This window comes from Myxocyprinus asiaticus, chromosome 49 (genome assembly GCF_019703515.2).
Source record: "Myxocyprinus asiaticus isolate MX2 ecotype Aquarium Trade chromosome 49, UBuf_Myxa_2, whole genome shotgun sequence".
Classification (NCBI taxonomy): Eukaryota; Metazoa; Chordata; class Actinopteri; order Cypriniformes; family Catostomidae; genus Myxocyprinus; species Myxocyprinus asiaticus.
Window position 1 is genome coordinate 21,999,276 of NC_059392.1, and position 288,358 is coordinate 22,287,633.

Genomic DNA, 288,358 nt, shown 5'->3' on the forward strand with positions numbered 1-288,358 from the left:
CCCAGTTGCCTGTGGAGACCACCTCTCACTGTCCCAAATCGAGGAGGTTGCCAGGTTGCAAGGAGAATTTTCTGTGTTCTCACCTCAAATCTCATTCAGCACCATATCAAAACGTCCCCAGGGGTAGTGGTATGCAGTGGTCCCTATTGTTTACCTGAACACAAAAAAAAGGTAGTGCGGGAGGAGTTGAGGGCTATGTTTGATATGGGGGTAATAGAAGAATCCCACAGTGACTGGACCAGTCCGGTAGTCTTAGTCTCTAAGAGTGACGGGTTGGTCCATTTTTGTGTGGATTACAGAAAAGTGAACGTGGTGTCTACATTTGATGCGTACTCAATGCCCTGCATTGATGAACTGCTCGATTGGTTGGGTGCAGCTCGTTTTTATTCGACACTGGATTTAACAAAGGGATATTTGCAGATTCCCTTGCCTCCCATATCTCGAGAAAAAACTGCCTTTTCCACTCTGTTCGCTTAAACCAATTTGTTACTCTTCCGTTCGGTTTGTTTGGGGCCCCGGCGATGTTTCAGCGACTCATGGACATAGTCCTTCACCCACACACTGCATATGCCATTGCCTATCTGGATGATATCATCATCTATAGCAACGATTGGCAGCAGCACATCCAGCATCTGAGGGCTGTCCTGAGGTTGCTGAGGCAGGCGGAACTCATGGCAAATCTGAAGAAGTGTGCAGTTGGGCGGGTGGAAGTACCGTATCTAGGCCTCCACTTGGGTCATGGACAAGTGCGTCCCCAAATAGATAAGACAGCAGCCATTGCGGCTTGTCCTAAGCCAAAGTCCAATAGGGGGTGAGACAGTTCCTGGGATTGGCTGGCTATTATCGGAGGTTTGTGACTAATTATTTGGATGTCACCAGCCCGCTGACTGATCTCACTAAAAAGGGAGCGCCAGACCCAGTCCAGTGGAGGGAGCCATGCCAACAGGCTTTCTTACAAGTAAAAGCCGCACTCTGTGGCTGTCCACTATTACATTTCCCTTGACTTCTCTCTCCTTTTTGTTTTACAGATGGATGCATCAGACAGGAGGTTGGGGGCTGTGTTGTTCCAGGTGGTGGAAGGGGAGAAACGCCCCTCAGTAAGAGAGACTAGGTACAGCACGATAGAAAAGGAATGTTTGGCCATAAGTGGATTCGGTGGCAGGTGGGATGGGACCCCGGCCTGAGTCGGGCGGTGGGGGTATGTGGAGGTGGAGCCGAGCGTCGTGCTGTGGAGAGTGAAGCAGGGGAGATGAGTGGTGAATGATTTCCACCTGTGCTTAACAGTCTTGTGTTTCAGTCAGTAGAGAGAGAGAGCTCAGCTGAGAAGCTACATGTGTGTTGGCCACTGCCGTTTTCATTTCTGTTGAAGCACCTTGAGTTGTGTGCATGTGTAGCTGTACCATTGCTCTTTGAAACGAAAGAGTTTTGTGTTGAATAAAAAGACATTTCTGTGTTGGAATTGCCTTCTCCCGCTTCCTCATTTCCCGAAACTCAGGATTTTGTTACAGTTTGTTTCTACCTATCCATTTTCTTGTCACTTCAAGAGAAATGACAAGCACAATCTACCCCATCAGAGGCAGATTCTTCTGAAGCATTTAGCACATAATTGTCAGGTAAGTGACACCGCAAATTATTTTCTTCTTTTTTGGGACATTTTCATAGTATAATCAATAATTAACTGATAAATAAATTCAGCATTATGTCATTAACAAACATTAAATAATGTTTAACAGATCAGTAAATCCTGTACTGTACATTCAAATATAAATATATCTGGAAATATATGAATCCAAAGTATATGAATCATTATTTGGAAATACATTAACGATCTGTTAAGCATAATATAATGTACATTTGTTATTATTAGGTTTATTTACACTATAAAAAGGTGTTTTCCTGTTTATGTGGTTGGGAAAAGATGCGTTTTGAATGTTATTGTATCATTGCTACATTTAAATTCATGAAAAAAGTTGCTGTGTGTCTGGTCCTTTCAGTTTACAGTACATTAGCTCTGTTACAATATTGAGCAAGGTTTCGCTTGAGGAGGACAAAACCAAAATATTCCAAAACCTTCAAAGAATTCTTCAGGAATTTTTTGCAAGGCAACAACTCTCTCAAGCCCAAGAATCTTTATAATATTGTACGTTTGAGAAGGTTTTCTGCTTATTTTATACAGGGTTTAGCTATATGTTTGACGTTTATGTCATATGTCACCATCTGGCACGTAAGAAGCAACATACATATTGTATACAGAATCTTTACATTACCTGCTAGTGTTTAAAAAAGTAATATTTTATTTTAATTCCAGCCACATATTTAAATTAACAGCTTATATTTATTCTATTGATGCGCCATGGCCAACAGGTATGATTTAATTACTTCTAAGTCAAAAGTTGTACATGAATGCAGATGGACAAAGACGTGTAGACCTCCTAGCCTGGTTTAGTTTGTTGGCAAATATTTATTCATTTTGTGGACATAATCAACTAAAAGTTACTAATGAGGTTATTAAAGATAATCTAGAAAGTAGATTGGGTAACTTCTTTTGAATACTGGTCAAACCAATTGCTTATGTTAGTTATTTGGATAATCGTGGCTAGCAGGCCAGACACATATACAGTATCAAGTTAATAAAATAACAAAATAAAAACAAAACCATAAAATCATGGAATGTTGGGATTTTTATTATGTTTTACACTGTAATCAAAAAATCTAATTTTAGTTGATTTTTGGTATAATTTGCAAAAATCCTGAAACAAAAGCAGTTGAGAGCCATAACATTTATTTGTTTGTTTGTTTCTACAGTTGCTACCTAATCTATGTATTTGTACTGTTGTTGAACCCATGAGAGCACCTAATAAGCAAACTGTAAAGATAAATTCATGGCAAGTGCAAAACTGCAAAACTGCAAATCTGCGTGTTTCCTTGTTTTTGAAGTTCTGTCACATTTTTAGTGTTTATAATTCAGGGTGTCATTGGAGGTTGTGTTGTCTTGCCATGCTCTTTCCCTGACATTGAGCTTAAAAGTGAAGACATTACAGTGCACTGGCGACACAGTGACAGCCTGAATGTTTATGACATAGTTGGAGGCAAAGGACCAGCACCAGAACAGAATCCAACATACAAGAACAGAACTGAAACATACCCTGACCAGTACCTGAATGGCAACTTCTCCCTTCAACTCAAGAAGCTTGAATTGGCTGATGCAGGATTGTACAACTGCTTTATCACTCATGTACAGAAGGACGTACAAAAGAACGTAAAGCTCAACATTACAGGTGTGTGTCAAATTGATTCATTAACTTTTTAATTAAAAAAGTCATATGTAGTATGAGACAGTATACCAAACTAACTCTGGTTCGGTCCAAGCAATCGAACCAACTGACTGTGTATAGCGCTTTTCTACAATGTATCGGTAACTGAAAACTTCTGTTTTCACATGATGCTCAATCTAAGCCACTAGCTGTCAATGCAAATACACAAATTGTGTATATGCTCCTTTAAACATATCCAAACATAAATATTACTGAGTGCACCTTAAAATCCACTAGTCTATACAAGCCATGTGCTACTATATAGAAATTATACCCTTTACCACTGGGCAGGCATTTTTATGTTCTTTTTTTTCCTCAACTATTTTAGCAGAATCAACAGCAAAAGGAAACTCAAGACTTCTACTTGAAATGTGTTGTTGCAATGATTTTTAAATTAGTTTGAATTAAAGCAAATATCATTAAAGTGTTTAAAAATTTGGTTTCCAGTGTCAGTGTTTTTAGTCATTTCTATCTGTCTGTCTGTCTGTTGGTCGGTCTGTCTGTCTGTCTGTCTGTCATAATCCATAAATCAAACATCTAATCATAACTGTTACATCACCCCTGCTGTATCCTAACGATGAAATTATATATATATATTTATATGAGATGTGAGATGTCTAGCAGTATAAAGGATAGTATAAGCATTTAATAGGCTGTGAAATATGTCTTAAATAATATTTCCATGAATACTACCTATAGTAATAAATAAAAATGAATATAAATGTTGATTTCCTCGCAGTGATTTAGTAACAGTGACGTTTGGGGAGTTGAAAGAAAGGTTTGATCCGAGTAAAATTGACCATGTTTTACTATAGTAATGTTGTAGTAACCATGTTTTTTTTAGCGGAAGTCATCATTTTAATGTAATTAACAATGGTGTTACTACAGTAATATAGTGTTAAATAGTAACCATGTTTAATTTTGTGTTTTTTTTTTTGAGTTTGGAAAATGTGTTTTTATAACTTTTATAAACTAAATGCTACTGCAAACTCCAACTCCAAATTCTACTAATGCTGTTATTAGCACAATCATTATTACTAATAATAATAATATTGGAAGTTCGGGTCATTTTTGACCCATTTTGATATTGTTTCTTTAATAAAAATGATATCCTTTATCTGAGTGGCACAAGACTTGGTGATTTGTCCTCCACTAGCTATCTAAACACACACACAACAAATCTGGACTTGATTTGATAAGTCTAAGTGGTTAAAAAAAAAATTTAAAAAAAAACCAAACAAAAAAAAACAACACTTGTGGTGTTCCGGTCAAAATTGACCCGCCGTAGGAAATGAATGGGAAATACTAAAATACAGAGATTTTTTTTTTAATGACACATGACTTTAAAAGGAAATAACTGTCCAATCGGAAAAATTGAAAAATAGCTTACATATATATGTATGAGTTCTTTACGGATCTTCTTCAGTGTCTTCGTGTGCACTTACAGTAGATTAAATTTCAGCTGTACTTGGTGCACCAGTTTTCCAAGCTTCTTTGTCTTTTGTGACATATTTCCAGTTTATTCATTTATGATGTAGTGATGCTATATGCTCACAGAAGATGCATTTGTGTGAACCTACAGCGATGTGTCTCGCCTGACCACATGTGATCGGATCACCCGAGATACATCTTAATCCTGTGATGATATGCATTAATTCCAATTCCTGTTGTTCTCCAAAAATCCTGAAAAAAAGATCAATTTGATTTATCTTGTTTTAGAAACAACACTGCATAAGATATTTCGGTTTTTCAGAGAATGTATTTTTAACATGTGTATTTTGTCTTACTGTATTGGCAGAGTTTTTATAATCAAAACAAGTGAAACAATCTACCAGTGCTGAAGAAGTAATCCAAAGTATTTAGAATATGTTACTGACCTTGAGTAATCTAACGGAATACATTACAAATTACATTTTACAGCATGTATTCTGTAATCTGTAGTGGAATATATTTCAAAAGTAACCCTCCCAACCCTGGCTATAAACAAGGTCTTAGTGAGTATTGTATTATGTTTTGCTCAAGTCGTTTCGGCTAAAACATGTTACGATGTCCTTACAGAGCTCAGGGATAACGTGCGGTTCGTGGCTCTACATACATCCTGAGGCCACTTCTTTAAATCGTCCTTCCAATCCATATATTGTCCTTATTAAGCTCTGTCAGGCTATGCTCACACATCTAGGAGTATGAATGAATGATCAACACCGCAACGAAAAAATATATGAACGTACGATGCAAATACAACTGTAGCTGTGTCTCGATTCGAAGGCTGCATGCTAGGTAGGATGCATCCTTTGAAGGCCTCAGTATACCGAGCATCCTCCTTTAAACAAGCCTTGTTTAAAAGAGACGGCCTTCGTAGGACAAACGGAAACAGAATGTAACATGGTTGCTATCACATCACGCCACTCTTTAACAAATGCGACTGCTTTAAGTGACAAGGGAACAAAGTCCCTTTGGAAGGGAATGTATGAGGTAACTTTTAGGAGAGTTATAATGATATAGAGAGAAAAGAAAATAGATTTTACAGGTGTACTTTTAGTCTAATACTTTATTTTAATTATATATTACTATAATTATACATATTATATACTCTGCACCCGTCTACTGAGGTTAATTTCCATTGAAGCAAAGAATTGTGGGTTGTGAGTGTCCACAAAGGATACACCTCATGCATCCTCCAAATTCCCGTTAAAGAAGGTCACATACGAAGGCTGCATTTGGAGTGTCCTCCTCGCTTTACTGAAATGCGGCCGACAAATGCGACCTCCGGAGGACGCAGCCTTCGAAACGAGACACAGCTTGTGTTTACTTCTTAGCGGAAGTACCTCCCACATTTCGCAAAAAGCATCACGGGGCGTAGGAATAAAGTGGATAGAGATCAGCCACTGCATTGAGCACTGGAGCCATCTACTGAATATAGTTATTATTTCATGGAATTGTTGTTTTTTTATTGACAAATTGTGATGTTTTGACACTCTTTCAATTTACTGAAATGAAAGTTTTTATTAAAGTGAAGATAACATAAAATGTGCATTTTAAAATGCACAACTTTAGTGTTTTTACTTTAGTAAAATTAGTGTTTTTACATATTTAAAAAAAAAAAAATCACAAAAAAATACAATATTAATCATTTTTTTAAACCCGCGAACACCAGAATGTGACTCACAAACGAACACCGTACACCGGAAGTGATGTTATTTTCCCGCTCAAATGTTATTCCCGCTAAAAGGCGACCGTAAACAGTTGTGAGTCTCGCTATAGTGCGAGACCTCAAATTATTTCCTTTTCCGTTTATCTCCAAAATTAAAGTGTCAGTGCGTATTATCACTCAGGCGACGAAGCGCACAAACACAGATTCCGTGACTCTTATTTTGAAAAATGCCTCAATCGAATCTTTTCTGTGGTATGTAATCGCCTTAGTTCATCCGACGTGCTCCTGAAACGCTTCAGAAGTAAACACAGGTAGTTAATATTTTGATACATTAGTGTTTTGATTTCTTAACAGGTCGTGTGTTCTCATTTGCTTTGGATATTTTAGGAGACTTTTGCATATTTAGGCGTTGTTTGCTTTACAACAAAATTGTGATATGCAAACTTAAAGTTTAATTATTCCGAGTTGTAAATGCAAGTGCAAATAAATAAATAAATAAAATAAAATAACTTAACTATAATAACTTAATGTGGCAAAAGTTTGAGACCACATTGTTTTTTATTTTTTTTATTGAAACCAGGGAAAAAAAAGATTAAAGCAAAGAAGTGAAGAACCTAAATAAAGAAGGAATATTTATGATTCTGCATTGTTTCTAGGTCACCTATTAAATGTAAGCAAACTTGTAACAGACCATGTCATGAACTTTGTTTTTACATTTCCCCCAGATAACTCTCACAATGTCCAAGATAGCCAAGGAGGAGATCTCTGACATATCCCCGGTCTTATTCCTGGACATCAGTGGACATCCAATGCGATTCTATTTAAGACCTGGTCCTACTAAAATGCAGCTTTACCCACTGATAACTAATGGAGGAGGCATTATGTGTCGAAATCAAGAGCCTGGTGCCATTTTACTGGTGGACCCTGTGGACGTGACTAATGCCATGGCAAACACTGGACAAACATATATCTCCACTCAGTTTATCAGAGATTGTGTAAAGCAGAACCAACAATTAGATATAGATGGATACACAATAAGTATCGGGCCGTCTGTCCAGACAAGGATGGCTTCCCGCAACCAAAGCAATGGACGGTTGTGTTATTCACAAGACGATGATGCAGCCATATTGAAGTTTATGGAAAAGCGGCGTCATGAAGCTAAAGGCATTCTGGTTTGGAGAGAAATGGAGAAGCAACGTGTCACAGACCATAGCTGGCAGTCCATGAAGAATCGGTTTCTAAAGCACCTTCAGTATAAGCTCTTGGAGAAAAGCCCGGAAAAATGTCCAGGCACTACCTCTAAAAAGAAACCCCTAACCTTTTCTGACAGCTCCTCGTGTGAGGAGGGTATCACTCAAACCTCGTCAAAGACTGGTACTCCGCAAAAGTCACCTCGGAAGTCAGTGGTAATCTCAGATGCTGCTGAAACGCAAAGCGCCACAGAGACCAGCTTGTGTCCAACTCTGAGTACAAATCCTTCAACTTCTCCTGAGAGAGCGAGTTTACCTCCAGATGTGGCAGAGGCAGCAGGGGAACCATCACAGGCCTCCAGTAATGATGGTGAGCAGGAATCTTGTGTCCAGATTCACGAACTGGACAAAATGATTAAGAATACACAAGAGCAACCTCGGCCAGTCAATGAAGGGCCTGAAATGTCTAAAAGGCCAAGATTGGATGAGGATTGTGATGGACAAGACATTCCAGATGGTAATGCTTTTTTAAAAGCTAAATTCTGTCATTATTTACATGTCATTCCAAACCTGTTTTACTTTTTTTTCGAGGTTCACAAAAGAAGCAATTGGAAAAAAAAAAAAAAAAAAAATGTTAATGCTTTTGTTTTCCCTACAGCAAAATAAACTATTAAAAGGGATTGCCACGCTTCAAAATGTACTAAAAAAAGCACCATAAAAGTATCGTAATAGTTCATATGACTTGTGCACTTTATTCCAAGTTTTCAGAAGTCATACAGTTGCTTTATGTTACTCACTTAAATTTACCTCATCTGCAGCTCTCAACATTCGTACCACATTTTTGCCATCTCCTGATTATTGTGATCTTTTCACTTCAGGATCGGTTATGATACATGATAGAATGAATTCCGTTTAGCATTATTGACATCGAACCTGACATGATGCGTATTCATGCCAAGTTTGAATATGTGCATGTGGCAATGCAATTTTAAAACTGCAGCGGAGTCACATTTTTGTAGTGATTTAACAACTTGTATTTCAATAACTTAAATAATTTCGGTTTGTTCAATACAAAAGCTATTGTATGGCTTCGGACAGACTTGGAATATAGCGCACTGGGCATATAAACTAATAATATGGTACTTAAGTATAATTTTCTTTGGTTATTTCTATAGTTTGACAGCTTATTGTTGTAATCTTATTGTGTTTGTTGAATGAACACCTCAAGAAGCTCTGTCCAAAAACCATTTTCTCTCTTTTTATTTAGGATCAAATGAAAATTCCTCATCCCTTAACGAAACCAGACAAACAACCAGCAAATCCTCGACACCCACCTCTAAGAAACTTGGCATTCTTGCAAGAGCTGCAAGAGAGTTTGAGGACTCTGATGTGGTACGATGAAACATCATCAACCCTATATATTTTAGAAATGTAGATGTCAGCTCAACCAGAAGTTGGCTCAAAATTTAGGTTTGATCATTATATTTACTAGTGAAAGGCATCAAAGGCATTAAATGCCACTGATCCATATTTACCGATTACTCAGTAATCCATTATTTTGTAGAGGGCGGTCAAATAAAAATTTGTGCCTTTTAATTTGAAAGCAAAACAACAGGTACAGAAAAAACCTTTAAAAAGTGGCAGCAATATTATTTTATTTTTACTAAGAGATAAGTTGGTCTGCTACTAAAATCAGTTTATTTTAGCACCCCTTGTTGCATTATATTCCTGTAGTGTGAGTCCAAAAATTGAAAAAATGGTTAATAATGGTTACATTTTACCCATTTTCAATAGTCGAAAACCGTATGTGGGTCATATGGTATGAGGCTAGTTTTTCTTGTAAAAAAAAAACAAAAAAAAAAACAAAGGTCTAAAAGACAAATAATGTTGAAACTATTTACATAAGAAAAATAATGTCAAAATCTTGATTTTCGAGAGTCCAAAAATACACTATTATGAAGAATAAACAACACGTGTGGCTCAAAATTAAAGAACCGATCACAGTAAATCGGTAAAAAAAAAAAAGTTAATCAAACCGATTACACCAAATGGTGCCATTTATCGGAAGAGTAATATTAAAGAATGGATAGCTGATTAAATAGAAAAGGGTGCATATAGGTAAAGAATATTAGTCAAATCAGTTATCAGGTGCTATTCTTTATAGACCCACCAAATAATGCCATTTATCGGTACATTCAGTATTAAAGAATGATAACTGATTTAAGTAGAAAAGAATGCATATTTGTAAAGAATATCAGTCAAACCGATTTATTGGGTGCTATTCTTTAGAGACCCAACAAACAGTGCCATCAATCGGTTGACCCAATAATTAAGAACCGATAACTAAAAAGAGTGAATATCGGTAAAGAAAATCAGTCAAACCGATTTATTGGGTGCTATTCTTTAGAGACCCAACAAACAGTGCCATTTATCGGTTCACCCAATAATTAAGAACCGATAACTAAAAAGAGTGATTATCGGTAAATAAAATCAGTCAAACCGATTTATTGGGTGTTATTCTTTAGAGACCCAACAAATGGTGGCATTTATCGGTTCACCCAATAGTTAAGAACCGATAACTAAAAAGAGTGAATATCGGTAAAGAATATTAGTCAAACCGATTATCGGTGCTATTCTTTAGAGACCTACCAAATGGTGCCATTTTTTGGTAGCCACAATATCAAAGACCCGATAACTGATTAAGTAAAAAAAGAAAAAAAGTGTGAATATCTGTAGAGACCTACCGAATGGTGCCAAAAATTGGTTGACCAAGAGTAAAGAACCGATAACAAAAAAGAGTGCATATTGGTAAAGAATATAGGCCAAAGCAATTATAGGGTGCTATTCTTTAGAGACCCACCAAATGGTGCCATTTATTGGTTGACCCAATAGTAAAGAACCAATAACTAACAAGAGTGCATACTGGTAAAGAATATAGGTCAAAGCGATTATCGGTTGCTATTCTTAAGAGAGTTACCAAATGGTACCATTTATCGGTAGGCACAATATCAAAGACCCAATAATTAAGTAGAAAAGAGTGAATATCTGTAAAGAACATCGGTCAAAACCATTATTGGGTGCTATTCTTTAGAAACCCACCAAATGTTGACATTTATCGGTTGACCAAATAATTAAGAACCAATAACTAAAAAGAGAGAATATCGGTAAAGAAAATCAGTCAAACCAATCATCGGGTGATATTCTTTAGAGACCCACCAAATGTTGACATCTATCGGTTGACCAAATAATTAAGAACCAATAACTAAAAAGAGAGAATATCGGTAAAGAAAATCAGTCAAATCAATCATCGGGTGCTATTCTTTAGAGACCCACCAAATGTTGACATTTATCGGTAGACCCAATAATTAAGAACAAATAATTAAATAAGAGTGAATATCTGTAAAGAATATCAGTCAGACTGAATATCAGTATCTCTAATGCCCTTTAATGGTTCACTTCAACAGATGGATGATGAAAGTGAAGAGGACGAGGGTCCAAGTGAAGCACCATTGATCAAGTCTTCAGACACCCAAGGAAGTTTAGCCACCCCTGAAAATCTTGCAAGGGAACCAGAAAGCCAAGCTGAGCACCACAAAGCCCAACAACATTCACCAGAATCCCTTTGCAATGGGGCAACACCGATACCAGCAGATGAAGGCTCAGGGCCCAGTAGCACAGCTGTCCCTATAACTTTGAGTGGCCATAACTTCATCTTTGAGTCACAAGAAGACCACAGCAAGTCAGTTCAAGAGGAAACGTTCTCAAGGGACTTGCTAGAGGTCAAACAACATGTCATGAACTTGATAGCAGAGACCAAGAAAGACCTTGTTGAGGTGACCAAGGCACTGTTTAAAGCCAATGGTGACCTCACAAAAGCTCAGATGTATCTACTAGAGGGATACGACCGTGAGATGCACGGGCCCCTCTGGACCCGTCTAGATGATGAGTTACTCTTGTTAGCTGATCCAAATGAACTTAAGCAGCTTCAATCGAAATATGGAGAGGGGGAGGTGAATAGGAGAAAAGCCTTTCTCAAGACAACAGTTAACTGAGAGTATTTGTCTGGTTTAATGGGATTTTTGTGAAACCAGTCTCTTACTAAGACTGGACAGAGATAGTTATAAAAGAATAGACAAATGTTGTCACAATTTTGTAACATCAGTTTGATGTTTTAGCTCAGTTTTACATTGAAATTTGATGTTCTTAGCTCAGTTTACATTGAAATGTTTATGTAAGAATTTTGCATAATGACTGTTAAATATGTAAAAAAAAATACAGTATTTTTAGAACTGTTTAGCAGTGTGTTATGTGCATTTTAAATACAATATTACTCAAACAGTGTAGGCATTCACACATTTATCTATCATAGAGCTGTTCAGGTTGTTGTCCGTAAACCAGTGAGGGAATTAGCATTTTCGAGCCGGGTGTTCCCGATGGGTTTTATAATGGACGTTTTGAATTTAAGAGTAAAATAATAGCTAATAATTGAACACTAGATATCGACTAGAGTACGGTTTTCCATTGAGTATTTAGTCTCTTGTACCCTCTAAAATTCAGATCAAGCTAATTTCTGTGGACATTTTTAAGCAGTTTTTCTTTTTTTTTTTTGTCCAAAACAAGGAGTTATAATTCAATACAAATGTACAGCTTGGCCAGAAACATACAAACAAATGATTAGATTTGTCTTTGATCAGTCTGGGACGATGGGTCTAAAATCTAAGTAATAATTCTCCTGTTTTAACTCTTAACTGTGGTATTTTCATTTAAATGTTTTTATTATTAGGGCATAAATTATAGTCCAGACTGGTGTGGAATCTTTTTTTAAAAATCCTGAAATTTAAATGCGGTTCAAAGGAGTAGAACTTTAAGCCGTCAAGCGCCCCCTACAGAAATAATTCTCTCTCATAGGAAACAATTAACATTTAGTAACATCTGCCGCTGGTGGTCATTATATGGATTTAATGATTCGCTTTCGTACATGTCTAAACGTCTTGTCCCAGACGGTGATCCATAGCGCTGAGTCGAATGTTTTAAAGACAATTGTGCGGCAAACATTACAAGCAAATAACTGTTTCTTATGGCTTACACAGTTAGATTCCACTTGGGGGCGCGTGACGGCTCAGAAAACAGAATCCTCCATTGAACCGCATTCAAATCTAAGCACGATTGTTGCCTTATTTGAGACACATGTACACTTAAATGTATAACCTTTTTCAATCTATTAATTCAATTGATGGGTACCTGACATATAAATAGAAAGCCGCCCCAGCAACCTCTATAATAAAGTGTTAAAAAAAAATCATTTTTTTTTATTATTATTAATTTTTTCAGCGTTAACGCATTAATCACAAATGACTGTGATTGGTCCGAGCTGAACAGCGCTGAGAAAAGTAACAAGTGTCACGTTAGAACACGAACCGTGAGCTACTTTTAACAGCGGTCTGGACAGTAGTTTACTCCTGAATAACAACACTGAGAAACTTTAATAGCAATTTAATTAAAAAACAAACAACGAAAAGTTAATAAATGATAATTATTATTTAGACATACTGTATTTAACCAGTTAAAAAAGCAACTTCCGGACCCCGCCCAATTTAGTACCTTACGTTAGACCAATGGCTATTCTATCCATGTATTCTATTTCTATGATTTAAGGCAGTGACTGTAGACATATTTAAAGAGGATAGTCCAATAACACAATCTGCAGATCACAAATACACACCAAATCAGTGACGACAGCAGGATATATTGAAAAACAACCTAAGGTATGATCGCTTTAAGTGTGTGTGTGTATGTATATGATTACAGCAGCTCTTGCTGTCATATGCATTTAACACGGAGGGTTCAACACATTAAATATTGTTTTTGTCACACGTATTTTGGGCATTTTAGAGCCTTGACAGTCCTTTAAAATCATTCATATGTATTATAAACATAATGACCAATAATATGATCAGTTATAAAGTATCAGCAGGATGGTGGCTGTGTATATTTATGTTTGTTTGCCAAGACAACAGCATGTAAACATTGAAACTTTGGGTGATTTGGTTGTCAATATAATTGGAATCTTGACTTCATATGTAAAGTCTAGACCTGAATGTGTGATTGTGTGTTATTATACTATAAAGGGACCAAATTGTGTTGATTCCTCTAAAATGTAAAGAATTCATTAACAAAAACGTACCATAATAATAAATGTGTGGAAATGGTGCCATGTTAATACCATTTTGTGGACTGTTACCATGGCATTCTTTAAAGTACCTTGGAGTGTACCTTGTAAATACCATGAAATGTAAATATGGCAATCATTCCGTATGACAGTATTTATTAAAATGTGGTATTACAGTCTGATGCCATCTTTGTTCCACGGTACTATAGTAAACATTAAAACATGAAATATAAATGATATATAATGCTTAACAGTTATTAGCTCTCAGTATATTTTCAAATAGAAATTTAGTGAAACTTTTATTCATATATTTTCATATTTGTATGTACATGAACTATCATATGATGATTAATTACTTCCATGGAATATTCCAGATTCAATACAAGGTAAGCTCAATCGACAACATTTGTGGCAAAATGTTGATGAAAACTACAAAACATTATTTTTACTCATTATTTATTTACACGTTTGTATAATTATAAATTAGAGACCAACAGAGAGTGGATTTTGCCGATATGATAACTAAGGTGGTGGAAAAGGCCGATTATCGATTAATTGGCCGAAAGACAAAAAAAAGATGAAATCTTAGTCTTTCCATACACTGCTGGGTGAGGACAAGTTCCCAGATTCAGTTTATTCATCAGCCAAATTTGAAGATTTGGCGCGTAACATGGGACTTTTAACAATAAACGAGCCTGAAAAACGCCGGGGACTCTTAATTTACAGTGTCAGAGAATTGGCTTTGTTACAATACTCTATATCAGAGTATTTACCAAATTAAGCTTTTTATAGCCTTGTTTTGTATATATTTCACTAGATGAGGTTAACTGAGGAATAGGGTTTATTATTATTATTATTATTATTATTATTATTTTTAACAAGATATGAAGTTAGAGACACGATGCATGTGGTGACGTGGCACATTTCCATTAAGTCTAATTTTTCTTTGTATGCCTTCAATTTAGAACACTTGATTATCTAATCAAAATAACTAAATATGCATTGAAGTAAGGATAAAAAAAAGGATATAGTCAATGATGAAAGATTTAGATACAGAAAATCCCCACGTGATCCCTCCTGTACAACCAAGCCGTTCTAACCGGCCACAGAGAAATAAAAAAATAAAATAAAAAACTGAAACTATCGGCATAGTTTTTTGCCAATAAACAATAGTTCTAAAAAGCAACTATCGGCATCGATTAATCGGTAAAACCGATATATTGGTCTACCTCTATTATAAATGTGTATTTTTACATTCTCTGATTAAAAAATAAATAAAATAAATAAATATGTGAGGAGCCTAGATATGGTTGAGGTCCCTCCTTTAATATAAGTCTATGATTTTTGCTGCCCGTTTTATTGTCCACAAGGCGTAAGTCTGAAGTTTAATACTTATGGTTTGTGGCTTTGGAAAAACACTACAAAATATACTATAATATAATATTTATCAGTATAGTATCTAGAGATAGACTGATATATCGGTTTTACTGATTAATCGGTGCCGATAGTTGCTTTTTAGAACTATTGGTTAACGACAAAAATCTATGCCGATAGTTGCCGATATTTATTTATTTATTTATTTTATTTTTTTATTCCTCTGTTCCTCTGATAATTACTTTAATTTTTAAAGCAAGGGATTGCAAATAAAAATGCAGCAATACTGAGACGTTCCTTGTCAACTTATAAATCCTGTCTCCAACTTCATATATTGTGAATAATAATGATAATATATAGGATATAAAAAGCTTAATTTGGTAAATATTAAACATAGAGCACTGTAATGGAGCCAAGTCTCAGTCATTTCAAAATAAGAGTCCCCGGTGTGTTTCAATCTTTTTTTGGTGTTAAAAGTCCTACGTTATGCACCCAGTCTTCTTTTTTTCTGATTATTTTGGTTGAAAAAGAAACTACGTTTGGGTTTTTTTCATTTTGTACTGTGGCCTCTATGTCTGTGCCGACTACGAAAATGTTGTAACATTCTATGAATTGATTTAGAAAACTATCAGATGATTAATTGGTTGTCTGCCTTTTCCACCACCTTAGTTATCGGTATCTGCAAAATCCACTATCGGTCGACCTCTAATAATATCAACGGCTTGGTTTATTCAGAGTAAACTGCAAATTCTATTCTCCTTCCTTTTTTAATTGGCTAGTTGATTGCCGTTAGGCATCAGTTCTCAATGTACAGGTTTGTAATCGCTTGTATAATTTTCCTGTCCCTGTTTCTCAGATTGGTGACCTGTCTAGTGGCAATATGAGCACAAAGGGTGGCACTGCCCTGTCCCGACGCAACTATCGCCTGGCATCTGACACAGACAAACCCAAAGTTACAGGTATGTTTATGTAGTGGTGAGTTTATCGTTATTCTGCTTTCTTAAGGGTTGTGTTTATTAGAGGTCGACTAATAGTGGATTTTGCCGATACTGATAACTAAGATGGTGGAAAGGGCCGATAACCGATTAATCAGCCGATAGTTTTTAAAATCGATTTATAGATTGATTTAAAAAAAAAAAAAAAAAAATGGTGGGCCAATAATAAATATTATTTCCTTAATATGATGGGCAGAGGCTACAAGAGTCCAAAATAAATAAAATCCCAGATATAGTTTATAGTTCAACCCAAAAATAAAAAGATTTGGTGCATTATGTTGGACTTTTAACTATAAACAATTCCGAAACACACCAAGGAGTCTTATTTTGAAATGACGGAGACTTGGCTCCGTTACAATGCTCTATGTTTAAGTACTAACCAAATTAAGCTTTTTATAGTCTATATATCCACCAGATAAAAGGTTTTGTGTATATACAGTTGAGGTCAGAAGTTCACATACACGTTAGCCAAATACACTATATTGCCAAAAGTATTCGCTCATCTGCCTTTAGACGCATATGAAATTAAGTGACATCCCATTCTTAATCCATAGGGTTTAATATGACGTCGGCCCACCCTTTGCAGCTATAACAGCTTCAACTCTTCTGGGAAGGCTTTCCACAAGGTTTAGGAGTGTGTTTATGGGAATCTTTGACCATTCTTCCACTGATGTTGGACGAGAAGGCCTGGCTCGCAGTCTTCGCTCTAATTCATCCCAAAGGTGCTCTATCGGGTTGAGGTCAGGACTCTGTGCAGGCCAGTCAAGTTCTTCCACACCAAACTCGCTCATCCATGTCTTTATGGACCTTGCTTTGTGCACTGGTGCGCAGTCATGTTGGAACAGGAAGGGGCCATCCCCAAACTGTTCCCACAAAGTTGGGAGCATGGAATTGTCCAAAATCTCTTGGTATGCTGAAGCATTCAGAGTTCCTTTCACTAGAACTAAGGGGCCAAGCCCAGCTCCTGAAAAACAACCCCACACCATAATCCCCCTCCACCAAACTTCACAGTTGGCACAATGCAGTCAGACAAGTACCGTTCTCCTGGCAACCGCCAAACCCAGACTCATCCATCAGATTGCCAGATGGAGAAGCGTGATTCGTCACTCCAGAGAACGCGTCTCCACTGCTCTAGAGTCCAGTGGCGCTGTGCTTTACACCACTGCATCCGACGCTTTGCATTGCACTTGGTGATGTATAGCTTGGATGCAGCTGTTTGGCCATGGAAACCCATTCCATGAAGCTCTCTACGCACTGTTCTTGAGCTAATCTGAAGGCCACATGAACTTTGGAGGTCTGTAGCGATTGACTCTGCAGAAAGTTGGCGACATCTGTGCACTATGCGCCTCAGCATCCGCTGACCCCGCTCTGTCATTTTACGTGGCCTACCACTTCGTGGCTGAGTTGCTGTCATTCCCAATCGCTTCCACTTTGTTATAATACCACTGACAGTTGACTGTGGAATATTTAGTAGCGAGGAAATTTCATGACTGGACTTGTTGCACAGGTGGCAACCTGTGGCATCCTATCACAGTACCACGCTGGAATTCACTGAGCTCCTGAGAGCGGCCCATTCTTTTACAAATGTTTGTAGAAGCAGTCTGCATGCCTAGGTGCTTCATTTTATACACCTGTGGCCATGGATGATTGGAACACCTGAATTCAATTATTTGGATGGGTGAGCGAATACTTTTGGCAATATAGTGTACATTTAAACTCAGATTTTCGCAATTCCTGATATTTAATTGTAGAAAACATTCCCTGTCTTGGGTCAGTTAGGATCACTACTTTATTTTAAAAATGTGAAATGTCAGAATAATAGTAGAGAGAATGATTTATTTCAGCTTTTATTTCTTTCATCACATTCCCAGTGGGTCAGAAGTTTACATACATTTAAATTGCTTGAGTCAGATATTTTGGGTAGCCTTCCACAAGCTTCTCACAATGAGTTACTGGAATTTTGGCCCATTCCTCCAGACAGAACTGGTGTAACTGAGTCACGTTTGTAGGCCTCCTTGCTTGTACATGCTTTTTCAGTTCTGCCCACAAATTTTCTGTCAGATTGAGGTCAGGGCTTTGTGATGGCCACTCCAATACCTTGACTTTGTTGTCCTTAAGCCATTTTGCCACAACTTTGGAGGTATGCTTGGGGTCATTGTCCATTTCGAAGACTCATTTGCGACCGAGCTTTAAATTCTTGGCTGATGTCTTGAGATGCTGCTTCAATATATCCACAATTTTCCTTCCTCCATGATGCCATCTATTTTGTGAAGTGCATCAGTCCCTCCTGCAGCAAAGCACCCCTACAACATGATGCTGCCACCCCTGTGCTTCACGGTTGGGATGGTGTTCTTCGGCTTGCAAGCCTCACCCTTTTTCCTCCAAAGACAATGATGGTCATTATGGCCAAACCGTTCAATTTTTGTTTCATCAGACCAGAGAAAATGTCTCCAAAAAGTAAGATCTTTGTCCCCATGTGCACTTGCAAACTGAAGTCTGGCATTTTTTATGGCAGTTTTTGAGCAGTTGCTTCTTCCTTGCTGAGCAACATTTCAGGTTACGTCAATATAGGATGCGTTTTACTGTGGATATAGATACTTGTCTACCTGTTTCCTCCAGCATCTTCTCAATGTCCTTTGCTGTTGTTCTGGGATTGATTTGCACTTTTCACACCAAAATATGTTCATCTCTAGGAGACAATGCATCTCCTTCCTGAGTGGTATGATGGCTGTGTGGCCCCATGGTGTTTATACTTGCATACTATTGTTTGTACAGATGAACGTTGTACCTTCAGGCATTTGGAAATTGCTTCCAAGGATGAATCAGACTTTTGGAGGTTCATAATTTTTTTTTCTGAGGTCTTGGCTGATTTCTTTTGATTTTTCCCGTGATGTCAAGCAAGTTTTAAGGCCTTAAAATACATCCACAGGTACACCTCCTATTGACTCCAATTAGCCAATTAGCCTATCAGAAGCTAACTGGCTAATTGCCTAAAGGCTTGAAATAATTTTCTGGAATTAGTGTATGTAAACTTCTGACCCACTGGAATTGTGATATAGTCAATTAAAAGTGAAACAATCTGTCTGTAAACAATTGTTGGAAAAATTACTTGTGTCATGCACAAAGTAGATGTCCTTAATGACTTGCCAAAACATATATATATATATATATATATATATATTTCACCAGATGAGGTTTAATGAGGTATAAGGTTTTTTTTATTATTCACAAGAAATAAAGTTGGAGACACAATGTATGTGCTGAAGAGGCATGTTTCCATATAGTTTCAAATTTTGTTGCATGCCCTCATTTCAATTTAGAACACTTGATTATCTTCTCAAAATAACAAAATACACATTGAAGTGAGTATTAATAGAGCATATGGATAAATGTATTTGTTGAAAGATTAAGAAATACGGAAGAATTAAAAATTATATCGGCAAATATTTAAAAAAAAAAAGCAACTATCGGCACTGATTAAATGGTAAAACTGATATATCGGTCTACCTCTAATTGTTATTAATATTATTGATGTTTTTCAGGTATTGTCAATAATGAAAGATTGAGAAACATGGAAGAATAGAAAAAACTATTGGCAACTATTGACGTAGATTTTGCCGATAACTGATAGTTCCAAAAGGCAACTATCAGCACTGATCGGTAAAACCGATATATTGGTCTACCACTAGTGTTTATGAATATGATTGATGTTTTTCAGGTATTGTCAATGAGAAGCTATTGAGTGATTATCTGCATCATGTGTTTCCCACCACCGGTAAGATGGGGCCAGCATCTGCGACATACAGGTGGGTTTTCCGAACACTCATCCTTGTATTTCGCCTCTTTATTAATGCTGAAGTGTGTAATTCCTGCACCACTAGTGCCATCAAACGGAATTGCACAAATAAACATGGTTACAAACAGCATATTGCGAAATACTCTGCTGTTGTTCAAACAAACATACTCCCGCCTCAGACTCACGCCATTGGTTGAGTCAGTGTTGTCTGTTTTGCTATAGAATTAACACAAATAATTCAATTTGAGTTATCGCAATGCATTGTGAACTGATTAAGTTGCAAAGTTTGATCCGTTAGTGGTTTGGATGAATGTAGGTTGTTGGTGTCTTGTGTTGTGTTGGAGGGAATCGTCCCACACTCATTCCCAGCTAGTGTCCGGTTACTGATGGATCTATACATAGAACATGATGGGAGATGAGAGAAAGCTGACACTCACAGAGATGATGGCAGACTGTGAAAGGGGTTCAGTGTTTACATATGATCATCTGTGATTTGTTGATTTCACCTCGGGTGCCATGATGGGCATCTGCCATCCCATGCGATAAAACTGCCATTTGTTAATACAGTAGATATCATTTTATTCAAAGTTTTGCTTTGAAGAAATATGAATGGTTTAATTTGATGCTTCTAGTAAATGCATAGTTCACCCAAAAAATGAAAATTCAGTCATTGTTTACTCCCCCCTGTGTTGTTATAACCCCATATGACTTTCTTTTTCTTAACACAAAGGGAGAAATTGTGAAAAAGTGTTGTGCTCAGTGATGTCATACAATGGCAGTTTATGGTGACCACCACTTCAAGCTTCAAAAGAACGCAAAAGTATAATTCAGAAGTCTAATAAATTATTCCATGTGACTCATGATTGTTGATAACTCAATAAGAATTGCTTTTCTTATCTCCAAATAATTATTCCTCAAAAGTATGAAAATAATCGTTAATGGAACTGGAATCGTTAAATCCGAAAGAATCAAAATCCGAATCATTAAATTCTTTACAATTCCTTGTTGCTAGGGTGTTCTTGATTTTCTTTTCTTTTTTTTTACTGGTCCAAGTAAATAAAAGCCCACCCTCATGTCTCTATGACATTCTTGGTACTTGAAATGTCTCGGGTCCCTCCTTCAGTTATAATTCAATATGATTTTATCGCCCATTTTATCGTCGGCAAAAACAAAAACAGTAATCAGTTTGGTTGCTTAAAAAAAAGAAGTTCTTAATTGCACACCTTTTGTCAACAAGCCACATGAATTAAGTATCATTCATGTCTGTTGCACAAACGGTGCGAGACAAGTTACACATCAAAGTTGTAAAACTTTGGGTTAGGTATCACTAATTAAATATACAGTATTTATATGTATGTATTTTATGTTCTCAGTGCCACAATACAGTCACATGTGCTTATAATGAGAATATTGGTTTTGTTAGTAGGGGTGCACCATATATCGGCAGCTAAAATATTATTTGGCCAAAAACTGGGAAAATGAAAACACTATTATGGCGCCAGTGGAATTATCGCTATTATTTTCGCGGATAGTTTGTTATGGTTTATTTGTTTGCGGCAGAGAATCTGTGACTGCTTGCGGCTTCACTCCTTGTCAGGTAGTCTCAACTATCCATGCACTTAGCCTAGTTATCGTATCGGCCACAATGAGCAGTGAATTATCAGTTATCAGTATCGGTAATTCCATATCGGTGCATCCCTTATTGCAAGTAGTTAAATATTATTGTGGCGAACAGTCGGACCAGATGACATTCCAGGAGCCAGTTTATGGCAGAGTCCCTCTCTAACTTTCAAGGCAAAGAAAAATTGCTCCATTTTGATTGGATCGTGGCAGGACCAACTCAAACAAATGTCAAGCACAGCCATCAGATTAGCTGCTCGGACAACTGCCAGACATCCATCACAAGGTAGGAAAGACCATCCATGGTCCATGAGTGGTTTCTTAGCAACCTCTCAAACACCCCCCCCCCCATCATAAGGCCAGAGAGAAGGGAGGGTGAGCCACACTTGATTGGCCCCCTTCGATGTCAGCAGCCAATCATAACCCTGAAACAAGAAGCACCAAACTGAAATCTCCTCCGCATCTGGAAGGTATAAAACTATCCTCCAGATGACCACACCTTTGTCCTGAGTCCCTGTCCAGAGGGTCATTAACAGGATACACTTCTAAAACACCTTTGTCTTGAGTCCCCGTCCAGAGGGTCGTTACTTTTCCGTTCTGAGTTCCCGGCTGTTCGAGTTTGGGAGCAATAACAGAATAATAATCACTGTCCTGACTACCCATCCAGAGGGTCGTTAACAGGATACACTTCTATAACACTGTCCTAACAGATCATCCAAATTTCTAAGTCTCCATTTAAAGAGTGACCAAGTATCAAGTTTTACTACAAGAGACTATTGCAATGCTAAGTTTGGAATCCCTATACCAGGGAGATAACTACAGCAACAAAGTTTAGATCTGGTGAGCAAACCTTCTCCAAGTTTCGTGCACCTGCATGTTCCAGATATAGAAACTTGCACAGACATAAGGTCTGTATATCTGCGTGCTCCAGATTGCAAGAACCTTCTCTGTGCTTCCAGGAGATCAGCATTCCTCAGTTCCTTCATGTCCAAAGCTGTTGAAATCAAATCCAGCTCCTTCCCCACTGTAACATGTCCCCCCAGTGGAAGATGTCTCTATCACCAAACTCATTAATCGATCAAGGAGAACGTAAATATCACTACAAACCTCTTTCCAGAGACCTTGGCATTAGTGTATACTCTCAGTTTATGATTTTCTAATGTTCTTTAGATTACATAACCTGTGTATCAGATGTCTTGCAAGTAATCTATGAGTTATTTGTTTAGTTAGGATTAAGGTTTTCACCTTTATTAATTAACAGAGAAACAGCAATTTATCTTTCATAAGGTAATAGTCATACTTTGCCATTGCTACATCCAATTCAACCACTTACAGGTACATCTTTCCATCCTATGAATTTTATTTACCTATTAATTTACTGTGTTATCGTTTAGCATATAAGTACCATTTTGTAGTTTTGTTAATCTTGTTTATCTTTTTGAAAATTAAACTATTTTTATTAAAACTGTGTGTTCCTTGTGTTTCCAATACATTTTTTTTTTATTGATTCATAGATACACAACAAAGAAAAACACATTTACATCGATTTAACATTTAACCCAAACTAATATACCTCCCCAATCACCAACCCCACCCTGACCCCCAACGAACACTCCTGTGGTCACATATAATAATACACACACCCACCCACCCACACACACACACACACACACAAAAAAAATAATATAATAAACATACATAAACTAAACTTCTCTCTCCACAGGCCCTCCCTGAGAGTCCCCCAAAAACGCTAAATAATTACCCCATTTCCTATCAAACAAGTCCCAAAACCTCAGCCTTCTACTTGCCACCTCCTCGAAAGCTGCCACCCTCCCCATCTCCGCACACCACTCTGGAAATGAGGGCGCTCCAGCCAACTTCCATCCCCTTAAAATATTTCGCCTGCCAATCATGATACTGGTCAGAACCCAATTTTTTATGTGTTTATCCCCCAAATTTATGACCGCCCCATCACCCAAAATACAGAGTCTGGGGTAAAGTAAAATTTGAGTGCCCAAAACGTCACACATAAAACTCTGAACCTTCAACCAAAATTCTTGGATCTTAACACCCACCCCCCCAAAAAAACAAAACAAAACATGGGTTGTGTCTCCATCTTCTGATTGGCATCACCAGCAGGTGGGTGTGTCTTTAAGACCAAGCCTATACAATCTAGAGGGGGTCCAATAGAATCTATGTAAAATCTTGAATTGCAAAAGGCACACCCTTGCATCTCTAGATGCAGACTTGATGTTTTTTTAGAATGCTAGCCCACACTCCATCCTTCAGTACCAAATTTAAATCTTTCTCCCATAATCTGTTAATAGAAGCTGAAGCTCCGTCCCCCAGACTCTGAATTAGCAGGGAGTAATACACTGATGCCTCATAACCTTTTCCAAAAGCAGTAATCACCTCTCCCAGAGTATCTACCGCATTAGGGGGGTGTATGCTACTCCCCAAAACAGTACAGAGCAAGTGGCGCAGCTGTAAATACCTATAGAACTGAGATCTGGGAATCCCAAAACGTTGAACCAAATTTTCAAAAGATCTCAACACTCCACTCTCATGTTAATTCAGTAGTAGAGTTGTGTGTCTATAACTGAACATGTTATGAATTTAATAGAGAACACATCTATTGTTTTGATATTAGTATTTGTGTTTAATAAATGCATTATCAGAAAAGAATACATTGCTTCATTATGCAGTGAAATGTAATTGTTCTGCAAATTTGAGTGTTTGTTTCTACGGCTATGTGAATTATTTTGAGAGCACTGATTATAGTTTGGAGAAATGTATAAAATCGACTGAGAAAAACAGTAATGCCCTTTTTGAGCCACTGGAAGGCGCCCGTTTGGAAAACCGTTACTGGGCAGTACGCTGTCAGAGCCAAAGCTACGGATTTGTGTGTTCCTTGTCTTGGTAATACAGAAGAGCTCTAAAGGTTAGGCTGAATTTTACAAATCCTTCAGATTAATCAGATGACCAACTCCCTCCAATTTATATAAATCTTTTACTGTTACGGTGAAACTCCTTAGCTGGTGCCCCGAGGATGGAGGGAGGGGCTGTCTGATATTAATAATCACACACACATACACAAGTGAAGTGTGATCAAAAATCACCACATATTTTGGTGTCTTGTGTGAGGCCCAGTTCATTTCAATTAGTGCCAGGATGATTCTCGCTACATTATTAAAGGAGTCATGTTCTACACTTTGATAGCATACTTTTTCCATTCGTAAAGTTAGACAATATTTCTTGTACCAAAAAGGCTGATTTTGCTACTGCACCGTATATGTAAATGACAACCTTTATGCATGTGAAAACTACTGGCGAAACAAGTTCCTGGATATTTATTAGTTAATGGTCTAGGTGGACTGGGGAGGGAGTTTTGCATTTTGATTGGATAAAATTAACCTGTCTCATGTCATGGCTCTTCCCTGTAGAAAAACGTTGACATTTCAGGATCTTGGAGCCCATCTGGAGAAGCTGCTGGCTGAAGATAATCTCACAGAAGATGGAAGAGGTCAGACATCATCATAACATATGCATAATAGTATTTTGATAAGACTTTACAGCAGTCTAGTAGTCAATGAATATTTAATAAAACTCTCAGGGTTTTTCAATGGGTTGTAATCCAAATAAGCCTTTCATATTATCCAAAAATATATGAAATATCATTTACAGTGGCAAGAAAAGGTATGTGAACCCTTTGGAATTACCTGCATTTATGTATACATTTGTCTTAAAATATGGTTTGATCTTAATTTGTTACAATAATGAACAAGCACAATCTGTTTAACTAATAAAACACAAACTCATGTATTTTTCATGTACTTATTGAATACATCATTCCAAATTTGACAGTGTAGGTTGGAAAAAGTATGTGAATCCCTAGAATAATGACATCAACAAAAGCTAATTCGAGTCAAGAGTTGGCAAACCTGGCATCCAATTAATGAAACAAGATTGGAGATGTGGGTTAGAGCTACTTTGACTCATAAAATGTACTCAGACAGTTTGAGTTTGCTATTCACAAGAAGCATCTGCTGACGTGGACCATGCATCACAAAAAAGAGATCACAGAAGACCTATGATCAAGAATTGTTGCTTTGCATGAAGCTGGAAAGGGTTACAAAGTTATCTTGAAGAGCTTAGATATGCATCTGTCCACAGTTAGACAAATTGTCTATAAATGGAGATGATTTAGTACTGTGGCTACTCTCCTTAGAAAGTGGCTGTCCAGCCAAGATGACTGAAAGGGCACACAGCAGAATGCTCAATGAGGTAACCAAAAACCCTAGAGTGACAGCTAAAGACTTGAAGGAATCATTGGAACTGGTTAACATCTCTGTTCATGAATTTACTGTACGGAAAACATTAAACAGCTATACCTGCATGCCTGAAGTTTGCCAAAGACCACCTTGACACTCCACAACATTCCTGTGAAAATGTTTTGTGGACTGATGTAACTAAGGTTGAATTGCTTGGCAAGAACACACAGCACTATGTATGGCATAAAAAGGTCACTGCATACCAACATGAAAACATCATCCCAACAGTGAAGAATGGTAGAGAGAGCATCATGATTTGGGGCTGCTTTGCTGCTTCTTGGCCTGGACCGCTTGCCATCATCGAGGGAAAAATTAATTCCCAAGTTTATCAAGATATCCTACAGAATAATGTCAGGGTGGTTGTGTGCCAGCTCAGTAGAAGATGGGTGATGCAGATGGACAATGACCCTAAACATCGAAGTAAATCCACTACAGAATGGCTTCAAAAAAGAAAATCCATCTTTTGGAGTGACTCAGTCAGAGCCCAGACCTTAACCCAATAGAGATGCTGTGGAATGACCTCAAGAGAGCTGTTCACACCAGACATCCTAAGAATATGGCTGAGCTGAAGCAACTCTGTAAGGAAAAATGGTTTAAAATTCCTTCTGAATGTTGTGCAGGTCTAATTCGCAGCTACCGGAAACGCTTGGTTGAGGTTATTGCTGCCAAAGGAGGATCGGCCTTTTATTAAATTCAAGGGTTCACTTAGTTTTTCCACAGCACTGTGAATGTTTGATGGGGTGTGTTCAATAAAGACATGAACGATTATAGTTGTTTGTGTGATGTTAGCTTAAACGCATTGTGTTTGTCCATACTTGTGACTTAGATGAGATCACATTTTATGACCAATTACTGCAGAAAACCATCTAATTTTAAAGTGTTCACATACTTTTTCTTGCCACTGTATTTATCATAGAGAGAACAATTAATTGTACATGTGTTGGCAATTGCACAATTTAACAAGGCTGTCTAAATTTTGGCCACATATTGCCCTTTGAAACCTCTTGAAGAGCTAAGATTGTAATGATGGTTTTAACCATGTCTTCATAAATTTCTATTTGTGTTTGTACACAGACCAGGTAGAAGGTTGTCTTGGACCTTCGACTGTTGTCCTGGATCACAGCAGTGGGTTTGAAGGCCTGTTATTTGTTGACGATGATCTGCTGGGGGTGAGAAATTGTCTGATATTGAACTGATTTAATATCCTTTTTTTCTTTAAACAATTACTCTACTTCAGTAGAAGAAAGGATGAAAACCATAATAGACGGTTGATTAGACCAGTCCATCCACAAATTAAGACAAACTTCTCAATGAGTTGTTTGTTGTAATATGTACCGTTATTCAGTATTGTTCTGCTTTCCTCGTTGGAATGAAGGTTATAGGCCACAGCAACTTCAGCTCCATCAGAGCCACCACATGTGTCTACAAAGGTAATATTTCACTAAAAAGTACCATTTATTTTGAAGGATACAAATGGAATTCTAAAATTGTCAAAATGTATCTAAAATAGCTTTTGGACATGTACCACAAAAATGTTATTATTTTAGAACAATGCAAAATTGGACACTGAGTGTGAATGATGAGTTGAAAGAGTACTTTTTATTGATATGATTATGTTTAATTGGTTTTAGGGAAATGGGTGTATGAAGTCCTTATCTCATCTCAAGGCCTGATGCAAATCGGATGGTGCACATTGAACTGCAGGTTCAACCAAGAGGTACAAGGTCCCATCTGTGTTTAAAACTGAAATAACATCACAAAACTTGATTACATTGTAATTGTTCCCTCAGCTCTCAAAATCCTTTTTTTAAGTGGAGAGTTAGACTTGATCCAGCTGTGAAATTGGTTCTAAAAGTGTCCTCTAGATTAACTGCAAACTATTATATGATAAGTTTTGGTCCTCTGATAACCGTTTCATGCAAACGTATTTTTGTCCTCAGGAAGGGGTTGGCGACACGCCAGACTCGTACGCTTACGATGGAAACAGAGTTCGCAAATGGAATGTGACAACCACCAACTACGGCAAGGTGAAAACGCAGTACTTGGCAGATTTGGTTCAGGGGTCACGCTCAATTTGTCCCTGTGAATTTGGGTGACCTGGCCAGTTTTTTCAAAGGGTGTTTGGAAAGTGTAGGAACGTAACCATGTCTTCTTTCCTTGGTTTCAATGTAGTCTTGGGCTGCTGGAGATATCGTCAGCTGTTTGATAGATTTGGATGAAGGAACAATTACGTTTTGTCTGTAAGTGTTTTATTGGATGTCTACATGTATTGAAAGCATCACAAATTATATTCAAATTCAGTATACAATGAACAGTTTTGTGTAACATGGCAACCAATTGTACACAATAATGAAGTGATCAATGTAATAATATGTTTTTTTTTTTGTTTTTTTTTTTTACTTTTTAGAAATGGACAGTCCCTTGGGATCGCATTCAGTAATATTAAGGCGGGGCTGGGCGTCGCATATTTTCCTGCGATCAGTCTCTCGTTTAAAGAGTCTGTAGCATTCAACTTCGGCAGCCGTCCTCTCAGATATCCTTATTTTTTATAGAGATTAATTGTAAGTCATATTTATGCATTTGGTGGGAACTACAGGAATGCTTGTGTTGGTCTTCAGGAAGGAATTAAATATTTAATTGAATGTAAGTTGCGTATAAGATATCACATACACTATATAATTGAATTATATTGATAGAATATGTAAATTTATTATGTATATAATATAAATGTATTATATAGGTATGTATATAATGTCATATATAAAAATGCACTTAATTTAAATTCATTCATCATTACAAATGTTTATAATATATGAATTTATAAGATTTCAGTATGAAGTAAATATACATTTACTGTTATATATTAAACATTTGATATATTTATGTATTTTAACTTTGAATAAAAGTGTAGTATATTTATCTCAAATATTGTATTTAATATTTATATTTATCACCATATATAAATATGTAACAAATATGCACTTAAAACTTCAATTCTTTTATCATTTTAGATATTTATAATTAATTAATACGATTTCAGAATAAATTAAATTTACATTTAGTGTAATATATTAATATATTTTAATAACTTTTGAATACAAGTGTAGTATATTTATCTAAAATATAGAATTAAATATTTATATTTATCACCATATATAAATATGTAACAAATATGCACTTAAAACTTCATTTCAGTTAATCAATTTTAATATTTATGATAAATAAATGTATGCAGTTGCAGAATGTATTAATGAATAAAGTACATTTACTGTAATATATTGTACATTTGATATTTATATTTTTAATATGTTTTGAATAAAAGTGTTTATATTTTTCTAAAGCATTTAATAAATATATAAATATAATTTATATATTTATGATAATTGATATGATTTCAGAATGAATTAATGAAGTAAATATACATTTACTGTGATACATATTATACATGTGATATATTAATATATTTTAATAAGTTTTTAATAAGTGTAGTATATTTTTCTAAAATATGGCATTACCTATTTATATTTATCACTATATATAAATATATAGCAAATATAATTTAAATATTTATGAAATTTCAGAATGAATGAAGTAAATATACTAATAATTAATAATTTACTTTAATACATATTATACATATGATACATTTATACTGTATGTACATATTTATCATTTTTTAATTATCTTAGATATAGCATTATATAGTTATAGTTATATTAATCATCATTTAAAATGTTCTAGTATGACTTAAAGCAAAAACAACAACAACATAAAACCCTTAACATCTCTGTTGCTCACGTACCCTGTGGAAGGCTACCTTCCTCTGCAAAGCCCTCCTACCGCTGACCTCACCAAAGCCAACAAGCTCCTGGGATACCTCAAGACTGTTCTGTCCATCTCTATTGACACACAGGTACCTGCTGAGGACTTGCTCTGGAATAGAAGACATACTTTTGTTTGACCTGTCATTGATTTGAAAACTTCATTAAAAGATTTTTTTTTGTTAGGAGGAAAAGCTAATCGAGACAGACAGCTCGTCTTGGCAGATTCAGGGTGATCCAACAGTCCTGGTCACCCTCGCACATATATTTAACCACTTTGCACCTCTAATGGTAAACACATTGCTTAGCATTGCTCTTTTCACAGAAATTAGTGTCTTTTATTAAGATGGGTCCATTATTTCCTTAAAATCACTGTCATTGTCATCACACTTCATTTATTAGAAATGTGTGTATTTGACAGTGTAAAGTCTACTTGGTGGAAGATGTGCTGATGAACTTCCTGTTGGGTATTCTGGAGGGGGGCGGATCGGTGGACGAACATCCACTTATACAACAACTGTTGGACCTTTTCTGGCTTCTCATGGAGGTAAAGAGAAAAAAGCCTCAATTTAAAGGGATAGTTCACCCAAAAATGAAAATTCTGTCATCATTTACTCACCCTCATGTGGTTTCAAATCTGTATGACTTTCTTTCTTCTGTGGAACACAAAAGGAGATGTTTTGTGATTTCTCTTTTCATGCAGGACTACGAGGTTAATGAGTGTTTGAAGCAGCTGATGATGTCACTGCTGAGAGCGTATCGTTTCTCTCCCATCATCCCTGACCTGGGCTTTCAGGTGACAAACTCTTTTGCCGTTCATTACTACTGCTGTACATATTGTAACTACATGTGTGTGCAGTCAGTCACCTATATCTGAGTTGTGTGGCATAGTGGTTGTGCAGTGACCTTGGCTATTAACCAAAAGGTTGTAGGTTCAATCCCCACGAGTGTTGATCCATGAACTATCAGCATTTTGCCTTTGATTAATTAGCAAAATGAGAAATTTGTAAATTAGCATAGCAATGTAAATAGACCTGGTTCCCATTCTTCATACGTTGCTTCAAGGAATATTCTGGGTTCAATATAAAATAAGCTCAGTGGACTGCATTTGTGGCATAGTGTTGATTACCAAAAAAATTAATTTCAACTGGTCTCTCTCTTTTTTTTTTTTTTTTTAAAAAGGCAAAAATCTGGGTTATAGTGAGTAATTACATTGGAAGTGAATGGCGCCAATCCATTAACGTTAAAATACTAACTGTTTCAAAAGTATAGCCACAAGACATAAACAATATTCGTGGAGACCATGGGGGAGCCAGCTGTGCTGTCGAGCGAGCTGGAGACCATGGGGGAACCATCATGTGACTAGGAGACCAGGGAGGTGACCTTGGATGACCAGGAGACTGGGGCGGCGACGTCAGGCGACCAGGAGACCAGGGAGCCGCCATTGGGTGAGCAGGAGACCAGGGGCCTCACTCTTGGATGACCAGGAGACCACACGGATCCGTCGGATGACAGTGAGACCACGGGGGATCCGGCGGACGACCGTGAGAGCACGGGGGATCCGGTGGACGTTCAGGAGACCACGGGGGCGCCGGTGGAGACCCAGGTATAGGTAATGGACCTGGGGACCGAGGAGGTCAGGAGGTCAGATCAGGATACCACAGTGGATCTGGCACACCAGGGGAGTTGGAAGAGCGCAAATGCAAGGTCAAGGAGACAATCATCATGGGAAACAGGAAAAAGGGCAGGACTTCCAAATAAAAAAACACAAGAAACCTAGTGCCCTCTGCTGGACGCTAACGTGTTAAAGTCGCACTGAAGAGCCTTGACGAGCACTGTTCAATTTGCCGTTTTGACGTATTTCCTACTGAAACAGGAATCGGGGGCAGGACACGTCGAACGACTCGTCCCATTTTTAAAAATAGCCAAATAGGCTTTAGTATACAGCCACACTCACTCACTCACATTTCCACCATTCTGCTCATGTCGCTTACTTGAGAAAGCGATTTCAATACCGGCCAGCTTTTCTAAAGTTTTGAGAAGCGAATGATCAAACTATCATCATTACTACATAACCAGCCCACAAACGCACACAGCACATCGCGGTCTTTGTTTACAATGAGGCGGGAGCCGTTGTGTCAATACAGATGAATGAGAAACAAGCCAGTAAAAAACAATATATCCATTTTTGAATCACAATACACCAAACATACTGAATAAAGAACACGCTCTCGAACAGTACATCCAAGAAATCTCCAGCTGCACAAAAAAGTATAAATAAACTCCAGCCACTTGTCCTCGCAACACAAACGCAAATTCGCCGATATTCCTGCTTCTTCGAAGTGTAAAAATTCAAGCAGATTGGCACGCAACCAGGGTAGTTTGGGGACAGGGAAGAGGGTTTGGGGAGGGGAGCAACATAAAATACACTTTCTCGCCATGTTGTTTGCTAATTGCTGCGATCGTTTCATGTGAATGACGGAGGCTGGATGGGAGGGGATGAAAGATGTCTGGCTATTGGTCAGACTTATAGCTTAGCCCTCGGCCAGTACATACGTCAGCGGAGAAGAGAATTCGTTTCAAGTTGCAAGTTATTGTTTTTGATAAAAAATGAAGAGGGCAAGCCATTAAAAAAATAAAGTAAATGGTGCACGAATAAATAGTTTATAACAAAAAAAGCAACATCCAACATTTATGTTAACTTTAAACAGAAATCCAGATAAATTCAGCATCAGCCAGAGCTTTTCACTTCAACAGTCTGATGCACTACAAAATTGAACATACATTTTAAAGGCCCCATGAAATGGCAATGACAAGCTCGGTTTTCCTTCCTGAGTTGACATATTTCCTACTGAAGCAATGGCCTTTAGTTTGTGCCACAGCATTGAACCAAGGTTTGCTATTTGTTATTGCAAGTCAAAAATGGGAGGGACATTCTAATTCTAGAGAGCATTTTATTTACGTTTTCGTTTTAGATTTCATTACATGTAGCTTGTTATTTACTGAAATGGCGTATTCACAACGCAAATAGCGCATTGACTTGTGAGTTACTCAGTATAAATTTCACCTGTTTCACATTCGCTTCATTGTCTGTGCTGATGTAAATTGTAATATTACATTTATGTTGTGGATATAGGGATTAATATTACACAAATAGATGCGTTTGAGTGAGGATATTAACACGTTAGTAAAGTTAATTGTACAAGTGTTCAGTCTTTTAATCCTGAACATGTCTTTTAATCCTCAGCATACTATAACTGGATTATTTGAATCAAATCTGGCTAGATTTGTCTTTCTTTAAAAATAAATAAAGGAAAAAACATTGTTATTGCATGGTTAATAACTTGCAGTATTTGTTTGTCATCATATTTTTGTCAACAGTATGTTCTATTTAAGAATGTTTGGTTATCGTCATGATGCATCTTTTTCATCTCGTCTTCGTTATCGTTGGCAAAATCCAAAAACCCTTTGTCAAAGAACATTTACATCAGTGATTTTGTTGACGAGACTAACATTGCACAAAACAAACATACAAAGCTTTTGTGGTGAAACTGAAAATTTTTGACGTTATTTTTTTATTCTGACATTTTTTTTCTCTCTGCGTCTCCTAGATTCATTACCTCCGTTTGACCACAGCAATCCTGCGTCATGAGAAGTCCAGGAAATACCTGCTGAGCAACGTTCTATATCCTCTTTTTTTTTTTATGATGTTAAAACTGTAGCAGTGTTTCATGATATGACAGATGGATGGATGGACGAATGGACTCCCTAACGAAAATCGAGAGTTCGGCAAACTTGCCGCAAATTCGGCACTTATAATTTTCACATGCAAATTGTCCATTGTTGCCAAAGGTTTGCTGGAGGTTCAATACTACCGGTGAAGAGCTGCAAACTTCTGGCAAACATTTGCGGCGAATCAAAAGCTAATTTGCATGTGAAAATAACGAGCAGTAAATTTGCGGCAAGTTTGTTGCAAGTTTCTGTTTTATTGTAAGCGCAGACAAAAATTTTGCTAAAGCTTCTTTCATTAAAAACCTCTCTTTTCTGAGCCACTTTTTAGCAACTGTTTTCAAGGTGAATTTTAGTGGGTGTATGGAGTTTCTTTCAATCCTTACAAAAAATCGAAACCAGCCGCAAACTTGCCACAAATTTACTGCAAAATTGGCGCAAGTTAATTTCACATGCAAATGAGCTTGTGATTCGCAACAAATGTTTGCCAGAAGTTTGCAGCTCTTCACCGGTAGTGGCGAAACTCCAGAAAACCTTTGGCAACAATGGACAATTTGCTGCAAGTTTGCCGCAAAGCTAATTTGCATGTGAAAATTACCAGTGGCGAATTTGCAGCAAGTTTGCGGCAAATTTGTCATGAACTCTCGATTTTTGTAAGGGAAGCTCACACAGGTGTCCTTCATAACATTAACTATGGATATATTCCACTCATGTTTGATAAACAGATAGTATCAAAATACAATTTGTCTTAACTGACAAGTGTACTTGTGCTATCTTTCTTTAAAATAAATGCCACTTTATTTGATATTTTGTTATCTAATGCAATTACTTCATCCATATTTATGTTTGTAGTGTCCAAATGCTGTTTTGGACCACTTAAGATAGATAGATAGAATAGATAAGGAATGAATGCAGTGGATTTGTAGAGTTTTTCTGTATTTTTAGTCCTTAACAGTGTCACATTTGACGTGCTGCGGTCTGTGGTCTTCTTCTACATCAAGACTCCTCTGAGGGTGAAGGAAGCCGGGCTAGAGGAGCTCATACCAACCACATGGTGGCCAACACGTATTGACAAAGAGGTCAGGGATGTCCGGAAACTGACTGATTTAGTGCAACGCTTGTTGCTTAATCACAGTAGAAGAAAGTATATCTAATTAATGTTTATTTTCAGATATATGACTCAAATCAAGGTTTGTCAGTGCAGTTATGATAAATCATCAGCATTAAAAGAGCAGATTGAGGAGTTTAATTGTGTAATTTTAAATGAATTTCAACAGGAATTTTAGATACATTTCAAAATGTCATCTAGCAATATTTTTTAACAGCATTTATATATCTTGGTTAAAGGAATACTTTGCCAAAAAATGACAATTCTGTCATCATTTACTCACCTTCATGCCATCCCAGATGTGTATGACTTTCTTTCTTCTGCTGAACACAAATGAAGATTTTTTTGAAGAACATTTCAGCTCTGTAGGTCCATACAATGCTAGTGAATGGTGACCAAAACTTTGAAGAAGCCTTTATTTTTGTCACACATTATACATTTTGCACATATACAGTGAAATTATTTTTTTTCGCATATCCCAGCTAAGCTGGGGTCAGAGCGTAGGGTCAGCCATGATACGGCACCCCTCAAGCAGATTGGGCCAAGAGTGGCATCTTGGCAGTGCTGGGGCTTGAACCCCAGACCTTCTGGTCAGTAACCCAGAGCCTTAACAGCTGAGCCACCACTGCCCCAAAAAGCTCCAAAAAGCTCCAAAGGCATCATAAAAGTAATCCGTAAGACTCCAGTGGTTTAATCCAAGTGGTTTTGGGTGAGAACAGACCAAAGTGGCATGAGGGTGAGTAATGATGAGAGAATTTACATTTTTGTTGAAAATTTGCTGCATATGTAGGCAATTTGCCACATTAATAGTGTGCATGGTTCACGTTTATTAGCATTTGACACCTTCAAATGTGGCTCATTCAATCAGAATTTAGAGTCAGAACTCTCCGTTTAGTTACAATTATTTATGACAAGATATAATTATAATATGATTGCAATCTGTATTATTAAGCTTTATAAATAACTTTTAGGTATGGGCTTCACAGAAAGTTTTACCAGAAAGTTTCTCGTCAAACAAACAGTGAACTATGTTTGAACTGACCCCTCATATAAGCGACAAAGTGACAAATAATTCTTGGCTTTCTCACCCAATGTGTGTTCAGGGCAAAGACGAGAGAGACACTCGCGAGGAGACGGCAGATGAGAGGCTGAGACGTCGAGCGTACGAGCGTGGCTGTCACAGGCTCAAAAAGAGGATTGAGGGTATATTATACACACACACACACACACACACACACACACACACAACATCAAATCTGCAACCCTGTCTAGCATCGTGACACTCAGTATTTGTCTGTTTAGTTGTGGAGGAGTTACAGGTTCAGATCCTCAGGCTGATGCTAAACAACAAAGACAAAGGGACGGTACGTTGATCTGTGTTTTCCTCACAGCTGAACTTCTCTAATGTGTTTCATCTCCCTATTTTCAAAGATGCCTATTTTAAATGTATATATTCAGTTTTATATCCTAAATCTTAGAGGGCTTGTTCGCCCAAAAGTGGAAAGTCCATCCACTCAATGCCATCATTTACTTACCATCATGTCATTCCAAACCTGTTTGAGTTTGATTTTTTCTGTGGAACACAAAAGGAGAAAGGTTGAAGTATGTTCTGGCCGCTCTTTTTTTTCATATAATGACAGTGAATTGCGATCTGGGCTGTCGAGTTCCAAAACGAGTTCCAAAACAACCATAAAAGTGTCTTAAAAGTAGTCAAGACGACTCGTACACTATACTCCAAGTCTTCTAAAGCCATTTGATAACTTTGTGTGAGGAACAGACTAAAATGTACGTTATTATTCCCTTAAAAATCTTGATATCCGTGGTACACTTCCGCATCCATTCAAACATCGAACGTTTAGAAGCAATATGCTAGGTCTGACGTTAGTGCAGTCATGTGACCGATCACGATGCAACAAGTTTGAATATGCAGAAGTGCCAATGAGATTTCAGAGCTTCGGCGGATGGCAGTGAATTTTCAGTGAATAACAATAAAATGTCATACGGCTTCAGAAGACTCGTATGGACTACTTTTATGAAAGTTATGATGCTTTTTTGTTATTTTAGAGCTTTATAGCCTGGTCACCATTCACTTTTGTTGCACGGAAAAGAACACTATGGACATTCTTCAACATTTCTGTTTTTATGTTCTATGGGAGAAAAAAGGTCCTATGGCTTTAGAATGTCATGAGTGTGAGTAGATGATGACCGAATTTTCCTTTTTGGGTGAACTAATTGTTTAATACCCTATAAAGAGACATTAAATGTGCTTCTTTATTGCTGTTTGTGGCATTTGTTTTTAGCTTGATCAAATGGGATTTCTCTGTCCATAGGGAGAGGCATCCCGATACATTTTCCTGAACAAATTTCGCAAGTTCCTTCAAGAGAACGCCAGCAACCGAGGGGTAAGACAAAGATCATGCCGAACAGCTCACGTAAAATCAGTCTTTTCATATATGTTCACGACTGGAAAAATGTGGTGGCATCTTATGTTTAATTTAATTTAAATTACTATTTAATTCTTTTTTTTTTTTTATTAAAAAGGTTTTAATTAATTAAGAATTAAAATACGCTGGTGTCATGATATGAGAAAAAAATATGATTAGTTGAGAAATCTGATGTGCTCTAATATTTCATTTTGGCATTGAGTTTTAAATATTTAAGTAATATTACATGAGCAAGAGTCCTGTTATACTTAATATCATCATGGCTGTGATTCAGCTGTTATTCGATAATAACAGCACGGTTGTGAGTGTGATATTGCTTTTTAAAAGTTAATATAGAGTACTTAAAGTTTTAGACACAACATGGCCAGTTATTTTGTCTGTTTTTGCTTCGCTATCAAGAATAGTTCTAAACTCACTCGGAATTAACTGTTGTATGAAACAAATGAATGAATATGGGCATTTCTGATAACATGGCCAGTTATTGGATTGTTGCAGTCATTTCTTCAGTAATCAGTGAGGGTTTTTGGATGGTATGATATTGCCGCACACATGATGTGAAAGTAATAATGTTTGTGTGTTCAGAACCCCACAGTGTTGTGTCCACCGGAATACATGGTGTGTTTCTTACACCGGCTCATCACGGCCATCAGGAGCTACTGGGATGAAGGCAAAAGGAAAAGTCCAGGATCAATCAGCAGTGAAGGTGCGAAACACACATACACGGATATAAATTGTGTGAAAAATGTCCCACAGACTTAAATTGAAGGTGGACCCGAGCCGCATCTACAGACCAAAATATCATAGAGACTTGGGGGTGGACTCTTAAAAACTGCATGGCAACTTTCTGGCGAAATCATTTACTCACCTTCATGTCATCCCAAATGTATATGACTTTCTTTCTTGTGCTAAACGCAAACTAAAATCTTAGAATAATATTTCAGCTCTGTCAGTCCTCACAATGCAAGTGAATGGGTACCAATATTCTGAACCTCCAAAAGTACATAAAGGAAGCATAATTTTTTTTTTTTAATAATTTTTAGTTTTTTTATCACACATTATACATTTTGCACATATACTGTGAAATTCTTTTTTTCACATATGCAGGGTCAGCCATGATATGGCGCCCCTGGAGCAGATAGTGCCAAGGGCCTTGCTCAAGGGCCCAACAGTGGCATCTTGGCAGTGCTGGGGCTTGGAACCCCTAACTTTCTGATCAGTAACCCAGAGCCTTAACCACTGAGCCGCCACTGCCCCTAGTTTTCGCATATTCCAGCCAAGTTGGGGTCAGAAAGCAGGGTCAGCCATGAAACGGCACCTCTGGAGCAGATGGGGTCAAGGGCCTTGCTCAAGGGCCCAACAGTGGCATCATGGCGGTGCTGGGGCTTTAACCCCTGGCCATCTAGTCAGGAACCCAGAGCCTTAACCGCCAAGCCACCACTGCCCTTTAACCGCTTTAGAAGCGACATGATAGGTGTGGGTGAGAAACAGATCAATATTTAAGTCCTTTTTTACTATGACATCTCCGCTTTCACTTTCACATCCTTCATGCATATCACCACCTACTGGGCAGGGAAGGTAATTTATAGTTAAAAAGGACTTAATTATTGATCTGTTTCTAACTCATACCTATCTATCACTTCTGAAGATATGGATTTAACCACTGATGTCTTATGGTTTACTTTTATGCTGCCTTTATGTGCTTTGTGGAGCTACAAAAGTTTGGTAACCATTCACTTGCATTATGAGGACCCATAGAGCTGAAATATTCTTCTAAAATTGAGTAAATGATGAGAACATTTTCATTTTTGGGTGAACTATCCCTTTAAATTGTAATTGCTAAGAAAGCTTAGCTGTATAAATTGTTTTAAAATCTATTTATGTTTAGTTGTTGCTTGCGCAGAATGAATAGTTTGTAAAACCGTTAGTGAACAATTAACATATTGAAATATGTTAATTGTTCACTAACGGTTTTACAAACTATTCATTCTGCGCATGTTTCTTAAATTGCTTCCATTGTTTTTTATTTAAATGTAAGGTTTATATTTTATATACACTTCTCCCAAGCCCTTAGAAAATTTGGCCCTCATATTTATAGGAATGCAAGTGTGTTTCTTGTCAGTTTTGTGTTTTTAACTGATTTATTTCTATTCTATTATATTGAATGTAGAGTAAACTTGGCAGCAGTAATGTTGTCAAAGAGCTCTCTGGAATGAGTTCAGTATTTTTCATATTTATAAGACCTTGTATACATTCTGTTTGTGTTTTTTTCAGATGCCTATGTGCCCCCTCAACTCTTCTACAATGGGAAGGTTGATTACTTTGACCTTCAACGGTTGGGAGGACTTCTCTCGCATTTGAAGAAAACTCTCAAAGGTTTGTAAAAAGCGCAACAAAACTATTTCTCTGTTTTGATTTGTTGTTTTTTTTTCACTGTGTGCAATTGCACTAAAGACCACCAGAGGGACTAGAAGGTCAGTTTGTTTTAAGGGTGTTTCACTGTTACTAGCGGCAGAGAATATGCAATTCACTGAGGTCTGTTCTCTAAAGGCAATGAATAAAACTTTCCTCTATTATTCGACAACAAAATGAAATACTTGTTTTGCTTAGTTATTTTTCAAAAGTTATTTTGAAAGCTTTTATTCCTAGACACAAAATGAGATGTGTGCTCTCATATCGATGTAACCATTATGTTTGTTTTGCATTGCAACTTTTGACATTTTGCTGTTGATCTTCACAAAGCTCTTGAATGGTTTGAATCGATCAACCTTATACAGTTGTGCTCAAAAGTTTGCATACCCTGGCAGAAATTGTGAAATTTTGGCATTGATTTTGAAAATATGACTGATCATGCAAAAAAACTGTCTTTTATTTAAGGATAGTGATCATATGAAGCCATTTATTATCACATAGTTGTTTGGCTCCTTTTTAAGTCATAATGATAACTGAAATCACCCAAATGGCCCTGATCAAAAGTTTACATACCCTTGAATGTTTGGCCTTGTTACAGACACACAAGGTGACACACACAGGTTTAAATGGCAATTAAAGGTTAATTTCCCACACCTGTGGCTTTTTAAATTGCAATTAGTGTCTGTGTATAAATAGTCAATGAGTTTGTTAGCTCTCACGTGGATGCACTGAACAGGCTAGATACTGAGCCATGGGGAGCAGAAAAGAACCATCAAAAGACCTGCGTAACAAGGTAATGGAACTATATAAAGATGGAAAAGGATATAAAAAGATATCCAAAGCCTTGAAAATGCCAGTCAGTACTGTTCAATCACTTATTAAGAAGTGGAAAATTCAGGGATCTCTTGATACCAAGCCAAGGTCAGGTAGACCAAGAAAGATTTCAGCCACATCTGCCAGAAGAATTGTTCGGGATACAAAGAAAAACCCACAGGTAACCTCAGGAGGAATACAGGCTGATCTGGAAAAAGATGGTGTGGTTGTTTCAAGGAGCACAACACGACAATACTTGAACAAAAATGAGCTGCATGGACAAGTTACCAGAAAGAAGCCTTTACTGCACCAATGCCACAAAAAAGCCCAGTTACAATATGCCCGACAACACCTTGACACAACTCGCAGCTTCTGGCCCACTGTAATTTGGAGTGACGAGACAGAAATAGAGGTTTATGGTCACAACTATAAGCGCTATGTTTGGAGAGGGGTTAACAAGGCCTATAGTGAAAAGAATACCATCCCCAATGTGAAGCATGGTGGTGGCTCACTGATGTTTTGGGGGTGTGTGAGCTCTAAAGGCACGGGGAATCTTGTGAAAATTGATGGCAAAATGAATGCAGCATGTTATCAGAAAATACTGGCAGACAATTTGCATTCTTCTGCACGAAAGCTGCGCATGGGACGCTCTTGGACTTTCCAGCACAACAATGACCCTAAACACAAGGCCAAGTTGACCCTCCAGTGGTTACAGCAGAAAAAGGTGAAGGTTCTGGAGTGGCCGTCACAGTCTCCTGACCTTAATATCATTGAGCCACTCTGGGGAGATCTCAAACGTGCGGTTCATGCAAGACGACCAAAGACTTTGCATGACCTGGAGGCATTTTGCCAACACAAATGGGCAGCTATACCACCTGCAAGAATCTGGGGCCTCATAGACAACTATTACAAAAGACTGCACACTGTCATTGATGCTAAAGGGGGCAATACACAGTATAAAGAACTAAGGGTATGCAGACTTTTGAACAGGGGTCATTTAATTTTTTTCTTTGTTGCCATGTTTTGTTTTATGATTGTGCCATTCTGTTATAACCTACAGCTGAATATGAATCCCATAAGAAATAAAAGAAATGTGTTTTGCCTGCTCACTCATGTTTTCTTAAAAATGGTACATATATTTCCAAATCTCCAAGGGTATACAAACTTTTGAGCACAACTGTAAATTAGATTTAAATTAAGACGGAATGAATTTTACTTAACGCTCATGGTGTTTTTTTACATTTCTAATTTAGTTTCAGACTGATTTATTAACCAAGGTTTTATTTTGATTTGTGGCATCATTTAAATTTCTGAAATGATGGGATAAAATGTATGCTGGCGTCGTTCAGAAAAAGGCATTGATTTCCCTCAAGGCAGTTTTACATGCTACAAATATATATTTTCTAACACCACGAAAAACACACAGAGAGAAAGAGGGTGAATGGAGGAAGAGGTGGAGAGTTGTGGCTTTTAAGTGATTTTTTTTTTTTTACATTTTTTATGCATTTTGGCAGACGCTTTGGATAAAAGCGACTTACAGTGCCGTTATTATAGGGACAATCCCCCTGGAGCAAACTGGAGTTAAGTGCCTTGCTCAATGACACAATGGTGGTGGTTGTGGGGATTGAACCAACAACTTTCTGCTTACCAGTTCAGTGCTTTTGTCCACTACACCACCACCACTCCATGATGATCAAGTGATGATGTGGTGTCGTTTTTTTTGCATTGGGTGATTTTGCTTTGTCTAATATGTTTTTGAGCCAGATATGGTGAGTTCGCCACCAGTGTTTTCGCCATATTTCCGAGAATGCACTGAGGTAGAGAGTGGCTCATTCTTTGGAGCTGTATCAGTCAATCTCAGTTCAACATGATCATCAAAAATCGACATGCTGGTTCTGAATTTTCATGTACCCTGAAATCGACCCCATTCTGCCGAATTACTGAAGAGCACATTGCGCGAGCAACCTCCGAGACACTGGTTCTGGTCCCCTGGAAACCAGGAAGCAATTTTGCTCTCATAAACAATGGTGAGCGCAATTCAGAGGTCGTATATTCACTCTGAAATTGCACTTTTACTCCACCGACGGTTAGGGCTAGGTTAGGGTTAATTAAGTTAGGAAATAGAATACATTTTTAAAAACAGATAAACATCTTTATTAATTCTGGCAACACATGGTGCAATTGCACCATTAACAACTAAAAATACAACTCGCTTTTGGCGCCACTCTGTGGACATTTCACCTGGTGCACACACAATCAATAACAGTTCCAGCTTCCGCCACTGTGGGCAGTGGTTTGAATTTCGGTAAGCACAGACCGATTTCAGCAACAAAACTTTCGACCTTTTGTCGGCAGATTGACAGTGCGATCAGTCTGCTCAATTATGGCATTAAACTTGAACGTACTATTACACAAAGTACAACTAATAAACCTATAAAACACATTTGTTTATGTAACCAAAGCGATGAACAGTGGCATTTAACCAAAAATGATGCTACAATAAAGAAACAATAACAATAACAGAGACATGAATTAGTGAAATGCAAAAGCGCTAACCATACCACATACTAAAAACAGTACTATTTTGGACACCATATTTTTATGTTTTGCATTTAGATTTAATCTGTACCTTTAAGTGTTAAATATATACTTTAACGTTGTAATTTAAGTCTTATGAATATTAAGGACACAACAGTTCTTGGTTCATTTCAAATCTCGCACAGTGTAATAATGCCTTACGATTCAGTAAGTGAGTGAGATGTTAATTTGCTAACCACTTCAGTGTGGATTCAGTGAGCTCATTTAATAAAATATTCTTTAGACTAATTTAGTCGGATAACATGCGAGTTTTGTGAGTATTTTTGACCAGTTCATTGAAAGAACTGGCTCACAAGAGTAATTTGTTCATGCATCGATCGGACTACACTGTTCGCACCTTATGTTTATTTTTGCACATCTCTGTTGAAAAAAAGGCCAGATCAAATATCTAAAATAATTTCACAGGAAATAGGCAGCTATCCAGGTAACTTTGACATGCTAAATGTACTATGATTTAGGACACACTCATCCTAATCTGGCATGCTGTACAGATCGGATTGTATGCAAATTGCGAATCAACCTGGGATTCGCTCTTTGTAATAAAATGGTTCTTCGATTGTTTTTGTGTATGTGTGACATGTGTTTCCATTGGTGGAGGCATAACTCCACCAAGGTTTGAATTTCATTAATTCTCATTTACTCTGTCTTTTGTACCTTCAAACTCTCTCATCTCCCTCTGGGATTCCTGTTCTCTGGCCTTGTTTGATTAAATGCTGATGATTAAATTGTTCCTGTTCCTGTATCATCTTCCTGCTGATTCTGCTCAAAACATCTTCAGCAGGCATGCTTCTGGAGCTGATTAAACTTGTTTTGATGCTTTTTCCAGAAAACTCGTATTTGAAAGGGATGAGTGAAGAATGGCAGACATTTGTAGCATTCTTATTTTGTCTACATGACTGTTTAGTGTCAGCGTACATCAGTAGCTGGGTTTCCATCTACATATTTTTATGCAAATTTTTGGATGGATACACCAAGATGTTAATATAATATCCAAATGCGCATAAAAAACGTATACGCTCACTTGAGGTGGATATTTTTTTTTACCTAGTAAGAAGACGTGCACAAAACTACGATGGAAGTGCATTTACAAAATAAATTCACATGACAAAGGAAAATCAAATTCACAGTATTCGACTAGTGTTTTTACTAGTCGAATATTTAAAGCTAAATGAGTACTTGATTAATCGAGTACTGGTGCACATCCCTTTGTTTCCTCAAAACTTGTCTTTGAAATGGATGAGTGAAGAATGGCAAACATTTACATCATTCTTATTTTGTCAACATGACTGTCTGGCATCAGTGAACATCAGTGGCTGGGTTTCCATCCACATATTTTTATGAACATTTTTGGATGGAAACACCAAGGTTTAAAACACTTATATGCTCGCTTGAGGTGGATCATTTGTTTTATCCGGTAAGAAGACGTGCGCAAACTACGATGGAAATACATTTTCCAAATAAATTTATGCCACAAAGGAAAATCTAATTGCAATATTCGACTTTTGTTTTTACCAGTCATATATTTAAAACTGAACGAGTACTTGATTAATAGTTTACTGGTGCACATCTCTAGCGCATTTTGACATATTTTTTTAGGCAAATTAAAAGATGCTTTTTTACCCGATAAGTGTATATTAGAGTATACCCAAATCCCAAAACTGTTGGATGTTTTCGTTCCCAGCTATTAGGCATCTGCCGCCAGTTGCTAGCAAACATGAAGTTCGTGAGAGTGTTTTGTCTACACTCTCTAAACCACAATTAATTTATTACTATTAATAAAAGAGCCACAGTGGCTTCACCAGTGGCTTCAACTTTCATTTCCATTTCTATTTTGCGTCAAGTTCCAAGTCAAGCCAGGCAAGTCCAAGTCAAGTCCTAAGTCCTCAACTTTAAGCGTCAAGTCTTAAACAAGTCATTAGTGCTCTTTGCCAAAATTAGTGTCAGAATATTCATTACTATAGTAATTACACCCTCCACAGAATCAGCACGTTTTAGCACAATGTGTGGATTTTTCAGATGACCCCTCATCCACCGTAGGCAAAATGTCCTTCTTAATGTTAAATTAATGATCTGGAATCACAAGTCTTCTTTGATTATGTAGAGTCGAGTTGTAAGTCATCAAATCTGTGACTCTTGTCCAAGTCAAGTCCAAATCATGTGACTCAAGTCCACAACCCTGTAAATAAACAGTTTAGAATGTTAGTTTCGACGTGTCCAGTGTAGACAGCCTCAAGCCATTGCGGCGTGCGCGGTGTAGACAGGGTGTGTGACTCCAATGGTTTAATCCGTCTTCTTAAGCAATCCAATCAGTTTTGGTACAGTACGGACCAAAATATAACTTCTTTTTCACTATAAATCTTGACATCAGCAGTCTCCTTGGCGATCATGATTTCAAGCTTGATTACACTTCTTAGCGCCATCTAGCGCTCTGTGCATGCGTCAAGCACTAGGAAGTGTAATCGACCTTGAAATCATGATCGTGTCTAGAGACTGCAATGGCAAGGTGTACAGTGAAAAAGGAGTTATATTTTGGTCTGTTCTCACCCAAAATTGATTAGATCGGTTAAGAAGACATGGATTTAATCACTTGAGTCATATGGATTACTTTTATGCTGCCTTAATAGTAAATAATGAGAGATTTTTCATTTTTGGGTGAACTGTCCCTTTAAGGAAAGTCAGTCCACCAGCCATCTTGGTAACTAGCCCTGGCAGCTATTTTTTTATGTAGGCAATCCAAAACTGTTTTGTCTGGATTGTTTCAATAACAACACAATCTAACAACAAAGAAAATACATTTTGCATCATTAGCTCAAATTATGCTAAAGAAAAATTTATTTTCATGCTAGTTCAGCTAATGCACTTGGGCGTTCTAGTGTAAGCAAACTATCAAAAAGGCGATTGGCTCTTTTAACTGAAAGTCCTGACTTCCATTTCTACAGCCGCCATACTGAATGTTGCACTTCACCCATTTATTTTTCTTTGACTTGTACGTCTCCTCTCCCTTATACTGTCTCTGCTTTAGCATATTTTAAATGCAAACATTGGAGCTTGTCATCTGCATTGTATCTTGACAATATTGATTTAGATTTAGTAGCAACTGGGGGCTTCTCCTTCTTGACATATTACGTAATTTGTAAAAAATAAAATAAAATAAAAAAATCATTTTTTTTTATTGATTTTGGCCCTCAAACCTTGTAGTTTTTTTTATTTCCACTCGATTTGACTCAGCCAAATCCATTATCTGGGCCTCATGTTTTTCAGCATAGTGTTTTTAATTAATATTTATGTAATAACTATTTTTTATTTATTATGTTCACACTCATTATTTATGCCTTATTAGTGGTGTTTGCCAAGACAAGCATCACTATTACTAAGGCTCATACTTGGGGTTAGGGAATTGAACAAACCCTTTACTTTAAGTATTACACTTCAGTGTGTAACTCGTCCAGCACCATTTGTGTTATGGACATGAATGATACCTGAAATCATGCGATTTGTTGAGGAAAGGTGCGTTAGTACTTCCCTTAGCAATTTGGATGATAAATTGGGTAAAACAATTATATATATATAGATTTATATTGATTTTGACCCAAGCCATATCTAGGCATCAGAATAGCATAGTTCCTTGGTGGTGGAGTATGCTAACAACCACCTAGAACACTCTAACAACCTTCTAGCAGTGCCCTGGCAACGACCCACAACCTTAACATTGTGGTGTTGACTTTTGAAATCTGTAACTACACCACTGTCATCATCATCAACATTGTCATGATCATCAGTTTCATCAATATCGTCATCACCTGGCTATTCAATGAGAGTGCTTATTGATTGCCCTGCTTATTGATTTAGGTAACATTTAAAATGAATCTCGATCAATTATGTCAATCGCAACATACAATATGCAAGGACGGCAAGAGTTTTGATTACCATGACGCAATCCTGTTAGTCAGTTTGACATTTTGTCTCTGAAGCACTTTCAACTTTTTGCCCTAACCTTAACTAAACAACCTCAATTTGGAGCCAACTGAAGGACCTCTGTGCTCTTTCTCTAACCTCTCTGTACTAACTCCATCTAATGGCTTTATCAAGGTCACTACATGGGCAAACTTTATATATTTAACCCAGATGTTCATCTTTTGAACAGCAAGACAACTTATGTTCCAAGCCAGTTTATTCTTCCTTGTCCAAGGCTCAACAATATGGATGGCCTGATGGGCCAGAGTAAAGGTGTCTCAGTCCCAGTGTTGCATTGTCACTACATTAAAAAAAAAGAATTGTTGATCACGTCTTGCAAACATTCTGTTTTCTCTGATAAATTGACATTGTTGCTGTGAAATGTGCTGATTTCAAATGTCACCTAGGAAACGTTATCTAGCTGGCTACTATAAGATGAGGTTTTATCGAAGTTGCGAGAATGACTTGTGATAGGGGCCGTTTAGTCCAACTGCACTAAAAAGTGCTGAATGCTGCGCACCATAATGCAAATAACAGAACGCATGTGTCTAAAGACACGCATTTTAAAGCTATTTTAAAAGTTGATGCTTTTTTGTTTGACACAGCATCTAAAAAAACACTGCTCTTTTGCACGAGACGTTTGAAAAAACAGCTGGGCACGGCACAACAGTCAAAAACGCATCCTGATCTCATGAACAATACCTGATCTTGGCAATATTTTAGCAAAAAGAAATTACGTGCTTCATTACACATTTTGCTGCAGTTTCCCAGTTAAATGACCAGCAGGGGGCACCCAAAGTGAGTGAAATGGTGTCGTAATCAGATTAGGTTAAGGTGTATGTTAGATGGATGTTTTAATGAGTAAAATATACCTCCTTAACTTAAACCTAATCAATAGTGTCCAAAAAGCAAATGGTATATGAAAATAAAATTTTCAGAAGCAACCACGTCATTTCGTGTTATATATACAAATACAAATATGTTGCTTAAATAGCTGTTTTTCATATTTGTAATTGGGCCAGGAAAAATGCTAGCAAGGCAAGCACAAATCTGAAATACTGGCCCAGCAGAAAAACTCATTGTTGGATGATTTTGGCACACTGTGGATCATACACTTACACAAACTTACGTCCACTTATCAGTGATGGGCAAGTGTGGGAATCCAGATTATTGCCATGTCCTTTAGATTTACAGCTGTGGCCCTTTTGATGTTTATGGAGACTGAGATTTATCAATGACAATTTATAGATGGCCAGAGGTCATTCCCACAGTTCTAATGAAGCCACAATACATGCATGACACCAAATTAATGTAATTATATCTCTGGGGTCATCCATCCCATCTGACTTCATCTTCTTGATCTTAAATTATGTGTCAGTTTGAATCATAACATAGTATGATAAATTATGAAATAAGATTCACTTTTCGTTTAGTGATCACAATTAACTTGCCATAGCTGTTTGACTCAGCAAGTCCAATTGACCCTAAGCTTTCATTTTATAGCTAACATTTTATGTCTCCTAAATACACACAAATGAATAATATATTCACACTTTTTGCATAATTTGGCAAAATTACAGCTTGATTGGGATGACGGCCAGTAAAAATATCCAATTTTCGAGTGATATTTAAGGCCCAAGCATATACAGGGGCCAGGTATTCTTCTGCTCTTGAACTCTATGGCAGCCCATAGGACCGTACATTGCAAAGGTATGAAATTTGGAACACTGATAGAGGACACTCTCTTAAGTAACTGTCCCAAATTTGGGGTCTCTAACTCAAACCCTCTAGCGTCACCAAGTGTTCAAATTTGCACACACGTTTTGTCTTATAACTTTTGAACCTTAAGTATTAGAAACAAAATTTTATTTTTTATTTTATTTTTTGAGAAGGTTTTGCTGAATCCAAATCTAGTGGATCTGACCACTAGCTATTATGCCGTTTTAGAATTGTCTTGAAAAACCTACTTTTTCGAACTTGTAGACCATATGTCCAATTCGCTTAAATTTTGCACGTATCATCTAGAGCAGTGGTTCCCAACCCTGTTGCTGGAGCCCCCCCAACACTGCACATTTTGCATATCTCCCTTTTCTGACACAACCAATTCAAGTCTTGGAGTCTCCACTAACAAGCTTATGAGTTGAATCAAGTGTGTTTGATTAGGGAGATATCCAAAATGTGTAGTGTTGGGGGGCCTCCAGGAACAGGCTTGGGAACCACTGATCTAGAGACACTACCTGTCAAAAGTTTTGAAACACTTACTCATTCTTTATTATAATTTTTTTTTCACATTTTAGATTAATAGTAAAGTCATCAAAACTATGGAATAACATAAATGGAACTATGGGAATTATGTTGTGACTAAACAAAATCCAAAATAAATCAAAACTGTGTTATATTTCAGCATCTTCAAAATAGTCACCCTTTGCCTAGAATTTGCAGACATGTACTCTTGACATTTTCTCAACCAACTTCTTGAGGTATCACCCTGGGATGCTTTTTAAACAGTATTGAAGGAGTTCCCATCTATGTTGGCAACTTATTGGCTGCTTTTTTTTATTATTTGGTCCAAATCATCAATTTCAAAATCCTTTTTTTTATTATTAGATTTTAGTTTTATAATGAAATAAATTAATATGGTGGCACAATTATATTTTTGTCTACAAAACTAATTTCAAACATTTAAGATTTTTAAGATCATGAGAAACATTTCAGTCAAGTGTGTCAAAACTTTTGACCGGTAGTTTATAACAAAAAGTTATGGAATTCATGATGATAGACCAAACCGTTTTCTTATACCATATCAACAAATTCGATAACGACTGCACCAAAATGGATGCGAGGCTGTATCTTCGCAACGTTTAGCATATTGACATGAAACGTAGTATACTGTATGTCATCACAAGCATGACTTGATGGTACAAGCACAGTTGTGGCACAGCACCACCTGGTGGTCAGGAAACATGAAAAATGGCTATTTTTGCTTATAACTTCTGAAGAGTTTGGCCTAAAATTAGATTCCTTAGGGCATACAGAGTTTAAAGATACCAAAGTTTCCTATCCGACCTATATTGAGCGTCGGCCATTTTGAATTGTGACTTAAATTGCTGTATTTTAGAAACGCATTGGGGTATCATTCTGAAATTTGGTATGTGTCATCGGGGCCTTGTCTTGAAGTTACTCAAAAAGTTTGAGGACAGCACCATCTAATGCTCAAATTATATAATAAAATGTTTTTAGATTCTTTAGGGCATACAGAGTTGAATGATACCAAAGTTTCCTATGTCGGCCATATAGAGCTGTTCAGTTTGACGTCAATTTTTAGGCGAACCCGGACAAGGGGTGAACAAATTATAACAGACTTTAAGTTTCTGGGTGAACTATTCCTGTAAATTATGCCTCTGTTTGAGTCATAACATGGCATGATAAAAGATTCAATAAGATTCACTTGTTTTAATGTTCAGTGATCAGGAATTCATAATCATCACCTTACAGTTTAGTTTGACTCGGCTAGGTCCAAATCTGTCTCTAGGCAATAAATGTCATAACTGTTGCTGAGATATACCCGGTTCTCCTTCAGTTTCTCATTCTCTTTCTCTCATGAATTAGCCTCAGACTGCTTCTACAACCTCACCGTTCTCACAGTATGGTTCAGAGGGCCTTGGATACCCTTGACAATATAGTGTTGGAGTACAGTGAAACCTATTTCTCTCCTAAATCAGTTGTTATAAGCCCTCTGATGACTTGAAGCGGTGGTTTTTATTACTCTGCTGTCCAGAAGAAGACAAATGTGCTTTAATAAATAATAGACTGGAGTTCTGAGCTTTTCGTCCTGTGAAATGTGTTACAGAGCTTTGAATTTTGAGACTCGTTCGCTGACTTAAAACTCTTTTGGTCCACACATTGCTTTATTTCTTGAGCCAAAAATAAATAGTTCTTCTCTTTCCAGTGGCCTTCACTTTACAACTAATCAATATCACAGCATGTTGCTTGCATACTCTGGTTTAGTTTCTGAATGTGTCAATACTTTTAAACAAATCTTATAGTGGTCGACCGATAGTGGATTTTACCGATAACTGAGTTGGGCAGTACCTGCCGATAACCGATTAATTAACCGATAGTTTTAAAAATTGATACTGAATGAAAAAATAACACTCAGATTAAAATAGTGCTGAACTTTATTACAAAAATAAACAGAACTGACTGAACCATGAAAATGTATTGTCTTTTTAAAATGAAATAAATATATAAATATTAATATATAATATAACTAATATAAAAATTTTAAAGTCAGCTGATTTTTAAATTTACATTGTTTTCTTATTCCACAAGAGGGCGCAATAAATATATAAACCATTCAGCACCATTATATTATTGCAAAGAACATTCCTATACTGGCTTCTAAAAAAGAGCATTTCATTTTCAACTAATGTGCAAAAAATGAATAAATAAAATGTTTTAGTCCATATTATCAAATGTTAAGTCAAAAGTTAAATGAGGGGGGAAAATACTTCAATAGACAGTTCACATGGTGTTACACTTGCACTGATTCCTACTACTCCAGACTCAAGCTTCATAATAAGAGCGAAATTCCACATTGTTTTTAATTCAGTACAGTTGTATGTAGAGTAGCAATATTCACAGATAGCAGTGGTATTCGTCTGAACTCGGTGGTGATGTGGCTCAGACAATGAGCACAGGCCAGGGGCTGTTCAAACAGATGGAACACAACAGACTGGAAATGAACGTGAGGATCTCAAGACACACGTTTCCAAGTTGAACATCTTTCCTGACAAAGCATTTAAACAACTCATTGCTTTATCTGAGAGATGCTTATAAGAGAGCAAGACGCAACGGTAAAAGACCTCCACCAACTGTAAGGGGCTGTTCACACCGAGCACTTTTGCAACCATCCATTTGTTTTTCTATGTAAACGCATGCTAGACCAACGTCTTTGTTTCCCTTTGTTTTTGTTTATTCAGTGTCTTGTGCAGGAGTGCTGTCTAATTAAAAATAACTTTAAAAACATGTTGTGACACCTGCTTTCTGTTAAACTCTATTTGTTGCACTGTGTCTAGCCTTGTTTAGCACAACAATCCGATCGATCTGAAGTCATCGTATTACAGTGAGGATAAAAACATTTAATTAAAATCAGATTTGTTTCTGATTTGTTTATATGTTTCTCTCGGCTGCATGAAGATCTTAATTTGCTTCCTCACGTCACTAGCTTTAAATATGCAACTTAGCTGGCTAATGAATGCATAAACATGACCAGCTGGATATAAACTAATGCAAATAGATGGTAACAGATGGTAATAGATGGAAACAATTGTGACATTTAAACATTTGGGTTGGACTTGCGTGTATTTTTGTCACATTGTTCTAACCACTTGAGGTTAGCTTTAATGTTAGCATCCTCTCAACCTTGTTGGCAAACATACTGCTGTTCAATACGAATGCAGCATCTAGTCAACAAATTAATTACTTTATAATGAAATGACAATCTGTACTATAGTGTACTGTATACATGCCTTTTTGTTTGTTATGTTTTAAATCCGCATCTGAAGTGTTCCGCTCCATGCAGTGTAGTCTCACGTGTCAAAACAAACACCACAAGGCATCAGTGAAGTGATAGTTTTAGACCTCTAGAGGCCGCTCTCATACCGTATAGTGGCAGTGGACCCTTCCCAGCCGCTTTAGCACCAGACGCAACAGGGAAAAACTATCTGTGTGGATTTTTGCCGATAACCGATAGATCCAGAAATCTGTTATTGGTGCCGATTAATCAGCAAAACCGATGTATCGGTCGACCTCTAAAATCGTAAGTGAATGTATTGTTCTCGTCACTTCCATTGTTTCAGTCGTGAACGACTCTTAATGCGACTCGTTAATGACTCACTCAAAACATAAAATACGCTGATTTGTAACCACCTACTGGTGTAAAGATGTAATCTGCAGAAATGTGCACTGAACTAATCAGTGAATTAAAATGAATAATGAATCAAAATCCTCACCACTATTTGGAAAACCAAACTGTTATTTTTGCACTACTTGCGGAACCAAGCGGAATTTCACGAGTTTCACGAACAGATAGTCCTGCCCCAAACTTATGTCATTGTTTGGGCCAGTGTTGGACTGGTCGAGTTGCTCAAACAAACAGCAATGCTTTAAAGGGACATAGAGGCACAATGTTTACACTTTTCGGGGAAATCTACCTGCTAATAATTTACTTGGTATTTAAAAATCTTAAAAATGACACACATCAACTTTCAGCACATCTAAAATAAAGTTTAAATGTTGGGCTTTCAATTGATAAAAAATGTTTAATCGAGTTATTTATTAAACAAGATTAAGCAAATTAATAGCTATTAATTGAAATATTTTCTTTATTAAAGGGCTTAAATAAAGAAAAAGAAAAACAAATGCAAATATAAATACTACCTAATAATAATAATAATAATAATAATATATATATATATATATTCATACTCCAAATTGTCAGTCCATGTAGTACATATGTATCAGACTGATGCTTTTGGGGCATCTAACTTATTTTCAGCATCATTAACGCCACGTTTTTAAAAGTAGTTAACTTTTCAAATCGTGTCTCGATATTACTACATACTGTTGTGCTTCGTCCAGCCGTCAAGAATGAGTCATGCGTAAGCGGTTCTCATTCCTTGGCTGGGCTGCTTATGAGGTTTGTAAAGGCACGCTGACTGCTCCCTGCTGAGTTTAATGTACTCGTGTACATGAATTGCTCTGATGGTAAGAAAATGTGTACTTTTATTACAAAATTTACGTACGAGTCAGGAGGCATGCATTATTTTTTTATAGATTGAATCGAACTAAATTAATGCATGAATCGACAGCCCTAGTTAAAACATTGTTACCACACCATGTTGTCTCACCTTTAGATGACCTAGCTGCAAAGGCCAACATCATCATAGACCCGGCGGAGATCCAGGCCACCACCATGGACGATCTGGATGAGGATGAGGAGACCGGAGCTGCCCAGGTACATTTAAGACTGCCAGGTTTATTAATGCATGGCAATGAAGTTAATGTGACTTGTTTGAGATATTGATGCTCTACTCCATAGTTAAATGGATAGTTTTGAATTAGAATTCTGTCATCATTTGCTCACTGTCATGTTGATCTAACCCATATTACATTCTTTCTTCATTGGAATCAAAAAATGAGATGTTATGCTGTATGTCATTGTATGAAAAAAAAAAAAAAATGCAATGAAAGTGAATGGAGAGCGAGACTAACACTTTTCTGTTCCACTGAAAGAAGCCAGTCATAAAGATTTGGAACAACATGAGAGTGAGAAATGATGACTGAATTTTACTAACTCTTCAAATTCATTGGGAAGTGCTGAGAATGCTGTGTCATGTGAATCATGTGTGCCTTTGGAGTCTAGATGTTGAGTAAGAATGACATTGTGTGTATATGTGTGTGTAAACCACAGAGACCATCTGGAGCCGTTGCCATGGGTGGTGCTTTGGCCCGGCCCAGCTGGTTGAGTTCCCCGACGCTGGGCAGAGCCAATCGCTTCCTGAGCACCGCCGCCGTCAGCCTCATGACCCCTCGACGACCTCTTGCCCCGCCTGAGAAGGTCAAGGTCCGAACTCTTGCTGTTGAGGAGAGGACAGAGGGAGACAGTAAGACAACTAACAATTTTTTCACCTGTCAAAGCATAAACGGAGCTAAAATACTGCTGCTTGTTAACATAGTGATGACAGGAATAAGCTATTGTATTGCAAGTTAACAGCTTAGGACAATATTTAGCTTTTATTTCTGCTAGCACTTTTCATAATTGGTGTAAAGTTTCATGTCCCATTACTTAAAAAAAAAAAAAAAAACATGAGGCCCAAAATACATGAAAAGTTTGAATAGTTTTAAAAACAAGTATCAAATATCTGCATTTGTTAAGCATAACCATTCAACCTTGTTACCAAAGTTATTGTAAGAAAAATGATCACACAAATATATTTATTTAATTTATGGGAAATAAAAGCAATCAGTACCTCCTGTCCAACATTTTGGTCCCAGACTAGCTAGCCCTTACTGAGTACTAGCTTAATTTAGGCTAAATCTGCAACCCTGTTTCACATTTTGTTATATATATATTATTTATAATTGTTTTAAATTTAAAAAAATGTTTATGTTTATTGCTAGATAATACAAATTTACACACATCTGGGTTTATGCTGTATTTAGACCCTTCCTGAAATTTGGTTAAATGGTTGAAACAAGTTGAAGCAAACCTCATAAAATTTAAACAGCAAATAAAACTTTTTTTTGTTTGTTTATTTGTTTTTATGTTCACTGCTCAAATAGAAATGCACAACATTTTTATAACAGGGTTGAAAAAATGCAAACCTCATAAAATAAACAAAATAAAATGGCTTTTTAAAAAAAAAAAAAAATGTTTATGTTTATTGCTCAAATACAAATTCACACAAATTAGGATTTGAAACTATTTAGACACATCCCAAAATTTGGTACCAGGGTTGAAAAAATTGTAAACCTTATCAAATAAACAGAAAATAAAACACTCATATTGTTTCATTTTTTTTATATTTATTGCTCAAATACAAATTCACACAAATTAGGATTTGAAACTATTTAGACACATCCCAAAATTTTGTAACAGGGTTGAAAAAATGGCAAACCTCATAAAATAAACAGAAAATAAAACTGCTTATTTCTAAAAATTAATAAAAAAAAAAAAAACATATATTTACATCTTGTCAAATAAACAGAAAATAAAATGCCTCATTTTTTAAAATTAGATTATTTTTTTATTTTTATGTTTACTGCCCAAAAACAAATTCACACAAATCAGAGTTTGAAACTGTTTAGACACATCAAAAAATTTTGGTAACAGAGTTTAAATAAATTGCAAACCTCACAAAATAAAAAAAAAAATTGAACTTATTTTTTTATTTGATTTTTTTTATATAAATGTTTATTGCTCTAATATATTAATTCACACAAATCTGTTTCTTTAAACTGTATTAAGACCAAGCCCAAAAATCACAAACCTCATATAAAATAAACAGAAAATAAAATACATTTACTCATACATTTTGTTTATTTGATTTTTTTGTTTTTGTTTATTGCTCGATAATAACAGAAAATATATAAAATATATATATAAAAAAATATAAATAAATAAATTTAACCTCCTGATCTTGACTATCAACTTTTTCTGAAGTTTAAACACCCATTTCACAAATACATGGTTGATCTATTGTTGATAGAGTTATAGAGTTCCAGGCCCTATTTGTACCATATCCATGAAAAGTCACTACTATATATATATATATATATATATATATATATATATTCAGATATTTAGCTGATGCCCAACGCCATGCCAACTCACTCCACAATTACACAGGAAGTCTGTTGGAAACCAATTAGCTTAGTTATGTATATCTCATATAAAGCAAAAAATCTATCATCTACCTCAGTGGGAACCTGACGTTTTAACCTTTGCTCATCTCCCTCTTTCTCTTCTTTCTTTCTCCCCTGCCAATTCTCTCTCACTCCTTTCTTCCCATCTTCAGTCGAGGGAAGCCATGGTAACGATGGCCTGTTGCTGGGGCGACCGTTAGAAGAGCCTGACCAGCCAATCACGGAGAAGTCACTGTTAGAGATTCTGGATGGAGTCGTGATGATGTACAATCTGAGCGTTCATCAACAGCTTGGCAAGGTACAGGACTAAGAGAACAAAACACGGCCCTTTGGGACGTGTCTTTGTGTCTGTATGTCAAACCGACCCGACCGACATACGCAATTCGATCGTGGCAGAGCTTGGTTTTGACATTTTGTTATCTAATGCAATGACATTCAGATGTTTTTAAGTGTGGTTTAAGTGTCCAAATACTTTTTGAGGTCACTGTTAAATTGTATAGGCACAGCCTTAATTCCTTTTTCTTAAGTCATTCTCCGTTGATAAAGCACAAAACACAAAATGTTCCATTCACGAATTGGAGGCCAGTGGCGTTTTGCTGTTCACAAAAAAACGCTCATTTTTTAATTTTGCCCTTGAGTTGCTTTTTCCAAGTTATTTTGCAAAAATGTTAACAATTCAGACTGATTTAGTAGAGGCTTATTGTGCCAGCTCACCTTGACCGACCCACTCGATGTGTCGTTGCTTTCAACATCACTCTTTTAATATTGAGAAGAAAGAGTATACAACATAAAAACTGTGGAGCACTCAAAGGCTGTAAATTGTATATAATTCATACTCCCTGTAAAGTGCTTCGCTCGGCAGAGTCGTGTACAACAGCAACCTCTGTTTCCTCGAGCGTGTCTGTAGCGTGTCTGTAGTTTTCAGTTTGTTTACTAAAATTGTTTAAGAGATTATAACCATTTTAAAAATGTTTTACATCTTTTGCGTTCACGGGTCAACTTTGACCCGGGCATCAATTGTGGCTTTACACATGATATTATGTCGATTTTTGTTGTACATCTATGAATTCGATTTTTACTTATAAACGCTTTACTTACATTTTGCCTCTTTCCCATACTCTCTCACACACTTTTCTTTGGTCTATTTTGCAAACATGCACACACACATACACATACACATACAGACACACACATTCCTGTACAAAACAGACATGACAGATGTACCAAACTTAACAAATAAATGAAATCAAAGGTACTACTGGCTAAAGGGGGTGTGGCAAGAGCAAAAGTCCACATTTTACTCTCCAGCCAGCTTGCAGCATACTCGCGCATCAACATTCGGCAGTTCAAGTAAATAGAACAAATTTTGCTTAAAAACAAAGTAAAGAATTATTAATTTTGAATACTTGAGTTGCACAGTTGTTTTGATGATGTTTAGTTGAAAAAGAATATGTTGGTTTCATAAGTTTTGACCACCAAGGTGTATTGAGCAGTTACAGGAAATTCATTCAAATGACTAGTAATTCTCATATTAGATGTTAATATAAATTGTATATTATGTTATATTTAGATAAAAGTTCACATAAATGTTGATACAAAAGGTGTCTTCACATGTATCACACTGGTTTTGCTGTAGTTAATGTATATTTTGAAATGTCAAAGAATTTCTACATTTTATTATTTAAAAAATAAATAAATAAATGGCATATTAATGAATAACTTTTATATTTGTCAGTTAATATGCCAAAAATATAAATCTTTTTACATGTATGAACAGTTAAGAACCTATTAATGACTTACAATATAGTTTTATGATCGGGTTATGAATGATTCATAAGCTTGAATTCCACCAGGTCAAAATTGACCCGCGAATGCAGTTTCTGAACGCGGTAGGAGGCTTAAAGGACCGAAAATGTATTCAAATGATGGTGTTCCAAACCTGTGTAACATCCTTTGTTCTTTGAAACACAAAAGGAGATATTAGAAAGTGTTTTACTGCTCGTTCCATATGAAATAGGATGGCAATTGTACTGTCAAGCTCCAAAAAGCATCATAAAAGTAGTCCAAATGATGGCAAATTTCGAAGTCTTCTGAAAACATACGATTGCTTTGTGAGCGGAAAAGATTCAACTTTAAGTCATTATTTACTGAAAATCTTCCCCTTCGCCATAGCTCTCAAATTGCATTTGCACTTTCGTATATTCGAAATTGGTATGCCATGTTACAAAACAAACGAGAATCAATGTAATTTGGCTACAGTGGAAGGGAAGATTATAAGTGAATAGCGAATTAAATTTCCGTCCATTTCTCACACAAGGCTATAATTTGGTGTCAGAAGACTTAGAATGTAGCACAATGTAGAAAGTCATATGGACTACATTTATGGACTTTTATTTGATATTTTTGAAGTTTACAGCCCCTGGTCACTTAGAAAAAAAAAACAGCTTGAACATCCTTCAAAATTTGTCCTTTATTGATCCACAGAAAAAAAAAAAAAATGCTGCATGTTCACATTTTCATATGCACACAGAAGTTTGCTGCTAATTACCCACAAGTTAGCCGCAAATAAATTCTGAATTTGAAAGTAAAAATTTCTGCAACAGCCTCTGGAGTCCATTCATGTATTCAGACGTACTGACTGCCAGATTGTGAGCTTTGAGTAATTTATCAAACAAGCTGTCATTCATCAAAAGAATATTGAGAGCTGGGTAACTATGGAAACGGTGGATCCTGGCTCTGTGTATGTAGTACAACAACATTTCCAGCATTATGAAAAGCATCTTTTACAGAAGAGCACAATAGTGTCATTGAAAAATTAGCATTCAGACTTTGTCTACAGTGTGTTTCCACATGTCAACATTAGATCAATGGAGCTGTCCAAGCACCAAATGCACCCACTTGGACACTCCTAGTGCCAAAAAGGGACCAACACAATGTGACGACTTAAGTTTACAGACATTTTTTCTATTTTTCCTCCTGCTGTTTACTGTAGAGTCACTCATGTATTTAATTGGATGGCAGTAAGTGGTACAGTTACAGTTTTATAAACACAATGTCTCATTTATACCTTGGCTTTGGAAGTAAATTTAAAGTGGCTCAGTTTCATACTGAGATTTCTGTTGAACTCTATTGGAACCTGATTAGATTTACATCACAGCCTGTCAAGCAAAACTGTCTGATTTGACTAACATGGACTTTATAAAGGCTTTCTTAATTAGCTCAGCACAGCGCAGCCATATGACTCGCCTTTATTATGGATATACACTACTGGTCAAAAGATTTGAAACACTCATTCTTTATTATATATATATATATATATATATATATTACATTTTAGAATAATAGTAAAGTCATCAAAACTATGGAATAACATAAATGGAACTATGGGAATTATGTTGTGACTAAACAAAATCCAAAATAAAACTGTGTTATATTTTAACATCTTCAAAGTAGACACCCTTTACCTAGAATTTGCAGACATGTACTCTTGACATTTTCTCAACCAACTTCTTGAGGTATCACCCTGGGATGATTTTTAAACAGTATTGAAGGAGTTCCCATCTATATTGGGCACTTATTGGCTGCTTTTCTTTATTATTTGGTCCAATTCATCAATTTCAAAAACGTTGTTTTTATTTTTATTTTTATTTTTTATAAAATGTTTATTTTATAACTGTGTCATGTGTAATACCAAAACGGCTCCATATTTGATTTGAGAGCAGAATGAAAGATTTTCAGGTTTATTTAAGACTAAAGGTTTATTTAAAAATAAAAGTATTTTTACTGAAAAAAAAAAAAAAAAGCTTTTAAAAGATTTAACTACATTTTCAAATTCACAATATATTTTTTTTTTTTTGGGAGACAAGTTTTGGAGATATTTTTACACTAGATAGTTATTTTTAATAAGAACTGATAATTTCAATGATTCAAACATGTGAAATGGAAATAAGTCTCACCAGTCTCTATAAAAGTATTTTTGAATTCCTCATCCAGTTATATTAAACGACTGTGATTGGCCCATCCTGGCCAACGCTAAAATAAAATGAACAAGTATCACGTGACAATGCCGGCTATGTGCTGTTTCTGCTGTGGTCAGGACCTCTGTACAAAAATTTTAACTTGATTAATTATACTGACAAACTTTAATTACCATTGAAATAAAAATGGACCTTTCTGCAATCATTTACTCACCCACGTCATTCAAAACCAGTATGACTTTTTTCATCCGTGAAACAAGATTGAGGGATGAGAGGATCGTGAATGTGGCTGTCCAAGCTCCTAAAGCACACATCAAAGCACCTTAAAGTAGTCCATAAAACTCTTGCCTTAGATTTAAATACTTCTGAAGCCATATGATAGTGTTATGAGAGGAAAAGACCAAAATTTAAGAGTTAATTCACCTCTTCACCCGTTTGAAAGTGGTGCATGCCAGAACGGCTTGGTTTATATAAGCGTTGCGAACGCACCTGACACCATGAACGCTTTGGGCTGTCGAGAGCTGCGCGTTCAGGATGCACTGCTTAAACAAGGCAGGAGAAAAGACAGAGGAAAAGAATTGTTTCTTATGTTCATTGTCAGTATTTTTGTTGAATGTGTGAAAGTGAAAGAGTTTTGAGAATGGGCCAGTCTTCCGTGCCCCACTTACAATACCCCTGCTCTGCGTCTTCCCTACGGGGCGTGCCCCACATTTGAGAACCACTGCCTTTGGGAATAGTAAAAGTAAAATGTCTGGATGTGTTGTGTTAATGAGAATCATTATTGAAAACAATGGGAATAGTTGAAGTAAAACATCTGGACATGTTGCAGTAAGGAGAATCATCATTGAAACAATGGAAATAGGAAAAGTAAAATGTCTGGATGTGTTGCAGTAATAAATAACCTTTGAAAACAATGGTAATAGTACATTTAAAACGTCTGGACGAAAACAATGGGAATAGTAAAAGTTAAATGTCTGGATGCATTGCGGAAATGAGAATTATCATTGAAAATGATGGCAGAAGTAAAAGTAAAATGTCTGGATGTGTTTCAGTAATGAGAATTATCATTGAAAATGATGGAAATAGTAAAAGTAAAACGTCTGGACGTGTTGCAGTAATAATCTGAAATCAGAATCAGAATAAGCTTGAATGCCAAGTGTGCTCACATACACAAGGAATTTTTTTTGGTGATAGAAGAAATATTCAAGTGCACACAGAATATTACAGTGAAACAGAATATAAAACAAGGTAAGAGTATAAATAGACATACAAAAAAAATAAAAATAGGACATATAACATAGAATGGCGTATGTACATGTGCAAGTGTAATATATGTGCAAGGTAGGGGTATGTACAGTTATTGAATTAAAATGAGTGAATTTACATACGTACATGACATATTTATGCATTATTGCACTATGGGAGTCCTGAAGGCAGTTTAATTGTTCATGTGGTAAATGGCCTGAGGGTAAAAACTGTTCTTGTGCCTAGTTGTCCTGGTGCTGAGTGCTTTGTAGTGCTGGCAGTGGGAACAGTGGTAATAGTAAAAGTAAAAGGTCTGGACGTGTTGCGGTAATGAGAATCATCATTGAAAGCAATAGGAATAGTAAAAGTAAAATGTCTGGATGTGTTTCGGTAATGATAATCATCATTGAAAACAATGGAAATAGTAAAAGTAAAATGCCTGGATTTGTTGCAGTAACAAATAATCTGAAAACAGTGGGAATAGTAAAACATCTGGGCATGCTTCGATAATGAGAATCATCATTGAAAGCTATGGAAATAGTAAAAGTAAATGTCTGGATGTGTTGCGGAAATGAGAATCATTATCGAAAACGAGGGGAACAGTAAAAGGAAAACATCTGGATGTGTTGAAGTAATAAATAATCTTTGAAAACAATGTGAGTAGTAAAAGTAAACATCTAGTCGTGTTGCGGTAATGAGCATCATATTCGGAAACAATGGTTAAAATTTCAACATCTGGATGCATTGCGATAATGAGAATCATCATTGAAAACAATGGCAATAGTAACAATTAAATGCCTGGATGTGTTTTGGTAATGAGAATCATCATTGAAAATGATGGAAATAGTAAAAGTAAATGGCTGGATGTGTTGCGGTAATGAGAATCATTATCGAAAACAGTGGGAATAGTAAAAGTTAAACGTCTGGATGCATTGCTGTAATGAGAATCATTATTGAAAACAAGGGGAACAGAAAAAGGAAAACATCTGGATGTGTTGAAGTAATAAATAATCTTTGAAAACAATGGGAATAGTAAAAGTAAACATCTGGACACATTGCGGTAATGAGAATTGTCATTGAAAACAATGGCAATAGTAACAATTAAATGCCCGGACGTGTTTTGGTAATGAGAATCATCATTGAAAATGATGGAAATAGTAAAACTAAAACATCTGGACGTGTTGTGCTAATGAGAAACATAACTTAAAACGATGGGAGTAGTAAAAGTAAAACATGCAAGCGTGTTATGATAATAAGAATTAGGAGATAAAATGTGCTTAAGTGTCCTGAAAAATCTTGTAGGCTTCATTTTCTTTATGCAAAATGTAATTAACTTTTATTATTATTATTATTGTTATTATTGATTTGGGGTTCAGTTTGTACAAGTTTCATGAAAAATCAACAAGAATGTACAATGGGGTTTGCCATGCATTGGCAAAGCATTCATTTTTGCATTTTCGTACTTGCACAAAGTATGTTTCTGGACTTAGTGTGCACATGTGTGTCTTGTAAAGAGAACTGTTCTAATATCAGCTCCATCTGAAAGGTTGGTGGTCTGTTCAGTATGACCACTTTAAACCTATCTCTGCCCACAGGATAAGGTTACTAGGGTGAAAATGTACCCCTTTTCCCTCTACTTCTTAAATTGGTGGCTATTTTGAACTGCAGCAGGATGGCTAGCGATTATGTTGCAGCTTGAAAACAAGGGTAATTTTCTGTAGCTACTAGCTCACAGTGAGTTTAGAATTTGATGTTCTCATGTCTTTGTGTGTGTGTGTGTATATATATATATATATATATATATATATATATATATATATATATATATATATATATATATATATATATATATATATATATATATACATATATATACTGTATAATTTCTGCAGATGGTGGTTGTATCTGATGATGTTCATGAATACGCTGTCGCCCTCAAAGACACGGAGGAGAAGATCGCCCGATGCCCGAGCAAAGTAGGGCAACCACATCACTCCACATTTGATAATTTGTATTGTAATATACATGTATTTAATGCTGCAGGTTTCTCAATGTTATTATTTATGATTATCTTATTTTCTTTTGGCAGAGACCGGATATTCTAGAAGAGTTGCAAAAGAGCCAAAAAGTGTTTGCTGAGAAGCTGAACCACCTGAGTCGTAGGTTGGCCTGGATCAACGCTACCATCTACTCCAAGGTACTGCTGACAATGCTGTCCGAAAACCCAATGAAACATAGGGTGAACCAATTGTCCCTATAATTTTCAGTGGTGTAATTTTCTTACCTTATATAGAGTAGAAATTACATTAATATGATTAATATGATGAATTGCCCATCATGCGGTCTTATGACTTATAAGCTTTGCATCATGATGTGGCCTATAAAGAGCATGCATTTAAATCTGCCTTGAAACGGCTTTTCAAAAGGGCAATTAGAGAATACAGCGTTGTGTATTTTCTTTAAATGCCAATGCATTTATTAAAGAACTTTTGCATATGGAATGAGAATAATGATTTTAAAGGGGTCATAGCATGGAAAACATGACTTTCCTTGCATTTTTGAAATAAGAGTTTGATGACCTACATAGACGTACTCTTAAACATATGAACAACACCAAGATAACTCATTTCAGATGTGAACAGGTTAGCCCATCGTTAAAAATGTCATTTATACAATAGGTCTTAAAGGCTCAGTAGAAAAAAACAACCTGTTTAAAGTCTTTTAGAAGTTTTTTTGTCTATGCATGTTAGCTTTGAAGACATCTTTATACCTGTGTACTCCTAAACGTTGACAAAATTGGTAAATAAAACTCAAGTCAACTGGATTTTTATAAAAAGGATGATCCCTTTGATATGTCTTACCCAAACTTCATGTTTCAGTAGGAAATACATCAATACAAGAAAGAAAACTACACTCATCAAGCAATATCATGGGGTCTTTAAATCTAAGGGTCAAACAGAGGGTTGAAAATTGTCATATAAAACTAAATTATGACTCTTTTAGTGCAGGAAAGTGGAACTCAGGGGGATAAAATAAAATGCAATAAAAGTATATGGGTGTTACATCAACTTCAGGCACTTTCATGTCCCGTGGGTTGATTCTGTTATATGAAGGTCTCATTAAAACTGAATTGGAAACTTTTTACCAGGCCTTCATCAATTATTTTTGGTACTTTTCAAATGCCTTTTATGTATAGATTTTATTGTTTTAGCCTTTATGAAAATCCATTACAAAAGCACAAATTATTACTTGTTTAAACCTATAAAAGTTTAAACGAAGAGTGAAATGAACAAGCCATTTCAATATTTATTGTGTGAAAAAAAATAAAAAAATAATATTATACCACAGCTATTGCGTCATTTACACCACACCAAACAATTTTGCCCCAATAATTTTTTTATTTTTTATTAAGTGTACTTGTTTACCTTAGAAGAAGGCTTCTTCTTACCAACTCGACAAAAGTGTCAGTGAAGAGCATTCTTTTTTTTACCCAATTTGGAATGCCCAATTCCCAGTGCGCTTTTAAGTCCTCGTGGTCGCGTAGTGATTCGCCTCAATCTGGGTGGCGGAGGACGAATCCCAGTTGCCTCCGCGTCTAAGACCATCAACCTGCGCATCTTATCACGTGGCTTGTTGAGTGCGTTGCCACAGAGACATAGCGCGTGTAGAGGCTTCACGCCATCCACCGCGGCATCCATGCTCAACTCACCACGCACCCCACCGAGAACTAACCACATTATAGCGACCACGAGGAGGTTACCCCATGTGACTCTACCCTCCCTAGCAACCGGGCCAATTTGGTAGCTTAGGAGACCTGGCTGGAGTCACTCAGCACGAACTAGCGAACTAGCGAACTCCAGGGGTGTTAGCCAGCGTCTTTTACCACTGAGCTACCCAGGCCCCAGTGAAGAGCATTCTTGAAATGAAATGTGAGATACGTGATGTAAGACGAAAACAAAGAAATTCAAGTTAAATTTCAAGGTATTTTTGTTGAGCGTCATTTCCAATCAAGCTTTCATTTTGCCAAAGTATGCAAAAAGTAAAAAAAAAAAAAAAATGATTATGCATTCACACTGTTGGACATTGTCAGTAGACAAATAGTAATAATAGTAAAAAAAATAAAGAGACTTTCTACAATTCCACAGTGCTAAAAATCCTCAAACTTGAAGAAACACCCATTTAATGTAACACGGTTCAAGGATGGGAAAGAAGGATGTGGGAACTGGCTGAGCATTCAACGTAAACTTTAAGGAACTTAAACATAACATAAAACATACAGACACGCACACAAACAGCGGCCACGTGCGTCTCTTTCTCTCTCTCTCTGGCGTCCCCGGCTCCTCATTTATCTCTCTCCCGCTGATTAGGCAACTCAGCACCGGGTGTGCATCCTCACGGCCCGGCCACGCCCTCCTCCTCGTCACAAATGCCCTTTAATGTAATATTGGGAATTTCATGCATGCAGTTTCTCGATTATTAACAAAAGTTGAGCAGATTGTTATTGGCATGCTTAAATACTTTATTTTAATACAATTTGTGTTAATGTAGGAAAAGATGTTGGATTTGTACTGGCTCCTGCGAGTGTGTATTTGCACTATCGAGCATGCAGATAGCACTGGCTCTCTTTTCGCCTTCATGCCGGAGTTCTACCTCAATGTGGCCATGAACAGCTACAGCGCCCTCAAGAACTACTTCAGCCTCTCCAACTGCATGGAAGAACTTCCAGGTACTTCTCGACTTCCTTCACTCCTGAACTACTACTATCTACTTTTACTATTGGCATGCACATGTACTATTCACTTTAACTTAAGTGACCTATAAGGAGTGTTCTACATAGGGAGCAACTCTAAAGTAAAGAACAATTAATATCTAAAAGACAATCTTTTTGGAGCAGATAATTTGTGTGCTGAAAATTTTTACTAATGCTCGTGTTTTATGATTTTGACTCTCTGTTTCACTCAGGTTATGAGAACACGCTCACACAGCTTGCGGCAATTCTCGCCAAACACTTTGCAGATCCACGCATCATCGGGACGGGTGAGAGTAATTGTCTTTAAATGCACATTAAAGTGCAAATCTCTCTCCCTATGACCCAGGTCCCTCATTTCATGTAAATATATGGGATTTTTTACACCTATTTTATTAACCAGCTGGCCAAAAGGGCTCTAAAAAGAATGTATTCCTTAAAAGTGCACCTGCTGTACAGTAGTTATATTAATTCTTAATGATTAGTAGCTTCATTTAAGTATATTATTTTGTTCCAGACAAGAGATCATAAGATAAAGCCCGAGCCATTATGATTTATGACAAATATTGAATTACAGAGACCTGGTCTGAATTCTCAATCTTCTGGATGATTCCTGCCTTAATGCATGGCGTCTCTATCTATCTGTCTGTCTGTCTGTCTATCTGTCCATCCATCCATCCATCCCTCCATCTGCCTATGTGTCTAGCTCTGTCTGTCTGTCCGTCCGTCCGTCTATGTGTCTATCTCTATCTGTCTGTCTATCCTATCCATCCGTACGTACGTCTCACTCCCACCAGCTCTTTCCAAACTGTCTCTCTCTCTAATATTTCCATTACCAGCAGGAAAAGACTCAAAAAAGGCAAGCAGCACAAAAATACAAGGATGATCATTTATTTCCAGCTGTTTTAATGGAAATAACCTAATATAGCCATTGGCTTGTACCGTTCATCACTGCGGTTCATTTCTCACGTAAAGGTGTAATTAAAAGCTTCCTCGCTTAGCTCTCAGGCATTATGGAGTCATTTGCAAGATGAGTTTGAGCCGCAGTATTTTCTTAATCCTGTTTAAGGTGAGGACTGTGAAACACTCAACTCTGAATCATAAGTGAGCTGCTATGCAAATGAACAGATGCTATTAGACACGACCCATTTGTTCAAACTGCATTTCATAAGCAGGCTTTTTATTATGTTCACACACTGTTATGCTGATGCATTCAGTTTTCTTTTTTTTTTTTGCAAGCGGACAAAAGTGTGCACTGGTTTTGAATACCAGTGCCGTTTAAGCAAAAAAAAAAAAAAAGAAGCTTTTGTGCCTGAGGAGCAATTCTTTTGTTGTGTGTGGTGTGTTTTGATAAAATTGAAAATTCTATTTATGTAGCATGCCTCTTTATCATGATCAAGGTCTTTATATATTTTCCTCAACAAAAGGTGAGCCGAGTCGTTAAGAAATCGTTAAGAGTTCTTGATTGGTAAGCACAATAGACTCAGCAAGCATGCATACAAATGTTGTTTGCTTTGGCACAAACATTGTCTTCCCTTCCTCTTTTAGTTCAGTGGTTCTCAACTGGTGAACCTTTAGGACCCAAATTTTACATTGGACATCACTTGCAACCCAACCTGTACCAAATATAACCTTCATTTAATGTAGTCTGGGTCATATTTTTCTTTGACCTTGCAATGTTCTGTTTATATTTTTTTTGAGAATGAGGGCATGTCACAGAACCTAGCCATTATGGCATCTGTCCACTTTGGAGTGCTTCTACCAAGCGAAAGAATTTCTGTGCTGTAGAATTGTGTTAAAGAATTTTGCCCTCCCTTTCAAAAGATGAAAAGCCTTTTTATTTAGCTTTTTTCTGTGCAGCATTGGTTAGCTGCATTTTAGCATTGCTCCATTTTCCTACTGCACGTGACCCTGTCAGAACAGACAGTGGGTTGCGAACCACTTCTTTAGTTTATTTCTTTTGTTCCACAGATATCAAAGACTCACTGATGCAGGCTTTGGCCAGTTATGTGTGTTACCCGCAGTCACTGCGTGCTGTTGAGAGGATCCCAGAGGAACAGTAAGTGCCCAAGTTCTCATTGAAGCGCCAGTGGAGATCAGGAGTGCACCTTTTAAGGGATAGTTCATCCAGAAATTACAATTCTGTCATAATTTAATCACCCTCATGCTGTGTGACTTTCTTTCTTTTGCGGAACACAAAAGGAAGAAAAAAATAATTTATATTCCTCTTTTCAGTATAATGGCAGTGGATAACAACTTATTGTAGAGCTTAAAAAGAACCCAAAAATACACAGATGAGCCAAAATATTATGACCACTCACAGGTGAAGTGAATAATGTTGATCATCTCCTAACAAGGCCAAATGTCAAGCTCTGGATAGATTAGATGATAAGTGAACAATCAGTTCTTGTAGTCAACATGTTGAATGCAGGAGAAATGGGTAGGAGTAAAGACCTGAGCGACTTTGACACGGGCCAAATTGTTATGGCCAAATGACTGGGTCAGAGCATCTCTGAAGGCTATCCCGTCTGGTCCGAACCAACAGAAGGTCTACTGTGGCACAAGTGACAGAATTTTAATGATGGTTATGGGAGGAATGTGTCACAACACACAGTGCATCGCACTCTGCTGTGTATGGGGCTGTGTAGCTGCAGACCGGTCAGAGTGCCCATGATGACCCCTGTCCACCGTCGAAAGCACCTACAATGGTCATGTGAGTGTAGAAACTGGAACTTGGAGCAGTGGAAGAAGGTCGCCTGGTCTGATGAGTCCTGTTTTTTTTTTACATCACGTGGATGGCCGTGTACGGGTGCGCCGTTTACCTGGGTAAGTGATGGCACCAGGATGCTCTGTGGGAAGACGACAAGCCGGTGGAGGGAGTGTGATGCTCTAGGCAATGTTCTTCTGGGAAACCCTGGGTCCGGCCATTCATGTGGACATCAGTTTGACACGTGCCACCTACCTAATCGTTGCAGACCAGGTACACCCCTTCATGGCAATGGTATTCCCTGATGTCAGTGGCCTCTTTCAGCAGGATAATGTGCCCTGCCACACTGCACACATTGTTCAGGAATGGTTTGAGGACCATGATGAAGAGTTCAAGGTGTTGCCCTGGCCTCCAAATTCCCCAGATTTTAAAAAGATTGAGCATCTGTGGGAAGTGCTGAACCAACAATTCCGATCCACGGCCGCTCCACCTCGCAACTTACAAGACTTGAACGATCTGCTGCTAATGTCTTGGTGCCAGATACCACAGGAAACCTTCAGGGGTCTTGTAGAGTCCATGCCTCGGTGGGTCGGTGCCATTTTGGTGGTATGCGTAGGACCAACAGCATTTTAGGCAGGTGGTCATAATGATTTGTCTCATCAGTGTATAATAAAACAATCGCTTAAGCGATTCATGTCATATTCCAAGTATTTTCCAAGTAAAAGTTTTACCGTGCTCATACCGTGAATGAGCTTCGCTCAAAGTGCTCACGAATGCAGCGAGAACTACCGTTATTTTTTAGCAGTAAAAAATGCACGTTCACACATGAACAGGAGCGACTGTGAACGAGCTTTTCTCAAATCGCTCATGAACATCATGAGAAGTTCATGTGCGCCACTGTGAACAAGCTTCCTGTGGTGTATTGACACTGCTTTTTTCCACATCAGTCTACAGTAGTAGCCAAAAATACTGGCACCCATGGTAAATATGAGCAAAGAAGGCTGTGAAAAAAAAAATCTGCATTGTTTATCCTTTTGATCTTTCATTCAAAACATTTACAGAAATCTAACCTTTAATTGAAGTAGAACAATTGAAAGAGGGGAAATACCTCATTATTAAAAAAAAATTTTTTTCTCCAAAACACGTTGGTCACAATTATTAGCACCCCTAGAAATTCTATATTCCCCTTCATATTTTTAATTTTTTAGCGCACCTGGGTGACTAGGAACATGAAATTGTTCAACCATTACTTCCTGTTTCACAGGGGTATACATATGAGGTAACACACAGGCCAAATTCCCTTAATCATCAATCAGATCAGATTTTTTTTCACAGCCTTATTTGCTAATATTTACCAATATGGGTGCCAGTATTTTTGGCCACTACTGTATTATTGTGGTATCTACCATTACAGATAATGCTGCCCCTAAATGGCATGTAAAAACTAAACAAATGGTGTTTGGTTGCTTTCCATGTTAATTAGATAAACCTTTCGTGTCTAAGTGGGTGGTTCTTGGGCAGAAAAAGCTGCAAACTGGACCAGACTTAATGTCACAAGACTAACATAAGACTAATTTAGCTACTAACAGTCTCAACAGAATCTGCCAAAGATTCGATGCCATCAACTATGTGAACTAAACCAATCAGATCCAAAAAGCTCCTGCCATTTTTGTGCTATATACATCATATGCTATAAAATGTATTTTCCTTTGGTTTGTACTGTCTGTCTCATGTCTTTGTATTGCAGTGTTTTTAATTATCTAATAAAGGTGTATATGTGATTTCTCTCAGGCGAATGGCTATGATGAGGAACTTACTAGCTCCGTATGAACAAAGACCCTGGGCTCAAACCAACTGGATCCTGGTTCGTCTTTGGCGGGTACGCTGCCTTTCTCTTTCCATTACGCCCGCTAACTTGCAAAATTTCTCCCTCCGCCATCCACTCACTTTCTTTTTATCTTTCCTTTGCCTTTCCTTTTCCTCCATTATATCATTAGATTGAGCTCAGAATCGGTGCATTATATCAGAGCCATTATTCAGAATATCTCTGCTGTTTCCATTTAGCATTTTGAAACAACCCTGACAAACCAGCTACTCTCATTTAGCTGTTTAACATTTATTATAAGGAGAAAGTGAATGCATGGTTCTAAATCTGATAAACAATGTGATTGGGTCTATACCTGCAGGTTTCTTGGTCTGTTCTTACTCATTTTTTGAATTTGAATTTTTGAATTTGAGTGTTGTACTATTTTTTTTATTTTTTTTTATTTATGAAAAACAATTCGAGACTGTAGTGTCTTTTAATGCAGAGCGAATGTTAATATGTGACAGATCCTTAGTCATTGGGCTGTATAGCTGAATTTCTTTGCTGTTTGAGCTCCCTCATTTTTTTAGGCCACGTACCATACATACTGCAGCTAAATATGTTTGTCGCTCCTCCTCTAAGTGCTTAATCCTACTTTTGCATGCAGTATTTCAGCACAAAAACCTGCGTCTTATTCACTTACTCACTAACCACGTGCAATCTAGTTTAACCAGGCACAATCAACACTGATATAGCATTGGACTCTCAGTATTTAAATTTACTGTAAGTATTTAAAAGCTGTTGCATCACGTCACATAAATTTAAACTCGTTTCATGTTTGTCGTTGGACGCCCACATTTCATCACCAAACGATTGCTGTTACTCATGTCTCTTGAAAACATTTACTGTCATTGAAAATGAATGATTTCTGGTTGCTTTGTATCTATAAATTGCCATATGATGACTCGTTCGTAAATTTGACACCAGTCTGTTTCAGAACAGTCCAGAGAGAGCACATTGTTGAAAAGCAGAAGCAAAACACAGCATCTCTGTACATTTTGGATGTTAATGCATCACTCGTTGCTTATGTTACTTGGGTTAGAAATGCTAACGCCAGACTGTTGGCATCTGTGTTACTTGTTTACAGTCGTGGAACATTGCTATATTAATCATTATGTTGTTGCTATTTCAGCAGTGTCTGTATTCCACTCACAAGTAATTCACTCCCAAGACTTTGCAGTGTGTATGTGGCTTTATATTGTATTGCTCTTGTTTTCAGGGTTGTGGGTTTGGCTACAGATACACTCGACTGCCTCACTTGCTGAAAACCAAACCTGAGGATGCCAACCTACCCAGCCTACAGAGTGAGTCACCAATCTTTTTATTTTCAGCCCATCTGAAAACTTTTAAACTTTGTACTGAAAACTTTAGTTTTTCTGCTTAAAAATGTGCTTTTCTCATTCTTTTCCTTCTCTGGGATTCTCGCTTTCTGTCCTTCCAATTTTTTGACAGTTTGTTAGATATTTTATTATTTCTTATAAAGATTTTAATGTTGATAAAATAATTTGATGATAACATTAATGATAAATCTTATAAATAATAATTAATTCATTTTATTCAACACAGTAATAATTAATTTTGAAATTTAAAATATGAACATTATCATTAACTACTGACTGAAGAAACAGCACACACTGTCCTTTGGGTCATTTTTGACCTGAATTGAAAACCATTAAAAACATACATAGAAATTGCATATTTTAATGTACAATGGGACTAAAGATATATATACACTCACTGACTATTTAGTAGGTACAATTGTACACCTACTTATTCATGTGATTATCTAATCAGCCAAAAGTGTGGCAGCAGTGCAGTGCATAAAATCATTCAGATATGGGTCAGGAGCTTCAGTTAATGTTCACATCAACCATCAGAATGGGGAAACATTTTTATCTCAGTGATTTCGACCGTGGCATGATTGTTGGTGCCAGATGGGCTGGTTTGAGTATTTCTGGAACTGCTAATCTCCTGGGATTTTCACGCACAACAGTCTTTAGAATTTACTCTGAATGGTGCCAAAAACATCCGGTGAGCGGCAGTTCTGTGGACGGAAATGTCTTGTTGATGAGACAGGTCTACGGAGAACGGCCAGACTGGTTTGAACTGACAAAGTCTACGGTAACTCGGATAACCGCTTTGTACAATTGTGCTGAGAAGAATATCATCTCAGAATGCTATTCTGAGATGTGGGTTGGCGCTGTTTTTGCGGCACGAGGGGACCTACACAATATTGTCAAGTTCTTTTTGTGTTTTATTTTGTCTTGTATTGTCTCTGAATTACTCCTATCATAATGAGATGATTTATGGTCTTTCTTTGGCACTTTTCATTTTTGCATGCCAGTGTAACTCTTAAGAAGGTAAGCCGGTCCCAGCTTCCTCCTTACCTTCTTAAGAGTTACACTGGCACGTGTCAAATTGACGTCCACATGAATGGCCGGACCCAGGGTTTCCCAGCAGAATATGGGTAGCCTGGGTAGCTCAGTGGTAAAGACGTTGACTACCACCCCTGGAGTTCGCTAGTTCGAATCCCAGGGCGTGCTGAGTGACTCCAGCCAGGACTCATAAGAAACCAAATTGGCCCGGTTGCTAGGGAGGGTAGAGTCACCTGGGGTAACCTCCTCGCGAATATGTGTGTGCTTAAATAGGATCTGTATTGGCGCTGTCACACTTAACCCACTTGTATTAATGTTCCACTTTTACCAGTAAAAACAAAGCACTCGATTTTCCCCCACGCACAGCACATAAAAGATAGATACTCAAATAAACACTCAAGACTCATTCATAATCATAATCAGCTTCTTAGCATATGTGTCATTTATCAGATAGTTTTTCTGCTTGTTACTGTATTTATCTTAGAAATTCCTCAAACACTTTTGGCATCTCACACTTAGTTGTCTTGTTGAATATTTTCTGGGTATATCCATTACCAAAACTGACCATGGTTTCAATAATAATTAACGCCAAAATAGTAATTATATAAATTGAACATGGAGTCTGCTTCAAACAGTGTAAGAAGTTTTCAGAATGTTTTTGTCACTTAGATTTTTTGCTAATTTGCCACAGTTTTATTGTTTTGACAACAAGAACAGTAATAACTATGATATTTCTGCAGAAACTTTACCTTACCATACTAAATTTAGTTAGGGCTTCATCTGATATAGTACAAGTACGCTTGTAAAAGGACATCTTTCCTTAGCAAGCCACACGATTTCAGTTATCAGAACTTTGATACTTAAAGTTTAATACTTGTTCATATGAGCAATAGTACTAGTGATGCTATCCAAGATGGACAGATTACCCATAAGAGATATTCTGTGTTTGTGGGTTTTACTGTCTGTTATGACTCCTGGGTGACAGAAAATAATAGCAAGCAGTGTTTGTTCTCTGTTCCTGACCCTGGAGTCGTCATTCTCGGTTGACTTTATAAGAAAGTCCCGATCGATAATTTTGAACACTGAGTACAGATGCTGGGATATTACTAGGGCAGTTTTGACGTCATTCCATTATTCTGTGGGACTGTAAAACGTCTCTTTGCTTCAAGACTTTAAACTCATTAAAGTTAAACTTGGCACCTTCATGTGCACACACAAACTCAGCAAGGATGTGGCTATTCGGTTGTTGTCCATTATTCCTTTTAGCAGACTGTCAGATCAATACTTTTATGAGAAAATCCATTAAGCCAAAGCATCCATTGCATTGACCACCGATATTTCCCCTGATCAATTTACTTTAAAGCTCACAGTTTATTGCTAACCTGTTTTGAGGCATAGTTTCTGATTGTGTAAAAGATGCATTGACTCATTAAAGGGATAGCTAGCAAAAAAAAAAAAAGTAATTTCTGTCATCATTTAGTCACCCTCATGTCGTTCCAAACTCGTATGGCTTTCTTACCTCTGCGGGGGGCTCTCACTAAAACCTCATGAAAGCAAAACCATGGCAATTTCTCATGCGAATGACGTAAGTTTTAGCGCAATCTCAAGTTTATAAAGCAAGTTCTACCGTAAACTTGCGCTATTTTTGCTTTTACGAGGTTTTGGCTTGAGCCTTTTTTTAACTAGATTCTCTCATGAAATACTTTAATGACAAGTTCTAGCGCAACAGACCCAAGTTGTAGTGCATGCGTTGCAAGTTCAAGTGCGAACAGTGCAACTTCTAGCGTGACTGACCCAAGTTCTAGCACGAGCGTCACAAGTTCAAGCACGAATAGTGCAAGTTCTAGTGCAATCTTTGGAAGACAGCAAACGACGTAAATGTGAACAACGCAATGTAAGGGGGTTCAGTGGAAAGGAGGAGGCGAGAACCGGCTTGACAACTTAAATAATAATTTAAGTTCACGCAAGTTCTCACGTGTACGATGCCAGTTCTCACATGTACTACGCAAATTCTCACATAAATGATGCAAGTTGTAGCGCAATCTCAATTTAGAGTGCAAATGACACAATGTGAACAACACAAGTTTTGATGTGTATGTTGCAAGTTCTCACATGTGCTATGCAAATTCTCACCCAAACGATGCAAGTTCGAGTGCACACAATGCACTACTGCAAACTTGCACTGTTTTTACCTACCAGAGGTTTCAGCACAAGCCATTGTGAACAAGCTTCTCTCATAAACTACTTTAATGATGCAAGTTCTAGCGTGAACGATGTAAGTTCTAGCGCAAAGTCGCGAGTTCTAGCGCAAAGTCACGAGTTCTAGCGCAAACGTTGAATGTTCTAGCGCAAACATCGCAAGTTTTAATGCAAACGTCGCAAGTTCTAGTGTGAACACTGCAAGTTCTGACGCGACAGACTCAAGTTTGAGCACGAACGGCGTGAAAATGTGCACAGGAGAGCTATTGCGGAAGTCAAGATTTTCAGTATAAAAACGTTCATTCCGATTTGTTTCTCACCAAAACCGTTTGTCTTCAGCAGAAATTGTTTTTCAGAGAAAAAAAATAACAAACTCATTTCAGAGGTGGGGCAACTTATTACAGTCTGATGAAAGATTATAAAGACGAACAATTTTTATTTTTTTAGGAATCATTTGCACTGGTGATTCATTCACAGTAAGACCAGGAACATGTATTAAAGTAAAAAGGGTCACTTTTTGTTTCATGTGGATTTTAAAGTAAGGTCCTGTCTAATTAACAAAGTAATACATACTTAATAGGCAATAAACTGTTTAGCATTGTATAGCTAATATGAGTGTAGTAATGTTCACGTTAACATGTTATCTAGAATTTTATTTGTGTACTAAAATGTGCTTTTCTGTGTATAGTGAAATTGTTTTCCTACTTAGAAATATAAATTGAAATTATTTGATATCACGAGAAAAAGGCACCACCGACAGCAGTAAAAAAAAAAAAAAAAGACATTTTATATAATTAAGCGACACAGTTTGATTGGTGGATCAACTTAGTCAGACCGTCTGTCTTGCCAGTGCCATCAGTTGTGCTCCCTCCTCTCACTGCTCCATGTGTATTTAGAGCCATCGCGTTAGTAGATTAAAAGTTCCAAATCGAAAGCTTACTCGTTGTTCAGGTGGCCATACGTATCATCACTTATTTTAGGTGGGCATACACAAAATCCTAAGAAAGTTAGGTGGGCATGCATCGTATGCCTGCGTATGCCCTAGAATACACTACTGGTCCTGTCCCAAAGCCCTTAAGCACTTACGGTCCTCCAATTCAGTTCACCAATGTTATCAGTTGTACTCGCTATCAAATGAAGATCTTCTCTTTTCAAGTTGACTGTGATAAGAATTTGTCTTGATTTTCTTTTGTTCTCTCCTCTCTTTTATAAATTAAAATGGCAGATAAAAATTCTTGGCAATATCACACTTAATTTCAGTTTAAGCTAATAATAGTGTCAGAAATGTCCAGTTTATTCCTGTTGTGTTCTGTAAAGCTTGCCCGTGTAGGCAACAGTAATGAAATGGGCCAGAGCTTACCGAAGGGTCAATTAAGGCTTTCAACAATAGCATTTAATCAGGAGCCCTAATGGTTAACGTTGCAGTTTATTCCTCAGAGTTTTACATTTGAGAACGGACACTCGGGTACGGTCTTTACACTTGGGGTCTGTTCCAAAATCTAGTGAGCTGCCTCTGAAAGCGGCATTTTACGACATCATAGGCCTTTTGTAGGACGTTCCAAATCAGTCTCTTATGATTCTCGATTTTAGTTAGGATGCTACCCAAGAAGACAGCTGTATATATAGGCAAGATACAGCAAGGCAGCTCACTAAGTTTTGGAACAGACCCTTGAGCTTGTCTTAAACGTGATGCATTAATTCTTTCCCTGGTCTGATGAGTCTTGTCTCAGTGCTAATTCCTCTTTTCTTTACTCTCATTTGCATGACATCCAGGAGATTTGTCAGTTGCTAGTTTTCAAAGTAAGTTTTGTTCCTGTTTGGTTTATTTTCACCTTCTGTTGACCCTTATTAGCAACACTATCCTTTGTTCGAATCTGCTCTGATGTCGCTGTACTTGCTCACAGCATACTGACTTTGTACTAGTTTTAGTGCTGCCTGTAGCTTTATAAGGATTTCGTTTTGCCCAATTTTTTCCTTTTTTCTCCTCAAGGCCATTCTTGTTTGTCGTCCTTGCCTGCAGTTGTTCAGTTATTCTTCCTAATTGTCCCTAATTACCTTGTGATAAATGTTCCACCTCTGTGTCCTACTCCTAATGAGTAGTCAATTATACAGCTGAAAATGCTGTTCAAAGTTCAAACTCAAACATATATTGAATTTAAACTTTTTAAATAAAGTGATGAATAAAATAAATAGAATGCAATGATAAAGTTCATTACCTTACAAATGTTTACCATGGTAATCGGAGTTTCTGACCAAATATGTAGTTAACTACTGTTATAGTTACTATTATAAAAGCATATTACATTTATATTTCTTACATTTAAAAAAGTAATCTCCTACAAACAGGGTAGGCATATTTTTGGCATCTTTGTATTTCTGACTTTAATTATTTCCATGGCAGTAATGGATAAATATACTACTTAACTACATTTTTATTGTAGTAACAATAATTATGGAAATTGTGGTATTTTGGTGGAAACTATGGTTATAATAGTAAATTGTAAAGGTTGCTAACAGACATTATAATTATGATATTATAAAAGTTATTATAAAGTGTTAATAATACATTGATTAAAATAGATTTAAAAAGAGCTGAGATAAAAAGAGAAATTTTTGGGTAACATATTTTGCTTTTGATGTTTCAGATTTTTTATTTGTTTTATTTTATAGAGATTATGGTAATTGTAGTAAATTGAAAGGTCATTAACAAAAATTTAAATGACCATATTATGAAAGTCAATATATAAATGAATAAATTATTACCAGTGTAATGAATATAATAAATATACTTAAAAAACTGTAATAAATGTTAAAATGTAAAATTATTACGAAAAAACATAATTTGGTAACACATTTAGCTTCTGAAGTGATTTTTTCTGATTTTCTGTAGACAGATTATCGTGTTTTATATAGATTTTTTCATTTTCTGTGCTTTTTATTTATTTACATGACAGTAATGACCAAAAAATACAAATTTACAACACTTTTACTGTTGTAATAATACAGTAAATACTATGTTTATTGAAGTAAATTGTGGTCACTAACAAACATTAAAATAACCATACTATAAAAGTTATTATGAAGTGTTGTCAATACATTGAATATAATAAATATACTTGGAAAGGATTGCAATTAAATGGTTGTGTGAAATTATTAAAAAATATATTATTTTTATATTTATTTATAGATTTTAATTACAGTAACCACCAAAAATATTAATTTACAGCACTTTGTTTTAATAACAATAAATATAGGAATTTTGGTATTTTGAAAAACTATGTTTATCATTGTAAATTGTTCTAAAGGAGTAACAATAAATATACTGTACTACATTTAAATGCTCAATTCTCAAATTAAGAAAACTGATTATCTCTCAGATTTTCTGTAGACATTTTAATGGCTTCTATAGATAATATAGATCTTAGATCTTAGATTTCCATACATTTTTATAATTTTCTGTTCTTATTTATTTATTTATTGATTGATTAATTTTAATGACCGTGATGGCAAAAAATATCAATTTACCACACTTTTATTGTAGTAACAATAAATATAGGACATTTTTAGGAAAGGGTTGCTAACAAACATTTTGATATAATAAAAGTTATAAAGTGCTTTTGAAGTGTTTTTTTTTTTTTTTAAGATTATAGATTTTAAATCTCCTGATTTTCTTTTTTTTTTTTTTTTTTTTTTTTTTGCATTTTATGTGCTTATTCATTTTAATGACAGTTGTTGCAAAAAAAAAAAAAAAAAAAAAAATACAAGCTTTCCACACTTTTATTAATAAAAATAAATTTAGGGATTTTTGTATTTTACTATGGTTATTTTAGTAAATTTAAAGTTCACTAACAAACATTATAATTACCATATTATAAAAGTTATTATTAAGTGTTGCCAATATATTGAACGTTTTAGCTCGTTTAACTTGTGACAAAATAAGTATCAATAGCTTTTTAAACATTAGAGTTTACGCAAATTTAAGAACAGAATGAATCCATTATTTGAGCAGCAGGGATGGTGCATCGCAAGGAATTGGGGAAAAACGTGACACTCAGTTAAATGGCCAAAAGTTGATTTTTTTTTTTTGCTACAAAAACTTTTTTGCTGCAACACAATCTGATGTAGGCAGCTGTTAGCCAAAGAGAATTTAATACAGGTGGGTCCTAATGTGCTCCAAACCCAGTTTGCTCTATTCCTGCTTCATTTCAAACTGACCCTGAAAACGCATCTTGCACATTTCTATCCATAAAATCTGATTCACAGAGCACTGCTAATATAGACGTGGTTTGTGTTCTGCTAAATCTGCTGTTTTGGGTCTGTGCCATCCTCTGTCCTTGTAACATTTCCCCGTTGCCTTTTCCTTTTCTTAAAATCTGTTTAGTTTGTCTGGTCCTACCTCAAAGCATTTTCGAAATTGAATTGTCTCCAGTTCCAGAGTGATTGCTTGCCAGAGTCCTGAAATGTGCATGTATTAGCGTAGATGCTATTTAAACGTCCCCTAATTCCAGTCTATATCTCTCTTTCTGTCTCTCTATGTATTTGCCTCCTCCTTTGCCCAATAAGCCCCAATTCTCCAAGCAACCACTTAGCAAATAGCAATTATGGACTTCATCTAATTAAACATAAAGGTTGTGTCTCTATTAGAGACCTTCACCCCAGCGTCTAATCGTTAGCTTTATTTAGGGCTTTATTGTATTGCTCGCTCTTGCTTTTTTACACTGTGCTCCAAGGCTTTTAGCGTGTTTGCAATCGCTGTGCTTTCCCAGATATGGTATAAAATTACCCAGTGTCCTCTTTGTGTGTGTGTGTGTGTGTGTGTGTGTGGAATGAGAGAACGCCCTTTCTGTGTTCGCCAGACTTGGTCAGATAGCAGTAATAAAACGGCTGGGGAGGGTGATGGTTTCCCATCAGCTCTCTGTTTTGATGTTTCGTTATTGCATTTTATTATGCATGTTTCGTTATTATTGCATTTGTCACTCTGTTCAAATGCTACAAACAGAACAGATTTCATCCACGGCAACAGGTTGATATTGGTCTGTGGTATTTGCAGTTTTTTTTCTAGTTATGGGTTGTGGTTTGAATGAAAAAGATAATGGTTTGTTTCTAAATGCTTTTCTTTCAAACACATTGTTCTTTTTGTTTTTTTCTTTAAAGCCGAAGTGTGTCATTTCTGCGCCACTAGCACCCCCAGACAGAACTGCAATAATAAACGCTTTTTTCAAAAGACTTTCTCAAATACTCCCTCCGTCTTCCATTGGTTGAACGAACAGATCATATTGTTTAAAAATTACAAAAGCATTTTTGTATATCTGAACTGCTACCTCACTTAAAAGGAGATGCCTACTAATGGTGGAGTTCTTAAAATCATCTGCACACTTTATTCTGCAGAATATTCATACCAAATATTGACATGCTTGATGATTATGCTCTTTTCTGATTGGCTACAGAGCCCTGCCCATCGCTTCTGCTGCAGAGACACATGGCTGAACTGCTCAGTCAGGATAAAGACATGGCTGCCAGCTTCCTCAACAGTGTATTAAACCAGCTCAACTGGGCCTTCTCTGAATTCATCGGCATGATACAGGAGGTAAGAAACTCATGTTGTCATATCAAAAACCTTCTAATGAGCTTATCAGCTGAGCTACAATGCAGAAAATGATTCCCTTAATCAGTGTTTTTGTCTTGATTTCCAGTAAAAATATCTAAACGGTAAGATAAATGTGCTTGAGAAGCAACATTTTGTAAGATATTAAGACTAGGGCTGTCAGTTATATGATATGCCATTTAAGTAATTGAATAAACAGCATATATTAATATTTAGTGAAAAAGGCCCTTTAAAAAAAGATTATTTAAATTAGAACTCTCAAAATTAATGTGTTAATGCATGCAGTTAATTTAAAATGTTTAACACGTAAATTTTTCTTAATCACGATTAATGCACTTACCGTTAATACAGCATAAACCAGCACAAACACTGGTTGGAAGGGCAGAACCTTTGTGATTTGTCCGCCCGGAGTCATTACACTGACGCACACAACTTAAACACACACAACAGCTATGACAGTGATCAAATGGTGGAGAAAGTAGCTCATAGCTTGTTGTACAAAACAAGCCCAGATTGGACTTGTGACAGAAATCAAGTAAGGTACATTTTAATTACCACAGAAGCACGTCAAGTCTTAACTATCACCAAAATGCAGAGTGAGACGTTTTTGCGCTTTTCATGTGGAGTTAAAAGTGGTGCTTGATGCTGGCGCTCATGCCCTGACGTGAATCATGTATGCAGCTTCACGATTGCTGTAACAAAACTGATGGTCACAGTCTGCCGGCAGATTAATATTATGGGGGATGAGAGTTTAAGAGATTTAATGCCTGTTGCAATAAATACGCATCTTACAGTATGTGGGAGCTAGTTATTTCAATTAGTCAAACTCCCAATTAGACTTTGGGAAACGTTTATTAATGTATATTTTAATATTTTCTAAGAAAGGCCCCCAAATAAAGGTAGTTCAATGGAACTAATGCATAATAATTCAAATAATTATATATACTGCTCTGGAAAAAATTAAGAGACTACTCCAGATGTTTCTTAAATAAGCATCTCTACATGTATGGCAGCCATTCCATTCCAGTGTCTGTTGAATTCCTGCTTGAATTTTTGAGGCAGGAGTGGCATAAAATCACCCAACAGCAATGCGAATGACTTGTGGAAAGCGTGCAAAAACGCATGAAAGCTGTGATTGAAAATCAGGGTTATTCCACCAAATATTTATTTCTTCCTAAATTGAATTAAAATGGATATAAGCTCTTTTGGTATTATGGTTCATTGTATGATTTAATGGACATAAACATGCGCTGCTCAATATATGAAGAACTTTAATGTGATATGTGTGATGTGACCAATATTACTGTCCTGAATTTAAAACAATTTGGTCATGAAGTTCGCCACTGTGACTCATGGGTTCTAAGGTTCTAATAACATTTTTGCGACATAACACTCACCCGTAATGTATGTGTTTTGGGCATAGCGTTTAATAATGTGTATTAAAAATCTTTGATGCTTGCCCAGTCTTAATGCCCACGGCTCATGCCTGATATACACTATATTGCCAAAAGTATTCGCTCACCCATCCAAATAATTGAATTCAGGTGTTCCAATCACTTCCATGGCCACAGGTGTATAAAATGAAGCACCTAGGCATGCAGACTGCTTCTACAAACATTTGTGAAAGAATGGGCCGCTCTCAGGAGCTCAGTGAATTCCAGCGTGGTACTGTGATAGGATGCCACCTGTGCAACAAGTCCAGTCGTGAAATTTCCTCGCTACTAAATATTCCACAGTCAACTGTCAGTGGTATTATAACAAAGTGGAAGCGATTGGGAATGACAGCAACTCAGCCACGAAGTGGTAGGCCACGTTAAATGACAGAGCGGGGTCAGCGGTTGCTGAGGCGCATAGTGCCAACTTTCTGCAGAGTCAATCGCTACAGACCTCCAAAGTTCATGTGGCCTTCAGATTAGCTCAAGAACAGTGCATAGAGAGCTTCATGGAATGGGTTTCCATGGCCGAGCAGCTGCATCCAAGCCATACATCACCAAGTGCAATGCAAAGCGTCGGATGCAGTGGTGTAAAGCACGCCGCCACTGGACTCTAGAGCAGTGGAGATGCGTTCTCTGGAGTGACGAATCACGCTTCTCCATCTGGCAATCTGATGGACGAGTCTGGGTTTGGCGGTTGCCAGGAGAACGGTACTTGTCTGACCGCATTGTGCCAACTGTGAAGTTTGGTGGAGGGGGATTATGGTGTGGGGTTGTTTTTCAGGAGCTGGGCTTGGCCCCTTAGTTCCAGTGAAAGGAACTCTGAATGCTTCAGCATACCAAGAGATTTTGGACAATTCCATGCTCCCAACTTTGTGGGAACAGTTTGGGGATGGCCCCTTCCTGTTCCAACACGACTGCGTACCAGTGCACAAAGCAAGGTCCATAAAGACATGGATGAGTGAGTTTGGTGTGGAAGAACTTGACTGGCCTGCACAGAGTCCTGACCTCAACCCGATAGAGCACCTTTGGGATGAATTAGAGCGAAGACTGCGAGCCAGACCTTCTCGTCCAACATCAGTGTCTGACCTCACAAATGCGCTTCTGGAAGAATGGTCAAAAATTCCCATAAACACACTCCTAAACCTTGTGGAAAGCCTTCCCAGAAGAGTTGAAGCTGTTATAGCTGCAAAGGGTGGGCCGACATCATATTAAACCCTATGGATTAAGAATGGGATGTCACTTAAGTTCATACGCGTCTAAAGGCAGATGAGCGAATACTTTTGGCAATATAGTGTATATATATATATATATATATATATAATGTATATGTTCAGTCTGATCTGTCCTATTCTATAAATCTTACACACACACACACAAATTTTTATACAAATTTCAAGATATATCCTCTGAATATTCCCCCTTAATATCTTACATAATTTTGCTTCTCAAGTACATTTTATCTAGTTCCAGTGTTTAGAAATTTTTACTGGAAAACAAGACAACATTTTTGCAGTGTACAAACCTTTCTTCTTTTTCCCTTATATTTAATAAAAACAGCGACAAAGCTGTTGTTCAGATGTTGTAAATTTGAAAATCTCGTACTTTTGTAACTGCAGATTTCAGCGTATAAGCAACACCAGACAGAACTGCAAAAATAATGCCTGTATTCAAACAGGTTTCCCAAACACTCCCCCTGTCTGCAGTTGTTCAAGTAGAACTGCCCCAAACTCATGTTATTGGTTAAGCCAGATGTTTAGATGGAGCATTCTTTTAATATGCTGCAGAGTTACTGTAAAAATCATTTAACATATTTTTTTTTACAAAGACGGCAATTACATTGTTTTATCATTTATAATTGACACTTTACAATAAGGTTCCATTCGTTAACATGAGGTAATGCATTAGGTATCATAAACTAACAATGAACAATATATTTTTAGAGCATTTATTAAGCTTTGTTAATGCTAGTAAATAACAATACAATTGTACTTTGTTAGTTCATGTTAGGTCATAGTGCATTAACTAATGTTAACATAGTAATACATTTTTACAATCAAAAGTTGTATATGTTTAAAATTAACATTAACCAAGATCAATACATTCTGTACAAGTATTATGCATTGTTAGTTAACGTTAGCAAATGTTGCTAATGTTAACAAATTGAACCTTCTTGTAAAGTGTTACAGTTAAATCCAACTTGTCTTATTTAAAAATGTAGGGAACTGTTTTCTTCGAACCTATGGATTAGCCCTGTTATACTGTATCTAACTTAATCTGACGCTGTAAATTATTCATTGTGAAATATCTGAAACAGAATTTTGAAAAACCCCTAAATCATGTATGAGGAATAGTACATTAACTAATAAGTGTCACTAATATTATCGGCAGCAAAGCTGTGCTGTCATCTTTTTATTACAATATGCAGCCAAATATCTCTTCTGTTTGTACTGTGAGCTGATTGTGAAATTTATATTCAACATGCCTACAGTAATATTATAGCATGGCAAATGTATGTAAATGAACTGCCACTTTCCATGTTCCCGATGAGTCCGTTTTTGCAGTGGGTATGCGTTCGTGCCGCATCACTGAACAACAGTATCCACCTCAGCGATTATGTAAGTCTGTTGTAACAATCTTGAGATTGCAGACGACTGCACCACCAGGACACAACAATGTCAGTAGTTGCAGTTCTTGCAAGACAGCACTTTATTTATATTTCTCAAACCCCAACACTAAGTATTAAACATCTGCATTTAATTCAGCACTTTAACTTTTAAAAACATGTCTCGAGACACCTGCATTCTGTTTCATTCATTACACTGTCTAGCTTTCTTTTAAACACAGGAAAGTGTTCAGTCTATGGCCCCTTTGGTGTGCTTTTTTTCTAAACTACACTTTTTAATACATTTTTTAAATCTTCCATTGATTTAGATAAATAGAATGTTTGCCATTCAAAATGTAACAGACAGTGTTGATGTCATTTTAATATTTGCCCACCTGAATTCTGATTTATCTTCTTTCTTACATTTATTTATGTACTGTTTGTGACTGCTCCTTTCTTTCTTGCATCTATTTATCTATCTATCCATCACAAAAAAATATAAAAATAAGTGATAAGTGCCATGACAATGACAAAGTGGCTCCTATGTGGCATTCCATTTAAACAGAACCAAAGTCTAAAACCTAAACCAATTTTTTTTAATTCTTTAAATCATCATTTTTATTCTTTTTATTTTTCTCCCCTTTTCTGCCCAATTTGTTATGCCTAATTCCCAATGCGCTCTAGGTCCTCATGGTGGCGTAGTGACTCGCCTCATTCTGGGTGGCGGAGGACGAATCTCAGTTGCCTCCGCGTCTGAGACAGTCAATCCGCGCATCTTATCACGTGGCTTGTTGAGCGCATTACCGCAGAGACCTAGCGTGTGTGGAGGCTCACGCTACTCTCCGCAGCATCCACGCACAATTTACCACGCACCACACCGAGAGCAAGAACCACATTATAGCGACCACGAGGAGGTTAACCCAATGTAACTTTACCCACCCTAGCAACCGGGCCAATTGGTTGCTTAGGAAGCCTGACTGGAGTCACTTAGCACACCCTGGATTCGAACTTGCGACTCCAGGTGTGGTAGTCAGCGTCTTTGCTTGCTGAGCTACCCAGGCCCCCTTAATTTTTAACCTTTGTTGAAAATGTTTTCCTTTGAATTAAGTCAGTATTTCGAATTGTTATATTTATTAATTTTTAATAACTAAAATGGCATACAATTTAAGTCCACAAAAATCACTTAAAAAAAATTTGCCAAATAATGACCAAAACATGTCAAGCTGTTGCATACTAATATTTAACCAAATACTGTTCATAAATAAAGTTTTTTCGACAGTTTAGAACGGGGTCAGCAAACTTTTTGACATGAAGTACCATTTTTTATATTGCTAATAGCTGTGCTGATTCCCCCAAGCCCATCTGCATGTATGTGTGTTTCAAAAGTTTGAGTCCACTTGTGAAAATGCTTCTATTTCAAATTTGTCTAATTTAATAGTTTTTGTTTTTCATTGGAAATGGCATTATCAGCATACCATGTTGAATAAAACATTTGTGCAAAACCCAGTGATTATGATATCAGAGCATTTTGTGTGCATGCTTTAATGGAAGCAAGAAAACCTGAACTTTTGTACACAATGAGCTAACACATTTGCTTATTTGATGTAGGGATGTGCAGAAGTCATCGATTAATCGAGTACTCGTTCAGCTTTAAATATTCGACTAATAAAAACACTACTCGAAAACTGCTATTTAATTTTCCTTTGTGCCTTTTCCTGCCAATGGCAACATTAAAACTGCTTCTCTCACCTGCTATGAGTTCAACCCCCCCAAAAAAAAATCTTGAATTTAGATCTTGTTTATGCATAGTGCTCATTTTTTTCATGAAGTTCATGTTCAAAAAACATAAATTCTAAATTCCAAGTAATCGATTATCATCTGTTGACTATACTGCAGTGTCATCACACATAAATAGTGTTTTGCTTCCCATTCAGATCATCAAAACACATTGGAGATCATGAGGAAGGATTTCATCAAGAGGTAGACTGGCAAGTGTGAGGGACTTCTAATAAATAAAACAGCCCACTACTCTCTCGCTGTTGCTCGCTTGCCAGTGATTACTAGTGTTGGGTGTAATGCATTACTAAGTAATTAATTACTGTAATTAAATTACTTTTTCATTTAAAAAAGTAAGGGATTACTCTTAATTTTTCAGTAATTTAATTAGTTACTTCTGATGTAAATGCGGTAAATACTGTATAGACTCTGGAACAATTCTATATAAAATGATAGTGAATTTAAAATAGAAATGTAATGCTAATGTTTTCTAATTTAATGCAGCCCCCTTAAATTCTTTGACCAGTTCATGAATAATGTATTTGGTTTTATATTATTTATTTGAAAGAATTAAACATCCTGGTTACTTGCGTATCCTCCATTCCCTGATGGAGGGAATGAGACGTTGTGTCGATGTAGTGACACTAAGGGTCACTCTTGGGAGCCCGAAACACCTCTGGTCTTTGAAAAAAGGCCAATGAAAATTTGCGAGTGGTATTTGCATACCACTCCCCCGAACATACGGGTATAAAAGGAGCTGGTATGCAACCACCCATTCAGGTTTTGTGCTGAGGAGCCAAGATGCAGGTAGTCCAGCGTTGTGGCAGGCGGGACACAACGTCTCGTTCCCTCCATCAGGGAACGGAGATTACGCAAGGAACCAGGATGTTCCCTATCTGTCACTCACTCGAAGTTGTGTTGATGTAGTGACACTAGGGGTCCCTATACGAAACGCCACAACTGGCTGAACTGTGTTACGTGAACTGGCGGTGTGTGACAGGCAGACCACTGTGTGCCTCGTAGCCAGCGCACCAGGCTGACATGTAACCTCCCCAATGCTGTTATGAGTGTCGAATGGCCTATTGGGGACAAGTCGACTGCCCAAAAGTTAGAGACAGGCTAGCCCAGTCGTGGCCTCTTATCCTATCTTTTTTTTTCTCTCCCCAAAAAAAGAGTGAAATTTGTTAACCGACTGGGGCCACCAGGTCTACGTCGGGGGGGGGGGGTTGTCACTCCCAAGGGGAAGACACCGCGGAGACCACACCCCGCCCAGAGAGGGAGGGGGGGGTATTTTGAGTGGAAATACATCACATGGTCTTGCCGAGCTTTGTCAGAATTATGTCATGTGGAGAAGTCCCATGATAGGTCCTACCCTACGGGAGAGGAGTTTCTACAAACATGGTGACTTGGGCAGAGGCCCATGGAAGATGCAGTTTACCAACAGGGAAATGAATTAGTGGAAGATATACGTCGCATGGGGTTACCTATGGGGAACCAACACATGCGGAGCACCTACCCCAGTACAGGGCTTAGTTAGCACATGTACTGAGCCGGCAGCGAGTTTCTCCGCAAACTCGTCTGCCACAGGGCTTGGGTGTTGGGTGTTGGGTGTTGCCCAGCCCGCTGCTCTGCAAATGTCTGTTAGAGAGGCGCCACTGTTCAAGGCCCAGGAGGCCGCCACACTCCTGGTAGAATGGGCTCGTAGCCCTGCGGGGGGTGGCACGTCGCGTCCTGAGTGTGATATGCCATTGCTATGGCGTCAATGAGCCAGTGGGTAATCCTCTGCTTGGAGACAGCGCTTCCTTTCTGCTGTCCACCAAAGCTGACAAAGAGCTGCACAGAGACTATAAAGCTCTGCGTGCAATCCAAATAGATGCGTAAAGCGCGCACCGGACACAGCAACATCAGGGCTGGGTCTGCCTCCTCCTGGGGCAGCACTTGCAGGTTCACCACCTGATCCCTAAAAGGGGTCGTGGGAACCTTGGGCACATAGCCTGGTCGGGGTCACAGGATCACGTGAGAGTAGCCCGGACCGAACTCCAGGCACGTTTCGCTGACAGAGAACGTTTGTAGGTCTCCTATCCTCTTGATGGAAGTGAGCGCAGTCAGGAGGGCAGTCTTCAAAGAGAGTGCCTTAAGCTCAGCTGACCGCAGCGGCTCAAAGGGGGCTCCCTGTAGACCCTGAAGAACTACAGAGAGGTCCCATGAGGGAATGAGGTGTGGTCTCAAGGGATTCAACCTCCTGGCACCTCTCAGGAACCTGATGATCAGGTCGTGCTTCTCTAAGGACTTACCGTCCACTGTATCGTGGTGTGCCGCTATAGCGGCTACATACACCTTCAAGGTGGAGGGGGACAGCTGCCCTTCCAACCTCTCCTGCAGGAAGGAAAGCACTGATCCGACTGCGCATCTCTGGGGGTCTTCGCATCGGGAAGAACACCACTTAGCGAACAGATGCCACTTAAAGGCATACAGGCACCTCGTAGAGGGGGCCCTAGCCTGAGTGATCGTGTCTACCACTGCGGGTGGTAGGCCACTTTTGTCTTCCACGTCCCGTCCAGGGGCCAGACATGGAGATTCCAGAGGTCTGGTCGCGGGTGCCAGATGGTGCCCTGCCCCTGAGAAAGAAGGTCCTTCCTCAGGGGAATTCGCCTATTTGGATAGCAGAGGTGGTCCCATTGAGGTCTGAGAACCATGTCTGGGTGGGCCAGTAGGGTGCTACCAGGACGACCTGCTCCTTGTCCTCTCTGAACATGCACAGGGTCTGTGCAAATAGGCTTACTGGGGGAAACACATATTTGCGTAGTCCAGGGGACCAGCTGTGTGCCAGCGCGTCTGTACCGAGAGGTGCCTCGGTCAGGGCGTACCAGAGCGGGCAGTGGGAGGATTCTTGGGAAGCGAACAGGTCTACCTGTGCCTGCCTGAATTGACTCCAAATCAGCTGGACCACCTGAGGGTGGAGTCTCCACTCTCCCCTGAGGGTAAACTGTCGTGACAGCGTGTCCGCTGCAGTGTTGAGGTTGCCCGGGATGTGAGTGGCTCACAGCGACTTGAGGTGCTGCTGACTCCAGAGGAGGAGACAGCGGGCGAGTTGTGACATGCAATTGGAACGTAAACCGCCATGACAGTTGATGTATGCCACCGTTGCCGTGTTGTCTGTCCGAACTAACACATGCTTGCTCTGGATCAATGGCCGAAACCTCCACAGGGCGAGCAGAATTGCCAACATCTCGAGGCAGTTGATGTGCTAACGCAGCCGCGGGCCCGTCCAGGAGCCGGCGGCTGTGTGCCTGTTGCATACAGTGCCCCAGCCTGTTTTGGAGGCGTCTGTCGTAACCACGACTCGCCTGGAGACCTGCTCTAGGGGAACGCCTGCCCGTAGAAATGTGAGGTCGGTCCAGGGGCTGAAGAGGCAGTGACAGACTGGCGTGATGGCCACGCGATGTGTCACGTGGCGCCATGCTCATCTCGGGACTCGAGTCTGGTGTCAGTGCTGAAGCGGTCTCATATGCATCAACCCGAGCGGAGTGGCCACCGTTGAGAATGCCATATGCCCCAGGAGCCTCTGAAACAGTTTCAGTGGAACCGCTGTCTTCTGTCTGAACGCCTTCAAACAGGTCAGCACCGACTGTGTGCACTCGTTCGTGAGGCACGCCGTCATCGAGACGGAGTCCAACTCTAAGCCGAGAAAAGAGATGCTCTGGACCCGGAGGAGCTTGCTCTTTCCCCAGTTGACCCGAGGCCCTAGTCGGCTGAGGTGCGAGAGCACCAGGTCCCTGTGTGCACACAACACATCCCGAGAGTGAGCTAGGATTAGCCGATCATCGAGATAGTTGAGGATGCGAATGCCCACTTCCCTTAACGGGGCAAGGGCTGCCTCTGCGACCTTCGTGAAGACACGAGGGGACAAGGACAGGCCGAAAGGAGAGCCATGGTGTGCAGGCCGGAGGTGGCTTGTCCAGTGGCACCGTAGGCTTTGGCCGTCAGGGACAGTGTAAACCTTCAGGCCTTGGACGGGAGCTTTGGGCGCCCACGCCAGGTGGCAGCACTCTGTGGGCATAGGTGCACCGCGAGCGCCTTATCCACCGGGGGATTGCTGAATAGCCCTTGGCCACTCCACCATCGAGGGTAGTGAGGGCAGGGGAGTTAAAAGATCGGGACCGGGCAGAAAAAGGTGCCTCCCACGACCTTGTCAGCTCCTCATGCTCTTCCAGGAAGAAAGGAACTGGGGCGGGGCGTGGCTGTGAGCGCCACCGCAAGCCCAGGAACCAATCAATGAGCCGCGAGGATTCAGGGGAGAGTGGAGGGTTCCACCCTAGCCTGACCCCTGCGGATGCCCGGGAAAACATGTCTGTCATCTCCGTGTCAGCCTGTGACTGGGCGACCGTACCTGAGGGGGGAAAGCCCAGCTGAGGCTTCCATGTCCAACTGGATGAGCCCGCTCACCGATGCTGTGCTTGAGAGCTCATCACCTTCGTGGCCTCCGAACAAGAGGTCTAACTCGCCATGAGATGAGCCAGCGGACTCATCCGAAAGCCCGATCGGGACAGATGAGCGTGCTTGGGAATGGGAAGTCCGCAGGGGGATACCCAGCAGAGGTGGTCCCATTGGGGTCCCCAAATTGCCCCTAGTGCTAGCCGCGCTGGCTTCATTCCCATAGGTAGAAGGACCGAGGCGGGGAGCCGCTGGGGTGGCTTGCTTTCTTACGAAGGCAACGTTGCCATGGTCATGTTCTCGCAATGAGTACATGACCATCCACGAACGCTGTCTCCGCGTGGGTAGCGCCCAGACACGAAAGACAGCGATCGTGACCGTCAGAAGGCGAGAGATAATGACCGCAACCATGAAAGGCAGCTTTAAAAATATGCGTCTTTAAAAAGACGTTCTGTGTGTGCCGCTCTTATACTCTTTTATTTCTGCCGAAGCACCCAGGGGTGTTCTCTGCAGTGCACTGCAGTGCAGATCCAGCAGAGGTGAATGAACAGCCGTGAGAATTCAGCTCAATGAACATCGACTGTTCGGCTCTGAAGAGAAAATCTGAATGAGTGGTTGCATACCAGCTCCTTTTATACCTGTATGTTCAGGGTAGTGGTATGCAAATACCACTCGCCAATTTTCATTGGCCTTTTTTCAAAGACCAGAGGTGTTTCGGGCTCCCAAGAGTGACCCCTAGTGTCACTACATCGACACAACTTCGAGTGAGTGACTGATAGGAAAAGAACAGTTTCATGTCTATCCTTGCATTTTTCATTTGTTCGAGGTTGATAAGGGTTTTAGAAAGTAATTAGTAATAAGTAATGCAATTAATTTTCAGAGAGAGTAATTAGTACAGTAATCTAATTAAACTGTAGAAGATGTAATTAGTAGTTAGTAATTAATTACTTTTTTAGAGTAACTTACCCAACATTGGTGATTACCCTTCCATAGGTTGCCGACCCCTGGTTTAGGATATTGTGTTAAATTTAGCACATTTTTGCGGAAACGGGATGTTCACAATGCAGGTTATGCATTCTGACTAGTGTATATCTTAATTTAAAATAGTTTTTAATCATCTTTTTTTGTCTTTGCCAAAGTAAATATTTGGCCATTTCTTCTGCTACCTGGTATTTCCATCCGTAAATGCAAATCTACTTTAACTCACTCTCCATTTACTCTGTTCAAAACTTCATTCTGCTGGATACTAATTTGATAATTTGGACACCTTGGAAACAAGCATTTTGGGCAGAGAGTAGCACGACAGCCCCTCCCATGGTAGGGTCATTAATAAACGTAGGCTTTGGAGTCTCCTGGGAATATATAGAAGGCAAAACCTTGACTGATCTATAATGGTGGTGAATTAAACCTCAGCAGTGACCTGAAAGCACTTTTCCACCAAGCTCTCCTCTACTCCTAAATCAAAGCCTTTCAAGAGAGCGAAGACACTGAATTCTGCTTGCAGCAGAATGGACTTTGATTCGTATGCTCCTTTGCCTGAAGGTTGGATGGCTCTTAGGAGCAGCTTTCATCTGCGATGATCCTCGAATTAGAAGGCAGTAGTCTCCAGGGGAGATTGTTGTGTTTAATGGCTGCGTTAATGGCTAAGGCACCCATTATTTTTGTTAGTTTTCTTATTTTTCTGCTTCCGCTGTTGAAGTCTATTGCAGCCCATAGAAACATATATAGGAAAATGCTGAAATCTGGCACACTGGTAGGAGCTCCTACACAAAATTCAGTGTCTTTAACTCAAACCCTCTATAGTGCCACCAACAGTTCATTGTTTCACTTACGTTTCGGCTTATAACTTTTAAACCGTTAATCCTAGAAACAAAATTAGTTGTTCCTCTGATTCCTTGGGTCACTAGATTTTCTGTCAATTTGAATTTTCTGAAAAACCTACTATTATTATGTCACCTATTAGCAGACCACGGTCTGAGTCCGGACCCTGGCTTGGTTCCATCCAGACCATGAGATGATGACAACAGTTGTGCTATCTTAAAATTTCTACAGTTTTAGTGAGCAGTGCGTCAGAACAACGGAGCTTTACACACCACCAGCTCTCAGGGGCGATCAGCGCTATATAATCTTTTTTTTTTTTTGAGCGCCGAACACGCTTCATTCCTGCCCCGTGCATGTTGCCTCGGGCACAGCTATTTTAACAACAGTAGCGGAGACACGATGAGAAGCAATGTAGATGGAGACTGACAACTTTTGCTAAAACACACTGCAGAAAATGAAAATAAAGCAAAGTGAAACTATCTTCATCTGTCTGATAAATGTCTCGGGTGGTTCAGCTAAAACAGGTTTGTGACAGGGCAAGTTCACGTGTCTCCTTTATGACTAAGGTCTTTTTCCGTCTAAATGTAGCTTTATTAATCAGCATGTTACGTGCCTTTCGTGACAAACAGTTTTTTGTTTTAATTTTTTTTTAATTAATCAGAGATGTCATCATCTCTGATTAGTAGTTATAATTAATAGAAATTATTAGTTAGCCTGGCTAGTAGAGTTCTCTGCTTTTGATGAGAAAGTTCCCATTATTTCACAGTCAGCCTGTTTATGCTTAAGCAAACAGTATTTTTAAGATGTAAATTGTTAGTTTATTGTTATTAGATTCTAACTTTAGGAAAATATAAAAATGGTCCATTCATACTTTTACATTTTCAAAATTGTCTATCAGGGGTTACCTTTGAACCCCCATACAGTGACCTATATTTTCTCAGTCAAAAGTACTCCTATGTCTCATACATAGGTATCTGAATTTAAAAATTTAAAAAAATAAATATTCAGAATGTAAAAATATTCGAACACAAAAACTGGATTGCTGTCACCCAACTTGAAAACAAATGTTGATCTTATCTTGTAATATTAATATCCAAGTGCCCTCGACTAATGAACTCTATGAAATATATTAGCCTAATCTTTTGGTAGAAAAGATCCCTTACACCCCACTGGTTTGGCTTTGTCTCTGGGCCAGTGTCCTCATCTCTGCTTTGAAGAGACTATTTTGACTGTTTATGTGTTTTGTTTTCTTTTCTTTTACAAAGTACTATTGCTGTGTAACGGATTCACACGATGGGCAAAGAGGAGGTGGGAACCGGCTGAGCAGTCAGCGTAAACCTTTAATAAACAAATTAACAAAACTCCGGCCTGACAACCCCCCTCCCCCCCCCCCCTTCTGGAGGGGAGGTGTTGCCCTTTCAGCCGTCCTTCCACCTGCCAGTCTTCTCCGTATCCTGGAAATCTGAGTAGGATGAGGGGAGGGAGAGGGGAGAGGGAAAGAGTGAGTGGGAGAGACTGAGAGAGAGAGAGAAAAAAACTGGCTTGCCGGTCCCCGAACACGCTGTTGACTGGTCCTTAGCCAGCTGTGCAACGGTTCTCCACGACGCCGGGCATTGGCACTGGACCTCGCCTCCTGGCAGACGTCAGCGGGCTCCTCCACCTCCTGGCAGACGTCAGTGGCTCCTCCGCATCCTGGTGGATGGCAGCGGCTCCTCCGTCTCCTGGCAGACTGCAGCAGGCTTCTTTGCCTTCTGGCAAACCGCTCCAGTACCATGGGACCATACCTCCTCGGCGTTGCGACCCTCTAATCAGGGGCGAGGGCTCTCCGACAGCTCATCCCTCCTCCTTCCTGGGTTTCGGCACCAATGTAACAGATTCACACGATGTGCAAGGAGGAGGCGGGAACCGGCTAAGCAGTCAACTTAACTTTTAAAGGAATAGTTCACCCAAAAATGAAAATTTGCTGATATTTTACTCGCCCTCAGGCCATCCAAGATGTATCTGAGTTTCTTTCTTCATCAAAACAGAATTTAAGATTTTTAGGATTTCATTTCAGGCCTCCTCCTTTAAACAATGCAAGTGAATGTACATTTTTTGACAGTCCAAAATGCATATTTAGGGTGCATCAAAATAATCCACATGACTCCAGTCGACAAATAAATTTCTATTTTTAGAAACAAAACAATACTTATATACTTTTTATCTATAAATGTTCGCTTCCGTACATTTCTGTGACGCACGCTCATAAGAGGGATTACGTAGGCTTGTTGGTAAGGTCACGCGTCACGTGGAGGAGGAGGCAGGAAGCGCGTCATTGTTTACAAGAGGAGAGCTGTACAAAGGTTTAATTGTCTTTGCCGTAGATTTGTATTTGTACAAGTGTAAAGTTCAAAATGGTCGTTTGGTGTCTGTTTTCTGGATGCTTCAACCTTCAGAAACCCCAAAGAAAATGCACGCTGAGAAAAATATAAACTTTTCATCGATTGCATATACATGATCATGAGCGATTTGAAGCTCTGGCTTATCGCGCTGAACCTGGATATCAGTACACCCCTACATTCTCTCAAATATTGGAGGGTGTGCAGTGAACATTTTACCCCTGAGCATTTCAGACCATTGAAAAAAACAAAGTGTCGATATCTGAATTCATCCGCTGTGCCCGTGCTGTTTTTCCAGCAAACTCAGGTATGTGTGAAAACTTTGTCATTGTCACGCCTCCCTCGGGCTCTGCACCTCCCTCAGCGCTCTGCTCCGCACCCGATTTCTAATTCACTGCACCTGCACTCTGTTCACTCGCTCATCACTGCCTGCATAAATAACTCACCTTCACGCCACTTCACTGTCAAGTCTCACACAAAGGACTTGCAGTGTTTATTTACCTGTCTGTATTTGCTCTTGATCTTTGTTGATATATGCTTAGTGCTTACTCTGATGTTTTGCCTGTTACCTCTTCTTCAGTTTGTGAAGCTTCTCTTCTGTGTGATATCACCTGTACTATTGATCTCACTGTGTAAACCCTGTAAATTCTGTGAATCTCGGTAAATGCTCTCGCACTTGGTTTCACTAACTACAACTTGTGTGGCTTGAATGCCTGACAGTCATAAAGCCTATATATTTCTACTAAAGAAAAAGCACAAGTAGATAGTGTAATGGCATTGCTCTGAAATAAAGGATGGTTATTTACTGCAGTAATGTTTTTTTATTATTATTTGGAAATTATTTTTTTATTATTTTATATTGTTTTGAAATTGTTTTGGACTGTTTTTGTTTGTGAACGGTGCTTAGTCTGTTATCTGTGCAAGTTTCTCTTGTAAACAGTGACGCATTTCCTGCCTCCTCCTCCACGTGATGCGTGACCCTACCAGCGAGGTTACGTCATCCCTCTCGTGAGTGCGCATCACAGAGATGTATGGAAGTGAACATTTGTAGTTAAAAAGTATATAAGTATTGTTTTGTTTCTAAAAATAATCAATCGTTTGCATTCAGAAGAACTTTATTTGTCGAGTGGAGTCGTGTGGATTATTTTGATGCACCCTAAATATGCATTTTGGACTGTCAAAAAATGGAATACATTCACTTGCATTGTTTAATGGAGGAGGCCTGAAATGAAATCCTAAAAATCTTAAATCCTGTTTTGATGAAGAAAGAAATTCAGATACATCTTGGAAGGCCTGAGGGTGAGTAAATTATCAGCAAATTTTCATATTTGGGTGAACTATTCCTTTAATAAACAAATGAACATAACACAACATAAAACTGCTTTCCAGCATACCACAAAACACACACACACAAGACTGTTGCATGTGTCTCTCTCTCTTTCTCAAACTGGCATCCCCGGCTCCTCTTTATCCCTCTCCTGGCTGATTGGGTTGATTCAGCACCGGACGTCTATCGTTACGGCCCGGCCACGCCTACCTCCTCGTCACATGCTGCCAACGTGGGAAGTTATAATAAATATAAAAAATAAAAATCATTTCAAAGCCATTTACTACTGACACCGTGCAAGTTATTATTTCCCAGACCTTTGCTGGGAAGGAAATGTAGAGACTGGACCTCTTGAAACTTTAATTGAATATCCCTAGACCATATGTCCGATTCGCTCAAAATTTAGCAAGTATCATCTAGAGGTGCTCATGACAAAAATGTGAGATTCATGATGATAGACCAAACCATTCTTGTGTACCGCAATAATTAATTTGATGCTGAGCACGGCAAAATGGACGTGAGGCTGCAACTTCGCAATGCTTTAGCATATTGACATGAAACTTGGTGTATGTAATCACAAGCATGACTTGAGGGTACCTGCACAGTTTTGGCATAGCACCTAATGGTCAAGATAGTTGAGTCTAAAATCATGAGACTGGTCGCTTTAGATTCCTTGGGGCTTATGGAGTCATGGTCGGCCATACTTCCTGTCCGTAATTTTTTATTTAATTGAAATTTTTCCCAATTTGGCATGCCCAGTTTCCAATGCTCAATTTCCACACCTTAATCCGGGTGGCGGAGGACAAATCTCAGTTGCCTCCGCTTCTGAGGCAGTCAGCCCACGTATCTTATCACGTGGCTTGCTGGGCACACGGCCAGCAAGCCACGTGATAAGATATCGCGGAGACTCGGTGCATGTGGAGCCTCACGCTATTCCCCGCGATCTCCATGCACAACTTACCACGCACCCCATTGAGAGCAAGAATCACTATATTGAGACCATGTGGAGGGTAACCCATGAGGCTGCGGTTAGTTCCCGCCTTACCCATCCACTAATTTTGGGAACTAATTGGCCAGAGTTTGTGACGCTATTAAAAGAAATATGCGTGGATTGGTCCTGCAACAAAGTGTTTCGGTGTGTAGTATGTGATGCGCTGGCTGGGGAGGCGGAGCCAGGGCCATCTGTGTCAGCTCTGCATCAGGATGACGCAAAGGAGGGGGAAGTTTCGGCTTCCCCAGCCTTTAGAGGATTCCCAGCAGGGGTTTCCCTCTGGAGCAGACACGAGACAAAACCCTTAGGCATGCCTTCGACTGAGTGAAAGTAATTGATGGTCAATATCTTCAGCCAGACATTGCACTCTCATATCCATATTTATGTATTATAAATGATCGGTTGTATCGAGTGACGCAGGATGCTCAGACAAAAGAAGATACAACCCAGTTGTTGATACCGAAGATGCTATTCCAGACAGCTCATCATAATCCGATGGCGGGTCACTTAGGGTGAGAAAAAAAAACGCTAAACTGTCTAATGGCCCATTTCTCTTGGCCGGGCATTCACTGGGATTTTCACAGGTGGTGTGTGGCATGCCGTGAATGTCAGCTGGTGAATCCACCGGCCACCCCAAGAGTGCCTTTGTGCCCAATTCCTTTGGTCAAGGTCCCCTTTGAAAGAATTGGCATGGACCTCATCGAGCCATTAGAACGGACCGTACATGAGCATCGCTTTGTATTAGTTCTGGTAGACTATGCAACACGATATCCTGAAGCATTGCCCCAGCACAAGATCTCAGCATGTAGTGTTAAGGAGGCACTCTCCAGAATAATATCCCGATTGGGGATTTCAAAAGAAATCCTCACTGATCAAGGCACAACATTTATGTCACATATTAAAATGATTCGGACAAGTGTTTACCACCCACAAACAGATGGGTTGGTGGAGCGATTTAATAAAACCCTGAAAAATATGATTCTTAATTTCGTACACGAGGATGCTAGAAATTGGGATTAGTGGCTCGAACCCCTGTTATTTGCAGTTTGAGAGGTCCCACAAGCCTCCACAGGGTTTTTTCCATTCGAGCTGCTGTATGGGTGTCGGCTGCGCAGCGTGCTCAACTTCATGCGGGAAGCATGGGAGGAGGGACCTTCGAACAGCAAAAATGAAATTCAGTGCGTTCTTGATCTTAGAGCAAAACTCCACACTTTGGGTCAACTAACACAGAAGAATTTGCCCCAAATTCAGGAACGTCAAAGCCGACTGTATGACAGGAGCACTCAACTATGGGAATTCGCACCAGGAGATAAAGTGCTTGTATTACCCCCAACATCAAGCTCCAAATTACTCGCCAGTGGCAAGGGCCCTTTGAGGTCACACGATGAGTAGGAGATTTCGATTTTGAGGTAAAACGAACAGATAGAGACAACGCATGTCAAATATACCATCTCAACCTCCTGAAATTATGGAGGGAGGCGGTCCCTGTGATGTTGGCAACGGTAGTTCTGGAGAGGGTGGAGCTCAGGCCAATCATGTCACCCAGGTCAGCAGGTGACCACCTCTCACTGTCTCAGGTCACAGAGGTTGCCAAGTTGCAGAAAGAATTTGCAGACGTGTTCTCGCCTCTGCCTGGTCGTACAAACCTTATACAGCACCAAAACTACGGCTGGGATAGTGGTACGTAGCCATCCCTACCGGCTTCCCGAACACAAGAAAAAAGTAGTTTGGGAAGAATTAGATGCAATGCTCGATATGGAAATAATAGAAGAATCGCACAGGGATTGGTCCAGCCTGGTCGAAGAGCGAGACAGCAAACCCCAAGAAGTGCGCAATTGGGCTGGTGGAGGTATGGTTTCTGGCGTTCCACTTGGGTCACGGGCAGGTGCATCCCCAAATTAATAAGACTGCAGCGATTGTGACCTGCCCAAGACACAAGACCAAAAAGGAGGTGAGACAGTTCCTGGGGCTGGCTGGCAATTATAAAAGGTTTGTGCCTAATTATTTGGACGTCACCAGCCCACTGACTGATCTCACTAAAAAGGGAGCTCCAGACCTGGTCCAGTGTACTGAGCAGTGTCAACAGGCGTTTACACAGGTGAAGGCTGCACTTTGTGGCGGGCCGCTTTTACATGCACCTAATTTTCCTCTCCCATTTGTTTTACAGACGGACACTTCGGACAGGGGCTGGGGGCGGTGCTCTCGCAGGTGGTGGGGTAGGAGGAGCGGCTGGTGCTGTACATTAGTTGCAAGCTATTGCTGAGAGAGGCTAAGTACAGCACCATGGAAAAGTAATGTCTGGCCATCAAATGGGCTGTTCTCACCCTATCTGACCATGAACCACTCCAGTGGCTCTACCACATGTAGGATACTAACGCACGGATCACCAGTTGGTATCTGGCTTTACAGCCTTTTAAGTTCGAGGTGGTCCACAGACCGGGGGCGCGGATGGCGGTTGCTGACTTTCCAGAAATGAGGGGTGGGAGTGGGGGACAGGCCAGATGGCTCCCTGGCCTGAGTCGGGGTGGGGGTATGTGGAGGTGGAGGTTTGGTGGAGCATTCGTCCAGAGAGAGAGAAAGCGGTAAGGGTGCACACACCTGAGCAATGGAGAGAGTGATATAAGGAGATAACATGCCAGAGACTGGGAAAGAGAGAGTCACGCTTCAACAGCCAGTCAATGTGTTTATGTGTGGAAGCTGAGAAACTGTTTGAGTTATTTGGTATTAATACCCTACCTTTTGAGTTGAAGACCACGTTTTCCCATTTTCTCCTTTCAACCATCCTTGAACCCTGTTACAATGCCGCTTTTCTTTAAATCACAATCAGTGATTCCTTACATGCTGTTTGTATACTTGGCCCTGAAATTGCTGTATTTTTTTTTTATTTGTTCAAACTCCACATTTTATTTATGTATATCTTTTTTCCTTTTTTTTTTTTTTCTAAAAGATTTGTAATTTTCTTATTCATGGTTGTTTTTGTTAATGTTAAGAACCTTGTCTCAGATCCAGCAGGCGGCCGAGCGACCAGAGAGGAACTTTGTGGACACGAGGCAGCTGAAGGTGTGTGCAACCTGCTTTGACCTCTCTGTCAGTCTGTTACGGGTTCTAGAAATGACCATTACTCTAGTGCCAGAAATATTCCTGGACTGGACCCGCCCCTCCGCTGAGCTGCTGCTACGCCGATTGGCTCAGGTGAGAATGATTTACAGAGAGGTTTCTAAAGAAACTGTATTAAAGGAATATTCTGGGTTCAGTACAAGTTAAGCTCAATCGACAGCTTTTGTGGCATTATGCTGATTACCAGAAAAAAATATTTTTTCTCGTCCCTTATTTATATATAAAAAAAAAAATTTTAAATAAAAAAATAAAATATATATATATATATATATATATATATATATATATATATATATATATATATATATATATATATATAATAATTGTCATTGCAAAAGATCATAAATAGGGCTAAACATAGACATTATTTTCTTTAAGTAAAATGTAGTTTCTTTGAATTTTGGGGTGCATTATTACCCAGATAGGAGTGTGACTATCTTGTTCTCATGGCCTTTGGAAGTTTCATGCTTTTGTGGCCTCGATTTAGAGCGAGTTTTAAAAGATAATTTTCAGGTCTTTTTACTGAGCCCTTGTGTGGGGTTTGGTCACAGCGGAACATCCATTCACCTGCGGCTTGTAATCAGGGTTTAATTGAAACACACCTGTGAGCTCAGCAGGCATCTGCATATCCTCGAGGAGAAAAGCACCCCCCCACCCCAAACCCAAATCACCGACTGCATGAACATGTGCAAAAGGCTGCATTTACTGTACACTGCAAGGTCTAATGTAGATTTTTTTTTGTGTCTTTTCTCTGCAGCTCCTGAACCAAGTGTTAAATCGAGTCACGGCAGAACGAAACCTGTTTGACCGAGTGGTTAACTTGCGTCTTCCAGGTAATGCTCACCAATCTCCTTTTGTTTTGTAGGGAAAAAATCATAGAAAAATTCTTAGATTCATGAAACATGTGTGAAGTATCAAACATGAGAGTGCATACTTCAGTATGCATTAGAATAAGCACTTGACAACAATTATATTTCTCAAGTGCATAATGCACAAAATTTGAACCTCTCATGGGGTTATATTGCGAAATAATTTTACACTTAAAATGTTAAATTCCCCGGATTCCTAAATCAGGCATATATGGTATCATATGAAAGCTTAGAATCTGTACTCTCCACAGAACACAATCATTTGTGCATTTATGTTACTTAAAATACAAATTAGAAAATACAAATTATACAAAATAAAGGCTGAAAACATCCGCATCGCAAATAAGCTAACTACTTTTTCAAAAGAGTATTTTGATTGTAGTTGAACTACTTTTAAATAATGAGCAGGTTTTAGTTTGGGAAGTTACAGTTTCAAAGTATCTTTCACTGCACTGAACCATATTTTATATTTGTGTATAGGCCTGGAAAGTGTTGATCATTACCCCATCCTAGTGGCTGTTACGGGGATATTGGTGCGCATTCTGGTAGACTCGGACAAACAAGGGTAAGTTGTTGGCATTGTTTCTTTATTTTACCCTGAATTTTATGGTATTTTAAACATGTGTTGGGTTGGACAGACTATACAATAAGATTTGCAAGAATAAAAAAAAAAAGAGAATTAAAGCTAGAATTAATTTTAAAGTTTGGAACTATTAAAATGTATAACATATGAAAATACAATTTCAGACCTTTTCTCTTTTTATTTTCCTGGTTAGTTACCCTTGCAAACAATCAACTTAAATATTAGTGTAATCAGACCCTTTGTTCGACGTGAAGTGGTCTGCAGATGATATTTAAAAGTGTAGTCTCATCTGGACTGGTTTGCTGTTTGGTGGAGAGCAAAAGACCTCCTAAAGCTAGATAAAGAGTCCATAATAGTACTACAGAACCAAGTTTCTATTTTTAATGGGTCTGTGTGAATTTGATAAATGAAAGTTACACCAGATGTCTGACTTTGTCTGGTTTGAGAGCCATTTTTCTTTTTGAAAACTGAGAAATGCACATTTGTTCTGTAGAAATGGGCACACGACAGAGGTTTGTTTGTTTTGACAGGGGAGTTGTGTCACACAGTTAATTGCATGTTCTGTTTGCCTGGGGGTAAGTCAGACACCCACCACGTCCCTGTTGTGTGTATGTGGGCTGAGAAGAGGTCAGAGCAACAGGATTAGTGACAGAACCTGTCCTGTGGGGAAGTAAATCTAATAACTGGCTCATGTAGAAAGAAATGAGACTTCTGAGAGACCACAAAAAAGGACAAATGGGGTCTCTAATCCAACATGATCACTCTCACTTTCAGTGTCTTTTTAAAACTGGATTTGTCATTTTGCTGGCATTTGAAATTTGTTTCCACTTTGGGCTAATGCTTTGTAAAAAAAAAAAAAAAAAGTATTCTTTCATGGGCTAATGGTCATGGAACACCTGGAAATATCAGGTAATTGTGTTTTTCGGGCCTGGCAAAATCATAAAAATTAATAATATCTTTAAAAAAACATGGACATTTTCTTTGTGAATATGCATTTTTCTAGTTTCAAAAATATTTCATTGGCTAGATATTCTAGAGTAAAACATGCTTGTAAGCAATAGTCGATGTCCAATATGTGGGCAAATATTGAGCAATGTGGGCAAACGAGTCAATTATTTTCAGTCAGTCGGTTAAACCAGTAACAAATCGCACTGAATGATTCATTAGCGAATTGATCTGAATCAGAATGATCTTTAAGCATTCTTGTCTAGGAATCACAAACGACTGGAAAGGTCATGGTCAACCCATGGAAAATAATTGATCAAAAAGTGTGGGAACCACGTCTTTTTATTTTTCTATAGTTAGATGTTTAGATCTAAATTAGAACAATCATAGCATATTTGATGCTTAATATACAGTCATGTGAAGCAGGATTTTGGACCAATGAGATTTCAGTGTGGGCTGAGCTACCTAGCATGAATCTATGAAAATGAAAACTAGGGACGCACCACTATGGAATTTCTAAAACATTACAATAACTGATTAGTCGCAACTCATTGTGGCCAATACGATAACCAATAAATCACAGCTCATCGTGGGTGATACGATAACCGATAATTCACAGCGCATTGTGGCTGATACAGATAACCGATAATTCACAGCTCATTGTGGCCAATACGATTATTGATAATTCACAATTAATTATGGCCAATATGATAATCGATAATTCACAGCTTATTGTGGCCGATACGATAATTGATAGTTCACAGCTCATTGTGGCTGATACGATAACCGATAATTCACAGCACATTGTGGCTGATACAGATAACTGATAATTCACAGCTCTTTGTGGCCAATACAATAATTGATAATTCTCATCTTATTCTGGCTGATACGATAATTGTTAATTCACAGCTCATTGTGGCCAATGCTGTAACCGATAATTCTCATCTTATTGTGGCCGATACATTAACTGATTATTCACAGCTCATTGTGGCAGTATTTCACAGCTCATTGTGGCTGATATGATAATTGGTAATTCTCAGCTCACTGTGGCTGATACAATAATTTGTCATTCACAGCTCATTTTGGCCAATTTTAATAATCGATAATTACCAGCTTATTGTGGCCGATGCTGATAACTGATAATTCACAGCTCATTGTGGCTGATACGGTAATTAGTACCGTGGCACCTTTCCCCTGAGAATGACCAAAGTTCTTTCAACCAGTGAATTACATATTTAAAGTTTGAATTGTATGTGAATAAGTATGCAAATTGGGACACAGCTTGTGTTTTTAGTCCACCTGCTAAAGCTAAAAAGGAGTACATTTACATTTAGTCATTTAGCAGACGCTTCTATCCAAAGCAACTTACAAATAAGACACATAGCAAGCAATTTGTCATACAAAGTTTAACAACATCATATAGGACTGCCAAGTTCTCACAGTGGTTGTACAGTTGCAATCGAAATTATTCAACCCCCCCAAGACAGTAAGGATTTACAAAGGTAAGCTTTTCTGATGACCCAGAACTTAAACTTTACATCTATATCAGTTGAGTGACACATGCCATAGTCATAGTGTGAATATATAACCTAATATTTCTAAATAGCAGGATTTTTAAAAAATACAGCCATGTCATAATTATTCAACCCCTATTGCATGTAGTTGTTTCTTAAATATGTAAGGCAAGTAATTGTTTTAAAACAAAATTAAGTCATAAATCTGCAATGGCACTTATTTAAGTTTTAAAATTTAAGTTAAGCATTGTAAGCAAAAATGTATTTCTATGCAAAAAATGCAATTAAAAATAAGCTAAATAGCTAATAGAGGAGATTATTTCATTACAAAAGAAAGGTCATGGCTAAAAGTACATTTCCAAGGCATTTCAATTTCCAATTGACAAAGTTGGCAGCACCATTCATACAATTTTTAAATATGGTACAACAGCAGCCTTCTTGGGGTGTGGAAGAAAGCAAAACTTCACCAAGGGAAACGTTGACTTGAATATTCAAGAAGTAATTAGGAAACACCTGTGGAGTCCTGGAAGAAGGTTTTATAGACGTATGACACTAAACTGAAAATGAGTTTTAGACCCATGGGTCAGCAGTACGTCTGGAGTAAGATGACAAGGTGATGACAAGAACGACACCATCCTCACAGTCAAGCATGGAGGTGGGTCAGTCCTGTTATGGGGATGTTTTGCGGCTGCAGGAAACGGCTATCCTGACTATGTGACTGACACCATGGATTCTTTCAGGTATCAGGCCATTTTGGCATGAAAAATGTGATGCCTTCAGGGTGTAAATTGAAGCTCGGTGATCACTGGACTTTCCAGCAAGACAGTAACACCAAGGATACATCCAAATTGTCCAAAATCAGTCCATCATTAAAATCCCATTGCAAACCTTTGTTGGGATTTCAAGGAAGCAGTGGCAGCACAGAAACCAAAGAATGTCAATGAGCTGGAAGCTTTTGCTCATGAGAAATGTGTAAAAATTCTAATAGAGAGGTGTCCGAAGGCTGAGAACACTTACCTGAAACATATATTTACTGTTATTAAGGATAAAGGATGCTCCACAAATGATTGACTTTGGGGGTTGAATATTTTTGACATGACATTTGTGGAGAGAAGTAGTTGTTTTTTTTATTTAAAAATTTGGGTAAGCTGAACTCTGTTCTCAAAATCACTCAAATGTGTATTAAAAACTTACTTTGACTGTTTACTGAGGTTTTAGTTGATGTGTTTTAATTCACATCACCAGAATGTATTGCTGGACAGGGGGGTTGAATAATTTTGATTGCAACTGTAGTAGTAAAGATGATAGCACAGAAGAAAGAGACAGACAAGGATTTTTGTACATTAAGTGCAGGTTAAGTGCAGTATTAAGTGCAATTAGTGTGGGTTGGTTAAGTGCTCATGGAACAGATGTGTTTTCAGCTGGTCTTGAATGTTGAGAATGTAACAGCAGATCGTGTGGAGGTTGGAAGTTTATTCCACAACAGAGGAGCAGAGAAAGTGAACGATTGTGAAATAAACTTTGAGCCTATTTGTGATCGGACCACCAGGCATTCATAGACTGCAGAGAGTGAGTTGGAGCATTGACCTGAAGAAGTGAATTGATGTAAGAGGGTGCGGTTCCAGTGGCTGTCCTGAAAGTCAGAGTCAAAGCCTTGAATTTGATGTGAACAGCTACAGGTAGCCAGTGGAGTGAAATCAAGAGTGGGGTGACGGTCACAGTGTTTCAGCTACTGACAAGAGGGCAGTCTCTTTTGAGTGTCCTTTTTTGAAGCCAGACTGATGTCTGTTGAGTAGGTTGATTTGTGAGAGAGAAGCAGACAACTGGTTGATTACGACCGTCTCAAGAGTTTTAGACAGGAAGGGTAGGAGAGAGACCGGTCTGTAGTTGCTGACTACTGTGAGGTTATGTGTTGGTTTTTTAAGCAGTGGGGTTACTCGAGCCTGCTTGAATATATTGGGAATGTTTCCAGTGATAATGTGTGTGAGTGTGGGTAAGATCGATGGAGAGGCAGCTTACATAATATGGGAGGGGATAGGGTCAAGTGGGCAGGTGGTAGGATGGTTAGAAAGAAGCACTTCGGAGACCCCAGTCTCGGAGAGAGGAGAGAAAGAGGAAAACAGAGGATGGGATGTTGGAAGAGAATAGCTATGGGTGTTAGGTGTAGAGAACTGGCTGCTGATGCTCACTACCTTGTCAGTAAATAAACATGGCAAAGTCATCAGCAGTCAGAAAAGTAGTTGTATGTGGTGGAGGAAGTATTGCACAACAGTCAAAAAACATCTCTTTCACAGATGTATTCATGTATCCTGCTAACACAACATGACCCAGAAAAACATAACAGCTTTTGATGACAAGAAACATGACTAGCCTTCCAAAGAATGGAGGAATTAGATGTTCCTATTTAACACTCAAAAATAAGCACTCCATCATTTGTAAATTTGTAAATCTATTCATATGGGTACTAGAGAGTCTTCTTCCTACATTGTTCTTGAACTTCCCAAACCTCTGATCAGTGATTTGCCTCAGAATTATGCAGAACAGGCTTTGAACTTCCAAGACGAAACTCTGGGAGAATAATGAATCATTCTGAGATCTGTAGAATATCTGTTTCCTGGAAGAACCTGATAGATGCCTCTGAATTATACGTCTTTTACACTAGTATGTTTTAGTGTGTACCGTTGAGCAGATGTTGGCCACGCTTGTCTGTTTTGATAGTTTAAGAAGGGTTTTGGGCTCTTGTCAGCTTGTCAGGCTGGGAGACCTGCTGGGCTACCAGCTAAACACCAACAAATAACCTAAGGGACTGTTCAGACCAAATATGTTCTTGCGTTAAAAAAGATAGACACCTAAGCGGCCATTTAGACCGAATGTGTCCTTGCATAAAAAAGAAAAAAGAAAAAAAATCTAGATGCATTGCAATGAATAGTACCGAATGCAGGTGTCTTGAGACATGTTATTAAAAGCTGAATTTCTTTTAACTTGACATGGTGTCTTAAATACACAGCGCTCCTGTGCGAGATGTGGTGCAACAGTCAAATTTGTCCATCTAGTACATTTACATAGAAAAAAATTATTTAAAAAAAGTTCAGATTGTTCGGGAGAAAATATGGAAAACCTCCAGTTTCATCCAGTAAAAGATTTAAAACTGTTCACAATAATATTATAATTCAATGTAAAATCAGGGGACTAAAGCAGCTTCTTGTGTTGTCACTTTTGCGTTCTCATTTGTTCGAGAGATTTGTTCACCACTAGTTTACCAGAGAACTTTTTACTTTTTTTTACCCACATCAATTTGGAAGTACAGAGTCTTTTGAGGGTTTCTACATTTTTAAGATGTGAAGTTGAAGTTTATTGCCAGAGTAAGAGTGCACTCATGAGGAAATTTGTTATATTGAATTGCTCACATAATTAATCACAATGCAATACACAATATAAAGTCTTGGTGCATTCTAATTGGTATTTTCTATGGAGGTATATAACTGACAAAATGAAATAAAAACGTTTCACTTGTTATTTAGTTATTTAGGTAGCTAACCGGTATTCATAATTATTTATTTTGTCCCACTTTATAGTCCCACTTTAACTACTATGTACTAATATTAAATACATACAATACAATGTATTTATTGTGTAACTACATATTGTTCTGCAAAATTATCACAAAATTCACATTTGCTGCTTCTGAGGTAGGTTTAGGAGTAAGTTTAGGGGTAGGCGTTAGGTTAGGTTTGGTTAGGTTAGGGTAGGATTAGGATTAGGGTATGGTTAGGTTTAGGGGTAAGTTTAACAGTGTAATTACAGATGTAATTAAATCCAAGCACTTTAAATGTAAGTACAATGCAACAACATGTATGTACATCATTTGTATATTGTATTAAATGGTTAAGTACATAGTAGTTAAAGACCTAATATAAAGTGTCTTCATTTATTTTACTTTGTCTCTATAACATCCACAATCTTCTTCCTGAGAATGAAATGTGAAATATATATGTTTGTTTAAGATCTTTAGGAGCTTCTGGGCTGCTTTATTATGTCTTCGTTCTGTTGAAAGATAGCCTACTTCAGCTATAACAATTAGCTAGAATACTACTCTCAGCTGAACTGTGGCATTTTGTTATCTTCTCACGATGGCCTAGCATCTGTCTTGAATGTGCTCAGATTAAATGTGACCTTTCCCTTTGAATGTCACCAGACTTCTACTTGTGCTTGTCTGTTTTATACGGTCTTATAAGGTCTTTTTCTAAGGTCAGTCTAGCCCTGTACACACACAATACAAGATGTTGAGTCAGCCAGGTCACTTCTGTTTACAGGTGAACACAAGAGTTCAAGTCCTTAGAAGATGACCGTTACACATTTGATAAAACTGCTATGGTCATCCCAACACCTCAGGTAAAAGCTAGGCTGAAAAATAACCTTCCTCACCTTTTTTTTCTTGAGTTTAGAAGTGTGCCTTTAAAATACTTATTAAAAAATGGTTAAAATCCCTAAAAGTTGTAGTGATACTTGCCTTTGCAGCACCCACTAATGATAAAATTTTTAGTTGATACAACGATGAGCCAAAACATTATGACCACTCACAGGTGGAGCTAATAATGTTGATCATCTCCTAACGAGGCCACATGTCAAGGTCTGGGTAGATTAGATGGTAAGCGAACAATCAGTTCTAATAGTCAATATGTTGAATGCAGGAAAAATGGGCATGAGTAAAGACCTGAGCAATTTTGAAAAGGGCCAAATTGTTTTGGCCAGATGACTGGGTCAGAGTATCTCTGAAATGGCAAGGCTTTTGGGGTGCTCCTGGTCAGCAGTGGTGAGTACCAACCTAGAGTTGTCCAAGGAGGGACAAATCACAGACCGGTGACAGGGTGTTGGGCGACCAAGGCTCATCTATGCGAGAAAGCAATGAAGGCCGAACTGACAAAACTTGTACTGTGGCACAAGTCACAGAAAATTTAAATGATGGTTGCGGAAGGAATGTGTCGCAACACACAGTGCATCGCACCCTGCTGCGTATGGGGCTGCATAATCACAGACCAGTCAGAGTGCCCATGACTGGGCACATGAGCGTCGGAACTGGACCTTGGAGCAGTGGAAGGAGGTCGCCTGGTCCGATGAGTCCCGTTTTCTTTTACATCACGTGGACGGCCGTGTACATGTGCGCCATTTACCTGGGGAAGTGATGGCACCAGGATGCACTGTGGGAAGACGGCAAGCCTGTGGAGGGAGTGTGATGGTCTGGACAATGTTCTGCTGGGAAACCCTGGGTCTGGCCATTCATGTGGATGTCAATTTGACACGTGCCACCTACCTAAACATCATTGCAGACCAGGTACACCCCTTCATGGCAATGGCATTCCCTGATGGCAGTGGCCCCTTACAGGACTTAAAGGATCTGCTGCTAATGTCTTGGTGCCAGATACAACAGGACACCTTCAGGGGTCTTGTAGAGTCTATTCCTCACCAAGTTGGTGCTGTTTTGGCGGCACACGGAGGACCAACAGCATATTAGGCAGGTGGTCATAATATTTTGGCTCATCAGTGTATATTATCTTGTTCTCAAATAGTGAATGGTTCATGAAAGCCAGTCACCTCCTTGATAACCAGGTTTGTTCATGGTTATCATAATAGAGATCATATTATTATTATCATATAAGCAAAGACTTTTATGCCCATCCAATACAGCTGCAATTTCAGTTTGATTTATGAAAAATTCTAACAGTGCCCCTAAACTATGTTATTATATTTTTATTTCACACCCTGAAAATAATATAGAGGGTAGACAATTTCCTAAGAAACACCTTTGCTATCATCACATGGTAAAACAAGCCAAAAATACTGGTAAATTTGGCATATAATACCCTGCACAAAAATTTTAATGAGGAAATAATTAGTGTGACACCTGGCTCCTTCCCACTTCCTTACCTTCTGCTGAAATCTACACTAGCTTGAGGTGTGGGGCTGTTGTCATGTTTTTTTTTTCTTCTAATTTTATTATATATATATATATATATATATATATATATATATATATATATATATATATATATATATAGGAATTTTTCAGCTTCACAATAATGTGGACTTTGCTAATTTACTTCATCTGTATGCAGGTCTTGAACCTATTGGTATTCAAGTCTGCAATTTGTATGGTTTGGTCCACAAATTTGTTTTAAGCATAGAAAATTAAGCTTGAAATTAAAAACAACTATTCTGGAATAGGAGTCTCTTAAGGTTATTGGTCCATGATTAAATATTAAACAATTTTATTTTAGTATAAAGTTTCTAGGCCACCATTCTGTCTAGCTTAAAGTATATTTTGGAAGGTCTGTTTAGTTTTATCTGCAGTGTTTAATGAATTCACAAAACTAAAGATGAACTTTTTTCTTATAGATCTTGGCTTGGCTAAAGGCCTATCCTAATTCGACCAATTCTTATTTCAGTTCTTAGTTTTACTGGTTGAATAATTTTTCAGATAAGCCACGAGAGGCCGTGCGTTATACAGAGATTTTACCACTGATGCAAAGTATGTTTAAACTACTTTAAACAATGGTAAAATCACTGTAACGCACAGCCTCGATTATAGCAAAATTACAGCAAAAGCAATATGATAAAATACACAAAGTTTCAATGAAAAATAAATAAACTTTTTTAATAATTGGAATAAACAATTCTCATAATATAGTTAATTAGCCTAACTGTAGGCTGTTTGTGGTTTCCTAGAAATGTGTAACTTGCTGTATTAATATTGATGCATCTAGATAATATTTTCCAAGGACTTTTCTTTACAAAAATGTATTGTCAGCTTAAAAAAGTTGAATTACATTTTTTTGAATTTCTTAGGATTTGGTCTGTCCCCCTTTTAGCATGCTCTCGAGTTGGCATGGACTCCATAAATGTATGATCAGGTTATACCGTTTGATTTGAGAATCTTCCAAAGAGCATCTTGTGTGATTCATTGGACCTTCTGTACATAGTTAACATGTTCAATATCACAAATTTGCAAAAATGTTTAAATGGATGCATGAGGAAACCAGGCCCTTAAGGTTTGGTGCTCACATGTGAGATCTTGATGAAGCTCAGTTTTGACACTCTCGTTATGAACCTTTAATATGAGGTCAGTTCTCTCAGCCTTGAAATCTTTAATTCATGTCCAATTATCTCTTCACATCTCCTGTCATCTCCTCCAGACTGCCTGTAATTTAACACTGGAACCAAAGAGCATTGTGGGACCTCTGCCAAGTTCTCTGTGTCTGCTTGGTCCAGCCTCAGTGATCAGTCTAGAGTAGAGAAACCACATTGAGCAACATCAAGAAACAAGTGATGCTTAGACAGTTTTGATGAATCTGATAATGAACCATTCTTGTATTCAGAATATTTTCAAAGCTTGCATGAAGCAGCACTGTGTTCTCGGGTTTAGGAAGGAAATTTGATACACTCTAACCCAAAGTAACACATTTCCTGAGTTTGTTTGGGTATACTAGAGGTTTTCTATGTTTTTAATGGCTAATACCAATATCTAGAAAATATGGTGGCCGTTGGGCGAAATATAAACATAAAACAATTTAATCATAGCAAATGAGATGTACACAAAAAAGCTGAAATTCGATAAACACTTATTTTACACAGTATTTACTTAAAATTCCATATAGCATATGACAATGGAAAATGCATTATCCATTGACAAAGCTGTCTGAATATTTTAGTACTGTAACACAAATGAAGTATATTGGCAAAAGACAATAATTTAAAATGGACCATTATTGGCTGATTCATTGGCCTGGCCCATATACACAGATGAGCCAAAACATTATAACCGCCTGACTAATATGCTGTTGGTCCTCCACGTGCCGGCAAAACAGTGCCGACCCACTGAGGCATGGACACCTACAGGTGTCCTGTAGTATCTGGCACCAAGACATTAGCAGCAGATCCTTCAAGTCCTGTAAATTGTGAGGTGGAGCCGCCATGAATCGGACTTGTTGGTCTAGCACATCCCGAAGATGCTCAATCGGATTGAGATCTGGGGAATCTGGAGGCCAGGGCAAAACCTTGAACTCTTTATCATGTTCCTCAAACCATTCCCGAACAATGTGTTCAGTGTGGCAGGGCGCAGGGCTGAAAAAGGCCACTGCTATCAGAGAATACCATTGGCATGAAGGAGTATACCTGGTCTGCAATGATGTTTAGGTAGGTGGCACGTGTCAAATTGACGTCCATATGAATGGCCGGACCCAGGGTTTCCCAGCAAAACATTGCCAAGAGCAGTGGTTCTCAACCCTGTTCCTGGAGGTCCCCTAGCACTGCACATTTTGTATATCTCCCTTTTCTGACACACCCAGTTGAGGTCTTGGAGTTTCCACTAACGAGCTGAATCAGGTGAATCAGGTGTGTTTGATTAGGGAGATATCCAAAATGTGTAGTGTCAGGGGGCCTCGAGGAACAGGGATGAGAACCACTGGCCCAGAGCATCACACTCCCTCCACCACCTTGTTCTCTTTCCACAGTGCATCCTGGTGCCATCACTTCCCCAGGTAAAAGGCACACACATACGTGGCTGTCCATGTGATGTAAAAGAAAACGGGACTCATCGGACCAGGACCATGTATATACTGTGTGTGTATATATATATATATATATATATATATATATATATATACTGTATATTGACGAAACTCATACAGGCAGTCACGTGTACAGATAGACCCCAAGTGGTGCTCAAGCACCCGCCCTCTCTCACTAGATAAGTGCCCTTTTTACAGGTCATTTCTTATTTTTTTATTTATATTTTAGTTTTTATTTAAATTTGGCCCTTGGCATCAATTCGCAATTAAACGTGTGCCCGACATCTGCATTTTAGTTATAATTCTGCGAGACCACACAAGCCCCTCCCCCTCTTTGACATTCTTTGTCACAGCCTCCACACAGCATCGAAGTCTATCTGACCAGCCTTCATTAATGACATGGATAATGTTTGCCCTAAACTTTGACATTGTTTGCCACTGCTGTGAAATTAAACCACTATAAAAAATCTCCATAGAGCCAGCAGAACTTAGGCAAGAGCAAGAGCAGAAGCAAGCTAATCAGGCGTTGGCTCAAAATAGCGTTGTGCAGGGTCGGAAATGCCCCCAAAATTCTGTATTTGAATTGCTCCTGTTTGAGTTGTTTTTTATATTGATAACATAACATAGTCAATCCTCTGTGTTCATTATTCATGCATGACATGATGACTACAATCATATCAACTGTATCTGGGCAAAAATCTTTATTGTTATCTCAAAGCAAGTTATGGCATTTTGAACCAAGGTAGCCTTTTTTATCAAAAGTCCAAAAAACTCTGCAAACAAGTGATCTGAGGGATTTACTGAACCTAAGAACTGCTTACATTTGTAAATGCCACAATAAACCAGATACATAATTACACAGAATAAGTAACAATCCAGCACTGTTTCAGTTGTGCGCATGGTAAATCAAGACCTGTCAATCTAAGCGATCAGTCCAATCCAAACTGTAAAACAGTGGCCGATTGGTCTTTACACATCGTCCCTTCCCACCATACCCACCCACATACCTGAGATCAGAGATGATCTTATTATTGGTTTAAGAGGTTAATCAAGTTTGCTGTTTGTTAACTATAAATGAACACATTAGCTGTTATGTTGTATTTAATTAATTTAATGTTGATTTAATGCAGGTTAGCTTTTTTAATTAAATATGCTATAAGTTGATAATTGTCATTTTCTTCAATCATCTAATTATGAGAACAACTAAAATATGTTGCTTGTAAGTGTTTGCTTCAGCCAGTGGAAGGCATGGTACAAGTGTATGTGTGCACATGATCAGGATGGTACCACCTCTGCCTCATTTTGAGCCAGGAAAAACCCTGTGTATGTATGTATATATATATTATGGCTGATATTAGTAAGCTGATAAATATTTCTTAATTGGCAAATATCGATCCATTACTAATAGTTATTTACCAATATCAAATATCTGGTCAGTAATAATAAGCTGGTTAATATTTTCATGTTATGGGTGATATCTGATAAATGGCTGGTATTATTAATCCAACAATGGTTGTGTATATTTCAAGTAAATTTAAGCACTGCACAATTAGAAATATACAGTAAGTATAAGACTTTTAATATTATAGTTAATAAGTTAGACTACTGCAGAGTTTTAGCTCATCTTGAAATTGTGGAATTTAGGATGCACAATTATATATCCAATATTGCCTGACTAGAATATCCAGTGGGCCAATGCTAATAAATATAAAACAAATCACCAATATCAGCGATAACCGATGTGGTAATGCTATTGTATAAATTCCTGTTCTACTAGTCCATGCCACATAATTGTGTCAGTAACAAACAGGTTAACTTTTAAAATGATAAAAACATACCTGATTGGGGTTTTTAGCTTGTTCTCCACTTTACTTTTGTGAATAAAAGAAAAAATGACTAATGCTATCTTGGTAAAAGATGGCATTTTTATCTAGATAATAAAAAAAGTTACTTTAATGAGCTCTTCATTGTATCCTGTCCTTCAGATTTCACTTGAAACTGTGAACCTGAGGTCATAAAACATCCCAGGTCACTTTATTTAAAGTTGTCTATGGGCAAAATGTTCCCCAATGGTCCTTATCAAACCTTTCCTTGTAATCTTATTACACTAATGAATTACATCTCTTACAGTACATCTTCTGTCCACCCCCAAATAGCTGTATGATGACAGACTGCTTTAGTATTTTCCAAAGGTCAGTTTAAGTTCACAAAAGTCTTTAAGATTAAGCTATACTCGAGACTACTACACTTAACAAAACTATACATGGTTGTGCCATGGTAAAGTGATGATATAAGATTAAAATACCTATAGTGTGACATGCTTTACGCCATCTAAAACTATTTTATTATTATTATTATTATTATTATTATTATGCTTTCAGCTAATATGGCCTTATATTAATTGAGTGATTACATTGAGCATTTTTACCATTAAAGATACTTCTCCAACCTTGTAGGCACAAAGGCAAAAATGTGTTTAAAATATTTGAAGAAATAAAAACAATGCATAAAAGTTACAGGACAAAACATGCCTTTCGTAAATTCATAGATATTGTAACCTAATACCTTCATGTTGACAAAAAAATAAATAAATAAAATAAAATCCATGGGTACGTTCAACTAGTACCCATATACTTTACCATAGTACTGAATGATCACCATATTTATATACCATGGTATTTATGTTGTAGTCCCAGTTACTTCGGAGTACATCATGGTAGTTTCTTGCTACATGTCCATAAAACACATATTAGCTATGTGTAAACAGTATGACAATATTTAATTTGCTTTTTTGTTGTGTAAATCCTGCAATAACCCATGCATTGTGCCATAGAGATACTAATACAGTGAAATACTTATACAGTGATGCCAAATACTGCCTAAAGTATGGCTAATGAAAGATAAAGATGCATTAGCATCATTCCATGTAGTTCAAGTCTTTGTGTGGTGACTGTATTTGTTTTGCCAGCCTTTATTAGCATCTCATTCATATGCAGGGCTTGATGAAGCAGAGCCAAAAGTGTGTCAGTTTGCCACATTTTAATTAGCCCATTTCTCTTTTACCCTACTGACAAAAACCCAGCTAGGACAAAGCAAAGCAGCTTTAACGCCTGGTGCCACACTCCATTAACTGAACTGTCAGACATGTGCTCTTCTGCAGCTGGTGCTACATTAAAATAAGACAAAGAGGGTTCAGTGTAGGCGACACTAGGGGTTTTGTTCCTAACTTAGCCAGTGAATTGAATTGCATTCGAATTCACATACTTTCAGAGTATGTACTGCAGGCTGTGTTGCGACACAGTTGATCCTGCTTTGGCTTCGTTTGGAACTCTTTTAGATTGCGGAGCAACAATAGTCTAAATAAATGACCATATAATGTCTCAAATGTAAGTTACTTGAAAATAACTTCTTAATTCCTGTTGCTTTTATACAGTAGAACAATTGTATAAAAGCAATAGTGCTGTTGTACTTAATATCAGCTCTAGGGCTGTTCGATTTCAGAATTTTTCAGAATCTATGGAATTGATTTCAGGAGCCAGGTAGGCAAAGTTAAATCTCATAATAAACAGTGCAATACAAAGCATTCTCCAAAATATTTATAATTGCATGAATGACAAAAGATCTTAACTTTTTATTAATAGGTCTATTCTAAAAAGAAATATGGGTCTGTATGCACATCCCAACGTGGGACACTCAATCCCACAAGATGAATTTGAGGGAATGTTGGCTGAGCAGATGCGCCTGTCTTCGAAGAACTACCGGAAATATGATTCAAAACACCATTTAGCCTACAGTGAAAATAGTCTGTTACTGCTGAGCTGTTGTTCTTGCAGTTTAAACCAGCCTAATCTCCCAGCCTGACCGGCTGAAAAGTTCCTTAAACCCCTCTCAAACCAGAAAACAGACTAGGCTAGGAGACTAACCAAGACCAGCAAACCAGCTTAGAATTTACTGAGGTACAACATAATTCCCTCAAATAATGAGGTGGACCTCCAGCATGATACCTTTATTGTGATACACACAATCGCCTCCCAAATCTTTTGTTGGAGAAAAAATCAATTTAGATAATTTCCTTCCATTATTGTTTCCTAAAAGGCATCAGATACAGCTCACAGTGCTGCACTAATTAGATTGTGACATCATATAATTGGCTTTAGCAGCTTTAGGGAAAGAAATAGACTGGGTGGAGGGGTGGTACATTTCACTGTCTGTGAAGGACTTACTGAAAACCTTCAGTCACTGGCTATTCTTTCTGTCTAATGAATCACATTAATACAAAGTAACACAATGTACCATGGTAATACTGTATATATATATATATATATATATATATATATATATATATATATATATATATATATATATATATATATATATATATATAATTATTTTTATTTTTTTACTATGGTAATATGTTTTTTGATGTTCCATGGTTTACCATTATTTTTTTATTTTTTTTAAATGCACCATGATAATGCCATCTTTTTACATGTACAGTATCATGATAATCCAGTGTTTCTGGATATGTGCCCTCAAAGGGCCATTGAAAATGTGACCATGCAATTACCATTAATATTACATGTTATGTGCATTGAAATGCACATTTGACAGTACAGCATTGATTTTGAGGCTGGGATGCAGATGAAAATTATGATATATTAACAACAGTAACATCTGTGGAAAAAAAATGTACACCTCATTTTTATATGGCGAAATTGAAGTGTGACTAAGTTTTCTTTATAGATTCCTTTCACCAGGCTCCTACTGATTAAACTACAGTCTTCTCTTGGAATTTCTGAAGGCAAGCAAAAACATACATTTTTCTACAATCAGAGAGCATTACAAGAGAACATATTTACAAAGATGGAAAACTGATAGCTTGCTCCATAATAAATATAAAAATGTACCATAGTCCTTTCATAATATCCATTGTTTTAACAATGATATTTATAATAGTTCATGGTAACCATAGGTAAAACCACACATGGCTCCTCACTAGTAACTATGGTTTCTATATAAAGAATTATGGAATTTTTAAATTAAAAACTGTAGTCTAAATACATTTAGAAACTTTTTCTGTCACAACTACCATAGTTAATACAGTTAGTGTGTTACTACAGTAAATCCATGGTACATTTTTGTGTTGAGATTTGAGAATTGAAAAGCCTTCTAATTTATGTTTTCTTTGTCAGTGCTGTTTAGAATGTTGGGGCTGTTTGTTTTAAACTAGTTTCATCACCGAACCATAAGAGTTTTGCAACAGACAATTCTGTACTGGATTCAAATGGGTTTCGTGCATCTCACTGGTTCACAAACGCATTTAAAATAGTCTGTTCGGTTGAGGCCAGTTTGCGAATTACCGCACCTGCTCTGCACTCGCGCTGCTAAATGATCCATGTAGTGCTGTCATTCTGCTTTTGAAGTGAGCAAAATACGCTCCAAAACATACAGATGACGGGAAGGCTCATTAATATTCTCAAGGAAAGCGCAGCACTGCTGCAAAATGCATTTAGGGGAAACACTGGACATGGTACCATGGACAGACCCATTTTAGAAGTGCCATGCTAATTTATTATTATGTTTTTTTTTATACATACAGATACCATGGTATCAGTTTTAGGACATGTATCATGGCAATATCATTTTTATTTATTTATTTATTTGCATGTACCATGTTGTTTGGACGTGGTACCATGGTAATACAGTGTTTAAGGCTGTGCACCATGATAATACGTTTCTTTTTTTTTTCTTTTTTTTTTACATGTGCCATGTTTTTTTGGAATTGGTACCATGGTATTACCATGTTTTTTTCACATGCACTTGCAAGTTTTTTTATTTTTTTTTTTATACATATACTATGTTATTACCATATTTAAGGAAATTTACCATGGTAATACCATTTTTTTCATGTACTACTGTATATCTTTTGGAGTTGTACCATGGTATTACATTAATAATAAGGTATTTTGTTAGGTTTTAAGGCTTTATCCATTATACTATGGTAATATCATGTTTTTGGACATGTTACCTTGATAATATGTACCATGTTGTTTGGACAAGGTACTGTAAGGGAATACAGCAAGACCCATTTGAGAGACCAGTATGAACAATGAAGACCAGGAGTCAAAGTTGAGTTTCAATCAGTTGAGAGCGAGTTTACTGAAGATAAATTTCTTCACATTTCCAAAGGCAGAAGACAGAAACAGAAAATGTGTAGAGGATTTAACCTCAAACTAACATAGATTAATGAAACATCCGTAATTATAGGCATACGCAGATTAACTGATATAATCATTACCGGTGTACAGAATTCTGATAGGTTAACCATACAGATATTTATGGAAACTACACAAACATGGTGACTTTTGATCTTCGCAAAATATGTTATTTAGAGACATAACATTGATTATCCGGAACCACTAAGTCTCAGTTGGTCAGCTGATAAGGGTCAAGGGTAATCGTTAGTCCATCCTTTTAGAAATCTTGGTGCCAGTCACCTGGCTCCCATCATTCCAACAATGCCTGTAATGGATTTAGACAAAGACTATAGGAGAGAAATAAAGAGAAAGAAAAAACTGCATCTTAAGAGAAAGAAAGACTGTATATTCTTAATGCTAAATGTCATCAAGACCCAGGCTGAATGTTGGACTTTCTTTGCTAGAACAAAACATACAGATAAACCACAGCTCGCACGCATGCAGGTTTGGGGCCTGCAGACCTTTTAATCAGAAAATTCTGGTAAAAGGGTACAGAAGGTTCATTCTTGACCTAAAACTTAAACACAATATAACTCTTACTTTGATCAGTGTTTAAAGAATTAATTACAACTTACATCTTAATTCATTCTCCGGGTTCTGGGCTAAATGTGCAAGCACCGTTACTGCATTCCTGACATAAATCAGACTCTCAATCACCCCTCAGAGGGCAAATGGACATTCATAATTATAACATAACCTCAATAAATGCACATGATTAAGAAGATGATGATTACCTTTTGATTTAAACATGTGCTAGTGAATGTGTTCAACACATCAATAGGCCGAAGAGACAGGGGTTCCCCGCCCTTTACTTACCGTGGTAATACCTTAAAGGGATAGTTCACCCAAAAATGATTCATGATTGTTTTCTATTTTTGGCATCACGCCAGGTAACTCCGTCCACTGTGAACTGGCACCAGTCCAAAAACCTTCTCATAACAGTATATTAAAGCCAGCATCTCATGAGCCTGTTAAAAACTACTTGATTTTAGCAGAGAATGTAACACCTACCAGGTGTTTTTGCAGAGGTCTCACTCCCCTCAGGTCTGTCACAAATACTCACCGGTTCAGAATGGAGAAGAGGTGACAGACATTCCTGCCAACTCCATCTCTCTCTTTGATTGGGGACTCCAGTTAAAAAAATTAATAAATATGGCTGGGCATAGAAACGCATCTATTCTTCAACTACAAACTCGTCAGATATGTTTAGTGAGTTCTGTTCTCTGGTATTTGTGCAGCTGTGTTGTGTTCTTTTGTCACTATCACTGTGGTGGACCTGTTTTTAGACGAACAAAAAGTTTTTTTACTTGAACGCCCCATGTTGCGAGGAGGCTGCGTGGACTTTTGCTCTCCTGCCCTATCATGAATGTGCACCGGAGATCAATGGTCGGTCAAGTGCCTCAAATGGTTTCACTAAATAATACATTCGATTTCGGTTTGTTTCTCACCAAATCTTGTCATATGCTTTCATAAATAAATTTTCAGATGACTCTCATGGAACAACTTCTGAATTATACTTTTACATTCTTTTGAAGCTTGAAGAGGTAGTCACCATAAACTGCTAATGTATGATATCATTTAGCACAATTTTTTCTTTTTTTCACAATTTCTGCCATTGTGTTAAGAAAAATAAAGAAAGTCATATAGGGTTATAACAACACAGGGGTAAGTAAACAATGACTGAATTTTCATTTTAGGGCGAACTATCCCTTTAATAATACGTTTTTATTTTAATTATTATTTTTATTTTATTATATACCATGGTAATACCATGTTTTTTGGACATGGTACCATTATAGTACTATGTTGTTTTTACATATCCCATGGTAATACCATGTTTTTGGATATGTTCCATGGTAGGGTTAGGGTAAGTAGGGTTAATAACTTGGTGTTATAAAAATTCCTTTGGAGTACCATCTAAATACCATGATGCACTGTCTGAATATGGTTCTCATTTGGTACCATCTGCTGCCATGACTGTAGCATAGATCTGCCACAGTTTTGCAAAGGCACATTTAGTTCAGTAAACAATTGGACAGTTCCATTTATGAATTGTAAATTTGTGCTGTTTCCATATGCATTCGGCTTTTAATTTGCATGAGTCATGAATTATTACGTCTACTTAATTGAATTGTTATGGGAATATTGTTTAACAGTTGTGATGTAATTAGTACACTATTATTGCTAAATAATGGCAGTTTATCTACCAATACAATATCACCTTGACAAACATTTAAAAAATAACATTGTTGCGTGTGATGTCAACAGTCCAGCAAAATGGACTACTTACTGGCTCGCTTCAGAATATGAGTCACAAAACAAAGTCAGTCATATCCTCTATTTTCAGAAGATCTTTTACAGAAATTCTTAAAAAGCCAGCGCATATTTCAAAGCTGCGTTCTTCTTTAGACAGTTCAGTGTGTTTGATGGTGCTGCGCTCTGAAGTTCATCTCGCCTTGGCTGATTCACTTGAAAAGTTTTTAATGTTGATAGCTTCAGTCTAATTCTTGAATACTGATTGCATTTCAGATGGATTAGCATATCAGGCTTTATTTCAAACAAGATGTTTAAAATCTTATGACTGTTTATTTTTAATAGCTTATCTAATCAGCCAATCGTGTGGCAGCAGTGTAATGTATAATATCATGCAGATACGGTTCAGGAGCTTCAGTTAATTTTCAGTTAAAATGTGATGTCAGTGATTTCAATGTGGCATGATTTTTGGTGCCAGACGGGCTGGTTTGAGTATTTCTGTAACTGCTGATCTCCTGGGATTTTCACACGCAACATTCTCTAGACTGTACAGGGAATGGTGCGAAAAACAAAAACACCTCAAGTCTTGTTGTTGAGAGAGGTCAACGAAGAATGGCCAGACTGGTTTGAGCTGACAGAAAGGCTACAGTAACTCAGATAACTCCTCTGTAGAGTTTGTACAATTGTAGTGTTCAGAATAGCATCTCAGAATGCACAACATGTCAAACCTTGAGGCGGATGGGCTACAACAGCAGAAGACCATGTTGGGTTCCACTTCTGTCAGCCAAGAACAGAAAACTGAGGCTACAGTGGGCCTGCTGTGTGCCTCAGCAGAAACCCAGATGTTTTTCCAACATTGTCCTCTACTGTCTTGTTTTAATGAGCCTGTGCCCACATTAAAACACAGGCTCACTACTGTTCTAAGCTGAGAGTAGTGGTACCCGGAGGGGTCTTCTGCTGCTGTAGCCCATCCGCCTCATTGTTTGAAGTGTTGTACGTTCAGAAATGCTTTTATTGGTAGAACTGTTGTAACTTGTTTATTTGGGTTACTGTCACCTTCTTGTCAGCTTGAACCAGTCTGGCCATTCTCCTCTGACCTCTGTCATTAACATGAAATTCCCAGGAGATCAGCAGTTACAGAAACACTCAAACCAACCCATCTGGCACCAACAATTATGCCATGGTCTGAATCACTGAGATCACATTTTTCCCCATTCTGATGGTTGATGTGAACAGTAACTGAAGCTCCTGACCCATATCTACGTGATTTTATACAATTCACTGCTGCCAGATGATTGGCTGATTAGATAATTGCATGAATAAGATGTACAGGTGTACCTAATAAAGTGGCCAGTGAGTGTATATGATGGATAAAAAATAAATAAAAATAAAATAATAGAGTATATAGTGTGTGTGTATATATATATATATATATATATATATATATATATATATATATATATATATATATATATATATATATATACACACCGATCAGCCACAACATTAAATCCACCTGCCTAATGTTGCGTAGGTCCCCCTTGTACTGCCAAAACAGCGCCATCATGGCTGATTTTGAGATGCGATTCTTCTCACCACAATTGTACAGAGCGGTATCCATGTTACTGTAGATTTTTTCAGTTCGAACCAGTCTGGCCATTCTCTGTTGACCTCCCTCATCAACATTGATTGTTGGTGCCAGATGGGCTGGTTTGAGTATTTCTGTAACTGCTGATCTCCTGGGATTTTCACACACAACAGTTTCTAGAATTTACTCCGAATGGTGCCAAAAACAAACGGAAATGCCTTGTTGATGAGAGAGGTCAACCGAGAATGGCCAGACTGGTTTGAACTGACAAAGTCTACGGTAACTCAGATAACCGCTCTGTACAGTTGTGGTGAGAAGGTTGGCACTGTTTTGGTGGCACGAGGGGGATGTTTTTTATTTTTTATTTCTCCCATATCATAATTGTTACACTAATGTATTAATATACACACTTTTTTTTTTTTTTTAGGTTGTAATTGGTTGGAAATATTTTCTATGATGTAAACACTGTAAAAAAATATTGTTCATTAAGTCACAATACCTAATATATTTACTTATGTTAATGAATAGAACCAGAGATTAGATATAGAGAAAATACAACTGATTTATAAGGTGTATTATAAGGCATTGAGAACACCCTACACATACACCCTACAAAGCAGCCGTTACCAATTTAATAGCTTTCTATTTCACATAAGACTACTGTGATGGAACAGATAGCGGACAAACCTTAGAGATAATTAGACCACTTGATCCATAAACGTATTCGTTCTTATGTGTGTCTCCAAAGTTTGGAGTTTAAAGTATCGACTATGGTAGAATAAGCAGCAGGCACCTGTGAAAGCATCGGTAAACGGACTGATGTAGGTAAACTCCTCCGAGGATTACACAAACTGAATCCAAATCAATTGAAAAATCGTTTCTTCCACTCTACATACTAATGCGTAAACAAGCCTCTAATGGGAACATCAAACTTTCAGAGCACATCAATTTAACGTTTATTGACTTCTTTGGCTTGAGTGTGTAATCATTCTTTTTGTCACACTTTTGCTGTATTACATTGTGGAGCCTCTATTTTTAAAGGTGAATTGTTTAATTTCTGCCGCACTAGTGAAACCAGATAGAATTGCTAAAATAATGATGGTTTAGCCCTTTAGGCTTGGATTGGCCCGGGTCCGTCGAGAAAAAAATAATTATCAAAATATTGATAACTACAGTCTTGACCAACACAAAATAGATATTGTTTTAAAGCTTAGAAGCTCTACTTTACAATGCATTATAGACATTATGACCAAAACTGAACAAGTGCTTTGAAATTTTCAGACAAATCAGAAGTGTTTTGTTGTGATAATTTATTAAACATTTTGCTTTTTACATATTATTGTAATCGGTAAAAAGTTCAAACGGATCAAATAGCATACACTACCGTTCAAAAGTTTAGGGTCACTTACTCATTCTTTATTTTTTTATTTTTTTTCTCCACATTTTAGAATAATAGTAAAGTCATCACAACTATGGAATAATAGAAATGGAAATATGGGAATTATGTTGTGACTAAACAAAATCCAAAATAAATCAAAACTGTGTTATATTTTAGAATCTTCAAAGTGGCCACACTTTGTCTAGAATTTGCAGACATGTACTCTTGACATTTTCTCAACCAACTTCTTGAGGAATCACCCTGGGATGCTTTTTAAACAGTATTGAATGAGTTCCCATCTATATGCTGGGCATTTATTGGCTGCTTTTCTTAATTATTCGGTCCAAGTCATCCATTTCAAAAACTTTTTTTTTTAAATAAAATTTTAGTTTTGTAATTAAATAAATTAATATGTTGGCACAATTATATTTTTGTTCACAAAACTAATTTCAAACATTTAAGCATACGCCTTCAGATCAAAATATTTTTAAGATCATGAGAAATATTTCAGTCAAGTGTTTCAAAAGTTTTGAATGGTAGTGTATGTCGTAGGAAAGCTCTCAAAGAGTAGAATACAACTAGCCTATTTATTTTACTCACAGACAAAAATATAGCGAGTAATAGCTAAGTATATGTCTTTGACATACATGTTACATGTAAACAGGTGTTGCTTATAAGCCATGTTTTCGCTTATAACTTCACAAAAAATAAACAGAACATAACATTACTCATACCATTACTTAGAAGATGGGATTCCTGTTAATACGAGCCCACACACAACGCAATCGGATGCATAGATCATTAGATAATCCACACGAAGCACAATGTTCACTGGCTAAAAAAACACGTTAGCTTTCCTCGATCAGATGACTTAATTGGAAATGATGTAGTGCGTCATGGAACGCTAAACCAATCATATTTGGATTCAGATTGCTTCAACCAGATGTGGAAGTCATCCAAATATGGGCAGAGAGGATCGTCCACTCTAATTACATATGGTCACCAGGAGATGGTGCCAAGTACATGAAACAGGCACAATGATGGCTCAAATGACACAGAATTTAACTGAATGAGATCTTGTTACTCTTGCCTGCATGCTTTGCAGAGAGAGCATACCTTTAGTCATTTTAGTATTTGCATATGTATTTAGTTCTTATGTACAATTATTATGCTTTATTTGTTTGGAGAGGCTTTGGGACACTAGGAGACGTTTTTGGGCACTAGGATGAATTATATTTGTAATGCTATAACATTTGATTGCTTTGTTGGACCACCACAAAATTGTACTCAGTTACAGGTGACCTGATTGAGAACAAAATGAAAGCAGTTTTTCAGAGCTACCTTATTTACACCCTGAGAAATATGTAAAATCAGAAAAAAAAGAAAAAGATTTGTTTTTTTGGTGTGATTTTTAAACAGTTTCTTAAGCTGAGAGTCTCATAATTTATCATAATCAGTATCGAAGAGTTTTATTTATTTATTATTTATTTTTGTAGAGTTATGAGCCTCTAATTTTGGGCATGCCACGGCAACAGGAAATCTTTAAAAACACCTTCAGAGCTTAAGGGTTAAACAGTTTCTCGAACGCCTTGTTTATACTTCGGTTCTTGACTGCCACAGTTATGCTGACCTTGTTGGATGGCGTTTTCAAGATTGATCTGTACTGTAGTGACAATTCATCACCATTGATTCTTCCTGCTGTCGCAAATAATTGTCTCCAATGCCAAGTGATTGTCTGGACTGAGCCATGTGCAGTTGTGTCGACCGCTCGCTTTACACACCCTGCCTTTAGATTCACTTTTGTTTGCTGCCTCTATTTATTTTAGATTAAGAGCAGAGTTTCCCAAACTGTGGGCCATGGCCAACTAATTTGCAGGGTGGGTGTGTGTTGCTTGGGAAATCAAAAGTATTGTTTTAAAAGACATTGAAATTTCACAACGTCGTAGACAGGTAAATTGCTGCAAGATTTCAGCGCTTGCGGTGTAAACCGCTTCGTTTATTATATTGGGGTCCATCATTTGCAATCAAGCTGTAATTTTGCCAAATTATGCAAAAAGTATGACATTTAATTGTGTGTATTTAGGAAACATACAATTTTAGCAATGAAATCAGCCTTAGGAGGACAAAAGGCTGAGATTTTATTTCAAAAATGTTAAAAAAGTCATTTCCATCAGCGTCATTTCCACCACAGAATTCTTCTTTTCGCTTTACCATGTTTCATCTGGTTAGGACACTTTATTAGAGTTAGAATGAGCAAATGCGTGCTGCATATTTCTTTCTGTTTTGTTTGTGTCCTAAATAAGATGTACACACCTAGTAGGGCATACATTGATTTTCTTTATTGCAACATTCTAGATATATCTCACTTTCACATTCAGAATGTGATTTCACCACTTCGAGCAGAGAGAGGCATTCATATATTGTCATCTAGTCTACGTTGTTTCATTCATTATTGCTTTAGACAGGAAATAAAGAAATATAGATGTGGCATTTAAAAACACGATTACCTCCACACATTGTCTTTCACTGAATTGTCGGCATCTCTGTTTTGCCTTGCTGGTAAACAGTGCATGGGCAGAGTTTTCAGGAACAGTCTTGTGAATTTGTGTTTCGTAAGGAGAAAGATTATTAAAGACTGTAGAAAACAAAAACGCTGTAGGTGCATGGCTTGTTACGGTTCTGGATATGGGTTTCAGGAACTGCACTGGATGTTACAGCCCAAGATGTGTTTGTTGTCTTATCCACAGAGATTATTGTGGATTTGAACGTGTGGTCCATATGTCAGGGACAGGGGGCTGCAGGGTGAACGCTGTTTTGGATTGACACATCTGAAGAGAAAAAAGTAAATAAAGAGAAAAGAGAGTGAGAGAGAGTTAGAATTGAGAATGCAACACAGGTGAAAGCAATCTAATCAGGATTTTATGGATATTGTGTCTTGATATGGTCTGCAAAAGTCCAGATGATCTGTCATAGTTTACTCAGCTTCATTTTGTTTCAGACCTGTATTTCTTCTGTGGAACACACCAAGCTTATCTTGTGCATTAGATGTATGGGATCCCTCAATGGTGCTTTTATGTTTTGTTTTGTTTTTTTGTTTTGCTTTGCTTTGTGTTTTTTTTTTTTTTTTTGTAGTTTTTTCTATCTTTTGCTTTGCTTTTGTTTTGGTTTTTGTTTTGTATTGATTTGTTTTGTGTTTTGTATTGTGTTTTGTATTGATTTGTTTTGTGTTTTGTATTGTATTTTGTTTTTGTTTTGTAGTTTGTATTGTGTTTTTTTTTATTTGCTTTGATTTTTGTTTTGCATTGTTTTGTTTTTGTATTGTTTTTTATTTGCTTTGCTTTGTTTTGGTTTGTGTTTTGTATTGTTTTTGTGTTTTGTTTTGTATTGTTTTGTTTGTGTTGTTTTTGGGGTTTTTTTGTTTGTTTTTTTTGGGGGGGGGGGGGGGGGGTTGAATTGGTTTGTTTTTTGTATGCTGTGGGGTTTGGTTTGCTTTTTGTTTAGTTTAGTTTTGTTTTTAGAGCTTGACTGCATCCATTCACATTCAATTTCAATGGAAAAAAATAGCCTGGCCATTTTGAAAAATTTGGCAAGTCATACAGGTTTGGAATGAAATATGTGTGAACAGTTCCTTTTAAAAGTGCACTGTGTAATTTCTTTCATTAGGGGCACCAAATTGACTTTAAACCTGTTATTTTGATTTAAGAACACTGGCTCAACCAATGGTGTCAGTTGAGGGTGGGCCCCAAAATGGATTGTCCAAACAAAGGGGGGAGTGTTTGAAACTTGTTTGAAAGTCATTAAGAGCAGATATTACACTCTTCACATTAAACCTTGATAATATTAAAACCCTAAAGGGTACAACTGAGCCTTATAAAATTGACATCTACTTTTTTGGGTTATAATCAAGACACTTCAACACAAAGCATCACAACCCTGTCACACTCTCTTACATTTGCATGTGTGTATTTTCGCCCATCTGACCAATGCTGGCAGAAAGTCCAAACGACAGAGCCATTCTCACTCCTCTGGAACAGTGACGAGATGACCATCCTTTGATGTGTGATGGCCAATGTGCGATTCAGAGAGCTGCACAAACATATATTCAAATCCTTTTGATTTCAATGTGTATCTTCCGTACCAGCCAAGACACATTTTTGAAATCAAAGAACAAGATAGAGCCAGTGGAACAATTTTGTTCGTTACATCCTTGATAGTCTAGATATGATAAGAACACTAGGGATGGGCGATACCACTTATTTTCTTTTTGATCCGATATATATATAATTTCAAGTCCAATATCGTTGATTCCGATACCAATACCGATCCTTCTATTAAATTGATTTTTATTTTATTTTTTTGCAATTTCTTGTGATAAAATGGGAAATTACATTTTTTCTTTTTAGTCATAATTTGAGTCATTATAATTTTTTTTTATTTTTTTACATTTGTGTGCCTAAACAGACAATTATTAGACTTCTACTTTGTTTACCCTTACAAAAATTAACCATGGTTGAACTATAGTTACTGTAGTGAAACCATGGTTCATTTTTGTAAGGGTAAACCAAAATAGAAGTCTGATAATTTTCTATTTAGGCTCACAAATGTAAAAAAAAAAAAAAAAAAACATTTAAACCACAGTTACCACTCAATTAACCATGGTTACTACTACAATATAACTGTAGTAAAACCATGGTTTTAGCCCATAAAAACAAAAACAAAACATGGTTACTACAAAATTACTTTAGTAAAATCATGGTTAACTATTTTATGTAATTATTTATTAACAACAATTACCCACAAACTCATAAGAAATGTCACCTTTAGATATGTTGTTATTTTAGCGTGAATTTACTCCAGAAGTTTCTATCATTACCTCTACAAGGCACTTATCCCTCTTGTTTGAATGAGCCTTGTGACGGCGCAAGTGCTTTTCTGCTAGTCTTTCAGCATGCATGTTAAGATGAGTGGAAGAAGAAATAGTTCCCATCCTGCACAAGTATTTGCTAATATAGCCTAATCCTTTTTATAGTTAGGTAATTCAGAAAGAAAAGCCACAGGAAATTTCTGTGACTAGGGTTCAAAACAGGGTCTTTTTCACAAATGGTCAGTGAATGGATGTCTTGTACCTTAAGAAAATGTTGATTAGTCAAACTCTTGAGGTTGTTTGTAATTAAAATGAGTTTGTTATTTAGAATGTAATTAAAATTATTAAATAGTTATCAATTATTAAATAGTTGTAAAAAAAAAAGAAAAAAGAAAAGTTTAATACAATGTATTGAATATCAACCACTTATGTCAAAATGATGACATGGTTGTATGAATATAATTGTTGCATACAGTCGAGAAGGTCAAGACTTCTAAGGTGGGGAAGGTCAAAACCACTATTTTAAGAGGGGCGATTTGCCGTTTGATGTTTTTATGACTAGCTGCATTTGATAGTTGCATAAAAGTTTCTAAAATATCTAATATTTCTCACAACAAAAACATGGGATTTTTGCCTCTAATGCTTTTTAAAAAAAAAGTATTGGGACATCAAAGTGTACTTTGTCCATGGAAAGTGCCCACAGATTGGGCCGAAACAGGCAGGATTTCTCCAAAGCTATGCCAAGGCAAAAACAGGTGACTAAACCCCTCTGTTCACTCTGCATGTCTCTGGAAGCAAAATCCTTTATTTGGCATAACAATTTTCACACTCTGTTCAATTCAGAGCAGCCTCGACTCACCCCAGCCACAGTTTACGTCCCTGTGAAAAGCTGCAAGAACATGTCACCTCCTCACAAGCTAAGAAGTGTGTCATGAATGCATGCAATTGTGTAAGTGCTGAAAATTTACTTTTATTTTACCCTATAGTACTTAATAATTATAGATATCGATGCTGCAGGGTGTTATTAGACTGTGGGGACAGTTATGGCTATACGAAACGAGTGTTTTTAGGTGCCAGCATTCTGCAGTAATACCCCACTCCATGAGACTCGACGTTCCAGATCTGTAAGTATTGGTTTAGTGCAGCCGTTACAAAAGCAGCCACATGGAGCCGTTGAGATGCAGAATTGCTCCCAAGTTAGAGCATTTGCTTAGTGAGAGAAGTTTTTTTTATATATATATAACTGAAGTGCAAGAGAAAAACAACAACAGTTATGCACCATAGAGTGGCGCTAAAAGATATACACTGATGAGTCAAACCATTATGACCACCTGCCTAATAAGCTTTTGGTCCTCCATGCCTCCGACCTGCCGAGGCATGGACTCCACAAGACCCCTGAAGGTGTCCTGTGGTATCTGGCACCAAGACATTAGCAGCAGATCCTTTAAGTCCTGTAAGTTGTGAGGTGGAGCCGCCGTGGATCGGACTTGTTGGTCTAGCACATCCCACAGATGCTCAATTGGATTGAGATCTGGGGAATTTAGAGGCCAGGGCAACACCTTGAACTCTTCATCATTTTCCTCAAACCATTCCTGAACAATGTGTGCAGTGTGGCAGGGCTCATTATCCTGCTGAAAGAGGCCACTACCATCAGGGAATACCATTGCCATGAAGGGGTGTACCTGGTCTGCAGTGATGTTTAGGTAGGTGTCACGTTTCAAACTGACATGTATGGCCAGACCAAGGGTTTCCCAGCAGAACATTTCTCAAAGCATCTCACTCCCTCCACTGGCTTGTCGTCTTCCCACAGTGCATCCTGGTGCCATCACTTCCCAAGGTAAATAGCGTACACATACATGCAAGGACGGATTAACCACCGGGCCGATCGGGCCATTGCCCAGGGATCTCTAAACCCAAAGGGCCCTGAGCTCTAAATAAATAATTAAAAAAATTTTTTTTTTTAGATGTTTATTATAAATCCACGTAAATGTCAGCCTTATGAGATGTACCATTTGTTTGGCCAAATGCGTGCTGGACTACAGCAGTGCGAGCACAGACACTCGAGTGCACGTCAGGGAATCTGCATCTCACAGGTGCAACGCGTTTATTTGAAGGACTACAGAGAACAGCCTTTGATTCACAGAACGCTTTCAAACACAAAGATAAAGTGCAGTTTACCCTGGCTGTGTACAAAGCTGATGGTTTAAATTGATAAAAGCGACAGAATTTGTGCAACAGTATGGAAGACTTTAAAAAGTCCTGCATGCATTTAATGTTTAATGACAAAGCGAAAGATGCCTTTAATACCCTAAATATGTGCACGGTAACCTTTTGTAATATTTGGTTAACCACAAGAGTTCACAAACAGTTATTTTGTTATTTGTCAAGACTCAGGAATAAAGAACGTTTATTGCCATGGATGCTTCAAACATAATCTCAGATTAGAAGGGAATAAAGTGCAGTGAACTATGAGCCTAAATAGCACAACACATTGATCTTCAAAAGCTCGAACAAAAATAATCTCTGTCACTGCCTGCAACGTAGGCCTATTCTTAATAAATGGAAAATGCATAATTCTGCCTGGGAAGGTTCACTTTCCATGAGGCAGCAAACGCTATGGTTTATAAACCTCTTTGGGATGCTTTGATATGAAATGATTCAGTATTTAACTTGTGTAATTATTGTCTGCACACCAGAGCAAAAGAAAAAAAGAAAAAACAAACATTGGCTCATTGTTTAACAAGCGCTGAAACTTTGCCAGGTGAAAATCATGTGTAATAGTCACATTAAGTCCTCTTTGCAACCTGAACTTCATCAGAATGTCGATGTGTGACACCAGCGCTGATGCAGCGCAACAAATCATGAAACGGAACACAGGTGTCTTGAGATGCTTTTATAAATATTAAAGTTTTTTTTTAACTTAATGCAATGTCTAAAAAAATGCGATGGTCCTGAGTTGTGGTGCAACGATCAAAGTCGTCCATCCAGTGCGTGTCTGCATAGAAAAACAATTTAAAAACAGTGCAGATGCAGATGTGAACAGCCTGTAACTCGCCCTATAGCCTGCTTGAAAAACTGACCCAAAACCTGATGGTTTGTCAGGTACCGCCGGACTCCGATTGGGTTGAAGACCTCTATACACATGCAGAATAACCGAAGAGTGATTTTTGGTACTTGAATACCGTACACATCCCTATTAATAATGTATGATTTTGGATCGTTCATAATTAAATAGGACATATAACTGGCCGTGTAAGACATTGCTACAAACATTTCTTCTGTCTATTTGAAAAATCCAACCAAATCTGCCAGGCGTCCTGTAGCGCATAAAGGTGAACGTAGTCACGTCATTGGGGACCTCCACGGTGCACCGGCCCATGGGTCTCTCGGGTCTTAATCCGTCCTTGCATACATGGCCGTCCACGTCATGTTAAAGAAAATGGGACTCATCGGACCAACCAACCTTCTTCCACTGCTCCAAGGTCCAGTTCCGACGCTCGCGTGCATTGTAGGCGCTTTCGACTGTGGACAGGGGTCATCATGGGCTCTCTGACCAGTATGCGGCATACGCAGCAGGGTGCGATGCACTGTGTGTTGTGACACATTCCCCTCGTAAACATCATTGCAATTTTCTGTGACTTGTGCCACAGTAGAGCTCCTGTCGGCTTGAACCAGACGGGATAGCCTTCGTTGCCCTCACGCATCGATGAGCCTTGGGCGCCCAAAACCCTGATGACGGTTTGTGATTTGTCCCTCCTCGGACCACTGTTAGTAGGTTCTCACCACTACTAATCTGGAGCACCCCACAAGCCTTGCTGTTTCAGAGATGCTCTGACCCAGTCGTCTGGCCATAACAATTTGGCCCTTGTCAAAGTCGCTCAGGTCTTTACTCCTGCCCATTTTCAACACGTTGACTATGAGAACTGACTGTTTGCTTACCATCTAATCTACAGTCCTTGACATGTGGTCTTGTTAGGAGATGATCAACATTATTTGCTTCACCTGAGAGTGGTCACAATGTTTTGGCTCATCAGTGTATATAAAAGGTGTACATACTTAAAAAATGTCTATATGTTGATGCATAACAAAGCATCAAAGTATAAGTGTTTATTTTAAAGGATTGCTCAACCACAATTATCGATTTTTTTTCTTCTTTTTTTTTTAGGTTTGAAATGATAAATCAAGAGTTGTACTCTTTCCAATTAAACAAAGTATTTAGACACTTTCTGGTTATTAAATATTAATGTACTGAACTACACCTGTCATTATTCTGCTATGACACCTGTGTGAACCTGAGGGGAATTAGCTTCATGCATCCACTAAAAATCACTATGGAATTGCTGTTAGGTCCCATTTATAGTTTATGCTGCCCCATCCTTGAATAAAAGTCTTTTTGCTTTTTAAAAATAAAGTTAAAATGTACTGCTCAAACTGTTGAGGTGGGATTATAATGATCAGGACTTTAGTTAAAAATGAACTTTCAACTCTCTAACTCTTAAAGTTGGGATCCTTCTGAAGGATATGCAGAGTTGTAGGTGCTACACAAAAATAGCACAATGTGTGGTGAACTAATTTGACCATAAGTGTAGAATCTTCGAATTTTTAGGAATAATAACATGTATTCTACTTCCTTCTTATAGTTTCATCATGACTAGATGGGCCAAGTTTCACCTAATAGGCATTGATGGCGTGTAAATGTGAGCAGTCATCTGTTAATATTTACAGATTTCTTATATGTCATACCTAAGCATAAAAATGAGGATGTTTCTCCTGCTTGGTTTCAGTGACGGCTCTTTTAGGACTTGGGAGAAAGTGTTGAGAACATAATAATAATGTTATTATTAATATATAAATAACCTCTCATTTCTTGCCCTTACCATTTGTAATTGGAAGTTTTGAACCATGACATGCCAGCACCAGTACTTTTGTCTGCAATGCATCAAGAACGGACTTTTCCAAACATCTGTTGTGCTGTTGAGATTTAGCGCTGCCCCTGTGTACTATAATTCTTTTTAGCATAATTTATATTTTCAAAAATGAAAGAAACAGTTGTCAGGTGTTTATGCCTCCAAACATCTAAATGTTTTGTGACTCATGAGATTTATTTTCAATCTGTATGTTAGCTGTACTAATATGGTAATGGTCTTGAACATTATGTCAAATTTAATTGGTTGCTTGCTCTGTATAGCACTAATAACGGTAAGTCACCTTAAGCCTGCCCTGGATGGCTTCAACAAATACCAGCAGAGCGACTAACACTCAGCTCAGAGCGCTCATTAACAATGTCTGCTAATTAACTTAAACAGATTTCAGGCTGTGCCTAAACATCCTGTTAGGTTTAGAGTGTCAAAATGGATACGGACACACACAACTAACAGAGGGAGTTTTTCTGATAACGATATCGATACCCATCCCAAAAAAATAAAAAGAAGTCATGCCTTAGATCTGTGTATGTCTTTGGCTGAATCAGACACAAACCATCATGATCACGTGGGAAATCGACATGTTTCTGAACATGCTTCCGAATGTTCAAATGCTCTCAAATCAATCCCATTCAACAGAATTACTGACAAGTGCCATCCCAATTCTTGCATCAATTCAAATGTAAACAACTTTCTTTATGGCGCTACTGATAGCGTGTTGCGCAAGCATCCTCAGAGACACGGCTTCTTGTCCTATGCAAACCAGTAAGCGATTGTGTTCACATAGATAATGGTGATTCGGAGGTTGTATTTTCTCTTGAAAATTAAAATTTTACTCCACTGACTGTTAGGTTTAGGGTAAAGGCCCCTGCACACTTCCTACGAAATTGAAGAACAAATGTGTGTAACGTCATTTAGAACAAAATCTGTCCAAAACGATGGTGTTTTTCCATTCGTTACGGTGGTTCGTAACAGCTCGCCAGGCCAAACTTTAAGGAAAACTTCTTACCAGCTGCTAAACACCTTCTGAAGACCTGATATACTTTACTGAAATCAAAGAATGAACGTGTGTGATAAACGGGGCTGTAGTGGTGGTGGTGTAGTGGGCTAAAACACAGAACTGGTATGCAAAAGTTTGCTGGTTCAGTCCTCACAGCCACCACCATTGTGTCCTTGAGCAAGGCATTTAACTCCAGGTTGCTCCGGGAGGATTGTCCCTGTAATAAGTGCACTGTAAGTCGCTTTGGATAAAAGCATCTGCCAAAGGCATAAATGTAAAATGTAAATGTCAAATCTGGCCAATAAGGTGTTTTTGAGTTTTTTTCGGTGGTTTGTAACAGCTCACTGTGGCAAATGTTTTGGAAAACTTTGAACCGGCAGCTAAATACCTTCTTCCTGCCATTGGTCCATGTCATCAGTAGACCTGAAGCTCCACCTCCTTTGAAGCCGGCAACTAATTCTGTTAACGTTGTTCAGTCAGTCAACATGAACACACCGGCATGCAGAGTTAATACTTCTTTTATCCCCGAACAAAGAAGAACTTCTCCGGAAGTATATCGGGGCCTTAACTGCCATCGGTCCACGTCATCGATAGGTGTGACCTGGATCTCCACCTACTTTGAGGCCAACAACTAATTCCAGTTCAGTCAGTTAAGATCAGTCAACATGAACACAACGGTGTGCAGAGTTATTAGCGAGCTGGTGCAAATGTACCTACATCTGTACGAATGTTCGCATTGAAATGTTTTTTAAGACAATGTCATTCTACTTTCTTTTTTTTTTTAATTAGTCTTCAAAAATAATAAAATCTACTCAGATACGCTTAAGTGCCCATTCACTCTATTGTTTGATATGCTGCTTCACTCATGTGCCATTTCAAGCCAAATGCCATTCACACATCTGCCCAAAGTAGGCTTGTTGCAATTATTAAATAATCAACCGATTGCAGTTATTTGATCTATACTGTTATTTGAGATACTGAGGTTTATTTTACACTTTAAATTGCAATCATATTTTACTGTTCAAATAAGGGACTGAATGGCGCATTTGAGTGTCTCATTCAATTACACTCCGACCGTCTCGCCTGAGATGTGTGAAGATTTACCGCTTCTGAACCAAACTTGAAGCGCTGTGATGTACGCGCAGTCTTCAGAGGTTCATGCCAAACCCCTGCGAAAATAGAAACAAGGATATTAGTGAATGCAAAGCGCTCCGGTTTCACTTTAATTTAACGAACGTGTAATGACAAATGTTATTTATCGTTGTGGGTTCATACACGCAGCATACACCTATGACAAAAGCATGACAATTTGTATGACAATTAATCATCATAATTGTGAAAGTCCTAAAACAGACAATTAATCGTCATAATTGCAATTATTTGTTTTACAATTAATCATCAGCCAAATTTCATAACTGTGACAGCCCTAGCCCAAAATAAGTTATGCCTATCATCATTCTTTTCTTTGTTTGTTTGTTTATACCAATCTATGCAGTAGTATCAGTGTCATCATAAATTACAATGACAGCATGTAACCGGTGCATATTATAGCCACTTTTAATGTGTTAGCACATTAGTGTCATGAATTCAGAATGTAAACAAGACAAATTACAGATTTGCATATACTGTATATTTAAATCATTAAGTGGTTAAAAAAAGCATATTTTACTGATCTCATGTGAATTCCACTCATAGAATGAGGCATGGAGGCATTGATAACACACTTTATTGTCACATTAGTTAAATAGTCCTCTTATTTAAATGCTCCTAAATGGCTCCCCCAGTGGTGTGATGAGTGTCTGAATGTTTGCAAACAGTATCCTGTTGCTCAGCTGTTTCAGACTTCTTTTTGGCTCTGAGTGAAGAACAAAGAAGAACTTCTCTGTGAGTGTGCTGGGGCCTTTAGATTTTGGGTTAGTTAGGGGATAAGGTTCACTGTACAACTGGTTTTGATGCCACTCTTTTAATTGGAAACTAGAGCTTACACATACTCATACTTTCAACAACACTTCTAGCTTCCACCACTGGGGGCAGTAATTCAAATTTTGTTAAGAACGGACGGATTATAGCAGCAAAACTTTCGACCTGCTGTTGTCAAATTCAGTGCGATCAGTCTGACTTGTCTACCTGGGTTCTTGAGGTAAAAGTTCTATTCATATATTTTATATTTTTTTTAGTGATTAGTATATAAACCTTTCAAGACAGACCTACCATGAGCTACGAGGTGGTTAGGTAAGGTATATGTATCTTTAGAGGCCGTAAGTCAGTGTGATTTAAGCTTTCTTAAAGTTGTTTAATTGTTAAACTCCCTGTGAAGTACTACACAATCCATGATCCTGAAGAGAGATCGACCAATTAGATTACTTGCTGTTAGAATGGAAAGCTCCAAAAGAGCTTACCGTTGACCACCCACTCCCATAATGCACTGAGTAACGTTTTAGAGTTATATACTTGACTATTTTGGAATAAACTTGAAATAAACAGTGTAGTATTTATAGTCAGTAACGTATGTTCATTTAATATTGTACCAGTGTTTATGATTCTTTTAAGTCACTGGCAGAGCTTCATGGGATGAGTAGTTTATTTGCTCAGTAAAGTACACAGTCTCGTACCTTTTATTCAAATACTTTTTGCCTCAATCAACGTTTATGTTGTAAATCATCTCAGAGCTTTCATTCAAGGCTTCAAGGATTGTTTTGGAGAAAATGAATGTGGGGAAAAAATACTTACAGAACCAAGGCTGCTGAAAGTTGCAAGTATTGCAGTTATAATACAGTAGCTGCACCCATATTTGTAGGCGATATCCCTCAGCATTAAGATAACTGTTTTTGGCCTTGTGAATCTTGATAATGTTTCTCACTGTGTGTGTGAATGTATTTTAATAGTTGTGCATTTGAGAAGTCTAATCTAATCTCTGTTACTTTGACCTAGTCCCTAATGGCTTTTTCCTCTTTGTGTGTATCGATTACACAAGTCATCTGATGAATCTAGGCCAATGCCCTAATTCCACCTCATTGATAGTTGACAGAATTTTGTGTGAAGAATACAAATGTGAAATACTTTCTTTAGCATGTTTAATAGGTTTGATTTTAATGTTTTACTTTATACATTTTCATAGCATTATAAAGAAACTACTAGCATGGCCAAGTCACAGTCTACACAATGTCTCTACAATTGATTTTTTAGGGTACTGATTCACTGGATTTGGATTGTTGTGTTGTGCAGAGAAGTCAGAGACATGTCACACATTTTTAACGAGGACTGCCAGACATTTAGTTCAACCTCTTTGGGTATGCAAGCTTTCTCTGAGTGATGTTAGAACATTAAGAAACGTGACTCTAAGAATTTAATTATTCTTGTTCAGATTGCCATTCTAATTAACGATTCCAAGGAAGAAAGAATTGGCAATGTTTGGAAAACCATTCTTATTGCATTTACTGTGCCCAACAGTCTGTTGTCAAATTATACATTCATTTCAGGTTTCCACAGAAAATGTAATTACAAATCAGAGATAAAATGTATTGTACAATATACTTGCAAAATACAAAGAAAGGTATTATCCGTTTACATTTATTGCATCTAGAAACTTTGCCGTCTTTGTTATTTACAGTGGCAAGAAAAAGTATGTGAACCCTTTAGAATTAGCCGGTTTTCTGCGTTAATTGGTCATAAAATGTGATCTCATCTTCATCAGAGTCATCAAAGTATAACACAGTGTGCTTTAGCTAACAACACACAAACAATTATAATATTTAAAGTCTTTATTGAACACACCCCATTAAACATTCACAGTGTCATGGAAAAAGTAAGTGAACCCTTAGATTTAATAACTGGTCGATCCTCTTTTGGCAGCAATAACCTCAACTAAGCATTTCCAGTAGCTGCGAATTAGACCTGCACAACATTCAGAAGGAATTCTGGACCATTCGGCCTTACAGAGTTGCTTCAGCTCAGCCATATTCTTAGGAAGTCTGGTGTGAATGGCTCTCTTGAGGTCATTCCACGGCATTTCTATTGAGTTAAGATCTGGGCTCTGACATGGCCACTCCAAAAGGTGGATTTTTTTAAGCCATTCTGCAGTGGATTTACTTTGATGTTTAGAGTCATTTTCCTGCTGATTCACCCAACTACTACTGAGCTTCAGCTGGCGCACAGGCACCCTGACGTTATCCTGTAGGATATCTTGATAAACTTGGAAATACATTTTTCCCTCTGATGGAAAAAGCCCTGAAGCAGCAAATGAACCCCAAATCATGATGCTTCCTCCACCGTACTTCACCGTTGGGTTGATGTTTTCATATCGTATGTGGTGCCCTTTTTATGCCATACGTAGTGCTGCGTGTTATTCCCAAACAATTCAGCCTTAGTTTCATCAGTCCATAAAACTTTTTTCCAGTAGCATTGTGGAGTTTCAAGGTGGTCTTCAGGAGCACAACAATGTTTTTGTTGAAAAGCAGCTGCTTCCTTGTGGTGTCCTGCCATGGACATAATACCTGTTTAATGTTTTCCATATAGTAGACTCATGAACAGAGATATTAACCAGTTCCAATGATTCATTCAAGTCTTTAGCTGTCACTCTAGGGTTATTTTTGACCTCATTGAGCATTCTGTGTTGTGCCCTATGAGTCATTTTGGCTGGACGGCCACTTCTAGGGAGAGTAGCCACAGTACAGACAATTTATCTAACTGTGGACAGATGAATGTCTAGCTCTTCAAGATAACTTCATAACCCTTTCCAGCTTTTTGCAAAGCAACAATTCTTGACTGTAGGGCTTCTTAGATCTGTTTTTTTGCTAGACATGGTCCAAGTCAGCAGATGCTTCTTGTGAATAGCAAACAAAAATGTTTGAGTGCTTTTTTAAGTCAAAGTAGCTTTAACACACACTTCCAATCTCGTTTTATTAATTGGATCCAGGTTTGCCAACTTTGGACTCTAATTAGCTTTTGTTGACGTCATAAGCCAAGGGGTTCACTTACTTTTTCCACAGCACTGAGAATGTTTTATGGGATTTGTTCAATAAAGACATTAAAGATTATAATTCTTTGTGTGTTGTTAGCTTAAGTGCATTGTGTTTGTGTATACTTGTGTTTGATGAAGTTGAGATCACATTGTATGAATTAATGCAGAAAACGAGTTAGTTCCAAAGGGTTCACGCATTTTTTTTCTTTCCACTGTATATTAAAACCCATACTTTCAATTTAGTTTGTCAATGAGGCATTTATGCCATGTTTTAGCATATATACAATGGAAAGTTTAGTTTACGAATGAATCCTGTGCTTTTCTGCATAGTTGAACGCAAAGATGACAACAAAGTTTAAAGTTGCCATTATTGCACAAATTGTATATTTTATGCATATTTTATTAAATTATTCCATTTGCATTGATGGAAGAATGTAGAGGTTTCAGAACTGTCAGCAAAACTAAACAAATGTTGTGAAAATCGTTCTGTGTCAGTATTTTTTTTTTTTTATTGTTTTTTTTTTTTTAATTGAAGCAGTTGAATAAGAACTGGTTCTTGTTTGTACTTTGAGTTAAATATATTTTAAAGGTGAGTAATATTATGCTAATAAAAAAATACAAAAATGCAGCAAAACAAACCAAATCAAAAGTTCTTTTGTTCTCTTGAGGTTGACTCTCCACCACAAGCCTTGTTAAAAAGCAACAACCCCATTGTAAGATTCATCTCAGATGCAGATTACTACTAAATCTGTCCAGGCAGGGTTCATAGGGGGCGAGTCCTTGCTCTGAATGTGTTGTCTGGCTTGAAACGTTAATCAGAACGACTGTACATTTTCTTGATTGATGAAAGATCTTAAATGGAACTCTTTGCTGGTAATCGAAGGACTGTTGTCAAGCAGTGATGAATACCTTTGAAATGGATGGGTCAGAACAGCAGGGACTGATTGATGCTGTATACCAGGCAGGGTGATTTATCTATCGTTTGTCTCATGGATTTTGTCTCAGGGATGCTGACTTAACTGTTATTTTGATTTATTTATTTATTTTACATATGCATTTGTGAAATGAGATGAATAAGCATATATTTGTTTTATTTTTATTTATTTTACACTGCAAAAATACTTGTTTTGCATAAAACAATATAAAAACATCCTTTCAAGAAGAAAAATAAATAAATGTGGAGAAAAAATATGTGAGAGAAATATATTTTGATGTTCATTTTTCTTACACCACTGGCATTTTTCCCCCTTATTATTTTAAGCATAAATCTAACAAAAATTGGTTGAATTCCAATTTTTGAATTGGTTTGCCATTCATCGTGTTTTTGAAGTTTACAGCTCAGACACACTGGTTTACCAAGTTAAGTAAGCTTAACTTATTTAAATTTTCACACGTTTCTAATGCAAGATCAGATTTTTTTTTTTTTTTTTTTTTTTTAAAGCATCCAGTTCTACTTAAAGTGTTGAGGAAAAGAGTCAATCTAATCAATTACACATCCCTTATTTACATGTTCACAGGCTGTTGGGCAAAACTGTTGGCTTTCTCCTGCTGAGCTCTAATGATGGAAATCTTGCAGATATGGCAGAAAAAGAAAGCCGAGCTGATGTGATTGTATTATGCGAGACTAAAGCAGCGTGTCTGTTTATATTCATGCTGGCAATACTTGAGGCCTTTCTGCATTAAAGTGCATATTGTCTGAAATGATATTTACATGCGCTTGCATTACTAAGCTGTCGAAGTCTGTTTAAACCAGGTCCAAATTGACTCAATGACACATAAGTATAACATATTCACACAAATGCCTTTTTCCTTTTTCTTTAAAAAAATGTTTGGATACCTGAATTAATTGTTTGGCATCCAAATTATTAAAAAAAATTACCTACTATGTGCTCCGTGTCTAGGAGTGCTCAGTGTCTAGGAGTTCATAGAGATGTATACTGTAGTTTCATACTAAAATGTCATTTTAATACGGGTCACTAAGTTTGAGACTTGGACTCAAAATGCCGGACTGGATGCCAAGAAAAAACTCATTTTCAAAATAATAATTAATACAGTCTTTACCAACACAAAATAGTTATCGTTTTAAAGCTTAGAAGCTGTACTTTATGATGCATGCAGGCAGTATGACCAATACTGAACATATTATTGTAATCGGTAAACACATCAAACTGATCAAATAGCCATGAGTCATATATCATTGGAAAGCTCTCAAAGAGTAGAATACAACAAAGCTATTTTGTTTTACTCACAGACAAAAATATATCAAGTAATAGCTAAGTGCATGTCTTTGGCATACATGTTACATGTAAACATGTGTTGTTTATAAGTCGCGTTTTCGCTTATAATTTCACGAAAAATAAACAGAACATCAAATATCACACATTCCTTAGAGGAGGGGATTCCTATTAAAACGAGCCCACACACAATGTAATTGGATGTATAGATCATTAGATAATCCACACGAAGCACAATGTGCACACAGCACATAATGTGCAATCTGGCTAAAAACATGTTAGCTTTCCTGGATCAGATGACTTCTTCAGAAATTATGTTGTACGTTGCCCAGCACCATGGAACGTTAAAACAATCATATTAGGATTCAGATCGTTGCAACCACAGGTGAAAGTCATCCAGATATGGGCAGAGAGGATCGTTCACTCTAATTACATATGGCCACCGAGAGATGGTGCCAAGTACCTGACACAGACTCAATGATGGCTCAAATGACACAACATTGAACTGAATGAGATCTTGTTACTCTTACCTGCATGCTTTGGAGAGAGAGCATACCTTTAGTCATTGTTGTATTTGCATGTGTAATTAGTTCTTATGTACAGTTATTATGCATTATTTGTTTGGAGAGGCTTTTGGACATTGGGGGAAGTTTTTGGACACTAGGATAAATAATTTTTGTAATGTTATAAATTTTGATTGCTTTGTCTTATCAGCAAAAACATTTACTTAGCTACAGGTGACATGATTTGGAACAAAACAAAAGCAGTTTTTTGGAACTACCTTATTTACACACTGAGATATATAATGTTAATTCAGAAAAATATGAAAAACAAATGTTTATTTTTTTAATTAATTTTTCAGCTGTTTCTTAGACTGAGAGTCTTATAATTTATCCTAATCTATATAATAAAAAAATGTGAAAAGTTGTCTAAAATTATACCGAACAACTGACCCTCTTTTTTTATAATCCATTATTCTGGTCATGCCACTGAAACAGGAAATCTTTAAAAACACCATAAGAGCTTAAACGAAAATTTAAACTTTTATAAATGTGCGACAAAGTGTGAACGCTACTTGAGGATAAATTTAAGTTCTAAACATGGCCGAATATAAAAAATAAAAAATAAATAAAAAATTAATTATGTTTAACAAAAACATATTTACACACTTCACTCATTGTACATTTACCTGCAACGTAAACTGATGTCCTCCCTTATGGACACAGGCTCCATAATAATGCATATTAGTGTTTTTTTCCCCCTTGGAAGAAAACCTAAAGTCTTTCAGAGATGAAAGATTGCTTATTTTCAGAGATGTGGCCTTAGGTATTGCCTTGTAATCTGATCTGGAAAATTAGGGCCTTTTCTAGTAAGTGTGTGTGTAGTACACACTGTACATGCACAAAACTCATTATTGCATATACTGTAGAAAAGGCTCTCTTCCACACAAGCCTTGGGTTTCAGTTAGGGCCCAGCTTATGGAAAGTTTTTCCTGTGCTTTTTGTGCTGTCACAGTTTTAACATATTGTTGTGTGACAGTATTGATCTAGAGTGATAAATATTACACTAAAGAGGTGGACCACACACAGTTTAGAGGCAAAGGAACTGCACCCCATTACTTGTCCCCTAATAGCAGCTTCATACAGCATGAAAAAAAAAAAAAAAAACCCACAGATGGACCCAGAAAATCATGCATTCAGGATGGTGAAAATAATGAAATATTTTGAGCATGTGGATTTTCAGCATGTGGATAATATAAGGCATTCCAAACCTTCAAAATATTTGGAATAGGGGAGAGTGAGGTAAGCTGGGCCACCTTTTTCTTGTACTGTTGGCCAGGAGAAATGAGTGGTAAAACTAAGATGCCTAATTATATTTCAAGGTGTCTGGTAATAGTTTTTGTAATTGTAATAGTATGTCTTGCATTTGTAGGCAAAGATTACTATCACTATTGGATAAGAAGCTTACCCCAAAGCAAATGACACACTTTACCCCACAGCTACCATAATGGGAATAATATTTAATAAAAAAATATATATATTGCTAATCTTTATCCAAATCATTCTATAGCTATTAATACATTGGCAGTTCACTAAAATTTCTGTATTTATTTTAAGACTTTGATAAGTTTGCTTTGATATTACAGTTTACCATGTGCACAATTTCCTAAATTGAGAGTGTGGCACATCTTACCCCACTCTCCCCTACTCCAGGTTAGGTGAAAGTAAGATAGCTGAATGTGTGTCCATGCAGATATAGTTAGACTTACGACACAAAAAAGCATAATGGTGGTGATTTTAGTGACACTAGTACAGCTGTGATTCACAAAGCAGAAGGAGCATAATAATTAGTATGCAGTTATTCTGGGGAAGGTGGGCTTCGGTTCAAGGGTATTGTACTATTGTAAAACTCTGTTTGACTACATGTTTTCATTTGTGGGTCACAGCATATCACCAAATCATCAACCTGTTTTATGACCCCATGAAATAAAAATGTGGGTTTTTTGGCATTTAGTATGTTTATTTGCTTTTTTTTTTTTTTTCCTGAATCACTTCCTTCATTGACTGAGGTACCAGCAATGAAAGATTACCATTTGTTTGGTGTTTAGTCAGTGGTTTGTGCTGAGCAGTGGCGTCTCTACATTAGCACCAGATGTGGTGCTGTTGTGCAAAATGCCTGGTATAATAGTAGATATTATTTTGAGAAATTCTATAATTATTAAGGCTTGTTGCGTTAAATACATTTCTGTCAAATGCATGGCATTGCTTTGAGGTGTTGTTAATGCATTGATTTGTATTCGATTACAGTAACTGCAAAATATTGAGTCTTTCATTTTAATTAGTTTTGTAATGCTGTTCATGAGAGTTAGTGAGATAATATGAACAGTCTTTTACGATTTGCTTATATCTGGTTTGCTTTCAAGGTGACTTGAGCTTTGTGATGTAGAAATACATGTTAAATGGTGTTTTGTGTTGAGATAAAATTATTTGGGAAGTTTGTGTGTGGCATCATGTTCAGAGGTTGCGCTAGGAAATAATCTCTATCCGTCAATTTGAGGAACTGAGTTCATACTTCATACATCATACTTGTTTTCATTTTAAAAGTACTAAATACTAGGGCTAAATTCATACTTACTTTTTTACACTCTATTATCATGCATTTAGACACTGACGCAATGATTGATGTACAGTACGCAGTCAGGAAATAAGAGACCCTCTCCTCGAAATCCGAACACAACTGGGCAAATGAGACGCATATTACCGGGAGAACATAGCGATGGTACCTGTTAATACGCATCTTAATACCACAGAATAAACAGGGGCACACAGATACAGTGGGATTGTTTGAGATAAAGAGTTTTCACTAGGATAAAATTATTTTCTTGTTTCTTTTTTATCTGTCAAAATGACGGATAGCATTTGGAATTATCCGTCAATGTTTAAAAAATTGGTAAATGTTTTGACGGATAATTTTCAGTTAACGCAAACCCTGACGTGTGCTTAAGTGATTGTTTGTGCCCCACCAGAAATAATCCAAAAAACATGATATGTTATGACTAAACATTACGTTTTTTTGCAAAAATATCTCACAGCTTAGTTAAGTCAGGCTTCAGCTTATAGCCAGCAGCTTTTGGCAGAGTCATTTTGCACACACTGTTATACATTTGCACTTCAATACAAAAGCAGTTACTGTAGAACACACAATAAAGACTTCATATTACTAACAAAACAATAAAAAGGCAGACATTTACCTCTGGGGTCGAAGCAAAAGGATTTATTAAGAGGCTGATAAAAAAAGGGATTCGTGAAAGGGGAGGGGTAGGTGAAAAGAGGAAACATGAATTGCTTAGGTAGGGTGAAAGTACTTCAGCATGTAAACAAAATTTTCACAGATTCCATTTCATTCAAAGTTTAATCTTATTAAGGATGAGATGTGACCTCTGTACAGTATCCACATCTGTTCAGACCGTGACTTTTTTATTTTTTTTGTAAAACAACTTCTGCCATCGGAACAATTCCCCAGTGTTTTCTGGATCATTTTTTCCTCACCAAAACACTGCATGGCCCCTTCGAATTAAGTACTACCACTAACTATTAACCAAAATGCCAATGAGAAAAACATTGATACAAAGGACATACAGTTAAGTTTAAAAAAAAAATAAAAAATAAAAAACTGGAAATTCAGTTTGCACTTGTCATTCTCCTTCTTATCAATCATGCTATTTCTAGAGTAATAACAAGAGTTTATGCAGTATTCATTGGGTTATATGCTCTAGACAAGGCATTCATAGCTGTGAATCTATCAAGGCTCAAGCAGTGGTAAAGGGAAAGCATTTTACCCTTGTCATTTCAAGCCAATTTTTTTTCCTCTTGTAGCTTTGTGGTCAGTCAAGCCATAAAGCTGATTCATGGGAGCGCTCGGCTCCATCTTTTTGCCTGTTGTGTTTTTATATCTTTCTTCTCTCTGATTATATGTGCTTTTCTTTCCTGCTCTGTTCTGTTCCCTGCCTTTGGCTTGCAAACCCTCTCCCTAATCTGTCCTGAGAAGCTGTGCAGTTGCAGACTGCCACATCGAAGGACCCACGCTCTCATTCGAGCAAGTCGTTGGGATAACAGTAAGCAGCCACTATGGCACAATAGTGGTGTCTGAGAAGACGGAGGTGACAGAGTCGGCATCGCTCTGCGTTACTGCCAGCTTGGGGTGCTCATGGGCCATTGCTGCCCGTGGCCTCCCATTCTGTGCCTCCTTGATGGGTTCCAGAAAGACCACATGTTTGTTGTTACTGACCTTGTGGCCGGGACCCTCTGTGGTGGCAGGTGGCGTGGGCATCAGGATAGATGACTGGGCGGTGCATTCATTTGCAGGGCTTGGTGTCCCTGGTGGGGGCTGCTTGCGGCACCAGCAGCGGCAAGGTGTCAAGTAGAGGTACATTAGGACCAGAACCAGGCTGACAACGCAGCCCAGAAGGGTTGTAAAGCCAGTGTTGAAAGGCTCCTCCACCTGATGGTGAATCACCACGGTTACATTCACTTCCCGAGTCTCATTGCGTGACTCTTGATGGTTCAAAGCCATGCACAAGTACACCCCAGAGTCCTCCACTTGCGCTGCCAGGATTTCCAAAGTGCCATTTGCATACATTCGCAGTGTGTTGTTATTACCAGGAGGGGCAATATATTCCTTATGTGGGGACACCCACAGGTAGGCGAGATGCTTTCCCTTCAGTGATGTTTTACAATCCAGCAGCACTGAATCCCCTGTGTCTGCTCTCAGATTTTCTGTCTCCAGTTGTGGTTTTATTGTGCAGTTCTCAAAAAATCGCTCATGCTGGAGAAACCGCACTGAAGCACGCCGCTTGCCATAAAGCAAGCAGATATGGTCCTCTCGGAAGTCTCTCACTGAGGTAAAGCCTCGCTGCTCCCATTGTTTAAACATGCTATACATGGAGCACTCGCAATTTAGGGTATTGTTGTGCAGGAACAACCCTTGCTGTATTGATTCTTGCAAAGCTCCAATGTCCTCAACAGGAAGGTTGGGCATGCGGTTCGAGCTTAGGTCCAGGGTAATGAGACTGGAATGTTCCTGTATGGAAAAGAAAGGGAAGTCTGTCAGCCTGTTATGGCTCAGGTAGGCTTTCCGTAGGTTACTCAAATGGCTTAGGGCTTTGCTTTCCACCCTTACTATACGGTTATTGTAAAGGAGCAACTCTTTAACTCCTACTAACTCTTGAAAGTAGTGCTGCTCTATAACATTCAACTGATTAGAGGAAAGGTCCAGATGGCGAATGCTACTTGTATTCCGGAAGGTTCCTGGAGTGATGCTGCTCAGCAGATTGTGTGCCAGCTGTAAGGTGTCAAGATTGGGTAGGCCAGCAAAGCTGCCCTCCTCTAGACGTTCAAGAAGGTTGTGGTTAAAGTCCAAGGTTGCCACCATTATAGGCAACTCCAATGGAACTTGGTTGAGGCCGAGGTTGCTGCAGCTCAGGATGTCGGATGCAATCAGGCAGCCAGAAGGGAGATTTGCCCTGGCCAGCTGAAGCAGGAAAGTGCTCAGCATTAGGGGTGCAGCCACACCCTGAGCACACAGCATTGTGCCGTCAGAATGATTCTGTGTGTAAACAGAGCAGCCAGAGTTTCACAGGGATAGAATTCCACACGCCGTTGATTCGAAGGTGGTGCCTTGATTAGGTCTTCCTGTCTTTTCAAATCTAACGGATAGTGAGAAAGAGAACAAAAAGACATCAGTTATTTAATACAGCACATCCCTTGATTAATATTTTATTAATTCTTTGCTTTCTTGGCACTGTCCTGTCAGCCTAAGGCATAAGCATGGATCTAAGAGATGACTATTATTATTATTATTATATAGTTACATTTTAAACTTACCTTGAAAACAATTACTCCAAACTTCCTTAAATGTGTTGCCTCATAACTCTTGATTGGGTGGCTGCAGCACTCAATCTTTGCAGCTCATAGATTCAGAGTGCTGCCCCAGATTTCAGTCCATTCTCAGGAAGAGAGTGATGGAGAGGTTTCTTGAGTCAGTCAAGGGAGAGAAGTTGTTTATGCCCCATTCCCAAGGCTAATCCCAACCTTCTGTCCAACATTCTTTTAACAGTCCAAGTTTTCTTGCGGGCGTGACATTTGAGATAGGGCAGAAGAGATTTTAGATCATGAGTTAGCTCACTGCTGCAGGCTTGAGGATGGTTTTTGAGTAAGTCAGCATCCTGTCCACTTCAGTTAGTATAATCTTGCCCTCAGTTGAACAGCATGTGCACAGCGTGTCACATGAGCACTGGACCACAGTTTCCCTCTTAAAGCAAGCAATCTGTTGTTTGTTTTAACCATAAGATAGGGAGACGGTGCAGGTTTATATTGCTGTTGCTTCAGAAATAGGAGAAAGTAGGCCTTGAATTTTAGTTATAGATTTTGTCTAACCATTTTGTTCAGCTTGTAGCATGGATTGCAAACCACATTGCTGGGTTAGGGCTACTCTCGTCCAGCTGCCTCTTAAGCTTCCAGTATCCACGTGGCATCTGGATAAACTGGCGAAAAGATGAAAGCACAAACAAAGATTAGTATCTTAAAGCTGCGTTTGGTACTCCTCACAGATCCAGTTTGCTCATCAATATTGTTTTTCGTCTTAAGCATCCGTCTTGTTTCTCTATCCTCCTTTCTTTCCTTTCTTCTGATTTGCTTTCTGTTTTACAGGTCTCCCTCCTATCTTCTCTGTGTCTCTCTCTCTCGCAGACTGAGTGTGTATAGCACTCCCTCTCTCTCGTTCTCATTCTCTCTCTAGTGCTCTCTCTGAGCTCTATAAACAGACAGGCATGGAGTTTCGAAGGAGGGGCACTCTGAAGAGAGGGGTTCTTCTGAGTACTGATTGGTTGAAGTCTGAGTTTATGAAAGGGAAGTGTTTGCCAGTGTCTCCCCTGGTGGTGCTGTTTTTTCCCCCATCCCTTGTGTTTTTCCAATTATTTATTTCCCTTCGCAGGCACCTCTTTGGCAGGTTGTATTCACTCTGCTTAGCTTTTAACCCAATATTAACCCATGCCTTTTAATGGTGATCTGAATAAACCCTTAATTGCCTGGGTGGAAGTGCATATTAATGTGAATAGAGGGGTGAATCACTGAGGATTCTTATAGATCTTAAAGATGTTTCTTTACTGCTTTTTGTTGTTGTTGTTGTTGTTGTTGTTGTTGTAGCTTTTATGTGATTGTAACCTCTCATCGTTACTTTTTCATCTTGAGTATTATAATGTTTCTTTTATAACTGTGATGGTTGCATCCCATTACCATTTAAAAACATATTTATAATTATATTATAATATTGTCATTATTCAAGATAAACACTTAAGTGTATGATTTGAGATACATTTTCAGAATTTTATGGGCCGTTTACACGACAACGTTTTCAACTAAAAACGGAAAACTTTTTATGTGTTTTGGCTATTTGTTTACATGACAACAGCGTTTTGGGGCCTGAAAACGCAAACTTTTGAAAACGGGTTTCAAAGTGCAAGTTTTTGAAAACGATGCCATTGTTGTCTCCGTGTAAACATACAAAAACATATGTTTTGTGAAAACAATGACGTCATGCACACGCATATTACAATCTACGCATGTTCAGTCTATAGGCATGCCCGCGAGACATTCAAAACTACAATGGCGGACTACAGGACTGTGTTTGTGCTGCTCAAGATTTTGAGTTTATTGATGCTTCTCCATCAAAGTAATTGTAGTAATAAAGCAACATAATCGTTCATCCAGACAAAATTGCTCGATGCTTTCACCAACTTCATTGTTTGTATTCACCGCTCCATGGAAGAATGCTTATGTGCGCAGGCGTGTAGTGTTTCTTTACAAAGTGACATCGCCAACTACTGGCCTGGCATGCATAATACAGTTTTTAGTTGTTTTCGCGGATCCGTGTGAACAGGGATCATTTTGACAACGTTGTCGTCTGTAGCAAAACTTTTCAAAAACACAAAGGAAAAACTTTTCAGTTTTTAGTACATCGTTGTCGTGTAAACGTACCCTTAAGAATGTTTACATTCATTGTGAGGACAGTGCTGTTTCTATGTTTACTATGCCATTACTCTTTACTCAATTCAGTGAACATGGCTGCAGTAATTCATCAAATGATGGAGCAGAACATTATATTTAAATGTGTAGTACAGTCAAACATACTGTTGGCATTTTAAAGTGCCGATTCAGGTGTCTGGATCACAGTTGTGGAGTGATGCTGTACAATCCCAGTAAAGTATGCCAGATTACATCAGTCTGCTGCATCCTTCATTTCTTGGCACCGGACTTCAAGCTGTGTGCTGGGCAAATTGCTTTCAGCACTAATTTTGTGGGTGTGTTTGTTCCATTATCTGATTTGCCTAATTCCTTTAGTGAATCAGGTGCAAAATCGACAGAGACTTTGTGAATTTCACTGTGTTTTAAAGCTTGTGGGTGTATCTGTGTACTTTGTGTGCTTGTGGAGTTCTGTTATGGTTTGTAGTGCAGACTTTCTTTGTGTGTGTGTGTTAGCACCTGTGTAAACTGTCTCTGCCCCTTGGTCATTGTTACATAGGCTTTGACCACTGTCAGGGAGCATTATCTTCTGAATCCACTGCTGTGAGCCACTACCAAAGGTATTCGAGCACTCACACACACATTTCTCTGGTTCCCTATAACACACAACCAATTAATTCCTTGTCTTAACAAGTTAAACTGTTAAACTACCGAAAGCTTGAGGTGAAATCTTTCATTGAGTATTTGGGTTTAATCTCATCAAATTGTTAATAATATGTCCAGGTCATATTAAACCCCAACATCAAAAGTAAAACATAAGAAATTATGATTTTTTGTAAAGAAAACAAGGCCCATTTTTGGACCATAGGGATTTATTTATCTATATATATATTTTTAACTGCAGCATAATTTCATGACAGTTAAGCACTTTTTTTTATACATTACTGTAATTTAAATGTAATGTAATGTTAATGTACTGCTGTTAAATAATACTGATTAATATATATATATATATATATATATATAGTGTATACAGTTGTGCTCAAAAGTTTGCATACCCTTAGAGAATTGGTAATATATGTACCATTTTTAAAGAAAACATGAGTGAGCAGGCAAAACACATTTCTTTTATTTCTTATGGGATTCATATTCAACTGTAGGTTATAACAGAATGGCACAATCATAAAACAAAATATGGCAACAAAGAAAAAAATGAAATGACCCCTTTTCAAAAGTCTGCATACCCTTAGTTCTTAATACTGTGTATTGCCCCCTTTAGCATCAATGACATCATGCAGTCTTTTGTAATAGTTGTCTATGAGGCCCCAAATTCTTGCAGGTGGTATAGCTGCCCATTTATCTTGGCAAAATGCCTCCAGGTCATGCAAAGTCTTTGGTCGTCTTGCATGAACCACATGTTTGAGATCTCCCCAGAGTAGCTCGATGATATTAAGGTCAGGAGACTGTGATGGCCACTCCAGAACCTTCACCTTTTTCTGCTGTAACTACTGGAGGGTCAACTTGGCCTTGTGTTTAGGGTCATTGTCATGCTGGAAAGTCCAAGAGCGTCCCATGCGCAGCTTTCGTGCAGAAGAATGCAAATTGTCTGCCAGTATTTTCTGATAAGATGCTGCATTCATCTTGCCATCAATTTTCACAAGATTCCCCGTGCCTTTAGAGCTCACACACCCCCAAAACATCAGTGAGCCACCAGCATGCTTCACATTGGGGATGGTATTCTTTTCACTATAGGCCTTGTTGACCCCTCTCCAAACATAGTGCTTATGGTTGTGACCATAAAGCTCTATTTTGGTCTCGTCACTCCAAATTACAGTGTGCCAGAAGCTGTGAGGCGTGTCAAGATGTTGTCGGGCATATTGTAACTGGGCTTTTTTGTGGCATTGGCACAGTAAAGGCTTCTTTCTGGCAACTCGACCATGCAGCTCATTTTTGTTAAACTATTGTCGTATTGTGCTCCTTGAAACAACCACACCATCTTTTTCCAGAGCAGCCTGTATTTCTCCTGAGGTTACCTGTGGGTTTTTCTTTGTATCCTGAACAATTCTTCTGGCAGTTGTGGCTGAAATCTTTCTTGGTCTACCTGACCTTGGCTTGGTATCAAGAGATCCCTGAATTTTCCACTTCTTAATAAGTGATTGAACAGTACTGACTGGCATTTTCAAGGCTTTGGATATCTTTTTATATCCTTTTCCATCTTTATAAATTCCATTACCTTGTTACGCAGGTCTTATGACAGTTCTTTTCTGCTCCCCATGGCTCAGTATCTAGCCTGCTCAGTGCATCCACATGAGAGCTAACAAACTCGTTGACTATTTACAAACACATACACTAATTGCAATTTAAAAAGCCACAGGTGTGGGAAATTAACCTTTAATTGCCATTTAAACGTGTGTGTCACCTTGTGAGTCTGTAACAAGGCCAAACATTCAAGGGTATGTAAACTTTTGATCAGGGCCATTTGGGTGATTTCTGTTATCATTATGATTTAAAAAGGAGCCAAACAACTTTGTGATAATAAATGGCTTCATATGATATATATATATATATATATATATATATATATATACACTATATTGCCAAAAGTATTCGCTCATCTGCCTTTAGACGCATATGAACTTAAGTGACATCCCATTCTTAATCCATAGGGTTTAATATGACGTCGGCCCACCCTTTGCAGCTATAACAGCTTCAACTCTTCTGGGAAGGCTTTCCACAAGGTTTAGGAGTGTGTTTATGGGAATTTTTGACCATTCTTCCAGAAGCGCATTTGTGAGGTCAGACACTGATGTTGGACAAGAAGGCCTGGCTCGCAGTCTTCGCTCTAATTCATCCCAAAGGTGCTCTATCAGGTTGAGGTCAGGACTCAGGCAGGCCAGTCAAGTTCTTCCACACCAAACTCGCTCATCCATGTCTTTATGGACCTTGCTTTGTGCACTGGTGCGCAGTCATGTTGGAACAGGAAGGGGCCATCCCCAAACTGTTCCCACAAAGTTGGGAGTATGGAATTGTCCAAAATCTCTTGGTATGCTGAAGCATTCAGAGTTCCTTTCACTGGAACTAAGGGGCCAAGCCCAGCTCCTGAAAAACAACCCCACACCATTATCCCCCCTCCACCAAACTTCACAGTTGGCACAATGCAGTCAGACAAGTACCGTTCTCCTGGCAACTGCCAAACCCAGACTCATCCATCAGATTGCCAGATGGAGAAGCGTGATTCGTCACTCCAGAGAACGCGTCTCCACTGCTCTAGAGTCCAGTGGCGGCGTGCTTTACACCACTGCATCCGACACTTTGCATTGCACTTGGTGATGTATGGCTTGGATGCAGCTGCTCGGCCATGGAAACCCATTCCATGAAGCTCTCTACGCACTGTTCTTGAGCTAATCTGAAGGCCACATGAACTCTGGAGGTCTGTAGCGATTGACTCTGCAGAAAGTTGGCGACCTCTGCGCACTATGTGCCTCAGCATCCGCTGACCCCGCTCAGTCATTTTACGTGGCCTACCACTTCGTGGCTGAGTTGCTGTCATTCCCAATCGCTTCCACTTTGTTATAATACGACTGGACTTGTTTCACAGGTGGCATCCTATCACAGTACCATGCTGGAATTCACTGAGTTCCTGAGAGCAGCCCATTCTTTCACAAATGTTTGTAGAAGCAGTCTGCATGCCTAGGTGCTTCATTTTATACACCTGTGGCCATGGAAGTGATTGGAACACCTGAATTCAATTATTTGGATGGGTGAGCGAATACTTTTGGCAATATAGTGTGTATATATATATATATATATATTTTTTTTTTTTTTTTTTTTTTTTTAAATGTTTTGTGTATTATTATTATTACTATTAAAGTAATGAGAGCATATTTAGAATAACCACTGGGGGGAAAAACTCAAAGGTTAAGCGTTTAATTGTGGTAATGAGAATTTTTGGGGGAAATGTGCTTAATTTACACTAACAATGCCACATAATGAAAAAAATATCATATTGGTACTTAATTTATTTTGTGCAAAATATAATTTCAGGGTGAAATTAAGCTCAAATGTGTTGTTATGAGATTCCAATGTTTAGCAAAGACAAAGTAAAAGTTGTTCAGTGTCAACAGTCCGTCCTCCGATATGACATTGTTCCGGATAATTGGTTTCCTGAACTATATCTTTCTCATTTTTCAAAAACAGTACTCTGGAAGTGAATGATACAAGCAGGTAGACAGGAAGAGGAACCCTGATGTTAATAGCTAAGTTTCTCTCCTATATGTTTCCAGACATATTTGACCATCAATTTGAGCTGGAAGTTGCTTGGCACCTTTTGATAACTCTGACCCAAGAACCAGTAAAGCGTCAAACTGCTTATTATGGTGTCCCTGCTGATGTATTTACCATGCTCCCTTCTGCATGATATTTCCATCTGCTTCCAGAAAACACCTTAGAAATAACTTTAAAGCTTTAGCACAGTGTCGGTAGTAAAGTTGTTAAAATGATACGTTATTAACCTCTTCAACTCTGGGGCATTTTTGGGCTGCCACCTGCAATTTTTCACACTCAAAATAAAAAGCTCATCATTTACACATACTGTGGATTAATTGCCCAAAATTGGTCTATTTATTTATTTATTTTTCATAACCAATAAAACCAAATAAATCAGTGAATCGTTCTTTGAAATGGTTGCAAAAAGCTAAATCGAGATGGACTTCCGGTTGTATCGCGTCAGTTCTCGCATGAACATGCCAACACTTTTACCTCACGCGAGAGGCTGTGTGATCTCTGTCCTCTAATGCATTGGAAAGTGACCAGAAATGAACACTTATAGTGAAAAAGGACTTAAATATTTATCTGTTTTTCACCCAAAGCGACCGTATCCCTTCAGTAGACATTACTTTAACTACTGGAGTCGTTTGTATTAATTTTATGCTGACTGTCTATGCTTTTTGGAGCTAGAAAGGTCTGGCCACCATTCACTTGCATTGAAAGGACCTACAGAGCTGAGATATTCTTCTAAAAATCTTTGTGTTCAGCAGAATAAGGGAAGTCATACACATCTGGGATGGCATGAGGGTGAGTAAATGATGAGAGGATTTTCATTTTTGGTTGAACTATCCCTTTAAGTTAGTAGTGTTACTGCTTCTAAGTAGATGCCTTCCAACACAGCTTCAGCAAGCATCATAAAGTTTTAAAATGCCACAGATTTGGATTGTTACTCTTACTAAGAGTAGACTGAAGCCATCCACCCTTGTAATTTGGCATGTTGATACCATATTTCACTCCATGACAGTTCACTAATATTTTTGAAAGATAAGAATTGGTATAAGACCTCAAGTGTCCGCTGATGTATTCAAGAAAGGTAGACATTTAATTCTCAGTAGCTGTGGAGTGAGTGATTGATGACTAACAGTGATATGCTGTGAATGAACCCTGGAAAAGCAGAGTAGTTAAGAGGAGAAAGGCAGGGGAGTCATTTGCTGCATTCAAGTCTACCTGAGAAAGTTCTACACTGCAAAAAATAATTTGTCTTATTTTCCGGTAAAAAATATCTAAACATCCTTTAAACTAGAAAAACTTACTTGAAGCAGAATGACATAAGGTATTAAGTCTTGTTCTCAGAGAGATTTTGTGAGGTTTAAGCTTGAATACAACGTAATACTTTTTAAAAAAGAAAAAAAAAAAAAAACTGTTTGCCAATGGGGCAAGAACAATGAACATTTCCCTTTGAATCAACTTGTTTTAAGAATGTTTAGATATATTTTACTGGAAAACAAGACAAAAACACTTGATAAGAATTGTTTTTTTTTGCAGTGTTCTTAGGAACAGGCATTGATTTTTTTATTGTATTTTTTTTTTAAATCTGGCTTTGAAATAAATAATGAGCAAAAGCAGGTCATAGGCTGTATTTGCCCCATGGAGTGGACGTTGTTCTGTGCTGCTGAGGTATAAATGTATAATGTATTTTAAGCACCTAGCACAATAGCTATGATGGCACAGAATTGGATACTGATGGATTCTATCTGGCTTCGTTGTTTTCCACACGACTTTGTGGTAATTACTCAGATTTGAATTGTTTCATAAATCGTCTCTCTTTACCGCAATCTACAGAATTGCACAGAATAATTATGTTTTTCCACACAAATCAACCAAGACAAAATCATTGAGGGCCATCTACAGACCTGGGAAATATCACTTCATCTGTTCGTTTCTTTTGATCCTTAACAATAAGATGGGATTTTGCCTTATTGTTGAGACTCCACGTAAATTCAAGTCGAACTGAAAAGCATCACCTCTTTGATCTGCAATCTGAGTTTTTTTTTTTTGTTTTGTTTTTAGAGCATGCAGTAGACAAAACTGCAACCAGACCATGTATAATCACAAAGCGAGACAAAACACAGAAATTAAACAAAAGAAGAAAAAATGGAGTACTCTACAAATGCTCTAGACAGACTTCATGCAGAGGAGATAAAAGAAAGATTTGAGTCATTGTCTCTAAATTGGCTTTTTGTCGCTTTCTCATTCCTGAACGTAATAAAGCACAGATTTGCTATCAGACTTTCCAGTGGAGCTTTTTATTGCTGGGGTCAGAGTGCAGTCTAAGTCCATATACTGTTTTATAGTTACCTAAATGACTTGGATTTTTTTTACAGTGTCATACACCATGGGCTCAACAGTCTGATTTCAAAAACCTGGAAATGAACAGAAAGTTTGAAAAATGCAACACAAAGAAACATTACAATGTTAAATGAATTATGACTATTTAAGAGTACTACTACTCAGTCACTTACCAAATAAGCACATTCATGACATTGAACATATTTGCTCCTCTAGTTTTCCTTGCTTCCATTGAAGCACACAAATTGCTTTCAAATCATGCTGGATAACATGGATCATCAGCTTTTGCACAAACTTGTGGAGTCCTTGTCAGCTCAAATCACTAAAATGTTCACTTAACGTTTTACTGAAATGTTTATGCTGTTAGAATTTTATTTTATATATATATATATATATATATATATATATTTTTTTTTTCAGTTAGAAAAATGTAAAGTTGAAGCATTTTCACCAGTTGTTTAGACTTTTGAACCCCACTGTATTTCCATTTACAGGATGGAAAAACCTAAAAATTGGTTACTTGCCATTGTCTTCTGTGATCGTTACTTGCTATTGTTTCCCACTGACAAATAAAAGTACAAAATAATAAAATAAAAAAACCTTTCTTACTAATTTTCTTACTCATTTAATCATTTTAATTTTTTTCCTTTTTTGTCTTGTTTTCTATAAAAAATTTCTAAACATCCTCAAAAGAAAATACATTTACTTGATAAAGCAATATCACATGATATTACATCTTGTTTTCAGAGAAATGTAACTAAATTAATAAAGTTCATTCAAAGGGAGAACAACTTTATTTTTCCATTGTTAAAAAAGAAATCATGTGACTACTTGCATTTTTGCAAAATTATTTTTACATGACTCGTACAGTACGTATTTCAGCAGTTTACTGTTGAAATTAACACTAGGCGCTACGACAATGACATGCATTCACTTTTACATAAATCTCAAATAAAACGGCAGATTATCTCTTTATAAACACTTACTTTTGGCCCTGTTCCTCTTACAATGCTAACTTATGACATCAAATCACTTTTACTATAGCACCTGACTTAAGGTGGTACGTTTTAACATTTGCATTACATAACCAACTACATTCACAAGGTTGTTCGAGTGTGATCAAATTGCGCGGTAGCTCAACTGATAGAGCGTTAAGGACCGGGGTATGAGTCCTGAAGACACGTTAGCCTAAAGTGTCATAGAAGCACCACAAAATGATGTGGTTGCTTCAGCGACTGCATTTTTCATCTCATCTTTTTATGACACTATCAGTTAGGTTTAGGTTTAAGATTTAGGGTCAGTTTTTTATCAGAAATGTATCCTCTATGATATTGCAGCAATTATCCAGATATGGGTTGAGATTACTAAGTAAACTGTTATCAACTCCTACATGTCAGATGAATCAAATAAAGCAAAAATAAACATTTCACACAGTGTTTAGTGAGAGATATGATTGATTCAAACACTAAAAGTGGTTCTGTATGTGTGTATTGTATTACAGATGTAATAAAACAATCTTAATTAACATTATGGTTATTGAATATATTGAAATACTATTATTAAGTAAATTGTAGCATTTGGTTACATTATGTTTTGTGATTTCTCATACTTTCTTTATATAACATCCAAGCCTCTTGCGTGTGAGGCTTTTCAGACGGATAAACAGTGGCACAAGGCAAGGAAGTGCAGTACAGCACCGTGAGCGAGAGTGTTCCCCGCTAGGACAGTTTATTTTGAACAAGAGGGGCGAATGGTTACGGAATTTAACGTGGGAGTACAATACCAAACTGATGCGGTATTGTACGCTATCATTGCGTGCGATGGTGCAAGGAACAAGATGGCGGGAAAAAAATTATTTTCAGTGAAAAGTCAAAAGTAGATCGCAGTGTATGTAATTGTAACTATATCAGATATTATTAATAAAACACGGGAACCCATTGAGTGGGCATTTTTTGCCCCCATATTTTGAATTTCCAAGATATTTTTGGCAATTTCCGTGGCATTTTTTTCCCCGAGTCCCGTTAATTTCTGACACTATTGGCATTGTATCTTTCTAAGGTATTTAAAAAGTTTGTTTTAGACATATAGTAGCAATTAAACAAGATATCTCCACATATATGTCAAACTACATTGTGTTAATGTTTGACACAGTTAAAACATTAACCTTAAAAACAAGTGAAGTTTGATCAGTGGTTAAATGTGTTCAGACGGTTCCCTTGTACCTGAATGAACGGCTCATTTCCAGAATAAAATGAAATATGCAGAAAACCACAGTATTACATTTCTTGTATAGTGACAGGGCAGAATGTCTTGAAGAAGCTAGAGAAGAGAGGACATCGGCGGCAGTTTATGCAAGCTGCTGTGCTCATGATGCTGTGTCCTGCAGGCGTCCATCATGCCACGCACAGCGCATTTTAGTTTATAAACAGATTTAGCGTTTATAATTTGCCGATTTCTTCTTCCCAAAAAAACGTCTGAAAAATTCAGAAATATTGTGTCTTTTTTGTACTTTGTAACTGTGGTGAAAAATAACTGTAGCAAAGTTGAATACTTCTGAGTTTAATCAACTCAAGTAAAAGTACTATTATTTATTTATACTTAAAATAGAAGAATGTGAAAAATGTACTTAAGTACTGTAATGGGAGTAGTTGTAATTTGTTACTTTCCACCTCTGCATTTAAACTATGGTTACTATGTAAGAAAAACTGTATATTTTATAAGGGATGTTTTAAAAAAAGAAAGATGATTGTTTGAAACAGGCATCAGGTGCACACCAGAAGAGTTGAAGTGATATTTAATTATCCCTCTGCCAGTACTGTCAGCCTTAGAGCGCAGCAGGAGGGCTGCCAGGTGCGGGTTGTGTGGGCACGGATCTTGTGTTTGTGTGATTTATTTGTTTACAAGGCCTTTGTTGTTTGATCGTTTTCTACTGCCCAGCCCTGTCATTCTGCATGTGTACTGTATTGCTAACTTAGCATGACAGCCAGTCGTGCCTTGTAAACACTGCTGCCAGCTGGGTGTGTTTGTGTGCTGGATCAAACATATTTGTGGAAGTGTTTGTCTCTCTGTACAGAGGTTCTTCAGATTTGATTTCAGTCAAATGCGCTTTATAGTCAGAAAGTCATGTGGGTTAATTATATGGAAAAACTGTTTTATAGTGTTATTTAAAAAAAAATAACGCATTACTTTACTTGCTACTTCAAAAAAGTTATTTTTTTAGATAAAAAAGTGTAAAGCATTGCATAAGCAGCACCAATTTTTTTCAGCGCCCATGTTAACAAGTTAGAGTATTGTTTTTTGTGATCAACATTTTTTTTATTGATTCAACTATTAAACAATGAAAAACAAAACACATACAAACCAAATCAACATTTAACCCTCACGATTGCCCCCCAGCCTGACACCCAACAACACCCCAGTGGTCACACAACCATAGACACAAACAAACGAATATATATATATATATATATATAATAAACACACAGCACTCCAACTGACTTCCAACCCCTTAAAATGATCAGCCTGGCAATCATAATACTAGTTAGAACCCAGTTTTTTATGTGCTTATTCTCCAAATTAATGACCGCCCCATCTCCTAAAATACAGAGTCTGGGGCAAAATAACATTTGAGAGCCCAATACCTCACACATAAAACTCTGAATCTTCAACCAAAATTCTTGGATCTCAACACATCCCCAAAAGACATGGTTTGTGTCCTTATCTTCTGATTGACATTGCCAGCAGGTGGGTGTGTCTTTAAGACCAAGCCTATGCAATCTAGAGGGGGTTCTATGTAAAATCTTGAATTGCATAAGGCAAACCCTTGCATCTCTAGATGCAGACTTGATGTTATTTTGAATCCTAGCCCACACTCCCTCCTCCAATACCAAGTTTAGATCTTTCTCCCATTATCTCTTAAGAGAAGTTGAAGTTCCATCTCCCAGACTCTGAATTAGCAGGGAGTAATACACTGATGCCTCATGACCTTTTCCAAAAGCAGTAATCAGCACTCCCAGATTATCTGCCGTTTTAGGGGGGTGTAAACTACTCCCAAAAACAGTATAGAGCAAGTGGCACAGCTGTAAATACTTTGTAGCAGGGCGGAGGGCGGAGGGCGGGGCCGGGTCGTGATTCCGCACACCCAGCCCCTAATAAGGCCGATTAAGCCCGAGAGGGATAAAGCCGACCGGAGACGGCAATGTGTCAGAGAGAGAGAGAGTTACGGACAGCTGTCCGACACCTGTGTGTTTGTGCTTTTGTTTTAGTTAATCATTAAATATTATTTACACTGTCAAGCCGGTTCTCGCCTCCTCCTTTCCATTGATGTGTTACATACCTATAGAACTGAGATCTGGGAATCCCAAAAAGCTGAGCCAAATTTTGAAAGGATCTCAACACTCCACTCTCATATAGGTCACCAAGTGAAGGAACTCCCTTCACAATCCACTCTGACCAGCAAAAAAGGGGGACTTGTTGATACATAACTTGGGGTTCAGCCATATGCTCGAGGCAACATTTAAATAAATGTCTGAATTAAACACTCTGGACTCTTTTGTCCACACCGAGTGAAAATGCGAGACAACAGAGTGTAACTTCTCCGATTAGTTTGATAGAAAGGCATTGCAATGACAAAATAGGGGCAAGAAATTCCTGTTCAAAATAAAACCAGGGAGGGGCTCTCTCAGGTGGAAGAGGCCAATGAGCCAAATATCTGACACTGAATGCATAATAATAAAACAAAATCTTGGGTAGGCCTAGCCCACCTTTGTCAGTTGGCCTATGTAACTTATTGAAATGTAATCAGGGATGCTTACCATTCCAAATGAAGGTCTTCACTATGCTATCAAATTATTTGAAATAAGAGAGCGGGACATCTACAGGGAGAGACTGTAGCAGTTAGTTGAATTTTGGAATACAATTCATTTGAATATCATTAACCTTCCCAATCATAGATAAATGTAATGAAGCCCACCTGCCCACATCGCTCAAACCTTTCTATTAAGGGGTCAAAATTAACTCTTACTAAATAAGACAAATTTGCTGGGACTAAAATGCCCAAATACTTAATGCCCTGTTTGGGCCACTGAAAGGCACCTGGTTGAAAAGCCGTTACTGGACAGTACGCTGTCAGAGCTAAAGCTTTGGATTTACACCAATTGACTCTGTATCCTGAGAATTTAGAAAAGGTATTAATAATTCTGTGAAGGCAAGGCATAGATCTAGTGAGGTTGAAGATGAATAATAAAATATCATCTGCGTAAAGCAAAAGCTTATGTGCCACACCTTCCGCCACCACCCCTGGAAAATCATCTTCTCTTCTTATCATGGCTGCTAATGGTTCCAGGGCAAGACAGAACAATAATGGGTAAAGAGGGCAACCCTGCCTGATACCCCTATCCAGATTAAAATAATCTGAAATTAATCAATTTGGTTGTACTGCTGCTACCGGGTGTCTATAAAGTAACTTAATCCATCCAATAAAAGTATTCCCAAACCCGTATATTTCCAAAATCTTAAAAAGATAATCCCATTCTACCATATCAAACGCCTTTTCGGCGTCAAGTGAGATGGCAACAACCGGAGTCTGATCATTCGCCACTGACCACATGATATTGATGAAACGCCTAATGTTATCAGAAGAACTGCGGCCCCAAATAAACCCTACCTGATCTATATTGTTAAGAGATGTCAAAACTTTACTCAAACGGTTAGCCAAATGTTTGGACAATATTTTAACGTCTAGCTGGATCAGGGAAATTGGACGGTAACTTTTACACTCGCTTGGATCTTTGTCCTTTTTAAGTATCAGACTGATCGGGACTTGTGTCATGGTTGGCGGAAGCTTTCCATTCTTTAATGATTCCATATAAACGTCTAGCAAAAGTGGAGCCGATTCTGTAGCATAAGATCTAAAAAATTCAGCGGTAAAGCCATCTGGCCCCAGAGCCTTGCATGTAGGCAGGGCCTTGATTACCTCATCAAGCTCCTCCAAGTTTATCACAGAATCGAGATATTTTTTTTGCTTTGTCATCAGTTTAGGGAGTTCTAATGGTTCCATAAAGTTTCTAATATCTTCATCAGTAGACGAAGACGTGGAACTATAAAGATCAAGATAGATTTCTTTAAAAGCATTATTAATATCAATGGCTGAGGTAAATATTTCACCACCAGCAGATTTTACTGAGGGAATGGTAGAAAAAGACTCTCTTTGCTTTATATATCTAGCCAAAAGCTTCCCTGCTTTGTCCCCCGACTCAAAATATGACTGTCTTGCCCCGAATAGCCAAAACTTCAACTTTCACGACAATATAGTACTATATCTGTATACATGGAGAGAGATAATCCACTCATATTAATTTGACATTTTGACATATTAGAAAAAAATAGATTGTTTGTCAAAAACAAGATTATAGGGGGGCCTGTGTAGCTCAGTGAGTAAAGACGCTGACTACTACCCCTGGAGTTCGTGAGGTTTGAATCCCAGGACATGCTGAGTGACTCCAGCCAGGTCTCCTAAGCAACCAAATTGGCCCGGTTGCTAGGGAGGGTAGAATCACAAGGGGTAACCTCCTCGTGGTCACAATAATGTGGTTCGCTTTCGGTGGGGTGCGTGGTGAGTTGTGTATGGATGCCGCGGTGGATCGCGTGAAGCCTCCACGCACGCTATGTCTCCGTGGTAACACGCTCAACAAGCCACATGATAAGATGCGCGGATTGACGGTCTCGGACATGGAGGCAACTGAGATTCATCCTCCGCCACCCGGATTGAGCCAAGTCACTACACCACCACGAGGACCTAGAGCGAATTGGGAACTGGGCATTCCAAATTGGGGACCAAAAAAAAAGAAAAACAAGATTATAAAGACCACTTTCCAACATTAGTGCAATAATCAAACCCCGAACTTCCCCCCGAACAAAACATACAGAAAAAAGAAAAACGTGCGCATTAACCCCACTCACGACAGTGCCAACTGGCATCCATCCCTCTAAACTCAAACAGTCCATGTACGCCTTCGAGAGTCCCTGCGACAACTTTGCCATCTGATTGCTCAAGTCCTGTGCTTCTATACAAATTTTGTGATACAGAATTACATAACAGAAGAAAATGTATTAAACAAACTCCAGCCAATAGGCAGAATAAACACAAAGAACATGTAGATTCATCCACACATTGTCCCAAAGGTGTGTTATTCCACAAAACAAGCTCCAGCCTCTAGCAGAACCAACACACACACACAAACACAAAAAAAACGTTCATTTTCCTTGGTCAGTCAAACGAGTGTTCAGTAAGTCGGCTGATTCATAAGTGCAGCAGATGACCTAATCCTTCCAATGTCCTGCAAAAAAATATTCCACAAAACAAACTCCATCCAATAGGAGGATAAGCACAAAGAACGAGCAGATTCATCCACAACACTGTCCCGAAGGAGTGTTATTCCACAAAACAAACTCCAGCCGCTAAGTGGAACCAGCACAAAAAGAAACAAAGAAGGCACTCAGTTTCCTCGAACAGTCAAATGTATGTTCAACGAGTCAAGCTCACTCGGGAGCAGCATAAAAATCATCAAAATAACTTACTCATTCCATTGACTTTATGAAAGACATTGCTTGTTGTGGGCATGTAAATACTTTGCGGCCATCCTTAGTATCTATTCTCAGTTTGGCTGGAAACATCAGTGCAAAAGCGATCTTCTATTGATGTAAGAGTTTCTTGCATTCCTTGACTCGATCACGTTTCTCTCTTGTCGAATTTGTAAAGTCTGGGATCAAGAAAATGTTGTGGTTCTTCCAAGAAAGCTTTCCTTTGCTCCTTGCCTCGCGTAACACGAGATCTTTATCGGATGATCTCAGAAATTTGGCCAGAAATGATCGGGGCCTGTCTCCTTCAGCGGATCTCCGAGCTGGAACTCTGTGAGCTCGCTCAATTTCCAGCATATGGCCTGTTATGTCGAGCAGACTCGGAAAGAGCTCGTCTAGGAATTTCACCATATCTCGGCCTTCCTCGTTCTCAAGAATTCCAACAATTCGGACATTGTTTCATCGATTATGATTCTCATGGTCTTCCAACTTTTCCCAAACGCGCTGCAAATCTGCCTTGGTCGCAAGCGGATTAGCAGCTAATTCCCTCTCCGATGACTCCAGATAATCAATCCATTTCTCGACGTTCGACCATCTTGTAACCAACTTAGAGAATTTAGCCTCCATTGCCGTAATCGATCAACATATTACAGCAAGATCCTCCAGGTCCGCTACAACCTTCGTCAGCATCACAGACATGTTGGACAGCTGACATTGAATTTCTCCTGCCGCACCATCCAAACCAAGTCCCTGGTCTGCAACCTTATCAGGGGCTTCAGCTTGAGCACGTAAGTGTCTTTTAATGTCTCCAGAGCCCGAGGATTTTGAATTCTTTGACATATATCCTTCATAGAACAGTTATGAAACAGAGTGTATTGAATCTCACCGGTTTAAGACACAAAAATAATTAAAAACTTGCAAAGTGCGCAGAGCTCGCCGTTCACACATCCGACCCTCGCATGGCATCACGCGACTCCTCAACAGGTTAGAGTATTTACATTTGGCACGAGCATAGCGCATTGGCGCATAGTTGGACTTGTCCTTCCTACAGTGAGGCACTTACAATGGAAGTAAATGGGGCCAATCCGTAAATATTAAAATACATTTCAAAAGTATAGCTCTGCAATACCACTCACTTTCAATCCAATTGCAGCATCCATAAAGCAACCGTGGATGTTTTTAAAAATTCCTTAAAGGAAGTCTGCTTTCCTTTGCTTGCATCATGAGGAATTGTACTTGAGGGGGTGTATGCAGTCTGGTTGGAAAAACACACACATGAAAGATTGATCAGTGAGGGGTTGAATGTTCACTGCAGGTGCGCCGGGTAAGTGGAAGGCTTGGGTTTTAATGCAACACTGTGTGGCCTGCAGCTCAAACTTTAGAGATCATCTGCCTTTTGTGTTTTTCACTTTCTTCTTCTCTGTGATATGGATGACACAACAAACAGGAAACAAATGAAACGGTTTCCCTTTGAATGCTTAAGCCAGTGGTTTTCGAATGGTTTTGCTTCTTGACCCTGAATTAACACTGAATTGGTGGTAACAAGTGATGACCCAACACAGCACCAATATTATATCATACAAAATGTCCTGAAATTCAAACATTGAATTATTAAAAGGGTCATTTCATGAAAAATCTAATTTATTTTGACATATAAGAGGTCATTGTACTATAAGAACATACTGTAATTTTCATAACTCAAAACTTCCTCCCCAGTCCGAAAGAGCATTTATTTTTCTACTCTACAAAAATAGTTTTGAAATCAGCTACATTGCAGTGAACCGATTTAGAGAGAGCGGCTGAGGTACTCAAGCACTGAGAGTGTTGCAATTGTTACACTAGTTTGCTTTTAATCAAAAAGATTAGGCTAAAGACATTGTTGTTCCTGGTTGTGGAAAAATGCATCTCTGCATAGCCGTAGGATCTATGTTGAAATCTCTATGTTGGATCTCATTCTAGCATTAAGAACTCAAAAGAAGTTCCTGAATGCGTCAATGTGCTCTACAAAGGTGTTAACCAATCATAACAGTGGGCTTGTAAATTGAAGTCTTTAAGGGGAAGTAGCGCAGAAATCAAGCATTTCATACAGATGGCCAGAAACAGGGTAGAAAAATGTGCAAAAACCTTAACTAACATTGTTAGTAAACCTCAAGGAAAAGAAAAAAGAAAAAAAATATTTAAATACTAATCTCATAGAATGAGCATTATTACTATAACAAAATTTTTGCAAACTGATTTTTACATGTCATTCTAGGTTTCGCCGCAGTTTCCTGGTGAAATTAACACTCTAGGCGCTACAACAACTGTGCATTTTATTTACTTTTCCACAAATCACGACTACAGCGGCTGATTATAATAATAATAATAATAATTATAAACAATTATTTTTTGTTCTTTTACTCACACACTGCTATGTTATGATTTCGAAACACTATAACGCATCATTTGAAAAACAATAAATTTGAATGCTTGTATTACAGACCCATGTACATTTACACACTTATTACAATTTGATTAGGTTACTATTAGGTTATAAATTAGGTTGCTGTGGCGAGTATCATGTAGTTTCCAATCAATCTGGAATTCATAAAGCACTGTTCCCTGCAAGGTACTGTATCTGAATCTGATGGAGAAAGTAGTTTGATTCAAAGGTTTACATGGCTAATATTCTTCAGTTTAATAAATTATATAAGAACTACACCACCCCTTTCAATTGGATAGAAATGTAATTCAGCTCGAGCTCAGTCGCATGGATTGAGGTGTTTGCATAATAAATTTTCATTCTGATTGAGCTGTCAGTTGGATTATTAACGGATTTTTAGATTACATGTAAATTTAGCCAGTGAGGACAAAAAAAAATCATTGGACCCTTGAAACTCTTATCGCACTTGGTTAGGAAGCTGTGTTACAATTAACGTACTGTGTATCTATTTAAAAAAACTGTTGTTGTCAATTCTAAACATCTTCATTGCTTTGTCTTTCAGGATCTCAAGGGCTTCATCAGTGCTATTGTCAGATCCTTGTTTCCAGCTTCAGTCCGTCCAGTACCTGGTCGGAGAGGGAGAGGGCGGAGCCACAGTCGCCGATCGCAAACACTTCTCTCTGCACGCATGTAAGCCTCTGATTAAACGCATCATTCCAGGATTCTCAGTGCCTTCACATGCTATCAGATAAATCGGAAATTTGAGTGTCCCACTGGGAAATTGCACATGAATGTTAACGAGAATTTAAGTTAAAAAAAAGTTCGAAAGTCGTGATTTAATTTGCAACACCAATTTCTGACGTGGAAAGCCACGGGCACTGGTGATTCACAAATGGCGCTAAATCATGACCGAAAACAGCCTACATGCTCTTATAGCCAAGTCTGTTTTGTTATTCCTATCAGTCCACAATTGTTGCCTAAAGCAAACAGATAATATTAGGACTATAACTTCAATGTCTGGACTTTATATACAGTGTCTAATACACTAGGTTAATTTACATAATCAAAAGCCAGCAGTTGCACAAATGACATAAAAACTTAATTGAAATAGATGAGACTTTTTCTTCAGCATTTTTGCTGAAGTGCTTCCATCTGTTTTACATGTGTTTATATGCAATGAGACAAATAAGAATACTGCAGTTTTGATACATACATCATGTTTGGAATAACATCAGGGTGGACTAAGGATCGGTTCAATGATTTGTCAGAAGCAGTTTTAGGTCTTCTTTTAGCAAGGCACAATTCATAACACGTGGCGATCAGTACTGGGCAAGTAGAAATAAGACATCCACATGCAGGTTGGTCTTGCAGAACAATGTCTTTATCTCTTGGTCTTTATCTTGGCATACTCTTCATTCAAAATCTTTTTTTTTTTCACACTGTGAGGTCAGTTCTAATCAGCTTTTGGGGGACGCCATGGTGTGAATCTCCAGGATTAGGAGGAAGAAGCTGGCCCTCTTGTAGTCATGGAAACGGAGGGTCGCCATGGACACCACGTCTGGTATCAGTTCCTGTCTGTCTGTCCTCTCTCAGACATCCCACCTCTTATGTTTTCCACCACTAAAGTGGGCCAATGTTATCAGACTCCATTCCCGAGATCAGATTGGGAATCGTCCTTCTGTCTTTTTCAACCTGTAGCTCAAAGACCTGGGGAATCATGAAAGCGCCACCAACATCTGAACCTAGCTGAGAAGTATAATGGTTTATCCATGCAAACAGGGACACGTCGAGCCGCAGGATTTGCTTTCAGAAAGGAAAGCAAATCCTTTCTTTTTTTTGATTGTTACTGATTACAATTATAGTACTGACTGCAATTACAATTATGTAATCTACCCAATACTGGTAACCGTAGACTAACAGGATGGAAAGTGATATTGAGGACATAGGAAAACTATGTCCTCAATATCACTTTCCATCATGTTAGTCTACGGTCTACCTATACATTTATTATCAGTTAAAACTATATTTCCAAGAAAACATGTCTTGTTTGAAACATTTCCATTAGAGAAAGGGAAAAATGAAGAAACCTTTGAAGAAATGTATTTCTTGATACATATTAGGTGCATAGTAGGAATGACACAACAACATTTATTACTGATGTAACTTACTGAATTTAACGTAATGTAGCTTACTACTCTTTGAGATTATATCATGCTTAACTGCATACTGTTTTGCCTATTATTTCAAAAAAAATTGTAGGAAGTACACAGTATATAATGTGCAGTGTGCATTACGAAGTATGTTAGTATTCCATTCCAAACACAGCCAATGAAACAACAACATTTTGTGTTGCTTTCTCATGCTTTCTCATGCTTTTCTCACAGTTTTTGTCACATCTCTCTCTCTCCAAGTCTCTCACACTCATTTATTTTTCTTAATATTCCATGTCTTTCATGCTATTTCTTTTCTCAGCTCATTACAAGTCTGCAAATGAAGGGCAGGTGCTGCCTGAACAACGTTAATTAGTATGTGGAAATATGTCCAACACTTCATTATTTCTTGGCGCTGCCAATATTCGATGTTGTGTTATTAAATCAAAACCGCTAGGCACCCTTATGCTGGAAATTTCATATTTAAGAAGTGCCACTGCTTTTCTTTTAAACATTATTGTTAGTCATGTACTTGGCTAAGTTTCCATTGAATAGCAAGTCCAAGTCTACAAGGCGTTTAAAATATGAAAAACACTGATCTGTGCTCACAGTATTTTTTATTCATTTGGGAGCATATTGTGTGCGAAGTACAATGCGAGAATTAACAAAGTAGAAGCTGGCATGGTTGATTCTGGCATCGTTTCCTGAGCACTGTTGCTGATATTGTTATTGTGATGTTTTTTCTTTGTTCCCCTGGTCTTGTAAAGCAATTTCTTAAAAAACACAATGCATAAAGTTATTTTTAAGTAACAGAATTCTAAATCTAGTCGGATCACCATAAATTATGCATTACATACTTGGTTCTCTCAATTTCAGCATGGTTAACCATTTGCAAATCAGTATTGCTCAATGAATATGTTTTCATCCAAAAATGAAACTTTTGTCAACATTGGATCCTGTGGTTCCAAATCTGTTTGACTTTCTTCTGTGGAACACATAAGGATATATTTTACATAATTTTCCTTCTGCTATTTCCATACAATGAAAGTGGATGGGGATTTATACTACAAAGCTCCAAAAAATTTAAAATAAAGTCTGACTTTAGTGGCTTTTTTTTAAGTAGTCCTCAAATATAATTTATATTTGCACATACATTCATACATGGCCAATCAAAGCATATTGGTTTGACAACAATGACACCAATCATCATTAGTTCATTAGTTGCGTGTCTCAAAACTGAACTTGACAAGCTTGAACTGTTTAAATTGAACGAATTTGATTGAGATTTAAGAGCTGCGATGTAATAGAAGATTTTCAGCGAATAACAACTTAAATATTGGTCTGAAATCTCAAATGTCATTCATACTTGTGTTCATTTCCAATTCAAACTTTCCATGTCAAAGCATATTGTTTTGATGTCAATGATACAAATTGTCATTAGTTCATGAATTGCATGCCTCAAAAACTAGCATTGCTTGAATTGTATTAATCAAACTTAAATTGAGATTTGAGAGCTACGATGTAAAAGATTTTCGGCGAATGCCAATTTAAATTTTGGTCTTAATCTCAAATCTCATCCATGATCACATTCAATTCCAATTCAGTCTTGCCGCATCAAAGCATATTGGTTTGACGTCAGTGGCACCAGTTATCGTTAGTTCATTAGTTGCGTCTCACGAAACCGAACTCGATATGCTTGAATTGTTTTAATTGGACAAATTTGAGATTTAAGAGCTTCAATGTAAGGGAACATTTTCAGCAAATAACAACTTAAATATTGGTCTGAAATCTCAAATGTCATTCGTACTTGCGTTAATTTCCAATTCAAACTTGCCGCATCAAAGCATATTGGTTTGACGTCAATGATACCAATCATCATTAGTTCATTAGTTGCCTGTCTCAAAACCGAAAGTTGATTGAATTATTTTAATCAGACTTCGTTTGAGATTTGAGAGCTGCGATGTAAAAGAAGATTTTTAGCGAATACCAACTAAATTTAATCTTAATCTCAAATCTTATCCATGCTCACATTCATTTCCAATTCAAACTTGCCGCATCGAAGCATATTGGTTTGATTTGCACCATTCAATGGCACAATCGTCATCAGTTCACTAGTTGCGTCACTCGAAACCGAACTAGACATGCTTGAATTTTTTATTTAAAGGTTTTAATGTACACCAACACAGCTACACAAGCTACATAGATAATGAATGACTCTTGGAAACGTATCAAGTTGAGTGTGCTGGGTCCAAAAAAAAAAAAAAAAAAAGTATTTATATCAAAGAGGTCCAAGGAACCAGTAGAGTAATGAGGCAAGACAGACCGTAGGTGGTACACATTAGCACTTCAAAGGGTATGTCCATCTTAAAATGTCCAGGCCAACCGGTACACCTTTTATTGCGCAGTATCTAATAAAAGGTCAAAATATCACAGCCCCTTAGCGCTTCTTCAAACCAGAGTAGAAAGAAAATCGTCTTATTATCCTAGTAGCTCTGAATGAGGATTCACAGAGATGGTAATTGATGTAATACCACATGGGTTTTGACATGTATCTTCTAGGGTGAGTCGAAGGACTAATTAATGTCTAGAAGGCGTGGGAAAGATTCCCGGCTGCACTCTGAAGGACTTCAGTGTGTAGGAGGTTTTGGAGAATCGGCAGTGGACTTGTGTGGGCCAAACCCTTAATAAAACCTTAAAGAATTAGTTCACCCCTATGTTAAGGATATTAATCATTTACATTTTTTATTCGAATTATTTGCATGATATGTCGATCAATTAATTGAATTTATAATGTATATCAATATTTGCTGCTAAAAGCTCCCAAATAAAGAACATTCTAAAACATTACATTACTGTGGTAGTCAGAAGAGTAAATCATTGAATAGACGATGCAAAAAGTGACTTTTGAAGTCAATACATTGTTTATTTTTAAATTGATAAGAAGCCTGTCATTTGCATACCGTCCACAGCAATCCTTCTGCAATTGACTTTTTCAGACTGTCTGAGGTAGACCGTTCACACAGGATGTGTTCTTGAATTCCTTCTGCGCTATTTTTTTATTATTTGTTTATATTGCCTATGCATGTGTCAGACATTCACCTTTAGAGTTTCTCACGCTGGTTGCGTCGCCTCTTACTGGTTTTCAGTGTCTGGTGCTTTAAATTACACTTTTTTTAAGATGCTGTGTCAAGTTAAATGTTGTTTGAAACTTTGAAATTTGCATCTTGAGATCCCTGCATTCTGTCATTCAGCTGTCTTTGAATGCAAGAATGCTTGTGTGTGACAGTTGTACAGTCAGGGGGCATAATTAATTGCAATAATCTTTTAACACATTATTTTTCATATGATTTATCATACTAAATTAATTTGTTAAATTGACAGCCTTAATATACACCAATCAGCCACAACATTAAAAGTACCTGCCTAATATTGTGTAAGTCCCCTTCATGGCGCCAAAATAGCGCCAACCCGCATCTCAGAATAGCATTACTCATGGTTTGAGTATTTCTGTAACTGCTGATCTCCTGGGATTTTCACACACAACAGTCTCTAGAATTTACTCCAAATGGTGCCAAAAACAAAAAACATCCAGTGAGCGGCAGTTCTGTGGACTGAAATGCCTTGTTGATGAGAGAGGTCAACTGAGAATGGCCAGACTGATTTGAACTGACAAAGTCTACGGTAACTCAGATAACCGCTCTGTACAATTGTGGTGAGAAGAATATCATCTCAGAATGCTATTCTAAGATGCAGGTTGGTGCTGTTTTGGCAGCACGAGGGGGACTTACACAATATTAGGCAAGTGTTTTAATGTTGTGGCTGATCGGTGTATATGTGTAATATTTAACGCAACTTAATTTTTTGTCAGTTCCTCAAACAAAGCTATCGTATGGCTACTTAAGACTTTAAATATAGCACACAAGTTGAATGGAGCACCTTTGTGGTGCTTTAATGGGGTTTTATTATCATTTTTTTTAGCTTAATGGACCATGCTGATTGCAGCTCGCAAAAATATCATAGTACTTTTAGCTTGAAAAACTCCGATAGTAGGAAAATTCAATTTTACGGATTTTGATTAAGGTCGAGCGGCATAATTAATTGCGTAATTTATTTAACAAATTTTTTAAATAGTTTACAAAAAGGAGTGAATCACTGACAATGTGAGTCTGAGTCTTTAAAACGTATTAACTTTAAAAAAAGAAATGCTTTTTGAAAAATGTCTCGATGTGCTTTAAAAAGTGTTAACAAGTATTTCAATAAAGTTGTAAATAATGCATTTAAATGTGTAACAGGAATGTCTCACATGTTTAAAGTGTCTCTCTTCAAAATATTTGATGTTAAGGATTTTTTAAAGAAACTGTCTTCTGACGGGATGGAATGAACAGTGGGATCAATAGTAGATAATAGCCCTCATTTATTGCAAAGCATTTGTTGATCAAGTTTGAGTGTTCGATTGTGTCTGTGTTAGCATTGGAAGGTTTTTATTTGCATATCCTTTCACAAAAATACACTTCTCTTTACACCACTTTCTTTGACTAAATACAGGTGGTTTTCTATAGTTTTGTCTGGTTCCCTCTGATTTGGAGAGCAAATGGTCAGATCGTGAAGGTAGTCTGTGCTTTTTGTATTTAGGATACAGTCATTCCATAAAAACAGCAGCTTTAAACATATTAATTGCATATACATAATGTTGCTGTCTGATGAAAGGCACATAGCTCCAAAAAATTCATTATTCAAGAGCATGGAAATTTTTTTTTCTCATAAACAATTTTACAAAATGAATAGAAAACAACATAATCAATCACCTGTAGCACCATAAATAGAATCCTGCCATTACACATCTGTTAGTGAACTGTTTGATATTTTAATTGGATTTTTGTTAGTGAATGTGGACATACACAGTTTTCTTATCATGGGTTCCAATGGCACACGTTCAGTTACAGACTCGAGTCTAACTGTACCCAGAACTCAGCTGGTAGGTTATTGATTGCTAGAGAATATCTTTTTGGATATAATCTGAACTTTCACTTACTATTTTAGATCGAAATCAGTTTTATGACTAGGGTTTCTAGTCTGGTTGTTGAGTGGACAATTTGGTTTCGAGATGATGGAAATCTGGCAACCATATATGGCTGGTATAAAGCCACCTGACATTGTGCATGCATGAATGGCCTTGGTTGTCAGGAAAATCACAGAGCCAGCATGATGTAGGCAATCTCTTCACTACACTTCAAAAAAAAAAAAAAAAACCATAGTGTTATTTACAAAAATCTATGCTTTTGGACTCCTTTCATGATTGTACATATTTTAACACTGTTTTCAAAGAACAAGAGGAGATACTTTACCACCACTTTCTTGGTGGTGATGTTACAGATGAGCAGACGCTAAAGTTGACGCTCTTAAAAACATAAGGGCTGAACATACACGGTTTAGATGGACACTTCTCAAGGCCAATGGAGATACTTGTTTGTTGGTGTTTATTAATGCATTGTGAAAATAAGACAGTTGTTGCCCAGTAGCACTCTACATCACGCGAGAATGTTCAGCATCATCATATTGAAACAGTATGTTTATAATGCCATCTAGCACTTTAGAGTAGCAAGTGGACAGTTACTGTGGCAACGGTAGCAGGGAAAACTTAATTCTGTTTGAGTACCTTCTGTATAAGGGCTTTTCTAAGGATGTGTCTATGTACACATGTGTCAGACTGATGCCTTGGGAGCATCTCACTTTGGTTGCAGCACATTATAAACAGTGTTTTTAGGACGCTGTGTCAGGTTAAACCTAGTTTGAACTTTGAAAAACATGTCTTGAGACCCCTGCATTCGGAGTTGCAATCTGTTCAGCTGTGTTAAATTGCAAAAACGTGTTCCTCATCTTGTGCTGTCTGCTGTGAGTAATAAGTGCAGTTTGTTGCCTGCACAGCTGGAGTAGCGCTTACTGCCCCCTGCTGACTGGGACTCGTAAAAATAAACATGAATTTGGTACTCCAGCTTGAATTGCTCAGATGGAAGGAATATTCCTTATTAAGGGCACAGACCCAGTACCCATCTTTTTCGTTCTGTGGAGCAGAACAGCTTCCCAACAAATGCCTACAAACACTGATTTCCTACAGTTATTGTTTGTTTTTGTTTTTTTGGTGGGGTATCAGTATGTTAACCATGCTGGTATTCATTTTGGCTGTGTGAATATATTGTAGTGAGGGAAGAAAATAATACTGGATTTGTGTTTTTGGGTGGTATTTGTTTTTCCTTGAATCTATGCTAGCTCTGTTTGTATGATAGGTTTGATAGGTGGTTAATATGTTATGATCAGTGCTAATCATGTACTTTAAAACCTGGAAGGATTGGCCCATAAAAAAGCCAAAATTTTCATTAACACTGCCTCATTTGAATGCCCCTTATAAATATTCCATGTAAATATCACTGCGATATTTATAATTTGCAGGTGTTATGTGCACCCCATCTGCTCAAGCTCCTGCAACAGCTGTGGCTTTTGGATTTTTTTTTTTTTCCTGAAATATCAGTGTGTATCTGATTGGTGACATTAAGTTATAAGAGCCCCTAGAGAACGCCAGGCCCCTCAACAAGTTTGAGGCATTCCCTGGAGAAACATGTTAACTAGCCATCTCGCGTTAAATATCAGGGCTGACATCATAACAATCAGGCGTGTTTGTTGATAATTATTGTTGATTATTGGCAAAGCATACATCGTAGACGTCCTCACGCACATAGGACTTTATTCTCACCAATCAGGAATAATGAAACTGGATGTTGTTGGTGCAAAAACTTGGCATCAGTTGATTAATTATGGACTTTATTCATGTTAAGCTCTGGCACAATGTCAAGTGAGTAATCATGCAGTTACCCAATGGAGAGTTCTCTCTTCAAATGTGGGTACTTTTGGCCCTGTGGACTTTTGTAAAATAAGCTCTCATACAACGCACTTGTCACAGTCTTACTAGCTTATTTAATTTGTCTACTAACAATGTCCAACAGTGGACATACAGTACATGCATCGTCACAGAGGAATTGTCTTTTTTGTGATTTTTCTGAAACATGAATATTTCCACCATGTTATCATTTCGAGCACATCTCAAGTAATATACAGTATTTTGTTTTAAAACATTCTGTAGTGGAAATGACGGTGATGGAAATTACGTATTTAAACCTTCTTGGAATAAAATGGCCAAATTGTTTTGTCTTGCTAAGTCTGTTTCATTGCTAGCATTTTATGTATCCTAAATACACACAATAAAATAAAATATTATTTTTAGGGCTGTCAATGAGTTTTAATGGAATTAATTACATGGTGTAATCACAATTAATCACATATATAATTATTTGCTGAGAAAGCCCCTCAAATAACAATAATTTAATATATAATGATTAAATAATTATAAATAAAATATATATTATAAAAAAGTATTATTTGGATCATTATAATTAATTACATTATTGTGGCAGATGAGTAAAGCATTGATAAACCAAAACAAAAATTCCACAGCAATTCATTTTGCAGTTGAATTCGGTAATCAGTCCGAGATAGATTCATTATAAGGGTTTTCCTAAGGACGCATCAATGTACACCTGCGTCAGACGGATGCTTTTGGTGCTTCTCACTTTGGTTGCGTCGCATCATAAACATACCGTTTTTAGGTCACTGTGTCAAGTTAAATGTAGTTAGAAACTTAGAAAAACACGTCTTGAGATACTTGCATTTGGATTTGCGGTCCATCAAGTTGTGATTGAACCGTGGAGCTTTAAAATAAGGTTTGAATGCAAGAACTCATTCTTATCTTGTGACTTATGCTGTCTGCTGTCAGTGAGTGTGGTTGGTTTGTTCTCTGTATAAGCTGTGCGTTGCCTATACAGCTAGAGTTTCGCTCACTGCCCCCTGGAGAAAAAGCATGTGGTACTTCAAGCTTGAATTGCTCAGATGGTAGAAATATTCGGGGGACATGGTTAATTGTGTTAATTTTTTTAAGGTGTAATTTTTTTATATAATTAATCGCACTGAATTAATGAGTTAAATCGATGGCCCTAATTGTTTTCACATTATTTTTAACATTATTTTTAAGTGGTATTTACCTTGCTTTTTTAACACATCACATGTTTCATATTTCATTTCAAGCATGCTCTTCATTGACATGTTTCCCTCTATTAACAGGACACTAACTCAAAAATAATTTTTGCATTATAAATCTTAGTTATTTATGATTTATTTATTATTAGTTTATTCTTTTTTTTTTAGATGATCAGTTTAAAAAAATAAAATAGATTTAGGATGGATTTTCATATTTGAATGTTGCATTTTAATTTAAAAGTCTAGTTGTGGGACAAGTGTAAAACAAATGTGTAAATGAAAGGCTTTTGAAAAAGTAAGTAAAAGTTATTTTTATTTAGATGAAAAAAAAAATACATTTCATTTTGGTTTTCGACAGTGAAAATTTAATTTTTACAAGGAATTTCGGTCCCACTTTATATTAGATGTTTTTAACTACTATGTACTAACATTAAAATGCATTCAAGACAATGTACTTATTATAAAGTGCATCCGGAAAGTATTCACAGCGCTTCACTTTTTCCACATTTTGTCAAGTTACAGCCTTATTCCAAAATGGATTAAATTCATTATTTTCCTCAAAATTCTACAAACAATACCCCATAATGACAATGTGAAAGAAGTTTGTTTGAAATCTTTGCAAATTTATAAAAAAAAAAAAAAAAGAAATCACATGTACATAAGTATTCACAGCCTTTGCTCAATACTTTGTTGAAGCAACTTTGGCACCAATTACAGCCTCAAGTCTTTTTGAGTATGATGCTACAAGCTTGGCACACCTATTTTTGGGCAGTTTCTCCCATTCTTCTTTGCAGGACCTCACAAGCTCCATCAGGTTGGATGGGGAGCGTCGGTGCACAGCCATTTTCAGATCTCTCCAGAGATGTTCAATCGGGTTCAAGTCTGGGCTCTGGCTGGGCCACTCAAGGACATTCACAGAGTTGTCTCGTAGCCACTCCTTTGTTATCTTGGCTGTGTGCTTAGGGTCATTGTCCTGTTGGAAGATGAACCTTCACCCCAGTCTGAGGTCCAGAGCGCTCTGGAGCAGGTTTTCATCAAGGATGTCTCTGTACATTGCTGCATTCATCTTTCCCTCGATCCTGACTAGTCTCCCAGTTCCTGTCGCTGAAAAACATCCCCACAACATGATGCTGCCACCACCATGCTTCACTGTAGGGATGGTATTGGCCAGGTGATGAGTGGTGCCTGGTTTCCTCCAGATATGACGCTTGCCATTCAGGCCAAAGTGTTCAATCTTTGTTTCATCAGACCAGAGAATTTTGTTTCTCATGGTCTGAGAGTCCTTCAGGTACCTTTTGGCAAACTCCAGGCGGGCTGTCATGTGCCTTTTACTGAGGAGTGGCTTCCGTCTGGCCACTCTACCATACAGGCCTGATTGGTGGAGTGCTGCAGAGATGGTTGTTCTTCTGAAAGGTTCTCCTATCTCCACAGAGAAACGCTGGAGCTCTGTCATAGTGACTGTCGGGTTCTTGGTCACCTCCCTGACTAAGGCCCTTCTTCCCCGATCGCTCAGTTTGGCCTGGTGGCCAGCTCTAGGAAGAGTCCTGGTGGTTCCAAACTTCTTCCATTTACGGATGATGGAGGCCACTGTGCTCATTGGGGCCTTCAATGCTGCAGACATTTTTCTGTACCCTTCCCCAGATCTGTGTCTCGATACAATCCTGTCTCGGAGGTCTACAGACATTTCCTTGGACTTCATGACTTGGTTCATGGCTGACATGCACTGTTAACTGTGGGACCTTATATAGACAGGTGTGTGCCTTTCCAAATCATGTCCAATCAACTGAATTTACCACAGGTGGACTCCAATCAAGTTGTGGATACATCTCAAGGATGATCAGTGGAAACAGGATGCACCTGAGCTCAATTTTGAGTGTCATGGCAAAGGCTGTGAATACTTATGTACATGTGATTTTTTTTTTCGTTTTTTTTTTATTTTTAATAAATTTGCAAAGATTTCAAACAAACTTCTTTCATGTTGGCATTATGGGGTATTGTTTGTAGAATTTTGAGGAAAATAATGAATTTAATCCATTTTGGAATGAGGCTGTAACAACAAAATGTGGAAAAAATTAAGCGCTGTGATTACTTTCCGGATGCACTGTATAACTACATTGTTCTGCAAAATTGTCACAAGATTCACATTTGCTACTACTGAGGTTGAGGTACGGGTGTGTTTAGGGGTAGGGTTAGGGTTTAGGTTTAGGATTCAGGTTAACAGCATAATTACAGAAGTAATTAAATGCATGTACATTAAATGGAAGTACAATGCAACAGCACATATGTAAATAATAAGTACATTGTATCAAATGCTTAAGTACATTAGTTAAAGACACCTAATATGAAGTGGGTCCAGAATTTCTAAAGGTAATTTTCTGGCCACAATCTGTCATGTCCTGAAACCCAAGTTTACGGTAACTAAAACTTTGTTTGAAAACGCTATGCTAACATAAAACTTTTCACCATCTTTTCAAATGCTATTTAGGGGGGTCAGACACCCTGATTTACATTAACAATCACAGCACTGTTTTACATAACAAACAGAAAAGGGTGGGAATCTGTTTAAAAATCAACATTTTGGACTGAAAAATACCAGTTGTAGAAACATTCATTTACAGAAAAAGAACAGTAATGTTCCAAAAGGCATAAAATAGTTGTTCTCCACTTTGTCTTTTCTCTCGCATTAAGATGTCGGCTGTCAATGCTGTTCATCTGTCCAAAACATTGAACAGAGCAGGAGTGATTGGCAATGTCAGGGCCAATTTTGGCACTTGCAGACTAGACGGGCATGAAATTGCTGTTGGGAATGTAAAATCTGAAGGAAAAATGAGCCTTGCAGACCTCCAAACGAGAGTCTAAAATTATCAAACTGATCTCGGAGTCCCAATGCATTCATGATGAGCATGATGGGGAGGGATCTTTCACATGGTTCCCTTATAGCAATTAGATTGAGGAGCCCTAGGCTAAAGCCAATGACTGATGGATGGAATAATGAAGTAGATGCAATATCTGGCATTGATCTTTTTGTGCCAGTCAAGGCTATTGAAGCATTTGAGTGACAGTCACAACTATAGTCTCTCCCTGGCATTTGCATAGAGTATAACTGAGTAAATGTTATACAGTGGGGTTCAGAAGTCTGAGTTCACCTTGGAATTCTGGGATCTTTTTTGACTGAAACCTTGATATAAATGCGATGTTTTAGAAATAAAAAAAGAAAAAAAGTAAAGCAAAGAAACATTCTGAGGTAAAATAAATAAGAAATATTTACGATTCTGATCTCTAGGTCACTTGACAAATGCAAGGAAATTTGTTACATCAATCATGTTAACTGCTTCGTACAAAAGGTCCGATTTCCTTGCTTCCATTTAAGCACACAAGACGCTCATTGGAACATTCTCAAATCATGCTGCAATAACATGGATAATCGGGTAGTGCACAAACCTGTGGAGTTCATGCTAGCTGGAGTGCATGCTGTCATTAAAGTTAAAGGGTGAATTCAGTTTACTCACTTAAATTCTTATGTTGATAATATAATAATAATGTGTAATAAAGAAAATTGAATTAAATTAGAAAAAACAAACTAAATATTTACCGTAAAAGGTATTATGACAATTGTACGGCAAAAAAATTTTTTTGTTCGCATAGTCACTAATAACAAGAAACATTCAAATGCCACTTCATGTCAAAAACGTTGCCGACTCCTTGTTTAGTATGTAGTTTATTGCTTTAATCCTCCAGCCTTCAAGGTCTTCTTTAAAAATCAACGCCAATCCCAGTTTCAGTATCATCTCAGAATTGCAACATCCAGAATGAGCATTACTTATTTTGCATGTGCTGCTGTATCCAGATACAAATCTATAAAAGATTTGTTAAAAATAAAATATTTATATTTAAATAATATGTTGGTAACACTTTACAATAAGGTTCTATAGTAAATGTATTATGTATCATGAACTAACAATGAACAATGATTTGTACAGCATTTAATCTTGGTTAATGTTAATTTATCAAAATGTGATTGTTTATTGTTTGTACATGCTAGTTCATAATGCATAAATTAATGTAAATGTATTCAACTTTTTGTAACTCTTTACAATAAGGGTGTATTTGTTAACAATTTTAAATGCATTAGGTGTCGTGAACTAAAAATAAACAAAATATTTTTACAGCATTTATTAAACATATTAGTATTATTTTTGTAAAAGTATTGTTATCTGTTAATTCACGTTAACTAATATGGATAAATAATGTTAACGAATACAAACTTTTATTGTAAAAAGTGATTAGTATATTCAAATCAAATCAAATCAAATCACTTTATTCAGAAATGAACATCAACCAAGATTAATAAATGCTGTAAAGTATTGTTTATTGTTTAATCATGTTAATGTTAATGATTGGATTAACTGATGTTAACGAATACCTTTTTGTTGTTTGTAATGTTGGCTGGCAACAAGGTAAACGAAGAGACGATGATGAAGTGCGATGATCTCAAGTGCAGTTTATTAACAAGGTGTATTCCAAAACATGAATCCAAATGTGAACACAAAACATAAACATGAACTAGACTTGACTAAACTTGACTTGGCTTGACTATGAAACAAAAATAAACATAACATGACTTGATCATCGAACCAACATTGCACAAACAATACTCGACCCTGGACAATGGCAAACATGAGGGTTAAAAACTAGGACTTGGTAGAACACATGACAATGATAACCAATGAACACTTAGGACTCTAAACAAGATAACAAGACTGCTAACAACCTAATGAAACAATGAACCAATGGGGACAAGACACAAGAACATGGGAAACACATGACCAGGAAACAGGAACAAACATGGCATGGAACTAATTTAAAGTAAAAGACATGAACAAAAACACATACAATCCTGACATAGTTTTACCAAAATTGTAATAAAATAATAAGTAGTATATTAACATGATTGCTTGTGCCAGACGGCTGGTTTGAGTATTTCTGTAACTGCTGATCTCCTGGGGTTTTCATGTGCAACAGTCTCTAGTGTGTATAGAGAATTGTGCGAATTACAAAAAAACGACCAGTGAGCGGCAGTTCTGTGGACGAAAACGCCTAAGAGAGGTCAACGGAGAATGGCCAGACTGGTTTGAACTGACAGAAAGGCTACAGTAACTCAGATAACCCCTCTGTACAAATTTTGTGAGCAGAATCTTAGAATGCACATGTCAAACCTTGAGGCGGAAGGCCTACAACAGCAGAAGACCACGTTGGGTTCCAATTCTGTCAGCCAAGAACAGAAAACTGAGGCCCATCCGCCTCAATTTTCGACGTGTTGTACATTCAGAAATGCTTTTCTGCATTTTGTAACAGAAAATACTTTTGTAACACGTTTATTTAGGTTACTATAACCTTCCTGTCAGCTTGGACCAGTCTGTCCATTCTCCTCTGACCTCTATCATTAATGAGCCGTTTTTGACCTTAGAACTGCTGCTCGCTGGATGTTTTTTGTTTTTGGCACCATTCTCTTTACACTGTAGAGACTGTTGTGTGTGAAAATCTCAGGAGATCAGCAGTTACAGAAATACTCAAACTAGCCTATCTGGCACCAACAATCATGCCACAGTCTAAATCACTTAGATCATATGTTTTCCCCATTCTGATGTTCGGCACACATCCGTACACTAGTGGAGGTCAGTGAGAAAGAGAAGCCGGTAAATACGGTTTTGGATGCGGGTAGAACAGCGAGCAACACACTCACTTTGGTTCCGGCTCTAGAGCCCCCGCAGCAGGGCATTTGGGTGACGTCTCCGTGGCATACTCGCTTTGCAAAGCAACACCACTCTCCCGTTCCTGTTAGGGTTTCCAATCGATTCTCCCCACTCAGTGATGCACCCACTGAGAATCATGTTGAAAGAGCCCTAATAAGTGGTGATTCTATTGTAAGGAACGTGGAAATAGAGACTCCAGCCAACATTGTTAAATGCATTTTGGGGGCTCGGGTGTCTGACATCAGATCAGATTTACAAGTGCTGGCTATTGCTAAATGCTAATTTCTAAAATTGTTATTCATGTTGGCACTAATGATGTCTAGCTTCACCAGTCGGAGATCACTAGAGATAATAATAAAGAGGTGTGTGAACCTGCAAAAACGATGTCAGACACTGTAATATGCTCAGGCCCCCTCCCTACTCATCGTGGTGGCAAGGTTTATAGTAGATTAGTGTCCCTGAACAACTGGATGTCTGAGTGGTGTCTGGAGAGTAGCATAGGATTCATAGAAAATTGGAAGAGTTTTTGGGGTAGACCTGACCTGCTAAAGAGAGATGGATTCCATCCCTCCAGGGGAGGTGCCGCTCTCCTCTCTAATAATTTGGCTCATAGTCTTAATGATAGTATTTGGGGGCCTGGGTAGCTCATCGAGTAATGATGCTGACTACCACCCCTGGAGTCGCGAGTTCGAATCCAGGGCATGCTGAGTGACTCCAGCCAGGTCTCCTAAGCAACCAAATTGGCCCGTTTGCTAGGGAGGGTAGAGTTACATGGGGTAACCTCCTTGTGGTCACGATTAGTGGTTCTCGCTCTCAATGGGGCATGTGGTAATTTGTGTTTGGATCGCGGAGAATAGCATGAGCCTCCACATGCTGTGAGTCTCCGTGGTGTCATGCACAGCAAGCCACATGATAAGATGTCCAGATTGACTGTCTCAGAAGCGGAGGCAACTGAGACTTGTCCTCTGCCACCCGGATTGAGGTGAGTAACCACGCCACCACGAGGACCTACTAAGTAGTGGGAATTGGGCATTCCAAATTGGGGAGAAAAAGGGAATAAAAAATAAATAAATAAATAAAAAATAAAAAATTATAGTATTTGACTAACTGGGGCCCAGGTCAGGAAGCAGACACACTGGTTAATCTGAACGTCTGCTAGCTGCTTTGAGATGTCACATAGGTCACAATACTACAACACATAACTACAACACATAGAGTGTATCACCTAGATATCATATGGAAATCATTTAGAAAATGTTTTATTAAGGTCAAACTCGAAAAAAGCATAACAATTTAAGATAAACAATTTAAGGTAAGGCTACTAAACATTAGATCTCTATCTACCAAAGCACTAATTGTAAATGAAATTACTACAGATCATATTTTGGATGCGCTCTGTTTGACTGAAACCTGGCTTAAACCAGATGAATATATTAGTTTAAATGAATCTACTCCCCCAGGTTATTGTTATAAACATGAGCCTCATCTGAAGGGCAGAGGAGGAGGTGTTGCTACAATTTACAGTGAAGTTTTTGGTGTTACTCAGAGGACAGGATATAAGCTTAATATGACACCGTTAGATATAAATAAAAAATCTGTCATCTTTTGCCCTTGCTACATTATAAAGATCACCCGGGCCTTACTCTGGTTTCCTTGTTGAATTTGCAAATTTTCTCTCTGATCTAGTAGTTAATGTAGATAGATCTTTAATTGTTGGTGACTTCAACATTCACATAGATAATGAAAATGACACATTGAGATTAGCATTTATTGATATTCTCAACTCTCTTGGAGTCAGACAAAAGGGCAGGACATGTATGTTAGATCCAATACCAACTAAGCTCTTAAAAGAGGTATTCCCAGAAATCTCAGAACCTCTTCTTAATATTATTAACTCCTTGCTATCCTTAGGACATGTCCCAAGAAACTGTAAAATGGCAGTTATCAAACGCTTATTAAGAAGCCACAGCTTGATCCTAGAGAACTGGCTAATTACAGACTGATTTCAAATCTACCATTTATGTGAAAATACTAGAAAGGTAGTGTCCTCCCAACTGTGTTTCTACAGAGAAATGGTATATATGATCAATTTCAGTCAGGATTTAGGCCCCATCACAGTTTAAAAGATGCACTTATAAGAGTTATAGATGACTTGTTCTTATAATCTGATTGAGGCTGCATTTCTCTTCTAGTGCTTTTAGATCTTAGTGCTGCCTTCGACATGATAGATCACAACATTCTCTTGAATAGGCTGGAGAATTATGTTGGCATTAGTGGACTTGCATAAGCATGGTTTAGGTCCTATTTATCAGACCGCTACCACTTTATATGTGTGAATGAGGAATTGTCATTCAAACAAAAGTTAAGTATGGAGTGCCACAGGGATCAGTTTTAGGACCTCTGCTTTTCTCCTTATACATGCTTCCCTTGGGAGATATTATCAGGAATCATGGAATAAGTTTCCACTGTTATACCGATGATACCCAACTTTATATTTCTTCTAAACTCAATGAAAATTCACAATTCTCCAAATTAGCAGTGTATCAGTGAAATCAAAGATTGGATGGCCATAAATTTCCTTCTACTCAGTTCCGACAAAACAGAGGTACTAATGATCGGACCAAAAACCTTTAAAAATAAGCTGCTAAAATATAATTTGACTCTCGATGGATGTACTGTTACGTCATCTTCTTCAGCAAAGAACTTAGGTGTTATATGTGATGTCAATCTGTCCTGAAAAATCTAATTTCCAATGTTTGTAGAACAGCATTCTTCAACCTGAGAAATATTGCTAAATTGCGACACATGCTCTCTGTTGCTGATGCTAAAAAATGTATTCATGCGTTCATGACCTAAAGACTAGATTATTGTAATGCATTACTGGGAGGATGTCCAGCAAGTTCAATAAATAAACTTCAATTGGTTCAAAATGCAGCTACCAGAGTGCTGACTAGAACTAAGAAATATGATTATATTAGCCCACTTTTATCGTTGTTACATTCATTTTAAAATTCTGTTAACTACATGCACTAATTTGAAAGCTTTGAATGGTCTAGCTCCACAGTACTTAAGTGACCTTCTGACACGCTATATTCCGTCACGTTCATTACGATTACAAAATTCTGGCTTGTTAATAATTCCAAGAATATCAAAATCCACAAAAGGAGGTAGATCCTTGTCATACTTGGCTCCTAAACTATGGAATAGTCTCCCTAACACTGTTTGGGATGCAGACACACTCACTCAGTTTAAGTCTAGACTAAAGACTCATCTATTCAGTCATACACCTAATTTATCCTTCAACTCACAATTAGGCTGTTTTAGATACAGTAGGTCTGCCAGAACCAGAAACATCCATCATGATCTATAGCTCTGCATAAAATTGAATGGCATCTATGCTAATATTATTCTATATATTTCCATGTCTCAACCTGGAATATCCCCCTCGTACCACCAAAATAGCTCTGACCCATTGAAGCATGGACTCCACAAGACCTCTAAAGGTGTCCTGTGATATCTGGCACCAAGACTTTAGCAGCAGATCCTTTAAGTCCTGTAAGTTGTGAGGTAGGGCCTCCGTGGATCGGACTTGTTGGTCCAGCACATCCCATAGATGCTCAATTGGATTGAGATCTGGGGAATTTTTAGGCCAAGTCAACACCTTGAACTCTTTGTCATGTTCCTAAAACCATTCCTGAACAATTTTTGCAGTGTGGCAGGGCACATTATCCTGCTGAAAGAGGCCACTGCAATCAGGGAATACCGTTGCCATGAAGGTGTGTACGTGGTCTGCAACAATCTTTAGGTAGGTTGTACGTGTCAAAGTAACATCCACATGAATGCCAGGACCCAAGGTTTCCCAGCAGAACATTGCCAAGAGCATCACAATGCCTCCGCCGGCCTGCCTTCTTCCCATAGTGCATCCTGCTGCCATCTCTTCCCCAGGTAAATGACGCACACGCACCCGGCCGCCCACATGATCTAAAGGAAAACATGATTCATCAGACCAGGCCACCTTCTTCCATTGCTACATGGTCCGGTTCTGATGCTCACGTGCCCATTGTAGGTGCTTGTGGCGGTGGACAGGGTCAGCATGGACACTCTGACCGGTCTGCGGCAATCCAGCACCTTACGCAGCAAGCTGCGATGCACTGTATGTTCTGACACCTTTCTGTCATGGCCAGCATTAAGTTTTCCAGCAATTTGTGCTACAGTAGCTCTTCTGTGGGATTGGACCAGATGGGAAGCCTTCGCTCCCCACGTGCATCAATGAGCCTTGGGCGCCCATGATCCTGTCACCGGTTCACCGGTTGTCCTTCCTTGGACCACTTTTGGTAGATACTAACCACTGCATACTGGGAACACCCCACAAGACCTGCCGTTTTGGAGATGCTCTGACCCAGTCATCTGGTCATCACAATCTGGCCCTTGTCATAGTCGCTGAGATCCTTACGCTTGCCTGTTTTTCCTGCTTCCAACACATGAAATTCAAGAACTGACTGTTCACTTGCTACCTAATATATCCCACCCCTTGACAGGTGCCGATGTAACGAGATAATACGTTATTTACTTCACCTGTCAGTGGTTTTAATGTTGTGGCTGTTCAGTGTGTATATATATATATATATATATATATATATATATATATATATATAGAATAAAATTTCCAGTATTGCAAATACTGTACAGAGTTCTTGTCTTGGTGATATGACACATACAGTCATCATTAATAAATTTGGTCCATGTTTAGTCATCTCCTGCAAAGGCCTGGGTTGTGTTTGTTTTTTAGGTGCATTGATTTGGAAGAGCTCACCGTGAGCAATTCTTCAAATGTACAGTTTATTATTGCTGTGTGAAAAGTCTGATATTTTCTTTTGTTTCATGTAGATACGGACTACATCAGCGCAGAAGAAGAGCAGAAGGTAGAACAGATGCTGGTTTTTCTGACAGAGGATTCCAAACAGGCAGCGGCCAGCACAGCAGTGAGTACACCTAGCCACCAGCCACTCCTTACACCCTTCTTCCTTCACTTTATATTTAAGCAATATCACATGAGCAAGAGTGTTGATATTCAGACCAATATTGCTTTTATACAACAAATTTAAAAATAATTCAATAATATTGAGTTACGCACGTTTCAATAAAAGTAGTTCCAAAATCACATAATTAAACATACAAAAAATCCCCTTGAAGCAGACCTAGACAAGTGGTGCTGGGGAGGAGGATGGTTTTAGAGAGAAAACTTTTAGCGTGTTGCAGTTAAACCGGCTTACCTGCAAATATCTGATGCAATTTAAATGCTGGACAAAGAGGGAGTACACTTTTGATTGGCTAACAGATTACATGTCAAAGGACCTATCACCTTGTACCCTGCAAGTCGATTAGCTAACAGATTACAAGTTCAAAGGACCTATCAACTTGCGCCGTATAGAGTTTCATAACTGAAAGCTCCTTAAACAAATATATGTGAGTAGCTTTTAGACAGCATTACGGTGGGTGGCAATAAAAGCCTGTTAGTGATTTCTGAAGTGGAATTACAACATTCCCTTAGGTTTTTGTAGTGTAGTGTTAATGCAATGGCTGCCCCATTCAGGTCTTTCCCCTGCAGCATTAGACAGCAGAAAGCAAGTTCTTCTCAAGAGCATCCTCCCTATGCAGAGAGAAATATGATCGGCCATTCCCATCTCCCCTCAGTGCACCACCAGAGCTACCAATACAGAGTAATGTGAATTTGATTTTGAACAGATAATTCGCCTCTGTTTTAAATTGAGTTGTGCAATCTGGTGCATCGCATCATGAATAAACCTATTTGTTTTCTGTAATAACCATATAACCTTTGATAACTAATATATATATATATATATACACACACACACACACTGGCGGCCAAAGTTTGGAATAGTACAGATGTTGCTGTTTCGGAAGGAAATTGTTACTTTATTTCACCAAAGTGGCATTCAACTGATCACAAAGTATAGTCAGGACATTACTGATGTAAAAAACAGCACCATCACTACTTAATTTTTTTTATTTTTGATCAAATCTAGACAGGCCCCATTTACAGCAGCCATCACTCAAACACCTTATTCTTGAGTAATCATGCTAAATTGCTAATTTGGTACTAGAAAATCACTTGCCATTATATCAAACATGGTTGAAAGCTATTTGGTTCATTAAATGACCATTAAATTAACATTGTCTTTGTGTTTGTTTTTGAGTTGCCACAGTATGCATTGAGATTGGCATGTCTTAAGGCCAATATTAGGTCAAAAATTGCAAAAAATAAACTTTTTTTGAAAGCTTTCTCTAGAAACTTGTCAATCATTGTTTTAAGGAATGAAGGCTAAACAATGCTTGAAATTGCCAAAAAAGAATTCATACAATGGTGTGTACTACAGTCTTCAAAGACAAAGGGCAACTGGCTCTAACAAGGACAGAAAGAGATGTGGAAGGCCAGATGTACAACTAAACAAGAGGATAAGTACATCAGATTCTCTAGTTTGAGAAATAGATGCCTCACATGTCCTCAGCTGACAGCTTCATTGAATTCTACCCGCTCAACACCAGTTTCATGTACAACAGTAAAGAGAAGACTCAGGGGTGCAGGCCTTATGGGAAGAACTGTGAAGAAAAAGCCACTTTTGAAACAGAAAAACAAAAAGAAAAGGTTAGAGTGGGCAAAGACAACAGATAATTGGAAAAGAGTGTTATGGATCTTAACCCCATTGAGCTTTTGTGGGATCAGCTAGACTGTAAGGTGTGTGAGAAGTGCCCGACAAAACTGCCACATCTATGGCAAGTGCTACAGGAAGTGTGGGGTGAAATGTCACCTGAGTATCTGGACAAACTGACAGCTAGAATGCCAAGGATCTGCAAAGCTGTCATTGCTGCACGTGGAGAATTTTTTGATAAGAACTCTTTGAAGTAGTTGAAGTAGTTCTGAATTTTTTTTTTTCAAATTGTAATAGTCATTTTTCACGTTATTAATGTCCTGACTATATATTGTGATCAGCTGAATGCCACTTTGGTGAATAAAAGTACCAATATTATTTGGTAGCATTGCCTTTAAATTGTTTAACTTGGGTCAAACTTCCACAAGCTTCTTACAATAAGTTGCTTGAATTTTGACCCATTCCTCTAGACAGAACTGGTGTTTCTGAGTCAGGTTTGTAGGCCTCCTTGCTCACACATGCTTTTTCAGTTCTGCCCACACATTTTTTATCAGATTGAGGTCAGGGCTTTGTGATGGCCACTCCAATATCTTGACTTTGTTGTCCTTAAGCCATTTTGCCACAACTTTGGGGGCATGCTTGGGGTCATTGTCCATTTGGAAGACCCATTTGCGACCAAGCTTTAACTTCATGGCTGATGTCTTGAGATGTTGTTTCAATATATTCAAAATATATCCACATAATTGTCCTTCCTCATGATGCCATCTATTTTGTGAAGTGCATCAGTTCCTCCTGCAGCAAAGCACCCCCACAACATGATGCTCCATCCCCCATGATTCACAGTTGGGATGGTGTTCTTTGGCTTGCAAGCCTCACCCTTTTATCTCCAAACATAACAATGGTCATTATGGCTAAAAATTAAAATTTTTGTTTCATCAGACCAGAGGAAACTTCCCAAGAAGTAAGATCTTTGTCCCCATGTGCACTTGCAAACTGTAGTCTGGCTTTCTTATGGTGATTTTGGAGCATTGGCTTCTTCCTTGCTGAGCAGCCTTTCAATTTATGTCGATATAGGACTTGTTTTACTGTGGATAAAGATACTTGTCTACCTGTTTCCTCCAGCATCTTCACAAGGTCCTTTGCTGTTGTTCTGGAATTGATTTGGACTTTTCACACCAAACTATGTTCATCTCTAGGAGACAGAATGCGTCTCTCCTTCCTGAGCGGTATGATGGCTGCGTGATCCCTTGGTTTTTATACTTGCATAGTATTGTCTGTACAGATGAACATGGTACCTTCAGGCATTTGGAAATTGCTCCCAAGGATGAACCAGACTTGTGGAGGTCCAAAACATTTTTTCTGAGGTCTTGGCTGATTTCTTTTGATTTTCCCATGATGTCAGGCAAATGAGTTTGAAGGTAGGCCTTAAAATACATCCACAGGTACACCTCCAGTTCAGTACACCTCTTATCAGAAGCTGATTGCCTAACTGTCTGAAGGCTTGACATCATTTTCTGGAATTTTCCAAGCTGCTTAAAGGCACAGTTAACTTAGTGTATGTAAACTTCTGACCCACTGGAATTGTGATATAGTCAAGTAAATGTGAAATAATCTGTCTGTAAACGATTGTTGGAAAAATTACTTGTGTCATGCACAAAGTAGATGTCCTAAACAACTTGCCAAAACTATAGTTTGCTAATATTAAACACTCTGTGGAGTGGTTAAAAATTAGTTTTAATGACTTCAAACTAAGTGTATGTAAACTTCTGACTTCAACTGTATATATATATATATATATACCGGTACACTGGGGTCCAAAAGCCTGAGACTGCTATTGAAAATGATTCCATTTAGCATATTTGTGAGTTAATACAGTTTTTTTTTTTTTTCATTATACATTACAATTTGAGTGGAATGTTGCAAAATAACATAAATGAAACAGTGATCTTTTCATCATGGTTTGTTTCATCACTCCAAAAGGGATGTTTTGTTTCAACATTTTATCTTTCCACTTGCACTATTTGGACTGTCTGGTGGATCACACTCCTACTGATCCATACCATCACTCTGGACTATACTTTTGACTTGGGCACCATTGTTGTTTGTAGTATGTATACTGTGTTTGTTGTTATATTGTTTGGTTTGCTTGTTTTGTTTACATGCACTTTTATGTTTGAGCATTGGCTGAAAGCGCTATATAAAGTAAACATGTTGTTGTTATTGTCATTATTAGTGGTAGTAACTCGGTCAATCGCATGACACAGGTTGTCATGTGTTGTCAACATGGCAGCGCCCATGAGGGGGAGACCCGCTCAATGTAAAATTACATGGATTTTATTGAGCTACTGACATGTGACATGACATGTGTACATCATGTTCAACTTATTTCTAAACAGTGCTATTACATGTCAATGTGTAAAAAAAAATTAATTAGCAAAACAAGTACTGAGTGCACCTTTAAAATCCATGTCCATTTGTCAACTACCCTCTGGAAATATTATGATAAATATAGAGAAACCTTCATTAAGCGTATGTTGAACACAGTAGCATTCACATTTTAACATTTTTACCTCAGAGAGCTGCATGTTGATTTGTCTTTTTACTTCTCAAACTGTCTCTTGTTATTGGATATTCCTGGAACAGTATGCAGTGTCTCTTGAAACTAAATTTTCGGTCAAAGCTGCAGCATTTTCATGATATCTAAGAACATTTTCTTAACCTTCTCTTCTGATTAGAATTACTGTTCTAATTATCGTCAGTATTTCTGTCATTACATTCCAGAAGATGCTAAAATCACAGAATTGTGCCAAATTACAGAAGCAATCATACAGCAGTTTGAGTAAAACCAACAATTTGTTCACATTTAGTTCATTTATATATTTTTAGGTGTTCAAGTGATTTTGGATTTCAGTATGATTTATTGTTTCGTACAAGACCACTGAAAAGTTTAATTTATCAATTCCACTACTTTTGCCCAAAAGTAACAATCCATGTGTCCATAAGTATTGAGTCTACTAATAGACTACTAATAAACAATGAATAGAATAGAATTGTGGTAAATTAGTTTTTTACAATAAGTATAACTTCAGAAAAAGACATTGAAAACAAATAGTCACACTTGAAATGCATAAACAGGGCTCCCAGTTATTAAGGTGTTGTTTGTGTAAATTAAATCTGAAGCGTAAACTTTCCATGACTTCACTGCATAACTAAAGTCATCATTCCACTCAATCGAAGATGTCAGGTTGCATTTGCTCCCAATGAAAATCGTTTTTCCGATTGACCTTGAATTTGACTGTTACTTCCAACACTATACATGTCTTCAGAATTAAACTGGAGCTGACAACATAAGTTCCAAAAAGTGCAGTCACCATATCATCTGCTATCATCTGCTTAACACTTCGAGAATAGAACTGGATAATGTTATGCATTTATTCTGTCACATCTGCATCAAAACAAAGGACATTTTCTGTTGCTACCTTAATTCATCCCTACTGGCAACATTATTTCCAGAACTTTAATAAACAAAGATTGGTGCTATTGTTTTCCTTACGGCTTTAAATGATTTAGCTAATACATATTGTGATTGTCTTATGGTGTTATCCTGTATTTGTTATTGCTGTTCCTGTATTTGTTATTGCTGCTATAATCCTATTTACTCAAATATTGTCAATCCTTGAATAAAAGTTAATATAGTGTGTCTCAACCCTAGTTAATTTAGACAATCATTATAGAAGTTAAGCTCTTGACCTTTAGTGACCTTTAGTTATTTCCATTTGTAATTAGACTGGTTGATTGTGTTGTGTGGGTGAAGGAAACAAAGACGCTTAAACTTTTAAACTCACTTTATAAATGTATTATAACCTGATTCTCTCGAAACCTGTAAAGAAAATGTCCTGGTCAGGTTTACCCCAAATCAGTATAAAAAATAAAAAATAAAAAAAATAATGAAAAAGAAAATTTAATTTAATTTAATTATATTTTGCATAAGACAATGAAGCCTACATTTAGGAGCATTAAGATTTTTTGCATTGTGACATTATTTTCAGAACACTAGTATTTTAGCACATTTTACCTTCCAATTCTCATTACCGTAATTGGCCCAAGTGTTTTACTTTTACTGTTCCCATTGTGTTTCAAGATGATTCTTATTACCATAACATAATTTTATTTTTATTTTATTTTTTACTTTATTAAAATGCTGTTGCACAATGATTTTTTAAAGTTAAAATCATGTGGCTAAAATGAAAGGCAGTACTGGTAATGAGAATATCATAATAACCAATTTTTTTCAGATTGTGGTAATGAGAATATCATATAATCAACTTTTTTTGCATTTTCTGTAATGAAAATGTCATAATGACCAACTTTTTTTTGCATTGCGGTACTGACATTATCAAAATATCATAATGACCAACACAATGTGAGAAAAGCTGGTCATTATGTTTTCATACTGCAATGTGGAAAAAAAGACATTGCCTGCAGCCATTCAAGACCGGTTACCCACTGAAGCTAAGCAGGGCTGAGCCTGGTCAGTACCTGGATGGGAGACCTCCTGCGGAAACTAAGGTTGCTGTTGGAAGAGGTATTAGGGAGGCCAGCAGGGGGACACTGTACTGTAAAAAGGCACCATCCTTCGGATGAGACGTTAAACCGAGGTCCTGACTCTCTGTGGTCATTACAAATCCCAGGACACTTCTCAAAAAGAGTAGGAGTGTAACCCTGTCATCCTGGCAAAATTCCCCCCATTGGCCTTTATGAATCATGACCTCCTAATAATCCCTATCCATAAAATGGCTGTATCACTCTACTCTCTCCTCTCCACCAATAGCTGGTGTGTGTTGAGCATACTGGCGCACAATGGCTGCCGTCCAGGTGGATGCTGCACACTGGTGGTGGTTGAGGAGAGTCCCCTGTTCACTGTGTAAAGCACTTTGAGTGTAGTGTCAGAAAAGCGCAATATAAATGTAACTCATTCATTCATTCATAATGACTAACTGTTTTCCTCTTTGTGGTAATGAGAGTGTCATAATGATTTACTTTTTTCACATTGCGGTTATGAGAATATCATTATGATTGTCTTTTTTCGCATTGCGGTAATTTGAATATCATAAAGACTGATTATTTTCGCATTGCGGTAATGAGAGTATCATAATGATTGATTTTTTTTTTTTCACATTATGATAATGAGAGTATCATAATGACTGACTGTTTTTGCATTGCAGTAAGAGAATATCATAATTAGCGGCTTTTCACCCATTTCAGTAATGAGCATATCATAATGATTTATTTTTTTCACATTGTGGTAATGAGAGTATTATAATGATCAACTTTTTTGCATTGCGGTAATGAGAATATCATAATGATCTATTTAAAAAAAATCACATTGCGGTAATGATATCGTAATAATCGATTTTTTTTTACATTGTGGTAATGAGAGTATCATCATGACCAACTTTTTTCGTATTGCAGTAATGAGAATATCATAATGATTGACTTTGTTCGCATTGCGGTAATGAGAAAATCATAATTATCTACTTTTTTCACATTGCGTAATTAGAATATTGTACCGACTGACTATTTTCACATTGTGGTAATGAGAATATCATAATGACCAAATTTTTTCACATTGCGGTAATGATAATATCATAATAATCTACTTTTTTCCCATTTCAGTAAGGAGAATATCATAATGACCAAATTTTTCCCATTGAGGTAATGAGAATATCATAATGACCAACTTTTTTTCCCATTGCAGTAATGAGAATATCATAATGATCTATTTTTTTCCCATCGCGGTAATGGGAATATCATAAGGACCTATTTTTTTCCCATTGTGGTAATGAGAATATCACAATGATTGACTTTTTTCTCATTGCGGTAATGAGAATATCACAATGATTGACTTTTTTCCCATTGCGGTAATGAGAATATCGTAATGACCGACTTTTTCACATTGTGGTAATGAGAATATCATAATAATCGACTTTTTTGCATTGCTATAATGAGAATATCATAATGATTGACTATTGCGTGAATGAGAATATCATAATGACCGACTTTTTTCCCATTGCGATAATGAGAATATTGTAATGACCAACTTTTTTCACACTGTGGAAATGAGAATACAGTATTATAATGATTGACTTTTTTACCATTGCGGTAATGAGAATATAGTAATGATTTACTTTTTTCACATTGCGGTAATGAGAATATTGTACTGATCGACTTTTTTCATGTTGCGGTAATGAGAATATTGTACTGATAGACTTTTTTCCCATTGTGGTAATGAGAATATCATAATGACCAACTTTTTTTCCATTGCGGTAATGAGAATATCATAAGACTGACTTTTTTCACATTGTGGTACTCACAATATTGTACTGATCACATTTTTCCCATTGCGCTAATTGAAAATATCATATTGACAGACTTTTTTCACATTGCAGTAATGAGATTATCATCTTGACCTACTTTTTTTCACATTGCGGTAATGAGAATATCGTAATGACCGCCTTTTTCTTATTGCGGTAATGAGAATATCATAATGATAGATTTTTTTTTCACATTGCAGTAATGAGAGTGTCATAATGACCAACTTTTTTCCCTTTGCGTTAATGAAAATATTATAATGATCGACTTTTTTCCCATTGCGGTAATGAGAATATCATAATGATCGACTTTTTTCCCATTGCGGTAATGAGAATATCATAATGATTGACTTTTTCTCAATGTGGTAATGAGAATGTCATAATGACCGACTTTTTTCCCATTGTGGTAATGAGAATATTGTAATGACCGACTTTTTTCACATTGTGGTAATGAGAATATCTTAATAATCTACTTTTTTCCCATTTCAGTATGGAGAATATCATAATGACCAAATTTTTCCCATTGAGGTAATGAGAATATCATAATGACCAACTTCTTTTCCCGTTGCAGTAATGAGAATATCATAATGATCTATTTTTTTCCCATGCTGTAATGGGAATATCATAAGGATCTATTTTTTTTCCCATTGTGGTAATGAGAATATCATAATGACTGACTTTTTTCCCATTGCGGTAATGAGAATATCGTAATGACCGACTTTTTTTGCATTGCTGTGATGAGAATATCATAATGATTGACTTTTTTGCATTGCTGTAATGAGAATATCATATTGACCGATTGTTTTCCAAATTTCTGTAATGACAATATCATAATGATCGACTTTTTTCACGTTGCGGTAATGAGAGTATCATAATGACAATGCAACTTATAATTGCTTATTTGTTTCTTGTGATTTTGGAGTCAAAGGTTTCGTGATGTCCCATTAAACACATCTTTACCAGAACAGGAGCTAAACATATCACTACCTCATTGAGTGTGTGTGTACGTGCAAGTCTGTATTTGTTTCCACACTCGCTGACATTGTTTATACACTTCTGCCAAGTGCACCTTGCCTCTGACTTTCCTGGGTAACAAAACGTGCCATCAGTCTTTTGTGTGATAATGATCTGATCCGTTTGTGTGTGTGTGCAATTGGGACTCCACACATCTTTTTTTTAAAAGTGGTGTCTGATTACCAGTAATTTTTCCAGCCATAAGCAGCTCTTGCCTCTGCCCAAATGAACAAACCTCTCATCGACCCTTATCGATAGTCATTAACATCTTCTCTCCATTCGTACCTCGTTAATGTTCATTTTTCTCTTTCTTAAAAGAGTCAAAAAAATAGAACACCCCTCTCAACTATATCTGGCGGTGTATCTGTCCCACTGTTAGGATTTGACAAAAATGTGGGTGCATTTATACATTTGATATGGCAAGAATGCGCATTGACGGATCTCTGGCTAGGTTGGATGCCTTCTGGAGTAAGGATGGGAAGTTGTAAGGAATTTTAACGATTCCGGTTCCTTAAACAGTTCCATTAACGATTCTTTTAGTAATTTTAGGAAGAATCTACTCAACTCAAATCAACTCAAAAGACAAATATGTTTAGGAATCAGACTACACTGGTCTTGCTATATGATTCACGATGTAAATTAAAAAGAACCGTCTCAAAAGATTAATTTGTTTAGGAATCAGACTACACTGGTCACACTGTATGTTTTGGGCTGCTAATTAAATAAAAGTTTGCAGTGCTGCTGATTCTAGCAAGGTCTCCCATCTGCATCTAGCAACTGCATAGCAATGTGAAAATCACTTAGAACACCTTAGCAACCACATAGAAATACCCTGGCAACCACCTACTACACCTTAGCATTGTGGTGGCTACTTTTGCACATGCAAGCACCACTCATAATTTATTTCTTTTTTTATTCCAAATAGTCATTGAAATATGTTTATACTTGGTATCTGTTCTGATTTGACCGTGCTTACCAGTTTTCAAACTTACTTCAAGTGCTTTGAAGTTACAAGACTTATTTACTCCCAGTGTCCCAGATTCCAGATTTTATGGAGAAACAGGCTTAAAAAAAATCTGTTTTCTCGGAGAGAGAGAAAAAAGCAAATGTTACACCAGAGTTTGAGAGGAATATTATAGTTTTTAAAGTCATTGCTGCTGGTTTCAAGTTGGGCACTAGGAAATCAACTTTAACATACTTTTGACAAATCTCTGTCGCTGCAATTTACTGTCAATATTATACATTCCTGCATGGACAAGGTACTTTGGTGAGCTCTGATATTCCAGCAAGAAACACAGTCATTTTCTTGGGAAAAATAAGGGGTCTGATTACATATTTTTGACAGCACATTGAGCTAATTCTCCTCTGGAAAGCGCCAGTGTAATTATCTGCTGGTTTTCAGGGCACTTTAGCTTTGACGAAAGCTATAATTTTCACTCCCACAGCCAAAGTACTGCCTCCCCTCTCCCTCATTCTCTAAGCAGCTTGAAAGGAAGTTGAGATTGACATTTCTTGGCTTCTAAGTGACCCAAAAGTCCAGAGAAGAGTTATATATTTATTCAGTCTGTTACTCAAAACCGAATACGGTCATGATATTTCAAATCATGTGGCTTTTGGAGGAGATCGCCTAAGGGATTGGAACCAAATTTCACTCAGTGGCCCCTTTTAACCCTGGCAATAAAGGAATAGTTCATCCAAAAATTCTTATTCTGTCATTATTTACTCATCTTAATGTCAGAGCTTTATTAATGATTTAATTTGCATTTACACCTTGCATTCTAATGTGTCTCCAGTGTGATCAGATACACACGAAAAGTGGGAAAAGACGCTTACATATTTGTGTTAGGTTGCGTTATCCTTTTTACCAAATTTTAAAACATTGTTGGATAGTTCAAATCCTTTCCATTATTTTGGTCCATTGCTTGTCTCTACTTTAGAACCAGTCCCAGAGTAAAGGATGCAAATAGGGATTAAAAGTGAAAAAAGTGATTTTTTTTTTTTAAAGAACACTCAGGAGAGACATGAGTGAGAATTTGGGGAGGGAAATGTCAAACAAGAGGTTTCAAGTGTAGTCCAATGGAAAAAATAATGGGATATTGTTCATTAAATCTGGTGACCAGATCGCAAGACTGCGGTGTCTGGTTTCTTCTTCACATTGTGAAAGCGGAATAAAAATAAAAAGCTAAGAACCGCCAAGACAGCACTTATAATAGCTAATAGGCCTTATTTATGAAACATGAGCAGAACAAATTTGTGTGTAAAATCTTTTATAGATAGATTCTTCAGATGATTGAGGAGAATGCTTTTCTATGTCATCAAATTTAGATTTTCACCTGGCAAACCATAAAATGGATGAATACATCCCACCTGGAAACACCCTGGAAACCACACATAACACCCTATCATCGTGGTAGCAATTCAAGAAAACCAGAAAACAAAAGTTGGCAGTCTGGCTGTTATGTAAGACAATGAGTAAGCACACTGAGATTGGTCAGATGTTTGTTCCTAAGTGTTATATCATATCATATCCACTAGGAAATGATTTTTCTCTATGGCTGGCTATTGTAAAAATACCCTAGCTTTTATATTTTTGCTGGATTTTGAAATGCATCTAATACTGCTTGTCTTACAATGCTTGACCTATTTTCTGTGCAAAGAATCTGAAAGAGTATCTGTGTTGTCAACTGACTGTTCAAGATATTTTTATGGTTGTGTTGACTGAAAAGCAGTGGCATATCTAACCCGAAAAGATGTTTTGTTCGGCGCCAATGCAATAACTAGGACAACCTCTCAGTTAATCCATTTTCTTCATCTCACCGGTATTACGAAAGGTACAAACAACAATCTGCTTGGATATAAATAATTCAGCAGAATGCCAAAATGTCATCATTTTAGCATTCATATCCTTTATTAAAGCCTTAAATCTTAAAGATGCCATATCTGCAAAATATGATGTGTAAACAAACCCATAAATTACCGCAAATTGGCGCTCTGCCCCTCTTAGAGTTGGAATCGCTGTTTGCGTGTAGTGTACATTCATGTTTTGTCTGGATCTTTAAGGCCAAATCTGTGTTTTACACTTGTGCATATGACCGTAATTGCCCCCCTAAAAGTACAACTGGCCCCCTCCAATTCAACTGGTCTGGAAGCACCCCTGTCCAGCTCTCTGTTAAATATCACCCTGTTATGTCGAAAAGACCCCATCACAAGAAAGGTCAGTTGTCAGACCTCTTAGGTGACATGCATGCCCGCACTCTCCTCGCAGCGGCATCCCCTGCAGTCAGACCATTAGTGGCGGCCTGAACATATTGCAGACGCTGAGATGTGAAATGTAAATTTAGCTAATGTATGCTTGTTTCCGCACCGGCGATAAATTGATTTGAAACAGCACAGCAAATTTTTGCCGTCGCCTAGTGTGATGGAAAACAGATTTGTTCAGAGGGAGATTTAAATGGAATTAAATACACCAATCTCGCTCTAAGTAAAATGCACTACCGCAAAAATCCATAAAGAATCTTCGATGTTCAAAAAGGTGACCAAATTTCACTTAGCATTGGAGAGAACTCTGTCGACCTTTAAAAGTACATAGATAATTATATTTTACAATGTCTTCCCCAACATCCCAATTATAATGTCTCATTTAGATGGAAGTAATGGTGTCCCGCATGGAGACCAGCAAGCTTTGCATATAGGGTCTTAGGGTAACATATCTACTGTAATCATCCAGGGTGGGCTGGATGGTACTGTACAGCAGTTTGTGCCTTGTCAGCACATTTGCTTTGACTGGAGAGGGATATATGACCTGCAGCACTGAATGGATGTTGCCATAAGCTCATTCCATCACATCTCTGTGGCTCATAACTCTAAATTCCATTTAGCAGTAGAGCTCTGTGGGCAGTATTCACAGTCTTTTTGACATTATTAAAATAAACAAATCTTTTAAGGTGAAGTGTGTCGTTTCTGTTCCACTAATGACACCAAACCAACACTGCCTGGCCAAAAATAAAAAGTCACCGTTTGGATTTAAATTAGCAGATACTTAAGAGCCTATGATTGGATCATTATTGCTGTGATTAATATGTTTCAGCTTGCAACAATACTTTTAACCGTAACTTATGCAGTGTATAGCTTCTCATTTCTTTAACAACCATGTCGGAAGACGTGGTCCTGGAAAAGAACGACTATGCATTCATTGGGCTCAAATTGCGAAAGAGTGGTTCAGGGAGCAAGTGGAATCATTTTCACACATTAATTGGTCACCACGGAGTCCTGACCTTAACCCCATTGAAGTCTTTGTGATGTGCTGGAGAAGACTTTATGGAGTGGTTGGACTCTCCCATTGTTAATACAAGATCTCGGCCAAAAATTAATGCAACTCTGGATGGAAATAATGTTGTGACGTTGCATAAGTTTGTCAAAGCTAAAGGTGGTCCAACGAAATATTAGAGTGTGCTACGTTTTTTTTTGCCCAGGTATACATAGAGAGAGCTATACGTTCAGAATTTCCGTTAAGTGCACAACCTGAATGTTGCCATGTTTTCTTCCGACAGATGGCGCAACAGTGCCCACTCACTTTTTCAGCCATCTTGGTTCCAAAAGTAATCTTCCCATTCATTTTGTTACATAGGGATTTCATAAAGCACTTCATAAAAGAGTTCTAAACCATGAACAAAACCAAACAGCTCCAAAGTGAATCACAACATTAGAAACTTTAAGCAAAAATGTACACTATTTGGCCAAAAGTTTGTGGACACCATATGTGCTTGATGAACATTTGACTTCAAAACCTTAGGCATCAATTTCCCCCTTTGCTGTAATAACAGCTCCTACTGTGGAAGGCTTTCCACTATACTGTATGTAACATGGCTGCAGGGATTTGCTCTCATTCAGACACAAGGCTATCAGTGAGGTCAGGAACTGATGTTGGTCGATGGGGCCTGACTTACAGTTGCTGTTCCAGTTCACCCCAAAAGTGATCAGTGGGGTTCAGATCTGGGCTTTGTGCAGGCCAGTCAATTTCTTCCACGCCAGACACAGTAAACCTCTTCTTTATGGACCTCACTTTGTTCACAGGGGCATTGTCATGCTGGAACAGAAAAGGGCTATCCCTAAACAGTTGCCACAAATTTGGAAGCACACAAAGCCCAAGCCATTACATAAAGAAACATTAAGATTTTTCTTTACTGGATTTAATGGAGTAACCAAATTCATAATTAGAAACTTTTGGCTATATAGTGTATTTGAAAATCAGACATGAAGACAAAGGTGCAAGACTGTGTACTTAACGTCTTTAATTGGAGAATGAACTTAAGTCCCATGAAGCTTCGCAAATGATAATCAGAATTAAAAACAATGAATGAATTAATTCATTTTACACTTACAGTATATAGGGCTTTTCTGCACTCAAAGGGAACAGAGAACTGTCCTCAACCACCACTAGCGTAAGTGTGCAGCATCCAACTGTGCCATAGGTCCAATGGTGGATATATATATATAAAAAAGATATCTATATCTATATCTATCTATATATATCTATCTATCTATCTATATATATATATATATATATATATATATATATATATATATATATATATATATATATATATGTATATATATATAAATAATAATAATGACTCGCCTCAATCCGGGCGGCGGAGGACGAATCTCATTTGCCTCCGTGTCTGAGACCGTCAGTCCTCGCATCTTATCACGTAGCTTGTTGAGCACATTACCACGGAGACATAGTGCGTGTGGAGGCATCCACACACAATTCACCATGTGCCCCACCGAGAGCGAGAACCACACATTATAGCGACCAGGAGGTTACCCCATGTGACTCTACTCTCCCTAGCAAACGAGCCAGTTTGGTTGCTTAGGAGACCTGGCTGAAGTCACTCAGCACACCCTGGATTCGAACTCGCGACTCTAGGGGTGGTAGTCAAATCTTTTTTTATTTTTGAGTTATTGTTAAAAAATAAACTCCTCTATGGAGAAAATTAATGGGATATTTACTTCCAGAACCAGACTTCTGCAGTCTTAGCCCTTTTCCACCGACATGGTCGGGGGGCAGGTTCCTGGGCTGTTGCAAAATCTCGAACTGTTCGCACATTTTCACCGCAGAAAAGCCTGTTCCGTGGCAGAAGAACTGGTTCCGCACCGACCCCAAAAGCTTGCTGGTCTCTACGCAGGAACCAGTAACGTCAGGGGGCGGATGGCGGGATATTGTTCCGTTACCAGTTTTCCCTATCATCAACAGTAGCTACCGTCTGCAGCAAGGAATACTTCTTCACTTTATTACAACAATGAAAAACCCACAAAAATGTCATCCATCAAAGGCGTTCAGAAAAGTTTGCATTTAGTGGCTTAAGTTTGAGAACCCCTCCTCTAAACAAATTAGTACTGTACCTGCCAAAGCTAGCCAGCCAAACCCACCTCAAACTTAGGCCATTGGCTGAGCCAATGTCTAGCTCAAACCTCTGTGTTAAGTGGGGCAGAAATTACACACTTCACCTTTAAAGACAGGAATAAAAAATGTTAACAAGACATTTTTGTCAACTTTACAAAAAGAGAGTTGAGAAAAGACTGTTTACACAATGCAATGGTAAGACTATGTCTGTCTATACCTTCGGAGCAAGTATCTTGACTGAATTTTTGCCGGTGGTCTACAAACCTACAGTATAGCGCATTATTACAGAAGAAATTTTTAAATATGCTGGCAGCCTCTAAACCTTCAAAGTTGTAACTGGTACTTCCTCTATGCACCTTCTCTAGAGCAGCCCTGCTGGCAAAGTAAATCTAAGTGAGCTGATATATTGAGCAAATGGTTGCGTTGTAATAAATAATTTAGCCATGTAGGTGGTATGCATAGTCTTCTAGTTAAACATGCTTAAGACATCATTTAATCTTCCTTTGTGTCATTTCTGTGTGTAACTGCCCCTATTGTGCGCGATTTATCAGATTCCATCTGAATTTTAAAAACAAACCTGCATTCTGTTTCATTTGTTGTGTTGTCTAGCAGGGTTCCCACTCATCCTGGAAAACCTGGAATTTTGCAGTGCAGTTTTCCAGTCATGGAAAATGAGAAAAATACCTAAATGTCCTGGAAAATAATTTAAGTATAATAAAACAGTTTGATTGTGTGTACAAAAACATGGTAACGATGGACTTGGGATAGTGTCAAATACACAAATTCTTATAGTTTTTATCACTACCGATGGAATGTCTCAGAATTTGACACATTTGGGACAAAATAGAATGTTTGCATTAGGGATGTGCCAGGATGGTTGACTAATCGACTAGTCGTCCAACAACCAACTATTCAATTAGTAGGCTCGACTACTAACATTTCTGTTTTTAGTGGTGGTGGTTTTAATGGCAGACACAGTTCTCAAAATCATTGAGAGACATCACTTCTCGGAGAGCATATTGCATGATGATAGCTTGTTGTGCTTAACAGTGAGCCTAATGGAGCCTAATTATACTTTTATTGATTGTATACTATTCGTTCAGACAACCCACAGACTAGTCAATTATAAAAATGTATAGTTTTGCACATCCCAATTTTGAATGCACAAATAATCAGATTAAAATTGTGACATGTCCTAGTGTGATTATTAAACTGCAAAAGGCTGCGAAAAACTAATTAAATATATAATCTGCATGTGCTGCATGCTTCAAAATGAATGTAATGAATTCAGAAAAAATAACCATTCAGTAACCACAATATGTACATCATGACCTCTCTTGTGTTTTTGCTTAAAAATTATACCTGTTGGGCACATAAAATGTTGTGTAAATGTCCTGGAAAATTGTGCCTTGAAAAGATTGGGAACACTGTCTAGCTTTTTTAATGCAAGAACATGTTCGGTGTGAATGGTCCCTTACTCTCACAATCACAGGTTTGACATTGACTGATTCTGTTTTAGTTTGTGCTGATGGGCTAGAATTCTGATTCTGGTCAATATCCAAATGAAATGTGTAAAGTACCAAGAGTTCCTGTCAAGCCACTGTGAACCAGAGTGAACCAGGGCAGTCAACGTCTGCTCCAGCAAATTACCACGGGATAGTGGATATCTTCCCCTATTACTCAAACACAGGATCTGAATGTAATAGCTCAGCAGAGACAGACTTGGGAGGGAGTGAATGAGATTGAGCTTCTATTTCCTTCATCTCAGTTTAGAGACCAAACAGAAACCCAATCATTCCGCCTGGAACAAAGTTCGACTTTGAAAATGGAAGGACACTGGGGAGAACCAGAGACAATTACAAGAGGACCCGTTTATGCCAAACAACCGTACAGAAAATGGATAAAGAACCTTATAGTCCTGCTAACTGCGTAACTGTTGATTAATCAACGGCTTGTTCTTCAAAATCACTAACACCATTAAAAATACTCTTCAAAACTTTTTTAAATCAGTTTGGCTGGACTGGACAGTAAAATTATTCGGATATAAATACTTTAACGTGTCTTCTGTGCTCGGCTTCATTTTTGGATAGGTGTGATAGGGTCAATGACTGTCTGTCTTCAACATGCAATCATTGTAGAAGCCTCACAGAATTGTGAGAAAGTTTTGAGGATTAGTATTGAGTATTATGTGTGGCTTATAATTAATAATATAATAGTGGTTTATGTAAAATAATTTATACTAGTTGTCTGATAGAGGTATTTTAATGGCTGATACCGATATATAGAGATATAATTACATGAGATGTTCACAAAATTGTTGAAATGAACAATTATTTTAGACAATATTTACATAACATTCACAACTATGTTTATTTTATTTTTTTATTATCAATTGATATTGGTTATTGGCTGATGCTGATAATCTCAAAATGGCCAAATATCAGCAAATTGACCTGGCCGATGGTTGAAATATACGAGATGTTCACAAAAGTTCTGTAATTAGCATTTATTTAGACAGTATTGACTAAGCATTCACAATTAAATCTAAAACAAATTGTTTGTTATCCATTGGTATTGGTTATTGGCTGATGCTGATAATCTCAAAATGGCCAATTATTCGCCAATTAATCGACCAATTATTTAAATGAGATGTTCACAAAAATGCTGAAATGAACACTTATTTTTAGACTATATTTACCCAACATTCGCAAAGAAAAAAAACTACTATTATCCATTGATATATTGGTTTTTGGCTTATGCGGATAATCTCAAAATGGCCAAATATCGGCCAATTAATTGACCTGGGCAGCGTTTCCCAAAAGCATCATAAGCCTAAATAGATCATAGAAACCATTGGCGGCAATGGTCTCTGTGATCAACTTAAGCTTGAGATGCTTTTAGGAAGTGGAGCCCTGGCCAATGGCAGGAATAATTAAATGAGGTGTTCACAAAAATTTTGAATTTACATTTATTTTAGGCAATATTTACCCAACATTACCCAAATTTTCTCAAAATAGCCAATTAATCGACCTGGCCAATATATCAGTCTACAACTAATTTACAAAATCACCATGAAAAAAAAATTGTACGAAAGGGAGAGGGGGAAATTTCAGTTAGCGCCTCACCTCTCCCCTGATATAGTACATTTTCCAGAAATCTTTAGCACAAGCTCTTTGATGACTGTGACACTGTTTACCTGGTATTTAGATTCATTCTGGGTGATCCGAACGTAAATGAACAGTGCTAAATACAGGTTTAAATGTGGTACAAATCATTTTGTGATGTTCAAACTCAAACTACATTAAAAACGCATGTGACCACATCGCGTTTGTAGTGTAAACGGTGATCTGGCCTGATGCATCCCGGACCGCAGAGAAGCACTCGCCCAAACTTTGCCGTTTACATATGACTTAAGAGGGAATCGTCTGAATGAAAAATTTGAAAATGTGCATACATATACATGAACAAGACTTCAGGAGCTTCTTTAATGTGCCTGGTATCAACATGCAGTGACACAAATGTGAGACACACACACCCGAAGCTCAGTTAATACAGGTACTCAACTAAAATAATGGAGAATTCTGCTCGAAATGTCACGTTTGTGCTTAGGTAAATTTTATATATATCTAGGAGAAACAGTGCATCAGTTTTTTCACACTTTGTTATTCATTAACATCATAAAGCAATAGCACATTGATGTGGTGAGTCATGTGCTGTCATGAAATCAGAGACCCTCCCTTCGAAATCTGAACACAAACGATCAAGGAAGACACATTTGAGCGACCAGTGTAAAAGGCAGTGTGTCTCGCCTGACCGCTTGTGATCTGATCACCAGAGCCACATCTTAATACCAGGTGTAACAGGGCCTAACACTTCAAACAGGTATTTATGTAAATGAGGTACCTTTTTGGCTGTGGCATATAGAGTAGAGGATTGTGGCGGATGTGTGACCTCACGCTGGTAGGTGAGGATCTGGCTGCTCTTCTGTCACTGCAGCTTTCATCTCCAGTGGCCATGAAATCAGTACAGAGAACTCAATTAACACTTGAAGCCATCCTTCCTGCACTCCTAGCTGAGCAGAGCCTGAGGAGGAAAGGGTCCAGATTACAGGAGACTTGTGAGACTCAGGGCTAAGGAAAAGTCCTCCCCGTTTGGTGTCATGTCGTTGCTTCTGGAATTCGGCCCCTATGTAGAACTACAGTATGAGACCTAGTGAAAGCAGGCCTTGTAGGTTTTTGCGTTAAGTATTAACCTTTTTTTGTTTGTTTGTTTGTTTTAAAGCTAAAATATGTATTTTTGGCGGCACTAGTGTCACCAAATCGACTTGCAAAATGAATTATTGCTTTCAAACAGGATTTTTACAAACACTCCCCCTGGAAGTACCACCTCAAACTCACACCATCGGTTAAGTCTATGTCAGGATTGTCTGCATTGTCTTATTTTTGCATTTGTAAAGGCAAGCATTACTATTATTGTTACTCATATTTAGGTTTCGGAATTTGAACAAACCCCTAACCCTAACCCAACCTAACCCTAAACTAACCCTAATCCTTAGTATTATGCTTTGGCATGTAACTCAGGTATGAATGATACCTTTAATTATGTAGCTTGTTGAGGAAAGATATGCTTTTACTTTTCTAAGCAATGAAACTCACGGTTTCCCCTGGCAGATGATAAAATGGACAGTAAAAATAGGCTTATATTGAAGGAGGGACCTGGACCACATGTACGGACCAGAATGTCATTGGGGGTGAGCTCTTGGGCCAGTAAGTAGCCACCTAGCAATTACCAAGAACACTCTAAAATCCATATACAGTAGCTTAGCACATATTAGCAACCAAATAGCAATGCCTTGGCAACCACCCAGAACATCCTAGCATTGTAGTGGCAAGTTTTGCATAGAGCTAGTTTGCGAAATCTAGTTTGTTCATTCTTTAAATTTTTCAAATGTGTTATGCATTATTGAACTTTGAGAAGAAAACCCTTGATTCTGACAATGTACCATAAATATTTCCCTACTTTTTCAAGGACTTAATTCATCTTGGGCGCAACTAAAAATACAATAACTGCTTTGAGAGTGGAAGGAGTTTATTTAACGTGGGCTCTGTTTTAGATAAAACTGCTGACATTTTTGTATGTATGTGTACTATTTTTGTGACATTTCTGAAGGCTTGATGAGTGAATTATTGTCTAGTGTGTGACATCCCTTAGGACTGAATGGAGAATGTTTTCTACAGCTGTTTTAAGAAGGTCATGTTTGTTGATGTATGGAACAGCTTTAATCTACTGTATGTGAAGGTGCGTAATGTGAATAGTAAACAACATATGAATAGTAAACAACATATGAAAGCAAAAATAGAATGTATTTTTGACTGGTTTTTGACAGGTCAGGGCATAAATTTCTTTCTGAGGCATATGAGGTTGGGAATCCACTAAAATCGGTTACAGATCCAATTCCAGAGGTTTCGGATCCTTGATACTAGATGACACATCTCTTTACAGATCCTTAACGCCAGAGATTATAGGCAATGTTTTCCTGAAAGTCATACTAAAGCATACTTGAACTGAATATGTCCAGTTCAGCTTTGACATGCTAGTACTTACTATGTTTTGGGATGCATTAATCCTAATCTGACATTATATATGAGATAAATACAGCACTATGCAAATTGGCATTCAGCCACAGAGTTTTCCATGCAGAAGTTTTGCCAAGAGGGTTAGCTGGGTTATCTAGCTAATGTAGTTTTTTGAATGTCTTTTGACTCTGTTTTTGGAAAATATGGGTCAAATTTTAATAAAAGCTTTTTGATTTACCAAACTGTTCATATGTAACACAACATATATAAATGCAAGGCAACCAAACAGGAAGTTAGGACATATCGCTATCATTGCTATCATGCTTAGAGTTTACAGGAGCAATTTGGTGATAACGTCACTTACTGGTTAAAAAGTGTAATATATAGTGCATTCAGAAAGTATTCAGACCCCTTCATTTTTTTCCACATTTTGTTATGTTGCAACCTTATGCTAAAATGCTTTAAATTGTTTTGTTTTTTTCCTTATCAATCTACACTCCATACCCCATAATGACAAAGCAAAAAACAGATCTTTGATAACTTTTGAAAAAAACTGAAATATCACATAAAATATTGCACAATTCCTTTAGTGAATCGGTCGTTAAACCAGCGCAGAGAGTGCACAGATCATTTCTTGTTTATTCCACCCATTGTGTGTGAACTATGAAATCAACTACTACTAAAAATCTGCTTTTCATAGTACCACTGGGGTTATTGTGACTAAACAAATTGACTGAACCTTACATTTATTCCAATGAGGTTTGGCCCAATATTGACAATTTCAGTTTTATGAACAAAAATTTGCCATCCCATTCATTCATTATTTGCTTTATCTTGCGCATGTCGTGAGCTGGTCAGATTTATCCCTGTTATCGCAGTCTGTTATTTAATGGTACCATTTGTTCTTTTATTGCCATGTGGATTTAATCACAATCTTTCTCCACCATTCCACAGCCGACCAGTGAGGATGATCTCTGCCCAATCTGCTATGCACACTCCATATCGGCAGTCTTCAAGCCCTGCTCCCACAAATCCTGCAAGTGAGTTCAACAAACTGTTGCCAATATCCTGTCAACAGCACCATTCTTCTATTCATTGTTCCATTTAGGAGACTAACAGCATGCATTTAAATGCTTCTATAGCCATTACTTAACATATATACTGCGTGGTACGATCATGTTTGTGGGATTGTAATGGTTCCACTGGTAACGTTGTGGTCTCTGCATGGTAACGTTGTGGTCTCCGTATACGCAGCTTGTGTAATACGAGGTTGTGGGATGGCTACTAACCAGAAGTAATGCTATATACACTCACTGAGCACTTTATTAGGAACACCAGCACACCTACTTATTCATGTGATTATCTAATCAGCCAATTGTGTGTTAGAAGTGCTATACATAAAAATCATTCAGATATGGGTCAGGAGCTTCAGTTAATGTTCATATCAACCATCAGAATGGGGAAAAAATGTGATCTCAGTGATTTCGACCGTAGCATGATTGTTGGTGCCAGACTGGCTGGTTTGAGTATCTCTGGAACTACTGATCTCCTGGGATTTTCACATACAGCAGTCTCTAGAGTTTACTCAAAATGGTGCCAATAACAAAACAAAAAAACATCCAGTGAGTGGCAGTTCTGCGGACAGAAATGCCTTGCTGATGGAAAATGGTCAGACTGGTTCGAGCTAACAGAAAGGCTACGGTAACTCGGGTAACAACTCTGTACAATTGTAGTGAGCAGAAGAGCATCTCAGAATGGACAACTCGTTGAACATTTAGGCGGATGGGCTACAACAGCAGAAGACCATGTCGGGCACTTTATTAGGACCGTAGTGTTGCTTATAAAGTACTCAGTGAGTGTATGTACTTTATATTGCTTATATTGGTATAAGTAATGAGTTGAAATGTTGGTGCCTATGTTAATCTGTGATCAGTCAATTGATGGTAGTCCACACACAAGATAAATGAAATTTTATGTAGAAATACAGAAGTTCAATGGGGAAATAACAGTGTGTATCTCTAGGGCTAGGTGGTATGATGGTATATACTGAACGGTGGTTTCGACTGGAGCTCATCTAATCAGAATTTAGTGTCAAAACTCTGTGTTTTATACAATTTGTTTTACAGTGTTTATATTCTTTTGTTTTTAACTCAATGGTTATATAATGTGAAGCTGTTTTTGTAGGGATGCTAGACTAATCATTCACTTTTAATGATTCATTTTATCTTTTGGTTTGCATTCATTAAGTTCCAAATACAAATAGTTACATTTGTAAAGTTATCAAAAATAGGCATAGTTATTTAAAAATGACTAAATAGTGATATATGCTGTTACCTTGATATAAAATTACTCTGTGATCCCTTGATGAAATCATTTGTTCGTACCGTCCACACCTGTATCTGCATCTGTGTTACATTAAGCTTTTGAAAATAAGGACGGCATTGATTTATACGCTTTATCTATTTGGGTTAATCTTAAAAATCAAAACTAATTGTTCAGGATAACATCATTCTCACATCCATAAATTTTCTTTGCAGATAATTACATTCTGTTTTCGGGTCAATTCAGGTACATCATCCCAGCAAAGCATACCTTAAAAAACTCCCGGCTGTGACATGACTCGGCACTCTTTAAATGATTAAATGTCACTGATGGACCGATCCCTCTCCCTGTTTTCCTCCCTCCCTCACTCTCTGTCTTTTATTTCAGGGCCTGTATCAATCAACACTTGATGAATAACAAGGACTGCTTCTTCTGCAAGGCCACTATCACTGGAGTGGATGATTATACCAAACCGGCCTCCTCTTAGCATGCCCATCACACACACTCAGTGTTCAAAAGCTTTGGGTACTGAAAATCAACATGATGTACACTTTCCCCAAAGACACACACAAAAAAAACCACACATACGCTGACTGGAAACATTGTTTCTACTACAAATTGGTCCACTCGAACTTCCAAACCCTCGAAAAATCATTTATGTGGACTTCCATGTTCAACCTGTTTGTTTTTTTCTGCCAACTTAACCCCTCTGTGTTGGCATATCATAACATTTTGTCCTCTGGCAAATGGAACGAGGCTTTGTAAGGCAACAGTCTTTCCCAGATGTCTTTGTGATGAATGGAAGAGATCGTGTTTAGAGGTTGTGACAGAGTAGGAGGAAAGCTGAATCTGGAAGACTGCTGGGATACAACAAAGAGGAAATGACAAATCCTCCCTCAGATGGACAACTTGCTATCCTCCTCAGTCCATTGTCTCAATGTATTCTCTTCCTCATCCATTTTCCTCTTTCATCTCTCTTTTTCTTCACTATTCTTATTTCTTCATCCCTTCCTTTTTTCTCCCTTTTCCCCTTCCTCCTTCCTTTTCCTTTTCCAATACACTATATTTTCTCTTCCCTTTTCCTCTCCCCCTTCCTTTTCCTCTTCCAATTAACTTTCTTTTCTCTTCCCTTTTCCCCTTCCTTTTCCTCTTCCAATTCACTTTCTATTCTCTTCACTTTTCCCTTCCTCCTTCCTATTTCTCTTCCAGTTTATTTCCTTTTCCCCTTTCCCATTCCTCCTTCCTTTTCCTCTTCCAATACACTATATTTTCTCTTCCCTTTTCCTCTCCCCCTTCCTTTTCCTCTTCCAATTCACTTTCTTTTCTCTTCCCTTTTCCCCTTCCTTTTCCTCTTCCAATTCACTTTCTATTCTCTTCACTTTTCCCTTCCTCCTTCCTATTTCTCTTCCAGTTTATTTCCTTTTCCCCTTTCCCATTCCTCCTTCCTTTTCCTCTTCCAATACACTGTATTTTCTCTTCCCTTTTCCTCTCCCCCTTCCTTTTCCTCTTCCAATTAACTTTCTTTTCTCTTCCCTTTTCTTGTCCCCTTCATTTTCCCCTTCCTTCTTCATGTTCCTCGTCCAATTCATTTTCTTTTCTCTGCCCTTTCCCCCCACCCTTCCTTTTCCTCTTCCAATACACTTTCTTTTCTCTTCCGTTTTGGAGAAGAGGAAGAGGGGGAGTCAAAAGGGAGTGAAAAGAAGAAAAAAGAAGTGGGAGAGGAAGGGGAAGAGGAGAAGAAAGGGAATAGAAAAGAAAGTGAATTAGAAGAGAAAAAGGAAGGAGGAATGGGGTAAAAGGATGAGAAAATAAAGTGAATTGGAAGAGGAAACCTTCCTCTTACTATTTCCTCTGTCTCTTTTCTTCTTCCACTTCACTTCTCTTTCTCTTCCCTTTCCCTTTCCCCCTTCTTGTTCTCTTTTCCCTTCCCTCTTCATCCTCCCTTTCGCTGTTCCTCTTCTCTTGCTCTTGTCTCTTCCTTTTTTCTTCCTTTTCCGCCTACTCCCTTTTCCTCTTACATTATCCTCTTTTTTCACCTTCCTCCTCTCTTCCTTTTTCAATTACCTCTCTCTTCCTATTTCACTTCACTTTCTCTTCCCTTCCTTTTCTTTTCCTCTTACCATTTCCTCTTCAATTTATTTTTCTTTTCACCTTCCTCTTCCCATTACTCTCTTCTTGTTCTCTTCTCTCCCCTTCTTCCTCTTTTCTTTTCTATTCCTTTTCCCTTTCTCCTTTCTCCCATTTCCTCTTCTTATTCTCTTCCTCTTATTTTCCCCTTCCTTCTCCCCTTCCTACCCTTTTTTTTCTCCATCCTCTTCTTACTTTTCCTATTTTCTCTTCCCTTCCTTTCCTCCTCCCTTTTCCTTTTCCTCTTCCCTTTATCTTTACCTTTTTTCTTCTCGCTCTTCTCTTCCTCTTCCTATTTTCTCTACTATCTCTCTTTGCAAACTCTGTTTAATATAATATCAGGAAGGCAGACAAAAACTCTATATGCATTTGGTAAAGTATTTTATACTCTACTGACAGCCATATTTGAAATGACAATATGTAGTAACACTAAGCAGAACCTTCAGTCAGTTCTGATTGTTGTACAAGAAAAGATCAAAGGTTAAAAAAATAACTCATACACACAAAGGAGTTACATTCACTAGTCATACAATATATGTAAAATAAAAGAGTTTTATTAAGGATTTATAAAGCATCATACAGAATAAGATCTACTTAAAGTTATATATGGTTTTGAAATAAAACAGTTTACAGTTAGACAAATTTGATTTGTGGGACAGTAGTAAGAGTTCATGTTTGAGAGAAATGCTTTAATGCTATGCCAACGTCTTCAAAACACTTTGACCCACTATTGTGCAACATTTGTCATTACTTGTCAAGACCATACAACTTACGACCTGTTCAATCTGCTCCCTGCAACATTTTTTCCTACCAGAACTTTAGTACGTGTGGTCTGTCAATAATGGTGTGGTCATAGTGGATGTTCTCAAAAAACCCTCAACCTTTTTCATTCTAAGACATTTCCTTCAGTCTTTTACATTAGTGCCTAGACTGCTGTACTCGTAATGAAACACAAACAGACATCTAGATTTAAGTGCTTTACTCTTGTGTGCAAGGAGATAGACAACCCAGAATCCTTTACTAATGGATTATGTTGTAACATCGACTCAGAATCCATTGCCTTGCCACGGTTATCTTAAAAGGATATTTAGCCATTGACAGTTCCAGTGTTCTACACCAAATAAAAGTGTGGTGGTTTGACCCAGTTGAAAACCTACAAATAATTAGAGAGGAGGACAGATGGCTAGATACAAATTGAGCCAAGATTGGAGGTGGACTTTAGCACAGCTTTGCTTGTCAATATACAAACAGATTGATTTTCCTTCCAAAGTTATCATATGCTACTTACATAATAATGCACACAGACTGTTTATTTCAAACACCTAGGGAATTTGCTATGACATGGAAACCACTGCAGTTCTAATCACTTTAAAACGAATATTAAGTATGAATTATCTAAACCAAAAGAATATTTGGGTGACAACTTCACTCATTTGGACTGTTAAAGCATTTCTCACAGTGTGGTGTAATGTTGTTTTCAAACAGGGGGTGCATGATTTAATTTGGGACCCCCCCTGTATAGCTCTTTACTTTTAGGTGTGTGTGATGAAGACGTGTGTTTGCGGTGAGTGTGCAGACTAATTTAATTTAACAAACGGTTTCCACTCTCAGGCATCTGCTTCTGTTGTCAAAGGGAATTTTAGGTTAGTTGAACAATATTTAAAGGACTGTTGATGTTTTTGTTTTGGTCAGAAAGATGGCAACTTTTGTTTTTTGTTTTCATTTTTGTGAGAGTGTACATGTATTGATGTAATATTACCTTAAAATTTTTTATCTGAAATGTCTGTGTAGTGTGGTTAATGAGTACACACTGCTCACTAATATATTACACATTGGTGTCACTTATTTTTAAAGCAATAAATGCACCCTCACCAATTAAAATAACAACAATATCATAATGCTGATAATTGGTTGAATTAATAATCAGTTTTATCAAAATTGTAAAATGATGCCATGTCGCACATTTTGCATGTTACCCTGCTACTGCGTGATTATTATTATTTTATTTATTATTATTATTATTGTTATTATTATTTATTTGATCATTTCATAAAAATGTGACATCCAAGAAGCATCATTTGGACCCTCTGGGCTTGTACATTTTCTCAATTTTAACAAATATTGTACTGTTGACTACATTTAACAAGCTCAACTATTCAACACTGTCACCAAAGTTATTGTGAGAAACAAAAATCAAACAAATATATATATATATATATATATATATATATATATATATATATATATATATATATATATATTCTTTAATTTATGGCAAAGATGAGTTTTTCAATCACTACAAACCAACATTTGGTGCTAAACTAGCTGATCCCTACTGAGTGATAGCTTAATTAAGGCTAAAGCTCCACCCCTGTTACTTACAATGATGTTTCCCATTAAAGAATATTTTTTTTAAATATATGAGAAAAATATAACTATCAAACTATTAATAACTACAGTCTTGATCAACACAAAATAGGTATCATGTGAAAGCTTAGAAGCTCTACTTTGCAATGCATGTAGGCATAATGACCAAAACTGAACAAGTGCTTTGAGTTTGCAGACAAATCAGAAATGTTCCGTTTTGATAATTGCACTGTTCATATTATTGTAATCAGAAAAAAACATCAAACTCATCAAATACCCACGTGTCATATGTCGTTTGAAAGCTCTCAAAGAGTAAAATACAACCAGCCTATCTGTTTTACCCACAGACAAAAATATAGCAAGCAATAGCTAAGTATACGTCTTTGACAATTATGTTTCATGTGAACAGGTGTTGCTCAGATGCTGCGTTTTCATTTATAATTTCACAAAACATAAACAATATAAAATTTCACATACCATACCATCTTAGAGGAGGCGATTATCTTTCAAACGAGCCTACACAAAAGGAAATCGGATGCATCTGGCAATCTGGCATCTTGCAATCTGACTGAAAACACATTAGCTTTCCTGGATTAGATGATGTCATCGGAAATTATGTAGCATCATGGAACGCTAAACCAATCGGACTGGGTTCAGATTGGTGCAAAAAGTCATCCATATTTGGGCAGAGAGACATGATTGGTGACCGTTACATATGGCCACCAGGAGATGGCACCAAGTATGTTAGTACACTCGATGACTCAAATGGCACAGAATGAAACTCATTCTGTGAGATCTCATTACTAAAATCATGTTTGCATGCTATGCAAACCTTATTGTTGTGTTTGCATGTGTAATTTGTTTTTTATGTAAAATTATGTTTAATTTTTTTTAAGAGGCTTTTGAACACTTGGAAAAACAATTTGACACAAGGATAAATTATTTTTGTATTGCTATAACTTTTGATTGCTTTGTCGTATCAACAAAAAAATTATGATTGGGAACAATACAAAAGCAGTTTTTTGGAGGCACCTTATTTACATTCTGAGGTATATAATGTCAAATCAGAGAAATTAGAAAAAATGCTTTTGGCTAAAGATTTTTCAGTAGTTTTTTGGGCTGAGAGTCTCAGAATTTATCAAAATCTATATGATTAAAAAATGTGATGTAATGTTTATTCCTCAAAAATAATGAAATCACTCAAACTAGAGTTTTAAACTGCGTTCAGACATCCCAAATTTTGGAAAAAGGGTTGAAAGTTTTGCGAACCTTACATTTATAAAAAAAAAAAAAATGATATATTGTTGAATAAAATAGCAAAAAATGCACTTAATTTTATGAGTTTCCAGCCTTATTTTGTACCCCATTGGTGCAAATTACAAGGTCCTTTAGAGTTTGGTGTTTGATTGAGTGGCAGCACAGTTGTAGTAATTGCTTTCATTAGTTTATCTATTTATATATATGCCATGCCAAACATGTGATACTGTACATTACATCTAATCTTTATATTATTACAGTGCCAAAATTGAATTACCAAATTCCTCCATAGCTTTACCACATAATGCTAGGTTTATTTTTAATGACAGATACCTTGGCAATGCACAATAGCCGTGGGCAGTAGCCAAACATTGCTGCTGTCAGTTCCACAGCAGGTTTTGCTAGTGCAATGCTGTAAATAAGAAATGGTGTTTGTATCCTGAGGAGGCACCACACTCTTTGAACTCGCCTTTCTTCCCAGCCCAGTTCCCAGCATCTTTCACTCTAGTCCCTCGGCAACAGGTTGGTACAGCATTGTATATTAAGGCAATGTCTGTGCCAAGCTGCTTTGAAATGGTGATGTAGGACATCACCCAGTGGTTGAGTCTTCTGTACTTTGAACTCACTGAGCAATGTTTGCTAATGTTTATGCTTCGCTGGGCCGCATCACCTTTGCTCCAGCGGTCTTGAATTAAAAGGCAGTGATTCAACAGCATTATTTTTTGTAAAAGATAAGGTCAACATGCCAAATTATTTTCATTAAAGGTTTTCTTTTTAGCTAGCTTAAGGTCACTGCGTATCCCTTTGATTTTTTCTATTTTTGTCTTCCTTTTTTTTTATCAGAGATGGATCAAGGATTTTTAGATCTTAGACCTTTTCACCTGCAATTGAAGATTGCAGAGAGTACAGTAGTAAGTGGTCTCGAAAAATCCATCCACCCCCCTGTTTCACTCTAGGGATGGGAATTGTTCAGAATTTAACTGCTCTGGTACTGTTTCCGATCTCATTTTTTAATTAAGCCTTATTTATAAAATGGAAGAAGGCTATAATTTTTTCTCCTGAACAAACCAAAGCACTCATTATTAAAATTAGTGCATTGGGGGGCCTGGGTAGCTCAGCGAGTATTGACACTGACTACCACCACTGGAGTCGAAAGTTCGAAACCAGGGCGTGCTGAGTGACTCCAGCCATGCCTCCTAAGCAACCAAATTGGCCCAGTTGCTAGGGAGGGTAGAGTCACCTGGGGTAACCTCCTCGTGGTTGCGATTAGTGGTTCTCGCTCTCAATGGGGCGCATGGTAAGTTGTGTATGGATTGCGGAGAATAGCATGAGCCTCCGCATGCTGTGAGTCTCCGCGGTGCACAGCGAGCCACGTGATAAGATGCGCGGAGTGACTGTCTCAGAAGTGGAGGCAACTGAGACTTGTCCTCTGCCACCTGGATTGAGGTGAATAACTGCGCCTAGTAAGGACCTAGTAAGTAGGAATTGGGCATGACAGATTGGGGAGAAAAGGGGAGAAAATATAATAAATACATAAATAAATAAACAATAATTAGTGCATTGATGAAAATAAAAAAAGGACCTTACGTTCAAACTACCCCCATAGTTTTAACCAATCATAAACACTCTTTGACTAACCGAGTTCGTGTGGTCAAGACTTTCAGGGATGTGTGCAAACTATTGCAAACCCACACACACACACATATACACTGCCGGTCAAAAGTTTTGAAACACTTGACCGAAATGTTTCTCATGATCTTATAAATCTTTTGATCAAAATCAAAAGTTTTTGAAATTGATGACTTGGACCAAATAATAAAGAAAAGCAGCCAATAAGTGCCCAACATAGATGGGAACTCCTTCAATACTGTTTAAAAAGCATCCCAGGGTGATACCTCAAGAAGTTGGTTGAGAAAATGTCAAGAGTACATGTCTGCAAATTCTAGACAAAGGATGACTACTTTGAAGATGCTCAAATATAACACAGTTTTGAGTTATTGGGGATTTTGTTTAGTCACAACATAATTCCCATAGTTCCATTTATGTTATTCCATAGTTTTAATGACTTTACTATTATACTAAAATGTGAAAAAAAAAATTATAATAAAGAATGAGTAAGTGTTTCAAAACTTTTGACCAGTAGTGTATGTATATATACTAGGTATATATATATATATATATATATATATATATATATATATATATATATATATATATATATATATATATATATTAGGGGTGTAACAGTTCTCGGTAAAAAACTGAACCGTACGGTTCTCCACCCACGATTCGGGAAGCATTGGCACTGCGGTTCAACTTTCAACAAATTTATTGACGCATCTGAAGCACAAGGTTTTGTGAAGAAAATAAGACACGCACAGTTCCAACCTCTGCTAATGCACCTGAATGGATCTGTAGATGGATACGCTCCGCCTGTGTTTCACGTGGGTCAACTTGGTTGCATCACAGTCCTGCAAGGGTTGTGTGTAGTTGAAAATGGCAAGTAGAGAAAATGAGCCACTGATAGAGAAGGCCCCTGCGTTATTCAGGTCTCCTGTCTAAAAATATTTTCTTTTTGCAGTCAGTTACAACAGCGATGGTCAAAAAACGTTTACAAAACAGGCACTGTTTGCAGACATTGCTCGACATGAGTATACTGGTAATACATATGCCATATACTGGTAATACATTGACATATGATCATTTACGCCGAAATCACTGGGGAAACATAGCGTGTGGTGCGCACAGAGCCGCAGATGAGCCAGAACTGCGGCTCTGAGACTAAAGACGAATCTGCCCAATTCTAGCCTTTCTGAAGCACCCCCAGATCATCACCACCTGATCATCTAATGGTTAATCGGAGACCTGGAGAGGTCTTCAAGCCACAGTGTCTCGCACCCACTCTGAAATTTGGTGGAGGATCAGTGATGATCTGGGGGTGCTTCAGCAAGGCTGGAATTGGGCAGATTTATCTTTGTGAAGGACGCATGAATCAAGCCACGTATAAGGAAGAAAGCTGGAATCCTGTGAGAAAACTTGCTTCCTTCTGCTCTGACAATGTTCCCCAACTCTGAGGACTGGTTTTGCCAGCAGGACAATGCTCCATGCCACATAGCCAGGTCAATCAAGGTGTGGATGGAGGACCACCGGATCAAGACCCTGTCATAGCCAGCCCAATCTCCAGACCTGAACCCCATTGAAAACCTCTGGAATGTGATCAAGAGGAAGATGGATGGCCACAAGCCATCAAACAAAGTCGAGCTGCTTGAATTTTTGCACCAGGAGTGGCATAAAGTCACCCAACAGCAATGTGAAAGATTGGTGGAGAGCATGCCAAGACGCAAGAAAGCTGTGTTGAAAATCAGGGTTATTCCACCAAATATTGATTTCTGAACTCTCTAAGTTAAAACATTAGTATTGTGTTTCAAAACTAATATGAACTTGTTTTCTTTGCATTATTCGAAGTCTGAAAACACTGCATCTTTTTTGTTATTTTGACCAGTTGTCATTTTCTGCAAATAAATGCTCTAAATGACAATATTTTTATTTGAAATTTGGAAGAAATGTTGTCAGTACTTTATAGAATAATAAAAAAAAAAAATCATTTTACTCAAACACACACCTATAAATAGTAAATCCAGAGAAACTGATAATTTTGCAGTGGCCTCTTATTTTTTTCCAGAGCTGTATATACAGGTGCATCTCAATAAATTAGAATGTCGTGGAAAAGTTCATTTATTTCAGTAATTCAACTCAAATTGTGAAACTCGTGTATTAAATAAATTCAATGCACACAGACTGAAGTAGTTTAAGTCTTTGGTTCTTTTAATTGTGATGATTTTGGCTCACATTTAACAAAAACCCACCAATTCACTATCTCAACAAATTAGAATACATCATAAGACCAATAAAAAAAAACATTTATAGTGAATTGTTGGCCTTCTGGAAATTATGTTCATTTACTGTATATGTACTCAATACTTGGTAGGGGCTCCTTTTGCTTTAATTACTGCCTCAATTCGGCATGGCATGGAGGTGATCAGTTTGTGGCACTGCTGAGGTGGTATGGAAGCCCAGGTTTCTTTGACAGTGGCCTTCAGCTCATCTGCATTTTTTGGTCTCTTGTTTCTCATTTTCCTCTTGACAATACCCCATAGATTCTCTATGGGGTTCAGGTCTGGTGAGTTTTCTGGCCAGTTAAGCACACCAACACCATGGTCATTTAACCAACTTTTGGTGCTTTTGGCAGTGTGGGCAGGTGCCAAATCCTGCTGGAAAATGAAATCAGCATCTTTAAAAAGCTGTTCAGCAGAAGGAAGCATGAAGTGCTCCAAAATTTCTTGGTAAACGGGTGCAGTGACTTTGGTTTACAAAAAACACAATGGACCAACACCAGCAGATGACACTGCACCCCAAATCATCACAGACTGTGGAAACTTAACACTGGACTTCAAGCAACTTGAGCTATGAGCTTCTCCACCCTTCCTCCAGACTCTAGGACCTTGGTTTCCAAATGAAATACAAAACTTGCTCTCATCTGAAAAGAGGACTTTGGACCACTGGGCAACAGTCCAGTTCTTCTTCTCCTTAGCCCAGGTAAGACGCCAGGAGTGGCATAACAAGAGGAATACGACAACTGTAGCCAAATTCCTTGACACATCGGTGTGTGGTGGCTCTTGATGCCTTGACCCCAGTCTCAGTCCATTCCTTGTGAAGTTCACCCAAATTCTTGAATCGATTTTGCTTGACAGTCCTCATAAGGCTGCGGTTCTCTCGGTTGGTTGTGCAACTTTTTCTTCCACACTTTTTCCTTCCACTCAACTTTCTGTTAACATGCTTGGCACTCTGTGAACAGCCAGCTTCTTTGGCAATGAATGTTTGTGGCTTACCCTCCTTGTGAAGGGTGTCAATGATTGTCTTCTGGACAACTGTCAGATCAGCAGTCTTCCCCATGATTGTGTAGCCTAGTGAACCAAACTGAGAGACCTTTTTGAAGGCTCAGGAAACCTTTGCAGGTGTTTTGAGTTGATTAGCTGATTGGCATGTCACCATATTCTAATTTTTTGAGATAGTGAATTGGTGGGTTTTTGTTAAATGTGAGCCAAAATCATCACAATTAAAAGAACCAAAGACTTAAACTACTTCAGTCTGTGTGCATTGAATTTATTTAATACACGAGTTTTATAATTTGAGTTGAATTACTGAAATAAATGAACTTTTCCATGACATTCTAATTTATTGAGATGCACCTGTATATATATATATATATATATATATATATATAGCATATACAGCCCTGGAAAAAACTTATGGGATACAATGGACCATTTTCCCCGACCCACCTCCAGAACACTTTTATCACCTCACCATTCAGTTCTCTAGATTTTCATTGATCTACTGCATAGAAACATGAACCCCAGGCCGGCAAAGTGCAGGGGTTTATAGATCACCTGCAGAAATAGCCTCACCGGAGTGGAGGAGTACAGGACAAAGGGTGGCGAGAGTGAGATGGAAAATGCAAGAATCTTCCCTCCCCAGGCAGGCCAGCGATAGCACCCCATGTGTATTTATAGATGAACAAGAACAAACCTGCACCTGAATCAATATACTCGTGACACGACTTGCCCACTGCGGGGCCAGAAACCTGGCTGAGAAAATGGGCCCCGGGGACCCAGAACAGGAAGAAACCTCTAAGTCTTTCTGGAAAGAAGTCAAGGTGAAAGGCAGGCATGAAAATGAAAGAAAGGGATGACAGTTATACGCAGACCATTTTTTTGTTTGTTCTGTATCTATGTCAGAATGTATTATTTAAAGCATGGTTCCCATCGTGGATGCTGATTGGTTAATACAGCAATCCAGATGTGTTAAAATCCACAATATAGTAACAGCAAAAAATCTGTACTAAAATCAGTATGTTTACCGAATTTCCAAACTGCCCCTCCTAGTGGGCGAAGCTGAAACTACAGTCCTGGCAGTACAGTCCACCTTAGTGGGTCATGGATTACTCGCATTAAAAAAAAAAAGTGGGTTGCAGTTCTGACTTTCGAACAGCATTATAGTGGTTTTATACTTAATTATATTCTCATATCACTGAACATTATGAAACGCAGCTGCACTCAATAGAAAGACTCAATATTCCAGCATACATGTTTTCCCCCCACATTCAAACTGTTTGTCAGCACAGATGTTAACAAGGACTATTGCATGTTGAAATGTATACGACCTCTCTCCAGAGGTAAAATAATAAATGCATTACTGACACAGATTGATAATACTGCAGTCATTCTGCCATCTGGTGGCACAGCAGAGCATTTCTTTTCCTGTCTGTTCACCCTCTAGAAGGAGATCCTGTACAGTTCTGTTCACTTTAGTACAGGGTTCTTCAACAGTAGAGGTACTGCAGGGGTTAACATCAACTAAAGTTAAAGCTAACAAAACGTTAGATTTAGCTGAAGTTGATTAAATGTATTAAGTAAAATAGAAATGCTGTACATCAATTATGACTGTTTCAATAGGTTTGCAATGTAAGCATCATAACAAAGTATTTAAATACATTTATATGGTATTATATGCAAGCTATTATAGGCCAGGCCTAAAATGCAACACTCAGTTTATACAATATGTAATAATTATTAATAATAATAATTATCATCATTTATATAAATACATAACTCAATAATATTTAATTATATAATATTAATACTAATTATTATGATGAATATTATTCTAATTATTTTTATAAACATTGCACATATTGTTAATAATGCTAATTAATATGGAATTTTTAATTGATTTCATTAAATAAATAAATATTACTTAATTAAATAAGATTAATAATGACAATGTTGCACAATACTTAGCAAGAAATAGTTCAAGTTTGTTGTGCTATTATTAAACTAACTGATTCTATAATTCAGGTTGAGGGTGTCTGTGCTGGGAAATTTTCGAACCATTATTGCGTCATATAGAATCTTCTATACTGTTGACAGTGTGACGCACTTCATGAAAGTCTGTGTGAGCGCTTAAAATGCTAATTTCGCTGTTTTTCTCTACCGCTTATTGACGACTCTTAGATTGTTTAGAAAAGTTTCAGATAAAAGTTTCTTGGCGGTATCTGAACACAGGTATAGTGAAAACATGCCGTGTGTTCGTTATTTTATTCCACCTGACCGTGAGTGTCGCGAGGTGAACTTTTGTGACATTTACATCAGGCTCAGTGATTTACAACAACACATCATGAGTCGTGAGACACTGGAGCATTGTGACCTGCACATAATCAACGCAGAAACTAATGAAGGTATGCTGGACATTGATCATCAGGTTGTGATGGCTTACTTGAAAGCTGCAATTTACTCCACTGTGGCTAATGTTCTGCCTTAATAAAATAAAAAATAAAAATACACACAATAAAATAAACCCCCTAATCCCCCCCTTTCTCTCCCCCCCTTTTCTCCCCAATTTGGAATGCCCAATTCCCAGTGCGCTCTAAGTCCTCCTGGTGGCGTAGTGACTCGCCTCAATCTGGGTGGCGGAGGACGAATCTCAGTTGCCTCCGCGTCTTAGACCGTCAGTCCGCACATCTTATAACGTGGCTTGTTGAGCGTGTTACCGCGGAGACCTAGGGCGTGTGGAGGCTTCAGCTATTCTCTGTGGCATCCACGCACAACTCACCACATGCCCCACCGAGAGCGAGAACCACACATTATAGCGACCACGAGGAGGTTACCCCATGTGACTCTACCCTCCCTAGCAACGGGGCCAATTTGGTTGCTTAGGAGACCTGGCTGGAGTCACTCAGCACGCCCTGGATTTGAACTCGCGACTCCAGGGGTGGTGGTCAGTGTCAATACTCGCTGAGCTACACAGGCCCCCTTAATGTGTATTTCTTCAAATGATTTAATATGATACTTGTAATTGGTCGTCTAAAATATGGAAAATGGCTGTTTGACAGAAATATTGATAATGAATAATTTTATCATTGCTGTTTTTGATCACAGAATACACTGATGATGGAGACTTCATCCCCAATGACACGTTAGTCATCGTTACACTTATCCCTATTTCAGGGGTCACGTTGACCGACAAAACAGATGTCAAGTAAGTGATGTGATATTAGTCTTTATATATGTAAGTAAATATATTTAGATAAGTGAACATTAACCTCATAATAACTTACTCTTAAAGGGACAGTCATTTTTTCCCACTCCATACCGGCCAGGGCAACATAAAAAAAGAAAAAAAAGAAATGACTGGGTTAATCTTAAAATATCAATGTTTGCTTTTATACCAGTGTCATTGCCATCCTAAGACTGAAATGTACTTCAAAGAACAGACTACATTTTTACTTTAAGAATATGAATCTGCAGTAAATCATCAATATTTTATTGAAAAAATGATTTTAACTGGATATTAACCTCTTTGTTTTATTTATTTTGTTTTGTGTGTTATTTTGTGTTTTGTTTTGTTTTATTTTGTTTTGCTTCGTGTTTTGTTTTGTTTTGTGTTTTATTTTGTTTTGCTTCGTGTTTTGTTTTGTTTGGTGTTTTATTTTGTTTTGCTTCGCTTCGTGTTTTGTTTTGTGTTTTATTTTGTTTTGCTTCGCATCGTGTTTTGTTTTGTTGTATTTTGTTTTGTGTTTTATTTTGTTTTGCTTCGCATCGTGTTTTGTTTTGTTGTATTTTGTTTTGTGTTTTATTTTGTTTTGCTTCGCATCGTGTTTTGTTTTGTTGTATTTTGTTTTGTGTTTTGTTTTTTTGTTTTATTGTTTTGTTTTGTGTTTTGTTTGGTGTTTTATTTTGTTTTGCTTTGCTTCGCTTCGTGTTTTGTTTTGTGTTTTATTTTGTTTTGCTTCGCATCCTGTTTTGTTTTGTTGTATTTTGTTTTGTGTTTTATTTTGTTTTGCTTCGCATCGTGTTTTGTTTTGTTGTATTTTGTTTTGTGTTTTGTTTTTTGTTTTATTGTTTTGTTTTGTGTTTTATTTTGTTTTGCTTCGTGTTTTGTTTTGTGTTTTGTGTTTTATTCTGTTTTGTTTTGTGTTTTGTGTTTTATTTTGTTTTGCTTCGTGTTTTGTTTTGTGTTTTGTTTTGTGTTTTATTTTGTTTTGCTTCTCTTCTCTTCGCTTCGTGTTTTGTTTTATTTTGTTTTGCTTCACTTCGTGTTTTGTTTTGTTGTATTTTGTTTTGTTTTGTGTTTTATTCTGTTTTGCTTCGTGTTTTGTTTTGTGTTTTATTCTGTTTTGCTTCGTGTTTTGTTTTGTGTTTTATTTTGTTTTGCTTCGTGTTTTGTTTTGTGTTTTCTTTTATTTTGTTTTGCTTCGCTTCGCGTTTTGTTTTGTTTTATTTTGTAGTAATCAGGATGAAGGACCAAGTGGATCTTCAAAATCAGTATGTAAAAACTCCTTTGGTTTTCTCATTACACGTGTACAAATTCCTCAGCAGTTGATTTGTTGATTTTTGTCCCATCAGTATGCTTGTTTAGCCAGAGAACAGATGTAAACTAGGATACGGCCTGTGCATTCACAGGACACAAGTTTTGATGATCAACCTCCCTGGATTACTCCTGCTACTTCATCAGGCAGATTTGACTCTTTCTTCAAAGTGCCAACAGAACTTTTTCCAACCATGGAGGAATTCTACAGTCAGGAGCGCAGACTGATGGAAGAGTACGTTGAGTTTAATTTGTACTGCTGAATTTTAGTAAGAAATAAGAACAGGAGCTCCACAAAAACAACAATAGTGTTGTAATAGTCGGTAGTGTGTAAATTGTACACATTTGTACAAAATGTGCTTTCACAATTGTCCAGAAACTTTCAAATCTGCAAACCCCAAATGATTTGTAAACTTTTGTACATATCTGAAGTTGTTTAAATGTAAAAGGGTTTACGTTCCTTCCTTTTTTTGATAATTAGCCCCTAATATCATTTGTTTCCAGGGACGCAGAACTTGAGTCTACTGTTGACTATACCGAAGAGCTGGAAGAGTACAGAAGAATCCAAGAGGAAGAAATGCGATCAGATTCTAGGTAATGAAAAATGCCTACCACCGACCTTTAATCAAGCTAGTTTGGCGTTAACTAAAATTGATCTCTTGAAATCTCCTTACAGCGATTCTTCCTACAGTGACTCATCAAATTCCTCTGACAAATCCAGCTCTTGGTCCAGGTCACCACGCTCTGATTTCCGATCACGCTCCTACACTCGCTCACCATACCCCAGCAGAGACCGAAGATCCAGGTCTCGCTCCCCCATTCGATCTCCATCAGAGACGTATTGGGATGTGAATGAGATCAACAGTTCCTACCCCAGATCCCCTCTATACAGGAATCACAGTCCCAGCGAGGAACTCCCACTTCTTTCCAGATGGAGCGGGAAAGTGAATGTTGAAGCTACTAAAGAGAGCTCCAGCATAAAGGTGGAGAGGAATGATGTGGTTGACACTTTGTCAAAATTTATAAAGAGCCGATGGTGTCAATTTGCTACCTGTGTTAGACGCATCTTTAAATAAAAACTTCTGAAGCCTCTGAGTATTGCACCAAGCCCAGCTCTCCAAGCAAAAATAATAAAAAAAATAATAATAATCAGCAACAAAAAGAAAAACATGGAGCAAAAAGAAAACACAAGGAAACTAAAGTTTGTGCTTAACACAAGGAAACTAAAGTTTGTGCTTTTCTGCTGTCATTCTGTTGTTTGCTGTAAGTGAGTAGATACTTGAAAGAGTAATGATTTTTCTATTCTGTGGCGGTAAGATGTAAATATCCCAGTATCTGAATATAGTCATCATGCAATAGCCTGGTGTATACCAAAGTACTGTGATACCCTCTGATACCACCAAGAATGTGAGCCTTTTAATTGTAACTGAGCAACTCACACACACACACACACACACACACACCTTTTTAGATAAAGCACCTACATAAGGCAAAGCTACTGTGATGCTATACTGATACAAACCCTCATGCCAATATAATGTAAACTGACTCAGAATTTTATGAAATCATGTTCAAGATGTAATTTTGCACACTAACTCTGCATGTGTAATAAAAGGTGAAAGTGAACATCATGAAGTGTCCAGTAGGGGGCAGCAATAAGTGTACATGAGCTGTCCATGGTGCTTATCACACTTAACATTGTTTTAAAGCAGAAAGAGAGTAAAAACCTTCATTAAGCTTGAAAACTTCAAAATTAAATGAAACTTTAAATAATAAGAATAGAAAAATATCACCCATGACTATGTCACAATTTTTCCTCCAGTAAAAATAATAAAAAAATAAAACTTAAATAAAAATGAAAAAATTGGTAACACTTTCTATGAAGCCCATATTTATAATGCATTGTAAAGGCATTATAATGCATTAGTAATGTCTCATAATATACACCTTATAATATGTTAAAATGTCTCATAAAGAATTGTAACCATAAGAAACATCCAATTTGACCTGCAGAAGTTATAATATATTACATATATTTGTAATATATATATAACTGGTATGCTTGATGTAAAGTGACAAAAGCAATGTATTCTTATAAACATCCATAAAATATTTTTAAGTGGTTCTAAGACATTACAAGTCATGCTGGAAATTATATACATTACACATGCACAAAAACAAAATAACACACATTCTTTGTCAATTTTGAGATTTTACACACACACACACACACACACACACAAAATGTATCTCTCAAAAAAACTATATATATATATATATATATATATATATATATATATATATATATATATATATATATATATTATGTTAATCATATATGTAGCCGTTCTTCTTGGATGTAAACACACCCAAGAATACAAAAAAATAAATAATAATAATAATAATAATAATAATAATAAAAAAATAAAAAAAATGTTTGTGCATCTTACTTGGAGACTTATTTTATAAATAACCTCCATTGTATAAGTTGACTTGTAATGTCTTGTATATTACAAATTTATGTTATGGCTGTTTATAAGATATTGCTTTTGTAACTTCACTTAAAGCAGGCAGATAACACTTAGAATATGATCACGTCAAAGTCTTTTGACTGTTTACACTATACAGCACTTATACCATTAACTTTATTAACTTCTGCTGATTTAAAATTGGATGTTGCTTGTGCTATAATGCATTTACTCTAAAGTGTAAATATGAATAGGGAAAGTAATATAATGCATTATAACTGTAGTTACAATTATTTATGAGAAGTTATAACTTATTATAAGGTGTATTATGAAACATTATGAATGCATTATAAATATGGGCTTAATAGAAAGTGTTACCAAAATGTACTCCTTGAACATGTTTTGAGAAAGGAGGAAGCCATTGATTATAAATAATTTGATTTTAAGCATATTTTGTTTTGGGGTGACTATTGAGTAACTTAAGGAAGCTGTGAATATTAAATATGCAAATTTGTTTTGTTTTGTTTTACCACCAAAACGGTTGTTGTGATACAGTTCAGAGTGTCATCTGTTAAGTGTACTTATTTATTTTTGTTTCTTTAAAAATGTTACAATTAGGGCTAACACAATTAGTCATGCTTCCTGGCCCGTACGTAAATATGTAATAAAAGTATGCATTTTCTTACTATTGGAGCAATTTAAGTCATGTCAGCAGTGGGCAGTCAGTGCGCCTCAATAAACCTCACAAGTAGTGCAGCCACAGATAAAAGCCAGTGATACAGGAAACATTCTTGACAGCTGGACAAATCACAACAGAATGCACCTCGAGATGTGATTCTCAAAACTTAAACTAATTTTAACTAAACACACCATCTTAAAAAAGTGCCATTTATGACCAGTGAGACGGTCTAAAAGCCATGTGAGTCCATGTGACTCATATGAACATAAATCGACAACATAATAAAAAATAGCACAGAGAGAACTGCCATTTTCAGATCTCTCCAGAGACGTTCAATCGGGTTTAAGTCTGGGCTCTGGCTGGGCCACTCAAAGACATTCACAGAGTTGTCCTGGAGCCACTCCTTTGTTATCTTGGCTGTGTGCTTAGGGTCATTGTCCTGTTGGAAGATGAACCTTCGCCCCAGTCTGAGGTCCAGAGCGCTCTGGAACAGGTTTTCATCAAGGATGTCTCTGTACATTGCTGCATTCATCTTTCCCTCAATCCTGACTAGTCTCCCAGTTCCTGCCACTGAAAAACATCCCCACAGCATGATGCTGCCACCACCATGCTTCACTGTAGGGATGGTATTGGCCAGGTGATGAGCGGTGCCTGGTTTCCTCCAGACATGACGCTTGCCATTCAGGCCAAAGAGTTCAATCTTTGTTTCTCATGGTCTGAGAGTCCTTCAGGTGCCTTTTGGCAAACTCCAGGCGGGCTGTCATGTGCCTTTTACTGAGGAGTGGCTTCCGTCTGGCCACTCTACCATACAGGCCTGATTGGTGGAGTGCTGCAGAGATGGTTGTTCTTCTGGAAGGTTCTCCTCTCTCCACAGAGAAATGCTGGAGCTCTGTCAGAGTGACCATCGGGTTCTTGGTCACCTCCTTCACTAAGGCCCTTCTCCCCCGATCACTCAGTTTGGCCAGGCGGCCAGCTCCTGGTGGTTCCAAACTTCTTCCATTTACGGATGATGGAGGCCACTGTGCTCATTGGGACCTTCAATGCTGCAGAAATTTTTCTGTACCCTTCCCCAGATCTATGCCTCGATACAATCCTGTCTCAGAGGTCTACAGACAATTCCTTGGACTTCATGGCTTGGTTTGTGCTCTGACATGCACTGTTAACTGTGGGACCTTACATAGACAGGTGTGTGCCTTTCCAAATCATGTCCAATCAACTGAATTTACCACAGGTGGACTCCAATCAAGTTGTGGATACATCTCAAGGATGATCAGTGGAAACAGGATGCACCTGAGCTCAATTTTGAGTGTCATGGCAAAGGCTGTGAATACTTATGTACATGTGATTTTTTTCATTTTTTATTTTTAATAAATTTGCAAAGATTTCAAACAAACTTCTTTCACATTGTCATTATGGGGTATTGTTTGTAGAATTTTGAGGAAAATAATGAATTTAATCCATTTTGGAATAAGGCTGTAACATAACAAAATGTGAAAAAAGTGAAGCGCTTTGAATAATTTCCAGATGCACTGTATATGTACGTAAATATATTTATATATGCAAGTTGACATAAATGGGGCAGTATTTTTTTCTTGACGTCATATAAAAATTTGACACTGTTGGCATTGCCATCCTAAAACTGAAATGTACCTAAATTCAGAGAACAGAATACAGTTTAAGAATGTGGACCTGCAGTAGATCATCAGTTTTTTATTGAAAAAGTGATTTTAAATATATATATATATATATATATATATATATATATATATATATATATATATATATATATATATATATATATTTTAATTGTTTTGCTTTGCTTTGTAGTAATCAGGATGAAGGACCAGACCATACCAAATCAGTATGTAAAAACTCCTCCTTTGGTTTTCTCATTACACGTGTACAAATTCTTCAGCAGTTGCTTTGTTGATTTTTGCTTGTTTAGTCAGAGAACAGATGTAACCTAGGATATGGCCAATGCATTCACAGGACACAAGTTTTGATGTTTAAGCTCCCTGGATTGCTCCTGCTACTTCAACTGGCAGATTTGACTCTTTCGCCGATGTGCCAACAGAACTTTTTCCATCCATGGAAGAATTCTACAGTCAGGAGCGCCGACTGATGGAAGAGTACGTTGAGTTTAATTTATACTGCTGAATTGTAGTAAGAAATAAGAACAGGAGCTCCACACAAACAAGAATAGTGTTGTAATAGTCGGTAATGTGCAAACTGTACACATTTGTACAAACTGTCACAATTGTTCAGACACTTCCAAATCTGTGAACCCCAAAGGATTTGTAAACATTGGTAATTACTGTGCCTGAAGTTGTTCAAATGTAAAAGGGTTTACGTTCCTTCCTGTTATTTGTTGTTGTTGTTGTTATTAATTAGTTCCCAATATCAGTTTGTTTCCAGAGACACAAAACTTGACAAGTGTACTGTTGACTATGCCGAAGAGCGGGAGCAGAATCCAGATGGAGGAATGCGATTAGATTCTAGGTAATGCAAATATACACCACCAAGCTTTAATCAAACTAGTTTGACGTTGACTAAAAATGATTGCTTGTTGTTTCCATTTCAGATCAGAATCTCCATTTAGTGTTCCTTCCTCCAGTGTATCTGGCTCTTCGTGTTCCTCTTCAAAATCCAGCTCTTGGTCCAGGTCATCAAGCTCTGATTCCCAATCAAGCTTCTACCCTCGTTTACCATACCCCAGCAGAGACCGAAGTCAGACCCACAGGAGTCAATCCAGTTCTTGCTCCCCCATCTGATCTTCATCAGGTAGGTATTGGGATGTAAATTAGATGGAAAGTTCCCGCTCTGAATCCCCTCTATATGGGAATCCCAGTCCCAGCATGGAACTCCCACCTCTTCCCAGATGGATGTCTGTCCACAGAGTGTCTTTTAGTGGTATGTTTATTTAAACTACAATCTGAATTATGGAGAGCATCATTTTTCTCTTTCCCACTCACTCTCATCCATCAAGGAGCTGAGCTACTTATGGTGCTGTTTATCTGTAGAATCGCAGATAATGCAGTATCCCGAGCCTGGACAATCAGCATTACAGTGCCAGTATGGAAGGGCAAGGGAGACACCACCTGTAGGGAGACAATTAGTTAGTGTACCAACTACCGCCCGATCTGACTTATATGTCCTATGATGAAGATATTTGAGAACAGACTGGATGCTCATATCCGCAACATCATCAGCTCTACCCACCAACCAATGTGGTTTCATGAAGAGATGTGTAATGATGGACGGCATCCATACCGCCCACCTGCTTATTGAACGGCACTGTGAGAAAAGCAAGATGGTCCATATAGCATTCCTGGACTTGAGTAAGGCATTTGAAAGGGTACCACATGAGCTCATTTGGCATGCACTCCAATCCCAAGGCATCCGCCAGAGACTATGTGCATTAGACGCAGCTTGTACTGTCACAGTGTGATGTCAAGCCCCAGAAGCAATATTTCATGGGGGCCCCTATGGAGCGAGTGGGTGTGGGCATTCTTGGGCCATTCCCTGTCTCCGATACTGGGAACCGCTATGTCCTCATGGCCATGGACTACTTCAAAAATTGGCCCGAGGCATTTGTGATCCCCGACCAGAGTGCCATCACATCGGCAGAAGAGCTAGACAGTTTTCTACCATTTCAGAGAGCCCGAAGAGCTCCACAGCGATCAGGGGTGGAATTTTGAGGCGGAGGTGTTCACAGAGTTATGTTGCCAGCTTATGGTGTGAAAAGTCCGTACTACTCCCCTTCAACCGCAAACTGATCTGCGAATGCAAATTTGGGCTATTGGCCCTCCTCCTGAACTGGAGATACCCGGTTAACCGAGTATGGACTACCTCCGCAGACTGCGAGACCGATTAAGGTTGATCCACACTATGGCCTGCGAGAGGCAGGAGGCTGCAGCCAACAAACAGAAACGTGCATACAATGTGCAGGCCAACAGCTTAGACTTTGCTGCCAGAGACCGCATCTGGGACTACTGCCCCTGACGTAAGAAAGGCCGGTCTCCTAAACTATGCAGCCAAGATCTCGGATGTTGTGTACTAAGTCCGCATGGGCGATCGATGTCGACAAGTACATCGGCTGTACATAAAGTACAAAAACTTAATAACTTTGGATTGCCATCTGCTGTGGCGCATCAGTTCATCCTGTGTGTGTGATACCTGTACCTTTCCTACCGGCAACCAACTTAAATGTTATATCACCCTCTTGTGGTGTACCAAAGCTATTGCACCAGACTAAGTTAAACGGAAAGCGACTGACAGTGATTGGAAAGCACACTAATTTAAATCTCGGCTAATGTTAATATATTGATGCCTCAAAAATGTATCAATAAAATAATGTGCCTATCAATAATTGATATATCAGTATTTTATGACATATAGTACACAATTAATTCAACATACTGCTGTTGAAAACATGCAAGGATATCCAAAGATTGCCGAGCCTGTCATGGAATCCTCCAAACTGAGGGACAGGATAAAAATAAAAAAACTGACATTTTCACCATTGGATTAAGAGACAGGTTTGATCTTTTGTGACAACATGTCAGTTGTTTATAAAAACTTGTAATATTGGAATTTTAGTTTGGAGTATACATCACAAAAATACCCTTGCATATTCCTTAAGAAACATCTCTACATGGTCAAGTTTTATTTAACTTTTCACTGAGCTCAAACAGCGGCAGTGAGAAGAGCCGCTTCCTGAGAAGAGACAGCTCTAGACAGTGCCCATCTTGAGTTATTCTTCTCTTTTATGGTTCTTTTATGGGGGGTATTATGGCTGCAGGAGATTATAAGAGATTTTATTCACTTCACAGTGGATAAGAAAGGAGCTGAATATGATCAGTCTTCAGCAGGTGGAAACAAAAAATTGTCTTGTGTGGCTAAAGTTACTACAACCCTTCTTGCAAACACTTTCTATAACACTTGTATATATAATACATTATATGGTTTGTCTTAAAGGAACAGTTGAGCTAAAAATGAACATTGTCATCATTTAGTCACCCTCATATAATTCTAAACCTGTATGCTGTTTTTCTCTGGAACACAAAAGGAGAATCTTTGAAGAAGCTTCATCCAGCTCTATTCAATACTATGGCAATTCACAGTGACAATGTCTATCAAGCCTAATAATACACCCTATTAGTTATATGTTCCTGTAAATTATTGTAATTACAGTTAGAATCCACTATACGTTTACATTTAATACTTGATATTTGTGCATAATTGTGATATTTACAAAATATTAATTAGGGATACATTGATATGAAATGTCTTTGCAGATACCGATAACTGGTTATTTGAGTTTTTTCATTTTAACCCTTTGTGTTTAAACTGGAGCTGCCAGCTAATTCATTAAAAACTTCTCTCTTTAGTTAGAGCAAAATATTACTTTAAAATAGATAAATAAAATATTTAATGCCCTACAATTCAGGCAAACCTGGACAAATATATACATATGTCATATCATTGTGAAACTTTGATTCTCCCCTTTGCAATGAGCCTAATGGTATTGCTCTATCTTGTTCATAAATGGAGTGGTTATGGGTGAAATTGAGTTAATTTCAGTGCCTGAGCTAGGCCTCGCTGGTACTATGTAAAAGTGATTCAAAAAAATATTTCCCAGTTATCGGCTGCCGATATATTGTGCACCCCTAATGTTAATACATAACACTTAAATAAGGGATGGGCATTTTCGAGTAATTTTATAGTAGAGTACTCTAACCCACAAAAAAACGACTAATCGATTACTTGTAAATTAAAATGTCAAAAATAACTGAAGTATGACACCTACGTGAAATGTATATTTTGTTTTATTCACAAACGTTACCAAGAACGGTTTAAAAATAAGGGAACTTCAACAAACTATGCTTTTCTTTTGAGAATTTTTTTTTACAATATGCATAAAAAAAGACAAAGATTTAAAAGCAAAAAAAGCAAAATAAATAAATAAATAATTTGCACTCACCTGGAGTTTAGAAACATAATAATGCACATATAAAAACTCTGTAAGTCTACAAAAAGTCTACAAAAAGGCCATCACATTTTATTAATCAGAAAAAAAGCAAGTGGTCCAAATGTTTGCATTTTTAAATGGCTCTGCCAATGTTAAGAAATTTAACACACATACACACATACTGGTCTGATAAGCTTCCGAGTTTCTTGTACCACTTCGCAATTTCTTCCCACCATAATAGCAGATCATTGTCTGTTGGTTTTGACTCCAACAAGAACAGAAAAATATCAGTACAATACAATTCAATAAGAATCAAAATATTACAAGTATTTCTAGTGCTACACTAGGCTTTGCTTTCAAAAGCACAGAAACCATCATAGCTTCTTATCTCATCCAACACCTTGATGACATACATTCAAAGCGCCCCCCATTGGACTTGTAACTGAGAGATCTGGTAAGAGATTTAAAGGGAAAGTACATTATTCAGCACTGCTCGTGGCTGGCAAATTAGTAAAGAAAAATCAATTTGACCGAACAAGTAGTGTTTTTAATAGTTGATTAGCTGGTGCTGAACAACAAAACTCGAATTTTGAAAGTGCTGAAATTTGACTCTAAATATACCAATTTTTCCTGTCAAAATTCATTTATTTCCATCTTAGGAAAGAAAACAAAGCATATGTAACAATATAATTTGTATTAACATTTTCCAAACAAAGCCTTCCGCAGTATAATATAGAAATGCACTGAAACAGCACCAATTCAAGTAACATTAAATGTTTCCCAAAGTCTAAGTGGGAGTTTGACTCATTGAAAGAACTGGTCCCCCACAATATTAATCAGCCGGCAGACTTTGGCTATCTACTTTGTTACAGCAATCGTGAAGCCATGTTCATAATTTGTGTCAGGGTCTGAATGCCAGCGTCAAGCGCGGCTTTTTAACTCCACATGAAAAGCCTTTGCAGACAAAAACGTCTCATTCTGCATTTTGGTGATAGTTCAGACATGGCGTACTTCTGTGCTAATTAAAATGCACTCACATAGGCTGAAAAATACTTGATTTCTATCACAAGATCCATCTAGGCTTGTTTTGTACATCAAATAGTGTTAAGAGCTCCTTTCCCCATCACTTTATCACTGACACTGAATCACTGCTGCTGTGTATGTGTTTGTGGCGTGTCCGTCAGTTTAATGACTCCAGGCGGACACATTGCAAAGGTACTGCCCTTCCAACCAGAGTTTATGCTGTATTAACGCTAAATGCGATTACGAAAAATGTACGTGTTAAACTTTTTTAATTAATCACGTGTTAACGTGTTCATTTTGAAAGCTCTAGTTTCATCATGATTTATAAAGCATTATACACTTTAAATGTGTAATCATGAACAGGTAATTGATGGTTACAATTATTTATGCAAAGATATAATGGATTACAATGTGTAGTATTATTCATTATGAATGACTTTGTCATGCATTACACATACAGGCTTCTCTCACATTCTTCCTTTCTTCTATATATATCTTGTCCCATAATCCTCCCTTTAAAGGGATCATGGATTAGGAAACCCCTACTGAACTCAGCCTGACAGCTGACTGTTTAATAATGTCAGAACATGTTATTGATCCCTGTTGGTTACATTGAGAACATTAGCTTGGCAGAATATTAACAGCTCCACATCTTTGCACCTGTTGTGCATGGCAGATATTTAATTCCAAATCCTACTGAGTTGCCTATGAATGGCAGAATTTTAAATAGGTACATTCCTGGTGCAAAGATTCTTCCAACAGGTAGGCATTTGAAATATGCCGCCTCCTAAGATACGCTGTTTCAGCTAAATTATAAGACTGCATTGCATGTATACTTCACAGAGAAACCCGTAATGGATACAATAATGCATACTGACTACAACATAAACCAATTATAAAATAATAATAAAAATGCAAGATGCCGGACGAAGTGAGAGAATTGGCTTATATTTCATTATTACATACTGCAAAGTCTTCAATTTTTATCTAATGTTTATCCAATATTTTTATGATTATTAGAGTATCGGCAGAGAGTATTTAGTAGAGACGGACCACTTCTTTTAAAATGAATAGAAGAAATTGAAACATCCAATGGCCAACGGATGTAGAAAAGGAAGTCCCGCCTTAAAGGTAAAAGAACCAATCACCTTTTAGATGCAGACACTGCCTGTCAGTAAACTCGAGAATGCACATTAGCTGGACTAGCCTCAAAAATAACTTTTGGAGCCTGTCTTGGAGCGTTACAAAGATGGCGGACTGAATGCCCTGAAAGGGACTATTGTATCGTGCTGTTAGCTTAGCAACATGCTAACAGCAAACTGTACTGAAAACAACTGTGAAATAAATGCTGCACTATTTATATGTCGTGTGGAATTGTTGATTATGTAGAGCATGTAAAATCATTCATTAGGTTCCAAAAAACCTTGGAAGATGCACCAAATGAATTAACAGAATGTAGGCGCCTCGAGACACGCTTTTAAAAGTTGACGTTCTTTTTAACTTGACACATCAACATCTTAAAAAAAAGTGGTGCTCCGGTGAAAGTTACTGGAAAAAATCAATTGAAAAACAGCATAGAAAAACAGCGCAGACTGACGCAAAAACACATTTGGTGTTAACAACCCCATAAAAATCAGTTGCCTATGTAGGCAGCTCATTAGGTTTGAAACAGAGCTTGTTTTAGCTTGTTTCAGTAAAGACCTCGAAGTGTATTGATTTCTCAAATAGTTGCACCTTTTCAATTTTACTTTTATAAACTATCTATCTCTCACAGGTAATTATGCCAAATAACGATGTTGTCGGATCATATCACCTTCTTGTGGTCACTAAAACCCGCCATTTCAAGCTTTATATAAGCAAACGAAAGGTTTGTGGAATGGCTTCGAGGTTTGCTCACGGATGAGAATGAGTCAGCGACTGGATTGTTATAGAGATGACAGTTTGTTCCACCGCAGCTGGTCATTCTGGTAAGGCAGTTTACCTTATTTTGCTCCATGTGGAGCAGTGTTGAGAAAGCTATTTTGGAACTATCTTGCCAAGCTACTGCTGTAGCTACTCTTAAACTACTCTTACTCTTTAAGCTAATGTCAAAAGCTATGCTTTTGAAAAAGTACTGTAGTTAACTGCACTGAAGGAGTTTAAGGGGGCAATATATTCAATAAGATAATTTAGTAAAAATAATAAAGATGTCAGAATTAATTAGTTAACGCATACGATTAATTAAAAAAGTTTAACACGTTCGTTTTTCTTAGTCGCGATTAATGCATTTACCGTTAATACAACATAAAACAGCATAAACACTGGTTTCAAGGGTGATACCTTTGTAATGTGTCCGTCTGGATTTATTACACTGATGCACACTTTACAACACACACACACACAAACACAACAGCGCTTCCGTAGTAAAATGATTGAGAAAGGACCTCTTAATGCTATTTGATGTACAAAACAAGCCCAGATGGGACTTGTGATAGAAATCAAGTATTTTCAGCCTATGTAAGGCACGTATTAATTACCACAGAAGCACGTCAAGTCTTAACTATCACCAAAATGCAGAATGAGACGTTTTTGTCTGCAAGCGCTTTTCATGTGGAGTTCAAAGCTTGACGCTGGTGTTGCCGCTTTGATGCGAATCATCTTCACGATTGCTGTAACAAAGCGGATAGCCACAGTCTACCTGCAAATTAATATTGTGGAGGATGACAGTTTAAGGGATTTAATGCTGATTGCAATGAATATGCAACCTATGTGTGGACTAGTTAGACTTAAATGTATTATATTTTAGTGCATTGTCTTTATATTGTGGAAGGCTTTGTTGTGAAAATGTTAATAAAGCATTTATATTGCTACATATTGTTTTGTTTCCTTTCATAAGATGGAAATAAATGAATTTTGACAAGAAAAGAAGTATATATAGTGTAAAATTTCAGCACTTTTAAAATCTGGGATTAATCATGATTAACTACAAAAAATATGCGATTAATCGCGATTAAAACTTTTACCGATTGATAGCACTAAAAAAAAAAAAGAGAGTATTTTTCTTACCCAAAAAATTTCTCAATTAGGGTGAGAGCATAAAACTAGACATACATATGTAAAAAAAAATAATAATAAAATAAAAATAAATAAATAAATAAATAAAACGTAATAAATAGCATTTAAATATTTATTTTGCTATAAAAAAATAATAAATATGCAAGGACACCATATGAATCATATGAAATGGCAAATAATTGTTTTTAAGCAGTTCATTGAACTCCATGAACTGGTTCACTAAAACAAGCACTGATTTGAAAAAGTTTTGGGCCAATAACTATTTTAACAAAAAACTATTGGTAGATACCAATATTTTGCCACTTACCTTATTTTGTCATTAGATCACTTAGAAATTAAGAAGAAAATGGTAGTTAAGAAGGATTTTTTTCTTAAGAACATTTCGTGAATTTGGTCCCTGTTTATCTTTCTGGCTCAAACAAATTTTCCTAGATTTACTTGTCCAAATCTAAACTTTGCCCAATGGTGACCCACAAGATACAAACCCAGCCCATATTATGATCTCATTGCTGTTAAATGGGATCACCCAGCCAAACACAGGCTGTCATGGTTGCAGTTCCAATGTTCTGCCCCATGGAGCGGGACGCCGTGTCTTTCCAGGCGGCCCTGAGCCTCAGGGAAGGAGCTGCATTGGTGGCTTCCCTCCATGAGTGTAATGGATAGTAGAGACTCTTCAGGCTCTCTGAGCAGAAGCCAGCACCGTGCGGGCCAAAGAAAGGCAATATCCTGCCTCGACACCTGGGCTGAGCCCGTTGACAGCTGAATGAAAGTGTATTTGTGGAGGCTGATATCACTCTGAGCAGATGACAGAAGCCTGAGGCATTGGAAGGGTTCGTCCGCCCATGTGCTGGAAGCCTTTTTCACATTTGGACAATGTGAAACTGTCAGTCTTGTGCCAACATAAAATTAAGTTTGCATAATGCCAAAGAAGTGATGGACAAGGCCTCTTAATTAGTTGTGTTTGTTAAGTATTTAACTTTGGTGGGTAACACATTGTGTTGTTTGCTCTACACACGTGAATGATACCTTATATCAAGCAGCTTACTGAGGAGAGGTGTGCTATTGATTTTCACAGATTTGGTGGATGATAAAACAGGTGAAAAATGCTAATACACTTGCATTTAAAGAGGGACCTAAGCCATATCTAGAGACCAGGATATCACAGAGACTTGAGCTCTTGGGATGGGAATCGTAAGAATTTTTAACGATTCCTGTTTCGATTATGATTCCTCTTATTCTAGTTCCTTAATGGTTTAGTTAACAATTCTTTTAGTAGACTTTTGAGGAAGTAATATTTGGAAATAAGAAATAATTTTATATTTTGACAACAAGTATTTACACAGATTTTAGATATTTTATTCTTTTATTCCTTTAATACCACTAATTGCAACAAAAGTCATACAGCGTCTCTTGGTTCTTTGTTAATTTCGAATCGGACAGCATTAAATTAATGACTAGTGGTTTTGTACATTTTTCATTTACTAAAGAGAACCGGCTGATAAGAGTCATTTGTTCAGCAGGAAGCACTTTATGTGCCATGCATACGCTGTATACCCTCTGTGTTTACCACTGTAGATTCAAATGAATCAGCTCATGAGAGTCATTTGTTCAGGAATAGGTCTACCCTGGTTGGACGGTATAGTTCGCACTGTAAATTTAACCCTCCAATGGTATTCTGCCATTTTTGACAGAAATACATTTTTTAAATGTAATAAAAATGACTTCCATTATCTGAGCAGTACAAGACTTGTACTTACTTTTCCTCCATTTGCTATCTGAACATTAAAAAAAAAAAAAAAAAAAAAAAAAAAATTGGCTTGATTCGAAGAGTCTAAGTGGTCATAAAAAAAAAGTGACACCATTGGTATTCACGGTCAAAACTGACCGACCATTGAAAATGAACGGGAAAGACCAAAAAACAGAGCAATTCTTTTTAGATCTGTCAAATACAATCAATAAATCAGCCATAATGCAGGAAAAAAAAAAAGACAGAAATTACAGGGTGAGACTCTAAAACATCCCCAGTGCAAAACATACACACCCACTCACACACACACACTTACACACACACAAACATGAACTGGTGTGACAATAACACAGAACTTTTTTTTTCACATTTGTCAAAAAAATAAAAAAATCAGTAGTAATGCTAAACACACACTCAGAAATGAAAGGGCGAGATGATAACACACACACACACACACACACACACACACACACACAGGTTTGAAATAAATTATTGGTAGAAAAATACTTATGACTAACATAATGACAGAAACTGCAAAAACTGACACTTCAAATCAATATAAAATGCTAAAATTTGATAAATAATAGTTTGATAATGTCTAAATATATATCCAAATGCATATCTTGTGATAAAATATACAATTAGGTTACAACAAGCCATCGGACTACACAGTAGGTGGCTACAGTCATCTACTGGCTGTTACTGGCATGACATTTGTTCACCAGATGGCAGCAATCTGCCTCCAATTTATGTCACATTTTCATATTTTCTTCATGTTTCAAATAGGGATGGAACTATAAAAATGTTTCTCTTCCGATCCAGTTCCGATACCTGATCAGTACTGGCTGATAACGATCCTGATCCGATACTATATTTTGGTGATACATTTCAGTTGTAATTTCTTATGGCTTTTATTTTGAAAGTGCAGCGCTGAGCGCTCCAGGAAGTCTGTGTTTGAGTGTTTGTAGGCTAATTCTAAAGTAGTGTAATATGCTTTTCATTCAACATCTGGTAAAATGCTTGTCTGGTGCTGTTCTCAATGCATGTTATAGGCGGACGAACTATTGATCATCTACATCTGAGATGGAGTTTGTGTGGAGCGACCACATATTGCGCTGAGCAGCGCATCATGCTTTCAGTAACGTGTGGTGCCAGAGACGTCTTTAGCTGTGCATAATGACTGTATATTTATTATTAAACACAGCCTTTTGCAATTCACAAAGCTTTTGGATGACTGTAAGAGCCTGAATAAAATGCACGAGTTATATGGACTACTTTAATGGTGATTTGAAGGTTATTTATGTCATTATCTGAGCTTGATAGTAATGTAAATGACCAACATGCGGTATCGGATTTGGATCGGGCTCGTCGGACCGATACCCGATCCGGGTGAAAACATCAGTATCGGACCCGATATCGATCGAGGTATCGGATCGGTGCAATCCCTAGTTTCAACTTATAGAAGTGTAGAAGTGTTTTTATTTTTAATTTTTTTTTTTTTTTTTAAATGTTTCTGTGAGAAATATAGATTTGCTCTCAGTTTCAGGCCTACTTTTTCATTTTGGGCCTCCATTGTCACTAGTCTTTACTGACACGTAGCACTTGTTTTTCTGTTCCTTCTGCTCTCCTTATCTGAAGCTCAAGGATTTCTTAAGCTCGTCTTTTAGTACAAACTGGTATAAACTGGTATTCTGATAGCAGAGAGCACCTCTTAGACTGGCACACAGATAGATATGTCTGTTAATGACGCATGATGATTTTCCTTGATGCACTTTTCTGGTATAAATATGTTTGATTGTCAATAAACCTTTGAAGATGCTTTGATATCAATTTTATGTCAGAGTCTCTTCCCTTGCAAGCATGTTCCTGAGCGAGAGGACAACGGAGAGTGCTGGGGGCGAAAAGGTCAAACTACATAGATTATAGGAGAAATAATCTAACACCTATAAAGAAATCAAATGGTACTTGGGGATTAACCCAGGACTTTAGGAAGATCAATAGTTTGATTAAGCCATTATCTCCTATTGTTCCAGATGTGCAGACTACCATTAATTCTATTCCATCTAATCATGAATACTTTACAGTGATTGATTTATGTTCTGCTTTTTTCAGTGTGCCGGTGGATCCTGTGACACAGCCACTGTTCGCATTCACACAAGGTGGGGTCCAATACATGTGGACGCGCCTTCCTCAAGGGTTCAGAGATTCCCCGGCTGTGTTTTCTGCTGTAGTGCACAATGCCCTGAACAAACTGAAGAAACTGCCTCCCGACACCAGCCTGTTGCAATACACAGATGATATTCTGGTCACTGGACAGTCTAAAGACTTGTGTGCTGTTGCATCCACCATTGTTTGCAATATCCTCGCTGCTGCAGGATTTAAAGCCTCCAAAGCAAAACTTCAGTGGGTCCAGAGGAAGGTGGAATACTTGGGACATATCCTCACAGGTGGCGCAGTCTGCCTGTCTTCAGACAGAGTGAAAACTATCACTACATTCACTCATCCAAAGAACAAGAAACAGATTCAAAGCTTTCTGGGACTTGTGAATTATTGCAGATCCTGGGTGCTGAACTGTTCAAACTATGATAAGACTTTGCGTGAGTCTACCCCGGGCTCAGACGAGAACATAACATGGACTACTGAAACGACAGCCACTTTCAAACACCTCAAATCTGCACTGAGCGGACCACCTGCATTAGGGCTACCTGACTATACTAAATCGTTTCATCTCTATGTGCATGAAGGTGGGGGCATAGCCGCGGGGATCCTGGCCCAAGAGCATGGTGGTAACTACAGACCTGTTGCATACCTGTCCAAAAAACTTGATGCAGTTGCAAAAGGACTTCCTGGTTGTCTGCGGGCAGTGGCTGCCACAGCTCTCATGGTACAAGACGCTGAGCGAATCGTTTTATCACACCCCCTTGTGGTGCACTCGTCTCATCAGGTAGGCACTATAATGCATAACATAATGACTCAACATATGATGGTGCAAAGAAGGTCAGGGTATGAAGCAATTTTATTAGCTACTGCAAATTTAACCCTAAGTGAGTGAACATATACACTGATTCTAAATACGCATATGGCGTAGTGCATGATTTTGCAAAATTATGGGAAGAGAGAAGCTTTAAAACTTCAGGGGGAAAACCAATTGCTAATCATAGCATTGTGGCCAAGCTTATATCTGCAGCACAATTGCCTTCTAAGTTGGCAGTAGTCAAGGTTGCCGGACATGCTGCAGGAGACTCAGATGAGGCAAAGGGAAACAGATTTGCAGACGGGGTTGCCAAATGGGCAGCTAAGGAAGCAATGGTAAGTCCATTTCTGGACAAAGCGGGCACGGACGTGCCTATGATGCATTCTACGTTAACTGAGGATTTAGACATTAAAGTTTTACAAGCAAACCCAAGTCAGAGTGATGTAGAACATTGGGCTGCGAACGATGTAAAACCTGATGCACAAGGATTTTTGAGAGACAAACAATGCAGATTAGTACTTCCAAACACTGCTCTATTATGTTGTGCAGACACTATCATGGTATATCACACGTTGCCAAGGAGAAAGTTGTTCAAAACATTAACAAACTGTACTGTATCCTGAATGTGAGAAAGATTGTCTCTTTTTTACTAGATTCCTGCTTGGTATGCACCCAGACGAATAGGCATAATTCAGTGGCCCATGAATCCCTCCCACATCCGGAACTGCCTTTCCAGCATCTACAGATAGACTTCACATGCATGCCACCTCATGGCAACAATAAGTATATGCTTGTGACTAACAGAACCGTTAAGGAGAGAATAAATAAAGCCTGCTTAGGTACGGGATTAAAGTGTGTAGATGTACTTCCTATGGTGATAACAGATATAAGAATGACCCCATCCTCAACCACAAAGATGTCACCTTTTGAAATATTAATGGGTAGACCTTTCCCGACCCCATGGGTCAAAGGTTGCTCTGGTAATCTTTCTACAGGAGACGTGGAGGTGCTGATTTCAGATTATGTGGATTCTCTAATTAAAACTTTGAATGGAATCAATGGTGATGTTTCTTTGTCTCTTCCTATGCCCACAGAAAAGACAACTCATTCATTTGTTCCAGGACAGCAGGTGTTGGTGAAGTGTTTAAAGCCCACTAATGTTGGAGAGCCAATGTACCTGGACCCACGACTGTCATTGCTGTGACACGGACCGGGGTGCTGACTGACTTGCAGCCGCAGTGGATCTACGCTGAAAGCAGCCCCAGGAGAGAGAGTGCCACTGAGATCGAGAGTTCTGGAGAACCTGAAAACACAATAATGAGGAGCAACACAGTCGTCTGAATCGATGAATGACGATAACAAGACAAAGAGGAAGAAAGATTCTATCCAAGGAGGAGTTTGTGTTCTTATAGGAGTAACATGCTGTACATTTATCCCTGATAATGATGCTGATGGCCATTTGATTGATGAAGGTTTGCAGAACATGTCAAGAATTGCTAATGATTTATGAAGTAGAGAAGTAATTGATGCTGAAAATGGTATTTTGGCCTGGCTGAATAGCTGGAAGAAGCTATTTCTGAATGCATTAATACCCATTGGTGTAATCCTTTTGATATTAGCCTTTATTGCTTGCTGCATTTTGCCACTGATTAAGTCTTTGATTAATAGAGCAATGAATACCCTTGTATCTACTCTTATGCTCTTTTTCATGCTAGAACTGAATCTATGTACAACTAAGAATACCACTTTTTGATTATTTGTGTAACCAGAAATCAATTGTAATCAATTTGTTTTTTAAATCAATTTCATTAGATTAGTGGATGCAAACATTTACTCTCTTCTAGTCAATTCGGGAGAGAGATGTTTGGTTTGTTGTCCGAAGAATGGTACTATACAATATGGATGATTGGTTAGAAAGTAGGTGACCCATGATTGGTCAATAGACTGGGTTGTAAAGGAGAAACTGGGTTGTAAAATACCACTCTTTAATAGTTTAGTCACATGCATTATTCTTCATCATGCATTTACTGAACTAAACTAAGAGCTCGTGGTTCTTTTAGAACCAAAGCGGTCAATGTGAGAAATATAGATTTGCTCTCAGTTTCAGGCCTACTTTTTCATTTTGGGCCTCCATTGACACTAGTTTTTACTGACATGTAGCACTTGTTTTTCTTTTCCTTCTGCTCTCCTTATCTGAAGCTCAAGGATTTCTTAAGCTTGTCTTTTAGTACAAACTGGTATAAACTGGTATTCTGATAGCAGAGAGCAGCTCTTAGACTGGCACACAGATAGATATGTCTGTTAATGACGCATGATGATTTTCCTTGACGCGCTTTTCTGGTATAAATATGTTTGATTGTCAATAAACCTTTGAAGACGCTTTGATATCAATTTTGTGTCAGAGTTTCTTCCCTTGCAAGCATATTCCTGAGCGAGAGGACAACGGAGAGTGCTGGGGGCAAAAATGTCGATCTACATAGATTATAGGAGAAATAATCTAACAACTCTGGTGGCCAGTATGGGGATTTCTCCGGACAGGTAAGAGAAACATATTTTTGTTTTCACTCCTGTCCACAGAGAAATACATTAGTTTTTGCCCAAAAGATCTTTAACATATTTCAGTATATGTTATTATAACAGACTGGTTCTTCCGTTGGGGAGTGGGAGCCTCACGAGCTATAGACATGGGAAGAGGAATAGATGAAATTTTCTGAAGCTTTTCAGTGGGATCCTATTCCTATAGGACTCTTTATGTCCTTCGTTCACGAATGAATTTTTATACCTCTTTAAACCAAAAAGAGTGGTCAGAGCAAAAGTAAAGCCTAAAAATTTTTTTTTTGCAGATATTTGGTCAACAAATTGATTATGTCTATTGTATCACTCAAGAGAGGAAACAAAGAGCAAATCTATATTTCTCACAGTTTCTTATTTGTAAATGCAAATTAATGGTAAGATTTAGAAATGTAAATAAGATGAAAATAGCATAAAATCCCAAAAGAAATGCATAATTTTGTTCTTCAGGGAAGAAGAAATGGTATCATTATCATCATCATCATCAAAAAAAAAAAAAAAGAAAAGAAAAAAAAAGAAAGAAAAAAGGGTTAAACATCTGACCCTTCCGGTCAAAAATGACCGCAAATACCAAAGGGAGGTGCCCTTTTTCAATACCATAGGACTGGCTCATAAGAGTCATTTGTTTGGGAACTGGGTTATCTGGTCTTGCTGAATGTTTCACTCTATAGAGTCAAAAGAACCGGCTCATAAGAGTCATTTGTCCTGGAATCAAACTACACTAGTTGCACTCTATAGTCTGTGCTGTAGATCGGACTAAGCTGTGTGTTTCGCACAGTAAATAATTTGAATGTTAAGTCATTCCCAGGGTCATTCGTTTGGGAATCAGACTACACTAGTCGTGCTGAATGTTTCGCACTGCTGATTTATTAGCACGAATTTGCAGTGCCACTGAATGGTAGCACAGGGAACAGTCCGAAAGTATTTTGCGTGTGGTGTTGCATCCGCATTGGTGGAAAAATGAATGTTCGCGAACAATTAATGGAACCAAAAGTCCTGAAAATTTAAAAACTTAGTTTGCACAGTTCTGAAATGCAGTTATTCTGATTTTCCTGGGTCATCTTGCCTTATTAACGTGTTCTCCTTCTGTTAGTAAACAGAAGATACATGTATGAGATGCAGGTGCCTTTCAAACAAGAAGCAAATCAAACAAACGTGTACAGAAAATGATCCTAAAAGGGTTTGTCTGCCAGCATTCCTGCGTCCTGTAGCCCAATGCCTCGTGAAAATGATGAAGCTGTCAAGAGACTACAAAACATTTTTAACACTCCACCTTGCTTCTGCACCACAGCCAATCAAAATGCAATGGAAAATGACTTCTCTCGAAGATTCAAAGCAATGATTCCCAACTTAAAGGAATAGTTCACCCAAAAAGGAAGATTCTGACATAATTTACTCACCTTCACGCAGTTCCAAACCCATTTGACTTTCTTTCTTGGGTGAAATACATAAGGAAATGTAATGCAAGTTAGGGACTAACAACCTCAGCATCCATTCACTTTCAGTAAGAAAAATACCCAGTATAATATGAGTTAAAAGAAACACATTTCTTGTGTGTTGTTGATGAAGAGGTACACAAGACAAAAAAGGTTGTACAACACTCATTTAGATGTTATCAGTCAGCAGATGGCGATAGAGTGCTTTGCAAAAGCTTAAAGCTCCCACACAGACCTGCTTCTGAGAATAAAGCTATTATATGGCAGTGGTTCCCAACCCTGTTCCTGGAGACCCCCAACAATGCACATTTTGTATATCTCCCTTTTCTGACACACCTTATTCAAGTCTTGGAGTTTCCACTAACGAGCTGATGTGTTGAATCAGGGGTGTTTGATTAGGGAGATATCCAAAAAGTGTAGTGTTGGGGTGGCTCCAGGAACAGGGTTGAGAACAACTGATATGGAGGATTCAGGTATTGATTCAGGTGGCACTCAGGTTGAGCTGTTAGCTATGCTTTGAAGGTGGAAGTGATCTGTGAAGCGATGTTTTCTTTAAATCCCAGATGAATTTGATCCTGCTTATGCAAGCAGCCTTGAAATGTGCGCTGAGTGGGAGAGCCCCCCTGAGGGGACTCCCAGTGAGAGTGATTAGCAATGCACAGTTTGTTTATGTTTAGAATCTGAGAGGATGCTGCTGTACGATGAATACTGCCAAATCTCTCAGCACCATCAAGTGTTCGTGCACTGAACATTGGATTTTTTTATTTATTTTTTAAGAATACTATATACTAGAATAACATACTAAAGACCAGCAGTACTACACAACTGAGATTTTTAAATGCAACTAAATTCCATGGAAAATGCATAAAACGTAAAATACATTCATAAAAAAAGTTTATTAATTCATAGTTTATAAACATAAAAACTAAATTAACAAAACAGTCATCAAGGGGGGTGCTATATCGCAGCAAATTTTTTCCCCATTCTGATGCTTGATGTGAACATTAACTGAAGCTCCTGACCCGTATCTGCATGATTTTATGCATTGCAATGCTGCCACATGACTGGCTGATTAGATAATCGCATGGATGATTGTTGGTGTCATCTCTGTGTGATCTCAGCTTTCTAATGACACCTAGATTGAGCTTCTAGATTACTCAGAGGCTAAGATATTCAATGAAACAACAATGGTGGTGCTTGAACTGAAAATTAGACTGAATGTCTATGGACGAACACATCTGTGAGGGCTAAAATGCATTAGAGCACCACCTATATTTCAGATCTGTATATTGTGATGGAATGTGATAGAGAAAAAAATATTTTTTCTAGTGCTTTCTGCCAACTTTTGGAATAAAATGAGACTTTTCAAAGTGAGGTTGAGTGAACAGAACCAGAATTACATGTTTACAAATTACTGACAACAAAAAAGAATGTATTTAAAAAAAAATAAAATAATTCTGTTTAGCACAAGATTATAAACACAAACCTTATTGTTTCTGAATAATTTGAGTCTTATTTTTATATTTGGGCTAGTCTCTGAAAAATGAGACAAATTTTTAGCATTTAGTCCACAGTATGTGTGAATGGTGAGCTTTTAAATTTGAGTGTGAAAAATTGCAGGCGGCAGCCCAAAAATGCACCAGAGTTATTAAAGTATATAAATATAAACAATATTTAATAAAATATAATAAAATATAATTATTAAATTATATTATAAATTATTACAAATACAAATAAACAAACAAATCTAATTTATATATATATATATATATATATATATATATATATATATATATATATATATGCGAAGGTAGCATGTCCTGTAGTGTGACATGCTTTACTCCATCAAACTTTTAAACAGCATTTTACTAATTATTATGCATGCAGATTTTATAAATTAATATTTAATGAGAAACTACATGATTATTTTAGCAGTTAAAATATATTGATAATAAAGAATTATATATATATATATATATATATATATATATATATATATAAAAAATCTATTTATTACATATAAATATATTAGAAGACAAACAATACATAAACAAAATAAATAATAATTTTATATATATATATTATGCATGCAGCTTTTATAACTGCAAATTAATTGACAAACTACATGAAATATATTTAAACAATTAAAATATATAATATAAATAATATATAATAATATATAAATATATAATAAAAATAATATAAAAATACAATCAAATATTATCAGTTTATTACATATAAATAAATTAAACATACAATACATAAACAAAAAAAAAATCATGCAGTGTGACATGCTGTATATATAAAGTTTGCATACCCTGGCAGAAATTGTGAAATTTTGGCATTGATTTAGAAAATATGACTGATATGAAAGATATGACTCTATCTTTTATTTAAGGATAGTGATCATATGAAGCCATTTGGCTCCTTTTTAAATCATAATGATAACAGAAATCACTCAAGTGGCCCTGATCAAAAGTTTACATACCCTTGAATGTTTGGCCTTGTTACAGACACACAAGGTGACACACAGGTTTAAATGGCAATTAAAGGTTAATTTCCCACACCTGTGGCTTTTTAAATTGCAATTAGTGTCTGTGTATAAATAGTCAATGAGTTTGTTAGCTCTCACGTGGATGCACTGAGCAGGCTAGATACTGAACCATGGGGAGCAGAAAAGAACTGTCAAAAGACCTGCATAACAAGTTAATGGAACTTTATATAGATGGAAAAGGATATAAAAAGATATCCAAAGTCTTGAAAATGCCAGTCAGTACTGTTCAATCACTTATTATAAGTGGAAAATTCAGGGATCTCTTGATACCAAGCCAAGGTCAGGTAGACCAAGAAAGATTTCAGCCACAACTGCCAGAAGAATTGTTTGGGATACAAAGAAAAACCCACAGGTAACCTCAGGAGAAATACAGGCTGCTCTGGAAAAAGATGGTGTGGTGGTTTCAAGGAGCACAATATGACGATACTTGAACAAAAATGAGCTGCATGGTCGAGTTGCCAGAAAGAAGCCTTTACTGCGCCAATGCCACAAAAAAGCCCGGTTACAATATGCCCGACAACACCTTGACACAGCTTCTGGCAAACTGTAATTTGGAGTGATGAGACCAAAATAGAGCTTTATGGTCACAACCATAAGCGCTGTGTTTGGAGAGGGGTCAACAAGGCCTATAGTGAAAAGAATACCATCCTCATTGTGAAGCATGGTGGAAGCTTACTGATGTTTTGGGGGTGTGTGAGCTCTAAAGGCACGGGGAATCTTGTGAAAATTGATGGCAAGATGAATGCAGCATGTTATCAGAAAATACTGGCAGACAATTTGCATTCTTCTGCACAAAAGCTGCGCATGGGACGCTCTTGGACTTTCCAGCACGACAATGACCCTAAGCACAAGGCCAAGTTGACCCTCCAGTGGTTACAGCAGACAAAGGTGAAGGTTCTGGAGTGGCCATCACAGTCTCCTGACCTTAATATCATCGAGCCATTCTGAGGAGATCTCAAACATGCGGTTCATGCAAGATGACCAAAGATTATGCATGACCTGGAGGCATTTTGCCAAGACGAATGGGCAGCTATACCACCTGCAAGAATTTGGGGCCTCATAGACAACTATTACAAAAGACTGCACGCTGTCATTGATGCTAAAGGGGGCAATACACAGTATTAAGAACTAAGGGTATGCAGACTTTTGAAAAGGGGTCATTTCATTTTTTTCTTTGTTGCCATGTTTTGTTTTATGATTGTGTCATTCTTTTATAACCTACAGCTGAATATGAATCCCATAAGAAATAAAAGAAATGTATTTTGCCTGCTCATTCATGTTTTCTTTAAAAATGTACATATATTACCAATTCTCCAAGGTATGCAAACTTTTGAGCACAACTGTATATATATATATATAAACACACACATGGAAACATTATATAGGAACCACTAAAAATTAAATACAGCTCCATACACTAGTACAAAATTCAGTCTTTATGTTCATATTTTTATCTTTTGTAAGAATAGCACCTGAGGATTTTCTTCATATCAAAGACCGAGAACTTTCTAAAGAGATTACATCCACAGATGAATCTATTTCAATTATTACTGAACATTCTTTGAAAAATCTTTATTATGTGGAGGTTTGCTTTCTCTATTGTACAAGGACGAGTTTGAACTCTGAAAGCTTCAAAATAACTTTTTGAAACAATTTTTACATTTGAAAAGTACGCTGAAGCCCCGTACTCACTCATTAAAAGCCTTCAGGGTAAATGAATCGAAGTCTCAACAGACACAATTATGAAAGAATCACAGCATTCACAATCTTCATAAAATGTTACTGGAATTCCATAACTTTGATTAAAAGTGCAGTTTCTACAACAGTTCTTGCATTCTTTTAATATCTGTTTAATCAAACTGTTACTTTATACTGCATGGAGATGTTTAACACTCTTAACAACATTCAAATGCAAATACTGTATGAGAGGCTGTTCTATATTTTACAAATATTCAGAGCTAAAAGAAGGGATGTAGTGGAGTGCCCGCAACCCCTTTAGCAGTATATATACACTATATAACATGGCCTCAATTGCTTTATTGCTTTTATAATATAGACCAGAACTATCCGTTGTGGTATGTATTATATAACACAATTAATTATGTCCCCAGACTGTAATAAGGAATATTTCTACCATCGGATCAATTCAAGCTTGAAGTAACAACTTCATGTTTTCAGCAGGAGACAGTAAGCGAAACTCCAGCTGTAGTTAGCTGTACAGAGAACAAACCACGCTCAGGCTTGCTTGCACAAGCAAGCAATTACAAATACAAGCGACAGCACAAGATAAGAACATGTTTTTACATTCAAACACAGCTGGACGGACCGCAGTTCCAAATGCAGGAATCTCGAGATGTGGTTTTTCTAATTTTCAAACTACATTTAACTTGACAAAGTGACCTAAAATGTTGTTTATGACTTGATGCAACCAAAGTGAGACACTAAAAAAACGTACATCTGACTTAAATACATTATATATATATATATATATAATATTAATTAGACCCTATTAAGGAATAATGATGGTTATTATCTTATTATATTAACTTCTTATCTGAAAAAAAAAAAAAAAAAGACACTCATCGTGGGACTGCAGGGTGTTGAATTACAGTGCAGACAGGTTTTATCTGTATGGATGATGAATGGCCATTCTGTCATGTTGACATATCCACAGTATGGCAGATGGGACCCGGGTCACTCAACGGAAGACACAACTGGACAGAGAGCACATCCTTCCCCTCCCAGCCATAAATGACACGCAACATATTTTGGTGTCACTGAGTGCCCTGCGGTATGGGCAAATGCCATTTTATGCTAATAAACTCTCATATGTACATTACTGTTGCTATTAGGGAAACATAATGCATATTAATATAATTCTGGTTACAGTGTTTCTAATACCTAAACAACTTTTGGTCACTTCATATTAGGTGGCTTAAACTACTATGTACTAACATTAAAATACATACAATACAATGTACTTATTTTGTAACACATGTTGTTTTGCAAAATTCTCACAAGATTCACATTTGCTGCTACTGAGGTTGACGTACGGGTAGGTTTAGGAGTAGGGTTAGGGGGATGTTAGGAAATAAATCCAGAGGTTTTTTCATTGAAACCTGTTTGGTTGTAAAGAGGAGAGTCTCTAGTTTAATTTGATATGCCGTTCATTATACGTATGTCAGCGCGCTGATAAACATGATGTCTACAAATGTGGACACTGGCATCACATTTTCTCAAAAGTAGAAAAAACATGTTAGTTATTTTGAATAACTTTCAACATCTGTGGGTCATTTAGCTTCATTTTAATATACATTTTGTTATATTTTATTTTGTTATCACTGTACAATATGGTTCTGTTCATTAACATTAGTAAATACATTCCTATATATTTACTGTGCATTTTCAGAATGGGCCTCATTCATGAAACATTCGTAAATATACGAAAAAACTGCTTCCTGAAAACTTTCCGGATTCACAAACTCTACGTAGACCCCAGATTTGTTCGTTAAACGTGCATATGTTAATGAATTCCAATCATTCGGATATTGGGTGCATGTGCACGTTCATTCACAATTATCATAATCCACACCCACGAATTACAAATTACAACCATGTAAGGATGACAACATGTAGGTGAGTATTAGGATTTCAACATGTCTAAACAAAAGAGGTTAAAGAAGAAAAAAAATTTGGATGCAGAAGTAGAAGTTTTATTGGCTGAAGTACATTCAAAATGCAACATTTTATTTTCAAGTGTACACAGTGGTGTATCAGGTCCCAGGAAAAAAGGAGGCTTGGCAGCAAGTTACAGGTGCTGTTAACGCATTTTCATCCATTATTCGAACAGTGCAGTAGGTAAAAAAAAATGGTTTGACATGAAGCTTGAATGTAAAAAGCGCATTAGCTCATACCGACAAGAACTTGCACGAACTAGTAGAGGACCGCCATCATCAAGTTTATCCATCTCCGATGAATGCATCGCCAGCATTATTGGTGAAAACTCTCTGTCGGGTATAATGCCTGATCTTGATAGTGATTTGCCCCAAATACAGATGGAAGACTCTTCAGCACAAACGGACGGTAACTGTTTCAATTGTCTTTTTCGAATAAAACAGTACCACCGATGTATAGGTGAATCGTGTAAAATTTCCATTTAAATCAAGGTCTAATACGTTTAGGCTACATATCCCTATTTTATCAACTGAATGATGTTTATCCATTTCCAAATGGTGAAGCAAAGCTACATTGATGTGTACTCATTTTTTATCACATTAAAAGAACAAACTGACTAAATCAAATTATGTTAAATTGATTTTATGTTAATTTTTTTAAATGTATAATTTAAAAAAATAATTTTTGGGGGGATTTTTCTCCTTTTTTCTCCCCAATTTTGGCAACCCCAATCCCCAATGCGCTCTAGGTCCTCGGGGTGGTGTAGTGACTCGCCTCAATCCGGGTGGCGGAGGACGAATCTCAGTTGCCTCCGCGTCTGAGACCGTCAATCTGCGCATCTTACCACGTGGCTTGTTGAGCAAGTTACCGCGGAGATCTAGCGTGTGTGGAGGCTCACGCTATTCTCTGCAGCATCCACACACAACTCGCCATGCACCCCACCGAGAGCAAGAACCACATAGCGACCACGAGGAGGTTAACCCAACATGACTTTACCCACCCTAGTAACCGGCCAACTGGTTGCTTAGGAAGCCTGACTGGAGTCACTCTGCGCACCCTGGATTCAAACTCGCGACTCCAGGTGAGGTAGTCAGCGTCTTTAATTGCTGAGCTACCCAGGCCGCCTTTTATGTTTATTTTTAAAGATAATCAAATACCAGCTGTGTCCTCCCACGTGGCCACCGAACCGGCAACCGAACCTTTTCAGCCTGCGGCTACCAGACCCGTTCAGCCATCCCACAGTTCTACCTCGGTGCAGAATAAAAAAGTCAAAGCAATGCTTTGAGTCAAGCAATGGTGGACAAGCAAGACAAAATTTGTGAAGCTGTGTTGGCAATAAATGACACATTAAAATAAATGCAAGCCTAAGAGAAATATGTGACACAATTAAATGTATAAAACCATTCAATAAAAGTTTAGTTTAAATGTGTGTCATGCAGTTGTTTTACTTACATACCATTTTAGAAATTTTGAATTAGCTTCTGTTGCTGTGCAATTGCAGCTAGAGGTATTTCCCCATTTTGGAGTGGTAACCTTGGAGGCGCAATGCCATGCTCATTTGGAAGTGTACCCACTGAGTCTGGCAGGCCATGTTCCATGGCAATGTTGTGTAGGACACAGCAGGCCAGTACTTTTTGCAAACCCTCTCCAGTTTGTATAATAGTGTACCATCTGATGTGTCCAAACACCACCAGTGACCCTTTAAGATTCCTTTCATGCGTTCAATAATGGACCGAGTTCTTGCATGTGCTTCATTGTATGCTCTGGGGGTTTATAAGTGGGGTCATAAGCCATGGAATCAGGGGATAACTGTTATCACCTAAGTGTGAGGGGGAAAAAAGTCAAGTAGGCCTACACACAGTATAATTGTTTTAAGTGATATTTGCTTACCAACTAACCATCTTGCAGCACCACTGTCCAAACGTGTGCCAACCGAGCTCAAGCCATTGTCGTGAGTTCCACCTGGCCAGCTGGCCACTACATGAAGGAGTCCTCATATCGCATCACAGATCAATTGCATGTTAATGGAATGGTAGTTTTTCCCATTCAGGAATGCAAATGCATAATTCGATGGAGCCTTGATGTGACTGTATGTGCAGTCAATTGCCTCGATGACATTGCAATTGCAAAGAAACTCCGCTTGACCTCCAGCTGATGAACCATATTGTAGGGGAACTTAATACATTGAGGCAATAGGCATATTATGCCATCTAGAACACCTGGGATGATGTGACTCATGGATGGCTGAGAGATCCTTGACCTGCTGGAATGTTCCTCTAGCCAAAAAGCCAAGCACGGACAACACCTGTACATGAACAGGAATGCCGTGGGATCTTCTGGTCTCCCTTCTCAGGTTTGGCTCAAGTATATATAGATATAAATGCAAAAGAACTGATCTGGGTAGTCAGAAGCGACTAACCAACCAATCATCATTCTCAGCAAATAAATATGCACAGTCTCTAAAACTGCATCTCTGCGCAGAGCTCAGTCTGCCAAATCAAGCAAAAGTGCAATATCAGTCATTGTAATTCTTCACTGTTATGTAGGCTTTTGGTCCTTTGTATAGTAAACTAATTCCAAAATAAGACTAATTGGCCATATGCCTAACAAAAATTATTCTATTAAAGTGTTACGCTTGTAGTAAAATATACTGGTGCTCAGAATACTAGGCTAATCTATAATAAAAAGGAAAGCGGATTACATTGCTGTTTTCAATCATTTTTGTCATCAATCAAATTTATTTTCAGATTGAAATAATTAGTTGACTAGTTCATTATTTTAGTCTTGTATCAAAATGCAGTCTCATTAGTTTGCCTAAAAGAACATAATCGGAAAATAATCGGATGTCTACGCACGATTTACACATGGTCGGGAGCAGGTGTAAATTTAGTTTGTACCAACTAACATTTCGAAAATACAAAAACTTTCATGAATCTGAGAATTTATGTCAGAACGGCTTTACGAATGATTTACACAAAAATTTGTTCTGCTCGTGTTTCATGAATGAAGCCCATTGAGAATAAATGTGTTTCATCCAAAAGCTGAATTTTTTTTCTTTCAGAGGTGCTATATGGAGTTAGGATGAAAATAAGGTGCATTTCAAAATGTTCTGGGACCTGTGCAGCACACTGGAGGTTAAGACACCTAATATAAAGTGGGTCCCAACTTTTAATACCTTGTAAACCTAACAATAAGGTTAGCCGATCATAACAGATATATATTGAAGTTGCCCAAACAAGGTTTATTAAGGTTTAAAGGTGAAGTATGTAACTTTTTCAGTGTTCAAATAATTTATTCTGTCCCAGCTTAATATCCAGAGACAACTATAAGTGAGCCATTCTTAGGTTAATTTTCTCGAAAACTGTAAACACTGTGTCTCTGTGGCACTAGAAATATTCCTGTTTGTTTTTAGCAACATGCTTAGACCCACCTCAGCAATGTAACTCAACCAATGGCATGCTTTGGGGACAGGACTATCTGACTGTTTGAACAACTGCAGATGAGAGCCGTATTCTTTAAAGAGATAGTTCACCTAAAACTGAAAATTCAATCATTGTTTACTCACCCCTGTTGTTATAACCCTATATGTCTTTCTTTCTTAACACAAAGGGAGAAATTGTGAAAAAAAAAAATTGTGCTCAGTGATGTCATACAATGGCAGTTTATGGTGACCACCTCTTCAAGCTTCAAAAGAACGCAGAAGTATAATTCATAAGTCTAACATGTTATTCCATGAGACTCATGATTGTTATGAAACAATACGATAAGATTTGGTGCAAAACAAACTGAAATATAATGTATTGTTTAGTGAAAATGTTCACTGACCGTTGATCTCTTGTGCGCGTTCATGATATGGCACGAAAGCAACAGTTCACGCAACCGCCTTGTGACCTTGGGCCGCGAAAACTTGTTTTGTTCATCTAAAAACAGGTCCGCCACAGCAATAGCGACAACAGAACACAACACAGCTGCACACAAAACAGAGAACAGAACTTCCTTAATGTGTCTGAAGAGTTTGTAGTCAAAGAATTGATGCATTTCTATGCCCAGCCTTATTTGTTTTAACGGAGTACTCAGAAATCAAACAGAAACATAGAGGAGGCTACTGGCAGCTACAGACAAATGTGTCCAAAACTGATGGCAAACGACACATGATATAAGGTATATTTTCTATGGTAATCAGACTTTTTGTCCTAACCAGCAGTGACTAGCGACAGTACATTCTATCGATCGCTGGTTTTCTGTTTTCTGCATTCGGCATTGTACCTCCATCCGCTGTGAACAGGCAGTTGCTCTCATGCCCTATCATGAACACGCACAGGAGATCAACGGTCATTTTCACTAAGTAATACATTAGATTTCAGTTTGTTTCTCACCAAACCTCATTGTATGCTTTTATAACAATCATGAGTCTCATACAATAATTTATTACACTTCTAAATTATACTTATGTGTTCTTTTGAAGCTTGAAGATGTGGTCACCATAAACTGCCATTGTATGACATCACTGAGTACAATTTTGTTTTCACAGTTTCTCCCTTTGTCTTAAGAAAAAGAAAGGCACAAAGGGTTATAACAACAGGGGTGAGTAAACATTGACTGAATTTTCATTTTTGGGGGAACTAATCTTTTAAGAATCCCTACCAGCCCGATATAGCAACACTGACCAACAAAGTCCTAGAAAGTAGAAAAGATTTTTCTTTTCATTACAATGGCCTCTATCCAGTTTAATAAAATAAAATTGGTTAAATATAATTATTACATGGGATCCACAAAGAAAATTCTTATGGCAATCAGTTGACAACAACACTTTTGTTGAGACAATGCAGTGGTATCTCCCCCTTTAAAAGCCAATAGATCACACACATCATTAGGGTATTTCCAATTTTCCCCTTAATGCTAAATCAATATATGTGCATGAGTGGCCACACTTACATACTTAGATGCATTACAGAGCCAAATGCAATAAATTCTCAGTTATACATGAGAACACGAGCTTGAGCAATTTGAGCCTCTAGTCAGATACAGCTTTAAATCTAACGTTTCAATGTCAGGCATATTTCCATCTCACTTAGGCTAATGACTGTAGATTTAACGTATCTCTTTTCCAGAATCATACTTGAACAGCAGAATATAATGTGATAAAGATTACTTTATGATACTTTAATAACGGCACACAATCATTTTTGAATAACAGTAAATAGTGTAATAGAGTAATTTGTGGTGTTTGATGTTATGGTTTACTGATTCTACTGGAATAATGTAACGCAGGGGCGGACTGGCCATAGGGAGAACCTGGACTTTTCCCAGTGGGCCGGCCGCGAAACAGGGATGAACGGGGCAGAACACCCCCCACTCAACAACTTTTGGGCCGGTTTTTATTTCAAATCCAGGGCTGTTTTCACTTCCCAGTCCGCCCCATGTAACGGACATAACGGTACTTATATATACCATTGTACTGAATGATTATCATATTCATATGCCATGGTACTCCAATATATTTCAAAGAATACCAAGGTAATACCATATTGAATGTCCAAAAACAACCATGGTAATACCATACATTTTAGAGAATCATATTGTTGGTACATGTGGTGGTACCATGGTACAGTGACTGTTTAAGATGGTAAAACCATGGTACTTTGATATATCCCTTACAAAAAAGTACTATGGTGGTTCTGCGGTAAAGTTATGCAATCAGATGGTAATATACATAATGGTAATATATATAAGATATATACCATGGCACCGAAATTCAAGTACCACGGTATTTACATGGTACTTCACGGTACTTCCAAGAATACCATGGTACTACCAAAAAAACATGGTAGTACCATAGTACCTTTAGGAACTTTGCTTTGAGTGATACCATGGGTACTGAATGATTACCATGACACACATCCAAAAGCATGGTGTTCCCATGGTACATGTCCATTTTTGTTAGTGGACTCTTACTTTTTACATGCAATATGTTTCATATTGTGCGATTCCGTTTGCAACATGATAAGTGTGTTGACAGAATTAGCACATCTGAGAAGTTCACACAATGTCAAGACGTTCATTTCCATCACGTTCATATTGGTCGAAAAGGCACCCCAGCTGAGGAGCAGATGACTCACGCACTTTACATGTGCTCAAAAACACAGCAGGCTGCATGCTTCAGAGGATCAAAGCTGCTGGAAAAACCACAAGCCCCTGTAATTGCGTACAATGAGCTGGTGTGTTGAGCAGTCCAGGTGCTGTTTGAACAGGTGCATTTGCATGTCACAATACAGATGGCAAAGGCCTTCACGGTTTTGATCACACTTTGAGCACAATTTACCCACATCGTGCCTGCCACTGTGCTCCAGACCTGCGCTGTTTGCCAGGGTAAACAAAATGAATGATGCCAGATGTCCTTTTGCTTGGTATATATCTAAGTTTCCAAAGTTTTGTGTAGCCAGACATTCAAATTTCTGTCCATCCAAATGTAATAAGTATTGATTTTTTCACAGACGCCAGAAAACAAAGTTGAATATACAGTTCTGCTCATAGATATTTAGTTTACTGGTACTAAGTGACTCAATCAAAACTCTGACAATCTTTCACTAACCACTAAGCCACAAACCTGACTAACTTTGTCTAACTCCTTACACAATCCCTAAACCTAACCATGATTTTAACAGAAAAATAACTGTAGTGTACCAAAGAAGAAAGATAAACATCTTGGTTTTGAACGAGCATTCTTACAATTTTGTGATTTTTTCAATTCATGATCCCGCTCTGTCTGCCCTTTGTCTTTGTCTGTTTTTTTCATCCTTGTGAGTTTGTACTGTGTATGAGCACCAGGAGCCGGTTTCGGTGGCTAGCCAGGTAAGTTTTAGATTAGTTTGCCTCAACCCCAGGTTTTAGGTACCATGAAAGTTGGTCAGCTTTTAGCGATGTTCATCGCCATAGCAACTTATGCTAAACGGCTAACCTGCTCCGTAGCAGGTTTCATTCTGGATTACAGATCGCTAACAGATGCTGAACCAATCAGCTGTGAGTAAAATGACATCTCTGACGCAATCAAGCCACTCCCCTGTGTCTCAAAGCACACTTTACATATAAAATCTTAGAAATCCACAAAATCCTAAATTGACAGAGAAAGTTGATGAGCTGCATCATGGTACCAATTAAGCCTGATTGGATTGGTTTGAACTGGTTTGAACTGAAACCAATCCTGAAACCCTAAGTTCGTTCAGCGACCTTCATGGTACAGGCCTCTGGCTGTCCGTCCCCTTGTTCCCTCTGGCCTCACCCCTAGGCTAGTCCTCGTTATGTTGATTGTCTTCACCTGTTCCTCATGTGCTCTGCCTGTATATATTGTGCTCCCTTTCATCTTGTGTTTGGTGGGTTGTTTTGTTCCCATGTCTGTTACCAGAGTTTGTGTGCTATGCCTCTATCTGCTTGGTTATTGTGTTTTATTCCTTTTGTTTTCTTATCAGGTTTGTCCTTCATGAGAGTTTTGTGTTTCCCATTTGTTTTTCTTTAATAAAATCATGTATTTCTCATTTTTGCATTTGGGTCCTCCTTCCCACAAATCACGTGACACCACAACCCAAATTGGAATTAAACCATGAAGTTTTAACCAAACTCTAACATGACTTGTGTTTTGCAAGTGCCACATGGAGAATGTCAGCTCTGTCCAGCAGCACCTGCCTCCAATTACCAGCTCCTATATATTCTCTCCTTTGTTGTTCTGTCGTTGTTGGATTGTTTCATTGTTATAACTGTCAGCGTATTCTGGTCTGTTCCCTGTCTCCAGTTTTGGTCAGTTTACTTTATTTTTGGTTGTTTATTCTCCCTTGAGATTTGATTTGTATTTTGTTTATTTAAATAAAAGCCCTACTCTGCCTTCCTGCATTTGGGTCCTTCTCTCAGCACCACGTACCTTGACAGTAACATTTGTCTTTAACAACACTATGAAAGTGCATTGCAGACAAAATAATGCAGCTACAACATGGGCCACCATCTTGATTGTATTGGGTTGAATGGATCACAAGACTGCGTCACATGATGACAAATACTTCATTGTTTTCGGATATCGCCGTTTCCCCTGTCCACACTACAACGCGAAGACGGCGTCTCCCTGTGGACCGAAGTCTGAAACATAGAGAAAAAAGTACTGTGGATGTGGCCTCACTCTTTCACTCAACGACATGCGGGATCTGAGATGCGTTTGCTGCAGTTTTAATCACAATCCAGGTATAAAATTGTGATGTATCGCTATAATATTTAATCATGACATATGTATTGTGTTTTGTATTATGAGGTGGTTGGTGATACCCAGCCCTAACTAGAAGGTTCTCAATCCTAATTTTTCAAATGCAAATATTCATAAAGGACATCTAGTAGCTTACCTCCCAAACCTTTGAGGGCCTCTTGTTCTTTGCTGAGGGCAACATTTTAAAGTTTAATTTGCAACTTTAAGAGAATAGAATTCAGTTATTTATTTATGATTGTGCCAGTTGTCCTCTGGCTATACTTTCCCCAGTCCTTCACTGTTTTGCTGGGATGGCTACCTGGGAAGCTAGCTCTGAGAATTCCCATGGGTTAGTGGCCACGGGAGTGGAACCAAATATAAAATGCATCTTTCAGGTCCAAGTGACATCTTGAAATCTTCAATACAGGGCCATGCAGTTCGGCCAATAGTATGATAAGGGAACACACTCTTCCCTCTAGAATGCCATAAAGTAGGGAAGAGGTAGTCTGTGATTCTTTTATTTACTTGAAGACTTTAAAGGCCATTTCTCTGCCATATTCTCCACTTCAACAGTTTTCTTGCACACAGCCAGAATAGGAACCATCAATGACATTCTTGTCAAGGCCTTGCAAAGATTGTTGGCATTTTTGTCGAAGTAAAATCACTCTCATGCAGTAAGTAAATGGCAAACTGATCCGTTCAGTTACATCAAAGTGCAGATTTCTCACATACTGTAGATCCCTCGATAATAACGATTGGGGGCACAGAGGCCCGGCGATATGCCTGGTGAAACGGAGATTGTTTTTGAGTCCCCCTCCATTGATTTCACATACAAGGGTTTTTACGGCAAGTGAAATACAATAATTGTCTTGTGGGCAAAGAGGTATTTCAGGACTTTTTTTTTTTTTTTACTGTTTCTGTGCCAGTAATTGGACATTTTGAAGCAAAACTGGATGCTGGTCACAGAGTGGATACTGAGGCGACCTGTTCCTTTAAACTTCCCAATTTGCATTCCATCCTCCCTAAATACTATATTGCTATGTTCAGAATGGAATAGTGCTTACTGAATACTGCAGAATATACATTGTACGTATACTTCCAACTTTTAAAAAAAAATGTATTAAGTGAAACAAAAGACATTATGCAACTATTAACATTTCAACATTAGAATGCTACATTTGTCACATGACCTCATCACGTTGCATGTGATTTGCACCCAGTTATCCTTTTGGAAATAAACCGTAAACTTTTATTTTTTTTTATGAAATTGTCTATTAAAAATATCTTAAGTCTTGGAAGTCAGCAAACAAAAATACTGTATAAATTGTGGCTATAACTTCTGGATCATTCATTACACTTAAATTAGAGCACATTATATTGCAGGGCACAGTTTTGGATGAAATACTGAAATATAATTATGTCCTTAATATCAAGAAAACTACACCTAAGCAAGAAGGCTGACACAAGATCAACAGTTTATAAAACTTGTTAATGCAGTGTTTATTTTTCACATATAATACATATTCAGCTTAAAGCCTTGCAGTTGTTTAATATTCATTCATCCTGACATTTAAAATTTTCTCTTGTGATAACATTTGGAACAAAAGTTGTCAATTCAAGAATGTTTATGATTTACTGCTAATTATATTTCCACAGCAAAGGAAAATTCAAAATGTTCTCTTGTTATTTGTTTAAAAAAAACAAACAATAATAATAAATTTTTTTTTATTTTTTATTTTTTATTTTTTTTTTTATAAAGTTTGTCTCGTGAAACCCCATAATTGGTCCATAATCGTAAGAAAGAGGTATCTTTGTCAATTTGGTCAAATATCCAGTTTTATTAAAATATTATTGGCAACAAGAATAGAGTAAGATAACGAATCCTGCCAATAAGAAAGAAGGTATTATATTTTTATAATATGCGTGGAGTTATATCTAGCTTGGTGAACCCAATTAAAAAGACAAAGACCCTCACTGACTGCCAGAGCAGTGAGAATACGTTCGTACGACTGTCAATTCTGAGTCACCGTTCTGTTTTATCCGTGAGTTGACATATGTCAGACATGTCTAGCGAATGATGAAGGGCATGACTTCCAGGCCAAAAAGGGTTTCCTCCAATCTTGGCACCAATTAAAAGAAAAATTCAAATATTTTTGACCAAAATGAGAAAAAAAGAGGTCCATACAACTCTTAAGGCATACAAGAGCTTTTTATGATGAACAGACTTTTCAACAGATTATATTATTATCTGAAAATCTATGTAAGAACCAATGGCATTTGGCATTTTTTCAAAGCCATTTTTAGGCAGATTATTCTTTTAAAGTGTTGCAGAAAATCTTAACTGCCAGCCGTTATCCCAACAATGGTCTCCTTATTTACGGTATTTTTCAACATGCAAGGGTCCAGCTCGCTTAGCTCAGGTAAAAATATTGCATTGCCTAAACGCATTGCCTAAATCGAAAAGTAATTGCAGAGAAAAAATATAAAATTCCCAAGGCAAAACCGATAAGTGGCCATTTTAAGCAGAACTACCATAGAAACAGATCTCATACAAATACTGGATTCAACAGGGGAGATAAAACTTATCAAGGCTCCTTTATCCCAGACTCCTCTCCTCCAATCAGAGTGGAGATGATTGAGCCTGATTAGCTACAATCAAAGCTAGTGCTCAAGCCTGACTGTCTGCTGACTTTGCAGTGAGTGTCTGGTTGACTCAACCAGCAAATTTGGGCCTGAACAGAGATGATACTATCACCCTCCTACTGCCATAAGCTATAATCCCTCTTCAGAATACCATGGCATTTCCAGACTCACCCAGGAAGCCCAAGAATCTCCCTTTAGTTGGATGCAACCCAGCTGCATCTGCAAATGGATCTAAAGGAAATAACTCTGAATTGGCTTCTCTCATAGGGTTTGTTGTCAGGGCTATGAAAGCCTGATTTTACTTTAATCAATTGCCTAAATGCAATGATAACAGGATTAAGGGACGTGATCCAGTCAAGTGTAGTTTGTTGGAGAGTTTTTGAGAAGGAGCTGCTATAATACCCAGGAAGACCATTAAAAAGAATAGTTCACCCAAAAATGACAATTCTGTCATAAATCTGGATTAGGACGTTTATGATCCTTCCCTTACCCTGACCTCTTCTATAAATGTTTGTCTTATTTTACCTCTTAGGGCCAGACTTTAACATCACGATGCATGGTAGTCCCAAAGAGCCAGACTTCTGACAATTGTCATATACTCTGGTGTACCCCTAAGTGAATTCTGGCCAAGAACTGACCATTTAAACCACAGTTCTTTTTGTTTTAAAGGGTTAGTTCACCCAAAAATGAATATTCTTTTACTCACCCTCAATCCATTCCAGGTGTGTATGGCTTTCTTTCTTCAGAAGAACACATTTGAAGAAAATTTGAAAAATATCTTAGCTCAGTAGGTCCTTAAAATGCAAGTAGATGGTGATCCGACCTTTGAAGCTCTAAAAAGGACAGACAGCATTAACCTCATTCCATAAGACTCCATTTGTTAAATTAATGTCTTCTAAAGTAAAATGATCACTTTTGATGCAAAGAAGATAAATATTTAAGTACTTTTATATCTATAAATCATCGCCTCTGTAAATTTGCCGCAAGTTTGCCATGAACTCTTGTTTTTTTTTGAGGGCAGGCACTACAAAGACTATCGATTTTATTCACTTTTACACAAGTCATGAGTAAAACAACAGATAAGTTCATAAACACGTACTTTTTGCCCAGTTCCTCACACAATGCTATCTTATGACATCTAAACACTTTCACTATAGTGCATGACTTTTAAGGTGGTACACTTTAAAGATTGCATTACATACACAACTACATTTCCAAGCTTTTTAAGTGCCATTATGTTGAAATACAGTTGTGCACAAAAGTTTGCATACCCTGGCAGAAATTGTGAAATTTTGGCATTGATTTTGAAAATATGACTGATCATGCAAAAAAAACTGGATAGTGGATAGTGATCATATGAAGCCATTTATTATCACATAGTTGTTTGGCTCCTTTTTAAATCATAATGATAACAGAAATCACCTAAATGGCCCTGATCAAAAGTTTACATACCCTTGAATGTTTGGTCTTGTTACAGACACACAAGGTGACACACACATGTTTAAATGGCAATTAAAGGTTAACTTCCCACACGAGTGGCTTTTTAAATTGCAATTAGTGTCTGTGTATAAATAGCCTCACTGGCACACTGTAATTTGGAGTGACAAAACCAAAATAGAGCATTATGGTCACAATCATAAGCGCTGTGCTGACCCCTCTCCAAACAAGTATTGTGCTCCTTGAAACAACCACACCTGAGGTTACCTGTGGCTTTTTCTTTGTATCCCAAACAATTCTTATGGCAATTGTGGCTGAAATCTTTCTTGGTCTACCTGACCTTGGATTGGTATCAAGAGATCCCCGAATGTTCCACTTCTTAACAGTACTGACTGGCATTTTCAAGGCTTTGGATATCTTTTTATATCCTTTTCCATCTTTATAAAGTTCCATTACCTTGTTACACAGGTCTTTTGACCATTCTTTTCTACTCCCATGGCTCAGTATCTAGCCTGCTCAGTGCATCCACGTGAGAGCAAACAAACTCATTGACTATTTATACACAGACACTAATTGCAATTTAAAAAGCCACAAGTGTGGGAAATTAACCTTTAATTGCCATTTAAACATGTGTGTGTCACCTTGTGTGTCTGTAACAATTCCAAACATTCAAGGGTATGTAAACTTTTGATCAGGGCCATTTGGGTGATTTCTGTTATCATTATGATTTAAAAAGGAGCCAAACAACTATGTGATAATAAATGGCTTCATATGATCACTATCCCACTATCCAGTTTTTTTTGCATGATCAGTCATATTTTCAAAATCAATGGCAAAATTTCACAATTTCTGCCAGGGTATGCAAACTTTTGAGCACAACTGTAGATTAAATGGATTATATCTGAAATAGATTAATAACTAAACTAAATTGGTTAAAAACTAGAATATGCTTCAAAGATTCACTAACCTTGCAAATTTTCAAATCCAGCTAGTTCCTCTTCAAAAGTGTTCTTTGTAGCTGCCTGGTCCCATTCAATGATTTCCAGCAGACTGATGAAAAAAACTTGAATCAGAGTAATTACATAAAGCCAGCCAATAATGCTGAAGCTTGAAATTTTGAAAAAAGCTCTATGGGCGACATCACACAAGACTTTGCACTCCATTCACTTCCATTCAAACACATCTGAACGTGGAATTTTGCATTCGGTTCAAATACATTTTGCATTAAAAATTTGTTGTGAGACCAATGATAGATCGAAACATCACAGATTAACCTCGTGGTTTATTACAAAGAATACATATTCCAGGGGGTCACGTAACGCAATGCAAGAAGCAGACGTGTGAGCGACGAGCTCTGCACACTTTGCTAAATTTTTAATTATTTCCATGTTATAATCTGGTGAAATTTGATACACCCAGTTACCCATTTGATCTTTGAGGCAAAACATGGCAAAGAAGTCAAAATCCTCGTGCTCTGGAGACATTAAAAGACACTTGCGTGTTCAGAATGAAAGCCCCGACAGGCCTACAGACCGGGGACTCGATATGGATGGCGCGGCGGGAGAGGATATCCAGTGTCAGTTGTCCAACATGTCGGTGATGCTGACGAAGGTTCTTGCTGACTTGGAGGATCTTGCTGTAATATGTTGATTGATTAGTCCCAGCTCACAGATTTGTTGAGGGAGACAGGCCCCGATCAATCCTGGCCAAATTTCTGAAATCATCCGATAAAGATCTTGTGTTGCGCCAGGTGAGGAGCAAAGGGAAGCTTTCTGGGAGGAATCATAATATTTTCTTGTTCCCGGACTTTGTGAGTTTGACGAGAGAAACGCATTCGGTTCAAGGAATGTAAGAAACTCTTACATCAGCGAAAGATCACTTTTGCTCTGGTTTCTGGCCAAACTGAGAATAGAAACAAAGGACGGTCGCAAAGTATTCACATGTCCCAATCAAGCAATGTCTTTCATAGAATCAATGGGTGAGTAAACCATTGGGTGTTTCTCATGTGAGTGGGTCGACTCGCTGTACTTTGGCTTTTGAGGAAGCTGGGCATCATTTTGGTTTCTTTTTTCTTTTTGTGTTGGCTCCGTTGAGTGGCTGGAGCTTGTTCTATTGAATAACACTCCTTTGGAACAGCTGTGGATTAATCTGTTCGTTCTTCATGATTATTCCTCCTGCTGGCTGGAATTTGTTTTGTTGTGTAATTTTTATGGGACATTGGAATGATTACATCATCTGCTGAACTCATAACAGCTGGCTCACTGAACATTCGTTTGTCTGTCCGAGGAATCTGAATGGTTTTATATCAGCTGGAATTTGTTTTGTGGAAGATCACACCTTTGAGACAGTTCTGTGAATTAATCTACACGTTCTTTGTGTTCATTCTTCCTATTGGCTGGGGTTTATTTTACAAAGTATTTTCTGTTATGTAATTTTGCCTCACAAATTTGTGAGGCAAAATTGAGCAATCCGTTGGCAAAGTTTTTTGTTTGTTTTGTTCGGGGGGAGTTCGGGGTTTGATTGTTTCACTAATGGGGAATGTGGTCTGTATAATTTTGCTTTTGACACACAATTTATTTTTTTCTACTATATCAAAATGTTCATATGAGTGGATTGTCTCTCTCCACATGGAATGTAAAGGGGTTGGGGCACCCCATAAAAAGAAGGAAGGTTATTACTTTTCTTAAACGTAATAAATATGATATAGTGTTTCTTCAAGAAACGCATCTCTCCCCGCAAGAAGCTACAATTCAAATGTCTCAAACAGACTAAAGATACATTAGGGAGAGTCATTATTGTTTTAACTGAAATTCAGGGGCAAAGGTTGATTTTGGCTAATATTTACGCACCTAACGTTGATGATCAGGGCTTTTTTATAGATCTTGAAGGGATGCTGCAAACCACTGGCACCCCTCATGATATAATATTGGGAGGAGACTTTAATCTTTTGATGGACTCAGTCCTTGATCATAGTGAAGCAAAAGTGTGTAAGCCCCCTAGAGCAACATTGACGCTTCACAGGAAGTGTAAAAATCTTGGTCTTACAGATATTTGGAGACTTTTGAACCCATCTGGTAGGGACTATAAAAAAAAAATTTCATCAGTCCATAAGTTTTTTTTCTAGAATAAAAAAAATAAAATACATCTATATCCAAATCCTTCATTTCATCTGTTGTTGATTGCTCATTTGGAAATATCTTGGTCTCAGATCATGCTCTGGTGAGTTTAGAGGTGTTGCCATATACAGAGAAAAAGAAACCATATAGTTGGCGCCTTAATGTGTCCCTTTTGCAAAATCCTGATTTCCAACAAATGTTAAAGACTGAAATCAATGTTTATATGGAGACCAACTGGTCCTCAGTATCCCCTGTGGGCATGGCTTGGGAGGCACTTAAGGCAGTTCATAGGGGTCGGATCATACAGTATGCCTCATTCACCAAAAAATCCAAAGCACAAGAACTCGTGGAGCTGGAAGGAAATATTAAAAGTGCCGAGGCTGAGCTGAAGCGCCGTATGTCATCTGATGGCCTCAGAGAATTGACCCGATTGAAATAGATCAAATACTATTTTGTCACGGAAAGTGGAGTTTTGGTTATTCAGGGCAAGACAGTCATACTTTGAGTCGGGGGACAAAGCAGGAAAGAGTGTTTTTCTGCCATTCCCTCAGTGAAATCTGCTGGTGGTGAAATATTTACCTCGGCCATTGATATTAATAATGCCTTTAAAGAATTCTACTTTGATCTTTATTGTTCCACGTATTCGTCTACTGATGAGGATATTAGGAACTTTGTGGAACCATTAGAACTTACTAAACTGACGACTGAGCAAAGGAGTTCTCTTGATTCTGAGATAACCTTGGAGGATCTTGATGAGGTAATTAAGGTCCTGCCTACAGGCAAGACTCCGGGGCCTGACGGCTTTGCCGCTGAGTTTTTCAAATCTTATGCTACAGAACTGGCTCCACTTTTGTTAGAAGTTTATACGGAATCATTAAAGAATGGAAAGCTTCCACCAACCATGACACAAGCCCGGATCAGTCCGATTCTTAAAAAGGACAAAGATCCAAGCGAGTGTAAAAGTTACCATCCAATTTCCCTGATTCAGTTAGACGTAAAAATTTTGTCAAAAATTCTGGCTAATCGATTAAGTAAAGTTATGACATCACTTATACATATAGATCAGGTGGGGTTTATTTGAGGCCGTAGCTCTTCTGATAACATTAGACGTCTCATCAATATCATGTGGTCAGTAGCGAATGATCAGACTCCGGTAGCTGCCACCTCACTTGACGGCGAAAAGGCATTTGATATGGTTGAATGGGATTATATTTTTAAGATTTTGGAAATGTACGGGTTCGGGAGTACTTTTATTGGTTGGATTAAGCTACTTTATAGACACCCTGTAGCGGCGGTACAAACACATGGACTAATTTCAGATTTTTTTACTCTGGATAGGGGCACCTGGCAGGGTTGCCCTCTTTCCCCCTTATTGTTCTGTCTTGCCCTGGAACCATTAGCAGCCACGATAAGAAAGGAAAATCATCCTCCAGGGGTGATTGCTGGAGGTGTGGCGCATAAGCTTCTGCTTTACGCAGATGATATTTTATTATTCGTCTCCGACCCTACTAGATCTATGCCTTACCTCCACAGAATTATTAATTCCTTTTCCAAGTTCTCAGGATACAAAGTCAATTGGTCTAAATCCGAAGCTTTGGCTTTGACAGCGTACTGTCCAGTAACGGCTTTTCAACCAGGCGCCTTCAAGTGGTCAAAACAGGGAATTAAGTATTTGGGAATTTTATTCCCAGCAAATTTGTCTGATTTAGTCCGAGTTAATTTTGATCCCTTAATAAAGAGGTTTTCGAATGATGTGGACAAGTGGGCTTCATTACATTTATCAATGATTGGGAAGGTTAATGTTATTAAAATGAATTGTATTCTTAAATTCAACTACCTGCTGCAGTCTTTCCCTGTAGATGTCCCGTCTCTTATTTCAAGCAATTTGATAGCATAGCGAAGTCCTTTATTTGGAATGGTAAGTGTCCCAGGTTAAATTCCGATAAGTTACATAGGCCGATTGACAATGGTGGGTTAGGCCTACCCAAGATTTTGTTTTATTATTATGCATTTGGTCTTAGACATTTGGCTCATTGGTTGCTTCCACCTGAGAGAGCCCCTCCCTGGTTTTGTATTGAAAAGGAAGTTCTTGCCCCTATCTTGCCACTGCAAAGCCTTTCAATCAAAATAGCCGGAGAGGTTAAGTCGCACCCTGTTATTTTGCATTTGCACTCAATATGGACAAAAGTGTCCAGAGTGTTTAATTTGGATATTTATGTAAACATAGCCTCGAGCATATGGCTGAACCCTAAATTATGTATTAATAAGTCCCCTTTCTGTTGGTCAGATTGGATTGTGAGGGGAGTTAATGCACTTGGTGACCTATATGAGGGTGGAGTATTGAGACCTTTTGGGAGTGGCACGCACCCCCCTAAAGCGGCCGATACTCTGGGAGTGGTGATTGCTGCTTTTGGGAAGGGTCATAAGGCATCAGTGTTTTACTCCCTGTTAATTCAGAGTCTGGGGGACGGAACTTTGAATTCTCTCAAAAGATTATGGGAGAAAGATCTAAACTTGACATTGGGGGAGGGGGTGTGGGCTAGGATCTTAAAAAATGTCAAGTCTGCATCTAGAGATGCAAGGGTGTGTCTGATGCACTTTAAGATTTTGCATCGATTTTATTGTACCCCCTTTACATTGTATAGGCTTGGTCTTAAAGACACTCCCACCTGCTGGCGATGCCAATGAGAAGATGGGGACACAACCCATGTTTTTTGGGGATGTGTTGGGATCCAGGAGAATTGGTTGAGGGTTCAGAGCTTTGTGTGTGATGTAGTGGACACTCAATTTTCGTTTTGCCCCAGACTGTGTATTTTGGGTGATGGGGCGGTCCTGAATATAGGTGATAAATATATAAAAAGCTGGGTCCTAACCAGCGTGATGATTGGCAGACAGGTAATTCTCAGGGGATGGAAGTCAACTGATTTCATGAGTGGTCTACCGAGATGGGCAGGGTAGCAGCATTTGAGGAGATGGCATGTAGAAGGCTAGGCAACCTGGATTTGTACATCAGGAAATGGGGCAGATATTTAGCATTTTTGGAAGGCTCTCGGGGAGGGGCAGTGGAGAGAGACTAGTGTTTTTATTTTTCTTAAATTTTTTTTTTTTATATATATTTCTAAATATTTTCTGCTGTTTTATTGTCTATGTGTGTGTTTTTGTCAGTTGGCTTTTGAACACTGGGGTGCTCGTTTGTGTCGGGAGGGGTTGGGGGGGTTAATGTTCGGGGTGAAAAGTTGTGATTTCATGTGGTTTTGATTATGCATTTTCTGTCTATTTGATTTGCTGCATGGAATCAATAAACTTGGTTAATAATAATAAATTAAAAAAAAGAATACATATTCCAAATGTATGTTTTTATTACTGGAGGAAAGTAGAGTAGATAGTATATTTTAACATGTAGAATATAATATTTTTAATTATTTGTGATTTATTATTTATTAACCCTCCTATGGTATTCGGTCATATTTGACCGGAATACATTTTTACAATTTAATAAAAATTATTTCCTTTATCTGAGCAGTTCAAGACTTGGCCTGTGTCCGAAACCAAAGGTAGCTGTCTCGTTGCCTCACTGCCCTATCAGTCAATGAATCAACAGACAGGTTTGCATATGAAGGCACCTCCAGAAACTGGTTTTGGACAGGCTATCTGAGGCAGTGTAACGTCACTAGGATACAAGCAGCTGATAAACGCCATCTGGTGCCCACTAAAGGTAATGCGTTTGCTTCATTTATCCAACTGATCCAAATGGTCTAATAATCTAGAACAAAATCAAGAGAGTTTTGGTGATGACCAAGTGTATACTTCATAAATACAATACTCATTTCTCGCTAGAAATTAAATCAAAAGTTGGAAAAAACATACATTATTCACAAATTGAATAATGTATGCCTCTTCGGCCGCCATTATTTTCTTCAGCTCGACCGCTGTGGATCCGCATGCACAGGTTTTGGGATTTCATAGGCAGTGAAGGATACATCTATGCTGCCTTCAAAAATCGATCAGATAAAGGTATCTCATTAGACAGGATGTGACACAAACATTGGCTTCGGACATGCCTTGATCCATTGCTACCTCTGTATACAGACCTCCATTTGCCATCTGAACATAAAAAAGGCTTTATTCGATAAGTCAAAATTGGCCGACCATTGAAAATGAATGGCTTTTTTTTTATTTTATTTTTTTTATCTGTCAAATAAAACCAGTAAATCAGCCACAATGCTAAACATACACACTCAAAAATGAAGGGTTCAGATGATAACTCACCCAGAATGCAGAACACACACACGCGTGCGCACACACACACAAACTTGTTTTTATATCATTGTGGGGACTCTTCATAGACTTCCATGCATTTTAAGGATTTTATACAAATCTAACAATAATTTCTATCCCCTAAACCTAACCCTCACGGAAAACTTTTTGCATTTTTACACAATAAACATGGTTTAGTATGTTTAATAAGCCATTTCCCTCGTGGGGACCGCTGGCTGGGCCCCACAAGGTAGGTGATCTCAGGTTTTACTATCCTTGTGGGGACATTTGGTCCCCACAATGTAGCATAAATGTGTACACACACACATAACCAGGGCATCAATAAGTGGAGCTCTACAGCCTCTTTTGGTCTTTGTTGGCAATACAAGTCATCTGTTGTTTTCCAGCTGATGACAGCAATCTGACACACACACACACACACACACACACACACACATTTGCAAAATACATTTTTACCATAGAAAGTTTGAAATTAAAAAATGTTTACTCTGATACTTCTGTTTTATATTCTAATTTTCTGAATCTTGCAGTTCATTTCTGTTTCTTGATGTTCATTTTCTTGACATTATTATTTTGAGTTATACATTTTGTTTATGTTAGAAATAAAGTATTACTTGTAGAAAAATACTTATTCTGTGTCTCCTCTTTGTAACACCATGGTCAGGTTTGATGACAAGCATAATGACATAAACTGCAAAAACTGACTTTTAACTCAATTTTAAAATGCTAAACGTTGACAAATAATAGTTTGGTAATGTCTAAATATATATCCAAATGCATATCTTGTGGTAAAATATAAAATTAGGTTACAAAAAGCCATCAGACTACACAGTAGGTGGCCACAGCCATCTTCTGGCTGTTTCTGGCATGACATAGTTTTCAAGTCATGCTATTTATATTTTGTATGTCACATTCTCATATTTTCTTCATGTTTCAACTTATAAAAATGACCGCAAATACCAAAGGAAGGTGCCATTTTTTTAATACCATAGGAGGGCTTAAAACAGTAGTCCAAGAGTGTGACATAGTATCCTTCGTTGTAGGGCTTGAATTGATAACTGTACATACTCAAAGTCTAATGTGACCGTGAAGTTACACTTTTTGTTTAAAATATGCATCAGATGGTCTGTGAATGGATGGTAGGTGATCTGTGGGCATGCCATTTGAAGCTGAAACTAGATGCAGCTTAAAGATGCCTTTTTTCAAGGATTGACAGTTGGAAACATGCTTAATTTAACAGAATTATCATTTTGACAGAAGATGTAGAAAATGAAGACTGTTTCAGTACCTGACCAGCAATGAAGCTGCCACACACAAGTTGCGACTATAGATATATTGACTGAGCAGCCACATAAACGAGCTATCCGTGTATGTACACATATCCACTAATGTAACCTTGTTATATTCCATAGCAGAAACCACTAAACTAATGAAAACAGGCTTTTCATGTAATAAAATGATCCACTTTTTTACTTACACTCATTTGAAAAGTTATAGCCGGTAGATATTAGCAGTATAAGACAATGAATCCGATGAGCCAAGCGCACCTGGATATGAGGCCCTCCATCTCCTGTGGCACAGGAATCATAAAGATAATGGAAGTAAAATCAACTCCTCCATTTTAATGTTTTACTTATGAGCCAGATGGATGCACCACAGCGAAGTAATTGCCTCAGCTGCCTGTGGAACAGAATGAAGAGAGAGAAGAAAAGAAAGAGAGAGCAAATACATATGTCTAGTAGTAAAACTCCAGTTTGCAATAGAGCTTTTAAGTGTGTACTCTTAAAACCTGAAAGAGAATGAACCATGAACCAATGGGAAGTGATTTTAGAATGGCTGTGTTTGATTTATGAGTAAATTTAAGGTCTGTGATTAACATTACTTAAAAATTATGTTGTATCTACAACATAAAATATACAGTCAAACCCCTTACAAAAAAATCTAAACTAGCCGTAAACTTGCTAAAAATTTGCAGCTCGTTATTTTCACATGCAAATGAGCATTTGATTCGCCGCAAATGTTTGCCAGAAGTTTGAAGCTCTTCGTCGGTAGTGGTGAACCTCTGGAAAACCTTTGGCAATAATGAACAGTTTGATGCAAATTTGCCATGAACTCTTGATTTTTTTTATAAAGGCAAGTTGCTAAATAAAGACTACAACTTCCACAAGGATGTGAGTTTGCGTGCTTACCAAGTCAGACAATCATTGTAGTCCATATGTATCAAATTGTTAGCAACTTATTTTAAAGCACACAATTGTTTCAAAATTCATGTTTTAGGTATGGCTGTGTGTAATTTATATTCTAGAACAAAATGGGTCTTTTCATACTTTATTTTACATATAAATAAAAATAAAAAAACATTAAAAAAAATTCATTAGAAATTCTAGAGGGAACCCATGGTGAATTAGCCTTCTGGGTTGGCCTACAAATTCACGGCAGATACTGTACAATACATGGCCTAAATAATGTTAACACCTGAACCAAGGATGGATTAAGAACTGAGAGACCCATGGGCCGGTACACCGTGGAGGCCCCCATGATGTGTCACGTCTCTACGTTCACCTTTATGCGTGACAGGACGTTTGCCAGATTTGGTTGGATTTTTCAAATAGACGGAAGAAGAGTTTGAAGCAATGTCTTACAAGGCCAATTATATGTACTTTTTAATTATAAACCGATCCAAAATCATGCATTATTAATAGGGATGTGCACGGTATTCAAGTTCCAAAATCACTATTCGGTTATTCTGCATGTGTATAGAGGTCTTCAACCTGATCTGAGTCCGATGGTACCTGACAAACCTACAGGTTTTGGGCCAGGTTCGGGTCAGTTTTTCAAGTAGGCTTTAGGACGAGTTACGGGCTGTTCACACGTGCATCAAGGCCATGTAAACAGGCACTCGATGGACGTTTTTGATCATTGTGCCACTACGTACTTTTTTCAGTGTACCGTGCAGGACTGTTGCATTATTTTTTTTTTTTAGAGACCGTTACGTTTAAAAGAACTTTAATATTTCTAAACTCATCTCGAGACACCTGTGGTCAGTTCAGGTTGCAAAGAGGATTTAATGTGACTATTACACATGATTCCAGGTTGTTTTTGTCCTGGCAAAGTTTCAGCGCTTGATAAATGGTGAGTGTTTTTCCCCCTTTTGCTCTGGTGTGCAATGCTAAATCATTTAAAATTAAAGTATCTCGAAGAGGTTTATAAACCGTAGCGTTCATTGACTCATGGAAAGTGAACCTGCCTGGGCAGAATTACACATTTCCCATTGATTGAGAATAGGCCTACAATGTTGCAGGCAGTGACAGATTGTTTTTGTTCGACTTTAATATGATTTTATCATTTGAAGAGTTATGTAGGCCTTTTGTGCTATTTCGGCTCATAGCTCACTGTGCACTTTATTCCCTTGTCTAAGTTTGTGTTTGAAGCATCCATGGCAATAAACGTTCTTTATTCCTAAGTCCCGACAAATAACAGAATAACCGTTCGTGAACTCTCAGGGTTAACCAAATATTACAAAAGGTTACTGTGCACATATTTAGGGTATTAAGGCATCTTTCGCTTTATCATTAAACATTAAATTCATACAGGACTTAAACATTTTAAAGTCCTCTACAGTGTTGCACAAATTCTGTTTTGTTCACAGCCAGGGTAAACTGCACCTTATGTTTGAATTTGGAAGCGATTTGTAAATCAGACGCTGTTCTCTGTAGTCCTTCAAATAAACACACTGCCCCTGTGAGATGCAGATTCCCTGAGCGTGCACTCGAGTGCCTGTGCTCGTACTGCTGTTGTCCAGCTCGCATTCGGCCGAACAAATGGTATTTCACATAAGGCTGACATTTATGTGGATTTATAATAGATATCTCAAAATAAATAAATCATTGATTTAGAGCTTGGGGCTCTTTGGGTTTAGAGGCCCTGGCCCAATTGGGCAACAGACTGAACATCACACCAATATGTGCTAATTTGAAATTCATGTTTAGCACAGGTGATTAAATGTTTTTCATTTAATTTTTCTTAATTATCTTTATTTTTTCAGAGTATGGACAAATGTTGAATTGATTTATTTGATTTGGCCAATTATTTATTTTGTCATTGAATTCACTTATTTTGGAGTATGATGTGAAATTTGCCAATTGCGAGTAGGTATAAGTAAGGTCCTGCCCCTTTAAAGTGATCATTTCTGTTCCACCATTTTGAATTTGAGAGAGACAATGAAGAGTTAAGTGTGTTAAATTGCTAATTTTATTTAAGTGTGTTAAATTGTTAATTGAAGACTGAGTTTAGATGGCAAACATTCAAAAAGGCCAATCAGGATGGAATGGGAGTTTAAAACACAATCAAAAAGCACTTTACTGGGTTGTGCACACATTGTGAGACTCCAGCACAGTGGGTGGCGTTAATGCACCAAAAGTCTGCGAACTGCAAATAAATAGAAGAAGAGGAAGAGTTTGGATGAACATTCAACCATAAAATTGATTTGCTCAGGTGTTTTTTTATTTGAATGGAGAGGGTTTTATGCTTGCGTGATTATGGCGAGGCACCTAGGATCTGGATTCTGAGGACTTCATGAATGGATTTTGTTTTGGATCATTTCCTTTCCATGAGTTGGTAATTGGATACATTTTTCCTCCTTTATCCCTTGGAAAGAACCAAGTATTCACTGACTCTTGTGACTACTCATCTTAGTGGTAGGACTTAACTTTTGAACAGTGTTAAAGTGAATTAAACTGTGAAGAGGACTTAAACTGATTTGGTGTTTGGAAGTAGTACTGGAACATTTGAACATGAATAGAATAAACCCAAAAATTGTTTCATAGAGTAAAAAAAAAAATATATATATATCTAAAAAATATGAGCATACACGCAACTGCTGGGTAAACAAAAGTTTATATTGAATGTTTACAATTTCAGAAGGCCTATACAATTGATGATTGATTTTCTTGTTGTTTTGCTCACAGTGTTTATGGTTTAAAAAGACATTTGTAAAATGTTTTATACATGCTAGCATTTTAAATCTGAAATGTGTAATTTCTGCACTGCCAAACAGAACTGCGATAGTAAACAGTGTTTTCAAAAAGCTTTTCAGCTTTCCAGAATATTCAAACAGAGAATTCCGCACCAAACTCATGCCACTGACTGAGTCAATGAGCCCGTTTACATGCGCACCAATACACTGATAACTCCCAAAAATCAGCTTATTAAAAAAATCAAAGCAAGAAAACACATTTACATGAGAATTGAAATCGAGATATTCTCTGCTTTGACGTCAGTCTGTGAAGAGGCATGCGCACAACACTTACGTTCATTGGATAAGCCAGCAAGAATGGCAGTCAAGGGGTTTGCATGCAACTCGAAATCTGGGCAATGGGCAAAAATCTACCCAAATTCATCGGTTTATTCTTAAGCAGTTTGAGACCTTACAACGATGAAGGAAAGCTGTTAAATGCATTTACATGACCACACACGCTGTCGGCTTATAAAGCATAATTGGTGTAAGAACATGCATGTAAACCGGTGTCTGGCATAGGGCGAAGTATTTTAACATTGAAAAAGTTACACAATTCAGCTTTAAACTTAAACTCACCTCCTTTAAATATGAACCTATACTAGTTCACTCCTAATTGCACAACCCCCTGTACTTTTGGCCTCAAAGTTTACAGTCTTGGGAACATGTATGTGTCATGAAAATAATAGCCTTCCATTAACCAATCAGATCCAAAAATTCAGCAATTCAATAAAAATAACTAATTGAACTACAATAATTGCAGAGCATCTTTTGCCGTCATAACAAACTCAAAGTCTTTCTCTGTTTATCTCCCTTACTCTATCTCAGACATAAAATGTGTAACTTTTGGCCTCTTTCTACAGGAAGGTTTTAGATTTGGGACAAAAGATAACGTCCCTTAAAAAAAAACAAAGGGACCACTTCAGTTGTCTAGCACTCACGGAAAATGACTCTTTTGCTGTTATAAAGGGAACTAAAATAAGACTTCAGTGGCATTTTCAGTGGCATTTGGAGGACTTGTGAAAGTGGTACTTGCCCATGCAAAACTGGCCACCACGATGTTGGAGTTGGCCTTTTCCTTGTATTTGCTTTTGTGTTCTGATGTGCTTTAACTGCATTGGTAAGATGTTCTGGGTGGTCAATAGGGTGCTGCTAGGCAGTTGCTAAGGTGTTGTGAGTGGTTTCTAGGGTGTCACAAGTTTGTTGCTGAAGGAAAAAAAAAGAATATAATGCTCTATGTATATCTATTACTGACAAGAGGGCTTTGCTCTCTGTAAGGTCAGGATCAAAAGGGTCAGATAGGGTTCTGCTCCTATTTCGGAAGCTTCCAAAATACATCCTGCACATCTCTGCAGCAGGGTGCTTGGCATCTTACCTTGTTTGTACATTTTCTAAGAAGAAAGTTGAAAAGACATGCATAAACCTGTGTATATAAAGCACATATTCTCACTTAAGCATAAGACGGAAATAATGGACAACAGACAAAGTCAACAACTACGATGATGAAGACACATATAAACTTCTGTGTATCACCAAGAAAAACTATATGCAATCCAATGAACTCTAATAAAAGCTGTTGAAGTCCAACTTCCATCTCCCCCTCTTCTTGTCGAACACCTCAACCCTGGCTACTAAAAACGTAAAAATCTGACATTGCTTACTGCCCAGAGTTGAAAGAGCCCACTCCCAAATTTCCATGATGTTCTAATCCCTTGGAAAATGTATACTTCATGTAGACAAATATGTCGAGACCCAAACATCACTATACATGCTTGTTGAACATTTCATTTCATGGGCATTGACAGGGAAATGGTCTGTTGGGGATTCCACTGTTTTGGAAAGGTTTTTTTCATCTCATGTTAAGTAAAAAATAATTATGAGATGGCCAAATAGTGAGAAATCATACAAGCTTGTATGAAAACGTATGACTTTTACTGCCATAGGAAAAATTGTTAGAACATTTATCTTTTCCCAAGTTTAACCCTTAAACCTAACCATAAAGTCTAACCCTTTCCCAAACCCTAAACCTAATTAGGAGTTGTCATGAGGCGATGTTGGGACATGGCTGTGGCAAGTTACTACCATTCAGACACGGGCAACTTGGAAGTCAAGCAGTGATGTTGGGTGATGGGACATGACTTGCAGTTGGTATTCCAATACATCTCCAAATAGCTCAGTATAACTAATAATTTCCTTATACTATATCTGGTTAATGGGATGATGTTTTAGTGTTTTCGTGCAATTTATAATGCAAATACCAATAAGTGATTAGCAGCATTTGAGTCCAGTGGACTTACTGAACCACTGATCTTTTGGGCAAAATAAGAGGCCAAGAAGTTGAGTTTGTTATATACATTTTTCTTTAAATAGATTTTATATATATTTGTCCATCATTTATTTATTTATTTTTTTTAAGCTCTGAATTCAATCATTGACTGTTAAAACAATCCAAATGAAATCATTTTATTTTTAGAAACCTTCCACACACCATTCACTTCACCTAGTTTACTTTTTCCTGGAAGGCTCAGGCTCTGGCAATAAAAAAAACTGTCACCTGTCCCATCGAGACCTTCTGTGGACTTCTCTGGCTAATGAAAATGTAACTCAACAGGCAGCTCAATTTTGTTCCCGGTCTCCTGTGGATGGCATGTACTCCAGTGCTTTTCACAGTTCAGTGAATGGAGGGTAGAAGTGGCAGTGAGTGGAGATCCGGAATGGGTGGTGTATTGTCAGAGATGCTGCTCTCACCTTCAAATGGCTCTTTGGATATTTAATATTCTGTGAAAGAGGACTTTTTCCCACTTACAGTGAGTTTCACCACAATAAAGTAGTTGAGAGTGCTTTCAAATTGACAGCAATCCCAGTAGAACTTTTGGGAAGACCATAGATGGTTAGGTTTACTTCATATTGTAATGTTTTAACAAGACCATCCCTAACCAAGGGTCCCCATTTTCAAGTCAGGATGATTGGTGTGTTTGGAAAAATTGGGTACAATCTAGTTTGTAAATAAAGCCAGCAATTCTGTCACAACTGCAACATAGTAGTTAATGGTACTTGCTAAGGCAAGCATCACACTTACTCTAGCTCAAGGTTATTCAACTTCGTCATGCAGAGTTTAGTTCCAACCCTAAACAAACACACCATGTATGAGTTATCCCGAAGACCTTGATTGGCTTGTTGATGTGTGTTTGATTAGGGTTGGAACTAAAATTTACAGGACAGTAGCATTCAGGACTGGAGTTACAGCTAATACTTAGTGTTACAGAATTAGCCTATCCCCAATTCAAAGTATTAAACTTTTGTGCTGCACCGTTTGACATTGTATTTTGGCTTTGCTGTATGCAAAGCATAATTTAAATGGTTAGAAACTGACTGTATACTGTTCACAAGATTCTAGACTGTCATTTAAGGTTAAACCTCTGGCGCACCGAGTCACGTGACACAACAGCATGCCTTCGATTTCCGTGAAGCGCTCCTACGGATGCAGCGCCAACAAAAGTGCCTCTGGTAAAAACTCTGGTAAGTGTTTTTTTTTTTTTTTTTTTTCCCGTTGTAAAGAGGAGAGTCTCTAGTTTCGTTTGATATTCCGCTTTAAAACAATCCATTTATTTTTCACGTGTCAGCATGCTGATAAACATGATGTCTACAAATGTGGAAATTGGCACCGCATTTCCTCAAAAGTAGAAAAAAAATATGTTAGTTATTTTGAATAACTTTCAAATCTAACACATCTGTGGGTCATTTCGAAGCATTTTAATATACATTGTTATATTTTATTTAGTTATCACTGTATAATATGATTCTATTCATTAACATTAGTAAATGCATTCCTATATATTTACTGTGCATTTACACATCGGCTTCATTTACATGCACCCTCACAATGCGATTATAAAATCGATTAAGGCAATACTGCGATTTAAACTGTTGCTCATGTAAACAGAATATTGTGATTATGATATTGCAATTATGCTTATAATCAGAGTAATGATAATCACAGTAAGATATGTGAAGTACTCCTATTTTAATCGCATTATACTGGCATGTAAATGCTTTAATCACGTTTCTTCCACTCTGACCAAAGTGCACCGGCACCAGTGCTGCAGACAGATCATGTTCTACTCAAGCACAGGTTCGAAAAAAATTGTGAAAAAAAAGCAGCTGCATTTTTCGGCTTCATGTAAAACGAAAGTTCCATGTACCGTTTCCAGCAGTGGTGCTCCCCCATCTACAGCCCCGCCACGGCAAAAGAAAACGTATTTTCCAGAGTTGTGAATGTCCATTTGCAGTCTGAATTGAATGTCGGGGGGGATATAAAGACCATATGCCACAAAATAATGGGAAGGAAACACTTCTTTGTAATGAGTTTGTGCTTGCAGGCGAAACAACAACATCTTTTGCATGTGTTCCGATTCACACACACATGACTCTCACGAACAGTTTCTTTTCAGTGAATCAAACAGACAGCGCATCCAGTGTAGTTGGAAATGACTCTTATAAAGTGGTTCTTTTAATAAATCTTTCAAAAAGATTCACAAACTGACTGACTAATTTTCCTTATGCCAAGCTGTATTTAAAGAGATATATTTGCAACAAGTTGTTATTTGTAATAAATATTCATTTATAAAAAAGCTTTAAAACATCACATTTCTCAGCAAATAATCAGAGTATTGGCAAGTAGCATGTAAACGGTATTGAAGTGGTTGGCTCAAATCATGTAAACATCTTATCGCAATAATCAGAGTATTGGTGTACATATAAACGTAGCCAATGAGAATAAATGGGTTCATCCAAAAGCTTAAAAATGTTGCTTTCAAAGGCTTTGTATGGGGTTAGGATGAAAATAAGGTGCATTTCCAACTGTTTTGAAACCAGTGCAGACAGACAGCACACTGGAGGTTAGGTCATTCACTAAATAGGGAGCAAGGGTGCATCCTATAGCTTTCTATGCAGCTAAGTGCATTCACTCCTAAAATCCAATCAAAAGTTCAGTTTCAGGCTGCAGAAGATGTTTGAACCACTCGACATGTTTGGCAGACATGGGACAATGGTAATCAGTACATAAATTCAGAATTTTATAATGCAACATTATATTTTAACATAGTGTCAGTGATGATGCTGGACATTACTTTGATTAATAATTATTTATTCAGCTTTACAGCTGATTTTCTGTAATGTCTGCAATGTCTCCACTTGTAATGACCAACACTCCTGGAAACAAACAATTTGATGAAAAATATCTGACTTTCTATAGCTTAGTGTTATTTAAAATTTCACAACATAGTTGCACTGTCCACATACAGGTGCATCTCAATAAATTAGAATGTCGTGGAAAAGTTCATTTATTTCAGTAATTCAACTCAAATTGTGAAACTTGTGTATTAAATAAATTCAATGCACATAGACTGAAGTAGTTTAAGTCTTTGGTTCTTTTAATTGTGATGATTTTGGCTCACATTTAACAACCCACCAATTCACTATCTCAAAAAAATAGAATACATCATAAGACCAATAAAAAAAACATTTTTAGTGAATTGTTGGCCTTCTGGAAAGTATGTTCATTTACTGTATATGTACTCAATACTTGGTAGGGGCTCCTTTTGCTTTAATTACTGCCTCAATTCGGCGTGGCATGGAGGTGATCAGTTTGTGGCACTGCTGAGGTGGTATGGAAGCCCAGGTTTCTTTGACAGTGGCCTTCAGCTCATCTGCATTTTTTGGTCTCCTTGTTTCTCATTTTCCTCTTGACAATACCCCATAGATTCTCTATGGGGTTCAGGTCTGGTGAATTTACTGGCCAGTCAAGCACACCAACACCATGGTCATTTAACCAACTTTTGGTGCTTTTGGCAGTGTGGGCAGGTGCCAAATCCTGCTGGAAAATGAAATCAGCATCTTTAAAAAGCTGGTCAGCAGAAGGAAGCATGAAGTGCTCCAAAATTTCTTGGTAAACGGGTGCAGTGACTTTGGTTTTCAAAAAACACAATGGACCAACACCAGCAGATGACACCAAATCATCAGACTGTGGAAACTTAACACTGGACTTCAAGCAACTTGGGCTATGAGCTTCTCCACCCTTCCTCCAGACTCTAGGACCTTGGTTTCCAAATGAAATACAAAACTTGCTCTCATCTGAAAAGAGGACTTTGGACCACTGGGCAACAGTCCAGTTCTTCTTCTCCTTAGCCCAGGTAAGACGCCTCTGACGTTGTCTGTGGTTCAGGAGTGGCTTAACAAGAGGAATACGACAACTGTAGCCAAATTCCTTGACATGTCTGTGTGTGGTGGCTCTTGATGCCTTGACCCCAGCCTCAGTCCATTCCTTGTGAAGTTCACCCAAATTCTTGAATCGATTTTGCTTGACAATCATAAGGCTGCGGTTCTCTCGGTTGGTTGTGCATCTTTTTCTTCCACACTTTTTCCTTCCACTCAACTTTCTGTTAACATGCTTGGATACAGCACTCTGTGAACAGCCAGCTTCTTTGGCAATGAATGTTTGTGGCTTACCCTCCTTGTGAAGGGTGTCAATGATTGTCTTCTGGACAACTGTCAGATCAGCAGTCTTCCCCATGATTGTGTAGCCTAGTGAACCAAACTGAGAGACCATTTTGAAGGCTCAGGAAACCTTTGCAGGTGTTTTGAGTTGATTAGCTGATTGGCATGTCACCATATTCTAATTTTTTGAGAGAGTGAATTGGTGGGTTTTTGTTAAATGTGAGCCAAAATCATCACAATTAAAAGAACCAAAGACTTAAACTACTTCAGTCTGTGTGCATTGAATCTATTTAATACACGAGTTTCACAATTTGAGTTGAATTACTGAAATGAACTTTTCCATGAAATTCTAATTTATTGAGATGCACCTGTATGTGGACATACATTTTTATGAAAACTATTTGCTCAAAATTATTATTATTTGCATGTTTATTAGGTGCTACTAGTTACAAATCAAAAAGGGCTTATTAATTATGCCCATGTCTGTTTATATTTTGGCGTTAAAACCAAAGAAAAACCTGACGATTAAAAAATATGTAAATTTGTAAACACAGTTTTATTGCGTTAACAACATTATAATGAGAGGAGTTTTCATAGTTATCAGCGTTTTGATAAACTCATTCAACCATTTTACCCAGACAGCTGTCAAGAAGGTGATGTACTGTAAAAGTGACGTGAAGAGTAAAGGATTATAGATGATGCCCAGGACAAATACTTGAAATGGTAGCAGTGATTATTTGAAAACATGTTCAGGCTTTTAGCAGCAAGATGCAGGGACATATCTTCTGTACAATCATACAAACAGTTCCTGACAAAATCAATTCGTTTCAGGCATTTTTGTAAGGTGCAATCAATAAATGTTTCTTTCCTCTGCAATGATGTGTTGAGCATCCAGTCTCGGATAATCCCCAACTAAATGCGCTAATAAGTCGGTGCTCCATTCCACACATGTACACCTTGCCATTGATTTTTCTTACCTTGTACTTCGTCCTGAGTGCCCAGTCTGCATCCTTCTGAGTATTTTATTTATTTATTTATTTATTTTTTATACTGACTGGCTCATGTTTGCTTGCGCCATGGAGATTTTCTCCGATTTTTTTCCACCTCTTGTGACCTCTATGACTCTGTTTCTCACTTCACTGCATGGGTCTCTCTCATCTCTGCTTATCATCCACCCATATCGAAACACCCTTTCTTTGCCCTCAGAGCTGTTTTTGGAGCTTTCTCACTCAACCGGCTTGCTTGGGGTTCTGATTTCATCTCCAACTTTGCCCTTTTTCAGATAAGATGGTGACATCCAACCATCTGTACATTATGTGCTATATGGAGCATTAGCTGCCTTTGGGAGGAATGAGATAGAGAGACCAAGAGGTAAAAAAATAAAAGATGGGTTTCTGGATATAGCCTCTACCAGGAGATGAAGGGGTCTTTTATCTGTGTGCTTTTCAAGGCAAGAGAGTGATAATCCTTACCGTGCTAAACTGCTATGTACTTTAGAGGGTAGAAACATATTTGGACAGGGTTGACATACCTCGACAAGTGTCAGCTTTTCACAAAAAGGGT

At 37.8% G+C, this 288,358-nt stretch overlaps 3 protein-coding genes across 5 annotated transcripts; 2 read left to right on the plus strand and 1 right to left on the minus strand.

The window, feature by feature from the left end:
- Positions 1–6,650: 6,650 nt before the first annotated feature.
- LOC127438450 (telomeric repeat-binding factor 2-interacting protein 1-like) lies at positions 6,651–12,458 on the plus strand. The gene is made up of 4 exons (XM_051694051.1): positions 6,651–6,776; positions 7,191–8,172; positions 8,923–9,047; positions 11,120–12,458. Exons 2-4 carry the CDS (start codon positions 7,203–7,205, stop codon positions 11,705–11,707), a joined length of 1,683 nt encoding a protein of 560 aa, XP_051550011.1. The 5' UTR covers positions 6,651–6,776; positions 7,191–7,202; the 3' UTR covers positions 11,708–12,458.
- Positions 12,459–13,303: 845 nt separating this feature from the next.
- LOC127438460 (E3 ubiquitin-protein ligase RNF123-like) lies at positions 13,304–216,170 on the plus strand. The gene is made up of 39 exons (XM_051694070.1): positions 13,304–13,420; positions 16,055–16,157; positions 19,912–19,999; positions 25,053–25,132; positions 27,015–27,109; positions 27,316–27,370; positions 27,572–27,657; positions 27,881–27,967; positions 28,113–28,180; positions 28,348–28,473; positions 29,739–29,853; positions 29,948–30,052; positions 30,183–30,308; positions 30,465–30,557; positions 33,373–33,446; positions 34,452–34,569; positions 35,702–35,801; positions 35,901–35,962; positions 36,929–37,000; positions 37,625–37,745; positions 39,314–39,415; positions 53,734–53,834; positions 54,291–54,483; positions 56,398–56,543; positions 63,360–63,443; positions 63,557–63,664; positions 66,016–66,193; positions 66,430–66,504; positions 68,186–68,273; positions 70,713–70,800; positions 72,005–72,089; positions 80,807–80,946; positions 100,733–100,921; positions 101,604–101,679; positions 102,196–102,280; positions 168,474–168,601; positions 188,787–188,881; positions 210,892–210,977; positions 212,647–216,170. The coding sequence occupies exons 2-39, from the start codon at positions 16,079–16,081 to the stop codon at positions 212,744–212,746; spliced, it is 3,897 nt and encodes a 1,298-aa protein (XP_051550030.1). The 5' UTR covers positions 13,304–13,420; positions 16,055–16,078; the 3' UTR covers positions 212,747–216,170.
- LOC127438453 (amphoterin-induced protein 3-like) lies at positions 126,681–150,180 on the minus strand. Of its 3 annotated transcripts, XM_051694058.1 has the most exons (4): positions 149,161–150,180; positions 147,566–148,982; positions 146,529–146,562; positions 126,681–127,625 (listed from the first exon to the last, which is right to left on the minus strand). In XM_051694058.1, the coding sequence occupies exons 2-4, from the start codon at positions 148,862–148,864 to the stop codon at positions 127,579–127,581; spliced, it is 1,380 nt and encodes a 459-aa protein (XP_051550018.1). In that variant the 5' UTR covers positions 148,865–148,982; positions 149,161–150,180; the 3' UTR covers positions 126,681–127,578. The 3 variants fall into 3 exon arrangements, with proteins under 3 accessions (XP_051550018.1, XP_051550020.1, XP_051550017.1); XM_051694060.1 differs by lacking the exon at positions 146,529–146,562 and having other exon boundaries at positions 126,684–127,625; XM_051694057.1 differs by lacking the exon at positions 126,681–127,625 and having other exon boundaries at positions 146,537–148,982.
- Positions 216,171–288,358: the final 72,188 nt, after the last annotated feature.

Excerpts from the sequence above, each read along its gene's own strand:
- LOC127438450 (XM_051694051.1), top strand. The coding sequence starts at position 7,203 with ATGTCCAAGATAGCCAAGGAGGAGATCTCTGACATATCCCCGGTCTTA. Across the intron at positions 8,173-8,922 it reads TGGACAAGACATTCCAGATG|GATCAAATGAAAATTCCTCA; the intron begins GTAATGCTTTTT and ends CTTTTTATTTAG. Across the intron at positions 9,048-11,119 it reads AGTTTGAGGACTCTGATGTG|ATGGATGATGAAAGTGAAGA; the intron begins GTACGATGAAAC and ends TCACTTCAACAG.
- LOC127438460 (XM_051694070.1), top strand. The coding sequence starts at position 16,079 with ATGAGCACAAAGGGTGGCACTGCCCTGTCCCGACGCAACTATCGCCTG. Across the intron at positions 25,133-27,014 it reads TCTCACAGAAGATGGAAGAG|ACCAGGTAGAAGGTTGTCTT; the intron begins GTCAGACATCAT and ends GTTTGTACACAG. Across the intron at positions 27,658-27,880 it reads ACTGCAGGTTCAACCAAGAG|GAAGGGGTTGGCGACACGCC; the intron begins GTACAAGGTCCC and ends TTTTGTCCTCAG.
- LOC127438453 (XM_051694057.1), bottom strand. The coding sequence starts at position 148,864 with ATGCTGTGTGCTCAGGGTGTGGCTGCACCCCTAATGCTGAGCACTTTC.